The sequence below is a fragment of the Podarcis erhardii genome (genome assembly GCF_964252035.2).
Source record: "Podarcis erhardii genome assembly, chromosome: 3".
Lineage (NCBI taxonomy): Eukaryota > Metazoa > Chordata > Lepidosauria > Squamata > Lacertidae > Podarcis > Podarcis erhardii.
The window spans coordinates 78,079,927-78,284,296 of NC_138507.1; the positions used below are offsets into that span (position 1 = coordinate 78,079,927).

Below are 204,370 nucleotides of genomic sequence, written 5' to 3' on the forward strand. Positions count from 1 at the left end.
TAGAGTTCTGCCCTCTAATTGCTGGTTTTGTTGACTTGTTAATTAACATAGTAGCAAGTGACAGTTAATATTTTGAATGCTATTTTTGAGGCAGCTTTTATAGTCACTGTGATCTATATAGATGACTTGGAGCTGAAAATTACATGCATTTTTGCCAGTTTGGTGTTTTGAAACGTAGGGCGGATTTGTGGCTGCCAATATATGCTATGTTTGAAAATGTTTTTTTAGTCCTACAATACTCCTTTTCCTTTCCACAGTAGGCACAAACTAGCCAAAGTAACCATTTTAAAACTTTTACTGAGGTCAGGAACAGTAGACTATCCAACTAAAAGGTCACACTGCAGTGACCAAGCTTTAAAGTGACATTTTAGTTGGCCCTAATAAAGATATTATCTGGTGTAACCTTTCCATTTCTTTTTCTAGTGGACCAACAAAGCAACCTGCATTTTTTGGTGTCATTTCAGTAAGAAAGTAAAGCATGTGCTTAACTTTCTCCCATTAGAACAAATGGGGCTTAACTTTTATTTGAGTTTACTCTATTGTTTTTTAGAAAACCACATTCATTTTAAATATGAGTTCTCACAAAGCTATAATGGAGTTTAGGAGTTCTTTGGAATTTTGCTTTTTCATTTAATTATCTTAATTACCTCCCTTACTAGTATTAACTATTAACAATACAAAATGCTATATAGAAAAGAAACAAAATCACATAGCTTTAATAGTGGCTCGATCAATTTTATTTTTAATAGTCAATCATGAAAGGGACATTTTGAGAGCAAAGTAAAATGTTCCCATTTACATTTTATATTTGGCAGCAACATTATTAGGGTGGAAATCACCAGAGGGCACTGTTTCTTTTTCTGAACAGCTGTAAGAGGAACCTATGGGCAGGCAGAGGTGGGGGAATTGCTTTATTATTAGTTTTGTGGTATATTTATACTATGCAGGACTGTTTGACTATCAAGTACAGTACACTGAATCTATCTGGAAACTGGGGTATCTTCTGAAATATGCCATTTGTGGCCAGTGTATAAGCCACATTTAATAACTAGTATGAACAATGGGGAAAAAAGAAATGTGATGCATCACATCAACATGATTCTGTATGTCATTTCAGTCATAACTGGTACCTGAGAAAATGCTCATGTAAGTATTTAGTGCATCTGGAATTAAAGGTAAGGTTCATTAATTTTTCAGAGAACGTCAGACTGTACTTCTTCACAGAGCACATTCTCAGAAATTCAGTGCCACAATCTGTAGTGGTTGCCATCCACATTTCCATTTTAAAAGGCAGATTAAACAAATTTATGGAGGCTAAGGCTATGACTTGCTATTAGTTAGGTAATTATATCCTAAATCCAGGTTCAGAGGCTGTGTGTTAGCCTTGATCTGATCCAGCAGGGCTCTTATGTTCTTCTTGCTGTCAATTGCTTTGTCTTCTGCATACTGACTGGGGTTTCCTTCATCTTTAATTATTTTGCTCATTTTTATTAAACAGTTTTACCATGTCTCTTCAGCTACTCAAGGTTCTTTCCTGTCCCTCCAAATATACCTGTTTAGCAGATGGGTCACCTCGGGAGTCAAATGTATACCTCAGATTTCTGTTCTGGATAGTCAATAGAAACTTACAGGTGGGTGTATTACATTATTGTCTAAGAATTGTCATATTCAAACATAAACTCATTATCAACAATTAGCTGTAGTGAAAGCCACAAGACACAGAATGCCAACATTAAAAACGGGGGCTGCCAGAAATACAAGATTTCTTGAGCAACTGACAGCTTCACAGAAGTTGGGTTTTTGTGGGCAGAGATAGATTTTATTTTTTGAGGGGTAATTATTCCCAATGGCATCATTCCCTATGTGTATTCAGAAATGGTTGAGTCCTGAGAGGCCTCTAGCATGTGATTTTTCTAAATCAAGTTTTCACAGCTCAGTAGGCACAAGTCATCATTCTAAATGAACTGAATGTAGAGCCAACTTATTTCTGGTTAAACCCTGAAGGATTTGATCATGAAAGTCTGTGTTTTATGGATATGTACTTCAAACATCAAGTGGATATTATAAGGATCAACGAGCAGCTTGGTGGTTCTAAGGGAACATCAAGTAGGATTTGTGATAGGAATCTGTAGTTTATTTATTCCTTTTACTTGTCATCCATCAAGCCCTGAGGCCAAGGGCAAACAATGTTATTGGACAATGATACAAAGGTCTCATTGTACAATAAGGGTTTTTTCTACATTGATCTTTCAAACAAATTCATTTAGGCTGCAATCCTGTCCATAGTTTCATGGGAAGAAGTCCCATTGAACTTCTGGGTATACATGCTTAGAGTTGCACCATCAGTCAAACAGGATTGACCATTCATTGAAGAAGGAGTCTGTGACTTGGATCCTAAGAAGTGTGAACAGAAAGAAGTTTTCAGAAGGAAAGCTCTCCCAACCATGCATCCTATGCAGACGATGCCTAGCCAGAGGATTGGGAACATTCAAACAGTAAAAGTCTCTACAGTGAAGGTTAAAGACAAGCAAAAACAATTTGCTTAATTAGAGGAGGATCAGAGTGATGCAGTTCTACATCAGTTATTCCAGTGGGGAATGTTTAAACATGCGCTTAAACTCTCCCATTAAAATCAATAGGATTTTTTATTTTTAACACTGACTGGATCATTTTGGTTCATTTTTAGCCCACCTTTTCTAAAATAAAACAAATACATGTAATAAAAATCAAATATACAAACACCATGTCTTAGAACAAAATTGTGTTGTTTCAAGTGGGTGTATTTTTTTATTAAAGTAAATTAAACTAATCATTTGCTATATTAACTCTGGCAGCTAGAATACCAGTCAAAATAGTTATTCCAGAAAAAATTCAGAAAAGCCCAGGTTTTGACAGATCTCTACTACAGAACAGTAGTTCTACAGATATGGGGCAACCACCAAGAGCATTCCATTGGTACAGGATGATACAAGCAATAAGATGCTGACAGTTGATCTTAGTGTTTGTGGTAGTACCAAGACATGAGCAGCTTTTTAATGCCAAAGGCAAGATACTAAATTGTATCCAAAAGGCAACAGGGAACTAGAAGAGGCAGCCCAACATCTGCCTAGACCAATGAATTGGGAAGCTGTGGCCCTCTAGATGTTATTGGGCTACAACTCCCAAGAGGCTGCAAACCTACGGGCAGATACTGATGATCATTTTAGCACATAACCCAAGAGTTGCTTGGTCATCTATGCAGGCCGCAAATGTATTGAATATTGTTGCTCTTCTCAGTTTGGTGGGCCAATCTACGTGTCTGGTGAAGGCGATAATTTCAGAAGCTGTGGAATGGAATTGAAGTAAACCTTGGTCAAGAAGACTCTGGCTCATCGTTTAAGCATGCCTGAACGTCTGCTTTAAAGGCAGAAATGTCTGTGTCTGCCTGGACCCTGCTGGATCATGAGAAATGGAAAGCTTGGCAATGCTTTAGACAAGCTGAGATCACAAAGAAGATATAAGGTGTGCTACTCCCCACAGCCAGCAGCACTAGGCTGGCAAGGCTTTAGTCAAGCTGAGATCATGCCCCAGGATGAAGACGACTTGTTGGCAGTTTTGAATGGCCTTCATGAGGTTCCTTGTACCCCAGTAAGGTACAAGAATATGTTAGTCCAACCAAACAATTAAATAAAAACAAAACACTTGTTCTACAGGAGTTTGCTCCTGGTGTCATTTACTAATACAGAACTGAATTTTAGTAAGAAAAGAAGGAATCAGAAGACAGGAAAATGAAGAGGTGCAGAGGGATCAAAAAGAGATTACCTCAGTGCTAGAGCTCACATTGCTTGATTTTATTTTTGCTTTCTAATACATTTTTGCTTGTTGAGGTCTTTGGAGCCCAGCTTGCCTTTTTGCCTTCTCTCGGAGAGAAGGGGTTTCTTGTTTTGAGCATGTCCTTCCTCCAGCTTTAGAAGCTACTTTAGCAATTTCTTCTGAGCTAGTCTTTTGGGGTCTAGACGTCTGGTGCATGCATGGTTTTGACTATATACAGTTTTTATATCATTTTGTTCCTTCCAAAAATCCTTTTAATTTTGGTTTATTCTATTTATTCCCTTGTGAAGCTCAGACTTTACTATTCCAATTTAAAAAAAATTCCCCTATTTTTACATGAACTTATTTCCCATTAGTACCATTCTGAATCCTATACACTGGATTCATGTTCTGCAGCTTCTCCTCAGAGCCTACAGAAGGCAGTTTCATAGATTCCTGCTTGGATTGTTAGCTATCAAGCACTTGTTAGCTGTAAGGCAATTTTGGATTAGATTGCTATATTGCCAAAAAATAAATAAATACTAAGCTTTTAACTAGTTTGGATTGCTGGAAGTTTTAGGAGGATGCAAGTTAGGGCTTAGAAATATATGTGTTTTATCAGTAGATGTTAGGTTAATGGTTTTGTATATGGTCTGTATGGGATATCTTTGGGTGAAGAAAAGGCTAAGGAGTAAACCCTACACAAATCTGGAGTCCCTAATATGGTTGGATGGAGCCTTGCAGGCCCCCTTTTAGCAACTCCTGCAGCCAAGCTAGTGCCAAATGTATTGCTCCATTTTCCTTTGGACCACATCAGCAAGGCCGAGAGGGAGGTCTTATCCCAGGCTTCCTCAACCTTGGCCCTCCAGATGTTTTTGGCCTACAACTCCCATGATCCCTAGCTAGCAGGACCAGTGGTCAGGGACGATGGGGATTGTAGTCTCAAAACATCTGGAGGGCCAAGGCTGAGGAAGCCTGTCTTATCCCAAAGACCTTCCATAAACACTGCCAAGGCTTGCAACCCAGGGAAGACACTTTGGTGATGCTAACACAGCAGTTTGACATGACCCCCAGAGGCTCACTCCATTGTCTCTTGGGACAGATGGATGCCAACAACATATTGTCATCATTTCAGCATGAGCTAAATCTAAAAACTCCCCTGAAACGATGTGGGAGTTCTCTTTTGGCTTTATCTTCTGAGCCTTCAACACTGAACTTCAGTACTGGAATCATAGCATCATTCTACTTAACAACTGTGGGATTAGGAGAGGCAATGTGGTGTAGTGGTTAGAATGTCAGACTAGGATTTGGAAGACCAGGGTTCAAATCCCTGCTTGTCCATGAAGCTCATTGTGTACCCTTGAGCCTGTCACTGCCTCTCAGCCTAACCTACCTCATAGGGTTGTTGCAGGGGTGAAATGAGGCAGCACCATGTACAGTAACTTAAGCTCCTTGGAGGAAAAAGGTGGGATGTAAATGCAATGTAAATAAACAGTGAATGGGAGAGTTGTGATGTAGAACACTTCCCTGAATCCCTGGGACAGGAGTCAGAGGGACAAACTCTGTCATTAGCAGTTGGTCTGATGCCTCCTCAGCTTTTGCTTAAACATCAGGGGCCGCATCCTGGCTGGCCAGTAAACTACTATCCTTTGTTTGCAATTCTTCAAACTTTCCTGTTGTCAAAGGAGGGCCTGAAAAATCATAATCTAGTAAAGTATCATCAAGGTTATCCTCCCCAAGACGGGAAAATTTTTCTTTATGAAAACCTCTTCATCTTATGAAAGACAGTCAGAATCTTCCATTTCCATCTAAGTGTAAGGCAAATTCTGAGGGAGAAGAATAAAGAATAGGTAGGGGGACTGGAAGGGAAATTCAAAGCATAACATTCAAGTTCAGTCCTCAACTATTCGGTGTCAAACTCCTGATAGGAACTTGGGTTTTACAATCACACTTCATTACAATGAGTGGGGTAGCAAGAAAGAAAGTCAGGACTTGCATTGCAAGGATCCTGGGTAACATAAAAAGGAAAGTGACAGTGCCTACAAAACACTCACTCTCGTACACTTTGGTTTCCTTCCAATTACTGCCCCCAGGTCACTGGAGTAGAATTAAAGAACCCATTTTCTAATATAACTGACTTGAAAATAAAATCTGACCACTCATGTGCTTGTAGGATGGGATTTCTGCCAAAAATAAATGCAAGTTGGTCAGTCTTTGTGTACCCTAATGGGGTGCTTATGGAACCCTTTGATGCCCCCCCCCCCAGCTTCAAATAATAAAAAAACACGTGATGCCATCTTTACGGAAATCGGTACTACCTTTCTATGTACTGATATCACATCTGGGGTTGTTCCTCATTAGCGGAGTAGTTTATGGAAGTAAAGTTTACTACTAAGGCATCAACATGTTTCCTCAAGCGGAGATTTAAAGTTAATTGATGACTCCTCCCGCTGCCTCTCTCAGCGGATGCCAAGGCGTCTCAGTTCTTAAGGTACAACACACTTTCCCCAAAGTTATTATTATAATCCGCATCCCCATCTAGCCAGGAGGTGCTTTTTAAAAGGAAAAAAAAAAGGCAGACGAAGGTGAATCCGGAGAGAGGACTGTGCAGCTTGGGGGTGGGGAGAGCACCTCTCCCCCCGCCCCGCACATGGCTCTTCCCCTGCTAAGTTTGGGCTTTTACCTGCAGCTTCCGCTCCCTTCGGAGACTCCTCGCGTACAGCAGGGAGAGCGAGCAAGCCAGCGAGGGCTTCGATCAACACCAGACCAGGAAGTGGGGAAGGAAGCACCGCGGGAGAGCCTGGATCGAGGGGGTTGCCCGGTCGCAAGGGCCCACGTTCCCCTGGAGCTTCTCCCTCCCCTTCCCCAATGGCTTCTCCCGGGGACCCTCCTCTGCCCGAAGGTAAAGGGCGCCTGCTTTGGGATCTGCCTGCTGCGTCTGGTGGGAAAGGCGAGGGGCTGGGCGTCTTTTGTGGCCGGGAGCCTGCGGGCTCTGCCGCCGAGAAGTGGGGCTGGGCTGGGCAGGGGAAGGGAGGCGGGATCCTGGAGTGGCCGCTGGGGCGGGCCGGAGGGCGGACTCGCTGGGTGGACACTGATCCTCCTCCCCTCGCCCCGCTGCGAAGCCACTCCGCTTGCAGCTCAGAGGCGAGAGGCGGAGGCAGCCATAGCTCGAGCCCTTCTGCGCCTCTGGCCTCACCTTGGTCTTATTCATGCCGCAGATCGCCGGCAGGCGCGATGCTGGGTCTTGGTAGCCCCGACTCCCGCAAACCCATTGCAGAAAATCACTGCACGCACAGTGCTGCGTGGAGAGAAAGAGAGCGTGTGTCCGAGGCTTTCCTTCCGCCTGTACTTTTCGTGCACCGGGAGCGATTCTTAAAAAGCCCTTTCTGTAGCACCTCACCCTCAAAGGACTTGATGAATCATTCACTCATGCACGAACGAAATTAAGCCCTGCAGCATCCCTCTGAAGTGCACAAAATTGTTGCTAAAAGTTGCCTTATCCTGTAACTTTTGAGAATTGCTCCCTATATCCTTCAGCAAGAACAAATTTCTACCTGTCCTGAGCGTAATTTAGTTTATAAACGCTTTTCAAGTTAAGTGAGAAAGAGAATGCAGTTGTACAGGTCACACACTTGAGGCACAAGTGACCAGCACACACACACACACACACACACACACACACACTTTTTTTTTAACGGGGAACTTTATTTTAAGAATACAGTGGTACCTCAGGTTACATACGCTTCAGGTTACAGACTCCGCTAACCTGGAAATAGTGCTTCAGGTTAAGAACTTTGCTTCAGGATAAGAACAGAAATTGTGCTCCGGCGGCGCAGTGGGAGGCCCCATTAGCTAAAGTGGTGCTTCAGGTTAAGAACAGTTTCAGGTTAAGTACGGACCTCCGGATGAATTAAGTACTTAACCTGAGGTACCACTGTATGCTGTTGGACAACATAAGGCCTAAAAGATGTGTGTCCAGCATTTGCCAAAATCTCTTCAGAAGGTGCCAGAGGCATGCTCTGCGGTGGGAAATCTACAATTTAAGGGCTACTGCAGATACCTGCCCCACAAAAACAAACAAACAAACAACAAAAAACATTAAGGGCAGTGAAGCTACCAAGAGGGCTCTGATCCAAACACTCAAAAGGGTTTGTACGGAAGAGCAGTCTGTCAGATATCTAGGGCCTAACTTGTTTAGGGCACCTTTCATTAATTCTGTAAACAGACTGGCAACCAACGCAGCTATTTTAGAACAGGGCTTATATGAGTTTGAATAGAAACCACAGCCAATAATAATCTGACTAGCTGAAGTTTTGGAGTCTCCTCAAGGGCAGCCCCACATAGATTGCATTGCAGTAATCCAGTCTAGAAGTTAACAGAGCATGGAGTACTGTGGCCTAGTCATCTGTGTCCAGAAGAGGCCAGAAGCTGGGGAACCAAGCAGAGCTGGAAATAGGGCCTGAGTACTCCAAGCTACTAAAGCCACACGCAAGCTACAAAAACCTGCTTCTTCCAGGAGTGCAACCCCACCATTCAGAACAGCCCACCTCCTGGATGTTTCTTCCCCTGTTTGAGAACCTCATCTGAAAGTATCTAAAGATAGTTCTTGCTCCGCTGCTTGTTTTGATACTGCTGAGCTGGAGCCATATTTAAGCTTGGTAGTGCACCAGGAAATTAGAGGTGAACTGAGGACTGGAAAAGTATCCAGTACTTCTAGCTTTGAGTGATACTTATCTATTCTTGCTTATCCTTTTCAGGCTGGCTTTCAGAACTTTATAATTAGTTTGATAGGATGATGAGCATGGAATTTCTTTGATCCAAGCTCTCAGTTGCTTCAACTTCAAAACGGTTATACAGTACAAAGGGTTGTTACTAATGAACAGAAACTAAATCGCAACATACAGCAGAAATCCACTTCTACAGATTCTGGTGTTCCAAATAGTCTATTCAGGAATAAGACATCTCAAACCTCAGGGGACTTCATATGAAGTTCATATGCACAGGATTGGGCTGTTTGCCAAAGCAATACCTGACTCTTCCTTACTTCCCTTGGCACTTACCGGTAGGTCTGGTCTTGGATCCAATTTAAATAGCAAACAAGGCACAAAGTACAGTCCTCACAGGAAAGTACAGTACATATAATCTTTTGTCATCATAACAATCCTTTGAGGCAGGTTGAGAGAAAGTGACAGGTCCAAGAAATTTGATGGCCAGGAACTGGGAGGGGGGAGACTTTCTTTCCAGCCACCCCTCCATACTCTTTTTTTTTTGCCCCTCCGTTTGAGCTGCAGCTTTTCTGATAGTGGCAAGTGAGATTGGTGCTCCTCATGCATGCAGGTATTTTGCAGTATTCACATATTGTGATTAAAATTGCAGCCCATATTCCCCCTCCCCATTTAATCCAGATTTACACTTTCTGGGGGGAATATGATGTTTTGTTGTTGTTTTTTAAACTGTTGCCAATGACCTATTTGTTTGGAAATTCAGCCTGTGGTCTGGAACTACCCTAGATAGAATGTGGTCTGTTGTTCCCTTCCGGCTGCGCCCTGGCCCTATTCATGGTATAGCAGTGGCTTGTTCACACTCTTGGTTTAACTAGAATATAAGATTGCTTAGCTGATAAATAAAAATGACAACACAAAAAATACATAGATGATTCAAAACGATATAAGAAATATCATAAACTAAGTTTGGCAGTTCAGATGTCACAGGAAACTGTGGTTTTAAAAAAATAGAAGAGAACGGGATGTGCAAAGAGGAAGTGTGCAGGCACATGTCATCTTTCTCATCTGACAAACATGGTAAACATGGTTTATCAGAATAGGTTTATTCTATCTAAAATGCACTTGTGTTACTCTTGGCAAAAACTGCTTGTGGCAGATGATAATTTTTCATTAAAGTTATAGGAAAATGTAAGTGCATATGATTTTATGATTATTTATTCTGCTAGAATAACAATTTTAAAACCAGAATGTGAAACATTTCTTTGTGTTACAAACTAACACTTGCCTATATCTACAATGGAGGCAATTAAAGTAGACTGGAGATGTTGAGAAACACAAATTAAAACTTTCCTTTATTTGTTTCCAGCAGATCAGGCAATGAAAGAGCCAGTAGAAGATACAGACCCTAGCACTTTATCCTCAGAAGAAGTATGTAATTTCCTGAATGTATTGTAATGAAATGTAACCGTTAATTCAATTATTGTACATGTTGGTTACCATTTTATAGTTTTTAATGCTGACACAACAGGTTCATAAATCTCTGGTATTGTAGGACATTTGGTGAAATGTTTCTGTGCCAACTATGCAATGGATGAATTCAGAATAGAACCAGACATTCTAAAATATAGGGAGCTGCCACCAAAACCAACCACCACACATAAGCCCAGTTCACATATTATGACTTACTGGGACCATGGGAACGTTGTTGGATCTGGAAGTTTGAAGTTGCTGCTCATACCCACTTTCAGCACAGTGAAGCATGGCAGCTAAGCCAAGGTGTGTAATCTGGACCTGATACTGTGCTTAAGGTCTCTCCTCTTAAACCTTGAACCATAACTGAGGTCTGATCTACGGTTACCGGTCATGATTAAGGAGGACAGACTTGAACCTTATTCCTGGGTTTGGGGAACCTACACATTCACATGGTTCTCAGAAGCCATGGTTTGGCTTACTGTGACATGTGAACCAGGCCACTGAGATCCTCCCTTCTCCCACCACAATGCATAATTCAGCTAAGTCTATTACCTGCCTATGTATGATACCTTCTCATATTATGTGAAATGGGACAGGGAGGGAAACACTTAGAATAGTTAAGCCAAGGTATGGGGCAAATTGCATTACAAGTATCAAAAGAGAGAGGGATGCTGTTTTCAGTGGCAGCTCCATGACATCTGTGATTCTGCAATTTCTATATCTGTTATTGAAGCTTTCAGACCACCACCATGGGGAAAAGAGTGGTAGGTCAATGATAGAGCATCTGCCTTGCATTCAGAAGGTCCAAGCCAAGCCCCCTTTTGTCTAAAACCCTGGAGAGCCACTGCCAGTCTGTGTAGACAATACTGAGCTGGATGGACCAATTGTCTGACTTGGTGTAAGACAGCTTCCTAGCTTCTGAAGCCCACTAAAGGGTTTAACAAAACTCTGTTTGTTTCTTCTGTGTTCCTTCCTGTCTGGGACTACAGAAACAGGAGGATTGTGGAGTTACCTAGCAAGCTGCCATACATGGCAGTTCACACTCTGTTCATTTTGGTAGGCCTGATATAAAGGTAAAGGGTAAAGGGACCCCTGACCATTAGGTCTAGTTGTGACCGACTCTGGGCTTGCAGCGCTCATCTCGCTTTATTGGCCGAGGAAACCGGCGTACAGCTTCCAGGTCATGTGGCCAGCAGGACTAAGCCGCTTCTGGTGAACCAGAGCAGCGCACAGAAACGCCGTTTGCCTTCCCGCCAGAGCGGTACCTATTTATCTACTAGCACTTTGACGTGCTTTCGAACTGCTCAGTTGGCAGGAGCTGGGACAGAGCAACGGGAACTCACCCTGTCATGGGGATTCAAACCGCCAACCTTCTGATCGGCAAGTCCTAGGCTCTGTGGTTTAACCCACAGCGCCACCCACATCCCTAGGGCCTGATATAGAGGAATGGAAAAAGACAGTTTTACAAGGCGACAACAATTAAGTTTGTCAAAATATATTTGATGGTATATTTTGTCTCCCCATCTTTTGAACAGACAAACAAGTACCCTGTTCAAGATACAGCACTACCAAAAGGTAAGTGCAGAAAATTGTAGTAGCTATATATTTGTAATTATCTAAAACTTTCCTAAACTATGCAAAATAAGTGTGGTTGTCACTTGATGTGGAAAATATACATTGAAATGTTTCTATAGCCAATGCAGAAGTTTGTTTTTAAAACACTTAATTACTGTCTGAATACCAAGTGACCACACATGGAACATCACATGGGGTTATTCAGGTTATCCCTTCTCATTGCAGTCCTGCCCAAGATGCTACTTGGGAGTGGGACTCAGGGCAATCTATGGGGATATTGCTGGAAGTGAAATTGGCAGTCCCTCAATCTGTGTGCGAAAGTGCCTTCACACAGAGGAATGGACTGTAGCTCAGCAGTGGAGCATCTGCTTTGAATGCAGAAGGTCCCAGCTTCCATCCCCAATAGAGCTGGGAATGTTTGAGAGGAGCTTAGACAACACATCACTTTTGGACGAAAGCAGCAGAAGGAGCAGGCATGTTGCCTTGGGGGACCATGGACCAGGGAATGACCTCTCTTCTTGTTTGCTGCACTTGGGAGAAAGATGGCTTCCTTTCTTGCAGCACCTAAAATATCTCTCTCTATCCCATAGCCTTGCTATTTCTGCCCCATCCCCATTGCTACCCTTGCTTTCCTTCCACCTCCCACTCTATGCTCGCTATTTATTGCTCTCCCAGCCCTTCAGCTCTTTCTCCCCCTCTCCTAGCCTCCCTTCTTTCCCTTCCACCCTCTAATCCAGGGGTCAGCAACCTTTTTCAGCCGTGGGCTTGTCCACCGTCCCTCAGACCATGTGATGGGCCGGACTATATTTTTTTGGGGGGGGGGAATGTACGAATTCCTATGCCCCAAAATAACCCAGAAATTTTAAATAAAAGCACACATTCTGCTCATGTAAAAACACTAGGCAGGCCCCACAAATAACCCAGAGATGCATTTTAAATAAAAGGACACATTCTACTCATGTGAAAACACACTGATTCCTGGACTGTCCACAGGCCAGATTGAGAAGGTGATTGGGCCACATCCGGCCCCCGGGCGTTAGGTTGCCTACCCCTGCTCTAATCCCTCTGTTTCCCCCCCCCCAGCTTCTCACCATGCTCTCCCCCACTGCCAATGCACCACCTAAACTCTTGCGTGTTTGTGCATAAAGTGTGTCTCTGTGTAAAGTGTGTTATTCCTATTATGATCTCCGGCTGCACCTTTCCGCCAGTCACTCTGCTGCTAGATGCCCAGCCCTGACTTTTCTCCTGTTCTTCACTCCAGCGACCCCAGCCTTCTTCTGTGCCACCAGAAGTTGTGAACATCTTTTTTAAGAAATAAAATGCATGCATGGCTTGCTCCTGTTTGCCTTTTGCAACACACATACATCAATTTTTGCCCTCTCCCCATCACCAGCAGAAGGGAGCAGCATTATATTTTAAGGGCAATAGACAGTTTAGGCTTAAGCATGTCTTAAGTATTCAGAGGTGAATCCCACTGAGCAGTAGAGAGTCTGGAACTGTGGTGGGAACAGCACCATTAACAGCTTACAATACAGGCAAGTCCCAACCAGGCCTCCCACCACTCCAGACAGCCTGGGGCGTCAAGAGACCTCATTCAAGAATGTTTAATTTGATATCCAATAAAAGTTATCATTAATTAGAGGGTTGTTTGGAAATTTTGTTTTATGTGATTTTGTTTTAGAAAATCCATGTAAACTGTCTTGGAAGGGTTATGCCCTGAAAGGTGGGTTTGACACATTCTAAATGCATGCCAAAAGAGCTTCATTACTTCCTATTAAATGTGATTAGAATTGCAACATTGGTGTCACTTTTGCTGTAACATTAAACTATGTGTAACATTAGGTACATGAATTCAATGAAAACGCTTGTTTTCACAATCCTGCATGGGGAGCAGGATTGTGGCCACAGCAGGACATGCAGTGGTGCAGACCAAAAAATGTCTCCACCATGCTCCTGTTTAAATTGAGAAGAAAGCTTCTGTTGGTAGTTAAACTGCCCACCTGCAGAGGCACAATCCTGCTCCCTGGCAGCTGTGATTTACATAGTTTAAAGTGCCTGTTAGCTGGCCCATTGGATTAATTGCTGCAGAATGAGTGCTATGTCTCAGCAACACCATAGAACATTTTATTATTCTGTCGCAGTTGTGGCCTGTGCCTTCTGTTTCTCCTCCGTCTCTCATTGCGTCAAGCCCAGCATTTTAAAATTGAGTAGACAAGACTGGAGTTGTGCATTAATAGTACAAAGTCCAGTTCCCTGCCAAATCCTGTGTAAAGTTGGACAAGATTGACAGAGCATTTTCTTGCAAATCAAATGGGACTGGGTATTTAAATGCAACTTTAAATGCAATAAGAGTAAGACAGATGTTTTGGGAGAGGTGTTTAGCATAACGAATGGTGGTGAGTCTTCACTCATAATGCACATGCACAGAGTGGGATGTTGTTGTTGTTGTTGTTAATCCATGGCTTCCATGTTCTGGCAAGCCAGTGAACCGGATATTGTGCCCCCTGGTATAAATTGCCTCTTTTGCAATATGTAGAGCTCTTGGCAAGCCATTGCTGGTTTTGCTAGTATGCGTGGAACTGCACGGCTGGCTTCTTGCCCTGATATATAAATTGTCGTCATAATCTAGCTGAATTTTAGTAAGCAAAGATGGTGAGAGCTGAATGTGACTAACACTTCAGAATTTGCCTTTTTAGACGATGAATACCAAACAGAAAAAGTGACGCTAGAAATAGCATCTGTTAACATTAGGAGCCTGACATCTGATTCGGGTCTCATACAACAGGTAAGCTGTTAAACTAGCATGTTTCACTGATACATAAAGCTTAATTAACATTTATTGTGTCCCAACAGCTTACTACTAGTTCAACAGAAGTCTTGTTTTAGTCTGGTGTTCAAAAGATAAAAAGGGGAAAGAGATGACACAAAGCCATGGAAAAGCCCTCAACCCCCAGACAATCCCAGGTCAACACCCATCTCATATTTGAAGCATGGGCACCTTGGGTCTCCAGTTAAGATCTTAACAGGTGATCAGGATCATATGGCGGCAAGCAGTTCTCAAAGAAACTCCCACACTGTTTGAGGCTCTGTAGCAGGGGTAGGGAACTCCTGGCCTGTGGACCAAACATGGTCCTCCAGGCCTGCCCATTTGGCCCACAAGGCCGTTTTCAGGAAGCCATGCCCATCTGCCCCACCCCTGACAGACTCTGTCCCAGCTTCTGCCAGCCTAGCAGTCCGAAAACATACCAGTGCTAGTAGATAAATAAGTACCACTGTGATGGGAAGGTAAGCAGCATTTCTGTATGCTCTGGCTTCTGTCACAGTGTCCCGTTGCACCAGAAGTCATGCTGGCAACATGGCCCGGAAAGCTGTCTGTGGACAAATGCCAGCTTCCTTGGCCTGAAAAGTAAGATGAGCCCACACCCCATAGTCGCCTTTGACTGGACTTAACCGTCCAGGCGTCCTTTATCTTTGCCTTACCTATATGATGTCAAGTATGGGCTGGTTAATAGTGGGTCTTCAAAGGAACAATAAGCGTAAAGTTTCCAGTTGTTCCTTTGATCAGACGAGGTGTGCTCCCACCAATTATTTAGCTAATGGGCAGAGGGGAGCATGCCTTCAATCCCCTCATTTGAAGAAGAAATGCATGAGGGAAAGGGGGTCTGAAAGCTCCTTTGTAAACATCTTCATGAGAAGATGTTTGCAAGTGGCTGTTTGAAAACCCCAGTTTGCTTTGAAGTCCTGGCCATCAAGGCTTCAAAGAAAAGCATCACTAGATGTCACTATGAAACCTACATGCTGAGGTCTAGCTACTGGTCCAATTAGGTCCTGGGTCACACCCTATTCTTAGCTCTGTTATGGCAGTGTGGGTGAGGCACTCATTAATGCATAACCTTACCCACTTCTCATGGAAGTAAACCAGAGGCCATTTTTTGGTGTTAGGTTTGGGACTGGTGTGAAGTGGTCTCTCCGTGGGATGTGGTCGTGGTTTGGAGGATTTGGTGCAGGTGTGCTCCTCCTCTGTGCCCCACCCCCATGACTACATCCCATTTTGGCTGTTTTGCTCCTGTACTTTCACCAGTAGAATGTTCTATTAGCATATTCGGTGTGGTTTCACTGGTGTACTTTTTGTGCTAATGGTGTGTCTCAGGTTCTTCAATGCAGTAGTGCTTCCACCAAATCCTATAGCCCCTCAGCTGGCTGAACTTGAGTACAGGATTGTACCCTTAGGGAACAAAAGGTCTTCATCAAAACAACACATAATATTAAACTGGCTTCTGACTTCAGTTGAAGTGTGTATGTGTGTATGTGTGTGTGTGTTTTAAAGCAGTGAAACTGATTTCCCTTTACAAATGTTTCAGTGTATTTGCAGAAGCTACATTTTGCCTTTAGGGTGTACTGGTTTTTCTCATCTTCCAACTCATGGAAGGCAAATTTGTAGTTCTGTCTGGTCTTGCAATTTATTAATAGGCAATAAAAATGATCTTGTTAAATGGCAATGTTTTAATAGCTGGTTACTTCTCTTACAGTATAAACATATACTGACTAACATGCACCAAAATGGACACAACTGTATTTGAAGTTGTTTTAGAAGTAATTGCATGTGAATTAATCTTTTATTGAATTGGTGGAGTTTGTGGCATGCCTTGACAGGAACAGCTGAGCTCCTACCTACCACTCTGGCATTGAACTGCAGCCTGCTTGTCTGGCTCACAAGACACAAAGCTAAACTACCACAAAGGACAGGGGGCTGTATATGTATGGCAGACACACACTGTAGTGGGAGGATCTCATATTGTTGTCTTGTTGCACATTTTTCTAAAAAGGGGGGGCCACCTTGGGTTTAGCGAGAATTCTTAGATATTATACAAAATTGGGTGTTTTAATATAAATCCACACAAAGTGATATTTTATCCTGTTTTTTTGCAGTTTGCTCTGAAATGCCAATCTGGCACACAGTATACTAATTTTATCCAGCTTTAGCTTCATTCTTCCTATACAGTGTTTTTGTTGATATGATTCAAAGACTCTGGTAGGTCAATTCCATTTGAACACGAAGAGGTTAATTTGGGGTGCCATAGTTTTCAGCAGGGTTGAACAGAATGAGCCAATGATGCACTTGACTTTGGAAAACAGAGGATTACATCCCACTATGCTCATCTTGGATTTATTCATCTGCTACAGGATTGATATCCAGTTGCCTTCCTTGGTCACAGTGGGAGATACTTGATATTTAGTGCCTAGCTCTTTCCAAAGGCATCTGACTGATGTTGGAAAACATACTGCTGGACTAGATGGATCCTTGTTCTGATCCAGCAGGGTGGTCCTTATGTCCTTAGTAAAGAACCGATGGCTGTAGGGCATGCCTCCAGGCCTCTGGGATTATCAGACAATCCTCAGGACACAATCCTCTTTAATGTTCCAGACAGCATTCTAGACTACAACTGGAACCAGCAGCAAACTGTTGCGGGGTTACTGTTCCCAGTCAGCCATGCCCTGCCTCCAGGATATTCTATTCCATTCTCCTACCTACAATGGTCAGTTAGCATTCTGTGACTACCAGGCATGCTGAGTTCCCATTGGGCTGTTTTGGGGTGGTGGGGCAGGGTCCCCTACTTAGGATTCTTCCTAAATACTTTTAGTGCTTCTGCAAACATCAGGAGTTTCCCCAAGTCTGCTGATACCTCCCTTTTGTGCATGGGTGCTGCCATTTTGGGTACAATGAGCAGTAGCACTCATGCCTGAACATTGGAAATAGAAGGACTTACATTGCAGTGCTGACTCTCCACTGAGTTCTGGCTCTTTTAACACATGGCATTGTCTTTTCTCTCTGTCCATCCCATTAAATCTATTGCCAGTATTTCTCCCTACAAAGTTACAGTGCTGTTCATGTTTCCCTCAGTTCCTGCTATCTCTGTTCTGGAGAAAGTCCACCAGAGTCTCAGCAACCAGAAGCAACACACACTATCCTATCCTGTCTTGCTTTTTTCGTTTTAAATAGCTCTTAATAGCTCAGCTGGTAAAGCATGGGACTCTTAATCATGGGTTTGAGTTCCATTTGGGGGGAAATATTCCTGCATTGCAGGTGCTTAGACTAGATGACCCTCGTGGTCCCTTCCAGCTCTACAGTTCTATGCCAAAACTTTAGGAGAGCTGGGAAAAACCAAAGTAATGGCAGTACAGTCATACTTTGAATCCCAAACGCCTTGCGAGTTGAACGTTTTAGCTCCCGAACGCCACAAACCCGGAAGTGAGTGTTCTGGTTTGCAAACATTCTTTGGAACCCAGATGATCAACATGGCTTCTATGGCTTCCAATTGGCTGAATGAGCTTCCTGCAGCCAATCGACAGCCACGGCTTGGTTTCCGAACATTTTGGAAGTTGAACGGACTTCTGGAATGTATTCCGTTTGACTTCCGAGTTACGACTGTAGTAAATTTCCCCCCTGCCCTGCCCCAGCCCTGGGATACAGATATCAGCTGAGCAACATTTCTAAGAATTTCAGTGAGAAATCCTTAGTTGACTGGTGTCTAGGGTTTATGCAAATCTGACAATATAAATAAAAGTTATTTAGTCCTGGAAAAGAGAAATCCAGTGAGGGAGAAGCCCATTGATTATGACTACAACTCTCTCATTAGCATGTAACATTTCACCAGAGAGAATGGTGCAGGGAACACTGACTTTCAACTGAGATAAAGATGTGTTGGATTCTGCCTGCCCCTTCTGCGGATTCTGATTATCCCCAGAAGACAGATTAGGCATTGTGTGCATAGTTGCCATGGCCGTAGCACATACATTATCTATGTAGCTTATTTGGAATGGATTTACTGATGCAGTTAAGCGTAGGTGGGCAAGGTGTCTGGTTACAGTGTCTTATATAACTACATAGTTTACCTGTATTTGCATGCACAACTTACGATCTGATCCAGAGTGTTTTGTGATACTCTTGGGTGAATGAAGCTATACAAAAGGCAACTGTATTTTCCTGAAGATATCTCAAGGGAAAGCCCCTCATTGCTCTAATCTTTAAAACTTAAAATAAACAGGGAAAGGGTGTGCTTCATCTGGGTTTATAGCCTTTTCGTAATAGTAAAAGCAATTGCTGCTGATCTGTTGCCATCACCAGGGTCCTTCTTGCCCTACCTTTACAGCTAAGAAATGTTTGTCCAAATCATTTAAAGCCTTGCATAAAATGAAACAAATTCCTTCCAGTAGCACCTTAAAGACCAACTAAGTCAGTTCTTGGTATGAGCTTTCGTGTGCATGCACACTTCTTCAGATAACACTTCAGATAACACTTCACACTTCTGAAGAAGTGTGCATGCACACGAAAGCTCATACCAAGAACTGACTTAGTTGGTCTTTAAGGTGCTACTGGAAGGAATTTGTTTTGTTTTGACTATGGCAGACCAACACGGCTACCTATCTGTAACTTGCATAAAATGGTTAATCTCACCCGCTCATCTTTCCCCCGCCCTAAAGCAATAGCTACTTACGTATTTCTCTAGATTCAGGCCTCATAGGTTGATAAATTAAAGTTCTTTCCCTGGAACAAGACTTTAAATCAACATTACTTTTTTTGCAGCCAGAAGAAGATGATGACAGCCAAAGTAGTACTGGTGAATCACCTACAGGTAATGCAGTGCCCCTAGCCAAATGAACTTAGTGCCTGCATTGAATTTAGAACTGCCAGCAAACAAAGGGAATTATCTTTATTACATTGATTGTAAAAAGCAACAACCCCCAAACCAAACAATTTTATCTTACACAACTGTGCTCTATTATAGCATAGTTTCTTAGATCAGACTTTAACAAAATGTTTAGTGGTTTCTCAAGGTGTCTTTTAAAAGTGATCCTGTAAGGTGGAGACATGCAGAAAATTAAAATTAATATTGAACTTGTTTGTCCAGATAACTTGCATGAGGCCCCTGCTCCTGTGTTTGTTTGTTTTTACTGGGGAAGTTGGAAGGTTAACCCATTCTGATACAACTTTTATTAGCAGCATGTCCAGGCCACTTCATCAGGTATCGTGGTAGCATGGTAGCATAATCAGCTCTGTTGGATTTAGGTAGTCAGAGCTCAGCAGTAGAGCACATGGGTTGCACACATGATGCCTTTGCCATCTCCAGTTAATAAGATCTCACAGAAGTAGTCTGAGATTTTGGGAAGCCACTATCATTGAGAATGGACAATGCCAATCTCGATGGGTTAATGATCTCAATAGATGGCCGCTTTCTGTGTCCATTTGCTTGCTATGTTCTCTGTGTAGTGCATAAGAAAACCATAGATATGCTCATTTATTTCAGAAACAGTTTGTGTAGGGTTCCCGTATGTCTGGGAAACCCCGGACATGTCCTCTTTTGGGGGGCCAACATGCCCATCCGGGCAGATTTTTACATTTTAAAGGAAATGTCTGGGTTTTGAGGGCTTGGGTGGCTCGGGCTGCTCTGCACACCGCAGCCACTGCTAGCCTGAGCTGGGGAAAGGGGTGAGCGGGGCGCCCTTTTTTGCTCTTCAAGATATGGCAACCCTAGTTTGTGAAGCATATTATTTTTCAGAATGGCAAGTATTGGCCCAATTCAGATGGGTTTGATAAGCCTTGGCTTTATATATAGAATGCAGCTCTATATCTTGAAGGGAACTCTTAAATCTCAGTTTCCTGGCTCTGGTGTCATGAAACTTTGACTTAAGAAACCAATAAAGTTTTGTTGAATCCACACAGTGGAGGGGAGAGGGGAAGGAGGGAGCACATAGGTAAATGGCTCATTCCCAGTTTGATAAACTACAATTCATTGATCAGTACAGCTGAATGAGGCCATTGAGTTTTATGTGCCACAAAGCTAAGGAATAACTCCAATATAATTGTACTTCTAGCTCTGAAGAAGTCATGTACAGAAAATGGCACCTGCTCCTTATGTTTGTCTCGCCAGCCAACCATCAGTGACCTGCTCAATGATGAGGACTTGCTGTATATGATGAGGATAAAGTTGGATCCCGCCCACCCTACCGTGAAAAACTGGAGAAACTTTGCAAGCAAATGGGGAATGACCTACGATGAATTGTGTTTCCTGGAGCAGAAACAACAGAGCCCCACCTTGGAGTTTTTGCTACGGAATAGTGACAGAACTGTGGAGCAGCTGATTGATCTCTGTAAATTATATCAAAGAGTTGATATTGAGAAAATGCTGCTGAAGTGGGTGGAAAAAGAATGGCCAAAGAGACGGCATGGAACCTACCAGAACAACTACTAAATGAAAGAAAATGTCCAGTCCACATTACTTCTATGGTGGAAAATTGAGAGAGTAACATAACTCTGTTCAGTTTGCTAAGTGTGCATGTGTAGCTTTCCTTTGTTAGTGAAAGGAACCACATTCATTTTTGCAACATAAAATGTTTACTGTATCTGTGTACCTAGCCTTTGCATCAACACAGGTGATCTTTAAATATGCACCAGTTCAATGCAGCAAAAGAAGAATGACAACCACAATACACTATTTGGGCTGACTGCACAGTTACTTCCTTCAAACAAACTGAACTATAATTAATTCCCATTTTCACGGAGAGAATAATGAAAGTGAAGAAGGAAAAGGGTCTGGACTCCTCTTTAAAGGGCCCATACCGGTACTGCTGGGGCCTGTTCCACCCCACTATAGTTGCCTCACCCATAGAGAGAAGAAAGCAGACCACTGGAATATCTTCATTTATTTAACCTAGCCCGCTAATTCCTGTGGGGATATATTTTTGTACTTCTAAAGATATATGTGAACTGTACAGAAATAAGGCATGTGCTTCTGAAGAAAGCAGTCTAGGGGCACCCAAGGTTGGCTTCCTTGGGCCCTGACAACCTCCAGAGCCCCCTCATCCTGCCGCTACCCATCTAGCAGCCCTGAGTGAGCTGGCAGTGAAAGGAGCAAGGAAGAAATGGACCAGCACTCTCTAATCGCCGCACCCTCTCCTTAGGGTGTGGATTAGGCCCAAAGGACAGGACAAATGGATGGGCAATGTCAACAGTAATAAGAAGGACATGGGACTACTTGAACTGGAGTACCTGAAGGCATCTAGCTGAAGGTCTCCCAAAACCTGGAGCTGACAGTGGGAGTATGTAGTCCTCTTTGCCTTATGTTTGTGTCAATACAGATTCAGTTTTACTGCTACAGTTAAAGGTCCTGGACCATGAGTGGGTGACACAGAAAATTGTGGCAGCTTCCCTTTGCTGTTGCTTCTGAAAGCTATGATCAGCAATTGCATTCCCTTGACTTAAGGTTGGTTTCTCTTCCCCGCCCCCCATCTGTATTCTTGAGTATTAGATGTCATCCAGATCTTTCAAGTTCTAACCTGCATAACGAAAATAAACTCTGAACATTTTATGTTTGGAACAGCTTTGTATTTGGAATCGTGTGCTGTTTAGATACTCTGCTTTAATAAATTAATTTTGGGCAAGTATTATAAACAACATAGTCATTATATAAATTTGTGTTTAAATAAAGCAACACCTTTAGGGTGTGCAATCCTGTATTGCAAGTAAAATAAATTGCATACAGTATTTAGTTCACAGAGAATTGTCAAGAGCCAGTAGCTCTAGCTTGTTTCAGATTATTCACGTTCACTGTAGTGTCTCTGTAGTTTTAGATCTTTTAGCTTCTTTGAATTAAAGTGGTTAAATCTCAAATGTGGCAATATATTGAAATATTTTTGGAGTGATTCCATTAATTGGAATTGCTGATTCCCTGTGGTTAGTAGATTTGTTCCAACATGTTTTCAGAGACAGTTTGAGAACTAGTATTAGAGGCTGTTACAAAGGATTTATCTCTACAATATTATCATAACAATTATGAGAGATCTATTAGTAAACTATTGAAAGAAATAGTTTTAGAAATTAACTTTCAGATTAATTACAGTCACTTGAATATGCATTGGTTTATATCTCACATAGCATGACACAATGGTGGGCAGAGGGCCAATTCAGAGGTAAAAGTCAGACACTTTGAATACATTACAAATGTGAAGGGTATGCTGTAGAAAAAGTGAATCATTTGATACATATATGAATAGAAAAAGGGATCATTTGTTACACATGTGAATCGGAACAGAGATAATGAGAAACCATAGGATCAAGATCTGTATTTAAAGAATGAAGGGCTAAACCATTTTATTTTAATATAAAATAAAATAAAATGTTGAGCTATAGCCCTAAGCATGCATGCTTAGCAGCAATTCATTTAAATTGAATGGGACTTACTTCCGAGTAGGTATGCTTATGACTGAAGCCTTTTTCAGACATGCTAAGCTCTTGAAAATTATTCTGAATAGCTTTTGGAGTTGCTGCCTTCAAGAACAGATGAGACAAGTTAGCTTTGAATGTTGAGTGAAACCTCAGCCACAGTGTGTTTACTCCTTTTACTCACATAATAATATGCTGAATTTTTAAGAATTGCTAAGTATTTTTTTTACTGTAATGGATCTGTGTTTACATAGTCTCTACTGTATATATAACCAGTCTCTGTTACATGTTTGTGTTATACCTTGGTTTCTAACATTAGTAGAAGAAATCAATCCTGTTTATTAGATTTTGACTGAGTGCACTGCTGGTTTTTCCCCCTAAACTACTGTTGCTGTAATTATTTAAGGCAAACATTTCCATCAAATGAATGGAAGTTGTGTAAACTCAACAGCCTTAATTTAGAATACAATGGATGAATACCTTGGCGTGGTCATGTGTCCTACTTTACACAGAGAGAGTTCTCCATTTAAAGGGCTATCCTGTACTTGAAGGACTATCTGGCTGAAGTCTGGTAAAAACAAAACAAAAAACAAACCATTGAAAGGGAGAGCAGGAGCCCAGAAGTTTCCCATCAACAACTCGCCTGGTCACATTCTTCCCCACTAATGTGAGGAACATTGTATTTCCATTTAAATTACAGTTACTATTTTCTAAAATCAGCATGTGCATTTTTTGTTCTTTTTTTTTTTTTTTGGCAGATCTGTGTTTTGACTTCTTGGGGGGGGGGAGGTGATTCATTAGAGGCCACCCTAGAAAACCAATGATGAGAGCACAATGTGTGCACAGGCCTCCCATTAGTGGCTATGAGAGGAAAGGATTTCATCAGTCTTGGAAATCTTGCCTTTCCTGTAATTGTCAACAATAAGAGTGGGGCTAAATGGAGAAGCCTGTTGGTGCTCCAAGTTTGGCCTGCAGGCCACAGGTTCCTCGTCTTTGGCTTAGAATGAGCTGTGAACTGAGCCATTTCTGTGAAATTTATCATTTCAATTCATTGCAACCATTGATCTGGGCATCTTATGAATTGACTGTGCCAGTGGCGTAGCGTGGGGGGTGCAGGGGGGGCTGGCCGCACCGGGTGCAACATCTGGGGGGGGCGCTCGCACTCGCAGCTCTCTGCCCCTACGGGTTAGGGGGCGCAAATTACTTGCCTTGCCCCGGGTGCTGACAACCCACGCTACGCCACTGGACTATGCATTTGTTTACCTCCAAGAACGCTCACAGAATGTCCTTGTTTTATCAGTACAGTGATATCCAATATATTGTAAAATGAGACTGATAGAGTGGAACATTGATCTCATTTTATAAAAAGATGATTAAAAATTAACAAACAATTTCTAGATCTCTGTTATTCACTATATTCTGTAAACAACCAAGCAGCAGACACATTCAGGTCTTGAGTAATAACTGTAGTCTGTCCCAAAAGACAAACCTCCTAAAGGGTTTCCTGGAGAAGCATTTTCAAAAACTATACAAGGAGTCTTCATGCAGTTTCTTGCATCTTCAACATTTATCAAATGTTAGATGGAATCCATGCTTCAAATTTTAATATTTTCTGAATATGTGTTCTGGATGTTTCAAATTTAGGGACACTGAATTGAGATTGTTCACGGCAAAAGGAAAGGAAAGGAAAGGAAAGGAAAGGAAAGGAAAGGAAAGGAAAGGAAAGGAAAGGAAAGGAAAATGTCAAAAGGCATTATAAGATGCCACTGAGGACCATAGTAGGAAGAAAGAGACTTCCTTGCATCACACCACTGAGTCTCCTTCCATTTGCCTACCTATGTGTATGTATGGAACATACAGCTGCTCTGAGAGGATGAAATTATAGCTATCAAATGCCAACCTATTTATGTTCCTCTTCCCCCTACTCTCCTTTTTGTCTTGGGCTTAATTTGTGCTAAGATTACATACAAAAGTTCGGCTGTGAGGCCTATTTTTATCTCCGACAAGCAATTCAAGTTCTAATTAGGTTCTTGGCACAAACCCACAAGCTCATCCCACAAGAGCATTGCTTAGTTATCTTATACATAAAGTGCAATGCAATATGGGTTTCTCTCATCCTTTCTTACATTTTTTTAGGCACTTCGTATTATAAGTTTAAGTTGTTATATGTACTGCCCTTTCATTCACTTCTGCCATGTTGCACTGATGTGATTGGGACTGTAGGGTAGGTTGATAACTTTAAATTTAATTGAGCCAGCTTCACACTAAGCTAAAAATCCAAGCAATAATGTGAGGGGACGTCTGCTTAATTGTTGAGCACAAAGGTCTGAAGCACAGACACAGCAATCCTATACCCACATTATGTGGGGACCGGAGATATGTTAGCACTATGCTGGGGGAACAGTCACTGCACTGTGCTCAGCCCAGCTGGAGAGAAGAAAATGAACCAGCTAAAACAAAACAAAAATGGTGGGAAAACGTCAGGCATGCACACTGTGTCCCTGAAAACACCTCCACAACATGCACGTCAGGGACTGTGAAAGTGATGGCACCCAAATTTCAGATAAACCAAGCACCAACCTACACAGGTGGGCTCTCGCAGGAAGTGCACAGTGCCCTTCTCCTCACTGAAATCCCCCTTGTGATCTCTAAGTGTACAAGATACAGGGCCAGCACACCCTGTTACCTGAAATATGGTCTCCCTGTTGGGTTAATCTTCTACCGTTAGTGTGTTGTGATTGAGCACTGAGTTACACCGTATTCTGTGGTCTGCCATGCATGTAGGCAGGTTGGCTGTTTGCACAGGGGTGACTATTTTAATTTCCTTCCTCTCCCACTGAAGTCCCAGTTTAGTGTGAAGAACAAGCTAACCCAATAAAACGTATAATGTCTTCCATCGTTTAGTAGAAAGCAACAAAAATACAACATTTTTAAGTGGCTTCTATTTCACCCTATCATGTGCTCCTCCAAATTTTAATTTCCTTTTTGCTTTTAACTTTTTGTGATTTTATTGCTTAGTTTTATATTTTTACATTGTTAACCACAGTGATATATTTTTATGATACAGCGGTATTTAAATATTATTCTAAACAAATAAACAAACAAACAGTACTGTATCTATGAAATCAGAATGGCTGGTGGGAAATTAAAGAGGTGAAGAGTCCATACTGGCAGAAGGAGCTTACCTAGTGTTCTGATTTAGTGGTAAATGAGTTACTTTGATATATACCATATGTTTTTATGCTTTAAAATGTAAAACAAAATAACTATGCCTGTTTTAGGTATTGGCTTATGTGTTCTAAGAAAATTTGATTCTGTCTCAAGGGATGTGTTTTCTAATAGAGTTGCCATGCTAAGAATGTTTACTTGGTGGCAAAACCCACTGAACTCAATTAGATATACAGTGGTACCTCGGGTTAAGTACTTAATTCGTTCCGGAGGTCCGTTCTTAACCTGAAATTGTTCTTAACCTGAAGCACCACTTTAGCTAATGGGGCCTCCTGCTGCTGCTGCGCCGCCGGAGCACGATTTCTGTTCTCATCCTGAAGCAAAGTTCTTAACCCGAGGTACTATTTCTGGGTTAGCGAAGTCTGTAACCTGAAGTGTATGTAACCTGAAGCATCACTGTAAACAATCATCGGCTTGGGGGAGAAGCCTCAAAATGAAGAAGACTCACCCCATCTACTGATGAACTGTAGTATTACAATAATTTAATCTTTGGTGTTTGAAAATATAATGAGATAGGAAAATGTGGGGTGACAATTGTTTGGTTGGTACTCTTGCACTCATACATACAATTCTAGATTAAAGTCAAGGCCTTGTGTGTTTTCTGATTCCAGGTTTCAAGAGTGACATTTAGACTGCGTACTCCTATTTACTCTGCATCTAATGCACTTCCACTGCTGGTTTGGGAGTGGTGTACACATGATAGACACATGATGATGTGGTGTACGCAATCCATATCTGTCAAATCAGAGGGAAGCTGGTTCGAGGGAAGCAGCGTATTTATCAAGATACAGGACTGAGATGGACTGTGGCGAATATCATGTGTACATGTCTTGAATAATCAATGGTGGGAGCACACTGTAGCCAGAGTAAGAGGTAATATGTACACAGACTGTGATTAGATGTGTTCCCCGCCCCCAACAAACTTTGATCCAATTTTTTTGATCCACAGAACAGCCTCAATGCATTGTAAAACTTGTCTTTAAACACAGTAATGGTCTAAAACACAGCTAGGCCATTCTTCTCAATTCAGGTCAAAGCTGACCTGGGGGGGGGGGAGGTGCATGAAAACACAGTATTCTATAACACATGCCTAAGGATGTGACCTCTCCCCAGCCCCACCCATTATATATTGTTGAATGTAGTTAATATATATTCTCTGAGTGGGTCCCAATAAAGGGTAGAACTAGATTTGTGGCTAATGATGTATGTTTATTGCTTCCTCAACCAGCAATAGGGGTTCACTGGTTGCAGAGGAAACAGTAGTAATCCATAGTAGGGGAAGCAGAATTCCCTGTTCTGAAAAGTCTAATTTGTGTTCCATTTTTGTTTTTTAAACATCATGTTTCTAGCACATGGTCTGGCCATTAGTAGCTGGACTGAAAGGAGGACCCAGCCATTCATCATAGCCTCCATCACAGTGGTGCTCGCAAGTGGCTATGTAGTTTCTATATGGATCTGAGGGGATTTTGTGCGTGCTTGTGGACGGTGTGTATAGGGCTGGGGAGTATAAATAGAAGGGGGAAATGTGTGTGTAGATGGATGGGGTATGTGTCTGTGGTAGAATGAAGGGAGGGGCAGCTTATAGACTATTCTAGCCCCCCCCCCCACATGTGCTACCTGAGGCAGTCACTGTATATAATAGTAAAAACCAACCCTGCCACCCTGAAGGACTGAGTGCAAAGCTTCCACACCAGAAACTGCAGGTTCCAGTTATAACCTCTGAATACCAAACCCGTCCAACATTTCAGGCAACTCTCACACCAAAGATCATGGCCTGAGGATGTGATCTCTACCCTGCCTCCACCCATTGCATATTGAATGTTCTTCAGTAGCCAGACTGGCCTTATTGCCTTAAAAACAAAGTAAGTTTCTCTCTCTCTCTCTCTCTCTCTCTCTCTCTCTCTCTGTGTGTGTGTGTGTGTGTGTGTGTATTACAGTGGTACCTTGGGTTAAGAACTTAATTCGTTCCGGAGGTCCGTTCTTAACCTGAAACTGTTCTTAACCTGAGGTACCACTTTAGCTAATGGGGCCTCCCACTGCCACCACGCAATTTCTGTTTTCATCCTGAAGCACTATTTCTGGGTTAGCGGAGTCTGTAACCTGAAGCGTATGTAACCTGAGGCACCACTGTATTATGTATTTTATTGATTAACTACATTTGTAGTTAAAATATATTCTCTGGGTAGGTCCCCAAAAATAAAATTCTAAAATCCAGCATTCCTCTTCTCCCAGGACTTTGGTTATTTAAACAATATATAGTACTACCTTTTAAACTGTACGGGGGGGGTGTTATTGTTTTCGTTTGCTATTATGGTGAATCTCCCTGTGATCTTTTGATGAAGCATTGTGGGCGGGGGTGGGGGGTTTGCAGACTGAGGTGAGGGCCAGTGCCCCTTTTGCCCTAGTGGACCAGCCTGTGCTGTTTGGGAGGACGGACTGGGGCGGGGAGGCTAGGGGTGGCAGTGGTGGTGGAAAAAGTCTTAACCGGACGCCCAAAAGACCATCACGCACTTTAATCTCAGTGGAGCCGATCGTAATAACTGTAACTCAAACACATTCAGCGACGTTTACTAACTGGGTAGGTAGCTGCGGGGATGCGGGGGTACGAAGTGCACCTGTTTGCATTGCCTGCGAAAAAGCAAAACGCAAAATTTTCTCCAAAAAGCAAAACAGTGGTTTGCCAGAGAGAGGAAGGGAAGGGACCAAAAAAAGTGAAGACTTATTCTAGGTCAATAGACAGAACTGGAGATTGGAAATGCTCCTCTTTGTAGAAATGGAGAGAGATCGTAGTACTGTTGGAAACAACCCACGAGTGACTTTTCCTGCAGAATCCCATTAAAACGGAACAGGAGCTTGAATGGGATGAAAATATAGTCATATAAGAAGTTATAATATTTTTTCTCCAAGAACTGAATTTTAGTAGATGCAGTTTAGGGCGTCTTCCACCCTCCCCCTTCTCTCGTCGCACTGTCATTAATACGACACAGACAGGCATGAAAACAAAGTCAATAATACACAAATATTAGCCTGATGTAGTCAACTGAAGGAAATCAACCGTGCTGGAGGTGCAGCCACACTTTCCTAACAGTCCCTATAACTAGTCATCGTAGAAGATTATAAAACAGCTGGAGGGCCAAGTTTGGCCATGCCTGAATATAAGGGATGACACGATTGGCTAAAGCGGGTGAGAGTCGGGAGTCTTGGGGATTTAGTTAAAGACCCTCTCTAATCATTCGACCACTCCGGGTGAGATGATGGTCCTTTAAGGGGAGGAGGAGCTAAGTGGCTGACGTCATTATGCTGTATGTGATCCAGGAAATAGAAGAATCCCGAGGAACCATTTTAAACAGTGCGAGGAGTTTCAATGGCGTGAACAACATCAAGAGCCGAGCGCTTCCGATGGATACGGGTTTATAAAGGTAAGAGGAAGATGCACATAATCCCAAGTAAAGTGAGGAAACTGAGAGTATTCACTCCAAACCTTAAGAATTGCGCGTAGTGTTGTGGAAACGAGATATTATTATATTTTTTGGTGGCAGAGTTTTGTGTGTTTCTATAAACATGAGTGCGTGCTTTAAAAGAGTACCTCAAATCCAGCAAAAGTTAAATCCGTGTCTCTAGGAAGTGCTGCAATTTATTTACTTTGTACTTCTAAGGAGTTCATTTACACATTACTTTTGCAGTTACTCTCCAATATATTTCTCAAGCTGAAACCCTGTTGTTTTATCTGAAGATCTTAAATATGAAGATCTTAAATAGATCTTAAATATACATTTGTTGATAAAAGCTCCATTGAAATATGTTGAACTTTCTTCGGAGGAGATTCAGGATAGAGTTGATAGGGTGCAATTCAAAAGCCACTCATAAATGCTGTGGTAGCATTTCTGCCATTGGATGGTTGTAAGAAGGTAAAGGTACCCCTGCCCGTACGGGCCAGTCTTGCCAGACTCTAGGGTTGTGCGCTCATCTCACTCTATAGGCCGGGAGCCAGCGCTGTCCGGAGACACTTCTGGGTCACGTGGCCAGCATGACACGGAACGCCGTTTACCTTCCCGCTGGTAAGCAGTCCCTATTTATCTACTTGCACCCGGGGGTGCTTTCGAACTGCTAGGTTGGCAGGTGCTGGGACCGAAAGACGGGAGCACACCCCGCCGCAGGGATTCGAACCGCTGACCATGCGATCGGCAAGTCCTAGGCGCTGAGGTTTTACCCACAGCGCCACCCGCGTCCCTATTGGATGGTTGACTTTACACTATTTTAGTATCCTCATTACAGCTATTGATTTCAGTGGAGCCTAATTCTGAATAAATGTTTTTCTGTGTAACTGTGCTGATTTGATCTGTTCAAGCTAAAGAACTTTTGCTGGTAACAAGATACAGTATTAGACTGCTTATCCATGACTTGAGCTATTATGTTTTCCCATCCTGGTAATCCTCTTCCAGAAAAGATGCAGAAGTACAATAAAGATATATTTGTGTTTTGGCTACCTCTGCATTTCAAAGTGTTTGCTTAAAACTGATGGTGTGAATAAGATAAATAAGGATTTGCAAATGTGCATCATACAGGCATACTTGTCAGGAAGCTATTATTGGATGCAGTTTGTTGTACTATATACTATGTAGCCAAAGACACCCACAACTGGAGGCTCCAATTAGCAAATGATGATTAGCGCACCTCACTTGCCTCGCTAAAGGTTGGAATGGCTCTGCCCTGAACTCCCCTTCTCAATATTCACAAGTTGGACTTTGACCTTTCATCTGCTTTCCCTGAGAATGATGTGCATGCCTTGTGATATGTTACTTCATACCATTACTTCCTAAAACAGCTCTGCAGTTTCCACTGGAATGATATATACTGCTTCTCTGTTTCCTAGCCAAACATTCTCTATGTAATGTGTGAAATGGTCATTAGGGAGAGTACAGACTTCAGTGACGGTCCCTATATAGACATCAGAAAGACCCAAATTATGAAAAGTACACTGGTACCTCGGGTTAAGTACTTAATTCATTCCGGAGGTCCGTACTTAACCTGAAACTGTTCTTAACCTGAAGCACCACTTTAGCTAATGGGGCCTCCTGCTGCTGCTACGCCGCCGGAGCATGATTTCTGTTCTCATCCTGAAGCAAAGTTCTTAACCCGAGGTACTATTTCTGGGTTAGCGGAGTCTGTAACCTGAAGTGTATGTAACCTGAAGCATATGTAACCTGAGGTACCACTGCACTATATTGTACTCAAGGAACATATATAAAAGGGTAATATGGTGCACATAGGACGTTGTGCAATATACGTACACAATGGAATGTTGATCATTCCTCTAGCCAGTTGACCATGGTAGGCATTCGGAAGCTTCTTGATTTAAATAGGCATGGGATTTCTCCTGAACACATCTGAATCCTTGTGCTGGAGCAATACCCCTGGTTACTGGGCATTTCAGGCCTCTGAAGGACGGCCTACTACCCTATAACTTGTGCACATACTGAAATTGACAGCTGAGACCTTATCTTCGTACCCCCCATGTTCAAGAGAGTACAGGGCCTTTTCTGTTATGGTGCTCCAATTGTGGAATGCTATCTCCAAAAATATTCTTTTTGCACCCATTTAACTTGTGCTCTATGGTTTTAGTTTCAGGAGCTGTTTATTGCCATTCAAGACCCACACAGTGGGTCCTACAGAGCCTGAAGACTTCCTTCGATTAGAGGACAGAAAAATGATGTCCCTGGACAATTTTCAAAAGACAGTCCAGAACCCGGTAACTATCTCCTGTTCATCTTCTTTCCTTTTGACACCTGTAGATTTTGTCATTTCACCTTAAAGAAAGCTTGTTTTACAGTAAAAGTGAAGTGAAATTTTAGAGAACTAGGCCAAAGACAAAGTGGATGAAGAGAAAGAAGGGCTGGCAGAAGTATAGTGTCCCATGTGATTGTGGGCTGAGAGGAGAAGCTAATGGCCAGGGTGAAGGCTGATAGCAGCAAGTTTAATTAGAAGGAAGCCCCATGGGTTCAAAGTTACTTCCTAGTATTTAGGCTTGCAGCTAGAGGAGTGTGGACAAGTAGTTCTCAGAGCTCTGTGTGTACATCTATCTTTTTGGAGAAGAAAGGCACATAGGTGAGGATTAGAAATCTAGTCCAAATTAATTTGATGGCTGCTCTTTGTCCTGGGACTTATCTAGGTCCCAATCCCATGTTGTATATCAGGGGTGTCCAGCAGGTCAATTGTGATCTACTGGTAGATCCCCGGGAGGTCTTGGTAGATCGCTGGGTCCCTTTCCTTAGTGTTGGTAAAATAGAATCCGGTACCGCCCTCCATTGTTGCATGATCTGCAGAACGGAAGACAGAGTTTACTCAGCAAGTAAACTATTTCTCCCTTGAGCTTAGGCTTGAATTCACAAAAATTTGTGCTTTCCTCCTACCTAAAAAAAGCTCAACAACATGTAGCTGAAAAAGGGGGTAGATCACTGCCAGTTTTTAATTCTGTGAGTAGATCACAGTCTCTTGGGAGTTGGCCACCCCTGCTGTATATGGATAATGCACCCACCAGTTCCTAGAAATGATTTCTTGTTTTACACCGGTCAGTTCAAACAAATAAGTATGCCAGCTGCCTTAGACTGTGTCCCAGCAAAGAGTTTCTCTGAATTGGCGAAACTAGTAGATCTTGCAAATTATGACCCCCCCGCCCCAAATAAAAATTGTTCAAAATTTGCTTTTGTTGAATCCTAGTTCGTGAAATACAGGAAAGGTTAATAATGTAAATAAACTATGTATAAATTTCATTTTTATTCTTCTCAGGCCTGAAGCATAATAATTCCATTTCCCTCTCCTTTTTATAGAGTATTCCATATGCTGGGACTATAATTGGGGGTCTTTTGCCTGGAGAGCTTGTGGTCATACGTGGGTCCGTCCCAGAAGGTGCAGAAAGGTAAGAGTTCAAATAAGATCTTTATAAATAGTCCTCTGGTAGGTGATGGTAGAAGGCAAGCACACAAAGAAATGACAGCAGAACACGTTCCCTCACATATTGAAATGGTTGCATCAAATACGTATGAAATTAAAGCTTTTGAGAAGTGTTACAAATTGCTGGAAGCACTTGCTGCTTCTGCATCATAGGTTTTCTGGTGGAAGCGATAGTGTTGTGAAATTACTCCCCAGAAATAATTTCAGATAATGCATGGCTTGGGAAAGTAATTGGCTTCTGCTCCTAAGATCTGAACACTAAATGAAGGTCATGATAAAGTGAATATGCAAGAAGTCTGGCTTATGCAATGACTTGAAATGTATGCGTATATTAAATAATGTTTTTAAATGTTCACTAGATTTTTTGGGGGGTGGGGGGAGTATTTCTGGTACAGTCATACCTCGGGTTGAATACGCTTCGAGTTGAGCGCGTTTGAGTTGCGCTCCTCGGCAACCCGGAAGTAACGGAGCACATTACTTCCGGGTTTCGCCGCTTGCGCATGCGCAGACACTCAAAATGATGTCACGCGCAGAAGCGGCTAAAAGCGATGCACACGTGCGCATTCGCGCCGTTGCTAGTTACGTTTAATTCTAGATGCGAACGGGGCTCTGGAACGGATCCCGTTCGTATCTAGAGGTACCACTGTAATTGCTAGTGACCTGTGCCATAGCCATGAACATACCCACTTAAAAATAATAATAATAATAATGGCTTTCATTACATTTATGACATGGACATATATAGACTACAAAGAGCCTTTCTGTATTTCATACACCATCTTTAGTATCAGAAGTTGAAAAGTGCAACTGATGCTTGTGTGCTTATCTTGCTGAGAGTAGTTTGGTATCTTCAGCTGTGAGTCCAGTGACCAAGCTACGGCTAAGCCCTCTGCCAATGTGACTGTTGCCATGAGCGTGAGCCAAACTAAGAGTTAGGTGCTCCTATTATCTAGCTCAATTTTCTGGATTCATATAGCAGACATAGAATATAGAGCAAGCATCCTATTCTCACAGGTAGCAATTATGCACTTGACCTCTCCTGCCTTAGATAGTTGTTGCATGTTGCTTATGGGAAGGTTGAATTGACCGATGTGTTTCAATTTACTGCCAGGTTCCAGATAGACTTCCAGTGTGGCAATAGCACAAAACCTCGGGCTGATGTAGCTTTTCATTTCAACCCCCGCTTCAAGAAATCTGGTTGCATCGTTTGCAATACCCTACAGAATGAAAGATGGGGCTGGGAAGAGATAACTCACGCCATGCCTTTTGGAAAAGGAAAGCCATTTGAGATTGTTTTTATGGTTCTGCATGATAAATTCCAGGTGAGTTATTAGAAGCTGATTACTTACTTACTTACTTAGCCAATCTGTCATGCCCAAAAGCACAGAGGGTGCAATCCAGCCAAAATCAGGCATTGACGTCACACTGGTTTCAACAGGATTTAAGAGCTTAACTCTCCCACTGAAATTAGTAGAACTTAAGAAGTGCTTAATTTTTCCTGAATTGCTTCATTTCAAATAACTTGAGTGTTTGTGGATCAGTGCTCTTTATAGCCACTGCAGGGTTTAATTTTTGTTTTTGTTTTGCTTCTAGATGAAGTTGTGTTGATCTGAATAAAACATACTGTCATAGTAAATTATAGAGTTGTAAAACATGATAGAAAAAGAGAATGGTATCACTGTTTCTTGACAAGGGGTAAGCCATGCAGACAAGTTGCATCGTACAGAATAGGTCAGGATGGCACTCTTACCTGTTGGTCTAAGAAGCATGCAACTAGGAGGAAGAGGTTTTCCATTTCCTGCAAGGATCCACTCTTTCCCGTCTTACATGTAGAAAACTACTGGTTTAATAGTAGTCCATAGGTTCCAGTAAACCAGAGAGACAAGAAGTGGGAGGCAGCAATGGTTAATGAACCAACACTTGCTAGTAAGATTGTATTCAAGCATCAAAAAACTACATTTGGAGTTGAATGCAACTAACGACAAATATTTCTGCTCACAATGTGTCTCCTATTCTCACAATTTGCCATTAGCTGTCTTCTTACCAGCACACCTGTCACTTTTTTTATTTTAAAGGCAGTGTTGAAGAAATTGTTCACCCATTTTTCATGAACGCATAATTCCTTCTCTTAAAAACTGCATGATCAGGGTTTTTTGTTAACATTAACAAATGCTGCAGTGGCGCCCATACATCTGCCTGATAAATTGGATGCGGTATACTGCCAAAAGGGAGGGAGAAAATGTGAAGATGATAAAGTGTCTGAGTTTCGTGAAGTAACCAGGGTTTTAGCTTTTGCTGGCAGCTGTAATTCATAAGCTGTTTGGGTGAATGGGTGCAGTGGTGATATTCTCAAGCTCGGGTGGGGATTACAAAGAAAGAGAAAAGTGCCAATAGCAAAGGAAGCAGCCAAAAAGAGAAATGGACAATTTTCGTTAGCTGAAAATAACAGCAGACCTTTGCAGAGCTGCAGTAAGATAGATGTCATTCCATGACAAAATCAGGACACGAAGCTCAAAACCTGGGGGATACAGTTCTGATTTATTGCACTTCCACCTTGTGCAATTAGTACATGGAAAGATACTAGTTGTGTGCGGACACAATTTTAGAAGACAGATTGTCCTTCCAGCTTTTGGGTTTGTGTTGTCCTTGGGACTCACTGCTGACAACTCAATAACTTACATGCCAGGCTTCCAGAGCATGCAGACCAACCATTTTGAGGCAGTTGAATAAGAGAATATTGTGAAAAAATGCATCTAGGCGCCTTATTTGTTTTCAGAAATGTGAAAATGAGAAACTGCCAACATCTTTGTTGGAAGCCAGTTGCATGCCAAAAGAACTTAAACTAAGATGCATTTGTTCGGATGATAGCTTATTTTCATCACAACTGTGTGAAATAGCTGTGTGTTTTTGTTTCTATTTTTTCCTAGGTATCTGTAAATGGAAAGCACTTGTTGATCTACAAGCATAGGCTTAACCTTGAAAAAATAGATACAATTGGAATATATGGAAATGTGCAAGTCAATATGATAGGATTTGTGTTAAATGCGGTAAGTTATTAAATAACTCAGCAACTTATTTAGGGATTGCATAGATAGATAGATAGATAGATAGATAGATAGATAGATAGATAGATAGTAAGTATTAAGCTTATCTTACCCTTCCTCCAAGGTGATACATATTATTTATTTCCCACCCCCATTTTTCCTCGTCACAACTCTGTTAAGTAGGTTGGGTTGAAAGCTAGTGATTGGCCTAATGTCATTTGGTGAGCTTCATGGCCAAGTGTGCATCTGAACATGAGTCCCCCCAAATTCACTCCAATACTCTAACCACTGCATCAAAATGGCTCCACATTGCCTGTCTATATTACAGACATTTTTCTGCTGCTTGCAATTTCATGCTGCGGTGGAACACGTAAAGAGCAGCTATGGATAGGTCAGAATAGATCTGCTGGTGTGCTTCACTCTCAGCTAGGAAGGGGAGAAAATATTGCCTGCAGCAGCAGTGTGTGATTTTTGACAGAGGAATTGCCCAGTGACTTGGGCAGTGAGAAATATTGTACCCTGAGCACAGTATTTATATAACTACTAACATGAACAGTTTGGGGCCTAATGTGTCTGCATGATGCCATCATATTGCCTATGGAGAGTCCAGAAATAATGAAAAGCCTGTGTTGCTTTGGAAAAAGTGATTCCACATTCTCTCCACACAAATTGGTATATCACTGAAGTGGCAGATATCCTTGCAATGCATTAGTCAGTCTACCTCATTTGACTTCGTGCCTCTGTGGTGACCTTCTATAGAAGAAGTTGTGCGATCTGCCACTGCTGGATCATCACTACCTTGCTAATGTGTTTGAGGACCATCTTAATAAAGCAGGGGTGAGAAATCTGTGACCCTCTAGATCAGGCATAGGCAAACTCGACCCTCCAGATGTTTTGGAACTACAACTCCCATCATCCCTGGCTAACAGGACCAGTGGTCAGGGATGATGGGAGTTGTAGTCCCAAAACATCTGGAGGGCCGCGTTTGCCTATGCCTGATCTAGATGTTGCTGAACTCCAGCTCCCGTCAGCCCCAGCCAGCATGGTCGGTGGTCAGGGATGTAGGATGTTTAATCCAACAACTTCTAGAGGGTCGCAAATTCCCACCCTGGTTTTAAAGCAAGAAAAACCATCCCTCCTTCAACAGCTTGCTGATGAAACATTCACAGTTAGAAAGATATTCAGAGATGGCAGTTCATTATGTGAGTTCTCTGTGACCTATGAGTGTTGATCTCTCAACCTGTCTTTTCTCTGCAGTCTTTGCAAGGCTCTCAGCCATCCTTGCTAGGGGCAACAAAGACAAACGCAGGAAATGTAGGTATTCTTCTTATCTGGCTGGGTTCACAGCTTTGTTCTTCTTAGGTTATAGCAAAGTCTTTCTCTTTCCAGCAGGAAGAAGTCCCTGATGCGTCACAGTTTGTAAGTATCAGTTGGCATGTAAACCACATTTGGAACACAATGCAAGAGTTATTAGGGAGTAGGCACAGATGAGCTTTTTCACATGACCCCTTGATGCAGAATTGTGTAGCATTATTCTTGTTTAAGAACGTGGGTGGCGCTGTGGGTAAAACCTCAGCGCCTAGGACTTGTCAATCGCATGGTCGGCGGTTCGAGTCCCCGCGGCGGGGTGCACTCCTGTTGCTCGGTCCCAGCGCCTGCCAACCTAGCAGTTCGAAAGCACCTCCGGGTGCAAGTAGATAAATGGGGACAGCTTACCAGCAGGAAGGTAAACGGCGTTCCATATGCTGCGCTGGCTCGCCAGATGCAGCTTGTCACGCTGGCCACGTGACCCGGAAGTGTCTGCGGACAGCGCTGGCTCCCGGCCTATAGAGTGAGATGAGCGCACAACCCTAGAGTCTGGCAAGACTGGCCCGTATGGGCAGGGGTACCTTTACCTTTACCTTATTCTTGTTTAAGTGGCCATTCATTTTGAAATAATTTTTGTAAGGTAAAGTCTTGTCTCTCCATCCCTTCACTATTTGCTAGGGTATTAATGAGAGAGTGTACACTTGATAAATTTATCCTTATTCTTCAAGCCATGTTATGCAACTGTATTTTTCCATGGCTACCCCAGTTGATTTCCTGCAGTAAACATGCAATATGTGTGTCTTTCTCACCATCATAGGACATGTGATGGGAAGCACTGTTTGGCTGCAGTTTCCCACTCTGCATTCCTCTTCCCATGTTTACTGCGGGAGCTACAGTTGCACCTGATGGAATTGTGATTGCCACTTAAAGTTTGAATAAATCTTGTAGGAGAGTACCTCATTAAAAACACCAGTGAACGTAAGGTTTGATGTAAACCACTTGGAGGGTTTTGTAGACTAAGCAGTATATAATCTTTAAAGAAAATCAATAAGGAAATGAGAGGAAAAGCTGAGGAATTAGTAAAAGGAGAAATTTATTCTCAAAATAAAGAGGAGCAGTCCAAATGGTTTCTGAACCTGTTTTATGTTTGCTTGTCATCCAAAAATGGAATGAACAGTGCGGCAGGTGTAAAAACTAACTGATCACAGGATTCATGTTTCCAGAGAATCATTTCAGTCCATTCATTTTGGAATAATAATTCTAAGCGTGGTTACATTTTCAGGTAGTTCCTTACATTGCACGACTTCATTCTCCTCTTGAGCCTGGGCGAACAATTGTCGTAAAAGGAGAAATTAATGAAAAAGCAAATGGGTTAGTAAAATCAGAGTGGCATTTGTCATTTTTCTTAGGCTGTTTTAACATGCTGTTGTTTTTGGTCTCTTTCTCTCTGTGTATTTAGAATACACTAATAGCATAATCCAAAGTACAGTGGTGCCTCGCAAGACGAAATTAATTTGTTCCACGAGTCTCTTTGTCTTGCGGTTTTTTCGTCTTGCGAAGCACTCCTATTAGCGGCTTAGCGGCTATTAGCGGCTTAGAAAAAGGGGGTGGGTGGGAAAAAACTCGCAAGAACTTGCAAGACGTTTTCGTCTTGCGAAGCAAGCCCATAGGGAAATTCGTCTTGCGAAGCACCTCAAAAGACGGAAAACTCTTTTTGTCTTGCGAGGCATTCATCTTGCGGGGCACCACTGTATCATGACTAAGTTCTTCTCGGAAGTATTAAGAATCAGAAACCTACATGCTCTGGATAAAACATAGCAACCGCCTTGGAACCCTTTCACTGTATTTTTGATTTATTTTGCTTTTGAAAATGTTTTTGTTGGTGTGTGTAAATAAAAGAAGTCATTAAAAAAATTGCAAGTTCTTTGTTGTCACTGATTGTTGTAAATCATAATAGCAGTACTTTCTGACTTCTTTCAGTAATTCCCACCACTGTCCAGTATGATAGCGATGCTGCAGTAGCTTAACATTACTATTTTGTTCACAGCTTTGCCATTAACCTTAAAGCCAGTGACTCAGATGACATTGCTCTGCATCTGAATCCCCGAATAAGAGATAAAGCTTTTGTGAGAAATTCCTACCTGGACAGCAGCTGGGGAGAAGAAGAAAAGCAGATCCCTCATTTTCCTTTTGCTCCAGGAATGTACTTTGAGGTAACTAATTAAACAAATACAGACCAGCAGTGATCTGCCGCAATATGTGCAATGCAGACGTTTGCTGGGGATGAAAAAATGGTGTTCGACTGGGTAGAGGAGAATATGGTGTAACATTAGTTCTCCCACAGAGACTAAACTCTGGCCCTCTGAAATGTTTTTGGATTTAAAGTCCCATCATCAGTGACCATCCTGTTGGTGGGAGCTGGAATCCCAACAGTTCTAGACAGTTATGAGTACTTTCTACCATATTTCTTTCTCTGGAGCATGTACCATGGACATGCAGAATTTGGTAGCTGATTATCATAGATGGCAGGGACATGTTTGAAGTCGCAGGACAATTCAAGTAGAAATACACTATGCCCAGTGACTCAGGCAAGAATGGTGATGTTTTGGAATCTATACCTCCTTTGCCCAGATCATGGAATATTTTTGTAAGGACTGAACTGTGATAGGATGACTAGACTCTCACCACAGATTTCTGCCAGCCTCGGTCTGTGCATCAACTTAATACAGCACAAACAGCTGTTTATGTCACAGCAGTTGAAGCAGTGTGGCAGATAGGACCTTTGTCGCATATTCCCTTCCCCTTGCCTGCAAGGCTGCTAGGTACCTCACAGGTGGAGCACAAGGAGAGGTTGTAGCTTCAGCACACAGCATCCTATAGTCTTAAAAGTTTCTATTTCTAAGCATGTTCCGAAACTATTTGAATATTACGGTTGCGAACTATCCTACCTTGTAAATGATTCCTCAAACATGGCCATCCTTAGTTGTTGGGTAGGTTGTAGCCTTCGCCTTGCAGATGCTCCTATCTTACGCACCCCATAACTTTGAATGTTTTTAATTTAACTAAGGATGTCAAATGTCTTTAACTTTCAGTTGATAATACTCTGCAAGGCCCATCAGTACAACATTGCCATCAACGGTGTGCATGCCATAGAGTACAAACACCGGTTCAAACAACTTGGAAAGATCAGCATCCTGGAAATCCATGGGGACCTTCGACTGCTGGATGTGAGGAGCTGGTAACCGTGATGCAGTACTTGTGTGTTACTTTCAAAGTGATTTTAGAAAGGTCTCCTTGAATCCCTCCCTCTAATCTTGAGGGCACTGAGCAGCATTAAACTTGATCCATCTACCGCAGCAAAAAATACATATATACTGGATGCAGGTTGCTTACAAAAACCTTTCTGTGTTTGTCCATGGAAATCAACTGACATAATATCTAAAAACTAACCATAGCTTGCAGAATAAACCTACTGTTGATTCACAGTGCAATGTTAAGTTATAAATAGTTACCAGCTGCTGTTACTAAAATTGTGTATGCTAAATTCAACTAGTGAATTTGAAGACTATATTGTTAAGCTAACTCTGCTGCTGGTAATGGAAGGTACAGCAGATTCAAAAGAACTCTTATGTTCTTACCTTTCTCATGCTTTTAGAAGATTTCTAGAAATTATAACCAGTATATACTCTCAACTGGTTGCACTGTACTGGAAAATACATATTCTCATGAAGGGCACCATTAGTAGTCTCAATGGTTGGAGGTGTCTTTCTTCACAAAAACATGACTAAAATGGAGAAGTTCCTATTTTGTTGTACCAGATAAGTGTTTGGGGTTTAGGGCTAGGGGTTAGAGACAAAGGGTCCATTTCTCTCTCTCAGCTGAATAGCTCTGAAGGGCGCAGAATTAAAAATTTACTTCTGTGAAGCTATGTAGAGAAAATTAGATACAATGACTTCCAAAATTCTTTGTCTTTTTAAAAAATGAACTATAATGACCTGCTGCAGTGGCAGGGAAACACTGGCCCTCCCAGCTGTTGTTGGACTTCATCTCAAGGCAGCATGGCCAATAGGAATGAGGAGGTATAGTCAAGCAAGTGGAGGCCCATGCATGCCCCTTCCCTGGTCTACTTGAAACCTTTTATTTAACAATGCCACCGGCAGAGATTAGGTCACTGAGAAATAAGCCCAAGTAGTGAGTGAAGTTTCCTCTTCAGCTCCACCAAGTTGGCAGAAGATTTTATTTAAACAGCTAGGCCGGGACAGTGTTAGTTTCCTCATAGGAGCTGAGGCAAGTGCTAGATTTACTGCAGAATTTAGATGAAGTTGCCTGTCAGCAGTAGGATGTGATACAGAAGAGTTTTTGCTTCAGGCACAAAGTTGGGTGATGTGTTTTCCCCTCACACTTTCCTAATGCGAAGAACGCATCCAGTTTACGCAAGCCAGAGAAAGGATAAATGCCAAGTGTCCAACCGTTTATAAATGAGTGTTTTTTAATATCACAATTCAGAGTGGAAAAAAATGTATACAATTAAAATTCTTGTTTAACATTAAAAAAATGTTCACCGTTTATGTTTAAATATTATTGAGAATGATGAAAAGAAAAAGACCATGGATAGTCTTAGAAGTAATTCTGCAGTGGTTCTCCAAGAATAACCTCAAGCTGCTGAATTGTCTTCTGGCACTGGTGTTCCACTTCTTCACATTCATCTGGAGAGGAGGGGGACAGACAAACAACAACATAGTAACTATGAAGTCACTGGCAAAAAGGAACTCAATAGTTTCATCCTCTATGAAACATTAAAACAGGAGTGAGCAGCTATCTCTGGCCCTCCCAAGTGCTGTTGGACTGCCACTCCTATCATTCCTGACCATTGGCCATGTTGATTGGGGCAGATGGGAATTGGGAGCCATTAACTTCCCTCCCCAATGAAAGAGGCTCTGGAAGCCTGTTAAGGGTGTGTTTAATTTATGCAACTGCAGCTGGCCAGTTGCCAAGCGCATGAAGTTTTCATCGTGTAAGTTAAATGCGCACAAGTTGACGAACGCTAAGCCAGGGATTGCGGTTCATTTCTTCCTAGTACTAGTGGGAGAAGGAAAACAGGCCATCAAGTCACGGCACAAACCACTGTGGAACCTCAATGTGCAAACAGACTCGAGCATTTTCTATTAGGGCATATGGACTATCCTGAACCCAACTGAGGAAGGGGGTGAAAAGTGCAGCAATGGCTTCATTTAAAGTAGACTCCCAAGCAGAAATTCTCACACTGACAATAATATACGCTACGTTACCTTCCATAAGCTCTGCCAAGAAAGGAATAGACTCGGGAAGTAGCACCATGTAGTTTTCTCTTATTTTTTGTGCAAGTTCTAGCAAAGTTAACAAGGCAGCAAATCGAACCTAAAGGAAAAAGAGAGCCGCCAGTAGTATCACAGTGGGGCATGTTACTGCATTCAAACACCAAACTTCTCCAGAGGAAATGCTAAGCATAACAAGTTTCTGTGCACAAATTCAGAATCACAGCTTTGCTGAAGTTATCATCCACCAGTCTGCTCCCTTACTTTAGTCACATGTTTTAGTAAATGTGTCCCACTGGCAGTTCAAGTTAAACCTACAAAGTTGTATCTAATGGTTGTGCAAGCAGCAGCAGAAAGCAGTTTGCAATAGCAATACTTCCCTCTACATGCACTTGAATTAAGTCTTCCACATGAAAAGCCTCTATAGACTGTAAACTGTTGCAGTGGCTCTGCAGTGCAGGCAGGGAACTGTCCGAAATCAGATTACATAACAATTGCATACCACTGACAGTCATCTGCCTTCTTAGTCACATCGGGGTGACTTAAATGGGATATTATTTTATGACCCAACTCCGCCACATACCTTGGGTGATGCATGCCTCATCTTCAGCAAAATCTGATAGTTCAGTGGCTTCCACAAAGAGTCATCTGCCATTGCAACTGCAAACTGAGCTATGCATGGGATCAAGTGAGTTGTCACTCTCTCCTGGAACCTCTCTTCTCCCCCAAGCATATTTTCCAGCTATTTAGAGAAAACAAATCACATGTACATAAAAGTGAAATAATTTATTTCCTTTTTTGTTTCAGACAGTTACAATATTATGATAGCTAGCTTCCCTAGATTCCTTGCCAGTCACCTACAGTTTCTAGAATCCTTTGACACCTCTTCCTTGAACTCTCTGTCAACTAATGCACCACCCCTGGCTGCATCTAACGGGAAGAAAAAATGGGACTAAGCAAGAACACTGTCATGGATTGGTTGAACGCAGAGGAATGGTGGGAGGAACCAGCTGGGGAACCCCCAAGAGAAGAGGGCTCAGAGCCAGGGAGAGTGGTGGTTGGACAACAATGAATGGACAGAGGGAGAAGACTGGGAAGAGGAGGTGTCAGAAACTGAAGGGGTAACGGCTTAGTGAGCTGGGAGAGTTTGTGGCAGAAGTCCTGAATAGGAGGCAGAAGCTGAAGAAGGAGAGTGGGATGGGGGAGGCTAAGAGGCAGAGATGAGTCCAGTTGGTGAAGAGGCACAGACCGCTGCTGTAATCAGAACCAGAAGAGGCATGAAAAGGGTGCAGAAAAGTTTGGCTGCACACAGGCACAGTCTCTGATTGCTTAGACAAAGCTCTGGTGAGGAGGTGGGGACTTTCAGTCTCGGCAACTTATGTTCATGGAGGAAGACTACCAGGAATGGGTTGCTCTGCTCATTAGGCATGACACTCAACCAAGTCTGTGGAGGTTGTGTTTTGATAATAAAGAGTTAACTCCATCTCTGAACTGTGTAATTAGGTAAAGGGACCCCTGACCATTAGGTCCAGTCGTGGCCAACTCTGGGGTTGCAGCGCTCATCTCGCTTTATTGGCCGAGGGAGCTGGCGTACAGCTTCCGGGTCATGTGGCCAGCAGGACTAAGCCGCTTCTGGCGAACCAGAGCAGCGCACGGAAATGCCGTTTACCTTTCCGCTGGAGTGGTACCTACTTATCTACTTGCACTTTGACATGCGTTCGAACTGCTAGGTTGGCAGGAGCAGGGACCGAACAATGGGAGCTCACCCCGTCACGGGGATTCGAACCGTCAACCTTCTGATCGGCAAGTCCTAGGCTCTGTGGTTTAACCCACAGCGCCACCCGCGTCCCTGTGTGATTACTGACCGGCGAATTCCTGTGATGGATGCTATGGGCATGGCTTAAATTTGGTATAGTGCTTTGACAACAATGGAAAATTATGAAGCAGCCAAGGTCCCCCCCCCCATGTCCATACATCTGTTAGTTGAACAATAATGAAATGTATGATGTATAAAAGGGAAGACATTTAAAGGTACCTGTCAGGGGCTCAGGAGCAGAGGCACAGGGAAGATGGGAAATGGAGAGCGAGGGCGAGGAATCAGAGGGCAGTGTAGGAGGAGACAGTGGTCCGAGGGATTCCATAAGCCTCTCCAGCGAATCGGAAGATTCACAGAAGGGAGCGCCAGTGGCCAGGGGTAGGGGGGTCCCAAGGGGAACGCCCCAGGAGCAAGGGGGGAGCAGGGACTCCCAGAGTAGTAGTTGGAGATCAGGACCAGCTTCCCCACCAGAGCAGAGTGGGGGGGAAGGGTCCCAGGCATCGGGACCAGTACTTCCCCCACCAGGGAGAGAAGACGAGGCAGAGCTGACCACGCCTTCCTCGGAGAGTCGTACAACGGAGGGGAGGTCAGATCCGGCCAGTGTCACGGAAGAGGGAAGCAGTGATAGAAGCAGTGTAACGGTTAGGAGAAAGGTCACTGGGTTGGCGCGAGAAGCAAGTTCAAATGTACAGGAGCGCGGGACAGCAGAGAGTGAGGATTGGGAACCGGGTCCTAAAGCACGCCGGAGGCAAGGGGAGGAGCTAAGCGACTCAGCGTCGGAAGAGTCCAGGAAGGGCAATGCCCCAGAGGGCAGGAGGACCCAGAGGAGGAGAGAGCAGCGCAGAAGGTGGAGCAGGGCTAGGATCTTAAACTGGTGCGGAAGGGGAAGTGATTCAGATAGGACTTCGCCGATCTAGAGTCTAGACGTAGGGTTGCACGCTCTGGCTTTAAAATGGAAACTATACTTCAATAAAGACTTTTGTACATAATATCAGCCTGGCGTTGGTCCTCTGTGAGCTGGGACCTAGAGGCAGCCCTGACAGTACCCAACAAAAATGTCTGCAGTGCCCAACAGTTAAGCGAAAATATGTTTATCAATACCTGATTGACCAAAGGCATCATCAATGTTTCTGCTCTCTCTTTGCTCACAAAATGATGGGAATCAAAGAGGAAGATTTTGTGGAGACAATCAAGGATGAACTGTAGCAATAAACAGCTCTTTTCAGTGTTGTTCTCAGAGTCAAAGAAAGCTTCCTCTGCATCTGCAAAAAATAACAAGAAACCGAAATGAGGCACCATTGGCATTGCTTAACTACCAAAGTAACGCTTGCAGTGGCTACAATTTACACAAGCCTCATTAGGAGAACATCACATGACATTAGCTGTATGGGCAGGCCAAGGTTAAAACTGCTAATTTATTCACTATATAGATATAAGCAACATCCAGCCTCTGATGACTGGTTATGGCAAAACTATTGTGACCCGCAGTGCGTGATACAGTGTGCCAGTGTTGTAGCTAGTATTTAGAAAAAGCACACTTCTCAGGTTGCCATGGGACAGGAGACATCTACTTAGAGGGACTTTACCCTCTGATTCAACCATGGCAGGTAGATACGATTTTAATGTGCTTTCCCTCTTCTTTCTGCCTTTGCTCAAAGCAGATGTGGTCTTCTCTTGAGCATAAACATTACTTTCGAAAATGCACGTGTTTCTAGTGCTTAAGGCTAGCTTTAGAGAGCAAGACAAAATAAAAAAATTCCTTCCAGTAGCACCTTAAAGACCAACTGAGTTAGTTCTAGGTATGAGCTTTCGTGTGCATGCACACTTCTTCAGATACACTGAAACAGAAGTCACCGGACCTTTCTATATAGTGAGAAGGTGGGGAGGGGTATTACTCAGAAGGGTGGTGGGAATGGGTGATTGGCAGATAGCTGCGATGAGCCTGTTGACGACTCTTAACGACTGCAATAGGTCTAACAGGAAAAAGCAAGGGGTGAGAAGGTGAAAAATGGCTTTGTCATGTATGACAAAGCCATTTTTCACCTTCTCACCCCTTGCTTTTTCCTGTTAGACCTATTGCAGTCGTTAAGAGTCGTCAACAGGCTCATCGCAGCTATCTGCCAATCACCCATTCCCACCACCCTTCTGAGTAATACCCCTCCCCACCTTCTCACTATATAGAAAGGTCCGGTGACTTCTGTTTCAGTGTATCTGAAGAAGTGTGCATGCACACGAAAGCTCATACCTAGAACTAACTCAGTTGGTCTTTAAGGTGCTACTGGAAGGAATTTTTTTATTTTGTTTTGACCATGGCAGACCAACACGGCTACCTATCTGTATTTAGAGAGCAAGGTCTCCTAAAGACTCAGTAGGTTGGGGAATGGCCAGAAAATGAATATTATTTCAATTCTCCATAGCTTCCTATCCGTCCCTACAGATCCTAGTCCTAAGTACAGTGGTACCTCGCAAGACGAATGCCTCGTAAGACAAAAAACTCGCAAGACGAAAGAGTTTTTTGTTTTTTGAGTTGCTTCGCAAGACGAATTTCCCTATGGGCTTGCTTTGCAAGACGAAAATGTCTTGCAAGTTTGTTTCCTTTTTCTTAAAACCGTTAATCCTATGGGAATCCGTGCTTCGCAAGACGAAAAATTCGCAAGACGAAAAAACTCGCAGAACGAATTAATTTCGTCTTGCGAGGCACCATTGTAATATCTTTCTAGACTATTTGGCAATATCTCGTGAGTTTCATTCCAGTGATATATATGAAAATTACGACAAGGTGATTAAAATAATAGACGTGGCATTGCCAAATACAAGGCCAATCATCTAACATTTGCATAGCTTTTGTAATTCCTGTGATGTATTCTGCTTCAATAATTTTGACTTTCCAGGCTGAGAAATCCTGGTTTTTGACTTGCAAAAAACTACTGAGTGTGAGTGCAGCAAAAAGAAAAAAAGAAAAAAGAGAGAGAAATACAAAAACTAATTAAAATGAGCGGTATTTTATTTACTGCATTCCAGAGTGTCTTCTTCCTACCTGTTTGGGAAGTATTGATCTGGTTCAGTGTGTCAGCAAATGGCTTCACTAAATGGCCAGCAAAGAGAGTGAAGAGTCCTTTTAGCTGCTCAGCAATGCAATCTGCCAGTCGGCAGAAAGTCAGCTGCCTCTCCCGAGAGGCACCCTCCGTTTTGGCCCAGTCAAAGAGCTGAAACAGAGAGAGGAATTTTAGTCTCTGTATAATAATAAAAATAATAATAGCCTGGGCGGCTTATAAATGGCTAAGACAGAAATAGGACAGAACACCCACCTTGAAGAAGAATGGTCTAAAAGACATTTCAGAAAGCTTCATAACCATGCTGATTAAGCACTTAATAATATGAGCCTCCGTCTTCCCAATGTTCTCCAGGTCATCCTAGATGAAAACCGACAGTACCAATCAACACTACAATACTCAATTAATAGTCTATTGGTGAGATACAACGTAGTGAGTGTGGGCTACCAATCATGCAACAGGGCTTATCTTTTCTCTGCTCCCCACCCCCTCCGCACCTCCCCAAAATTACCAAATCTTTACCAGAGAGTTGTGACCATCTCTAAAAATGGAGAATCAGTGGATGCAATCCTGCACACAGTTTGGCTTCTTAAATTAGTTAGTTACTCAGACTGGGTGCAAAACTGTGGCCAGAGCAATAAAAAAAATAAGCTGAATACATCATGTACCGTATTTTTCGCTCTATAACACGCACCTGACCATAACACGCACATCGTTTTTAGAGGAGGAAAACAAGGGAAAAAAACATTCTGAATGAAACAGTGGATGTATCATTTTTGTGCTTCATGCTGTGGCCACAGACATGTGATCTGATGGTGAATTTGGGGTGACCCAATGCAAAAATCCTGAGAATCCCTGTGGATCCATGTTTTGTAACCACATTTTTGCACCATTGCAGCCCCAGGCAACAGTGGGTGCGTGATTTTTGGGGGGCAGGCTGTAGCCATGGACATGCTATGTGCTCTGATGGTGAATTTGGGCTGACCCAATGCAAAGATCCTGAGGATCCATGTAGATCCATGCTTTTTAACCACATTTTAAGTGGGGAGGAAAGGAAAAACACAGAACGGACAAGGAGCACGAGAGGGGTGTGCAGAGAAGCAGCTGGCTAAGAATGCAGGATAGGGGTATAACGGGAGGGAGGAAAGGAAGGCAAAAGTTTTCCCTCACCTACCCACCCAAGCCAGCCAGCGCGCGCGCTCTCTCTAACTCTCTCCCTCCTGCATGTTTTCAGCAGCACGGAGCACAGAGACGACACTCTGCTTTCCCCTCAGCTTGCCTGGAGGGGAGGGGCTTTCCCTGCTCTTTGTTCCGTTTGAGCAAACACAGCAAGGAAACAGAGGTGAGTGGGCAGTAAGACCCTGAGGCAGAATGCAGGAAAGCAACCGCTTCCTCTTTTCAGGTTTCCCTTCTCCGAGACGCGCGATTTGATTTTTGCCTGTTTTTTTTTTGCCTCCCCTCGCGCCATTTGGCTCCAGGGACCACACATTCGCTCAATAACACGCACAGACATTTCCCCTTCCATTTTAGGAGAAAAAATCTGCGTGTTATAGAAGGAAAAATACGGTAATGGGCAATTATTATACTTCTGTATGTTCCCCAAAGACTTTCCATACTCCACCTGAGAATGCTCAGCTCTGAAGTCCAAGGCCTTCAAGAAAAACGCTGTTAGCTCAGACTGATGGGCAGCAAGCGAGTCTTTTTCTAGAATTACGATATGCTCCTTCAGAATATCCATAAGTGCACCTAGATTGTTCTAGAAAACAAAACCAAGTATACGATAGACATATATTTAAATCGGGACAAAACCTATTTCCTAAGATAATAGAAATAAACAAACATGGAAAAGGCATTTTCTTTCCGGAACATGGTTTCATCAGTATAGGAGCATTCAGTACGAAAATGTTGGAACCAGAGGCTTCTTAGGTGACTAGCAATTATGAAATGTTTGCCCTTATTTAAGATAATGGTGGTCCACCTGCTTTCATAGTCCTTTAAGTTGGCATTTAAAAACAACAACCAGGAACCACTTGCCAAATATGAGAGTGTGTTAGAGCACAAGTGAAATATACAAATTACAGCTAGAGCCTCTGGAAAGTAAAACCAGATCTTTGCAGATAGAATCCCCCCCCCCCTTAAACGTAAAGTCACTTGGTTTCAAAACTGCACTATAAAACAGTTTTTTGGTTTAATATAAAATATGTCTACGTTTGTAAGTTTTGTGTTGTGAACTGCCCAGAGATCTACGGATGAAGGGGCGTACAAATTTAATAAATCATCATCATCATCATCATCATCTGCTTAAGTGAAGAAGCAGAACACATCTAACCTTAGAAACAATTGCAATTTCATCATAACATTTCGTAACTGCTGGCAAAAGGACTCTCGGTGGAAGTGTCGTTGCCAGGGTGTTTTTCAGAGATGTCACACGTAGATTAACAGGAGATGAAGGGCCCATTTCAACGGCAATTCTTTCCAAACGGACCACCTAAAAGGCAGCAAATGTGCAGATCTAATTAGCTGCCAGAGAAGCAGCACAGATGATGTTGCTTGAACAGTTCGTAATTCCTCATAAACTGAAGAAAGACATAAGACCCACCTGCAGCAAAATATCCTGGAGATATGGACTGAGAAAGCATGGCAAGGTTTCTACAACCTTCAATAGAGCCGTCACTGAGCTAAGCAAGTAAATTTCACTGGCAACCAACTCCTTTTTGTGTTTTAGTATTTTCACCAATGCTGGCATTAGCCTGTAAGTAACATACAGAGAAGATTAATTCACTCATTTCCAAACAGGTTGCTCGCCTGAATTTTTTTTTACAATCTTTCTACAGTTTTCAACTCAAATATATTTCTCCACAGGCTGTTTTAAAAGCAGTTATTCAACTTTGGGTTCCCAGATGGTGACAGACTTATAAGTTGCCATGTAGTTACTAAATTTTCTCCCCAAGTCAAATTGTGCTTCAGTCATCCCTATCTGTCATTATTCTCAGCTTTTAAGCTCAAGTATCTGCAATATGAGCATAAAATTCCATGGCGTGCCTTGCAGGGCTCCTTCAAATATTAATGAAACAATGGACATAATATGCTTTGAATATTCTAAAGTCCTATATAAACACTAGATGCATTATTTACTGTACAAGTTCAAAGTGCTACCTTGGTAGGTGAGGTATGGCCTGTGCTTTAAGCACACAGGTGACCTCAGCTGCGCAGAGCAAAGCACTCCCTGCAACGTTTCTTTCTTTCCTTTCCGAAGAAATCACGTCGATGGCGGTTTTCAGCACAGGCACAAATGGCTCGTGCCTTTCTGGGCCGAAACACTTGCACAGCAGCTTCAGGCTGAACAACGCCGTCTGCCTGTTGATGGCCTGCTCTGGCTCCCCGCTGGCCTCACTCGTATCATGCCGCACAACTGCGAGGAGATGGGGAACCAATTCTAACAGCAACTCAACCTGAGAAACAGAATTAGGCAGGCAAATCAATATTGACTAGGATTTCAGTGCCAAGTAAGGCATCATTGCTCCAAAGGCACAAATAAAGGGTGGACTGGCAATGTAAACATCCCATTTTTCAAAGCCGAACACAAAGTCACGCTATGCATAAACGTATTTTCTTTCCCTTACAAGGCCTGTGAAATGCTTTTCTAAGAATCCTTGACCCTCTTCCCCTTTGTGCCATTTTTAAAAGCACATGGGGTAGGGAAGGGATTTGGTTATTTGAGACAGCAAATTCTCACGGTAAGTGGGAAAAGAATCAGTGAGAAGAATGGGGGTTACTTGTGATTGCTGCCACTGTGTGCGTTGTTGCAGCTTATTGTTCAAGAGGTCCATGGCTTTACGTCTCACAGAAGGCAGCGGGTTGGCCATCAGGCCTTGGATGATGGGGATGAAGGTTTCTGTTGGCATCAAGGCATTGACCTGGAAAGAAAGTAGCAGTGAAATGTACCATGCCATAAAAAGGGAAGTTCCCACAGGTGTCAGGACTGCTTTCATTATGGAAAAAAACTAGGAAAAACAGGGTTCCTCCTTACTTTTTAAGTGTTGCAGCACCAACCCCCTGAGATCAACAGACAGATGAATCAGATAGGCACGCAGTGTGATGATGTTTGCTTGGTTTGCATGACAGCTCACATCAGCATCACTGTCAACCAAAGAAACTTACCTTATCCAGTACATCATAGGACTTATTGAGCAGAGCCCTCCAGAATTTTGCTGTTTGTGTGTCGGCATTTTTTTCCACTGATTGTGCCACAGCATTGATGTAGCAAAGAACTTCTTCCAACAATCTGGATAAACAACAACAGTGACCACCATGAGCAAATGCAATCTCTTCATTTGGAGGAAGGAAATTCAGCTGGGGCTTTTGCTGTTTCAGCTCCCCTTATAGGAGAAAGGCAACAGAACTGAATTATGGTGGTTAATTGTATATACAATGAAAACCAAAGGACAATCTCAGCATTTTTTTTTAAGCTTCCAGTCCTTCGTGGCCAAAGAGAAAAAGTTGAACACCATGCTAACAGTTTTTTAAAACATACTCATTACACAACATTAAAAATAAAATTTCCATATTTATTCTTCTCCTAACTGTGGCACAAGATTCATTCCATGTTCCATTACCCAACAAACTATAGTTTCAGGTCATTTAGTAGATGCATTATCACAGTCAAAAACTCACTTAAGAGTTGCCTACTTTTATACATCTGTGGTTATATTTGCACCCAAAGGGAAAACAAAATGTACCTTTGCTCAAAGACCTTTAACTCCTCAGTGTCTTCACATTCAACCACCTAGGTGATAAAGAAGGGAGGAAAATTATCAACATGCTAGTGGAAATAAAACAGATCTGCTGCACAAGCCATTATAATGAGGTTCACTTTGAGCTATTTCACAATATAAAATCAGAGGGGAAGACCACTGGGCCAGAATCAATGAATAAGTCCTGCTAGCAGAAACCTGTGCAAGGATGTCTCCTCTCTGCACGCTCCCCAAATTGGTCAGGGTGTGTGTCGGCAGAACCTTCAGACAGCTTGTGGGGGGGGGAGAAGGGGGATTGTTCCATCTAGCACGCTGAAATGCAATGGAACAACTGCCATAGTGCTACATTGAATTCTTCCCCAGTGTATGTGCCTTGCTTGGGTTCCTGACCTCCCTTCCCAAGACACCCAGCCAGAAACCCCATTATTATAGTTTTCTGTTTATGTAAGCAGTCCTTAGGTGAAGGTAAAGGGACCCCTGACCATTAGGTCCAGTCGTGGCCGACTCTGGGGTTGCGGCGCTCATCTCGCTCTATGGGCCGAGGGAGCCGGTGTACAGCTTCCGGGTCATGTGGCCAGCATGACTAAGCCGCTTTTGGCAAACCAGAGCAGCGCAAGGAAACGCCGTTTACCTTCCCACCGGAGCGGTACCTATTTATCTACTTGCACTTTGATGTGCTTTCGAACTGCTAGGTTGGCAGTCCTTGTTTACAGCCAAGTAAGGCATAACTACTGAATTTATTTTGTGCATAATGTCCAAGATACACTTCCAGTTCCTACCAGCAAACACTGAATTTGAAGCTGCAGTCAAGAGGGGGAAAACATTTCTGTGAGTTTCACAGAAAATGATCTTGATTACATGCAAATCCACAACTGGAAAAGGAACCACAGAAAGCCCTTCGAAAGATCTGCGTGCCTTACCATTTTCACAAAACTGTGCGAAGCCAGGAGCTGTGACATGAAGGAGATGGACAGGAATTTGAAGTGCCTCAGCTGTTTGCCAGAGTGAGACTCCACATCAAAGAGCTCTGTTTCCTGCCTCTGTGGTTTTTTCTTGGGGAGCCTCGATTTCTTTTGCCCAGGGTCCTCTGTAAAAGTATCAGGCAAATAGCATTGATTTTCCAAAGCAAGAAAATGAGTTTTAACATCCCTATAAATTCTAGATTAAAAGATCTCACTAGGAGGCAGGGCATAGAGTCTTACATTTTTTTTTGGGGGGGGGAGATGCACAACTTGAAAAGCTGTTTTGTAATATGAATTAATTCTGAAAATTGAGGTACGCATGTTTTATTTGCTTAACTCTTATCTGGGTGCACACTGGGACGGTGAGGGCTCTTTGTAAAGTACAGGATGGCAGCGGCAGTGTGAGCAGACAGGGCTTTGGATGTGGTGGACAACAGAGTCAATCTCACCACTCCATAGGATTGCGCTGTGCATTTATGATTATGAACAGTATCAGTAGGTATACTTGCACCTGGTTTCAATCTAATGGTTCTGCCCAACTGGATTGTATTTAGGCAAGAGGCATGGAAGGCTCCCCCCCCCTGCAATTACCTTCTTTGTTCTCTGGCAGCTTTGTTAAATAGCCCAGGACTTTCATCAAGCTCTGTAACTGTTGGATTACGCTAAATTCACAGCATACGGAAATCCAGAATTCCGTATCAGTCTCCAAAACAGCGTCCTGTATAAGTAAGAAGATTTTGGGTATGAGACGATTAGTAAGGGAGAAACTTGCATTATTTCAAGAAGGAATTAGCCACACACACCACATTTTCACTAAAAAACCCGCACAGTATATACGACACAAAAACATAACCCTTCTACAATAATCATGTCAGCAAAAGCATCAATAGCATATCAACAAAACTTGCTGATACAGTGGTGCCCCGCAAGACGAACGCCTCGCAAGACCGAAAACCCGCTAGACGAAAGGGTTTTCCGTTTTTGGAGGCGCTTCGCTAAACGAATTTCTCTATGGGGTTGCTTCGCAAGACAAAAAAATCTTGCGAGTTCCCGCATTTCCCCCCCGCTTTTTTCCGCCCTTTCCCTAGGCGCTAAGCCGCTTATCAGCTGTTCCGCTGATAAGCCGCTTCTCAGCTGATCGCTAAAAGCCGCTAGACCGCTAATAGCGCTAATCCGCTAAGCTGTCAATGGGCTTGCTTCGCAAGACGAAAAAACCGCTAGACGAAGAGAATCGCGGAACGGATTAATTTCGTCTTGCGAGGCACCACTGTAATTTTTCCCCTAGGTTCTGAAGGCCTTTTCTGAAGAGCAGAATTACACAATGCCTAAAAGAAATCAGGGCTGACCTGCTGCCAGATTTTTACTGGCAAGGAGTTCCACAGGGAAGAGACTGTCACACTAAAGGCTCGGCACAAGGGGCCACCAGTACCGCCCCTTCAGATGATCAAGCTTTTAAACAAAGAATGCGCAACAGAAGACACCTCTTACCTTCTCCCCATTGGCTACTGCAGCCACAGATTTTGTCACATGCTGTTCGAACAACAACACGAGAAGAATCCAGAGAAACCGCTCCCCTCCCAAAGTGCTTATCAGCTGTTCTAGGATTGGGAGGCGCCGATGCTCAGGCACGTGAGGCAAAGCATCCACAAACACGCGGATTATTTTAACCACCACCCCTTCCACATTCCCTGGAGTTTCTGAAGAACCGCCATCCTCCTCGGCCTACAAAGGAAACATTTAAAGAATTAACATGTTGTACGTACAAACTGCAACCTGAACAGCATTTTGCTGTAGGCCATAGAAAAACCAGGCCTCCCCAAACACAAAGGAAAACCCCAAGTTGCAATTGCAGCAGGAATACTTCAATATATGATCATGTTCAAAAAGACTTGGAGTAGGGGTTATTCATTTTAAAAAGGCATCAGTGCGCTTGTGTGTGCTAATGGTGAGTCCTGGAGGCAAGAAGCCAGTAGGAGAAGGGAAGTCCAAGACTCGAGAGAACAGTATAACTTGTTGAATACTCATGTGCACTTGATTGTACGGGCGCAGCCAACTTGGTCTTGCCCTCCAGATCAGTTGGACTACAATTCCCATCATCCCTGACCACTCACAACACCCAGAGGGCACCACATTGACTCCCCCTAATGTTTATCTTGCACTGGGAAAATACAGAACCTTCAGAGAGGACTTGCAGGGCATAAGGCTCAGTACAATTTCAAGCCAGAAGATGGTTTTCTAGTAAGAGTTATTTTTTGAGTTCCACTTTTGCAAGATATTTGGATTAGGTTAGACTAGGTAGCCACTTAAAGACAAAGAGTGAACCACTGGAAAGAAAGTTCTAATATGAACACTGCAATGTATTGTTTTCCTGAAGTTAATTGCCCTGTGATACTTAACCACCACTATCCTTTTTATCAAGAATAAGCTACCCTCTGGCTGCACAGTTCCTCCATTTTTGTACCATGTACAATAACTGTACCATGTAAAATTTTATTCTGGATTGACTACCATAGAAAACTTAAACACTAAAAGTACATTCAGCACCATTTGTTTTTACTGTTTCTATTGAAAATGGGTTGGGGGGGTTCTTTATCAAGTATGGAAAACTGCACTAAATAATTTTTAATGGAAAGTTCACCATCAAGGTATTTCTTAAGGTATTTCAGTGACCCATTCCCAGATTTGAATTCGCTCACCTGTATCAGAGCAGGAATAACCATCTTCACTGTCTTATTAATCACTTGGAAACTGTAAGCATCATCCAGTCGCATGACATTTGCCCCCATGAAGGTGAAAATGGGCATGATGTTGTGTAACACTTTACTCTGGAGAAGAGAAATCAGTCACTCACACAACACATTAGAATTTGTCCCCCCCCCCCCAAGTATTCAATCCTACAATGCACTTTTGTGGGAATCTTAGGTGAGAGAGACACGCAGTGGAAGTTGCTCCCGGTACCAGTCACCACATGAAAGGAGAGAAAGGTTCAGATAGTTTACTGTTGCAGAAGATAAGGCTAAGTAAACCAGTTATGGATGTAGCCATATACAGTTTGTGGGCTTTCACAGATGCAGATACAAGTACAAGGTATCAGTTGCTCCAGACAAACCCCAGCAACTCAAGACATAACAAGAAACAGACTCCAACTCACAACAACAAACACTACTGAGTTGACATACATTAATCACAGATATAGTCAGGGCACTAGGCTATTTACTATAGCAACTAGACCAACTGACCTTGCACCTGCAATTAGCTCATCCATGGGGTGATTTATACTCATGAAGGAAATTAACCCCTTCTCATGATAAGTTACTCCTTCCTTTCTACTGAAAAATTAAGTGAGCAGTTCCAAATGGCTTTATGAGAACTGGCCATCTTTTCCTACATTTGCACAACCCATCACAGCAAGACAGTGAACCTATCTTGGCAGCAAAAGTCTCTGCATTTCTTTTCTAAAAAAACACCAAAGGTGCTTCTGGGTAAACACAGAAATATGTGGGCCCTCCCATCTACCAATACAAGGCTTGCTGAGTTTCTTGCTGCTGTGAGAGGACAGCATTTCTTATGAAGCAGAAGAAAGCAAAAGTAGCTCTTCAACACTGCATTGTTAGGAGGCAAGTGCCATTCAGAACAGAGAAGTGATAAGTCTGTATCCAGAAACAAAAACAATGGTTCTGGGAGAATTCAGGGATTGATGGAGTACGGGGTAGAGGAGAGTGAGGTTTGGGGAGGTCAGAGTGGTCCAAAGAAGGCTGTGACAATGACATCAGATTTGAAGGAGGCAACTTGAAAAGCAAAAATGGGAAGCTGTTTCAAGCGTAGGAATGGCTCAGGAAAGAGATCAGATTTAGAATCAATGCACAAAGGAACACCAGAAGACCATCTTAAAAAAAAAAAAAAGGAGTGAAGGGTTGAGAGTCTTGCTTCTTCTTAGAAACCAATTTCAGTTCCATTCCCTGATAACAGCCATGAGAAGGAGGAGGAAAAAGGCAGAGCCTGTACTCACAGGAAACATCCCTGCAGCTGCACCCAGCAAGAGCAAAGCATGGTGATGGGTCTGAGGCATCTCTGAAACCCGGATGCACTGGACTACCAGCTCGACATTGAACTTCTCTTCATCAAGGATACCTCGAAAAGCAAAGCAAAGACTGAAAGCACAGCCAGGCTTAATTCAATATTAGAAACAAGCCTTGTTATATTCACATGCCAATACATGCTGTTTTCATACTAACCACCTTTTTATTTTGATTTTTTTTAAAGGCATAAGTGTATATAAAGCCTGGGGCAAGCTTTCATACATGGGATCCAAAACTAAACATCTTTTTTTCTTTACCTGCTTTTATCCTGGTACCATCTGGGGACAGTTTCTGGCAAATGTTCAACAGGCCACCAAGTACTAGCTGCTTTGTGTATTCCAGATTTTCATGTTCTGCAGAAGGTTCCAGGCATCTGGTAATTCAGAAAGACAGTTAAAAAGCAATGCTGGAGAAAAACAGTCTTCATAGGGTAGCGATCAGAAGGTGGCTATTTGGCAACCGCTGAGTCACCAGGTACATATATACTGGTTTGGGACACATCCATGACAGAGGGCGGGGTAGAGAATCTCCATCAGGTCCCTTTATGTTTCTGACCAGTCTCCACAGGGGGGTGGCATGTGGGGATGCTCTGGTGCTATGAGGCCCTCACATGTAAGGGCTGGATGGTCCCCCATTATGGTTCTGCCACCCTCTAAAGTAAAACATCATTACCTAGCCAGCAGGCTGAAGAGAGTAGGTATCAGTGCTTGTGGGTGTTTGAGCTTCTTCTTGTGTTGCAGCAATTCTAGGATAAGCGTGACTCTGTGCCAGTTCATACTGCTTTCTTCTTGTCCACATTCCTGGTCCTGAACTTTTCTGAAGGATGGAGAAAAAGAAGAGATTTAATTCCATTTATAGAAGCTTATCCCATCAATTCTAAAAGAAACTGTTTCTCTGAATAAAAACCCATATAAAATACAATAATGGTCTATGAAGAACTAGCACACCAAAGTGAAACTTCTTTGTAATCGAGACGGGACTGGATGCCTGCATGATACAAAAGTGTTCACAGCATCTAAAAATTGTTAATCGGTCCTATTAGGTTGGGGACACTAGAGTGAAGGTTCTGCCCAGATTCCCATCATTTATCACCTTACTAAATGAATCTTAAGTGAGCAATGTCAATAATCTCAAAAAGTAGATGGGTCACAAATGGAAAGAAAGGCAACTGGACAATATTGCCGGTTAAATGTTACTTGATTCTCAAACAGAATGCGTTCTGGAAGTCCATTTGACTTCCAAAACGTTTGGAAACCAAAGCGTGGCTTCCGATTCGCTGCATAAATATCCCTGGATATATGTGCGATTTTTCAGTTTTAGGACTGTCCGACTTGCATGGAGTTAGCATCAGCTGCTTTGATGGGGCTATTTGGATAGGAGAGGCAAGACACAGAGCAGCCTCAGAATCAATGCAAGGACCACCTCAATGAGTAGAATTTCCATCAATCTTGGCCCAATGTCCTCAATCCTGCTGAGATTTGGGAGCCACCTACTGCCTGTTTCCAGAAACAAGAGAAGACATTTTTGTTCCGATGGGCTTTCCTTGCTAGATAAATGGATCCTTGCCATTAGTGTCTATTTTGTTTTAGTTTAGCTGTTTTTTGCTGCTTTTACTGCACATTGCCTTGAGATAACTGTGTAGAAGGTGATTAATAAATTATTCTTAATATTAATCATGTTAATTCATGAATGCACACAGATTTGCAAATGGCTTTTTCGTGTTCTGTTGCCTTGTACCTCTGCTGCTGCATCTTCTGCCTTCTTGTCTGGTGAACAGTAGCCACAGTCTTAGTTTTCGGTAAAGGTTCCAATTCCACACTAACTTGCTCAGCATCAACTGAAATCTAAACATTATACAAGGAAGAAATATGTGGGTGATTTTATAGAGACATGGTATCCCTTCATCACATACCCAACAGAACACAAAGTACAGTGGCATCCACTGGACTCACACTTACAGCTTTAGAATAATGTTCTCCTGTAAGACTTTGCATTTTGGGGAAGCGAGGCAGGGAGGAAGGCACTTGTTATAGAGGTGGGGAATATATTTTTATGTTCTTTTTGAAAATTAGTTAAAAGCATGTTTTTTTAAAAAAAGGAAAAAAGATTTGCTCTTTGAGCACAACTCAAAGCCAACCAAAGAACTCCTTTGTTAAATACATTTATATTTATTTGCTTTGAAAGGAGAAACTGTTATGAAAAACTTCCCTGCAATATTATTTTTTGCTTTACAATGACACGTATGCACACACTCAAACATGCAAGACTGTTTCTGGACTATTGTTCTAATAACTGTTCCATGCTTTTAATCTCATAATTTAGCACTCATGCATTAGTTAGTTTTCATGGAGCACCAAGTTGAGAGCAACGCAATATGCGATTTATACAATGTAAACACAATCATCCTATCATGACTGTATATAGACTAATTCCAAATAGCAAGAGGATACTCTCATCATCCCAAGAGATTAAGACCACCTTACCCCTTTAAAAACACTGCTTATTGTCTGTGCACAAAGTGGATTCTTGCAATTTAGCAGTAAATCAAACAAAACTCCCAATATCTTTTGTTGAACCTTCCCATCTGGCAATGCGGCAAAGAATGGTTTTGTTATCTAGAAATGACAAAAAGAGAATAATTTGTGTAAAAACATTCCTTTGTATTCATTTTGCTCACATCCTGAAAGAAAAGGATCGGTGCTATTCCCGCTTTACAGATGTGGGTACCTTTTGTTGGTAAATGGGGGCGGGTGAAGAGGAACTTTCCCGTTTTCAAAGGTTCAATATACTGAATTCCACCGGGAAGAACTACAGGGACTCTCAATCGCCCCCTTTCTCACCTGCCCAAGAGCTCTAATCTGGAAAGTCAATCCTTTGTAGACTTCCTGTGAGACGTGCAGAGCTTTGATGAACAAGTCCAGACAGCGCTGATTTGTGCAAAGGAGGGCAGCCGAATGCTCATTGTACTTCCCAAGGATGAGATGCAGAAGAAGAGCTTCATCTTTTAACATCCCCTCCGATCCCTTAAGAGCTTTCTCCAACAACCGATCCAGAACAGGCAGCAGGTAAGAAAGCACCACCTGAAAGCAGAAAAGGTGTTCAAGATCAACTCTTTCTTTAACAAGCATTCAGAAATATATATTTTACATTCAAAGGGCATAGAGTCATGCAACAGAAGTACCCGAAAGGGAAATATTCAAAACATTTATGGGTCACCAATCCTTTTGGGTCCATGGAAACATCTTCAAAATGAAGAAACTGCCATGGACACATTTTCACCCACCCCACTTAACTTATTATATTGGCTATAAAAGAATGTTTCTTTCAAGGCTTATTTCAGCAGGTGGAGGGGACCCTATGGGCATAAGAGGAGTCTCTGAGTTCACATATGGGTCCAGGGGTGCCATGCTGGTGACCCCAGATGTAGACTCCTAAGAGAAAAGTTCAGAAGAGGGTCAAGGTTGGTTGATCCCAAAGGAGTTACACATGTGTTATTCCCTTGCTACATATGCTTCAGTTTGGCATATTTGGCAAACTGATGGAAAAATTAGAAGCACACGCACAGAGCCAAATTTCCATACTTTTTGGATTTTAATTTGCAATGTAAAGGGCACCTCCAAAGGAACATCACAGTTTACCACACAGTGATTTGAGGTAGTAATACAGCAGTTGCAGGAAAAGACAGAACAAATCTTAGTCCCCCCCCCCCATATTTCTACATCTTAGTTTAGAATGCAAAATTTGCATTTACAGTCAAATCCTGGTTGTTGAATGCAATCCGTTCCGGAAGTCTGTTCAGCTCCCAAAACGTTCGACAACTGAGATGCAGCTTCCAATTGGTTGCAAGAGCTTCCTGCACTCAAGCGGAAGCCGTGTTGGACATTCGGTTCCCGAAAAACATTCGAAAACTGGAGCATTTACTTCTGGGTTTTCGGCGAAAATGGAGCCATTTGGGAACCAAGGTTTGACTGTAGCTGAAATGTGCACATCTAAATTGGCTTTGTGGAACAAAATAATCTAAGGCATGCTTTAGTTTAGGAACAGCAAGGTCCCACTCCACGACAAAATGCTTCCAGATGGGCAAGCACATTTTCGAAAGCTTGACATAATGCGGTCCACACACCTGGCCGTTGACTTCATGAAGAATTTTCATCAGGTTCCTTGCGACGTATGAAGGACATTTGGTAGTTTGCACACACTTAAGTAATGCTTCCAGTGCTCCAGACAACTTCTGCTGCTGCGTCTTTTGCTTGTGTTGAGTTTGTTGTACTTCAAACAAATTATGAAGACACTAAATTATAAAACAAAAGGGGAGGAAGGCATTCAGGAACTATTCAGCACAATAACTGTATAATCATTATCATCCAACACAGTTCTGAGTAGTCTGGACACCACCCCCTTGCCCCAAATTGGAATGTTTGAGATCGGGAAACACTTTTCCCAAGACCCCTTCACCATCAGATGCTACTGAGCAGATGGAATGCTGATAGAGAAGTATATTGTTGTAGCTGACAATGCTGCCACAGAGTAAGACTGCAAATGGGCTCACACCAGCGTTCAGTGAGCCATTACGTGTTTTCTGCCATCTGCACCCTAGATGCCTACTTCGCCATTTCATCATCCTCTGTTCCTCAGGATACCAGTGAGCTGATCTGGGTCAGCAACTAGATGGAGCTCATTGGGGGCTCAGAGACCAGTGCCTCTGTAGGAATGCTGGATAAAAGCATTAAACTCCCCAATGAGAAAGTCAGACACTACCCACATTACTTGGACAATCAAATCTTAGCTTAATAAGCTGAGACATGTACCATCTTTATGAACCCTCAGTGCAATCCCTTTACTCCCACTTTACTCCTCCCTTCATGTGAGGAAGTGAGGAAGCTCCTGTTAACCATTGTTTCCACTTCTTAAGCACAAAGTGGAAGCCAACTTTAAACCATCACTTCTTAGTCTAGCTGTTTGAAAGCCAATAACTATACTTTCCTATTTTGGATGCAACTGTCACCTATGGCTAGCTGCAGCTTCCTGGCTTGACTCTCATAGCAGAAGCAAGAGGCCCAAAGGTGGATGCAAAAAACCTCACACGTCTCATCTTATTTGATCATTCAAATGTGGCTACTGTCATCTATAACCTTCTCTAACCAACTCAGGAAAAAGGATGGCTTTAGAGAGGAAGTTGGGTGGTGCCTCCTAGTCAAACCCTTGTCCGAGGTTTTCTTGAAAAACTTGTCTCCTGAAGATGGCAATATCATCCAGTGCCAGAATCACTGGGAGACAAACAAGTATGGTGAATGTCTGATTCAAAACAGGTAACACAGTATTTTGCCACCGAGACTTACCTGGTTTATGTAATTTTGGTCAGATATTATCTCCTCAGCTTTCTGCACTAAATTATGAATGATTTGATGAAATACAGATTCTTTTACTCCACTTAAAGAATGAAGGCAGTTTACAGCAGCTCTTCGTACTTCTCTCACAGGACTTCCCAAATTGATCAGCAAAGCTATGACCACTGGAAAGGGAGAAAAGGAAACAGTTTAAAAAAATGATGGTTAACAATTGTTAAAACAACAACAACAACAACTTGCTAACAAACTTTCCATGAGAAATCTCATTTATCTAGCCAATTGCTGCATTTCAGAAACATTCTACCCCCATCTTTCTGTGAGCAACCTGATGAACAGTTGTAAATAAATAGGCAAGTAACACAAGGGTGTTGCCTTTGTTCAGGATTTTAGAGTCAGCACATTTACTGAATTAAGTGCACAGGCTAGGTTTGCATGAAGGTCCTTGCAGATAATTGTCCTCCACAGACTAATTTACATCTCCTTGTCAATGCCCACCTTCTAGGTTCCCTCTGTTTCTATGTGCCATGTTTGTCCCCCTAAATCACCCACCTAACAGGGGAGGAAGTCTTGCAAAATATGACAAAAAGACCAGTGCGCAGTACCTGGGGAATCTGCTGATGTCAGTTGTCTTTTCCTCTGCACAGACTGCGATGCAAGCATGGCTTGCCCGATGTACAAAGCCCGAGTCTGTTGCACGGCATCCATCACAATGTTCAGTTGATTTGATAGGTTGTAACTGTACGTCCATAAGACTGAGAGGAATCTGAATTCACGATCTGGATTTTTCAAATGTACCTTCAAATTAAAAAAGGAAAGTCCTGAATGTGCACAGGTGTGTGTGTGCACACACAGAAACCCATCAGTCGTTTGTTGCTTTCTTCTGGTTTTGACCAGGCAAACACCTACATTTCATTTTACTGGAACTAACTTACAGTAAAACTTCGACCAAATGAGCATTTTAAATAAATGTATTAAAAGTGCATGAATTAGATTAAAACCAGGAAAAAGTTCTAAGATATATGGATTTAAATCAGCTGGGAGGGTGTGGGTGGTGGAGGAAGGGACAAGGTACCTGAAACAGAAGTTTCATCATTGCACGAAAATGATCAGCATAGATTCCCTCACTAGCTCCACAGACCAGAATGTCAAAGAGCTCCAACAGCAGGTGTAAGTAGTTTTTGCTCGCTTCACTTAAAGTTTCAGGGTTCCACCACAACTCTGTATGAATGCACAGAAAAAGGGAACAAAGACTGATCAGAACAGAACAAGGCTTTCTGCAGGCCACAAATCTAGCACTGGTCACCATTCCACAATCCACATTCTTTAGAAAACGATGTGCAGTGATGCAATGAGCATAGCAATTACAACAGGACTTTTTTAAAAGTATCATTTTACAACCGAAAAGTCACCTTTCAAACAGGAATCTGGAGGCAGCAGGCCTTGAATAAAGCTTCTGAGCCAAACGATGAGCAAGACAGAATCTTCTACATCCACAGCTTCTCCAGCATTTAACTTTTGTATATATGTTGTTAATGCCTCTAAGAGCAGGTCATTGTGAGATGTGAAATCACAGAGAAATGCCTGAAAATGAAAACACCGCTCTTTATATGTAGCGGTTCTCCCTCTGCCTTCATTATTTTTTTTAAAGAGCAATGAATACCACAAACACCTGTCTTTAAATTCAGAAGCCCCAAATGAATGTTGCTATTCAAAATAAACCTTGAGTTAATTATCCTAAAACCTTAAGAATGCATGTTTCCAATTCCACTGTGTGCTTCTCTCCCTGAACATGCAAACATCTGACTTTCAGGGAAGGACCTCGGTATGCTCCTCTAGCCTACAATTTCCCCTTCCCCTTTTTGATAGGCATAGGTCTTCCTTCTCACTGCCCAAGGAGCACCTTGCCAAAACCTGGTTGTTTTAGATTAGTTTCAAGCATCGTAACCGTACACCAGTGCAAGTTTAGAGCTGTACTGGAAAGAAAGCAAAAACCACTTCTGACTGAAAGCTGAAGTGATACAGGTAAGTCTTAATGAAGCTGCCTACTACTATGCAACAGATTTTAGTAGTATCTGCCACAGAACAAACATCCCTTCTGTTTCCTGCCTAATTCTCAGTTTCTTTCAGTCAAGCTTACAAACTCAGGAGTCCTCACCTCCGCATGGTAAGTGTCTTCAAATTTTTGTACTTTTCTCCTCAAAAGATAGAAGACCTTCAAAGCCAGTGGCAAACGACACTCTTCTGCTTGCGATCTACTGCAGCAGGACTGGACAAGAACAGAGCTGATAATGTGAGCGGTTATCTTCTGTACCCCTGAATGAGACTCCTCAGCAATACTGATGAGACCTTCCACCTTGAAAGGGAATGAAAACACAGGTAAATTTTCATATATATATATATATATATATATATATACACACACACACACACACACACACACACACACACACACACACACACTTTGTAACATTACAGTGGTACCTCTGGTTACGTACTTAATTTGTTCCAGAGGTCCGTTCTTAACCTGAAACTGTTCTTAACCTGAAGCACCACTTTAGCTAATGGGGCCTCCCGCTGCTGCCGCGCCACTGGAGCACGATTTCTGTTGTCATCCTGAAGCAAAGTTCTTAACCCGAGGTACTATTTCTGAGTTAGCGGAGTCTGTAACCTGAAGCGTATGTAACCCGAGGTACCACTGTAGTTCTTTAGAAAGAAGGTTGGCCAATATCTGCGTTTTGGCTTCTCTGTGTATTTCCCCTATCCACATGCCATATACAGAACCTGGTTTTAACATATAAAATGAGCTACAGATGGGAAGGTGTTTTAAGAGCATAAAGAATAGCCTGCTGGATCAGGCCAGTGTCCCAGCATCCTGTTCTCACAGATGCCTGTGGCAAGCAGGACCTAAACACTCTCCTCTCTTGAGGTTCTCAGCTACTGGTGCTCAGAAATGTTACTGTCTCTGACTACGGACGCAGAGCACAGCCATGATGGCTAGTATCCTTTCCCCTCCATGAATTTGTCTAATTCTCTTTTGAAGTCCTCCAAGTTGGTGGCCATCACTCATATCATTCGTAACCAGTCTCCAGAACATTCTCTCTTCGGTAATTCATGAGGCAAACAGTGATAAGTCTTTAAAGCCCTCTTAAAAAGGTATCTGTTTACACAAGTTTCCCTGGAATGTAACTCTTAATTTTTAACATGTCTTTGTACACTGCTCAATTTTATTTGTGGGATACAACTGGCATTTTGCTTTTTTAAGGAAATGTTACTGAACTTTGTTGGATTTTTGTTGCGTTCATTTTTATAGAAACTGCTTAGAGCTTTTAAAATAGGAGGTGGTATAATTTTTTAAAATAAATAAATGGCCCGAGGGACCATGGGGTGTTGCTGCTGTTCAGAGCAGACCATATCACGGACAATAATTTTGCTCAAGGGAGCTTCGCATATGCTTGTTCTGCATATTTTCTTCAATGTGAGGCTCTGCAAAGTAAGCATTCTGTGTCCATCATTCAATCTGGGTTTCAATAACTACAGTTTGCATCTTCCCAATCTATGAGTTGCTTTATTGTGATAATGCCTGTGATCAAGCATCTTTTATATCTACTGGTCATACAACTTAAATAACAGCTTTTTATTTAAAAGAATATTGTCAATTACAAACATACCATTTGTAAAATGAAGGAAGAATCCTCTGAATTTAGGTTCTCTGACAAGAGGCTGATCAGTTTTGCATTAGATGCACCTATCACATCTTCTGACTTAGAAACTTTAACCACTTTTTTGAAAGCTATTTCACCAAAAAGCAAAAAATAGCATTAATATATCAGACACAACATCAAAAGCAGTATGGTTAAAGACAATGGCAGACTGCCTAAATTCTGCAAAACCTTTGCCTTCAGCATAGTCTTCTTCACTTCATGTTCAAAAATGCAATGCCATTGATGTTTTTCTAAAGTCATATCAACTGTACATTTATCCCTGCCTTTTTTTTTTACTGTAAGAAATGATTCCACGTTGCCAAAGCCTTTCTTCTTTGTATCGTGCACACTTTAAAAATAAAATTTTATATTCCCTGAATGAAGAAAATGCTATTATAAATTTTGTTTGACTATAACCTAAGTTTTTACTGATAAAATGTTTCTGAACAATAAAAAAATAACAAAAACAAAAACATCTTGCTTCTTTTTGAGCCACATTTTTCGGGCATTTTTAAAAGAAAAATGTAAGTTTGTTATCTTGTGAATAATGCTACCAAAAAACCTGTCACTTATTTTAGGAACCCATCTTCTTATTTTTAACAGCTTACCTTCTGGCCAGCCTTTCAGCAAAGGATGTAGGGAGCAAAGACCAGAATCTGCTACACAACGTGCCACTTTCCATTCAGCAGAGTTAGAATCACTGCTGGTTATGACTATAAATGGCAGCGCCTTTAGGACTAATTGGTTTAAGAGCTCTTTATTCTCTTTAAGAATCTCTTCTTTGATTAAAAGGTGTATTGCAGCCTCCAGGATCTTGTACCTAGCACACACATGGAAGGAAGAACAATGGGTACTTTTAGATTACATCTCCAAAATCAAGTTTTGCAACACAGTTCCCCTTCCTAAAATATTTTAATACAAGCATGTTATTTAATATGATGGAAGCTGATGACTGCATTGCTGAAGAGCATCTACTAGCAGAGCTTATTAACACAGGTTTTGTATTGTTTGGGGAAACGTTATGCTCTAAAACACTAATCCCAGTTTCTGGCATTATATGCTTGAAGATATGGAAGATGCTATATATTTAACTCTTCGTTTATTGCTAGGAAACCTGCTACTGCCTCTTTTTGAGTAACTGAATCCTTGGCTTCAATCCAGTGGAAGAAAGGGGGAGGTGATATTTGTCAATTCCCCAGTGCCACCTGCCACACTATTCTGGAGTTTCCCTCTGAAGAAGGTGCTGCAGAGGAAAGGGGGAAATCAGCAAATGCCAGCAGAAGTCTCTGTCAGATGGGAACCACTTAATTCATATTCCTTCAACACACAATGATTCCGGAATAAAGTAAGTAACAATATGCCACTAAATCCGCAAAGTGTATTGTATAACCTGATCTCCAGACAAGAAATTAAACAAAACTTGTAAAATAACTAAAATTCTGAGAAGGTATGAAGAGACCCTTCGCAAAGGCTGCCTTTAAAAAATCCAAAAGGGAACTGTAGAAATGAACACTTACCATTTTTCATCCTTTGAGAGTTCAGCTCTTTCAAAAAGACACAACAGACTGAAGCCAATTTGTTCATCAAAAGTCTTTGAATTAAGCAACCAGGTCTAGAAAAAAGGAACCAGTATTAAAAAAACCACATATGCATGGACAAAAACTAGAAGCAAAATTTGGTCTAAAGCAAAATTTCAGATTTACTAAAAAAAATATTTTCAAGAAGTCCATTTTATATTCACGGGAAACTGCTTTTGAAGAGAAAAACCTAGGGATTTTCTAGATTGCTCTGGGAATATTGTTATTAAACTCCTCTCTTTCAAGGGAGAGAAAAGGAAATCTCTTGAATTTTCATGTTAATTTAGTGGCAAGACAGATCATTGGTCTCCACTAAAACTAAGTGAACAAAGCCATAACATGTTAAGAGGATATCTACACCCACAATCTGGAATAATTATCTAAACACTTTAACTCCTGAGCGTAAGAACTGTCTATGTTCGCTCTCAAATGCATTGTGATAGGACTGCAACCTAAGAATAAGCGATGAAACCGAGAACTATCAAACATACTTTAGTATGATATTTATCTTACTGCATGGCCGATACCTAAAAAAAGAATGCTTTTCCAGAAACGCATGCCATCGTAAGTCAGGCAATCACAAATGATAATAAATACCAAGAATTTCTGGGCCCTTGAAGAGATGAAGGCCTACCTCCAATGTACCAAGAGATGACATAATCACATCTAGATTATCATCCTTAAGTCGTGCTAAAATTGCCTCTTCTATAAAGGAGTCGTCAAAGCCTTCCTGAAAAGAGAGGAAGGGCGAGAAATCATCATACAATTCAATTACATTCAAAAGACGTGTACTAATACTTTTAGTAAAACGCCAATTCCATTTCAGAAGCAGACACAATATTATTTAGATAATTACACATTACTTATGACAGTAAGCTGCAAGACAGATGGTCTATAGATTCACAGTTGTAGAATTCATATGGCAACAGACTGTGTCTAATGACATAATCACAAACTATAATTAGCCAAAGGCTTTTCTGTATTCCCATGATCAGCCTCACAGTGTTGACTGTACATCATGCTCAACACACAATAATCAGAAAGAGTAAGGCATAGTAGAAACTCTGCCCCTCTCCAAAATACCAGGCCCAGGAGGAGTGGGGAGAGAACAGTTGACTGCTGATGTTCAGAGGCTAAAATAGGAAGTAGCTTGCATGTTGTAAAACAGTAACAAAAGAACGAAGAGGTTTGATTAGGGAAGAGCTATAACTCAGTAGTAGAGCATCTACTTTGCATACAGAAGGTCTCAGGTTCATTCCCTGAAATCTTCAGGTATGTCTACAGAAGATGCTGCCTGAAACCTGGGAGGGCTGTTTCTGATCAGCATAGACAATACTGAGCTGGATGGACCAATAGTCTGACACAGCATAAAGCAGTTCTTATGTTCTAATCACCCATCCCAGTAGTTGTTGACAATGATGCGTTGGACCCAGGCTTGCACTCAGAAAAGGAAGGTAGGATGGGAGAATGAATGTCAATGACCCCTCCTTCCTAATGCAGCGCCATGAAGATTTGCTTCAGGGGTTGGGGGATCCTATGGAGCAGTAGGACAGGTGGCCCAGGAGAAAGGGGAGATCAGTGAAAATGGCCTCCCACAGAACTGGAGGTTTTTAAGCAGAAGTTGGCTGGTCAAGGATGATTTAGCTGAGATTCCTGCATTGCAGGGGGTTGGATGAGATGACCCTTCAGGTTATCTACAATTCTATGATTTATTAATTTCCTCAAGCTCCCCTTGCATCACAGCCCCTTCTGTGAAGGAATAGAGCCCTTTTGTTTGTGAAATGGACACTCTGGATCCAATTAAGCCAGTTTCACCTTTTTATTGACATGAAGAAAACAGAGATTTGACTTTCCCCTAATGTTAACAGATGAAATGAAGTCAATGAGGTATAAATACTGGGAATTTACCTTTGGTTACTGTAAAGGTACATTTTTCTGTTGCCACCGGCACACTGCTTGCTAAATCAGTTCAGATCTTAATTTTTAAAGTGCAACAAAAGGGGAAAAAAAACAAAAACCCAAAAGGCAAACAAACCTTTGATGCTTGAATGATTTCTTTCAATTGCTGAACAGCCAGTACTCTGACCGCTGGCTGCGGATGATTCAGGCTAAGCAACAGAGACGTATCGGAATCTTCTAGAAACTAGGGATACAAATGAAGATTACTTGAGCTGCAATCCTGTACCCACTTAACAACAAGTAAGGCCCACTGAACTCAATGGGATCTATTTCTATGTAGACATACAAAGGATTGAGTGGTTACTGTGTTAGCAATGTACCGTATTTTTCGCTCTATAACACGCACCTGACCATAACACGCACGTAGTTTTTAGAGGAGGAAAACAAGAAAAAAATATTCGAAATGAAACAGTGGATGTATGATTTTTGTGGTTCATGCTGTGGCCACAGACATGTGATCTGACGGTGAGTTTGGGGTAGCCCAATGCAAAAATCCTGAGGATCCATGTGGATCCATGCTTTGTAACCACGTTTTTGCGCCATTGCGGCCCCATGAAACAGTGGGTGCGTGTGTTTTTTGGTGCAAGCTGTAGCCATGGATATGCTATGTGATCTGATGGTGAATTTGGGGTGACCTAGTGCAAAAATCCTGAGGATCCATGTGGATCCGTGCTTTGTAACCACGTTTTAAGTGGGGAGGGAAGGAAAAGAACTCAAGGGACAAGGAGCACATGTGGGGGGTGTGGAGAAGGATGCTGCTGATAATGCAGGAGAGGCTCCTCTCTGGCTTTGCTCCTTTAGAACAAGCAGGCTCTGCGTCTCTCCCTCCTCCCCGGCAAGGAAACCGTGATAGTAACCACTCTGAGACAAATCAAGAAAAATTGCGATCAACACTCTCCCCCAACAAGCGCAGTGAGGTCAAAACACACACACACACAGAGAGAGAACTGGCCCTAAAGTCGCAGGGCGCTGGAAGTTGCAGGGGCGCTGGGGGAGTGAACGGGAAGCAAGAGAAGGAGAAGGAGCCCTCACACACACAGAGACACACAGAGTGTCAATTCTAAAGTCGGAGGGAGAGCGCAGGGGCGCAGGGAGAGCGAAGGGGAAGCAGGAGGAGGAGAAGGAGCCCTCTCTCACACACACACAGACACACAGAGTGTCAATTCTAAAGTTGGAGGGAGAGCGCAGGGGCGCAGGGAGAGCGAAGGGGAAGCAGGAGGAGAAGGAGCCCTCTCTCTCACACACACAGACACACAGAGTGTCAATTCTAAAGTCGGAGGGAGAGTGCAGGGGCGCAGGGAGAACGAAGAGGAAGCAGGAGGAGGAGGAGGAGCCCTCTCTCTCACACACACAGACACACAGAGTGTCAATTCTAAAGTCGGAGGGAGAGCCAGGGAGAGTGAACGGGAAGCAGCAGGAGGAGAACGATAGCTCAAGCACACACACATACAGCCCCTATAGTGGCTAATCCAAAATCGGACAGCAAAAAACTGCAGGCAGGGACAGAGAGCAGGGGGTTGTTTTAAAGCAGCCAACCCCACTCTGCTTCTCTCCCTCCTCCCGGCTAGGCTGGCTGAAAAGCTTTGCTGCACCTTAGCAGCTCAGTGGGGAGGAGAGAGGAACATAGAGGACGGGGTTGTTTTAAACAACCCCGCTCTGCTTCTCTCCCTCCTCCCCAGCTCGGCTCGCTGACAGGAGCCGCTTACACCCGCTTTGCTGTTTCAAAGCGAGCCACCGACTGCTCACAACTGCAGCAGATTCCCCCGCCATCTGTAGGCATTCGCTCCATAACACGCACAGACATTTCCCCTTACTTTCTAGGAGGAAAAATCTGCGTGTTATGGAGCGAAATTTACGGTATATATTATTCATAAGAATTCTGAAAATGCCTTGATTTCATCAATACTGATAAGATGCCATAACAATGCAATCATCTTTCATTTTACAAGGATTTTTTTAAACCATACTCACTGACTATAATGCTGGTACGGAAACACATTTAAAAATAAGCCATCTTGAGGATCTTTGACTTACCTGGTATTTACCACCACTCACGGAAAGAGAAATAAACTGGTGGAAGAGATCCTGCTCCTTCTGATTTCTAACATCTTTCAGATATTCCTCCAGTACCAAATCTAGTGTTGCAGAATATCTGCCACAGGCAGAAGAAGAAGAAGAAGAAAATGTTTTCCAGAGAGCATTTTAGGGCAGTCTATTCTCCTGAGTTTCAGGGAAGGTAAAAATTATTTTCAAGCTATTATAAACACACCGGGCGGTATTCAACAAACTTGATCCCTCAGCATAAGGACTTCTGGCTGCCAACAGAACTTCCTCTCCCTCTCCTCTGCTCCAGGGGTTCCCCCAGTCACCCAAAGCAAATTGGGGAATGCTGTGGGATGTGTCTAGGGGGGAAGTCCTTGTGTTAATGGAACAAGTGCATTTGATACCATCGATTATCCTGTATTAAACACTTAATATAGGGCAATACGTTATATACATCTAAAACACCGAAGAGATGCTTACTGTAAATCAGAAACTACAGTGGTGCCTCGCAAGACGAAAAGAATCCGTTCCGCGATTCTCTTCGTCTAGCGGTTTTTTCGTCTTGTGAAGCAAGCCCATTGACGGCTTAGCTGATTAGCGCTATTAGCGGCTTATCAGCTTAGCGGATAAGCAGATAAACGGCTTAGAAAAAGGGGGGGGGGAGTCGGAAAAACTCGCAAGACATTTCGTCTTGCAAAGCAAGCCCATAGGGAAATTCGTTTTGCGAAGCGCCTCCAAAATGGAAAACCCTTTCGTCTAGCGGGTTTTTCGTCTTGCGAGGCATTCGTCTTGCGGGGCACCACTGTAATCTGCTATCAAGCTATTAAGTCCCTAATACTATCAGAGCATTAGAGCGTACTCAGTGGCTGCACCTAGGCTTTTAAATTCTCTCCCAAAAGAGCATTGTTTTGCATCCACCTTGAAGCCTTATGCACAGGGTAGCTAAAACCTTCCTCTTGAGGAGAGATTTGGGGCAATGAACCTCCCCCTAACATTTGGAAGAGTGCACAAGGGCATAAAATGTAAAGTACCTACACATTTAGGTTACAAACTCAAGGCTCATGTATACTTTCCATGCCCCTTGACAGCAGCAACCAGTCTGGTGCCCCCTCCAGATGATGGACCAATCATTCCTGACTGTTGGCCACACTGGCTAGGGATGATAGGAGTTGTAAAGTCCAAGAAAGTCTGGAGGGGAGCACATTGACCTTCACTGCCCTATGACCCCAGAATACTGACAACAGACATATTGATTTTAGCAGGTTACACATCTTTCTCCACTTACTTTTTTTCAAAAAGCCTGATTAGAGGAAGCAGCTGCTTATTCATCTCAGCCATTTGGCCAGGATCAGAGTCACTCTCTACACCATACGAGATATACCCTTCCAGAAATTTACTGAAGCGGTAAGAAAATGAATAAATTATCACCTTACAGAAATATAACAAGCCATTTACATTTTGACAGTTCTCAATTCATTTCAAAAGCTAGTAATTAGATTTTATTTCCCTTGTGAGCTTCTTCGTTTTAATAGCAAGCCTACATGCAAAGGACTTTTCTCTCTCAGTGCCAAACCTGAATGCATTATACAGTTATTTTTATTCACATAAATGCAATGGAACTTAAAATATGAATGTTTTCATTTTCCAAGTTATGGATCTCTGCTTGTGTCTAGAATAGGCAATCGATATATTCTAGAAAGTCACATTTCAAGATGAAAATGAGTCAAAATCTACCTGATGCTCTCCAGATCACCAAGGACAAGAAATAAACTCACTCAACAGGAGAGGCTAGCTTACCAGGCCAATAAACGATCCAAATCTTTTTCTAAAGGTATACTTGTAACTATAGCTTCTAGATGTTTTATGGAGGTTTCATAACCAACCAAGTCAGATTTCTCTTCCATTTCTGAAAAAGGTAGATAGGATAAATACATTGTAACTTTTTTTTTTTAGAAAGAAATACATTTACATTGAAAAGTTCCCTATGTTTAAACTGTACTGGAGCACAAATAAAATTCTGAATTACAGCAGAATGTAGTATTTTCTGTCCTATGTTGCTTCCATGCCCCGTAAGAAATATCTTGTTTCGCAGTGATGGCCAAACTTGGCCCTCCAGCTTTTTTGGGACTACAACTCCCATCATCCCTAGCTAACAGGACCAGTGGTCAGGGATGATGGGAATTGTAGTCCCAAAACAGCTGGAGGGCCAAGTTTGGCCATCACTGTGAGGCTGGCTGACCCCAAAATAATTATGCTTCTAAGGGGAAATCAAACACCTGAGCTCCTATATCTCATTTACAAAAGCAACCACCAGGAATTCATTGACATACCTGTTTTTCCATAAATAACCGATTGAACTAGGTGTGGCAAGAGGTAATGCAAAATTGGACTGACATCGTGAGCTGCTGAAATTTCATGAAGGATGGCAATCACATTGGGAACATTACACAGATAGGTAAACGGCCTGCACAAAAAAAGAAAATACCAAAAGCAACCATAAACATGTGTGCGCTCTTAACAGTTTGAAGAGGTTTCATCTGTCAGTCACTTGTTATTAAGGTGACTAAGCTGTGGACTCAGGGCAGCTGGTTCTCTTCGAAGAGCCAGGAAATTAGCTGCTCTTGTTCTTCTGCACGCAGTAGGAAGCATTCACACTGGCCAAGCAGTTAAACTGGATTGCTCCGATCAGCTTGTAGTTGCCGCTTCTTTGCAAAATCCTGGGAGATACGCAACAGCATGCAAGCAGCCTGGCCACTTGCTGGTAGGCAGTCCCACTTTACTGTCCTGCTCTTGCCAATTCTTACAACTTTGCTTAGCAGCTGGGCAACTATTCTAGCCACTCCTGTTAACTACTTGATCAGTGCTCCTTGTATGTTGGGGCCTCCTGGAAACAGAGAGCTCAACTTACTTTTTCCCAAGCCCTTCCTCCTTCTGACTCTGTAGCAGGATGATGAGGCAGCCTAAGCCCTCTTTGATAAGAGAGGGAGTTTTGGTCAAAGTCTTGCTGATTTGCAACGCCAGGGAATGAACCAGAGATACTTCCATTGTCATCTTCACAGCCAACTGGCTTATAATCATGTAGGTTGCTGCTCTGTAATCCACCAATGTTGACTTCAAACCCTAGGGTGAGAAAAGCAATCCAAAATATTTTTGACAATTTGACAGAGAAACAGGGCAGGTCTTTGGGAGGAGTATTTAACAGAGTATTTTGGAAGACTCACATCTACAAAAACTTTAAATAATATCCACTTCGCAAACAAGGCAGCTCCTGCTTCTGAAAAGCAATCCCAGAACTGGGGTATTGCCAATAAATACAGTAAAATTTCTCACTACCAGTGGCTACAACACTGAACTTGATTTAACACTGAAGTCCCATTGGTGACCTGGCAACACCAGGGATGAGGATTATAAACAGGCTTGTGCTCTCAGGTGATAACAACACACCCACCCCAATATATAATACTGTACAATTCAAATACAGGTGGAAAAAGTAATAGCTGAGAGAACGTGAGAGACTGACAATCATTAAGTATCATTTTCATATAATGCTGGTGCATCTGGAAACCATGACAACCTCAACAGGCTTTCCCTTCAAAGCCAACATTCAACATGCGGCTAGTTAAAAAAAGGAAGTCTCTGTTTATCTACTGCAAAATACATGCCCACAAACCAAAACTGCAAATTGAAAGAGCAAAATTGATCACTTCTGGAAAACTGTACCTTTTGGATATAAGGAAGCAGCCTGGAAACTAGAGAGTCTGTTATACGTGCTGCAGCCACAAGAGCAGACACAATTGTAGAGGCATAAAAAGTAAACAGGACTCTCAATTGTGATAAGTTCCCTGGATATAGTGAAAAGGCCTAGAGAGAGAAGTGAAAAGTGTATTTAGGATAATGATAAAACAAAGGCAAAAACAACACTTGTATGGCATCATTTGCTTTCCATACTGTATTGAGAAAGGTTGGGCTAGCTCACGTACTTGCCAGAGATCCTGTACAAGTCACACATGTTTTAGCCGACATTACGGCATTGCCGGGGGTGGACTAGATGACCCCTGGGATTCCTTCCAAATAGGGAGAAGCTCACCACCCTCAAGCACATGTACCAGATCCCCAGTTGGTAAGAATGCAAATGGACGCCAGGAAATTCCAATTGCCTAACAAGATAATAGTTATTTCCCACTGAGGAATGCCAAACTCCTGCTTAAAAGAATGCATTTGCCAGGGAAATATCCTTCATTAGAAGAAAAATAAATAAATCATGAAGGATCAGCTAAATGGATCCAATAATTTTATAGTGTGATATTTGGTAAACACAGCCATTGTTCAGGTCTGCCCAGCATAAATGGGCTGAAACACAATAACTGCTATTTAGAATTTCTAAACAATTTTCCTTTCCTTTCAGTGTTTCACTGAAGTGGTATTTAAACAAGTGTGGAGAACATCAAATTGACACTGCCCTGGAACAGCACACCAACCTTTAAAGATTTTGTCACTAGACTGCATATGAAATCCATGAAACCCAGGTCTTTGTAGCAGTGTGTGATCAAAGTTCCCCTTGCAAGAGGGACTCCTGGTTTCTGCAATTGAGGCAAAAAAGAAAGGATCAGAAGAGAAAGAGAAAAAATTGTTAATTAAAATTCAGTCAGTAAATGCAGAAAACAATAAGTAGTTCCCATTATCATAAATTCAAGGCACTCTACATCATAGAGAATAATCCTCCATCTAGTTACATGAATCTATGTACCACTGATGCCCATGGTATTTGCGAACATGCCGCTAGCTATATGTGTGCAGCCATGTGGTTAAACCTATAATAGTAATTTTATTATTTATATGCCACTCATTTGACTGGATTGCCCCAGCCACTCTGGGCGGCTACGCATCAGGGAACTCCCAGCAGTGTTGCTGGACCAATCACTTTCATTCTAAACTACCACAAAAGTTTGTTGTGATAATACCAATTGGGAGGGTGGGGTGTAGTGATTATGTAAGCTGTTCTGAGCTCCTTGGAGGAAAGATGGGGAAATGTACTATAAATTAATATGTTTACTCCATGCAATTCAATAGGAATTATTTTCAAGTAATTTTGTACAAGACTGCAGCCTACACTTGCCAGTAGACATACATGAAATTGTGTTGCTAGTTACAAGTAAATCAGTGGAAGACTGAACAGGCATAATAAAAATCCTGGTTTATTCTGTTTAATGTATTGAAAGGTATAGTTAACAATATGGAAAAAGCAAAACTTAAAAAGCAGCGAAAGTATACAGCAGAAATAGGGAATCTGTGGCGCTAGGGGTGTTGTTGGACTACAACTCCCATAATCCCAGACCAACAAACACGCTGGCTGGGACATCAGATGTCACATTTCGTCCATTGCCCATGCTGACTAGGCTTGATTGGATTTTGAGTCCAATAATATCTGCAGGCCACAGCTTCCCAGTCCCTGGCATACAGAGAAAAATGAACATAGTCGAAAGGGAACTGTAAGTACGGGGCCAAAAAAGCAAGCCATTCAATTTAGTAAGTCGACTCTAACCAGGCCCACAGCCAACATGCAAAGAAGGCAGATACACAAAGTATGAGCTCTCAATGAAGTTCCAAGTGTCAAAACCACTGATGAGGTTATGCTGCAGACGACCAGGGATAATACAGTAGAACCTCTACTTACAACCGCCTCCACTCACAGACGTTCCAAGTTGCAACCATGGCAAACCCGGAGGTAATTGGCAGGTTTGCGCTGGAGTGGCGCTCGCCATTCAAACCTGTGCAGAAGTGGGCATTGCCACCTGTGCACAATGGCGCCTCTCCCAGAGACCCGTTTCGCCATAAGGATGGGCCTCCGGAATGGATTGTGGTCATGAGTAGAGGTTCCACTGTAACAGTATTAGAAATATAATCACATATATTTATCTTTTGCTACTTCACCTGAATTGGATACAGCCAATGCCACCTTTGAGTTGGGTCACTAATTTTCAGAAGCTGGATAACTCTCACAAACAACTTTGTCTCATGATAGGGCAATACACAGCCGATCAAACTGTCCTGGTTGTACAGATGGATATGAAACCTAACAAACAGACATAACACAACCACATGATTAGACATAGGAGTTTCTGTGTCAAATACATTTACTTTACAATAGCTCCTACCGGTCACAGTATTGCCCGTCTACTATGGGGCAGTGCTTAAGACTGATTTGCAAATTGCAGACCACAAGATCCAGCCTCACACAATATAAAGTGAAAGTTGATTACACATCTCGACTAATGCCATAACCTCTGTTCCCTGAATTGCCCTGGAATATTGCCCTCTTGGGACAATGCTTGTTGTAACTGTCTCGAAGATGTGGGCAGTTTACTATAAACAAGGCTTAGAGGTGCATGAATGGATTACCTGTGAATCAGCCACTCTAGGCACTTCTGCGCTGGTTTGAGCATGAAGTAAGGAGACAAGTGAATCAGGAATAATGAAATATTTTCATCCAGCTGCTGGTTTACTGCCTTTGTTTGGACACTGCGTTCCAAACCTTTGGACTTTTGACTGAAAAGTGTCGGCTGAAAAATCTCAAAGGAAGGATCAATCCCCATCAGCTCATCTAGCCCTGTGCACCCTAGGAAAGATATTGGAATACTTTCAGTACATCACACAGTTTTACGAGCCTGTCCAGTCAGTGACAAATCATTCTATGCAGAGGATCCCTGGTGATGAAGCCACATGGGGCAAATAATGCTTGATCCAGCAAATGCACACATACAGCTGCTAATTCACATTGGCCAGAATCATAAACCAGGTGTTACTTTCTCCACGCAGATGCACTGTAGAGCCATGGAGCAATTTACTGATATCTGCACAGGCTCAAGGTACAAACAACACAATTGTATTTATTATATTTACATTCTTCTTTATAAGCGAACTTGGTTTCTACTACATGACATTGTTCTTTTAATCACCCCAGAACCAACTAAAATGCAATCTCTCACAAGATTTATGCAACACTAGTTTCTTGTAGGTTTCTCCTTAAACAGTGCAAAAATGGGTAACGATACTGGCTGCAAGTAGCAAGGACCTTAAGGCTGCTGCTTATATTGGGGGGGGGGGAGCTGGGGATGGGCTTTCACTATTGTGTCAGATATAAAGGTAAAGGGACCCCTGACCATTAGATCCAGTCGTGGCCGACTCTGGGGTTGCAGCGCTCATCTCGCTTTACTTGCTGAGGGAGCCGGCGTACAGCTTCTGGGTCATGTGGCCTGCATGACTAAGCCACTTCTGGTGAACCAGGGCAGTGCATGGAAATGCCGTTTACCCTCCCGCCGGAGTGGTACCTATTTAACTACTTGCACTTTGACGTCCTTTCAAACTGCTAGATTGGCAGGAGTGTCAGATATAACAGAAGTGTAATACAGAATGCCCCTAATTTGTTATTAAACATACAACCTGAATTAAACAGCTATCGAAATAATGTTAATTTTCTTCTCACAATTGCAAGGTTTTATTTTTCTCAGCCAACATACTTTTGAGCAAGAAAGAGCTAGGAGAATTCACCCTTTCTACAAAACAGTTTATGAACTGTTTATGAATTATCAGCCAAGGTTAAAGGTAAATAAATTCCTGCTTATAATCCTGAGTTGAATATGAAATTCACCAAAACAATCTTACTTCATTTGCAGCAGCAGAAAACAGATGACCCTTTATGGTAAATTGACAATAAACCTTGTTCAGAGTCCACAAATGCATTCACCAGTGGTGAGCATATTCTGCACTGAGCAGACATATGGTCTTTCACTGAGTCCAAACTGAAAGGTGCATTTCTGATTTCATGCTCTATTTTGGAGAAATGATGCCTGACCCGTGTTTCTGATAACTCCAAAACTTAAGCCAGCATGAGAGACAATATCTTCTTCCTCCGTAAGTGAAGACAGTTAGCAGTAACCACAAATTTTGGCTGGTTGCATAGGCCAGCCAAATATATTGACCCCTCAGGCATCATACAAGACTGTGTTCTTAAGCCCCTCACTTACCTATTGCAAAAAATGTATCCCTGTCAATATTGGCAGCTTCCTTACAGTCAAACAGTAGTGATGCTATTTCACTTCGAGACAAGAGACTGGGGTCATTCTGAGGGAGCGCAAGGCGCTTCAGCTGGTGAGCGAGGGATGTCATTTTTTAACCCTGTGGGGAGGGAAATCAAAGGTTTTAACAGATCTAGGAACTATTAGATAAACCAGAATCTATCAAAAGAATCTCTAGTTTTGTACCAATTTGCCTATTAGCAAAATCATAAGTAGGTTGCACCAATTTTGACTGATGCTAAAAGCCACCATGAAATCTACATTAATAGCTAGCTACAGAAGGGCATAGGAGCCTGCAAAACAACAACAGTGAAGTTAAGAACACCTGTCATGAATTGAAGTTGTCAAAACATTCAAACCTTGACTCAGTCATTAACTCACTGGGTGATTTCAGGAAGACACTAACTCTCCATTTCAGTCACCTCACCCTGTTTCCATATTTGTAATAAAGGCACTTCCAACTTACCTTGCAGCATTATTGCAAATATTACTGAGATAATGATCAAGGTCAGCTAAACCAGGTACATGGAAATTGTGGCCCTTCTGATGTTTCTTGGACTACAGTGCCCATCATTCCTGATCATCAGCCATGCTGGCTACAGCTGATGGAATGAGGCCTCCCAACAAGAGATTCTCTATCCTTATTTCCATGCACATTGCCACTAAGTATGAACTCATATACTGTATACATGTTCATGTTCATCGGTTAACGCACATGAGATTGTAATCACGGGGGAAATGCCATAGAGGAACATAATTACTGTACAATACTTTAAAATGGGGACTAGCTTTCTCCCTGAGCAAGGAAACATCACTTGATGGGTAGTCACACATGAATTGTGTTTGTGAACCTCGCCATCCCGCACTTACATGGAATCAAGCCCTATTGAACACCACCTTCCTGAACCTTAATTCAGCTCTTAATTCAGGTTAAACAAGCATAGGACCAGGCTATACTTTCCACCACATTCTGCGGTGTTCACACCTTTCTAGACCTACAACCGTCAGCTACACTCTGTACAGGACCTATAAGGTAAAGGACCCCTGGACGGTTAAGTCCAGTCAAAGGCAACTCTGGAGTTGCAGCGCTCACCTCGCTTTCAGGCTGAGGGAGCCAGCGTTTGTCCATAGACAGCTTTCTGAGTTATGCGGCCAGCATGACTAAACCGCTTCTTGTGCAACAGAACACCGTGACAGAAACCAGAGCGCACAGAAACACCATTTATCTTCCCGCCGCAGCAGTACCTACTTATCTACTTGCACTGGCGTGCTTTTGAACTGCTAGCTTGGCAGCAGCTGGGACAGAGCAACAGGAGCTCACCCCATCGCAGAGATTTGAACCACTGATCTTCTGATCAGCAAGCCCAAGAGGCTTCAGTGGTTTAGACCATAGCGCCACCCATGTCCCTTACATGACCTATAACCATTAAAAGGGCATGCTCACTGTCTATATGTATTGCATCCTTCTCCCCAACCCCTTCTTCCTATGCTATGAAGCCAGAGTTGGGGCTTGACAAAGAACCTTCTTGAAAGCTCTCGAGAAAGATGGACTGCAAAGAAAAAACTGGCCGTGAAAAATGGCAGATACTAAGAGCACAGCAAAATGCAAATGAATGACAAATATTCCATAGTCAATAATGAAAGTGGGCCTGCAGTTAATATAATGAATCAAGACTCAGTGGTAACTCTTCAGCGACTGATCCAATGTTGCAGAGCTGCACGAGCAGCTGAGCCTCGAAAGGCAATGGGAGACCCGGGGAGAAAGGAGCTCAAACTCTTCACGGTATCTGAAGCCGCTGCCTGTTCCGACAGAGCTTCGTGCTGAGAGAAGGCGAGATCTCGAGCGGAAAGGACTAACCTGGGACGCTGCCGGTTCCCACGGTGCTTCTTTTTCTTTTCCCTCCACGTGGGAAGGTCCACCAGGTGTTTCACCTATGACCCGGAAGCGAGAGCGGGGGACGCGTGCTTCCGCTTCCGTCGTTAGAAGGTAATAGCAAGGGTAACGGAGCCGGCGTCTTTCCCTTCCTCCCACCCGGTCTTTGCTCTCTGCTGCCCCCGCGAGGCGTCCGGCCGCCATGTGGCCGACTAACGCTGCTGAGAAAGGAAGAATTAAACAAGGGGATGCGCAATGAATTCAGCTTTGTTTGGGGACTCCGCTTGCTTATTTATTTATTCTCCATAGTTAACGTGAAGTCTGAAAGACAACATTGGTATAGCATTTTCATTTGGCAGAGGAACTCTGTGTGTGTGTGTGTGTGTGAAAAACATCTCATTTGCTTCAGTCGATAAAACCTATCAGAGTTGCTGGGCTCAGCCCACCTCCGTGCTTCGCCTACTGTCATTTTTATTCTTTTTGCTGCCAAAAAAAGGGTGGTGTTTTTTTGAGGAAGGGAGAAAAAACTACTTGAGGGGCCGGATTAGGCCCCGGAACAAGGGAGCAGCCATCTCTGAACTAGGGAATAAGCTCCACTGAACTGTAGGACATAGTTTAGTAAAGACCCATAGGATTGCAGGACTGCCAGATTAAACTCAAAGAAACGGGAAGATTTGGTTTTCTGCACGCAGAGAGAGAGAGAGAGGTCCCCATTAACAGCTACTTGCTCCCCTCCCTCTCATGAGCACACAAGCAGGTCACTGCATTAGGCAATTATAGAAAATGGCAGTCCTATGCACACTTGCATCCACATCCAATCTCTCGCACTCAGCATGTGCTCCCTGACCAAGTGGAATAAGGGGGGATGGATATGGGAACCAGATGCCTCCCATTCCCCATGTGAACTCATGCATGCTTGAACTGGGGGAGAGAAGGAAAGAGGGCTCTTTACACCTTATGGAGATTCTTCCATCACATTCACTCAACCCACCTAGGGAAGGATTGGATTCTATGTTTGCACAGTACTGCAAGGAAGGAGGCATTATTAAAATACAAATTAAACTTCTGTGCCATCTTTCACAGGAAGAATGAGAAGCATTGAATCCCCAGGCACAGATGTTGGCTTGTATTGCTGCGATGATTTAGAGGGTAATTCACACTGTGCCTCCCACTTGTTTTAACCTTGGGATTACCCCATTAATCATTTTGCATGCTGTGACGCCAACAACACAGAACATCAACACTTCCTAACAACACATCTATATTATTGTGCATCTTTTTCTGAATAGAACAAGGCTGCCGCCTGATCATTTTAAATGCAATTTACTGTGAAAATGCATGGCTTGTAAATTTAAGAGACAGAGGTGACACATTTTCTGTGTTCAGTGAAGAAGTTCTAGATGAAGGGAATGGCAGGCGCTGGATAATAGGAAAAAGTGATAAATGAGAGAGCAGAGATTCCTAGGTGAGGATTTCACCAGAATGTAGGTGTAATGGAAGGCAGGATACTGCAATGCACACAAGACAAGGAGACGAGCCCACATCATTCTGCCCACATTAAGTGGTTGTATCATGTGTCCATGAGTGACATTCCAGCATTCTCCGCAACATTGCTAATGATAATGGAAACATAAGAAACTCCCCTGTGCCAATTTTCCCCCCTTTAGTTCATTATGGCCCACTCTGACTGGCAGCAGCTACCATTTCAGGCAGATAACTTTTCTCATTACCAGATGCTTGCTTCTTTTAACTAGAGATAGCACGGATTAAACCTGTATGCAAAGCATGTACTCTGCCACTGAGCTGTGGTTCCTCTCCAAATCCTAGGATACGGGATCCTAGGATCAGAGACCACTTCACTGGTGCTCCTAAAAATACTGCTGTGTGTGGTCTGTTCATCACTAGAGAGGCAGACAGAGAGGGGCAACCGTTTTTTAAGACAGACTAAATGGGATATGCAAAAAGGTTTAACCAGTGCTTTTTTTCCTAAAAAAAAATGTTTAGGGGTCCTCTCATTTTCCTACTCACATTGAAATACTGCCCCTCAATGAGGCCAAACTTAGATTCACTTTAGGGGTATGTGTACCCCTGCGTACCCCCAGAAAAAAGCACTGGGTTTAACAAAATATATTCCATGCTATACTACCAGTTAATGCTGAAAGTGTTTTTAACTCTGCTAAATTCTCCCGCTGGTGGATCTAGGCGCCTGTGGGTCAGATCTGTTTTCTACCTCCACAGATTTCCCCTTCTAGCTGCATCCCAGTGATACAGTGAATATTACTTCAGAGGAGCTCCCAGTCCTCAAGGGTCCCTCCTTCGAGCACATGTGGGGCTGCATTGGAAAGTGAGCCCCAAAAACGCCTCAGGGTAGAATTCAGCATAGTGCAAATTTCCATTTTCTCCTTGCACAGTGAAAAATCCTGCCCCTCTCCTCCTGACCTGTGTCCCCTAAATCTGCTCTAGGGATCCCCCTATCCTCTGAAGCAGATCTGGGGATGACTCAAGGAGGGGAGAAAGTCCCATTGGGTAAGTAGAAGTCTTCCCACTTGGCACCATTATTTAGCTGAATACAGTCCTCAGTGAACAACCTTTGGGATACTATCCTGCAGAAATTATTTGAATGTACTGCATTTAAATGAGGGATTGCCAACAAATTGATTCCAGTTTTGGCCACATGGTCAAAGGGTGATGTAATTTACTGGCATCAACTTCTCAGACTGACTAGACCCTGATTGGACTCACTAAATCAGGGGTTGGGAACCTATAGTTCTTGGGCCAAACTTGGCGCAGCACACCTCATTTGGCCCCGAACCACACACACCTGACGACTTCTTTATTGTAAGCTGTGGGGCAGGTAGAGTTGTGACTGCAGAATGCAGGATGGAACTAATAGAATCACAGAATTATATAGTGGGAAGGGACCCCGAGGGACATCTAAGTCCAGCTAAAGTACAGATCGTTCAGTTCTGCTTGGATGGTTCTGCCGACCTCTCAAAGCAGGTCTGTCAGGACGGGGGAAAGATAAAGGCTCCTCACTCTTGCTTTAGATCAAGATGAGGCCTAACCAGCTTGTTTTCCTAGGGGCAGGGGGACATTTATTTATTTGCTTATTTTTATTTCATGAAAATTATATCCATCACTTTACAAAAAGATAAAACTGTAAAATAAGGCAATAATTACAATACGTTAAAACACACAGGGAGTTAAAATACTGAAACAGATTGTGATTCGTGTCAGCATCATGGTTGGCTTCAAGATTCATGGCTGCTGTCTTGAGCCAACCCCTCTTATGGACAAGGATACCAGGGCTGAGGGTGAGAACCCTTTTGTGGCCAGCTTGTGCTTCTGATAAAGATGCCAGGTAAGGGCACAGCATCCTTTGGAACAGGTAGTTTGAAGTCTAGGTGGGGTTGGGCAGCCTTGGGCAGGATGGGTTCAGTAGGGATGTCAATGGGATGGAGTCAGCAACCATCCAATCTGCTAAATTTGTACTGTAGAGATTGAGTTTAAAGCAGCGTTGAAGAGTGTGGCACATATTTCAAAATAGTGAAAGCACTGCGGGCGGGGGGGGGGGGGGGAGAGATTTTACTAACTACTGTATATACATTAGACTTCAGACTGGCACTAGAAATCCAGGTTTTTTGCCCTTTGCTTATTATTCTGGAAATTTCACGAGCTAATGTGAAACAGAAATGCAGCTGAGTACACATGACTGTCTGAAAGCTTGTAATAGGTTATTCTAAACCCTGTCCTGGCCTCCCTTTCTCTCCCTCTCTGCTCCACACTCCCTCCCCTTGCATTCCCTTTGTAGAACCATTTTTAAAATCCTGGATGTGTCGCACCATTTTTTCCAACCTTATGCCAGCACTATTTGTAGTTTTCCACCTGTCACCGTGTGTATTACATTGTAAGCCTGGATGGTGTTTCTTCAGTTCTAGTGCCTTAACGGACAGGGAGAAAGACTGATTCACAGATCATTTTGGGGTAACCTTTTTTAAATTTAATAAGACTGCCAGAATAAGGCAGCAATGCTAAATGTGCTTGCATGTAAATTAGCTCCATTGAAATAAAAATGATTATTTCAAAGAGTATGTTTACAATTTAGGGTGTTGGTCACCTGTGAATAATTCCCCCATGTGGGGTTTTTTTGTTGTTGTTGTACAAATCACATGTTTATTTCCAAGCTTTTCTATGTAGAAATTAACATTTCAAAATACATTACTAATTATGGACCAATCTAATTTCATTGTAGAGGCTTGTTGTTTTTTGAACTTCCCATATTTTCCAACTAAGCGTTTTCCTGATACTTAGCATCTGTATTGCTGTGAATTTGGGGGGTGGGCAGTAGACTGTATGCCTGGATCCGACAAGGATTTGATTGCTGGAATAGCCAGGCAAGTTTCTTTGTAACAGCCTATGTATGAGTCATTAAGGTAACTAAGGAAGTGGTTCTGTGCTAGAAAACAAATGGGTGGCACCCCTCTCTCAACTGTCTGTTAGAAAGACAAAGGCCAGAGTTGAGGTGTGTGAGCTAGAAGGTAGAAGCAAGAAAGCAGGCTGAGAAGCCAAGGAATAAGAGCCATGTTCTGCTTGAATCCAAGGGGAACTGCCTTCCTAAATCCATCGCTGTTGAGTGGAGAAACCCCAGAGGTTCGGAGACTTTATCTCTAAAGCATCCTCTCTCCTCTTGCAACTCTCTCTCCTGATGTTCCTTAGAAAAAGGACAATAGGGCATGGCAGGCCTATCGTCCTTTTTCCTAAGATTGAAAATACACACGTCTATTTTATCCACTTTTTAAGGCGGGGGGAGGAGATTGTTCAGCCTGTTGAAATTCGGCTTGCGAGCATCTAAGGAGGGACTTGGGAAAAGAGGGGAGGGGGATGGATGTGGGAGGCAGTGCAGAGACACGTGACAAGGCAAGGGGATAAGAGGCAGAATCGGAATCAGCCTTCGGCACGAGCCAGGCTTCCTTTCGGAGAATCACAGTAGCAGTCCAGGGGCAGAAAGAAAGACAGGAAGAAAGTGAAGGCAAGCTCTTAACCTGCAACCTGAAAACTTCCCTCTCTCACACACCAGCAAGACTTTCCTGCAGAAGAAAGAAAATAAAAGAAGACAGAATTGCCTGCCTGCCTGCCTGATCAATTTATTTTTGAGAACTTCTTATTAAGAGCCAAGAAACCTCTGCAGGTGTGAAAAGCCATCTGATTCTTAAAACAACATGACAACCCAAATAGACACTAGCATACATTATAACTATGAGTATGAAGAGGACGAGTATATGAACCAAGAGGAAGAATGGGACAGGGACCTGCTCCTGGACCCTGCATGGGAGAAACAGCAAAGAAAGGTCAGGAAAGATTCTTTACTTATTCACTGGATTTACAGTATATCCCATCTTTCTTCCAAGGAACTAAGGGTGGTGTACATGACTCTTCCCCTTCCCAATTATATACTCACAACAACCTTGTGAGGTAGGTTAAACTGAGAAATGTAAACTGGTCCCCAGAGACACCCAACGGGTGAAGTTTCATCTTCACTTGCTCAAGGAGCCTGTACACTTTTGTGCATGTTCTGTTCAATGTGTGATGAGGGATAGCTCAGTTGGTAGAGCATGAGACTCTTAATCTCAGGGTTGTGGGTCCGAGCCCCATGTTGGGCAAAAGATTCTTGAATTGCAGGGGGTTGGACTAGATGACCCTTGTGGTCCGTTCCAACTCTACACTTTGATTATATGATTCTGTTCCATGGTGTTGTTTTAAATGGCAGCTGTGAGGAAGGGGTGCTCAGGTTTGGCACTGTGGATGGTGCCTGGAGAACAATTTGCTGTGGGAGGGAAGCTACAATCGTTGGCGATAACAGCAAAATCACAAACTTGAGAATGCCTACTGTAGCATTGTTTAAATGAAATGAAATAAAGGGAGGAATTCAATGTCCCGCTAAGGTGATAGTTCCACCAGGGCAAGCATTTTGGCTTGCCTGATGGAATGATTCCCCTCCCCCCCCCCACGCCCAGAGTGTGTGCTGTTTGGGGAGGGGTTTGTGGTCCCTCCCTGTCCCCAAGCCAGTTTCAGGGGGCACACAGGAGGAGAAAAGGAGGAAAGTTCCATTGTACAACCAGAATTCTTTGTGCAGGCTTCCACTGATGAAACTCATGAGTTGGATCCCAACCAAATAGAACAAAAGAGACTTATTAAACACAGTTAAATATTTAATGTAAAAAGTAGTAGAGTGGTACCTCGGGTTAAGAACTTAATTCATTCTGGAGGTCCGTTCTTAACCTGAAACTGTTCTTAACCTGAGGTACCACTTTAGCTAATGGGGCCTCCCACTTCCACTGCGCTGCCACTGCACAATTTATGTTCTCATCCTGAAGCAAAGTTCTTAACCCAAGGTACTATTTCTGGGTTAGCGGAGTCTGTAACCTGAAGCGTCTGTAACCCGAGGTACAACTCTACAGGCATTCCCAATCTGGCACCCTTCAAATGCTTTGGGCTACAGCTCCCATTAGCACCTGATGGGAGTTGTAGTCCAAAACATTTGGACAGCACCAGGTTGAGGAAGGCTGATGTAGTGGGGTTTTTGTTTGTTTGTTTTTAATTTAATTTATATCTTATCTTTCATACAAGGAAATCAAAGCAGAATACATGGTTCTCCACCAGCCCCTTTTTATCCTCATAACAACCCCGTGAGGTAGGTTAGGCTGTGAGATAGTGACTGGCCCACAGTCACCCAGTGGCTGAGTTGAAATTTGAACCTGGGTCTTTCAGTCCTAGCCTTGTAATCTATTCTACAGCACACTTGACTATAATTTCCCTAGGAAGTTCTCTTGCAAAAACCCCATGGAATTAAATGAAAACATCACAAGAGCAAAGAAGTAGCTCTTGTTTAGCTACCTTTTCATTTTTACAGGATTTCTATGGAAGAATTTACTCGTGGATAATTCCCCCTTCCCCCAATTTTGTTTGAAAATGCTTTCAGCTAAAAAAAAAATACTTCAGTATTTTTGAACTCATCCATTGCCTTCCATGGTGTTGACCATTTCCTAACATGAATTTGAGCCAGATCTACACCCCTGCTTCCTTCATCAAAACAACAATATAGATAACAAATTGATTCAAAGGTAATACAAAATGCAGTGAAACACTAGCAAAAGGCAACCAGCATCAAAGAAAGGAAAATAAAAAATTAATAATTAAAAAGAACCAGGCAGATGCAGGAGCTATACACATTAAAATTCCTGAGTAAATAAAAGTGTCTTAACCTGATGCTAAAGGATGGCTAAGCCAGCACTAGGCATATCTCTTTAGGGAGGGCATTCCAAAGCCGGGGTCCTACCTGCCCCATTGATCTTTCAAGAGGCAATCTTTGAATTTACATGCTTCCAGTCAAAGACTAATCTGTATAAGGCTAGCAAGCTGATAGGATATAAAATATTTTCAAAGCAGTGTGACAAATTTGTTGTGAAATCTATTGGTTCCCTCTTATAGGAATGAGAAATTATTATAATCTGGACTAATCAAGGGTTGGTTCTGATTATACAGTTGATTTGCACCAATAAAACTTCTCAAACAAATGGTCTTCTCACCTGAAACTGAAGGTTGTGTGGCCCCATAAAAGAAAATAAATGACAAAGTTTTTTTTAAACTTTTGCTTCAGACTTTGAATACAAACATTGATTAGCCCACAATAAAGTTTGTCATGCCTAAATAAATTTCCCATTTGTTTCAGTAGTGTAAAGCATGACTGATTTTCTTTCGATTGCAGCCTTATCTATCTGGATTCCCAGCAGAATAATTTACACTTATTTATTATTTTGATTTTCTGAAAATGAAGCATGGATTTTTTAAAACACCCACACAACCTACTTATGTGATCCAAAAGAATTTCAGTAGCATGAAAAGATGCTATTGGCCCAAGGGAACATGTCATTTGCTTTTATAATCCTAATGTTTTGTGAAAACATTGTGGGTTTAACACCAATAATTAGACAATATTTCAGGATGCAGTTGAAGAAGCCACCCATTAATTTCAATGGAACATACTCTAGGTTTGCCATATGTCTGGAATATCCTAGACATACATGGAATACTGTATCTGAAAGCAGTGTCCTGGGAGAAATCGGTTAAATGTCTGGGAAAATTCGGCCATAAAGCAACTGATGTCAGCAGCGTCATTTTTGCGCCGATTTTCCTTTAAAAAAAAAAAAAAAAAAAAGCTTAAAAATGCCCAATTTCTTTGTGATTTTGCAAAAAACAACAACCCTCAACAACTTTTCTGTCCTGATTTTTTAAATATGGCAACCCTGTCTTGGCAAGTCCCACAGATGTGAATGGAGGCTGTGCAGCAGTAGTGCTAGCGGATTGCAACCATTATTACTTTCCATTGTCCTGAACCTTTGAAACAAATGTTAAATGGATGCACATGTCTATAAATAGTATCTGATAGAAGGCATTCTTTTTTCCATGGCTTGGAGATCAGTACGAACAACATCCTCTCTCAGTAGGATTGATGGATTTGAAAAGTTCTGAGGGTGTCAGACTCTTCTCCATAGTGCTATAATAAGCTCCACAAAGTACATTCCTGATGTCCGTATATACGACGAGAAGACTGTAGCTGCCTGGTTGTTGAGCTTTGTTCAAACGAGTAATATAATATTGAACGGTGATCTTCAAGCAAGCCTGGCAGTTGGCTAGCATACATGTTCTATGAGACAATCTTGGAACAGGACAAAAATAAATGCCATTGTTTCTATTGTGGGCTGCACTCTCCAGACTTGCCATTTCAGGATATGCATGGTATGAGATCTGTCAACAGTTGCTGGTTACACATGATGACGTCCTTAGGATTACAGTGGACGTGACGCCTAATTATAACTCCATCTCATAGGGTCTCATGGTCTGAAATAATTCAGACCCAGTGCTGGGGAATTCTCGGTTTCAAAGTTTTCTATTAATGTGGTGTGCACATGTAGGGCACTGCATAGAGTGTCAGGGGAATAGGTGGGAAACAGAAAGAAACTAAAGTTAAGAAAGATGGCAGATTTAATAAAACTGTCCCTGTATATGAAAGTCATTGTTTAATGTATAAAACAAGTTAATGAAAATCAGATCAATTAAAGTTAGATTCAGCCACTCTTTAATACAGTGATTTATTTTAATTCATTAATAGGGTTGATTCACACCACCACCTTATCATGTGTCAGAATATGTTTACTGGGAACTGCAAGTGCAAATCAACACAGCTCCAAATGTGCATTCAGCTGCATTGTGTCTATATGTGAGTGGATTGAACTTTTGTTTACACAACAGGCCTACTCCGCCTCCTCCCTGCAGCTTCCAACCACCTGCAGAATCTGGTCCAGAGTAGATTTGGTGAGCAGAAGAGGCTGTCAGGGGAAGGAGAGGAAGGGGAAGTTCTAGTGTGCAAGCAGAAGTCTGCCCAAAGGGTGTATTTGCAACTGAGCGGTAGTTTTTATCCTCTTTTTAAAGCAGTTCTCTTTTCAAGCAGGCACACTTGCCCTGGTACATCCACCAGTAAGGGTTTAGGCCGGGTCCCCTTGGTTGCAAGATCACTATCCCTTCTGCAAAGCTTCTGTCAGCAGCAGCTGCCTGAATCTGATCCTTTTCCAGGGAATTCCAGTTGTGCTTGCAGTGCTATGGCTTCTGAGCATTGGGAATGTATAGAATAGTCTATTAATAGTTTACAAACACACTGAGAATTTACGTGTTTGGACCACTTTTTTGCCTAAATGGAGCCACAGACTGCTTTCTAGCGCAGGGGTCCCATACTTTTTTAGGCCTTCAAACACATTCGGAAATCTAAAAAAGTGGTGTGGGCATCTCAAAATACAGTGGTACCTTGGGTTACAAACGGTTCGGGTTACAAATGCTTCAGGTTACAGACTCCGCTAACCCGGAAGTAGTACCTCGAGTTAAGAATATATCCTATGATAATGCATTTTGGTTGCCCGATTGGAGAGATGTGTATGCCTTTGGACAGCTCTGACATTTGTATGACTGCATCGTATCTTACTCTAGAACGTAAGAGCTGTACCTTTTGTTCTGGCATGCATGCGGCCCCTAAAAGGTTTCTCACAAGGGAATGTGGCCCTTAGACTGAAAAAAGAAAAGAAAAGAAACTTAAAACTGTTGTGGTATATCCTGATATCCTAGAAAGGCTTTGGCTTTTCCTGTATCTTCTGTTGGTAGCACACTTTTAAAGATGTGCTCAGGTGTGTTTAGCTTGAATGGCGGGGGGGGGGGGGGAGGATCTTTGTGAGACTAAGTGCAAAAATTGAGATTTCCTTGTATTTGCTTGCAGCATGGTTGCTACATGGACTTCCAAGTTCCACCTGGTGTTTCACTTCCATCTGATACCCTGCTCTGCTTCTATGTGTTGAGCAGTGAGGGAGGGGCATTTGTTCTGTCTAATTAATGCAATACCTTTTCAAATCCTAAAGGATTAAAAATGTACAGGGCACAGTGCTAGATGTTGGCCACAGCTTGATCGCTAAGACCTGAGCATATTTTGAATAGTTGTGCAATGACTATTAATAGAATAGATTAGTCAGAGACAGCAGCTCATGCTCCCAGTCCCAGCACATGGAAACAGAATAAAGGGATAGCTCAGTTGGTAGAGCATGAAGGTCTTAATCTCAAGGTTGTGGGTTTGAGCCCCACGTTGGACAAAAGATTCCTGCATCGCAGGGGGTTGAACTAAATAACTCTTCTGGTCCCTTCCAACTCTACAACTATATGATTCTATGAAAGGCTCAAGAAAGAGGACTACATAGCACAAAAGGCAATGGAATTTCCTCAGTTCTGCACATTTGGCTTGTTGGGCCTTTTAGGTATTTCATTTCCCATGTTTCCAGAATTTGTTTAAAAGCCTTATGAAAACTCCTCAGCATTTTAGTGTGTCCCTCCCCTAATTACACATCCCTGCCAGACAATTTCTCCAAACGTAATACATTTGTGTATGTCATTTTTGCTAATACATGCACAATATTTGGGGTCTGTCCTGCTTTTAATAGCAGCACTGATTCTTATGGCACTAGGTGACTGAAATTGTCACTTAATAGCCTACTCTTTTCAAACTCCTATCACAGAATCGGCTTGCACTGCATTGCCCCTCCCACTCTCCCTCCTGGTAAGCAATAGTGACCCACTAGCATAGCGGCTCTGCCCCACCAGGCAAACTACTTCTGTTCCACCATGTCGTGGTTTTTGAGGTCTCTCAGTGGAAGGAGACCCTCAGTGGAAGGAGGCCTGTTATAAGCAAATCTCCACATCATCGGGCATCTGTTGGCCCACTTTAAAGCCACTTCACATACCACAAGTTTAGGCTGCAATTCTATACATGCTTTTTTTGCGGTAAGCCCCAATGAAACCTATGGGACTAAATTCCAACTAGACATTTATAGGATTGTTGTGCCACTATTGTGTACACCACATGTAATCTATAGGATGTACCGTAACAGGTGAGGCAAATAATGTGTGTTGATTTCATATGTGTGCTATGAGGGCAATACAAGGTATCCAGTGGAGACACACAGCATAATGTGTGGCGTGATGCTTATTATGTACATAAGAATGGTAAAATACCATAAATGGCCTTGCTATTGATAGATATTGAGGGGGACGCGGGTGGCGCTGTGGGCAAAACCTCAGCGCCTAGGACTTGCCGATCGTATGGTCAGCGGTTCGAATCCCCGCGGCGGGGTGAGCTCCCGTCGTTCGGTCCCAGCTCCTGCCTACCTAGCAGTTCGAAAGCACTCTTAAGTGCAAGTAGATAAATAGGTACCGCTTTATAGCGGGAAGGTAAACGGCGTCTCCGTGTGCTGCGCTGGTGCAGGCTCACCAGAGCAGCTTCATCACGCTGGCCACGTGACCCGGAAGTGTCTCCAGACAGCGCTGGCCCCCAGCCTCTTAAGCGAGATGGGCGCGCAACCCTAGAGTCGGACACGACTGGCCCGTACGGGCAGGGGTACCTTTACCTTTATTGATAAATACACAAGACATATCTTTCATGCATTTGTCAACAGCAAAGCTAAACATTTAGGAATGTTTGCATCTTCACTTAAGCTGTAGCATTGCTTTGAAACTAAGTTTCCTAAAAAAAATTATCGAAGGCTCTAACATTTCCTGTTAATAGCTATTTACCATCTTTTCCTAACACTCTTAATCTGTGATTGCAGACATTTACAGCATGGTGCAATTCCCACCTACGGAAAGCAGGCACGCAGATCGAGAACATTGAAGAGGATTTCAGGAATGGCCTTAAACTGATGTTGCTCTTGGAAGTCATTTCAGGTTAGTTTTAGAAGGCAGCAAATGATATGTATCTTGTCAAAATGTATTTCGCCATCGCTTTAGAGGCAGGTGAATCTATTCCTTTTAGTTTCTCATGTTTTCCAGTATTAAATTCAGTTCTTCACATTTCCACATCAGTTTATGGCATGTGCATGTGTGTTTTTAAAAGTTGTCATGAAAATGCCTAAGACACACATTTTAGCAAAGTGTCAGGGACTGGGCAGATGAGGAACATTGGTGGAGACTTCCACCCCAAGAGACTTCCAGGCAGGAGGAAGATGATGATAGTATGGACCCAGGTTCTTGGTGGTGGCGAACAGGACACACTCTAGAAGAAGAAGCAAAGAGCTGGGAAAAATGGAGGGTGAAGAGCAGGAGAAAGCTAGCAGATGCTTTAGACCTGAACAGAGACAGGATTCAGAAATGAGAGAAACAGCACAGCAGCCAGTGGGCACTATGTCACTTGAAAGCCTGGTAGAACCTCCTCCTTTTCTAAGGATCAGGCGATTCCTTTGCATCTTAGAGCAGAAGGCTGAACAGAGACAGAAAGATTCCATTGCCTGCCACTGTAGGCAGTAAGGAGGGGTTTGGAAGCTAGGAAGTACCGCAAGGGGGTGGGTGGAGTGGACACTCTGAGCAACATCTTGAGAATGAGGGGAGCATAATTCATGCTCTCGCTGTGTATTCTGTTGATTTAAATTAAATAACTGGAAGAAGCTCTCTACGTCTCTGATTTCACTAGGCAGCTAGCCTGTGAACTGTGACACAAAGCAACTTTCCCTAATGTCACACATTTTTATGTTATTTTCACCAATATATGTGTGTTGTGCATGCTATACCTTAGTATTTGCATTTTTGTACATGTTACTTGGCTGGAGAAGAATACATTTTTTAAAGGGTCTGTCTGATACTATACTGATACTATGAACTGAAAGAGTAATTTAAACTAAAGATGCTCTTGAGTATTAGTTTTGTTCCTTTTTTTAACTTTGTTTTGTTTATTTGCATATGTCTATTGTGTGTGTAGAGAGATAGACAGGCAAAGAGTTGGCCCACTTTTTATTGAACCATTTCATGTAATGACAAAAATTACAAGTCAAAAAATGGCTTTAAAAGCTGCATACCTGGATTTTTTTAAAGGGGCAGGATAAATTAATGGAGAGTAAGGCTATCAAATGTTTCTACTCCTTTTGGGTATATCTTACCTATAGGACAGAGGCAATATACCTGTGAATATCAGTTGCCAGTGAGCCTTGGCTTGTGGGCTTCAAATAGCCATCTGGTTGGCTACCATGGGAAAAGAATGCTGAACTTGATGGGGCTTGGGCATGATCCAGCATAGCTCTGTTCTTATGCCTTGGAATGGTGTAGCCAGGATGGGCTTGATGCCCTTCTGGATCCTTAGAGCACAATGATAGGATGAGCTGTGAATTAGGACTTCAGTGCTTTATTATTAATAGTAAAACGCTCCCAAGTGCTAACAAAAAATAAGCTGAAAAGGGAGTACACAGTTTATTTGACATATTTTGGACAGATAAAACAATTTTGCATGGGGATTTTTGCTCCTACACAAAAAAATCTCCAAAGTGAGTCGCTTTTATACTTGCCTTTAGGGAGGGGAGAATGGGCTCTGGAGATAAGACAGACCTGTAATGCGGGTTGGTGTATGGTTTTAGATAGTTTACAGCGACAGCATGCTCCCTTCACCAGTCTAGTCGCTAGCCTGTGCCTGGAGCCACATGTCAATGTCAATAAATATATCTGATTTGCTTCCCTGCAGGAGAAAGACTTCCAAAGCCAGACAGAGGAAAGATGCGTTTCCATAAAATTGCAAATGTCAACAAAGCCCTGGATTTTATAGCTAGCAAAGGTGTCAAACTTGTCTCGATTGGTGCAGAAGGTATGTAGAAGATAGCAACAACAAGGCTTGGCTTTCAGCCATGATGTATTACAGTTCTGAGAGCTGGTTTGATTCAGTATATGGCAAAGGGCATTTTGGAACATTCATTTCTGTCTTCTCTCAAACTGTCACCACTCCATGTCAGACTGACTATTTTACACCTTATCAGCCAAGGTTGTGAATTTAATACGTTTCACCTAAAAGAAAACTCACAGCATAGCCTCTACACTAGTTATAATTTCCTCTCTGTGATCAATTGCATAAAACTAGATGTTGGAAAGAAAAAGGTAGGAAAACACAGAGTTTGGGCGATCATGTAACAACAAGGATTTTACCTGTGAGGCATTTTGTGAACTGGGCCATCAGCTCACGGTTCAGTTGTGCGCTTATTAATGTTTCATACATAGGCAAAGAGCTCTGGTTTAAACAACAGGCAGCTGCACAGAACACTCTGTGAATAAATTTGGGATTGGTTGTAGTATTTTTAAACAAGCCTGGAATCATGTTTAATTCAGGTCTTGGAGTTTGGTCATTTAGGGAACATGAATCAGTTCAACAATTTTAATAAAAATTGGGAAACAAACCTAAAGGGGAGATTGTCTGCTGTGGATGGGAAAGAGCAATGAAGGTGGAAATAAAGTTTTATATGGAACCGCCATATAAACTCCACTAGGAAATCAGGACCAATACTGTGTGTGCACGCGCATGTGTGCATTTGTGTGTTCCAAATTTGTTTCTTTTATCAACAACATCTTTGGATGTTCAGTTCATATTCATGTTCATTTCATTCAATACAGTTATGATTAGTTTCTATACCTTAGGTATAACTATTTGCAGAATTCTGTGAAAGTTGTGAGACAACAGCATTAATAAAAATGAATTATGGGCATTTCAAGGAGTGAACAAGACTATGGAACCAACAGAAGCAATTCTCTGCTTCTGTGTCCTTTAATAACATGTTAGGTGAGACTGGTTTAAGACATCTTCAGAAGGAACAACTTGGAAGCAATCGCTGAGAAATAAACACGTACTGTATGAATAAAATCACAAAACTTAAATCATAGCAGGCATGTACTCTTTGATCACAGCATATTGCTTAAAATTTCAATTCTGTTTCACACCAGAAATTGTAGATGGCAATGTGAAAATGACCCTGGGCATGATCTGGACAATCATCCTTCGTTTTGCAATTCAAGATATTTCAGTAGAAGGTAAGACTATGCTCCACGGTATTGCCCTATGGCAAGGGGAAGCTCTCATCAGAAAGAGACAGAGGATTTTTTTTTTTTAAATGTGAACTTAAATGGCAACTGTTTATTGATGGGGAGGGTAAGGAACTAACTACTCTGAAGCCTCAGATCTGTGTTCTCTTTATATTCAGTATCACCACCCATTCAAAAACATTAAGAAGACTTGTGTGATACAACCCTCCTGGAACAGTTTCACTTCAGAATGAAGACAGGGGATTTCATGATGAAATACCTCCTCAATACATACATTTTCTCCATAAAGAAAGTTAGAACATCAAGGTTTAAAGCTAGAGCATCTACACTAAAACCCTTCTTCCTGGTATGCTACCATTTAATGGAACATTCTAGTCTTTACATGATGGAGGATTCAGTCATGCAGTCTCCACCTACACTCTGAAGTAGTACAGTCCAAGGAGAGATGTATCATGTGATTCTTCAGAAGATATATAGAACATCATATGGTGATTTGGTGTGACTGATTCTATTAATACCTTGATGTTCTGCATTAACTTGTCATGCTAATATCCTACTACCCTGGGGAGATGCATTTCCTTGTAGGGAAACTTTTTGGGGCCATGTTCCAGTGAAAGGGGGGGGGTCAAAGATAACGTTTATTTTATTTATTTATTTTTCAAAAAATTACACCATTCAGCCGTATGAAGCACTTCTAAGTGGTTTAGAAAAAACAACATTTAAAATATTGATAAAAACGTATTTAAAAATTCCAAATATGGTTATAATCAACAGTAGATTAAAAATAAATAAAACACATATAACTTTTGTATGTTTGGCAGAACAATGAATGTGGCTCATACCTTTCTACAGCTGACTACATTCCAGCTGTACAAAAAGTAGAGGTTTCTATACCTACATACATTTTTATGTTGTAAACTGCCCTGAGATCGATGAATGAAGGGCAGTATAAAAATAAATGAGATATAGATAGATAGATAGATAGATAGATAGATAGATAGATGATAGATAGATAGATAGATAGATAGATAGATAGATAGATAGATAGATATAGATAGATATAGATAGATAGATAGATAGATAGATAGATAGATAGATAAAATCTCCATTCAGACAAACTAGAAGCGTTAACAGTTCTAAGGCACCTCTGAAACACAAGAATTTGCTATGTAGCTCAGCCAGTCAGATAGTTTGACAATGCCTGGAATGGGCTTTCTGTTTTCTAATGGATGACCAGCCATCTTGTAAGCATAATGAGTCATAGGAAGCATCAGGTGCACATGAAATGGAATGTTCAGAAGGGACACTGATAAAATCCTAAGAAACCTTTTGCATTTGGTTGAAATTTACATTCACTGAAACAGAAAAGCACTTGCTGATGGGCTGTCGAGCCTTGCCAGTATGTGTTTTGATCAAATTAAACAATTTAAAACTGTCAGTTGTTTGGAAAAAATAGGATATTTTGTACTATGTAAGCATTAGGTGTTGAAATCAGAAAGATATTTCTTAAACGATTTCTGTTGCAGACTCTATTATATTTTAAAGATTTATTTTTGCCTCTTAGCAACAAGTGTTATATATGTATATGTGTATATATATATATATATATATATATATGAACAACTTATAAAATATTTAAATGAAGAACTCGGGCAGCTGTAGATTCATTACCAACTATGCACTGTTTGCTTGAGCAAACAGATGTCCTTCATTATGCAGTACAATATGTAACAAATTAACTGTTTCCTCCACCTCATTTGTTGATTTAGAGAATAATTATTCTTGACAAATTTATTTTACCTTGATTGTACTGTAGCAATTAAACCATACAGTGGGAAAGAAATCTATCAAGCATTTCTGATTTATCCTCTCTGAATATGAATTATGCTTTTGCAGGTTTCCAAGAGAGAACATTGATCAGTCAATATTAGAAGGCACAAACCTAGAGGCTTGACGGTTTGGTGCTTAAAGTCACAGTTCCACTAAAATCTCATTCCCAAAGCAGCATAGAAGGGGGATGTCTGTGCATCCAGTATGTATTCAGCCTTAGAAACCTGTGTTGAGCTAATGAAGACAAATATACCGTAAATATTAGAAGAATAAATCATGGATACTTACATGATGAGGGAAGTCTCCCTGAATTTACGTGATCAGAATCTCTCAGTCATCCCCCCCAAGCATTACTTGTTCATAGAATTACACCACTATGTTTTGTAACAGAGATTCAGTTATATCAAACACAAAACAGTCAGGTGTTATTCTGTGTTCAAACAACTCATGCACGGGTGATCTAAGAGTGCAAGTCCATATCTGTGAATGTTCTGGCTCCACCCCACCCTGACCTTCCTGCATGGAATGGCAAGGTCAGAAGCAGACTTCTAAGCACAAGATTCCCAGTCTTGGAGAGGCTTCTAAACAGTTTCAACAAAACACACTTAAAAACCACCATAAAGTGATCTTGACCCGAAGCTGCATTACCTCCCTCATACATCTCCTTTCCAGAGACATCTGCCAAAGAAGGACTACTGCTGTGGTGCCAGAGGAAAACAGCACCGTACAGAAATGTGAACATTCAGAACTTCCATCTGAGGTAACAGCCATTTTGTGCCATCCATTTCAACGATGGAATGGAGAACATCCCTTGGTCCTTGCAGTTTGACGAAAGGGCTGGTTCTTAACTTGCAGGGGTGGCATGATTGTTATTTCTCTTCATGCTTCCCACGTTACTCTGGCCATTAAGACAGCAAGATCATTGTTGGGAGGGGCCAACTATGTGTTCACTCACATGCCAGCACTCCATATTGTAATATAGGGCGGAGCCAAAGGGAACTGGCAGCCGCACTTCTCTTACAATGTAAGAATCAACCCCAAGGCTCTCTGCATATTTCTTTCTTATCATGGCCCCAGTCTGTATGAAATAAATATACAGTATGTGGATTCTTGTAAATTAATTAGCATTGCCAGCATGAACTTAATGGCAACGCTTCCATAAACACTGGAACTAAGATTCACTTCAGAGGCTCATTACAGTTGCAGAGGTACCATGGCATAAACAGGATAAAATGGGGGCATTTATGGAACGATTAATGAACATTTTCCCCCCTCCAGTGCTTGCTGTGTAACAGTACAATCCTATGTATGTTTACCCAGAAGCAAGTCCCAGTGTGTTCAGTGGGGTTTTCTCCCTGGTAAATGTCCATAGGATAGGCAACTTAGATTTTTTTGTTGTACTTTAATACAGTAGGTTATTTAATTAGGTTGAGTATGCAAGCTTTCAAACTTCACGGAACTCTTGAAGAGATAGAATGGAAATGCAGCAGAATTCTGGATATAGAGAGAGCAAATTAAGATTCAAGGGACTGAAAAATCTGCGTTGTTAGTAATAGACCATTAACAGAGCAGAAAACATATGCATTATGGATAACAAACTATTTACAAAGTGGATTTCAGGTGACTGAAAATATTTTCATTCTATCAAATATCCAGCATTTTTAGTTACGGTAGGTTTTTACAGACAGTTGTAATGAATAGATTTCAGTGTTGATTTTAAACACTGTATTGTGTTTCAAAAGCAATGAATGCTTGTATACACCATTCACTCCAATTGTTCAAGTTACCGGTACATACCAAGAAGAAGTGTCAGTATTCTGTTCTCTTATTGCTGGTTTAATCTTTTAGCATTGGTATAGTTTTCTGAGCCACCTTAAGAGTACCATATACATCTAAAAACAGACAAATTACAGGGTAAAAGCAACAGTCCATTCAGCCAAGTGTCTTACTACTACCAATTAGAGCTTCTTGCCAAAGTTAAACACACATCCATTCATCATTCGTAATGCATGCAATTTATCTAGGTTCCTTCCTACACAGAAGTGGCCACTGTTTAGGAAACTGGTCTTCTATAATATAAGGTTGTACTAAGTCATATTTAGAGTAGACCCATTAAAATCAATGGAGTGTATCTAAGTTCTACTCTACCCATTGAAATGAATGGACCTAAGTTAGTCATATCTATTAATTACAATGGGTCTGCGCTGAGTATAACTTAGTCTGATACATCCCAAAGTCCCAAAGTAGATGTGAAATGTCATTCAAAATATTTGGGCATTTTCACTATGTGCGAAAAGCAGAATAAACCCCATTTGATTACCAGATTCACAAATTCATGCTTTGATCTTCTCAATGTGCTTTTGAGCACTAAATGAGGTCTTGCAAAACAAAACACAGCAAGCGCTGGAATTGTAGCAAATTTGACGATGACATAATTACTGGGTACATTGTGTAGCTTCTGCATGTTTTCAGACCCTGAGCTGCTAGGATCAGTTGTCATTATTTCATTAACATCTTTTCATTTTATTTTTGGTTGCTTGTTGTGAAGCTGGAAAGACGGCCTTGCCCTCTGTGCGCTTATCCATAGACATCGACCTGATCTTATTGACTACTCCAAGCTATCTAAGGTCATCCATCTGGGGAAAGAGCATGGTGATTTGCAGTGATTTGGCTCACTTCCTGCATGCTAAGCATGTCTCCTTAATGGTAAACTGGGGTATGTTTAGTAATATGAAGTGGCTTTCCTTCCTGGCTCCTGCCCAACAAATATAGATAAGGCAGTACATGATCCTAAGTCAGGCTGTGTATACATCACCATTTACTCCAGCCCCAGAGTGCTCCCACTGCTGGTGTTGGAAGACGAATACACATTATGTCAGCCACAATCCATATGCATCCTGTAGATTTTAAAGAAATACTGCTGTTTTATCGTTTTCCCTCAAACTAACTTCCATCCATTTTGCAAATGCAAGTTGTAGTTAAGATGAGGTGTGTACAGTTCAGACAAGCATTGTGCATGCACAGACGACAACTTCTTTGAATAGTTTTTTGTGGGGAAGGGTTGCAGGCACGGGGAATAAAATCAGGTAATGTGCTTCAGGTGAAGACATCTCCTTTTCCCTCAGTTGTATACAGCAAGCGTGACTTGAAATGCAGGGAACCTTGCTGCGTTTCAAGCTGCTTACGTATATATAGTCTCATCACACCAGTGATTCCCAAATGTGCGCCATGATGTGAGCTGAAGTATGCCACAAAAATATACCACCATTTGGAGGCATCTGCCAATTTATACCGCTCTTTTCACAGGAAAGCCCACCCTCTTAAAGTCCCACTGATTTCAGTGGGGCTTTTATCACAGCTGAAAATTTGCTGGACTGTGTACGTGAAACATGTTTAAAGCTGCCTGAGAGCCCTTTGTAAGGAGCTGCAGTAATCAACAGGGCCGGCCCAGCCATTAGGCAGGGTGAGGCCACTGCCCTCTGCTGGCTTTGGAAAATTGGCGAGATCTTACCCAAAATCAGTACTGATGCCAGAGGTGGTAGTGCAGGCGTGGCAGTGAAAGGTATGGCAGTGTTGGTGGTGGTGGCATCAGCGGCAGGGTGGGGCAGCACTTCCCATTTTGCCTCCAGCAGTGAAATAGGACATACCACCTCTGATGATCAATAACAACACACATATATATATATATATATATATATATATATATATATATATATATATATATTTGCTTTCGTAGATTTTCACGGGTACAGGAATGCAGGTTTTGGTGTCCTCGGGTGTCTTCCCGTGTAAAAGTTGGGGTGTCTAGGCGACGTTTCGACGAGGTCTCACTCGTCATCTTCAGGCTGGTGCTTTCGGCTTCTTGTTACTGGAACAGAGCAGGATCTCAGTGTTGGTGTTGGCGTTCTGTGTGCCAACGATGGAAGCCATCGAGATAGAGAAACACCCTCACAACATGAACAAGCGTGACGACACATCCCGCTTGCCAGACATCTGGAAATTAGCCCTCCCCACAAAAACTGACACCAGATCCAGAGGCACACAGAACGCCAACACCAATCAACCACACCAGACCCAAACCCAGACCCTCTCCACAGATGAATTACAGACACCATCCAGTAGCCAATCCATGGTGGCACCTCCGGATGCTGCACCCCCCTGCAATCCCTACACAGATCTGGCTGACACAAGCCACAAAACCACAGCTCGCCCCTATACACGAAGCCAAGCCAGAGCACAACTAAGTACAGTACAGCCATCTTCTCAGGAAAACTCTTCACAAAGTTCAAGAGGTCAAGACACAAAGACTTTAACAACTAATCCACACCTAATGACCCACCTAAGTGGTACTCAGGATATCACTCAAGAAATCACTCAAGATATCTCTCAAGTAATTAAGGAACAAAAGAAGAAAAGGCACACTAGCCTGGGAACTTCCTCTCTGCCCAGAACATTGGAGGCTATACACCACACCCCCTCTACAGTATTTATAGGAACTCAAACACTGAGATCCTGCTCTGTTCCAGTAACAAGAAGCCGAAAGCACCAGCCTGAAGATGACGAGTGAGACCTCGTCGAAACGTCGCCTAGACACCCCAACTTTTACACGGGAAGACACCCGAGGACACCAAAACCTGCATATATATATATATATATATATTTAATCAATCTATATACCTCCCTTTATCCGAAGATCTCAGAGTGGTTAACATATTAACCATGCGTTGAACACTACAGATGCTTTCTTTCTGTTTTCCTCTTTTGTTTTTTCAATCTCTTGACAAACGTTTTGTTGTGGCCTTTTTGAGTGTGTTGTGTGGTTTTACTTCCTGCATGCCTTTCCTGGCTTTTGTGTTGCACCAGGAATAATAGCCTTGCCATTAAAATTCTTCAACACCGGTTGGCATGGCTGGTTTTCCTTACGACACTTTAACTGTGTATCTCTGCAGGAGATCTGCAGCTTTGAATATTCTATCAAAAGCAGTGACTGTGATAGATATGTCGGAAACACAGGCCTGATTCACACATTACACTGAACCATAGTTTGAAACTGTGGATGAATTTGAACAAGCTTGTGCTTGTGCACGCTGCTCAGAAGTTCCTTTGCTCCTTCTGCACCATGAATGAAACAAGCTAGAGTCTGTGTTGTTGTGCCACCTGAACCAAGGCTTGTGGTTTGTTTTTGCCAAACAAAGGAGTAACCAAAGTTTGTTCTTGGCTTACCTTATTTGTTTTAAACTATGGTCTAATGTGATGTGTGAATGGGTCATTGTGACTTTAACAAGCAAAGCTCTGAGTAACAATCCAATTCAAAACCCAGTTAAACTGAATATTGTGCAATTCTATACATGTTTATTCAGAAGTAAATCACATTGACTTCAATGGTATGAATGAATGAATATGAATATATATGTATATGTACACACACACACACACACACACACACACACTACCTTTTCATCAAAAGGGACCCTCAAAATGGTTTTGAACTGGTTTGGTTTGAAATCCACCAAACAGTAAACCATACGATCATTAAAGCAAAATGTGTGCATAGGATTGCAGCCATAGGATTTAAGTTGATTTAATCCCACTGAATTCAGTGGCACTAAATCAAATTTGAATCATCTAGGAATTGGACTATAATCAATGTGGTCAGTTTATTTTATATTCTGTACCTCCTGTGGCGATTTCTGTTGCTGTTCCATGAGGTCTGATTTAAATATGGTATGGTCATCACATGATGATTTTCCTGTGCCGTAGTAATAAGTTGAATATTTATGGTGAATATGCCTCCATGTGATGGCTTCTGGCATTTGTCTGACCATAAATCTGCTCACGTGGTAAGTAAATCTCATGGTGTCTTTATTATGTCAAATGATAACTGCATAATCATCATCAGTAATTTGAAATAGTTCCCTAGTAGTGCTAGAGTTTCAATCCTATGATGCACTTATTTTGGATTAAGTTCCATTGAACTATGTGTCACTTTCCTCTGAGTAAACCAAAAGTGGCAGGCTGTTGATATTTATGTAGGATTTGCTTTGAAATACAGTTGGAAGTTTGTGGCAACTTTAAAAAACTTATTTGCTACCTTTCAGTAAAACCCCCCCAAACAATCTCAAATATTCTGTCCTTTGGTTCTGATTGTATAATGCTTCATAGATTTATTCATGATTAATTATAATTTGTGGTCTTCTTTCATGCAGGATGACCCACTGCGGAATATAAATCTTGCCATGGAAGTTGCCGAAAAGCATTTGGATATCCCAAAGATGTTGGACGCAGAAGGTGGGAGCTACCATCCTTTTAAGAAGCAGTGGACTGAGTAACCTTTCAACATCTTTTGTTCCATAAATGAATTCAAAAAGATAGTTTTTCACATAGTTGTCTATGAAACAGTACTTCAGTTGTCGGGTCCTATATATACTGGCATATGCAAAATATATTTTGATTTAACTAATATCCGCATCACAGGCTATGAGTGGTTTGCCTCAGCACATAGTTTGGGAAGTCCTGAACCAGGCATTTGCGTGGCCAGGTGGAGTCCCCCCAACCCCAGTTGACTCCTAAGTGGAATAATGACTCAAGACAATGTGCTATGGGATTAAAATTGGCCACAACTTTATTAAGTTTCAGATGTAGGGAAACCTTGGCTCAGGCTTTGGGTGTTTATCCTTCCCAGTCCCCAGCCGGGGATCTGGGGGACATTAGGGTTGTCCAGAATGTGTGGGGATTGGGCTGGCTCTGGAGAACATATGCTCAAGCAAAGAGCCCGCCACCCGTTTCACTGCCATCACAGAGGAGAGCAATGGCAACCGCTCGGCATATGGCCAATGCCTCCCCTCAAGACCCCTTTAACGGGGAACCCTGGGATCAGCGCCGCAAGGGGGTCGTGGGTCACCGCTTCACGCCCCCCCCCCCATTTAGGGAAGATAGACTAAAGGATTCCACCCAAGGCCTGAAACCGCCAAAGTTGTGATGGTTTGCTACGGGAAAGGCAAAACCTGCCAATGCAGGAAAATTCCTTTCCGGCCCTTCAACAGCGACCATGACGTAGCAGCGCCCGTGTACCTGTGAAGAAGAGGTTAACCTGCAAAAGAAAGCTTAACTGAGGGAGGCCCGGGTGGGAGAAGCTCTGGAGCCAACTGACACTTCGCTGGTAAGATTCACCTTCTGTTGTGTGGGCAGGGCGGTCCCGGTCCCTCCCCTCCCCTCCCCAGGCAGGATTGGGTTATTGGCTGAGGTTGGTGGAGACCTTCAGGTATCCAGGCTGGGGAGGGCGAAGCCAGCCCGTACTACTGGGAGCTGCACTGGGATCTGGGGGGCTGCGCGTGACCACACAAAAGGTGACCCCCATTTGATGTGGGGAGCCGTCATTCTGAACTTTGTCCTTCAGTCTCCTCCGCTGTTGGCAACACAACAGCCTGACATGACTGACTACTGTATTGGATCCTGCTCTGAAGTCTCCTATTAGGCAGCTGGATCTGGGAGCCACCATTTTCATTTCCCACAATGCTCCCCCACTATAGGGAATTGTTCTGGGAAATCATGAGAAATTTAAATAGCAGCTCCAAGTTGCTTGATTTAAATAGCAGCTTCAAGCTGCCAGATCCAATTCAATAGTTTTTATGATTTATGCTTCCTCTTATTACTGTGTGTTTGCTGGTGCTCAGAAGGTAAAATTCTGAGCTTAATTTTTGCTCTTTGCATTACATGATATTTTGTAGCTTTCCTCCCAGTCTGATCTTATATGACTATTTTGGGAACATTTTAGAGGATTGAATTTGCTTCTGGAGAACATGCACCAATAGTTTTCAATGCGTCCTTAAAAATGCGACAGCATGTTCTGTTTAGTTTCATAGTATATAGTATAGATCTCCTATATATAACAAAACCTACATTTTAATTGCTATTTGTAGTTGTGTCAATACTGATAAACCTCCATGATGTGGTAATAAAACATAATAGCATTGACATTTGGATATGTATTCCAGGAAGATAATTTTATAATAAAAGAAAAAGAACAGTCCAAGTGCTACTAAGAGAGCACTTCAAATCTCATTTTTAAAAATTACACAACACTGTGAAGATATTAAGCACAGCCTTTTTCAGGGAAGACCTTTGTCAGATGGAAAGTTACACATATACATTTCGAGATGTGCTTCATTTGAACCTCATGCATGATGGTTCACTCATGCAAACATTACTCATTTAAGCCATCTTACTGTATAGGTAAATATAACTTGCCTTGAATCAGGGATTGCTCCAATGAGCAGTGATTATGTTTCCTTGCAAACATTATTCATAAAAGCAGTGGAATTGTTCCAAGTCCCCTCTGTGCCCCAGGATCTCAGTTTGAGTTTCAATATTTTGCCTTTCCAGCCGGCATGTATTAACATAGCAGATGATTAATTTCAGCTTGTTGAAGCCTGGCAGACCAGCACCTGCCTTGCGTACAGAAAGCAAAGCAGGATGGCAGCAGTTTTCCACTCCTTGTGTTTGTTTTGTTTCTCCTTCCCTTGCAGATATTGTGAACACCCCCAAGCCTGATGAGAGAGCTATCATGACTTATGTTTCCTGCTTCTACCATGCTTTTGCTGGAGCAGAGCAGGTATTCATCATCTGTCCCCTTCGGACTGCAGTTCTGAATGTTGCTCTGTGTGTTTCAGGTTTCCATTGGGTTTATCATTTGCCTTGCAGTTTCTTTGTTCTTTAATTAACATGGACAAATATATGCTAAGTGAGCGTGCTCGGTCTGTGTGTTTTAATCAGAATCTGCTTTTGACCCTGTTGGCATTACAGGCACTGCAGTAATCTTTAGTTCCTATTGCGTAAATAAATATAACTGCACTGAGCATTCAATCCATTTTAGAAAGGCTTCATTTCCTCAACACAACACTTTATAATGAGAAGCAACATTATCTGACCTAAAATGATAGTTTTCAGGGAAGTGAACAAAATATTATTCCACCTGCTCTAATAGGGTCTTATGAAAGGGTCAGGCTCCATACAGATGTTTTGTATGGCAGTATTTTTCAAACTGTGGTCAAGCCTGCTCCATAAGAGCAGATGGGGCTCTGCCTCATCATCCTCCATTTCCTCTCTGACATCTCCCACCTGCCTGCCTTCTTTTTTACAATCAGTCCAGAGAATGACACTGGCTGTCAGCTTCTTCCTTCTCAGCCTTACCTGTGTATAGTGCTTTTTTTCTTTTAAAAAATGTTTAGGGGTACTGTCATTTTCCTACTCATGTTGAAATACTGCCCCTCAAAGAGGCCAAACTTAGATTCACAAAATGTTTAGGGGTCTGCGTACCCCCAGGAAAAAAGCACTGCCTGTGTACAACTCAGCAGGATGGAGACAAAAACTAGAATTCGTTGGCTCTGCCTATCATTGGCTCTAGCTGTATCTACTGCTGGCTCCCCTCTGTTCCACCCCACCAGGCCCAATGGACAACAGCCACTACTATGTTCCAGGAAACCTTGGGGTCCCTTTCGAAGCTTACCAGGGCTTCTTAAATGATAAAAGCTGTGATGGCAAACAAGCTTCCCTGAAAGACTGCAAAATGTCCCCTTGCTGCAAAATGTCTCACAAATGTGTAGCAATAAGGGAGTGTTTGGTATGCTACAGGGTGTTCTTGGAAGCCTAGCAGGCTTGTGTCCAGCACCTTGTGTGAAACAACTGCAGGGGTGTATTTTACCTGTGTCAAAGACCCAGTTTGGCACCACCCCTACACACATTTGCGTACCACCACACACACAGGCTGGGAGCCTCAGTGGCCTCCCTCTGGCGGCTTCACCTGGGGCAAAAAAAACCCTGGCTAGCTATGGCAGTGACTGACATCCAGAATCCTCTGAAATGTGCAGCGGTTCCCTGGCATATGTACAGGAGTTAATTGGCAGGCAATTTAGACAGGAAATGAATTCCCTGAACATAAACATTTTGAAAAACTGATTAAGAGACCACTTGGGTTTAAAGGATACTGCACTATTGAAATCAGTATGGACTGGGGTTGCCAAATAGACGCTATCCCAGTCTTAATATTCTTAAAAGCAAGTTGACACCTAGAAAGTAATTAGGTGAAGTTCTCACACCACTTTATACCAGGAAAAATCTCATATTTTGCCTGCAAACGTCTATTAAATGGCAGAGAAACAGGTTGATCCCCCATCTTTAAATGGTAGGGACAAATGAAGGAATAAACTCAAATGTAGCTACTTAAGTTACAGATAGGTAGCCGTGTTGGTCTGCCATAGTCAAAACAAAACAAATTCCTTCCAGTAGCACCTTAAAGACCAACTAAGTCAGTTCTTGTGTGCATGCACACGAAAGCTCATACCAAGAACTGACTTAGTTGGTCTTTAAGGTGCTACTGGAAGGAATTTGTTTTGTTGTAGCTACTTAAATTATTGTTCTGTATGGTATTGAATGATGTGTCTATTTGTGAAAAGATGGAAGGTAACAACACTATAGCAATGAAATCTCTTTTGAAGGGTTGAATTGAAATGGTGGGCATTTAGGAAGAACTTTGCTCTGCATGAAATAAACCTCTATTTCAGTAATGGCATGGGGAACTGTGAAACAGAACAGTTGACCCTCACTGGTGAAGATAAGATGGTAAGAAATGTTAGCCTCAATGTATTTTGGCTTCGCGATGGCATCCCATTGTCCCATCTAATTGGTTATGTGGTATCAACATGAAGTCTGACCACTTGAAGGGCATCCTGATTCAGCTTCTGATATCATCAGGCAGCCAAATCAGATTGACATTTGATGACATCATATCATCAGGCTGCCTAAGTGATTCCTGACTAGGGTTTCCTCAGAAAGAAGCTGTTTTTTAAAAAAACAAAACAAGCTAGAACACTAAAGTTGCAGATTGGAACTGGGAGAGAGCAGCTTAAAACTGCACAAAAAAGTTTAAAAGTGGGCCATCATTCACACACACCCCGCCACTATGTCCCTTCTATTCTGAAATTTTCCTAGGTAAAAATTTGGCACTGTGCTATTGTTTTGGTTTTTTAAAAAAATATATTAGTCATTATTTTTTTGCGTCCCCCTCCCTTACATTTCACCATTCTTCTGACAGTGCCCAGATGGTAGCATCATTAGAGTTACCTTGAGTTAGCATCATCTTGTCGGACTATCACATCATGCTGAGCCAACATATCATCTATATCGACTTTGACACAGATGAAAACCAAAATAGCCCTTACAGAAAATGAGTAATTCATCAAATATATTGCAGTGTCGTTGTGGGTAATGACTCCACAAGTTCCCCACAAGCCTTTTGCTAATGTTTAAGATAAATTAGTTAAAAAGCAAGTTAACATAAAGGGGTGTGTGTGTGGAGAGTCCTAAGGCACCTTTAAGATTAATAAATTCACAGTGCAAGCCTATGTAAGAAGTGAGTCCCAATGAGTTAAATGATCTTATTCCAAGGAAAGTGCATATAAGCTGAAGGTTACAATAGTAAGCACAGCTACTAGAGGGTAAATTATCACTGGCATCTGGTTGCCCACTGGATGCTGATCCAGCAGAGCTTGCCTCATTGAAACCAGTATGACAATTCTGGCTGAAGCCCTTTCAGTGGGCATGCCCACTCTTTACTTTTCAGAAGCCGATATATGGTCATTCTTTAGTTTGTGTCAGTCTAAGAATGCAATGATATATCCACACTGTTTATGTTCTGTATTTTTCAGGCGGAAACAGCAGCTAATCGGATTTGTAAGGTACTTGCTGTGAACCAAGAAAATGAAAAGTTGATGGAAGAATATGAAAGGCTAGCAAGTGAGGTAAAGGAAACCAACACAATAGTGAAATAATTATATAATGATAATAAAGCATGGATGGCTTGAATAAGCAATTTAATAAGAACATTTACCCAAAGCTGTTATCTACTGCTGAGGATCTTTTTATTCAAACATAGTCATTAAATGAGGAGAGGAAAGCTCCATTTCATTTAACATGATCTGTATTTTAATTGAAAATATATTTGCTGCCTTTTTATCCAGTGTTGTAAAGTGCATGTTCTTGATGTTAAATGCAGTGGAGATTTCCTATGCTTGCAGCTTAATTTGGACTAGAAATTCTTCCTTGATTGCCGCTTCCATATACACTTGCTACCGCATCGTGAATGAGCTTTAGGATTTCAGTCACTCACACTGATGATCCCTAAATTATAATAATTTGCAGATGCAGACTACGAGGCTAGGTTTGGCTTTGGTTTCTAGGCCAAACAGAGAGGGAGTTCTTGCAGTCATAGGAAAGTGGTATAGGCAAGACAGCCTTTATTTCTTGCCTGAGGTAGTGATGGGATCCCAAGCAATCCCACTCACATATGGAAAACCACCAAGCACAACTTCAGAGTTCTCGGGGAAGTGATAGCTCTTGGGCATCACTTCTGAGAGGCCACAGCTAGATCTGTGGAGGGGCTGAGAGGCAGGCCAAAATGAAGCAGTATTTAGCCTTCTCCTGCATGTCCTGTTCACTGGCCGGCCAGCATCACACTGTTCGAGGATCAAGAACACTAGGAGATAATGGCCTGGTTTGTCTGCAGCTGTTCTGCCCCTCACTGCTAGATGAAGAACTCGAATTCTCAGTTTGGTTTCTGCTAGTTTTTAATACCCATAATTCAGAGCAGTACAAAGGCAAGCTGCAGCTTACACGGTACATCAGATTCATAGGAGGTATAGATTCGTAGCTAAGTATAAGCTCATTACCTGCTTCAGAGAAGGCTTCACACTGGCAGGAGATGGTGCTGGGTGGTTCCACAGCAGGAGGTGTCCCTAGGGGTGTCCTGTGTCACAGGAGCAGAATTCTGCTCTGCCAACCTGCTTGGTCTTTCCTTTGGATCCAGCTCTCCAGTCCCTAGACTACTGGTCTCCTCTCTGGGATCCCAGTTCCACTCAGCCACATTTTGCTAGGAACTGCCTGAGTTCCTCCCATTCCTCCTCATGAGCCAGCTGGTCCCTCTGAGACACCTCAATAGGATTCATGACAGCATGATAAAACATAGTTTAAAGCAGGCTTCCTCAACCTCAGCCCTCCAGATATTTCTGGCCTACGATTCCCATGATCCCTAGCTAGAAGGACCAGTGGTCAGGGATGATGGGAATTGTAGTCTCAAAACATCTGGAGGGCCGAGGTTGAGGAAGCCTGGTTTAAAGTAATCTATGGATAAACACACACAAGTGCTTTGCTCTTCTCTTGCTCCCAACTGTTCCATACATGGAGGAAACAAGCCAGAAATCAGATAGAGTCTGAAATAGGTGGAAGCCAAGATTGGCTTAACTGCAGCTAAAGGTAGCCCCAGCCCTGCTAACAATATTTCCTTCTGTTTCACGCATCAAGAAATCACCCTTCTTTGTCTGTTAGGTTCCAACAGCACTAATTTCAGAAGCTATGGGAGTACAGTATGTTTCTCTATAGCATGCGAAGAAGAAAAAAGCCACTTTTAATTATCTTTTTTATTGTTTGTTTGTAATTTTATGTACGTGCAAAACAGCTTTTAGAATGGATTCGTCGCACAACTCCTTGGCTGGAAAACAGGACCCCAGAGAATACTATGGCGGCTATGCAGAAGAAGTTAGAGGACTTCAGAGATTATCGCCGTAAACACAAGCCTCCCAAAGTCCAAGAAAAATGTCAGCTGGAGATCAATTTCAATACATTGCAGACAAAACTGAGGATCAGCAATAGGCCAGCTTTCATGCCATCAGAAGGGAAGATGGTTTCAGTAAGTAAAGGGGCCTGTGAATCTTCCTTGTTGGTTCTAGAATGGTTCATTAAGCCTGGAAACAGCATATGCATGGTGCTTTACAGAGTTAAGATAGCAAAAAAGATAGGTGATTGACCCAAGCATCTTGCAATCCAAATTTTTACACCGGGAATTATAGTAGAGTCAAGGGAGATGCTGATTATATGCACAGAAGACCCAGAAATCTTGAGAAGCACAACTTTAAACAATTAAAGGTGTTCTGTTTGCATTCCTCTCCTAGGACATTGCTAGCGCTTGGCAAAGACTTGAGCAGGCAGAGAAGGGCTACGAGGAATGGTTGCTGAATGAAATTCGAAGGCTTGAGCGACTTGAACATTTGGCTGCCAAATTTAGGCAAAAGGCTTCTTCGCATGAAACCTGGGCTTATGGTAAGCTTGAAGCCTGTTGTTAGCTACAATATCCACCCAATTTCACATCCTCTTGTTACGATGGCTGTATGGAATTTCTGGTTTTGAAAGCTTTATGCTTCTGAATACCATTTCCTAGAGAAGGGAGGGGGATGGCTGCCTTCAGGCTCTGGTTGGTGGGTTTTGTAGAAGCAGCTGCTTGGCCACTATGGGGAAAAGGATGCTGGACTAGATGAATTGCTGGTCTAAAGTAGGCTGCCTGCTGAGAGCCAGTGCGGTGTAGTGGTTAAGAGCGGTAGTCTCATAATCTGGTGAACTGGGTTCGCGTCTCCGCTCCTCCACATGCAGCTGCTGGCTGTCCTTGGGCCAGTCACACTTCTCTGAAGTCTCTCAGCCCCACTCACCTCACAGAGTGTTTGTTGTGGGGGAGGAAGAGAAAGGAGAATGCTAGCCGCTTTGAGACTCCTTAGGGTAATGATAAAGCGGGATATCAAATCCAAACTCCTCCTCCTCCTCCTCCTCCTCCTCCTCCTCCTCCTCCTCTTCTTCTTCTCATTTGTTTGTTTCTTCATTGCATTTACCGTATATACCACCTTTTTCTCCAAGGAGCTCAAGGTGGCCTACGTGGTTTTCTCCCTTCTCTCTCAATAAAGCCACACAACAACCCAGTGAGGTAGGTTATGCTGAGAGGTAGTAACTGGCCCAAGGACACCCAGTGAGTTTTATGGCCAAGTGGAGATTAGAACCCTGGTCTTGCAGGTCCTAGTCCAACACTCTAACCACTACACCACCCTGCCCTCTCTTTATGTTCTTATATAGCCCTGCTGAGAAGGAATAAGTTTTACAACGTTTTAAAACTTTTTTGGTAGGAGGGGTCAAAAACATGGCTAAATGGGCCAGAGAGATTTATATGGCCTCCATAGGCATTGAAAGAAACCTTTCAATTAAATATAATTTGTAAGCGCAACAAGAAGAAATCCCAGTTTTTAAAAAATGTTATTATGCTATTATTCTCATTTTTATCCTGTGTGGAATACCTGCAACCTGGGGAGTTAAGAAACACCCAGAAGTGGACAGATCTCCTCCTGGTTTTGCCTGATTTTCTCCTCACTCAACAGGTTCCTGGTGTCCTATCACACATTGTTCAGCTAACCCTTTGGAGAGGCCTTTCCGTACGATGTGTGGGAGAGGACAGGAAAATTTCATACTGTGAATGTTCTTATCCTTGAATTGTGTGCCTTAAAATTCAGGCATTTTAACCTGTTCCCACCTTTCCCTAGACAGGCAGTGACATTATCCAAAGCCCCCAGTTTTTCCATATACTGCATGTTCAAAGCAGTCCTAGAGAGCAAGAGCTATTTTACAATACTGCAGAAAGTACCCACTTTTGCAAGTTGATACAGTGGTACCTTGGGTTACATACGCTTCAGGTTACAGACACCGCTAACCCAGAAATAGTACCTTGGGTTAGGAACTTTGCTTCAGGATGAGAACAGAAATCGTGCTCTGGCGGCAGCAGGAGGCCCCATTAGCTAAAGCGGTGCTTCAGGTTAAGAACAGTTTCAGGTTAAAAACGGACCTCCGGAACGAATTAAGTATGTAACCAGAGATACCACTGTACTACCAAACTAAGGATGGAAGATGTTAAAAGGTGCTAGTGAGGCAACATTTCCATGTTTGTCTGGCCTGTGAAAACTTTGACCTGTCAAGGGGGTGGGGGGGGTGTGCAGCCTGCTAGGCATATATTTGGTTTGATACTCCTCCTGATTTTTGTAGAAGGCAGAGAAACAGAAGGTTTATCAAGCACCTATTCAAACATGACTGATGAGATGTGTTCAGTTGGATCATTCACAAGACATATAGGGATGGAGAAATCTATCAGTTTGGGTTTCTCTTAAGTTCCTGTTTCCTGTTTCCTGCTTGGCAGGGGGTTGGACTCGATGGCCCTTGTGGTCTCTTCCAACTCTATGATTCTATGATTCTATGATTCTCATTTCTCCTTCTCTTAGGTTTTCCACATTTCTGCATCAGCCTGTGATTTATTTATTTTTTAACGAAAAGGCCCTCATGAAGATTTATGTACAATTTCCCCTAAATTACACATTTTTACAAACTGACCTTCCCTATATAATGTATTTTTAATGCTATTTTCACCAATATATGCATTTTTATGCAAGCTTCCCCCTAATGTATACATTCTTTACACTTTATTTGGTTGGAAAACTGCATTGCAAAGTTCAAAGAAGAGCAGATTTCAAAGGTCTGCTTCTCTGTGTACTTGAGCCATTAGCAATCAGCTTTCCTAATGAGAAACATAAATGGTTTTGGATTTTCTTTCCTCCTGCCAGGCAAAGAGCAAATTCTGCAGCAAAAGGATTATGAAGCTGCGACTCTGACAGAGATCCGTGCTTTGTTGAGGAAACATGAGGCTTTTGAGAGTGACTTGGCTGCTCACCAGGACAGAGTGGAACAGATCGCTGCCATAGCCCAAGAGCTGAAGTATGTTCCATTTAGAGGCACGCAGCTGCTGACATTTACCCGATAAACTCTTTCCAATAAATTCGATAGTGTCATAGGTACAATGTAAGAATTCCACAGATAGCTTTGTAAGTGTTATTATCTTGGCCTCCTCGTTGAAAACCTTTCTTATTTCTTCCCAAACTAAAAATAAAAGAGCCTTTGCAGGGCAAAGGCTAATAACAAACCTTCTTTTCTGTCCTCTTCCTTATCAGTAACTCTGACATGTGAGATGTCATTTCTGATTTTACATGTTTTGCTTGAAGGATGCCAAAGGGAGAAAGAGCCATACAGAAGTTTGAAAGAGGTTTGTTGCTTTATGTGCGTGTAGCAATGTTAAATATAGATATACAAATTTAAAAAGAATGTCTTGTTTGCAAAGAGATCCCTTGCTTTCAAATAGGTTTGTCGACATAATCAATGCCCTTTTTAATACCATGGCCCTGGCACTCCCAAATTTCTCTCTCCTATAACATAGTCAAGCTTGCACAAATATAAAATGCCACTTGTGATGTGATATAGGGAGTTGTAGATTAATAAGGTCACCAGAAAAGCACAGAGAAGTATTCAACTTAATTTTATTCAGAGTAAACCTTTTTAAAATAATGACCATGACTATAGGAGGTCCATTAATTTAAAGTGGTCTATTGTGAGCAGATCTAAGTTGAATACCACCTACAGTGTCAATCTGCAAACCTATGTACATGAATAATAGAGCTCTCTGATTAGGACATGTAATTTTTTTGGTCTTGTTGATCATTAATACAGGTTGTGCATATTAATTTTTATTTTTGTGTTTTTTGCTCTTTTTCATCGCTTGTTACACTTGTGTCATGCCCCATTGATTTCAACAAGAAACATTTTTAACACATTCTGATTTCAAAGTACAGTGGGACTTAAAAAGGTTGAAGTCACTTTATTCAACTATTTCTCCAAGGAAACTGAAGATGGTTGACTTGCAGGTGGTAATAAACACAAAGTAAAGCGACCACAATCCCTAAAACATCCCAATGTATATTTAAATTTATAAATTAACGGTATCCAATCTGCTTTAACCAGTTCCAGCAGCACAATAAGTAATATAGAACCGATGCAGAAAAAATGGCATAGTTAGCCAAAGGCCTTTCATCAACTGCCTGAAGCAGTCTAGTGATAGGGCTGGTGAACTTCATGGCACAAGGCCCGATCCACAGCTGACATCAGCTTCACGTCCCGAGGTCAGAGGATTTGGGGCAGGGCCCAAGATTATAAGATGGTGTGGGGAGAAAAATATAGGAAAAGACAGATCCTAACATAGCCAGGTCCTAAACATAGCCAGGTCCTAAACCAGTAAGGGCTTTAAAGCTTAAGACCAACACCTTGAATTGAGCCTGGAAACTAATTGGCAGCCAGTGCAAATCAAGTAGAACCATCACGATGAATTCAAAACATCAAGCTCCTAGCTCTGGCATTTTGCACTAATTGAAGATTCTGAGTGCTTTTCAATGGAAATGGACCCATTACAGTTGTTTTGAATTGTGCCATAGTTCCTTTTACCATTCAATCGTTTATTCATTTCATCTGCATATAGACAAATAGACAAATAGTACTTGGGAAGAATAGCACAATTCATCAGAGTTAATCATTGCTGCTGATTTCAGTGGGTCTTAATTTCAAGTAAGTGAATAGGATATTGCAACCTGAATTACCGTATTTTTCGCCCTATAGGACGCACTTTTTCCCCTCCAAAAATGAAGGGGAAATGTGTGTGCATCCTATGGGGCGAATGCAGGCTTTCGCTGAAGCCTGGAGAGCGAGAGGCATCGGTGCGCACCGACCCCTCTCGCTCTCCAGGTTTCAGGAAGCTATCCGCAAGCCTCCCGCGTGAGGCTTGGGGCGGCAGCCTGCATCCCGAAGCACAGGGTGCCCTCCGGAGGACGCCCCGTGCTTAGGGAAGGTGTCCGCAAGCCTCCCACGCCCGGAGGGAGGTCCTGCCGGGCGCGCGAGGCTTGGGGCGGCAGCCTGCATCCCAAAGCACGGGGTGCCCTCCGGAGGACGCCCCGTGCTTTGGGAAGGTGTCCGCAAGCCTCTCATGCCCGGCGGGAGGTCCTGCCGGGCGCGCGAGGCTTGGGGCGGCAGCCTGCATCCCGAAGCACGGGGTGCCCTCTGGAGGACGCCCCATGCTTCGGGAAGGTGTCCACAAGCCTCCCACGCCGGGCTCGCGAGGCTTGCAGGCAGCAGCCTGTTCTGGGGGCTGGGGTCGGGGGAAGCTTGGCCTTCCCCTGCGCCAGCCCCGCTCCTGGGGGGGAAATAATTTTTTTTCTTTATTTCCCTCCAAAAAAACTAGGTGCGTCTTATGGGGCGGTGCGTCATATGGGGCGAAAAATACGGTAGCTCTTCTTTCCCCATGTGATGGTAAGTTGAACAGTGCTAAATATCAGTGGCAAATCAGTCATTGCTTCAAGAATTTAGTTCACTTAAACTAGCCTTTTTATCATTTCTCAAAACAGTTTTCACAGAATAGCAGATTAGAGATATAAAAAATAAGTCTTCCTCTCTGGAAATGGTTCTTAGAAAGATGGGTTGTCTAAGAAACTTGGGACATGATGTTGATTATAGCTTTTCAATTAGCTCTGCTGGTTACTGAATCAGGCCTTCAGAGAGATAATTATTCCCTTTCTGCTTTCTGGGTCGGCATGGCTCCATATTTTCTGGTCTTCATCTCTTGGCAGTGCAGGGTTGCTATTTTTGGAGAACAATTGGAGTGTGTGACCTTGAGCTACACTGGTTACAGTTCAGTGTCAGCTCGACCATTTTCTCTTAGCAGCTGAGAGCTGCTAAGAGCATAAAGGTTAAAGTTCTTAAAGGCTTGTTGACCGATGGGTGTCTAGCTACATCCTGCATGCATGTGTATGTGAGCAAGACTGCTTCAACTCACAACCGCTATTGACTGCCAGAGTGTATAGTCCCAGAAATAGTAGACAGTGTGTGAGTGACAGGACTTCAGATGCAAAGCCATTCAAAATCGTGAAGGGATGAAGTAGTGGATTCCCCATTTATAACCTAAACCAACTGAATACTAATACATTGAATAGTAATAACCAATTGACTCATAGTCCTAAGCACTGCTTATTTGTTGTAAGGGTTTGCATATGCTCCCTTTGGAATTTATCTCATATAGTACTTGCTAACACATTTATCATATTCTGAATACTGCTAGGACATCTCTTTCCACTCACATAGAAATAAAATTATACTGGTCCAATGTTCTCATATAGAGAAGGTAAGTGTTTGCTTTGACCTCTACCAGTAGTTCCAGTTACAGATAGGTAGCCGTGTTGGTCTGCCATGGTCAAAACAAAATAAAAAAATTCCTTCCAGTAGCACCTTAAAGACCAACTGAGTTAGTTCTAGGTATGAGCTTTCGTGTGCATGCTATTCTAGATGGGCACAGTGTCACAATATTCTAGATGGGAGATGATGGTGGAACTGGTGCTGCTCATGCTCACAAGTTTTTTGCAACGTCCGCTGGACATTAAATGTGTATCTGAAGAAGTGTGCATGCACACGAAAGCTCATACCTAGAACTAACTCAGTTGGTCTTTAAGGTGCTACTGGAAGGAATTTTTTAATTTTGTTTCTACCAGTAGTGTCTTCCATTAGTGTGTGTAACACAGATGAAATAGTGGCTTCTTTCATTTGATTAACGCTACTGGGAATCAGTGACCTATTTTATCAAGCTCTGTCCCTTTAAGAGGCCAATCATGGCAAGGCACAGTGGGTTGTATCCAATGCTATCTGTGTGTGAGCAGAATAGACTTCTGCTCATGCAATTGACTTTACAACCCGCCCCCCCTTCTGCAGCCCTCTGTGCACCCTCAAAATGTGGCTGAGGAACCTCCCAGAGAAGGTTTTTGGGGTTGTGACAGAGGTAGGAGAGGAAGGTGAAGTTCCATTGCCCAAGCAGAAGTCCAGCCAGTTCTTGTTTTTATTGTTTATTCATATGAAACTCTTTGCCCTGACTTAAAGCTCACTGTAATATAGTGTAAGAATTCCCCCTTTCAGGGGTAGGAAATCAAACACCCCTTTGCTTGTCTGGAGTTTAAAGGGTGTTCTCCTGTTAGATTAAATTTCAAATTGGTATGGATGTACTCACACCATAACAATGTCTGTGTTAGATAATGGCATGCAGAGAGCATGCTGGTAGCAGCCAAAAGCTAAATGCAGCATATGATGAACCAGTCATAAAAGTCAACTAGCTTGAGGACAAAGTGCATGTATTGGCTCTCACTAGAATTGCTCAGCTAATCTGGCAGAAAACTGGTCTAGATAAAGTCTTGTCTCAAACTTCAGAAATCAGGGGTAGGATCCAAGGAACCATGAAATTCGTTCCATGAGCTCCAGGGGCTTTAGACTCTTCCCCCACTTTCTCAAACGACAGACCTCTAAGGCAAACAGGTTTCAAAAGCACTATTCTAGACGGGAGATGATGGTGGAACTGGTGCTGCTCATGCTCACAAGTTTTTTGCAACGTCCGCTGGACATTAATGTCATCATCACAGTGTCAGCCCATGCCAGGTTCCCCCCCCCCCCGCCATTTGATCCAGTTTTCCCTGCTGTGAAAAACCAGAAAAGTAAATGTAACATGTTATACATCTGCAGCCACTGCTTCTGTGGAAGCTTGCTGCAGGTGGTATGTCATGGCACCATGGGTTTCTTTGGAGGAAAGTGCAGGGTATCAATCTAATCATTAGTACAGTGGTTCCTTGGTTTGCAACTGTTTTGGATTACAACCATTTTGGATTACATCCATGTCCAACCCTGAAGTGTGTGTCCCTTTTTTGGATTACAACCATCTTTTTTTAGGAGGCCCCATTGACAAAAGCGCACCTTGGGTTACAACCTGTTTTGGTTTACAACCAGACCTCCGGAACGGATTATGGTTGTAAACCAAGGTATCACTGTAGTAGTAGTAAGAATAAGAAGAAGAATGTGTGGTCATGTCTTGGTGTGTGGTCACCACCACCACATTCCCTACTTTTGTTGGTTCTTAATGACGGCGGTCCTTTTCTTTTAGTGAACTGGACTACCATGATGCTGCAAGTGTCAATGATCGGTGCCAGAAGATATGTGATCAGTGGGACAGGCTGGGAACACTCACTCAGAAGAGGAGAGAAGCATTGGAGGTAAACCTGACATCAAGGAGTAGCTCGGATTTCTCAGGTTGGCTGAGGGTTTTTAACAGATTGTGGTAGACTACTGAGTGATGCGGAATGAACATTTTCTATGGTGATGCATTACCCTTAACTTCGTCTTCTTCTTTGGTTATGTATGTGGGGGGGGGGGGAGGAAGGCTGACTTGCTTATAAAAGACTTGTCCCCGCATTACTGTCAAAAGAAATCACGCAAGTGGATGTTAGAGTTGAGGGGATGCTTCTAGCACCACCCTTTGGAAAGCTGGTGCATGGCATGGTGCGAATTTCTTTTTACAATTCACAATAAACAATAATTACAATAAACTGAGTTAGTTTAACTAATCTGTATCCTTTCCCCCACCATTTCTGCATCACAAAGCTGCTAATGATCATTTTCAGAGTACAATGAAAACATAGAATCAACACACCTAAAAAATCAACTGCATATTAGTACAGGAATGTACATATTAGTACAGGAATTAGTACATATTAGTACTCAGTTGATCGAGCCCGAGAACATTAACATCAGGATTGTAGGTTCGAGCCCCATGTTGGGCAAAAGATCCCCATATTGCAGGGGGTTGGAGTAGATGACCCGCATGGTACCTTCCAACACTAAAATTCAGTGATTCAATATATCGAGTCAGACAATTGGTGCATCTTGCTCTGTATTCGCTGCGATGACTCACAGTGGTTCTCTGGGTTTTCAGAAGAGGGCCATTTCCAGTCCGGCCAGGAGATGCTGGGGATTGAACCTGGATCCGTTTGCATGCAAAGCAGAACATGTATTCTGCCGCTGAACTATGGCTCTTCCCAATCCTATATGCCCCTTGTGCTGGGGGAGTGGGGGAATGGTTGCCACAGCCATGCCTACTCAGCATAGGAATAGAGAAGAAGAGAAGAAGAAGAGTTTGGATTTGATATCCCGCCTTTCACTCCCTTTAAGGAGTCTCAAAGCGGCTAACATTCTCCTTTCCCTTCCTCCCCCACAACAAACACTCTGTGAGGTGAGTGGGGCTGAGAGACTTCACAGAAGTGTGACTGGCCCAAGGTCACCCAGCAGCTGCATACAACACACAAACGAAAAGAAAACCTTAAAAAGAAAGAGCATCTCTGGAAACATAGCCAAGGTCACCAGTGAGGAGAAGGGCAAGTGGCAATGCTGATACATGGAAGGAGTCAGTGAACTCAGAATGATGTGAACATGCTTCCAGTGCAAACCTCTGAATCACAGCACACACAGCAGCCAAATCCAGTAGCACTGGTGGTGACACAGTCAGCAATGACCTCCCAAGTGCCTGTCCCCAGGAATCCCTTTTGCCTTCCTTTACCTGTGTACACTCGGAACTTCCTTTAACTTTAGTTACAGATAGGTAGCCGTGTTGGTCTGCCATAGTCAAAACAAAAAATTCCTTCCAGTAGCACCTTAAAGACCAACTAAGTTAGTTCTAGGTATGAGCTTTCGTGTGCATGCACACTTCTTCAGATACACTGAAACAGAAGTCACCAGACACTTCTATATAGTGAGAAGGTGGGTAGGGGTATTACTCAGAAGGATGGTGGGAATGGGTGATTGGCAGATAGCTGTGATGAGCCTGTTGACGACTCTTAACGACTGCAATAGGTCTTACAGGAAAAAGCAAGGGGTGAGAAGGTGAAAAATGGCTTTGTCATGTATAATGAGATAAGAATCCAATGTCTTTGTTCAGACCAGGTCTCTCCATGGTTTTAAGTTTGGTAATAAGTTGCAATTCAGCAGCTTCTCTTTCCAGTCTATTTCTGAAATTCCTTTGTAATAGAACAGCTACTTTGAGATCTTGTATAGAATGTCCTGGGAGACTGAAGTGTTCTCCTACTGGTTTCTCTGTCTTGTGATTCCTGATGTCAGATTCCTTTAACTTTGGTAGTGTTTTTAAAAGGTTGCAGAGCCTATCCAAACTGTAAGCCAAAGTCAGTGTACACTTCTCATTTTGTCCGTTTCTGTATGTTTACTTCACAGAGGACAGAGAAATTGTTGGAAACAATTGACCAGCTTCACCTGGAGTTTGCTAAGAGAGCTGCTCCGTTCAACAACTGGATGGAAGGTGCAATGGAAGACTTGCAAGACATGTTTATTGTTCATAGCATAGAGGAGATCCAGGTAATAATATTATTCTTATTTTTCATTGTGAGCCTAGAGAAGTGAAGATGTTCCCTTTTGAAGCCGCTGGGAGAGATCATCAGGGGGTTTGGACTGGGTGTCCATCAATATGCAGATGATACCCAGCTCTACCTCTCTTTCAAATCAGAACCAGTGAAGGCGGTGAAGGTCCTGTGTGAGTGCCTGGAGGCGGTTGGAGGATGGATGGCGGCTAATGGATTGAGGCTGAATCCTGACAAGACGGGGACAGGGGGCGGGCTGGTGTGGAGGACTCCCTGGTCCTGAATAGGGTAACTGTGCCCCTGAAGGACCAGGTGCGCAGCCTGGGAGTCATTTTGGACTCACAGCTGTCCATGGAGGCGCAGGTCAATTCTGTATCCAGGGCAGCTGTCTACCAACTCCACCTGGTACGCAGGCTGGGAGCCTACCTGCCCGCGGACTGTCTCGCCAGAGTGGTGCATGCTCTAGTTATCTCCCGCTTGGACTACTGCAATGTGCTCTACGTGGGGCTACCTTTGAAGGTGACTCGGAAACTACAACTAATCCAGAATGCGGCAGCCAGACTGGTGACTGGGGGCGGCCGCCGAGACCACATAACACCGGTCTTGAAAGACCTACATTGGCTCCCAGTACGTTTCCGAGCACAATTCAAAGTGCTGGTGTTGACCTTTAAAGCCCTAAACGGCCTCGGCCCAGTATACCTGAAGGAGCGTCTCCACCCCCATCATTCTGCCCGGACGCTGAGGTCCAGTGCCGAGGGCCTTCTGGCGGTTCCCTCATTGCGAGAAGCAAAGCTACAGGGAACCAGGCAGAGGGCCTTCTCGGTAGTGGCGCCTGCCCTGTGGAATGCCCTCCCATCGGATGTCAAAGCGATAAATAACTACCTGACATTCAGAAGACATCTTAAGGCAGCCCTGTTCAGGGAAGTTTTTAATCTGTGATATTTTAGTGTATTTTTGGTTTCTATGGAAGCCGCCCAGAGTGGCTGGGGAAACCCAGCCAGATGGGCGGGGTACAAATAATAAATCATCACTATTATTATTATTATTATTATTATTATTATTATTATTATTATTATTTTCACTGTGAAGAAAGCGCCTATACTATTGCAGCCCTATTAAAAGACGCTTCAAATATTGCTTGTCCTTATCTGTGTGTTAGAAGAAGAAGAAAATCCCGAGTCATGAATTTTATAAATGTGCAAAGACTAGGCACATTCATCCTGACATGTGTATCCTCAGGATCTTATGGTGGTGATGGGGGTGCAGATGGGCAAGAGATACTATTTTGGAATGATAGACTGCCAGACTTGGATCAGGGAGATTTGAATTCAGTCCTGCTCATTTCATCCTGCTCTGCCCAGGGGGAGGTCATTGTAACTGAGGGACCATTTCCAAATTTGTAAATGCAGCGCTTCTGCCATCAGGCAAGCCTCAATATAAGGTTTAGTACAGGACGTCCTCTTTTCTTCTGTGCATGGAGCCAGCACAGACTGTGAGATCAGCACAGACTTAATCATCAGCTAAGTGTGCTATTTGGCTGGCCTTTCAGCATTTGGGAGAGAACTCCGTCTAACACCAGCTCCAGATTTTTGGGCCTCAGCTGGCCTCCCTCTCTGAATTAAACTGCATCCACTGTACATTTTTTGACTCCCTCCCTGTGGCCTAATCCACACAAATGCTCAGAGGGACAGTGTGGGACACTGTTCCATCTCCTCATTCTTGCCACCGCTTGCATGCTCACAAGCAGCATGCAAGGAGGAAGGGGCTCTTGGGGTTCAGTGGGCCCTCTCCTGGGGTGTGGGGTGTGGCAGCTTCCTGACAAGGCCACCCCCATTACCAGTAATGGATATATGATTTTTTTTTTTTTTTTTTTTTACTAATTGCTAGGGCTGTCTTTTTGAGAGTTCTGGGTAAGTTAGTTAACTTTCCCTTGAAAATATTTTCTGCAGAACTTCTTAGTTTGAGATGAACAACTTAGAACAATCAATCATGGCCACAAGTACTGTAACTCCCTTACATTCATGCCCATACAGTAGTTTTCATGCACCAGTGTACTGATGTGCTAATTAAATGTTATGTATGTGTTTCCCAGACATAGCCGGAATATGGGGAAATTCAGATGTATCGCAATGTCTTTGGTGGTTTTCTTTAAAAATAGCTCAACAACATGCTAATTTGCCAAATTTGGGCAAAACTAAGAAAAGCTCAACTTTTCTGTATGGATTTTCAGTTTGAAATATGACAACCCTATTCAACACACAAGTGCCCCCAGTTTCAGGGATTCTTAACACTTTCTCTGCCTGCTGTTTTGTTGTTGTTTGTTTGTTCTTACTTCAAGTAGTTTCCCAATAATTATTTTTGCCTTGGAAGGTTCAGAACATGTGTTTTAAACAACTCTACCCAGAATCTCCTCCAAGCTGCTTTTCCTCTTACAAGGGGGAAATCAGGACTCTGTTACATGCATTTCTGTGCAATATGTAGTTAACCCCTCAGTGTTCAGCTCTGGGCCTCCTCTTGTCTGTCTTACCAATAATGATGAAGTGGTGGCTTTACATTGAGTCTGTGGAATTTATCAGCTATGCAACCTTGTTTATATTTGCATACATACTGAGATGGGAGAGGGAATATGACACAGGGCCATATAGCTGGCAATGCAACTGTATCTATCCTTTCATTTACTCCTCTGTTTCTGATTTCAGAGTTTGATCACTGCCCACGAACAGTTTAAGGCCACTTTGCCTGAGGCAGATGGTGAAAGGCAAGCTATTGTATCAATCCATAATGAAGTGGAAAAAGTGATTAACAGTTACAGCCTCAGGATAAGTCCTAACAACCCTTACTCCACTGTCACTCTGGATGAGATCCGTACCAAATGGGATAAGGTACTGTAAGCAGAAAAAACAATTTAGTTTATAGTTAATGGAAGTGTAGTGAAAATGTTCCATACAGGTGGGGTAATATCCCACCCTGAAAATAGAATGTTGTACTTTTAGTGTTGGTCTGAAGCAAGTAAAAAGGATTGGAGTGGGTGTTATAGCTATGTATGAAGCTGTTTGCTCTTTTAAATAATTATGGGTGTCTATTGTTGGGATGGCTTTGCAGGTATGGAGGGACAGCAGTGAGACACACAGCCAGATTACGATTAGTGTTTCTGATATTGGTTTTAAAAACATTTCAAGAAAAGGGCTTGAAATGGCAGGGAAGTATCGGAGCAAAGACTGCTCTTGCTGCTTTTCAAAACTTAAAAAACCCCTAATACTGAGAGAATAACACACTAAGGAAATTAAAAAAGGGGGGGGGATTAAAAGTAAGAATTCACAAAACAGCAGTGATAGTGAGAGAGGTTGTACTGCTGTCACCAAAAATATCGTAGTTACAAGCCAATATTTGTTTGCACCTGCATTTCACATGGTAATTGCAATATGCTCACAGTAGAAATTTTTTCCTTGAAGTAAAATATTACATTTGGGCTACTGAAGCAAAATGTGAAAGCCAGACTTCTGGACTTGGATAACAGATGGTAGAAGCATTTATTTAATAAAAAACAAACGACTGTGCTAAATGATCCTCAACAATAGGCTGCTGCCACCACAACTACTATGGCTGCAGTTGGTGCAAAGCATTCAGTGGGAGGAGTGAAAGTGATAAGACAAGGTGAAGCTGTCAGTTTAGGCAGCAGATTCCAGAAATCCCATTTCTCTGTATGACATTAAAAAAAGAAAGAGTGGAAAGGGCCGTTCTTTCTTAAAACTACTTTCTTCATGTGTGAAAATATCTAAGGCAGTGGTTCCCAATGTGGGGCACCTCCCCCCACGGGGGGGGGGGCAATTTGATAATGAGTTGTTAACAGTTAATGGCCTTTTAGGCTTCCTCCCCGTGAATAGGAGTTCACTTTTCGAATACAAAGAATTATATGTCATGGGGGGGGGGGCATCAGGATTTTAGAGATGCTTGAGTGGGGCATGGCCAAAAACAGGTTGGGAACCACTGATCAAAGGGTAGCACCAAGAGGATTTCAGGGTTGACATTGATATGGTTTTAGCAAGGTCAGTGATTTCAATACGATCGGCTACATGCATTTGTAGCCTCCTGCCCCCAGTCCTCTTATGTTTCAGCATCTGACTTCGTACGTACCAACTCAACTTTGCATATTGGCAGGTAAAACAGCTTGTCCCAGTAAGGGATCAATCACTGCAAGAGGAGCTGGCCCGCCAGCATGCAAATGAACGCCTGCGTCGCCAGTTTGCTGCTCAGGCCAATGTCATTGGACCCTGGATCCAAACCAAGATGGAGGTAATTCTGACTAAGATGTGCAGCTTTTACTGTTTCCTTAGAGGTGTATGCAGAATGTCAAAGGTTCCATCACTCCACAGGTGCTAAACTAACGAACAGTTACTTTTTCTCGCTATCAGTTATAATCTTACTATCTTTTTTTAAGTGCCAGAAAATACACAACAGGAAAATGGGATACTCCTTGTCAGGGGTGGGTGAGTCCGGCAGTGTAAGTCAGAAGGGCGAAGCAAGAAAACTGGGAATTTGACAATGGCATTATGGGGAGAATCTTGTTGTATTGGAGGTCCAGGGAAGGAGAGACTAGTGTGGTTGATGCAGAGCAATTTTGCTACTGAGGAGTGCCTCCATAAGGAAAGGTACATAGCCCAACTGAATGGTGGGGGTACAGTTCCAAACATAGTTGTGGCTTCCCCCAAAGAATTCTGGGAACTGTAGTTTGTTCAGGGTCCTGAGAGTTTGTTAGGCAACCCCTTGTAGCGCTACAGTTACAATCACCCTTCTCAGAATCTTTGAAGGAAACCATGCCTGTTTAAATGGTTTAAGAGTCCTTTAAATGCATGGTGTGGATGTGACCATGGAGACAGGTTTGAAAGAAGGAGACCAAGAGGGATGTGACATGCAGAATAGAGACAAAGTACATAAGAGAAGATGTGGGGCGGAAACAGAAGCAGAAAGGTCTGTATATGTTTTGCACGCCGCTTGAGGTCATAACAGTGTTACGACTCATCCTCACAGTAAAAAAAAAGTGAAGACTTTCATACCATCAAAGAAGGTTGTGCAAGCGGAGAAATGTTTTGGAATTGCTTTCTAAGTAAGAGCATGCACAATTTGGGGTGTTTCCAGATGAAGGGTTTTGCAAGTGTTCTGTGTTCCAGATCTGTGGGTGATCTCCATGCTGATTGCTACTAGGGAGGGTGAGCAGGACCATGACCACAGTGTCAAATCCTTCCTGCAGGCACACCGTTCCACTCTTTGAGTTGGACAGTATGGTTTTCAGCTAATAGGAACTATGCAGTAACCCATCTTCTGTAACAACCACAAGCGTCGCCATCAAGGGTGGGGCACCTGTGGCTCTCCAGATGTTGTTGGACTCCAACTCCCATCAGCCCACCTAGCATGGCCTATGGCCCAATGACATCGGGAGGACCAACATTTCCCCACACGTCTGATTATTATATACAGATACCTATCAATGCCAATGCACAAATATGAGTGTTCCTACCTCCCTTTGTGATTTTTGTAAATTAAGTTTACTGCTGCTTTAAAATGTATTTACCATGAAGAAATATATTTTGCAAACTAACATTTTTTCCTCTCTCTCTCTCACTCTCCCCTTTTGGCAGGAAATTGCCCGGAGCTCTGTTGACATAGCAGGGCCATTAGAGGACCAGATGAACCAATTAAAGCAGTTTGAGCACAATATCATAAATTACAAACTTAATATTGACAAACTAGAAGGAGACCATCAACTGATTCAAGAAGCCCTGGTGTTCGATAATAAGCACACCAATTATACAATGGAGGTAGCTGCTGAGTCCTTTCTATGCCATTTAGTTACATAGCACATTCTTTAGTTATGTATCATATCTGCAGCATCGCTGCTGTTTGCATGATTTTCACGGTGATAGTCACAAATTTATGGTGCATTCTTGTGTGAATTCAAATGAGAAATCAAGGGTGTTTTCATGCAGTTCTAGAACAGGAAAATGTGCATTGCAATAGAACAATACTTAGTGTTTATATAATGTTTTAGACTGTTCAATGAGCTTCACAGATAGTGGCTTGGTTCACACAGCATACCAAGCCCAGAGTGGGCTCCCAGAGAAGAACTCTCAGCCTCTTTACTATTCCCCAGTCCTTTTTCTCAAACTCATGTCCCTATTAAAAACAGGCACCTGCCGCTCTTTTGGTAATTGAGGCAGATCTACATTTAAATGCTCAACTCTGTCACCATCCTTCACACCTGAGACTGAAGTGTGCCTAGCCTAAGCCCATCTTGTCAGTTCATGGCAAATGCCTGTCTCATAGCTTTAACATGTAGCTTTTTTGCTGCCTCAGTTCTAAAGCTGGTTCAGCTATGGAATGCTTTCTGCTATAGAAAGCCGCTTACATTTTAAAAATTCTGCTATAAGACATCTGTCCTATTGCAAGCCGCTTAAGAAGATTAAGTTGCTGTGTACCTTGGCAGCTTCTGATCTTAAATGTAGATAGTTGCACAGGAAAAAGCAGTGGAATGCATTTACTCCTTCACTCTTTAAATGGGTGGCATTTTAAAAAATGAACCATGAACTTGCTCTTGCATTTCACAATAGAAAGACAGCCCAACAAATCATTTGTTTATTTGATTTATATCTCACCCAATATCCCTCAGGGCTCACATCGGGAAACAACAACAATAAAACAGGATTTATGAAATGGGATCATAAAAGATTGTGTCTTGTAGAAAAATAACAACTAAAATAACCCTCTATTTATCTCCACTAAATGCTTGCAAAATAGAATGGGCTTAGCTGCCTTCAGAAGATGCTACTGTTTTGTCAGACTCCCAGAGGAAGGCAGTAGCAGAGCTGAGAAATAGGCAGCCATTAAGAATACTTCTCTTTCTCCCCTTAGCAGTCATTTGGGTCATTTGGAGGACACCCAGTTCTCTTAAATTGTTCCCTAAAAGCCACAGGAAACCAGTGCAGATGCTAGAGTACTGCTATACTTGCTTCCAGAGAGTCTTCTTCATCATGTAGATGAGCACCAAGCTGGGTACCATCTCCCATCTTCTAGAAAACCTCAGGCACACTGCAAGACTGAATATCAAAAGTTGCGATGGGAGGAATGGCATTTGCTACATCCAAACCTGAGGCATAGCTTCCTTACCAAATGAAGTTGTGAAAAGTAGTCCCTAGCATTGCCCATGATCTGGAAAAATGCAGGGATGGTGCCCCATTCCTTCTAGACTAGGGCTTGAGGGCTACATTGTCCCTTGGCCAGTCCTCCACATGTTTGTGGGGTGTGTGGCCAAAGCAAAAGTGGGTGTGGCCAAAACAAATGATTGTGGTAACCCATACTCTCTTGTGCGCACATACACATCACATGAACACCCACAGCACACCCTCACACACCCTCAGTGCACACACCACAAACACACATACACTTAACACACACACAAGCCTGTTTTCACTTCTGACTCCCACCCTCCTCTTTGTCCCCACCCTCCTGTCCTCAACCTCCATCTTACATCTGAAAATAAGACATAGGAAGAGCATACCTAGCTTGTATTTAACTGATAATGAAGTCAGGGATAGGCTTGTTGTAGCTGAGGATTTGCTTACCTGAGGCACACCTTGTACCTCCCTATACTATAAAATGCTGAATCTTGCTTTATATACCCCCATGATTAGCCTTGGTCACTGTGCTGCTGTCATGGTGCCCTGGCCCTGCTGTTGACTCCACCTCTGATCATATAACCTAGGGATTGTGTCACTTCTGCTAGACCACAATAGCAGGCGGGTCTATTCACAGTCAAAATATTCCTAGCAGTGGATCTCTCCAGCTGTCACCCATCATAGCCTTTCCGAATCTGCCAGGTTAGTCCTCATCCTGAAATGTTGTTTACGGCAATATTTCTACAATGTTTATTAGCCAGTAACTGGTGTTCATAAATAAGCTTGTCAAAACATTGTCTGAAATTCAGTTGCTAATTGAACAATGCAGATAAATAGAAAACCAGAATACAAATTGGTTTAAGTGAGTAGGTTTCCTCTGACCTATCATTCTTTTATGTATTTGGTAGCAGTTCTACTTATCAATAGTTTCAATCAATCTGCCAGTCGGTTTTCTCTTGGGCCGTCTTTAAAGCATCCTGGTTTCTCTGCCACAGCATATTCGTGTTGGATGGGAGCTGTTACTGACCACCATTGCCCGGACGATCAATGAAGTTGAGAATCAGATTCTTACAAGAGATGCCAAAGGAATCACCCAGCAACAAATGAATGAATTCAGAGCATCGTTTAATCACTTTGACAGGGTACAGTAGCCTGTTTCCTTTCTTTTTTTACCCTGAAACTGGTGTGCCAGAAAGCATGTGTGTGCTTCTCTGCTACTGTCTTAATGTTTGTTTATTAAGCCTTCCTTTAGTCCTCCCCTAAGCCCCTACCTGCCATTCACATCTTCTTTTCTACCCAAGAAGTGCCCACTCAGGGCAACCCCAAATCTATTTGGAATGTCTTACTTCTGGCCACATGACCCAGAAGCTGTACGCAGGCTCCCTTGGCCAATAAAGCGAGATGAGCGCCGCAACCCCAGAGTCGGTCACGACTGGACCTAATGATAAGGGGTCCCTTTACCTTTGCTCCTGGCCAACCAGAGCTTCTCATCCAGAGATGCATAAACATTCCAGAGACGTCTCCACACAGCCTTGATATAGTTCCCATCTCTCCTGTTTCCTGGCAGTACTCCTCTCCTTGTACTCGTCACTGTCTTCTTTCTCCATTTCTGTGAAAAAGCTTAATTCAAATCCCCTGTGTGCATCAAAAGAATGTGTGAGTGGGACTGCTCTGTCCATGCCAGTCATGCTCCCTCCAGGTGTATTTTTGGTGGTCCTGGGTTCTATATGCAGACCAACATATGTATGTACATAGTGTTCTTCCACATGATCTTGGCCAGAACATGGCTGGAGAATGTGGTGGCTGCAGGGGCAGTCTATGCAGCATAACCCCACAAAACCTTCAAACATACTTCCAAAACATGAGGGGTGTGCATGACGTGGTTTAGTCAGGATTACTGAAGAAATCCACTTTATATCTCAGTATTTTGGGATGTGGATGAATACCCTGTGTATGTGATCCTATACTCCCTTATGTGGATGAATACCCTGTGTATGTGATCCTATACTCCCTTATCAAGTGAAGGCTGAAATGTTGAAGCATAAATTGGTAAGATGTATACAAATTGAGTCAGGGAGGCAGAGGAAAAGTTCAGGGAACAAGGATGTTGGGATTTGTATTTGAAAAAGAGCCCCAGTCCTCTGCAGGCTTTGAAACTGGAAGTAACTTTCACTCCCAGTTTCCAACTAATCAAAATACTAGTGACCTCAATAATATAGACTGTTTAGATTTAAGCTGCAGAAGTTAGCAGGTATTTCAAGATATTAGTCATCTATCTGACATAATCTAAGCATCCATTCCCATCCTTGAACTGCTCGGTCTGGGTCTGTAATCCAGTTGAATTAAAGGTCGTCCTCTGTATTGATTTCCTGTACTTCCTGTTCCAGTGTTCCATACCAGCTTCCTGAACTGCTAAATCCCTTCCAACAACTCACCAACAACCACCCCTAGAACTCATCCATAATTTCAGACAGCACCCTATTACCTTTTCTACGACTTCATTTGTGTTTTCCACCAACCACATGTTTAGGTGCTGCACAAAGCATAATGTGAAATATGCCAAGGGATTAATTGATGGTTGAAGTAGTTGACACCTGTCTCTAAGGCCAATCAAGCAGAAATTGCACAGATTAATAGCTTAGATCAGAGGTTTTCAACCTTTTTGAGTCCATGGCTCACTTGACCGACCACCATTCTTTCTGTGACATGCCTGTGGGGCTCAGGAACCCAGTTATGTCACCCCTTGCCTGCATAGCTAGCAGCCTCTCACCTTTTCTTGAACATCCTTTCCTGTGGAATGTTCCATCAGCTACTCTTCTTGGGAGTCCTCCAGACAGCCACTGCCACTGCCCCTGTTCTCTGAACTCTGAACTCCCACCAACTGCCCCCAAAAGAGGTGCCTCCTCACATTGCCCCACAAGGGCCTGGGAAGAGGAGAGTGGCCTCCAACGGAGAGTGGCCAAAGGTCAGTGTGAGGCTGGCGTCTTACCTTAGGAGGCAGCAGTGTCAGCAAGGAGCACTGCCGGGCATGCATGGTGGAAAGGCTCCCCTTCAGCCCCAGGCAGGCCTTGCACACAGCAAGCCCAAGGACGGCCAGTACAGCATCTGCCTGCCTGCCCACTTTTCTATCCATTCCCAACAGGAAGGGCTGGCGGACTGGCTGGCTGGGCTCCCTTGCCTGCTTGCTTGCTTACTCTGAGGCCATTTCAGCTCTTGGCAACCAGCACCCCCTGGCCAGCCCCAGAGGCACCATTCGCCTGGGGAGCTTGTAGCCAGGGCCGCTGCAACAAACAGCCACACAAGCCTTTGGGAGGCAGAGACATGAGAGGGCATCAGAAGAGGGAGGGAAGGAAAGAGGAACAGAGGCCAGTGTTGCTTGCACACCCCTGGCCATCCTTCAAGGCACCTCAGGGTGCCGTGACAAACTGGTTGAAAACCACTGGGTTAGATTATTAAGTGGTGTTTGGCTAGCTGGTTCACATCTCTTGGACATAGTTCTATAACATTCTTATGCATGTGCTTATTCATGCCTGGCAAAAAAAAAAGCAGCTCCTAGAATGTATTACTCTTCCTGTTTAGAAACAGCTGCAAAAGAAAATTGCTTTCGAGCTAATTAATTCTGTTGTTTCTAAAAGTGCTTTTGATTGGATGATGTACTTAAGCAGAAAAATAAAAGGAAATGCTGTGTTTAATTCAGTGAAAAACAATCAGTAAAGATCCATAAAATTAAGATCCTGCCTGATAAATATGGTTTAAATGCTGGCGCATATTGGATCCAATTATTAATGTCTTTGATCTGATTTTCTAGGGATTATTCCATTTAAATTAGGTGGTAATAGCTGGAAGGGATGCATGTGTGTTTGTCAGAGAGAACAGACCTTTTCACACCATTGTTTAATCAGACAATAAATGTGCTTTTGTTAGCTAGTAATTTGTCCAAATACCTTTTCTTATGGCAATGATTTTGGCATTGGTATATAATTTAATGATTGTTAAATAAGTTCTATCTAATTTGGATAGAAATCTAATTCTTCCCCACATACAACAGCCATTACAATTGAAATTACCTTGTGGAAAGTTGTTTGTGTTTTTTGAGCCCCTTTGGAATAAATTGCTTGTGACACAAAGCAATGAGCATCAGAACTCCCCATTCCCTAGATGCCATTGGACCCTACTATTGGAGAGTAGAGTTGTTTTGAGTTCATTTTAGTTACATGCTTATATTTGATAGGGATAAGCAACTGGTGGTCAGATACCTCAGTCCTTCCCTGATGGAACTTCCGTAGCATAACTACCAATTCAAGGAACCCCTCTTCCCCTATTGTCTTCTATCTATATGGTATCCAGGTTTTCCCTTTTGGATGGGAGAGGCAAGTGATTTCCGTTGGTAAAGCAGAAAGCGTTAACCGCTCTCACTGCACTCTGGGTCAGTAAAGGAAGGCCTGTAGTTCAGTGGCAGGGGATCATTTTGCATGCAGAACGTCCAAGGTTCAATCCCTGGCATCTTCAGATAGGGCTGGGAATGTCGCATCTGAAACACTGTTGAAAGTCAGTGTTGATAGTACTGAGATAGATAGATCAATGGTCTGATTTAATAACCCAAATTAATTTTTTGTGTACCTTCTTCTCTTCTGTGGTTCCCCTGCATGACATGACAATCTGGCAGTTTGGGTATCAGGGCAGTTAAAGCAAATATGAGAGATTTGTGTCTTTCCAGATGTTGTTGAACTCAGCCCCAGCTAGCTTGGCCAGCAGTCAGGGATGTTAGAAGCTGTAGTCCAACAAGATCTGGAGGTTATAGGTACCTTGTTTAGGGAAGCTTTTAATGTTTGATGAACTATTGTATTTTAATATTTTGTTGGAAGCTGCCCATAGTGGCTGGGGTATAAACAAACAAACAAACAAACAAACAAATATTATTATTACCCCATCCATGGCATAAAGCTTGCTTCTGCAGTTTAGGAAAGATGGAAAGAATACAGGAAAACAAACTAAATACTAAAATAAACTATGGCAATCAGTTCAAGTAACCTCCACATCAATGTCTCATTTAAAAGTTAGATCTCGGCAGTTAATAGTCTTACTTTAATTAATATAATTGCCTTCCAGTGGAGCTTAAAAAAACCACCACAGGGTAAAACATGCAACCTTTTAATTCCACTTATCCTGATCCTGATAAATAAAATTTATTATTATTATTATTATTATCCCAGGCAAAGGAATCCAATAATTGGATGCAAAGCAAACCATCACTCCAACAAATAAAACTATAAAATAATTCCAAGTCCCACAAATAAGTACTTTCTGCTCAAAAAATCAGTTTTGGGGGAACATGCCAATAATGCCTATATTACAAATCAGTCTTTAAAAGCACTGTAATTCTTGACAGATGTTACAACACTAATGGTAAAAACAATTAAATGTCTGCCACTCCAGTGTTAAACTTTCCTTTCTCCTTGCCACTTTGTCGTCTTTGATTCTGTTTGCTGCATCTCATTGGCCCTTTTCTGACATTATTTCTAGTGATGTTTACTTTCATGTAGTCTACTTCTTCCTCTCTTCAACTGATGGTAGGACTGGTCCGTCAAAGAAACACCCTGTGTATCATGCAATTGATGGTGGGGTTATTTTAACTTCATGGGAATCCTGATGAACTGCTTGCTTGTGATTTGTGAAACCTTTCTTGCTATGTTCTATGTACTTCTTCCCATCAACAGAAGAAGAATGGCCTTATGGACCATGATGACTTCAGAGCCTGCTTAATTTCCATGGGCTATGATTTGGTATGAATTTTAAGATACAATTTTGTTAAAGTGTTCCACGTGCTACAGATACAGTATTTTACACTACAGGTGCCCTAGCAGAATTATGGATGCTATCATAGAACACCCACAGCCAAACTCACGTTACTCAAATCCTACAGCGGTGAAGAAAACTTGTTTCTTCACCCCTATAGCCATGTACAAATGTATCTGTATCCCTTTGTGGACATAGACATTAACTTAAACATTATTTATCCACAGATAAATTTTATGTTCACAAAGACATACAAATACACCAGAATATATTCTATTTCTTTTCTGGATAAAGTAAACCTTTTACTTAAATTTTGTTAATAAAACCAAGCAGCTCCATAAACTGATTGTTTAAAATTTCATGGGACCTGATTCAGCTGAACATTTGTGTGAGCAGGAGCCAGCACAATGAGTTGCAATGAGACTTCCCGGTCTCCTCCTCTGCATGCCCCCACCTGCTTTGGGTGGTCAGGAGAACCCCCAGAAGAGGGGAGATTGTTCCATATGGCAAGCAGAAACGCTTGTGCTGACCAAACTATCATAATAGCACAACTTTTAATTCTACTTCTGGTTTATTCTGCTTAGCTTTTGTATTTGTGCTATGCTTCAAGACCACAATTGAATAAAACACCAGATTTCAGTGGGCTTAAGCCTGCTTAGCTCCCTTTGTGATCCATGGCTATGAAATAACCCCTTCCTATCTGAGAATACTTAAAGGAAATTTTTGCGTAAATAAAAATAATGACAATTTGTACACATGAAGTGAATTTTGTATTTTAAAAAGCAAAACTGTGAGGTTGTATATATTTGCTTATATAATTCTTTCTGATTTTTCCCTCCACCATGACTGATTTTGAATCCTATCCAAGGGTGAAGCTGAGTTTGCCCGAATCATGTCCTTAGTTGATCCCAACGGTCAGGGAACAGTCTCCTTCCAATCTTTTATTGACTTCATGACCAGAGAGACTGCAGACACTGACACTGCTGAACAAGTTATTGCTTCTTTCAAGATCCTGGCTTCAGATAAGGTCAGTGTTTTTGTCTGCAGATGGTGGGATTTTCCATTTCCCTCAGCTCATGCAGGGTACCCAAATGCTAGAAAAGCTGAACAAAATGTTCTATAACCTAGGTTAAAAACAGCAGGTTAAATAATAGTCACATGGCTTAAATAAAGGATAGCAGCAGGATGGTTTTGGCAAATCAGAGTGACAAGTCCGCTCGTGGCAATTCTAGAGAAACTTGACCTAAATTTTACAAATTCCACAGGCCCCAAATTCTGCAGCTGAAATTAAAAAGTACACGCAAGTTCAAATTTTCCAATGAGGAAAGCACAATTTTGTCCTGGTAGGTTGCTGCACAATCCTAGCTTGCAGTGAAAAATGCCAAGGATCAGAGGAGCTACACATGGGTGTCATGTGGCTTGTGTGAATCAATTGTATCAGAGGCCTGTAAAATATGTAGAAATGCCCTGGCATAACTGGCAGGAAAAGCTATGAGAATGCAGTATGATATATTTATGGCATACCCATATTGGGCTTCTGACCAGCCCTATAGAATTGCCACTGTAGGGTATAAACAATAAATATTTCATATATATTTTTTCTGATGTTGAGAAGTTACAGGAAAACCTCTGAAGAAATTCCTTTTTATAAATCTTTGCAGCCTTATATTCTTGCTGAGGAGCTGCTTCGAGAACTGCCGCCTGAGCAAGCTCAGTACTGCATCAAAAGAATGCCAGCCTACAAAGGTCCAGGTGGTGTTCCTGGAGCTCTGGATTATACCTCATTTTCATCAGCATTGTATGGCGAAAGTGACCTGTAACGAGCAGCAGTCACCTTAGGCATGTTAAGTGAATATATATGTATTACCCTCCAGTTTGCTCATTGAAAAGTGTGGCAAGCTGACTTCAAAATAAGTTTAGCAGGTACATTCAGTGAGTAACCAGTATATCAAATAAAGTGTGCAGCATTGATAGTTTTTTACATCGTTCATATGTAGTTTGTCAGCCAGTTTGCATTTGCCTAACGCCCTACTTGGTTGTAATTTAAAGTAAAAAAACAAAGCCTGTAGGAAGTATTTCTCTCAGTGTCAAGTTAGAAAGCCTCAGGAAAAAGATAAAATATCGAAACCTTTTGAAAGTTTAACCCATTAAAACATTAAAATTCATGAAATGTTTTCCTTAAGAATTATCCACGTTTTATGCGAGTCTTTCACAGTCTCCCTCCAGGTGCCTGTTTTTTTACTTTCATGCTGAAGTAGTGCTCTCATCTGTGGAGACCAGATTTGGCACGCTTCTGCAGGTAGAGTGGCATATACGAGAGAAACAGGGAAATGAATCAAACCAAGAACATACTACCTAATATCATACTGAACTCTAATTAATTAATTTATTTTAATGTGTAAGTCTGTTTTTAATTTTGGTTTGGCTTTCTGTTGGCATAAAAGTCACAGAGCCTCAGGAGTTCTATGTCAATAGATGGATGATAAGTTATAGCCTTAACCTTAAAAGCAACAGATTATATTCAGCTAAGTCATATTCAGAGCACAGCCATTAAAATCAGCAGACAAGTTACGGAAGTCCATTTATTTCAATGGCTCTGCTCTTGAGTATGACTAATATTGGTTATCACCTAATACCTGGCTTTTACCTGGGCAGCTGAAAGGGCACAAAAATAACAGGATAATATAAAGAAGATCAACATGTTTGTGTTAAACTGTTTCGCTTTATGCTGTGTTCATTGTTCTGCTGCATTTGTTCTTGATTAATGCTGAATGTCAGTTTTTAGTCAGGTTTTTTTTTTTTTTTTACCTTAGTACAGCAATTGTATGGCAGGTTATTATAGAAGCCTATATAGAGCAATAAACTTTTTTACTTGAAGCAGTCGTGGGGGGGATGCAATGCAAGCACTTAGAAGTATCAGCAAATGGCAAAGAACACCATACAGCCCTGTATTCTTAAAATGTGCCTGTTAAATAAAGCCTGCTTTTCAAACCTTAAAATGGATTTAGTTATGGAGATTCATTCAGTATACCTTCAAAACAATGCACAACTAGATATACTTGGTGTCTTTCCCCAAATTTTCTCCCAATTTAGTTAATTTCCTTTGGAGAACTCTACTTAGCAAGCCACTTTACCACCTTTAATTTCTTTTACATAGAAAATGTTAACTGTGCTTATAAGTAATAATTTGACTATAAGGAGTGGTGGCAAACTCCTTCTCATCAAAGGTGTTGACTCAGGAGAGTTGGGTAAACCCTACACATTGTTTTTATCATGAAGCAGCACATGGTCTCCAGTGTTTTGGGAAGTTGGGGTACATTTGGAAAAACTCATTGACATTTTAAAAATGTTTAAAAGGGCAGGGTGGTGGGTGCCAAGAGAGGTATCTGAGGATCCCAAGTCTAGCATCTGTTACACACATGATATGATGCACCTGTTTGCGTTTGAAACACAATCTAAGTGTACAGGTGTCTGCAGTTATCAGCAGGAAATTCTTCACACTCAGCTTAGAATAAAATGCCTCCAGTTCATCCTCGATACTCCATCTCTAAAGAATGCCGTGGGGTAGGGGTTTTTTACTTGTAGCTACTGGGAAGACAGTATATCTGTTAAAATATATCAAGTTCAACCACGCTATGCCTATTATTATTCTGTTCAGGCTACATCTTTGGAATCATGTTGAGTATGCAGTCAATGGCAAATACTATATGCTTCTTAACCACACTATATTGATGACTTATTCACATTTGACAAATGTTCCCATTTACCTGTGAGGTAAAAGTGGTACTGTATAAACTGGCACTGCTTGAAAGATCACCACACTGAGGTACCAGTTTACACACACAGAGTCTCCATCAGAGAATGGCATAGTAGCAGGACCATCACCACGCCATTACATGGTGGCAATTACTTTGTGAGAGCCAGCCCTTAGTCAATCAAAATTATCACCATAGAGTGGATGGATTTGAGCTCCCCTTTAAGACCTGCAAGCACAGGTAGGTCATTACAACAGCCCTCGAAAAGGTTTTGGGCCCTGTCCACACGACCTGCATTTAGTGTCACCAGCCTCCATTGCAAAGGAATATGTGGAGTTCTACAGAACGAACTATTTGCATATAACAGCCCAGCCTTGACATAAAGATCATTTTGGCTCCCATTTTGCAGGTGTATAACTGGTAACTTTTAAGCTCATAAGAATTGAATTGTCCAACTGCATATAAGCATGAATGCTTGGGCATGCTAACATAAAGACAGTTCAACCTTTTATAATTAACATAATAATGAGTTAGTGTTGTGGGTTTTCTGGAATAGGGCTGCCTTCCCAAAGCTGGCTAAGGGAGGCGCTGGGTTTTGAGAAGGTGTTGTGAGGCTTTGGTAGGGTCCTAGGACCCTCCAACCTGCTCCACAAAGTTGGGAAAGTGCTAACCAGGCTTTGGAAAGGAGGTGGAAAGACTCTAGGACCCTGTCAGAGCCCTCCTTCCTCCTTCCCAAAGGCCAGCGCCTTGCTTACTCAGCTTTCAGAAGGCACTGCAAGGGCTGGAGGGGTGTCAAATGTTGCTGAGGGCCGCCAAAAGAGGCACTGAGGGTCGTGTGTGGCCCTTGGGCTGCACATTGGACCACCCTGCTCTAGACAGTTATCTAATTTAGCAAGTTTATTTTACTTGTATTTAGTTAATGAAGCTAAAAATGTTGAAACTAGTCTAATACTGTATTTGCAATTGGCATCCAGTTGTCATTCCTGATGAACTTAAGGAATAGTTTCCATGGAAAAATAAAGCACTGGAAAATTGTCCATTCCACATCACTCTAGCGAGCTACTCAGAGCTAAGGGTTGCTCCAGAAACCATGATAGTTTTGTCTTGTTTTAAAAACTGTCCCCTGAAGAAGGTATTGCCAAACTGATCTTCTGTTTTCCATTTATTAGTTATGATTATTTATATCCCATCTTTCAGGATACAATTTCTTCCAAGGTAGATTATAATTATGTTGCATATTTTAAAAACACAATAAGCAATTTTAACATACTAAAAACCCTTTCCCCAGAGCAATTGATGGTAGATCACTCAGGGTGGGGAGATAAAAGTCTGGCCAGAGAGCAAGCCCTGAGGTGATCTTTGCCTACCTGCCTCCCTCTCCTGGAATTATTCCCACAGGATGATCCATCCAGCATCCTCACCCAACAGTAACAAGCCTGCCAACACCAACAGAAAATGGCCTTTGACATGTGATTTCTGATCCATGAAGGGGATTTCTAATCCCCAAAGAAGACTGCAGGGCAAATGACAGCTGGTGTTCTACACTAAAAACACAAGCAGAAATTTAATGCTGCACTCTCTCCTGCAATGGGATGCTCATCGCCTTGCTGTGTCTAGCATATTTTTTACTGTAAAACTACATACGATGCGGGCGAACACACATATTTCCTTTGACATAACTTTCAACTTGCCTGGGGAGGACGTCTGCAAAGGCGAATGAGAAGACAGGCGAAGAATGCTCAACCAGTCTGCCACACGCTGATTCTTTCTCTCCTCTAGGCCTTTTTCTCTTTCACCTAGACTTATGTTCAGCTTCTGAGACAGCTGAGAATAAAAGGCAAGGGGAAGGAGATGCGGTGGTAAATTAAGGGGCAAAGAAAAGATCAAGGAGCCCAGCCCACTTTTTTAATATTTCTGGCCTTGTTTTTAATGTTTTGGAGATTGTAAGTTTACTATATTTAAAAATCACATTCAGAGAAATAAATAAGATTTGAGTGCTTTCATTGATACAATTTCTTTTGGAATCTAAATAAATGGAAAACCTCAAGCCTTTGTTGAAAGAGAATATTCATCTACTCCAAGATCTCCTGTTGTTTGTCCTTCTCTTATTTAGATATGTTGCCACCCCAATCTCTGAACAGTGCGAAATTCCAGGGGTTCCAGGCACTTACTCTGGGTTAATGTTTCCTTTGGGAATTAGTCACAGCAGAGGTTGTGGTGTCTTTATGATATATGGTTTATTAACATATATACAATCTGAGCCTGCAATGGAGGGGCTCACAGCATGGACATCAGGAAACAATCTTGTTTCTGCCATAATCACAGCCTTGGATTCCAGCAGGAATAAAACATTGCTCTCAAGCATTTCTCTGACTCTCTCCAGCTTGCGGCTCTACTTCCAGGTCATACCACTACCACTCAACTTTTGCCTTTGTCTTTTTCTAACTACCAGCCAGTAGACAGTCATCTTACACAGATCCACATTCCTTTGTTTCCCTTAATGCCTCATCACCCAGGCTATCACCTCAACACAGAAGCTAGCTTGGCTTATATTTTAACACTTGCTGGATCCCTCTCCCCGAAACTCATAACAGATATAAATGGTTTTGTAGGTGAATAATCTTTGGTTACCAAATACCAATACTATTTAGGGAGAGTTCCTTGTCATTTAACCTTAGCAAAGTGTTTTAATATATTGTTATTTTTTGTATCATCAAAGGCCCAAACTTGCAAATACGTGTGTGTTGTGTGTATATCATTAGAATATGAAATCATTATAACAGATATAAATGTAATTATATATATATATATATATATATAGTCCAGTAGCACCTTAGAGACCAACTAAGTTTATTCTTGGTATAAGCTTTCGTGTACATGTACACTTCTTCAGATACCTCTCCCTGTATCTCCCCTTTGTATCTGAAGAAGTGTGCATGCACACGAAAGCTTATACCAAGAACAAACTTAATTGGTCTCTGAGGTGCTACTAGACTGCGTCAGACCAACACAGCTACCTACCTGTAATAATTTTAGTTTAACTTGCTCCCAATAAGTGAAATCTCCCACCCATTGATTAAGAAGTATTTCAAATAGCTTCAAATATATGCACCCTTATCAGTGACAAAGATCAGGTCATGAAACCTGTGAAGCTTTACTTAAGCTGTAAGCCACTGCCAAGTAGCTGATTACTCATAACATGAGATTCAAATACAAAACGAGTTTCTGTGGAACAGTTACCCCTTATTCTCAAAAACTGCCCATATGGTAGGTTGTGCCTCAGTGATCTGGGGTGAGGTCTGGGGGTGTGCCAAGAAAGATCTTGCTCTTCAGAGTAAATAACAACTTGATACTTTCATAATTAACAGATAAGTTAATCAGAACCATGATAAAAGTTCACAGTCAATGCAAGAAGCCAAGTTTTGACATGGGAGAGCTAATGACTCTATCAATTTGCTACTCATCCAATGACAGCCTTCCAGCCAACTTACTTAATTTATTAAGAGATTGTGGTGACTTAAATATAAAATATGAACAAGAGGCCTGCTTGAGTTGTCATGCATCTTACAGTAGATATGCACAGGACATGAAACTGAATTAGGTCCGCTTTGCACATTAGTTTAAACCAGGGATGTGAGATATCTTGCCCTAGGGACTTTCCACACCACTTACCAGCCCTGCTTTGTATTCCCCTTGAGTGTTTCTGGCAGGCTGGAATGTGTCGTTGAACTGAGATAATGCTTCTTGCTTACATAAACTTTTATGCACAGAGGTGTAAGGGGGAAATGTGCAGGCAGTATTCTACCCAGCTGCTCAGTACAAAGCAAACTGGCTCCCATCTTCCAGCAGTGGTGGACCGTGGCATCTCAAAGTTCAGTGGTGCCCTGTGTGATGGCAAAATCTGTCCACCTGCCTTCCATTGGACTTCATAGTTGTGGCACTTGTTGCAGCGCCCCAGAAGCTCTGTACCTGGTGCGACCCAACAGTTGTGCTCCCCTAGATCCACCTTTGCTTCCAGCAGTCTGATCTGCCAGTCAGTCAGTCAATCAATCAATCCAGTATTAGGACCCTGGCAAGGACAGTTCTACAAACTAATTCCTGGAATAAAAAGAATCCAGCATTCAGAGAACTAGAGCAAAAGAAAAAAAAATGCTAAGTAGATGGGATGGAAAACGACCACAGCAATTCTCAGCCCAGCAAGAGTTGTATACCTAAGTATAGGCTCTACATTTTAAAATGCACTCATCAGTAGTGTAAAAACACAGCCCTATCCTATGACATATTAAATTTGGGGGGCATGAGCTTTCGTAAGCAAGATGCTACACTTCATTTTATTTATTTTGCGCCTCACCTTTCCTCCAAGAAGCTCAAGGTGGTCCTCCTCATTTAAACCCCACAACAACCCAGTGGGGTAGCTTAGGCTGAGAGGCAGCAATTGGCTCAGGGTCACCCAGGGAGCTTCACGGCCAGCTAGTATTTGAACGCTGCTAGCCCAGGTCCTGGTCCCAACGCTCTAACCACTACATGGCACACTCTTTTGGAGCAGGTTGTGTGTGGAGCGAGTGCTGGAAGCCGAACTAGGACACGGCGCCAGGGGCGCTGACTTATAAAAAATATTGGGGGGGCCCATACCGGGGTCCTGCCCCGGGAAGTTTTCTAAATTTTAGATGAAAATTAGTGAGTTTTAAAGTTTTTTAAAAGTATTTTAGAGTCATATGATCAACATTAGAACCCCGAAAACTCGACTCTCTATAACTCCACACTCCGGGAAACTCGACAAGCCTGAAACACTTTTTGGCTTTGAAAAAAGAAACAAAACATAAACACGCACGGTATTTTCGTAAAAAGCTAATTTAATTTACAGTAACAATTATGCTTATAGACTATTACAGAGCAGTGAATATATAGCTCTGAAAAGACTGAAATGATATTTAAATAAATCCTAAACTATCATTAAAAGAATAAAACATAAAATATTGCTGTCGCACAGTAATAGCACTTTGATTAATAAGTGAAATAGCTAATTTAAGCTTACTTTGAATGAGGCTGAGGGTTCATTAAATAAAAAAAAATCTCAAAGTTAATGCTTTAATACAGTTAATAAAGTTAATACAGTATGCCTAATACTGTATGTAAACACTGTAATACTGTATGTAAATAACGGGCTTTAATTGGGTCTTAAACCCTAAAAATATTTAAGTATTTGAAAATAACTAATACAGTACTATAGTAATATAGAAATACAGTACTAAACTAGTACTAATATTTCGAAACTGAAAATTTAACATTCTGTATGTATTTAATTCTCTATTTTATAAAGAGTTTTAATATCTGACAGTGAGTTTGGAGTAGCCCAATGCAAAAATCCTGAGGATCCATGTGGATCCATGCTTTGTAACCACATTTTTGCACCACTGTGACCCTAGGCAACAGTGGGTGCGTGATTTTTTTGGTGCAAGATGTAGCCATGGACATGCTATGTGATCTGATGGTGAATTTGGGGTGACCCAATGCAAAAATCCTGAGGATCCATGTGGATCCGTGCTTTGTAACCACGTTTTTGCACCATTGTGGCCCCAGGCCACAGTGGGTGCGTGATTTTTTTGGTGCAGGCTGTAGCCATGGACATGCTATGTTATCTGATGGTGAATCTGGGGTGACCCAGTGCAAAGATCCTGTGGATCCATGCTTTGTAACCACGTTTTTGCACCATTGCAGCCCCAGGCAACAGTGGGTGCGTGATTTTTTTGGTGCAGGCTGTAGCCATGGACATGCTATGTGATCTGATGGTGAATTTGGGGTGACCCAATGCAAAAATCCTGAGGATCCATGTGGATCCGTGCTTTGTCACCACGTTTTAAATGGGGAGGGAAGGAAAAACACAGAAGGGACAAGAAGCACAAGAGGGGTGTGCGGAGAAGCAGCTAGCTAAGAATGCAGGGGAGGAGTTTAACGGGGTGGGGGGGAGGAAAGGAAGGCAAAAGTCACCCCCCCACGCCAGCCCTCTCTCTATCACCTGCATGTTTTTCGGCTGCCTGCGAGTCCCTAGAGCACGGAGAGGAGGAGGTGGTGGGCTGGAGCCTGCACGCAGTGTGACTAGGAAAGAATTAGAAGGAAGGACTCGATCCTTTCCTTAAGACTCTGCTTGCCAGGAGGGCAGGGGATTCCCTGCTCTTTGTTGAGTTTGAGCAAACGCAGCAACAGAAGCGGGTGGGCAGTAAGACCCTGAGGCAGAATGCAGGAAAGCAGCAGCTTCCGCCTTCCCTCCGCCCGCCCGCCCGATCTTATTTTTGCCTGATTTTTGCCCCTGCGCTCCGGCTCCAGGGACCACACATTCGCTCAATTACACGCACAGACATTTCCCCTTACTTTTTAGGAGAAAAAATCTGCGTGTTATAGAGCGAAATTTACGGTAATAATTTTCTTAAATTATTGGGGGGGCAGAGCCCCCCCAAACGAATTTTTGAGGGGGCTCGGGCCCCCTCAGGCCCCATGGAGTCGGTGCCTATGCATGGCGCCCTTTCGACATTTCTGCATCCTTTGCAAAAGAGGTCTAGCGTTGCCTTCCTCCCTAATTCAAATAGAGGCCATGGTGCCTCTTTTGGGAACCTGTCCTTGAACCAGACCCTAAGCTACTGAAGGTAATGGGGCCCTTTATATGTCCAGCTGTCCTCTGTCAACAAATTGTCGCTGTTTTTGTGTTGAATATATGCTATATGGAACAGACTTCTGAACGTATTAAGTTTGAGAACCACGGTACCACTGTATATAGAAATGAGCAAACCAGGGATATTTTAGGGAGCAGGCTAGCAGGCGGGGCCCATTACTTACACCATAGGAGCCCACACAACACAAAACACTGTTGCTGTATGTAGGTTTTATTTTATTTGGTTTTTTACTCTTATATTTTCGAAATGTACATCCAGTGGTTTTTTCCTTTACATTTTTTTGGGGGGGCCCACGAGAGTGGGGCCCTAAGCTATAGCTTGTTTAGCTTATATGTAAATCCGGCACTGATTCATTTATTAAATCTGTGTACTGCACGTGGTTTCGGGGAAGGGAGAGAAGAATAAAAACCAATAGCTGTTGGGGGAAAGAGGGCGCCTTTAATAGACAGAGAAACCGAACACATAGACGCCCTCCACCCGCTCAGCTCCGCCTCTCCTCACAGCTGAGGCGGCGAAAACAGGCGCTCACGAGGAAGGGAAGCCCGGTACAATACCCGGATGACGCGCAGGCGCCTTCTCCGCCCTGCCCTGCCTACGGCCTCCCCAGCCAGCGAATTGGGACTCTTCTCCCATTTGCGGTATCGGAAGGCGAGCGCGGAGCGGGATGTCGCCCGCCATCCACGAGCCGCCTCATCAGTCCGGCGGCCAGCAGTCGGACGGTGCGTGTTTGTTTGCCGGGAGCCGCCAGGTCACGCGGTGCGCAGCTTGGGTCCTGGCCTCGCGTTCTTCCCGCTGGGTCTGGGGGGTTGGAGCGCGCGCGCGCGCGTGTCCCGCTGCAGCTGGTGCAGCAAAGTTTGATTTGGCACTTAAGGGAAGAGAGTAAAGCAGGCTTTAACGGTGTGTCGGGAGAGGGGATATTTTTTGCAGAGAACGTGGGGGGAAAGTAACGGGTGATTCTTCATGCGGTTTCTGGGTGCAGGACAAGAAGTTGAGGGGGGGGTTAACTCTTTCCAGCTAACTTTGCCTCATAGCAGACCTGTTGAAATTAAGGAGCGCGACAAAGTTCGGTCCCTTCATTTCAGTAGGTCTGCTCTGAGAGTAAAGTTAGTTGCCTTCCACTCCTAATTCTTTCCCCTAGTTAGACTTATTAGTGTGTGTTTTTTATAACTTTCTTCTCTTTAGTAGCTGTCGTGGTGGACAGAACATGATGCAATAAAGCATGTGGATTGAAAAACCTTTGGCTGTGTTGAACTGGACAATGGATAGTAGGCAATAAATGGATCTTCTGTATTCATTAGTACCCTGTGAGACCTTATTAAGAGGCTCAGTAACTTGCCTTCTGAATATGTCTGTGTGTTTGGCAGCAGGAAAAAATACATCAACACAAGTTATTGGGAACCATGTGTGCTGTGGTCCCGACTTGCTTTTGTTTTCTTTAAATGAAACGTGGTTCTTATTTGCTGGTGTCTTGGATTGACATGTGTTGGGTTTCGAAAGAGAACTTTATCTTGCAGTATTTTAAAGGACCTTTGGGAGGCATGGAAGAAATATAAAAAAGTAGGACCAGCAGACTTAACATCTTTTAGGACATAGTTATGTAAATGTTTTGGTCCATACCACTAAATCTATATAATCCTTAAAGAGTAAAACAAAGCAGGCTTGCAAGTGTTCATAGAACTTGCCCCTTAGGTGTAATCATAGAGATACACATTTGGGAATTAAAATGAATCCCAGGGTTTCTTAATAGTCCACAATGTTACTGAAGGTTGTCCAAAAATCTGTAGTGTGCATGTTTATTTAGAAGTAACCCTCAATACGTTCAAGAAAGTGAGTAGGGTTTTTGCATTTAATGTTTTATTCCTTGTATAGGTAAAAGTTCATTCTCTTTAAAATTTGCCTCTTGAAGGGGCCCAAATGACTCAAAACCCTGTATGTTATAAGACTCAACAAGGTTAGTTTAGTGAAAATCACATTTCCCCCCCGTGTTTTGCATTGTTTTGAATGTGTGCAATGCTGGTGATAGGTTCTGTGCCATATTTTACCTCTGTCTTATGGTGATGCTTTCTTAATGGGAGCTGAAGAAATCCCTGTATAGTTGTGCTGTCCTTCTCTTAAATTAACATGGGACACAATGTGCCAAGCATATTTTCTAGGTGCAGGGTAAAACTGTGTATTCCAGTTTGGATACAGTGTGGTTTTCTAAGCTTCTGTTTTATCTCATTGTTTTATCTCACTGAAATTACCTGTGGGACTTGGTGGGACTTTAGAGTGAACATTGTTGGGATAGGGCTATCAGTGATTGTTCTTGTGTGGTGACCTAACCTCTTAATGCCATTTGCTCAATAGGAAGCTGATTTATTTTTTAGAAGGACTGGTGTAGCTCAAAAATCATGTGGGTAGGCATGGCCTGTGTACTGTGTGTTGTTGTTGTTGTTTAGTTGTTTAGTCGTGTCCGTAACAGCTCACAATTGTTGGTAATCTCTCCTGAATGTCTTGACAGTGTGACAGAGCATGTGCAAAAATGCCTACCTACTACTGTAATTAGAAATTTACGCTCTTTCTTTCCACTCCATGGGTGATAAAGAGGATTATACTCAAAGTAGACCCATTGAAAGAAATTGAAAATGACTTCAAAAAGTCCACTCTGAGTATGACTGACATTGAATATATCACAGCATGGTAGAGCTGCACTGTTAGTCCTCAAGCAAACAAGCCCTAAAATCTACAGGCTTGCAAGAACATAGGGAGAAGCATATCATATTTGCTGATTGCTTTGAACAGGGTGGATTTGATTTAAATCAAATTGATTTAAATCACTAGTCAGGAAGACTTGATTTAATCTGTTATTTACAGAAAGACTCATTCTTGCAGGTATAACCTTAATATTTACAACCAGATAATTTTACAAAAATAAGGTTTCATTTTTGGAATAATTAATTTTTAGAGTAGTTTTTACAGTTATATCAAAAATTACTGATTTGGTTATACTATTAGAAATACATAGACAGATAATTATGAAATTGTTGTGAAGTTTAATAAGTTAACTGTTTATATTTGGATAATTTTTCTGCTGTACTTTATTGGAAGGAGGAAAACAATCATTCCCTTAATAACAATTTAAACAATTTATTTAACCAAAACAACATTATATCATATGTATCCATGTTTGTTAACTGATGTGGTTAAACAATTGTTTTTTTTAAAAAAATCTTAGACTCAGTTTTAGCACACATGAAAAACTTAAATCCTGATTTTAAAAATCCAATTTAAATTTTAAAATGATACATTTTTTTAATCATTTATTTTTATCCACCCTGGCTTTGAATACGCATTTCTCACTTGACCCTGTTCCTAACACAGCCACAAAGAAAAGCCTGAAAGATGAAATTGAAATGGTTTTGCGGGAGCGCATTATGGTTTTGGATGGAGGCATGGGGACCATGATCCAGCAACATAACTTAACAGAAGAGCAATTTCAAGGTGAAGAATTTAAGGATCATATGAAACCACTAAAGGGAAACAATGATCTGTTAAGCATAACTCAGCCTGACATAATCTACAAAATTCACAAGGTCAGTATGGTTTGTTTTATGAGGATTTCACTGGGAGAATACTGATTATTTGCAAAGGCATATGCAGATAACTTAGATGACAATAATTATCATGGTTCCTTTTGCTGAAAAACTTGTGTGAATTATAATGTATGTAGAAGTAATTGCTGAGTATGTTGCATACTTTCTCTTTCTTTAGTAAAAACTTGAGAATTGTATAACCAATAAGACCCCACTGCATTGGACTGAAAAACTTTTATCAGTTTGAATGGACTCTGATTTCACTGAATATTCTTTACAGAATTGTTTTGTTGCTTTTTATTTACTGAATAAAACTCTATCCTGCCCTTCCTCCTGAAGGAGCCCTGGGTGGCAAAGAACAAGTGGGAAAACAATTTAAAACATGTACAGTACAAAGGTAGACTAGGAATGCGTGTTGGAAGAGTAAGGTCTTCACACTAGGCACCAAAACAACAACAGAGATGGCACCTGTGTAATATTCTAGGGGAGAGCATTCCAAAGTGTAGGTGCCACAGCATTAAAAGCCTGATTCCTATATTGTGTGCAACAGACCTGCTATAAAGATGGCATCTGCAGGAGGACGCCCTCACCTGCAGAACATAGTACTTTAATTGATTGGATATATAAGGAGTGAGATGATTTTTCAGATATCATGGTATCAAGCTGTATTTATATACCAAAACCAGCACCTTGAACTAAGTCCAGTAGCTAATTGGCAGCTGGTACAATTTTTTCAGCAGTGGGGCAGCATATTTGCAATACCCTGCCCTGGCAAGCAGTTGAGCTAGTGCATTTTGGAGCAACTGGAGTTTCTCAAGAGCAGCCCCATGTAGAATGCATTGCAGTAGTTAAGCCTGGAAGTTTCCAGTGGAAAGAATGATAGGGTAGTGCAACTTCTGCAGGTGGTAACCATCTTAGCAGTACCCTTCTGTCTGTCTGTCTGTCTGTCTGTCTCTCTTTTTTTTTAATGAGATGTGGTTTGGCATATAACTCTTTTATCATGCATCTATGCCTTGAATCACTTTCAGTATTGACTGGTCTCTTGGTATCATTCTATCATTGTATCTATTTTATTTTTAATTGATTTTTTAAAATTCTCTTAATCTTTTTACCTTCAAAAGAAATTTCTTAAAGTATTTGATACTTTAATAAAATAAAACCAAGAATTTTATTGCAGACTGTTTGCGGACTTCCCACAGTTGCCTGGTTGGATCCTGGACTTCATGTGCCATTGGCCTGATCCAGCAGGATCTTCTTATGTCATAATAATAATAATAATAATAATAATTTTATACTCAGCCCATCTGACTGGGTTCCCCCAGCCACTCTGGACAGCTCCCAACGGTATATTAAAAACACGATAAAACATCAAACATTAAAAACTTCCCTAAACAGGGCTGCCTTCAGATGCCTTTTAAAAGTAAGATAGTTGTTTATTTCTTTGACATCTGCTGGGAGGACGTTCCACAGGGTGGGCGCCACTACCGAGAAGACCCACTGCCTGGTTCCCTGTAATGTTTTTAGATTATTAAAATGAAACATATACTGTCTTCCATTTTAGCACAGTTTTTATTCCCCCTGCTCTATAATTAGCAATAAAATACTTCCAACTCTTAAAAAAACTACTTACGTAATGGTTCAATAGCAGTAAATACAAAAAATATTTGAGTGTACATTTTAAAAGGTGATAGAGTAAGTGCTTTGGAAATGGTGTGCTTGAGTGAATTGAATTTCCCCCACCTACACACTTATGTCAGCCCATTTGTGTGGGTGGAATATTGAGAGGTTTACATGCAGACAAAGTGCAGTACCTCCTTCTCCACTCAATTTCAATTTCACATGCAGTTTGCCATGGAAGAGCCTTGATTGGATACTGCTAGGAGCCTCTAGTTTAGAAGCATCGCTAGGTAGAGGGGGGAAGCTAAGCAGACATGAGAAGAGAAAAGAGGATTTGGCTCATTATAAGAAAAAACAGGCGATGGAAAGATCTGCAACACAGTGGCAGGTTGAAAGGCAGGGAAAATGCATGTTGTGGGGGGTGAATTTGGGAAAGCTGAAAAAGGTTGAAAACTAGGGATTTGAGCTGCTTAATAGCTGAGAACATAGGGAAACAATGTATGGAACCTCTGAGAATAGAGTTAATTTCTTTTCCCTGTTAAGTTTACTACTTCTACTACTACTACTACTACTACTAATGTTATTATTTATACACTACCCACCTGATGGGTTTCCCCTGCCACTTTGGGCAGCTCACAGCAGAATAGTAAAAACATGATAAATCATAAAATATTAAAAACTTCCCTAAACCGGGCGGCCTTCAGATGTTTTCTAAAGGTCAGATAGTTGTTTATTTCATTGACATCTGAAGGGGGGGTGTTCCACAGGGAGGGTGCCACTACCAAGAAGGCCCTCTGCCTGGTTCCCTGTAACCTCACTTCTCGCAGTGAGGGAACCTCCAGAAGACCTTTGGAGGAGGACCTCAGTGATGGAGGCTGAGCAATGGGGGTGGAGACACTCCTTCAGGTATACTGAGCCAAGGCTGTTTAGGGCTTTTAAGCTCAGCACCAACACTTTGAATTGTGCTCGGAAATGTATACTGAGAGCCAATGAAGATCCTCTAGGACCCAAGTTATATGATCCCAACAGCCACTCCTGACCACCAGTCTAGCTGCTGCTTCTGGATTAGTTGTACTTTCCAGGTCACCTTCAAAGGTAGCCCCATGTAGAGCACATTGCAGTAGTCCAAGCAAGAGATAACCAGAGCATGTACCACTCTGGCAAGACAGTGCACAGGCAGGTAGGGTCTCAGCCTGTGTACCAGATGGAGCTGGTAGAAGATGTGCTAGACACAGAATTGACCTGTGCCTTCATGGACAGCTGTGAGTCCAAAATGACTCCCAGGCTGCACACCTAGTCCTCCTGGGGCACAGTTATCCCATTCTAGACCAGAGAGACCCCCACACCTGCCCCGGCCCCTGTCCCCCCAAAACAGTACTTGTCAGGATTCAGCCTCAGTCTGTTAACCGCCATCTATCCTCCAGCTGCACTCTATTCACTTGGGATAAGGACATGGGGGAATATGTGTTGGATAAATGTGTTATATGTTACAGTGCAACTTGGTGTTTGTGTTAAAAATAAATAAATAAAGGGGGGGGGGAGAAGAAAACTTAAGTTCTGCAACATCAAATTCCCATCAAATGTGTGAGGGGGGTTTCCTCCTCCCCATCCCTTCTGACACCATCACTTACTGAAAAAATTGAAAAATATCTCCATGCCCTACCTCTCATTTGCTGCTTCTACTATTGTTGACAAATGCTGAAACTTGAAGCTATGACAGAGAAGCTTCCTGTCATGTGTGTGTTGGTGCAGGTGATGATGGCACCCTGCCAAAGTTAGGCTTCCCAGGTAACTGCTTGTGTTGCCTTGGTGTAGTGCTGCCCCTGCACAGTAGTGTTCTCTGCACCCTCTCACTGCATGTGAAATGTGTGCTGAAGCCTCTGTGAGTGGTCTCACCTGGACAATCCAGCCATCTCAGGGGTGGGAAAGGACAAGCAGCACATTCAAGGCCCACTTGCAAATCTATATATGTTACTGGGTCCCAGTTGACAGGCAAGGTTTCATCTGCAGTAGGGTAAGCATCTCTTTAAATATTGAAGTGCATGTGATGCATTTGCAAAAAAGAAATGAAAAAAAGTTATTATCAGAGAAGGGAGGTCAATCTGTCTCCCAACCCTCTTTGTGTCATTTCCTGTCATAAATAATCATGCAAGTTCAACCTTAGTTTTTGAAAAGTATGTCTGCATCTAGAGAAACCTTGTCACTTATCAATAAGTTTCCTTGAAAATCTAAGCTGGGAATTTCTCTTCTAGCATTTTGATTAAAATATAATTGGCTTTAATTACCCTTGTCCTCATTTATTTTTATTTTTCACTGAGAAAAATCTCAAGGGTTTAAACCGTACCACATCATTATATTGATATTCTAAACAGTCACATCAGTACTTCCAAGTCTAGAAAGAAGTATGCACATTTCTTTAAGGAACTGAAGTGTCTTCATTTTGGGGAACAGCGTGAGTACCCAAGAGGAATTACTGCTATTGCCACTTTCAGTTATAATTTAATTACATAATATATGGTAGATTTTCATCTCCTGCTGTTCAAATAATGAAAAGGCACTAGCTGACTTTGCAGATGGTAGGACTTTTTAAGCTTTCCCTCTAATCTCTTAAGATTAATTGCAGAATTAAAAGTGATGAGAGAAAGCCCTGTTTTACACCTGGTTACTTACTGAGAGTGGTAGGCAAACCTGTTCCCCTCACAGAACTACAGTTCCTAGAGTTCTGTGTGGAAAAGGGATTGTTTGTTAAACCACTCTAGGAATTTTAGCTCTGTGAAGAGAATAGGGGTCTCCAAACAACCCTCAGCACCCTTAACAAACTATAGTTCCCAGGATTCTTTGGAGGATGTCAGGACTGTTTAAAGCGGTATGGCACTACTTTAAATACAGAGAGCAGATGGGCTTCTACTGTGAAGGACTGTGGAAGAGCTTAAATTCCTTGTTTGACATTTGTAAAGAGGCTTAACTTGCATTTGAAAAACAACTTGTTCTCCCCCCCCCCACTCCCAAAGAAACCCCCCAATCATTCTCTTTTTCTTGCAGGAATACTTGATGTCTGGTGCTGATATCATTGAGACAAACACTTTCAGCAGCACCAGAATAGCACAAGCTGACTATGGCCTTGAACATCTGGTAAGAATTTTGAATTTCTTGTTAATCAAGGTTGGGTTTTCTAGCTTGTTCACATTTACTCTTCTCCTTCACGTGGCTGTCTCGCCACCCCCTGTTGAAATTTAGATGGGGCACATGCCTGCCCCTTTTGATTATTTTATTCTGCACTGTGCCATGTACAATCATGGCACTATATATAAATAACAACATTTTTTTGAGATGTTATAGGTAACGTAGTTTTGATTTGCTTCTTTCTGACGAAAGATTATCCCAGGCCCAGCCTAGCAAATAAAGATTGAATGAGTAGGAGAGAGAACGTGCAAGGATTATCAGCCACAGTACTCCATTGTATGTTTGCAGCTCAAGGTCAGCAGCTGCAGTCCCTTGTTTCTACGGAGAGAAGAAGAGTTTGCATGCAGTAGTGTTAAGGGGGCATGCCTGATCCCCTGGAAGCAGTTATACTAGGCAGCCAAGCCAGTGCCTAATTACAAGGCTGGGTGATCTCTTGTAATGCATTCTTGCGTTAGCATACATTCTGGATCAAAATCAAACATGCCCATGCACTGTGTGGCTACTCATCAAAGGATCCTAAAGGATCAGTGAAACAAGAGTGCCTCGCTTCGGTTCTTTTTATTCTGTTAAAGGGGATAAAGGAGTTCCCCCATCATTGGTGCAATGTGGCATGAGGGGCTTATTTAGACTTATCAATGTGGGTTTGAGGGACATTAATTTCTCAAAAGAGTACTTTTTGAATAATTGTTCTCTAATGGAGAACGCTTGCTTTATAGCAAGACCGTGACACTTTTAGTATCCTGTGGCTTGGTTTCAACCGGGCTCTAAATACACATTTTAAAATAAATTAATAAATGTGGACAGTCATGACTGATTTATGCTGTCTTGTGACATTTGAAATCCTTTCCTGGGTTCTTGAGGTAAGTAAATTTGTGACGCTGATCACATTCAGACATAAAGCTAAACTATGGCATAGCTTTATACAAATGGACAAGGACATCTGAGCTCCCCACTGCCCTCCAATATTAGTAGGAGATTGAAAACAAAAGTGAGAATTTCCAGCTAACTGTGTTTACCTATGATGTCTGTGTTGTTGTTTTTTAAATAAACAACCTTAAACCTTAACTATGGTTTAGGGAAACTATCCAACTCAAAACTGGTTGCTGATTCTGGTTTGTTTCCCTAAACATAAGATTAACTGCAGTTCTATGTTCAGATGCAACAATAAACCATGGTTAATTGGAAGCTTTTACTTCAGTTTTCAATCTCCCCCATGTGGCAATATCAGAAGAAAGGAAAATGAGAGCCCACAGCTTAAGGCTTCTGCATGTAACACTAAACAATCATTTGTTGGAAGCCTACTACAAAAAAATACTGAGGCAACTTACAGTACAAAAAGTACTTTACACTTTACTCGGCACTAAAATAACCACAGGCTTAATTCTAAAAGCAACAGATGGAAACATTCACCTCTTCCCAACCACATGCACATGATTGTGATCATCAAAAAGTGAGCAAGCTAAAGCTCCCACAGAAATGTTAATCATTAGATGTATGGCAGAAGAGGAAAGTCTTTGGTACCAAAAATGTGTTGATGTAGGCAACTAGGCAAATGTCCTTGGGGAGAGTATTCCCCAAATGTGGAGGGTGCACCACCGGAAAAAACCTCTCCCTCGTTGCTACCCTTAAAAAGGTAAAGGTAAAGGTACCCCTGCCCATCAGGGCCAGTCGTGACCGACTCTAGGGTTGCGCGCTCATCTCGCTCAAGAGGCCGGGAGCCGGCACTGTCCGAAGACACTTCCGGGTCATGTGGCCAGCGTGACTAAGCTGCTTCTGGCGAGCCAGCACCAGCACCGCACACGGAAACGCCATTTACCTTCCCGCCAGAGTGGTACCTATTTATCTACTTGCACTTTGATGTGCTTTCGAACTGCTAGCTAGGCAGGAGCTGGGACCGAATGACGGGAGCTCACCCCACCGCGGGGATTCGAACCGCCGACCTTTCGATCGGCAGGTCCTAGGCTCTGTGGTTTAACCCACAGCACCACCCGCATCCCAAGCTTGTGTCAAAAAGCTTGTGTCAAAAAGGGCAATCAGAAGAGGGCCTCTGATGATCTTGGAGGGGTCTATGTTGACCCACAGGCTGAAGTTCGCTGTTGCTGTCTTAGAAAGACAAGACTCACAAGATCAGAATGAACACTGGAAGAAAGATCTGCTAGTGCACAAAAAAGGAAGATGAGCATACTTTCTTACTAATGACCAAGGGGGGGATTCTTGACTCCAGGCTGGATGTGTGTTGAACATGACTGGAGGGTCACATACTAACTGGGCACTCTCAGTAACCCATTGGTACAGCATTGCCTTGGTTGAATTTGGTGGGGAGGGGTGAGATTAGGCTTTTGTGTCTTCTAGAGTTCTTCCTCTTTCACATTTCAGTAGAGGGTGTTGACGAGAGCTGCAAAAAAATTCTTGTCATAGTGTTAGCCCTTGCCAGCTAACATTTCTAGCAAGGTGGAGACTTTTGAGCCAAGTTGATAGTTTAGGCCAGCTCTTTGGAAACATGCGGTGGTGGGTGTTGTTGTTTTTTTATACCATGACTTGTGAATTGGCTATAAAATGCATTGCAAATGAACACTCTAAAATGTAGTTCAAAATAGAGTTAGTTAAACTGCGAATATAATGTCTTTTTCTGAATGCTTGTTTGTTTTGATGTCTCCTCCACTTTCTCTTACCCCTGTGCTGCCCAGGCTTATCGGTTAAACAAAATATCAGCACAGGTAGCCCGAAAAGCAGCCGATGATGCCACTGCTGAGACAGGTAAATAACATTCCAATATTTCTAACCTACTGGCTTTCAGTTAGTTCACACATTAGCCTAGGATCACTGTTTCACATTAGGCTGGAGGATGTAATTGCTGGAGGTGTCCTTCAGTGAAACATAATAATGCATAATAAAATAGGCGCTATTCATTAGGGGCTCTTGTGGGTTCCAAATTCTGCTTAGATTCCAGATGTTAGTGTCAGTCAGTGCTATTCCCAAAACATTGCAGCTTGCATACTTGGTTTCTTATTTATACAAAATTACCTGAAGGTCAAGTAAACTGGCTTTAGTTTCTTGCAGATTCCAGCAATAGGCAACTCAAGTGCTGACTGGAAAACATGGTTTTCTTAAATTCCAGCAAAAACCCACTATCTGGTTTCAAGGAGGAGATGTAGACTCTTTATAGCTTTAAAGAGAAGGTGTTGTTTTCTCAAAATCAAGACTAGAAGAGACCAGTAATAGTTAAAGAGAGATCTCTTCAGTCTAGCTCACCTATGAGACTATTTAAAAAAAAATATCTCCAGAATCTACTGCACATTTTGATCTTGGAGTATCTAACTAGTCTTTCTAATTAGAATCTCGGTTCTTCTTGTAGAAGCTTTCAGCCAAATGCTGATTGCTAAGTTTGTCAGTATGTGAAATTTGGGCTTTCTGCCCTTGTGTGCCTTGAGGTTTGTTGTGACAATAGAAGCCACAAAAATAATTAAAATCAACAATAGGCTAAAAACAGATTGAAACACATGTCCACATTCTACATATCTCGATAGGCTTATCTAAATAATAATGCTTTTAAGCAGGTGCTGAAAAGCGTAGAGTGAAGGGGCTTGCCTTGTATCATCTGCCTAGCTACTTGTCCTTCCTGCCAATACCCCGCAAGTCCCTTTGTCCCTATGTATAGTTTTGTCCAGCCCTATATTCATTTTGGCTCCTCCTCCCCCCCCAACTCTGCCTGTTCACCACCTGTTGTTTCCTCAGTTCTGTGCATTTCAGATAACTTTCTGCTGTGTCCCACTTCCTTTAGCTACCCTGTCTCTTGACAGCCTGTCTATCTCCTTTTTCCTTCCCTCCACCCATAACAAATAGCATCACAAAGTTTAGTCAGAACCACTTCTCTCATTAGCCTAATTCAAGCTATATTCCCCACTAACCTTTCCTTTAGGCTCTTTCGTTTCTCTGAGACTTCTTCCCAGTTGTCATCCATATGCTGGATGCTGTTTTAATTCCTGCCAAAATGATAACTTTCCTTCCCCACATTGGAGCTGGACTGCAAACAGTTGTATTCCTTGAGCAGCTGAACTATGCCAAAATACAACACCTGCTCACCCAAACTGTATTATCACTACAATGTTAAATAGTTTTTGTATTATTATTTTTAAAATGTATTTTCTATATTGGTACTTTGGAACTCTCCCCCACTGGATCCTTTGAAGTTCCTTGCTGCAGGATTGTGCCACTCACCATCGGCATGGCAGGCAGGTTTTCCCCCTCTCATAATTGTTCCCAAGTGCAGTGCCGTACTTTTATCAATTGGACTGGATAGCACGTGATGAAACACTGGTGTATCTCTTTGCCACATCATCCAAAGCCTGTTTCTCAAATATTATGTCTCTTCTTTGTAAAGGAAGGAAAAGATATGTTGCTGGTGCAATGGGTCCCACAAACAAGACCCTTTCTGTCTCCCCTTCAGTGGAAAAGCCAGATTACAGAAATGTCAGTAAGTATTTAGATTGTTATTCCAAAGACTGAGGGCAAATATTCTTTATTTTGCTTTTTCTGTTTCTATCAGTTTAACGCCAACACCACTTTTATAATATAGGCTGATCTATTAACATGTTTTTGCTGAGTCCAGAGACGTCCAATTTTGGTGCCAGTTCATGTTTTTGTTGTGGTTCATAAATCTATTTCTAATTCCATGTTAGTGGTGTCCACAATATCTTTGAGGAAGCTAATTAGAATTATTTGAGAGCCGAATAACTAATCTCATTCTGCTGTACATTGCACCAAATGATAAGGAATTGCAGTGCAAAGTTACCTTCTTGCATGTCCACCAGTTGCGGAGGATATGAGAACCACATTTGCAGTCGGAATAGGTGTTTCATTGTCACTTCTAGCATAAAAGGGAATCTGTTATTATTGTGTTGCAGCTTTTGATGAGCTCGTGGAAGCGTACACCGAACAAGCCAAAGGACTTCTTGATGGTGGAGCAGATATCATGTTAGTTGAAACCATATTTGATACAGCCAATGCCAAGGTGAGAATTCAAAGCATACTCTTGAAAGTGCCATTTTTTTAAAAAACAAACAAACCCCACCCCACCCCATGTGAACTATAATTTAATTGATCACAAAGTTAGATGACACAAGTCAAAAGCAGATAAAACTCATTTTATTTAAAATGATAATATTGATTCTCTTTGTACAAGTGCATTAAACAAGGAAGGATGGGGGGGATGGGGGGGCGCTGTTCTGTTCTGCTGGAGTCCTTAATACCTTGTAGTATTCTGGATGGGACGGTTAAAATTTCCTGGAAGGGGATGCCATGTATGAGATGAAGTTAAGAAGCTCCTCTTCCTTGCACTGGACGGGGAAGCTTCAGGAAAGAGGAAAGGAGAAAAACGAGCCCTTTCCCCCACTTTATGGAGACCTTTCTCTTGATAATTAAACAACAGTGCTCCAAATCCGAGCCCTTTAGCAATACATAGCACAGAGGGGCAGTGTTTTGGGTGGGTGTAGAATGAGAGAAGTGTCCTTTCCTTCCCCTTGGTGAAGCCTGAACAGGACTACATGGCTCCTCCAGGCTTGCTGAAGCCCTGAGTGTTCCTGTTAGAGGCTGGAGATAAGAAGAATGCTGCTGGATCAGTCTAAAGGCCTCTGTGTTCCAGCATTTGGTTCTCTCAGTGGCCAACCTGATGCTTTTAGGGAACTCACAACAAGGACAGCAGCGTGGTATCATTTTCTTCATTGGGATCCCCAGCAACCAGCATACTTCCTCTGATTCTAGAGGCAGTACACACACACACACACACACACACACACACGGCTGTTTTATGTATGTGCTTTGTGCAGGAATGGACATATATGTTCGTGTGTTTGTATGAATATATATGTGTGTGGATGTGGATGAGAAAGAGTGGGGTGTTCCCACCCACCTTTTGAACGGGCCTCACCCACCACTGGCATGAACTGACTGGAAGGTTAGAGGCAGTGTGGACCTCAGGCTGAAAAAGGTTCCGCACACCTGCCATAGATTCATGCAGTCTAGCCTGGATTTCTTGCCACTGTGAAATTGCTGTTGGGCAACTTTTCCTGCAGTCACAGAGCCACATGAGAGACTATATTGTGGCTCCTTTGTTGTTGGTCTTGTTTTTATTTAGGGGGGTCACTGGTCTCCTTTAAAGAAAAAGCTGTTGATGCTGGTCTAATCCTTCCCTCCCTACAACAAAACCTCAAGATGTGCAAAATGTTTGAAAACTCCAAAGTGGAAAGAAGGCAGATCACCCACCCTTAATTTTTGTGACGTTTTCATTGCACAGGCAGCTCTCTTTGCACTCCAGAAGTTGTTTGAGGAAGAGTATGACCCCAGACCATTGTTTGTAAGTATAAGAACTGAAAGAGTAACCACAGCTCATGAGTTAATGCTCAACCAACTAAGAAATGAACACTTTGTTTTACAAACTATACGGTCTTGTATGTTACCTTGCACTTCGAGGTTCCTTTCATTAAAGTTCCCGACATGTATTTTAGAGCATCAGCATCCTCTTATGAAAATTATAAATAAATATGCGTTGGCATTTAGAAATCGTTTAATATTTAAAATGTTTCTTCAGCGGTATACAAAATAAGCAACAACAATGTAATTAAAATAAAAATGCAACATGGAGCCATTAAAACAGTATTATAAAAACAAAAATAGGAATTCAGGGACTGTGAACATATAAAAGCAGGGTCCCATTTTGCCTGCTAGAGAAAGCTGAGGCCAAAAAGGAGGTCATTGACACATGTCTGAAGCAACTAATGGTTGCTTCTTCATATATTGCAGAGAGAAGGGCCTTCCACAGTACAGCAGCAATAGTGGAAAAGCTGTAGTTTCAGAAGCTATACTACCTTTCCCCATTTGGCTGTTCTTTGAGTTTAAAATATGTTAGTTAAAATATACTGCCAGGAGCCCCTCTGGTTCTGCTGTGTAAATATATATGTAAATGTGAAAACTTCTAGTGTGCAATTCTGCACTCTGTGTTCATGGAGTGACTCTCACTGGACTCTGTCTTTCCGTGCCATCTGCTGTCACGTTTGCTCTTCCGAGTGTGTTGAGATTCTCCTGGGCATACTTCAGTAGCAGCTGAAGGCCTCCTGTGTCTTTAACCAACAGCATTTTTTTTGCCAGCTTTTACATATGGCCCCCATGCACAACTGTCTACTCCTGCTGGGAGAAGCCTGCGTGCCTGGGACAAGAGGTGAGATACTAGCTGTAAAATGTGCTCTTGAATGGACCCTGCAGATTGCAGCATGCTGAGAAGGGCACACCTGGGAGCAGCTGGCAGGGGAGAAGAAGTTTGTCATAGAGCCCTGTGGGAAGCCTTCTGCCTACTGTGACAGCAAGGTGGGAAACAACCACTGTGCTTCTCTTGTCACATGAACACCTTATCACTTTGGACAGCTATCCCTTGAGATCCAAGCTGAGATAGACCATTGGGTTAGCTTCCACTTATTATGTGGTTCAGCTACCACTGCTTATGTGGTTCAAATAATATATATCTAACATACTGGTTCACCCTAATGTCTCTCAGTATCTCAGATGCCAAAAGTTCTCCTGTACTGCGGTTTTTATTCATTAGAAGCACGCATGAGAGCTTCCATTAGATCAGGGTGTTAGGAAATGCATCAACCTGGTTCAGTAAAAGATACCTTATATTTTGTCTGTCACACTTACAGCATCTTAAGGCTGCAACATGGAGGAGTTATAATTGATTGAACTACAGGTTTATTGACTGCATTCATATGTCATGATCCTAGTTTGCCCGCTTACTATGTTTTAACAGCATGCAGGGGCACAGTGCACAATAATTCTGGCTTGGATGGTTGAAACAAACTAGGAAGTCACAATCTGAACCCAGAATCGTGGTTTGTTTCTGCCTAATAAGCCAGGATCACTAGCATGCCATAAACTATTGCTTATTGTTGGCTTACGAATCTTGGCTTGTTGGAGAAAAACCATTTTCAGTTCAGTAGTCATGGGAAACCCAGCTTAATTGTGTCTTCCTAGTTTATTCCCCCTACTTGTGCCAGGAGAGGAGCAAAGTAGGAATGATCAGGCAGAGTGTGCACCAGCATGCTGCTTGTACCCAATAAACCATAATAAGCCAGCAATCCTGGGTTATTGTGACGTGCAGATGCGGCCATCGTGTAATTAAAAAGACTAGTATTTTGCAGTTATGTTGCTGCTAGCATCAGTTGTGTAATGCATTATTGTTTCCATGGAAATCTTTTGTGGTTTTGGAGTTTGTTCCATAATGAGAACATTGGAACCATCGGATTCTAGTAATAGGCAACGTTGGAAGCATAGTATTAAATAAGGGAAGGGTTGAGGACCTGTGGTGTTCAAAAGAATGTGAAAATGAATGCCTCAAATGCCAAATTATAGGGTTATGGGGGAGGGGGAGGAGGTTTTTTTCTTCCTTTCTTTGGCTTGTTATGGAATAGGTGAGTATTCCTCTTAAAGGAGGGGTGGGAAGCTGATCGTCTGAGCAGAATCTCAAAAATCTGGTTAATTTTTTAGCGTATTTGTGTTCTCTGTACAATTTCTTAACATCCCAAGTGCAAATTCAGATAAAAGTTTCTTCCTCCCTCTCTTCCTTTGTCTTCAAATGGAGAAGGGAACTATTCATTTACAGATCAATCTTTGTGACAGCTAAAACATTGTTTACAGAGATTGTTGCACAGAACCTTCATCATTCTGATTGCCTCTTGTTAATTTTTAATCAGGCATTGTTCATTTCAGATCTGCTACAAGGTTTTTTTTGTGTCTCTCTCTCTCTGCTTCCCTTGTGGTGTTTAGGTATCGGGAACCATTGTCGATAAAAGCGGCCGCACTCTCTCTGGCCAGACTGGGGAAGCTTTCGTCATCAGTATATCTCACTGTGACCCACTTTGGTGAGAGAAGTAAATTTACTTACAATAAAGCTATGCAGTATTGATAGGCTCTGTGCCAGTTTTTCTAAAATCGATTCAGATGAATGGGGGTTGCGGTAGGATTGTGCAGACAATGTTTGGACCCCAGTCTAAGGTATCCATTTGTTCTGCTTTTCAAAGCGCTGATTTTCAAAGTGTATAGACTTTCCCTCTCCTCTGCCAAATCTCTCCACCTACTGAGTTTTTTTAGCCTGTCATTGCATTGTGATGTGGAGGACGGCATGCAGGGAAGGTCATCCCTACTCTTCTTTCTCCCCATATAAATCATGCTGCATCCAGCCTGCCAAATAGCTGTTTGCCGGGCTAGGTGGAAGTGTGAGATGGTTGTGGAGGACGAACGTGTAGGCAGGTCACTCCCATGTGTCGTTCTCCATTTGTAAATCGTGTGAGTATGTGACCCTCTCTGACCACATCTGCTGTCATGGGGCTTCCAACTGCCCACCTACTGCCCCGTGTATGTCTCTTGGGGGCAAAATGTTTGTTCATTCCTTCCGCCAGTGCTCAAATGCACTGATTTGTTGTTGTTTCTTAAGTGCAACCTTTTAGAACTTCCAGTGTGAATTACAGAAAAGGACTAGGTACATGATGCACAGTGAGAATATAAGCATTCTTGAGTCATTTTGGGGCCTGCCTTCCTCCTTACCTTACTCTTGCCACCCTGGAGCTTCAGGGAGATCACCAGATGAGGCTTGTAGAGACAGACAGAGACAGATGGTGGTGAAATGACGCAGAGAGAAATTCAGTAGCTTAAGGTGTAAAAGGAGCCTGAGCCAAAGAGAAAGAAGGCGGAAGCTTATAAATCAACCATGACTTAGCAGCATAGAGTGAAATTGTATTTATCTGTGGTTTGATAAGGATGACAGCATTAGCTCTCCTTATCTGTGCTCCAGCATTTGTTGAGTAATGGGTCTATAAGTTAAATTCAGGGGTTGGTTTTTTTGTTTTAAATGGCCTCCCTTTCTTGTTCATTTTTCTCTTTTTTTTGGACAGCCTTTCTAATCAATGTTATAAATGTGTGTGTGTGCGCGTGCACTTTACATAAAACCACTTTTTAAACTATTTGATTAGCTTAAAATATGTCAGCTGTTTGCTTGTGGGTCAAGCCAAAGAGGTCAGAAATGTTGTTAGTGATCTTGCTAAGCTGATAACCACATACATCCTCTTATCTTAGACAGTGTGGGCTGAAGAAGCTTCCACCTATTGCAGAGAAGCTACTGCAGAGCTTCCAGAAGAAGCAGCTCTGCAGTAGGCCGGGGGTTCCTTAACAGTGTAGGTACTAGCCAGGTCCAGGATCAAATGTGCCTAGCTTCAGAGAAAGAACATCAGGGTGGTCTCTGGTGCTCAGAGACATCATAATGCCTTACTGGGAAAGAGGAATGAGTATGCTAACACTGCAGTGAGCTATTCATTTGGCACACACACACCTCAGGATTCTTATTTACTGTTGGTTCCTTCCACAGTGGCCCCAGGAAGGATTTTGCTGCTGTTGTTGGCTTTCAGAACAGAAAAGATGCTTGTTAGTGAAAGAGTTTACATATTGCCTATCTGAACTCCAGAATTTGAACTCCAGAATCTTGGGTAGCAAGTATTCAATAATTTCTCTGTTTGTGGTCTCCAGTAACCCTTCCGCTTTAAGCTGAAAACTCTTCTATTCCATTAAGCTTATGCAGGGAATTAAGAATACACCTTTCCATAATAGTTAGCTGATTCCTGATTTTAACTTTTTTTATATATGGACTTCCTTGTACTGTCCTATGTATAATAGTAAACAGCTCTGATTTTCTTAATGAATAGCAGTTTATAAACATTTCAGTAAACAACCAACCAAACGTATTGCCACTCATGGGCTAGATGCACAATTTGTCAGACTTACGAGCTGCTTGTTTTCATCATTAATCTTTTCAGAGTTTCCTGGCAAGAGGAATTGATTGTTAAACCACTCTGAAACTGTAGCTCTGTGAGGGGAATAGCGGTCTAATAAGAACTCTCAGCAACTATAATAAACTACAATTATCAGGATTATTTAGGGGAAGCAAGGACTGTTTAAAGTGATACAATACTACTTTAAACATATAGTTCATATGGGGGCCTAAGAATTTTTCTAGTTCCGCTGTTGGTACTTAATTGTTGGGTTCCTTAGTTTGATAGGATGAAACAAATGACCACAGGAAAAATATTTTTATTCAACTGTATTTGAGATCTGAGGAGAGAACCTATGCTTAGAATTTGAGCTTAAGACCTGACTTTGTTCATATTTTTGATGCAGATGTTTACACGTAATAACCTGGTGAGAGGCTGCTGAGGCTCTTTCTGTGTAAAAAATAAAATAAATCAGCCTCAAAAGAATCAAAGGTGAATAATTCAATTACACAATCTTAACACTATCCCTAGGCATATTAGGCAGATGTACACTCAAGTTCTTCCCTGGTTTAAAAAATATTATCAAAAGCAGGAAAATAACCAGGTAGGCGATTTGATAGCAGGCTTTTGTGACTTCGACCTCATATATGTGGTGGTCTCCAGTGGTCTCCTCCAGCTACTGAGCAGACAGACCTGCTTAGCTTCAGCAAGGTGGGTGTATCATGTGCCCTCAGATCACAACCTGGGACTTTGTGGGTGTCTGAATGGTTATCTTTTTTTAACAGCAGTTTGTTTGTAACAAGCTAACAAACTAGTATTTTCAGTGGGGGGGGGGGTTTGTGTCTCAATCAAAACAAATAATATATCTACATACATACCTATAATCTATATTGGTCTTTCTAGCATCGGACTAAACTGTGCCTTGGGGGCAGTGGAAATGAGGCCCTTCATTGAAACTATTGGGAAGTGTACAACAGCCTACATTATTTGCTATCCCAATGCAGGTATGGACAGATTTGTGGGAATTTTCTGTTTTTGCTTATCATTAAGTAATAAATCTTGTAAATCAACATGATGTGCATTTCTAGCACAGCTGCAACAGCTTACTTCATAATTATGTTATCTGCAGTCAACTTAATTGTTATGCAAATGAAACTGCATCAGAAAACCCTGCCAAATTCAAGACAGTTATTATGGTTTGAACATGTGGAAGCACCCTTGAAGGGTTGAGTTGATAGGAATGAACATTTTGAGCCCGGTCTTGTAATGCTTCCTTGGTATTGTGATGTCTTCCACTGAAGTCTGTATGCTTGAAATTTGAAGCACTAATTTTGATGTATAATTTGTTACATACTATTATTTTCTGTGGTAAGCAAACATTTTCTGTGGAAAAAGATGTGAATGAATCTTTGGATGACACTTAAATTGGTGCCTACCATTTAAACACTGAAACAACTGCTTCTCTATTCTGCTAATGCATTTGCTGTGTTTTTGTAAAAAAGGACATTTGTTTTTAGAAAGAAAGGGAGGGAAAACCTGGAAATAATAAATAACATTCAAAAGCTAATATTTTAAAGCTAAGGCAGGTTGTTGCCTGGGAAAATCTAATTAAGAAAAGACTAATGAGTTTATCATTTATTAGCAATGTAGCACATACTCATTAATCCCATTGAAAACTACAGCTGCAGTGATGTTTTTTTCTTTCTAAGCAGATCAAAGCTTTAGAAGTTAAGACCTTTTACCAAACCTCTCAGAAGAAAAACTTCCTAAGATTTATGTATATGGATGTGCCAGATGCATATGGATGTGTGTTATCGAGCAAATTATAAATTTGTATTATCCAGCAGAAATAATAAATGGAAACAAAACTCCCCTATAGTTACCTATAGATCACGTGAAAAGTTACGTATAGCTCACATGAGGTTCAAGCACTTTCTTATATTTCTTCAGGTCTTCCTAACACCTTTGGTGGTTATGATGAAACACCTGAAGTGACTGCCAAGCACCTAAAGGTAGGGGATAATATTTATTGTGTGTGTATTTATTCCAACTGTAGAGGGGGGAAATATTTGCATGTAAATCAAACCCTGTATTTGTCTACTCAGAAGTAAGTCATATAGTGTTCGATGGGGCTTACTCATAGGTAAATAAATTTTATAAGAATGGGGCTCCTGGTTCAGGATCCCAAGTTTGTCCCTGTTGATCTCAGATTATGGAAGACACATTGGTAGACATGTGGACTCACAAGAAGGACAGATGGAAATGGTTTATAGGAGGTTTATATACATGACCCAGACAGCTGCTTTATACTAGCATTGTGGGGCTTTGCTTTGATTGTGCTGAAGGATATGGACTGTATAAAAGACAAGGAGGTACCTATGCAAAGAGTGACTTGGTTCAGGATAGCGCTTAAGGCTGAGAGTGGCGTTGCCAGCATAGTAATTCATCTCCATTCCTGAAGTGCTACATTGGTGACTAGGAAGGAAGTAGAGCTCTTAAGCAAGCAGAACTTGAGGCAGGCTTCCCAGAAATCATATAGATCTATATTTCAAACACACACTTCGGGGGGGGGGGTGTGAATGTAACTGTTTGAAGATGAGAAAATTCTTTCCAAATGTGGTTGTGTGGGCAGCTCCAGCTATATTCTTGTTAGCTAGCAGGAATCATTTGAAGGTCCTACTGCACTAATTGGGCTCATACCAGTAGTATGTGACATTCTACTTTTATATTGCTGTTAATTCATCCCCACCAGCTCCTCTAGTTCAATTATATCTAAATACTGTTTTCCCTTATCTGCAGGATTTTGCCTTAGATGGTCTGGTGAACATAGTTGGCGGCTGCTGTGGAACCACTCCAGCGCATATCTGGTAACTTGATATATTAACATCAGCTTCAGCCATCTATGCAGACAACCGAAGAAGCTGTTTGGAGGGTGGGGTAGTGGGTTGCTGCACAGTTTAGGGCTCCTAGACACATTCCAGGTTTTCTGGAAAATGAAGGAGAGCTGATTCTGTTTTCCTCACATAGCAACCACCACAATGGTGTGTTTATTATGTGCAAATCAGCCTTGGGATATCCCTGGCTGAGCACTTCGTCAATAGTGGTCACTGCATACCTTGTGGTTGCCCTGATAAAAAGGTGGCTTGGAGAGACTAGTCACAGCTAGCAGGCATGTCCTTGGAAGGCTATTCGCCAAGTGTGTTGGTGACAGCAACTACTATGTATCTCAGCAAGTTCCTTCATGGGGCCTCTTGCAGAGCAATCTTCTGATGGACTGGCCCATGTCTTTTGTTTCTGATCAATGTTGTACAAAGTGTCTACCCTGATCTGGGCTAATCTAGAATTTGTGTAGAGGTTCATGAGGTACTCAAGTTTCTTCATGCAGTCCACCTGATGGGTGGACTGGGGAAATCCATCAACGTATGAGGGATCTAGGGGTAGGGAATGTGTGGCCCTCTAGATGTTGTTAGACTACAACTCTCAACAGTGCTGACCATTGGTTATGCTGGCTGGGGCTGATAGGAGTTGGAGCCCAACAACATCTGGAGGGTCACACATTCGTGATTCATATTCTAAGAGGAGGAACAGCCTCCAGATATATTCCAGAACCAGGAGTTTTAGATTGCAGATGTGTGGTGACAACCATTTTTGGGAAATTTACATTCATTGTCCTTCAGGCTAAGCAATCTTTTTCTTTCCCCTTCGGGATTTAAAGGACTTGTGCGCCAGTTGCAGAGAATGTTGATTGAATGATGCATGAAACCACTGCTAATTAAGTTAATTAAATTAAATATTTGTTCAGCTATAGCTACTTTGGTAAAATGTTTTTCAGCAATCTCCTTATAAAGTTAATTGGAAAACCTCTCTATTTCTTCCCTGATGGCAAGAGTTTAGCCATCTTTCTCTTGTAATAAAAAGTGATGGAGCTGAATTTTAAGGCTTCATGAGGGAATGGGAGGTAGTACTTGAGGCAGTACTTGAGGTCATAAGTGACCACAAGCATTTTGTATTACTGTATATGCCTGGATGCTCAAAGGATGTCAATAAAATTAAAATATGGTGGAAAACTGAAGAGAATGGGTATTGGTGCAGGGCACATAGCTTTTCACTGTTAATAACTTCTGCCTGATTAAGAGCCAGCTTACATAATCATTTTATCTGGAACAGTTAACTTCTGCATGTCAGGTATTGCAAGCAATGCCTTCTTGTCACGAAAATTAATTATACAGGCAATTTTGGGCACTCTTCAGTATTTCTTGGGTGGTGTTCAAAGGTTAGTATGTTAATTACTGTTTTTACTAAGAGTTGCATTATCTATCTATCTATCTATCATCTATCTATCTAGTACACTCCTGTGAGCTCCTTAGAGGAGAAGTGAGAGGGGACTGTAATAAGCAAATATGTACTGGTCTCTTAACATGTTCCAGTTGAACATAATCCATACTGATATAGCCCTGAGCTGCTGTTTTGTGTTTTGCTGTTTTGTAATGCAGGGCGATAGCTGAAGCAGTAAAGACATGCAAGCCTCGCATTCCTGCCGCCTCTTTTTCAGAAGGCTACATGCTGCTCTCAGGTGAGAAAGACTGATGTATCCAGCTGCCCTGATTTGCATTCTGTTAAAGTATATTTTAGAATGCCTCTCTTTGCTGATTTACCTTGCGATATCTATATTTTACTGGGAATGCATATGTCATTTATGTCGTTATAGACTAGCTATTAAATTGAGAGGGTTTACAAAACCAAGAGAGAGAGATGGATGGATGTAGTTAGATAATGTCTGACCACTGTAATCAATGCATTGGTAAACTTAAGGCTGGATGATTTCAGTTCACTCTATGTGGGGCTGCTTTTGGACCTGCTCCGGAAGCTGCCGCGTGTGCAGAATGCAGCAGCCAAACTGCTGATGGGGGCACATGGCTGACAACATGCAACACCATTGTTAGAACATCAACACTGGCTGTCCATTTACTACCAAGCCGGGTTAGCATAGGGATCACTTGAGCCCTTGTATGCCATCTTGACCGCTGAGATCACATGTAGGAGCGTCATTTTCTGACCCCTCAGTTGGAGAGGTTTCTATGCTGCCAAGCTTATGCAGACAATTATGAAAACATTGTCTGTAATAGTTAGCAGATGACCTGTGATTTTAACTTTTTATGTGGTCTTTATGTTGTATACCGCTATTTCATTAAAAAAAAATCAAAATACATTACAAGTATTTTTTTATCAATAAATAGTAAACTTTGGTACACTAGTCATACCGCGTTCTATAGTTGCAATGGGAATTAGTGCTTTTCCCCATCCATGTAGAGGACAGACTCATTTCATTAGTCGCATAAATATAAAGAAGAGTACAGGCAACCCTCCGTTCATGTGGGGGTTACATTATGGGTCATCATGCATGTTTCAGCCTGCCCTGTTCCACCCTCTTCTGGTGCTCAACACAGCATGCATGTGCGTGGTTCCACGTGCATCAAACGCTCGGAAAATGGGAGTTGCCTGTATATTCTTGTAAATCTAAAGCATAGCTCATTATCCTTTGCATATGAGCTACATCTGCTATACAGGGGCTTTATGTGAATTGAGAGTACGTAGGTTGTATGTTCTGCTTTTTAACCTGTGTTGATTGTTGTCATTGTTTTTTTTCCTTTCAAGGCTTGGAACCCTTCAGGATTGGGCAGTACACCAACTTTGTGAACATTGGTGAACGCTGCAATGTTGCAGGATCACGAAGGTTTGCCAAACTCATCATGGCCGGCAAATATGAAGTAAGCATTCAACTTAGTTTGTCTCTGACTTACCGTATTTTAAGAGTTTGCATATTCAGTCTGTAGTAGATAAGTAATCAGCAGGGAACTTTTTCATGCAGTTGGTGGAAGTGTACTAATTTGGTTCAGCATGAAAAAAGTGTCAAGGCACTTCTCTTGTAAAGGTAAAAGGCCTAGCATGGAAGCATTTTTGTTAATAGGCATCACAGTACTCAAGCGTTTGAATTTCTGGAAGTGTGAGCTTCAGCTGTGCTTGGACAGCTGAAAGAGAGAAATGGAGTCATGGATTCCTGACTTCCACACAGGTTCTACACTGTTGCTTCTGCCTGCAGGGTTTCTGAATTGATACATTACTAGGGCAGTGTGGGAATAAGCTGCAGGAAAGAAGCTTCCAAACTCCTATGGTTATGTGCAAATGGGGCTCTGTTTCGGCCCAATAAACTATTTTAGTCCAATATGCTGTGTGAAGCCAAACCCAAAGAGAAGAGGAATCTGCGTAAGACAAGAGAGGATGGGAGACACATTTATATTAATGTTTTATTTTAAGGGAGTGGGGAGCTGTTTGATGTAATTCAGAATTGGAGATGATCACCAACAAAGAGGAATATAAAAAGGACTCACTAATGCACTTAGGCATTTACTATATTTTTTACAAATATTTTTTTGTGATCCCTTTTTAGGATGCCCTGAGTGTAGCCAAGGCCCAGGTTGAGATGGGAGCTCAAATTTTGGATCTCAATATGGACGACGGGATGCTAGATGGGCCATGTGCTATGGCCAGATTCTGCAACTTCATTGCTTCAGAACCTGACATTGCCAAGGTTGTATGCACAACTTCTGATGTCAGATTAAAACAGATGTTCTTGCAGATAGAGCTGTGAATTGGGGGAGGGGCGTATACAGCATTAGGAATAATCTTTTAATTCTACAGACAGTATTTAGTGACTGCATTTCTACCGACTTGCCACTTTCCTGAAAGTTCATCCTATGGCACTGCTGTAATGCTAGAGGTCCCACCAAGATTTACAAGGGTTCTCAACCACCCAAACCACCTGATCCTAGCAAGGTGACTATGGTGTGTTCAGAGCCTGTGCAATTGACTCTGCTCATGTGGTGATGCAGAGTACTTAAATGCTGCAGTTATGCTGTGGGATGAGCCCATGCAGAAAAACAGCTCCTGTGTTGCAGGAAAACATTTTGAAGTGCTGGGTTATTAATGGCGGGGAGGATTCTTGCTTTTCTTCTTTTGAAGGACTGCAACAGTTTGAAATGCAGATGGCTCACCATAAATAGTACAGTCATACCTAGGAAGTTGAACACAATCCCTTCCGGAAATCTGTTCGACCTCCAAAATGTTCAGAAACCAATGTGCGGCTTCTGACTGGCTGCAAGAACCTCCTGCAGCCAGTCGGAAGCCCCGTCAGACGTTCGGGTTCCAAAGAACGTTTGCAAACTGGAACACTCACTTCTGAGTTTGTGGTGTTCAGGAGCCAAAACGTTCGACTTGCAAGGCATTCGGGATCCAAGGTACTACGTAAATGAAAAGCAAAGTGTTATGTTCAAACCTGAAACTGTAGCTAGTCTGATCTATGGTTTAGGGGAAACAAACTGGGATGATAAACCACACTGTTGGAAGTTGCATGTAAGTTCCTTTGTGTTTCTTTTAACTGTGGATTGTTAACATTCTTTTTTATATGCATAACTACATAACAGGTTAGAAAACATCAACACTGTTGTGACATTTTCCTGTTGATGTTTTAGTTGTTGACAAAGAAAAAAGTAGCTACTTAGCTATGCTAACTTATAAATTTGCACTCCCCCCCCCCGCTTCCCCGGTATCAGGTGCCGCTCTGTATCGATTCTTCAAATTTCGCAGTGATAGAGGCTGGGTTGAAGTGTTGCCAAGGAAAATGCATAGTGAATAGCATCAGTCTGAAGGAAGGCGAAGAAGACTTCCTGGCAAAAGCGAGAAAAATAAAGAGATATGGTGCAGCTGTGGTGGTTATGGCTTTTGATGAAGTGGGTCAGGTCAGTACCACTTGAACATACCTTACTGGCTTTGAGGAAGGTCCCATAATATTTTTGTTATATCCACAACCTGGAGTAGTAAAGGAGCTGGGGGGGGGGAGGGCAGCATACACATCACACATTTACTGCACACTGAAAGAGCACGTCTTTCCCCCCAAAAAAATATTTGAACTGTCATTTACTCCTCACAGAGCTGCAATTCTTAAACTGCAGTTCCCAGGAAAGTGGGGGAAGTGATGAGCTTTAAATATATGGTATGTATGCTATCTGGGAACCAAACCAGCAGGAAATGAGGAACTAACAGAATATGATACACCCCTGAGTAACAGAATTGATACAGGGGTGTTGAAATTATCATCCACTCAGATAATAAGCTCATTGGTGCCTTGATGTAACTCACAGAAAATAAGGGATTCACTGGTCAGACCTTGCAGACAGGAAACTTACCTTTCCTTCTCACTCCTCCCCCCCCCTTCCCCCTTTTCAGGCCACTGAATCTGATGAAAAAATTGCAATCTGCACCAGAGCCTACAACCTCCTAGTGAACAAAGTGGGCTTTAATCCAAACGATATCATTTTTGATCCCAACATTCTTACCATAGGTACTGGAATGGAGGAACACAATCTGTATGCAATTAACTTTATCAATGCGACTAAAACCATAAAAGTGAGTCTGGGGAGTTCTTTAATGGAGAGTGGGGTGGGGTTTGATTATTATTATTATTATTTAAAGTATTGTGGTGGAGGGAGAAGGGGATCACACCAGAAAATAAGCAATAGCCTGTGTGGAATGATGCAGCTCTCTTTGTACTGTACTAGCTCCTCAGCCCTGCTTCGGATAGCAAAGATATTATAAATTATATATCAGTCTAAAAATATCCCAGACAATTATCTGTAGTGTAAATATACTTATAGTAATTAAATGGGGCAATTTTAGCAAAATGTTGGCAGATTAGCCAAAAGGTCTTTGACAAGCTACGTGAAAGCTGCCTCATTTAATTAGCACAGGCTCCATTATTGCAGTTTATTCTGTCTCTAGTTTGATTGTACTCTGAACAGGATCTCCTTCAAATACTTTATTATAAATGCGTGTGTGCGTATGTTACCTGTAAATAAAGGGCAAAAATATAGTAATTACCTATTACCATCTTTAGTGGTGTGGATTTATAACACACCTTGTTTCTAAAGCCGGGGGGGGGGGGGTAAAAGCTAGGATAAGAATTCCTTTATTTATCTCTGCACCACCCCTGTGAGGTAGGCCAATATTATGATTTGATAGATCATGATATAGGACAAAGGAGTATGATCTCCCAAAAAGGCAACCACTGTTACTATTATTTATTTGATTTATCTCACCCTTCCTTCTGAAGGAGCTCAGTTTGGCCAGCTTGTGCTTCACAAGCAACAATGGCTGGGTAGAAATTCTTTGCAATATAAAAGCACACAGTAACTTAACATGTGAGGAGTCAATGTTCATATAAATAGCTCTGTTTGCATGTGCTAGTAAGCTAATTGCAGCTCCTCTGCAGGCACATGTGCAGTGATTTCCATCTCTGTATGATAGCATGTTGGGATCTCTGTCCCTCTGTCTCTGCAGCCTGTGAATTAATCATCTTAGGAATTTTGTAGTGAAGGAGCCTTGAGATGGGACTCTTAACTCATATTTCCACTGTCTAGTTACAGTCTTCTATCTACTGGATTAATATTTCTCATAGTCATGCAGATACATTTGGCTCTAATATGGTCATTTAAAGTCAGAGGTGAAATTCCTTAGTTTAATGAATGTAAGGTTAACTTAAGGGAAATAAATGAGCAAGTTATCTACGGTAATCTGTAGACTGACCAGCTCCTGTTTTCAATGATTTTCACACCTTACCCATGAGGAATAGCAAATAGAATGTTAAAAGAATCCAAGTGGGACAATGCACAGCCTTGAATGTGGGATAGGCAATATTTTGAGAGAAACCTGGCCTGGAGTGATAGCTGTTTTTCACCTGCTGTTTCTATGGTGCCCAGACACTGCTGTGTGCCTGGCTAGCTTACTGTCCTTTAGACCACAAAGATGTGCTTCATGAATTCACTGATGGCCCTTAGGCCTCTGATATGAAAATAGGTTTTTATCACGAGCTTGCTGCTTATCCTATTGTTGTCAGGAAACTCTGCCTGGAGCCAAAATAAGTGGAGGCCTTTCCAATCTGTCTTTTTCCTTTCGGGGAATGGAAGCTATTCGAGAAGCGATGCATGGAGTTTTTCTGTACCATGCCATTAAGGTAATGTGAGCATTTTGACAAAACAGCTTCTGATCAGAATGCATATTTTGTAGTGTTCATTATCTTCCCTTTCCTATTCCTGTATCGTCAGTATGGATTGGACATGGGGATTGTGAATGCGGGAAACTTGCCTGTGTATGATGATATCCACAAGGAGCTGTTGCAGTTGTGTGAAGATTTGATTTGGAATAAGGATCCAGAGGCCACAGAGAAACTTCTGCGTTACGCCCAGGTAATTTTTATATTTTGCCTGCTTTCTTTTTTAAAATGCAAGCTGTGGCATTCAAACATTCAACCTTGGGGATTTAAAAAAAATGCTTTATGTATTTGTCTTCCTTGGTGAGTGGTGCAATTTTTCTGCCAAGATGTCAAATCACATTGGGAGGTGGGGGTGGGGGGAATATTCTGAGTGCACATGATAATGTTATATGTCAAAGATAAGCAGGTCTGAGCCTGGAGGGAAAGTTGTCTGGCAGCCCTGTGGAAATTTTTCCAAAGGAAGAGCCGAGATATAAGCATAGCAAGAAATACCTAGAGAAAACCATATTTGATAGTTATGCAGTCTCTGTGTTCTGCGTGCACTGTTGTTATATTAAAGCATACTGTTTTAATATGCAAGTGTATACATGCTTAAGAATCTCAATGTCTAGCCCATAGTGACAATACCATTTCAGAAGGCTGTGTGTGTGTGTGTGTGTGTGTGTGTGTGTATGTTCGCGCGCGCAAGTATGATTTGAATATTATCCTAAGTAATACTATGCCTTTTTCTTCCAACTTTCTAAACTAGTATCTGTTTCCTTGATAGTATAGCTTACCCACACAGGCAGGGAGGTTTTGAGCATTCAGTCATGCAATTTCCCCACATCATTCTCAAGTGGTATAGACTCAGGAAGACTATACCATAGGATTCTTCTGAACGTGTGTTTTGATGTAAATATTTTGTAGCTTGTTAAATGAGCATTTTCCCCCCAAGGCAAGAATAATTATGCTTAGAAGCTCTCAAAGGAGGGAATAAAATTACTGTTCCTTTGGTAAACCCTAGCCTATTTAATGAGAAAACAGCTCAGACTTCTTCCAAGCTAATTTTTCTCCTGTTAGAGATGTGCCTGGAGTTTTGGACACTGTAAAGACCCTAATTTCTGCCGGCTATAAGGGAAACAGTTTCAGTTCCCCTCAGTCCAGCCTAAGAGGGCTGATAGAGATTTCTAATATATATGTTAATGGGCTCTGGACTGGCAGTGACTGGCCCAGGAATGAGGCTTTGGGAGTTGTGGTGAATAGCTCAATAGATATGTTGACCCAGTGTGTGGCAGCTGTGAAAACGGCAATGGCCATGTTAGGGATAAATAGGAAAGTTATTGAAAATAAAACGGCTGATACCATAATGCCATTACAGTATACAAATCTATGTTGGGACCTCACTTGGCATACTGTGTACGTTCTCAAAATGGATATTACAGAACTTGAAAGGCTCACAACAGGCAACCGGGATGATTAAAGGGGTTGGAGCAACTCCCGCATGAGGAGTATCATCGCGGGCCCATCTGGCCACAACAGTTTGTACCCCTCTCTTGTACCCTGCCTCCCCCCTTCGCCCCGTTTGAAGTACTTGCTGCCACCAAACAGCCTCCCAAAGTTCCCTGGGTTCTCTCTGAAGGTGCCTTAGGCAATGTGAGGTTGAAGGGGATATAGAATGAGGTGCTTTCTTAAACTGATGAAGTACAGATTTTGATTCATTAGTGATCCGTTACGTGACAGAACATAAACTATAGCCAACAGGAACTGTACCAAAGCCAAATTAATTTGTTAGGTTATTGAAATAAAACTGTTAGGTTGGCCAGGGATAAAGTTAATTTAAATTAAGTTCCCAGAAATAAAAATCCAAAATTTCAATCCTTGAGGCATCTCTTTTTCTATTGATGAGCCACTTATGGTTCACTGCCTTGCCTCTTCAGAAGGAAATACCTTTAAATGGTTAGTGTAAAGCAATCTTTAGCCTTGCCTGTTTACATGGGTTCAAAAACATCTACATTAAAATATCCTGAGCACAAGTTAGCTATTGGAAGGCAGGGATCCAGGTTTCCCAGTGTCTGGCTGGTGTGGGTGGGTGGGGGGAATCATCTGTTCAGGTGTCAGGTATAGGAGAGCCACATAAGGCAGCTGAATAATTCGCCTGCTGATCCCAACCCCCCCCACACATTCAGTACAAGGTCTGAAAGGGTCTGTATGCTAGGAGTGGGAAGCCTTTTACCTCCCTGAGGGTCACATTTCCTTGAGAGGAAATAATCAGAAACAACATGCTCAAAGTGGGCGGTGCTCAAACACAAAGTGGGCACAGCCAGAACATGCAACCCTTTCTCACATAAACAAATATCACATTTCCTCTCCCTCTCTCACACTCACGCGCATCACATTTTCAGACATGCACACCTCGTTCTCTCTCTCACACACTCACTCACTCACTCACTCACTCATTTAAGCGAATTGACCATGCAAGAGGGTTCCTACATAGCCAGATTTGCAGCATTTTCTCTTTGGTGTTGGGAAAGGGAAGTCTTTTTTCAGCACGCACAGAGAAAAGGCTTTATTCAGGATCAAAATAGGCACAGCATGACAGCAGAGGCCTAGCAAGCTGGATGGAGAGGGCTGGTAGGCCAGATCTGGCCCATAGGCTGGAGGTTCCTCCTTGCTGCTGTACGCACCTTGGTTCTGAGCATGTGATCAGGAATACTCGTATTCCGAGCCTTCTCAGTCATGCAGATGGAGACTTGCATATATAGTTTGTATGCACTTCAGCCCTTATCCTGAATGCATGCAGGGGCAGAGCCAATGAACGGAATAGAGTGAACTATTATGAGTCTTAGGGACGTGGAGTGTGTATGAACTAAACAGTGTTTAGCTTGTTTTTTTAGTTGCTATTTAGCTAATCTTAATATTTTATGGATTGTAAATGCTGCATTGTTTAGTTAATAACATAATATGACTTTTGCTGTAATTGTGATGTTTAGCTTATTGTTTTAGTTGCTGCTTTGTTAATAGTGTTTTATAGATTGTAATTGTTTTACTGATGATTTGTTAATTATTTTATATGTTTTCAGCTGTACTTATAATGTTCTATTAGGCTCTAGAATGTTGTTGTTGTTTTCTGTTTGTAAGCCGCTTTGAGATTCATTTGAATGAGAACACAGTCAATCATTTTATTTGTATGCCGCCTTTCCATAGCTCAAGCTATGCTCAAGGTGGCTTACAGCATGAAAAGAATTAGGTAACTGCAAACAGTAACAAAAGTAGTCAGCCCAAGAATCTTGTTTGGCAGCCTCAGCTTTTGTTAGTTGGAGTCAGTCACCCTCCTGGGCTAGTTGTAAAAAGATCTGCAAGGGTGGGAGCAGGTCTTCTAGGACTCACAGCTAAGATGGCCTGCTAATCACCAGGGATGATATGAGTTGTAATTTAACAATGTATGAAAGACTGTGCATTCACCACCTACTTAAGTCCTCACCCAATCAGCCTTCCATCTACAGAAGGTATCTGGATTGCTGTGGGGGGGGGAAGACTTTTAGTCTGTATCTTTTCCTTGGGCCAGAAGTCTCCACTTGAGAGGGAGTTCAAGCTGTATGATTCAAAATGGCAAATGCTTTCAAGTTTTTCTTTTTCTTTTTTTAAAGAAGTCATATTATTATTATTATTATTATTATTATTATTATTACAACAAAAATCTAATTTCCCAACTTTATTTTTAATTACCTTAAATATCAATCCAGACTCATGCTCAAGGAGGAAAGAAAGTGGTACAGACAGATGAATGGAGAAATGGCTCTGTGGAGGAAAGACTGGAGTATGCCCTTGTCAAGGTGATTTTTTATGTGTTTTTCCATATCAAAGCCAGTGTCTATTCTCTTCAAACAGACTCTACTTAAATTATAATTTTGTATACTTCCTTATTATCAAGCACTTTGAACCTCTAAAGAGTAGAATTCCTTGATTGAAGAATGATTTGAGGAGAAGGTTGTTGGAAGGTGTCAGCGTAATATTCTTAGCCTGTCCAACTTAAATCCTCCCGGGATTTCTTTGTGATGGAAGGAGGAATACAGATAGAATTCAGGTGGAAACGTGTTTGGCAGGACTTATCTTAATGACTGGAAATGAGTGAGTATTAGCCACTTCTTACAGACATAGGGTTGTACCAAGTTATACTATGATAGACTCATTGAAATTAAAGGACCTGAATTAGTCATGTCCCTTAATTTCAGCGGGTCCATTCTGTGCAGAACTAATGCTAGATGCAACCCATGTACTTCACAACATTACAAAATTGCACAAGCCAGCTTTCCAAGACACACAACCTTGTAATTCACAGGTAATGAAATCTGGAAAATCTGCTCACCTGAGATAACCTTGCAACAACTCCTTACAATCATGGTGATTGTAAATGTATTGATTACTGACTCCTACCATGGATAGTTTTGCAGATTACGTTATTCTAAGGCTGTATCAGCCGCAAGTCAACTCTTGCTATATAACATATAAAATGAAAAGCTGATATTAAAACATAAATCCATATATGAGAAAAATCACCAAAGGTGTAACAGATCTGTCTTTCTTTTTTAAAGAAGTCATTTATTATTATAATAACAAAAATCGAATTTCCCAACTTTATTTTTAATTATCTTAAATATCAATCCAGACTTATGCTCAAGGAGGAGAGAAAGCGGTACAGATTTTAAACTGTGGTTGAAAGCAACCGACTAAGCTCATTTTGACTTAACTGGTTTTTTCCCCACTTGGCCTTACTGAGTGTACCTCTGGCTACAAGTGTGAAGAGGGATGTGGTTATCAACAGAAGAACTGAAGAACCATCTGTCACTCTTTAAAACTTCCTTCAGAAGCCTTGCTTGAAGTGCCCCCTCCCTTTTGAAATGAGGCAATTAAGAACAGGGCCACCTTGCTCCTGGAATACCTATGAGTGGCCTTCTCATTTTCTGTTTTATCAGACTCACTCCTGAAAAAGTTTTCTGCTGCTTTCAACTTCATTTGATGTTGCTTGTATAATGTTTGGTTTCTGTTGCTGATTTGTTTTACTCGTTGATGACTTTCTTTGACTTTATATTTGTTCGCTGCCATGTGATGCTCTGTAACACTCCTTCATAGAGATGGGCTGTGTTTGTGTCTGCTTGTGAAGACCCAGTCCTTCCCCCTGCAGACTTCCAGCAAAAGCAGCTGTAGATAAAGAGGAGGGAGACTTTCTTCTCTCTGCTTTTCCTCTGTCCTTTCCTCGTTTTTCGGAGACTCTGCAGCTCCCCACTCTGGTTAGTGTAATATGATTATGCTTATTTTAGCAGTGCATGAGCACACTAATACTATGTCTCTCTCCCCCCGCCCCCAGGGTATGGAGAAATATGTGATTGAAGACACAGAAGAAGCTAGATTAAACAAAGAAAAGTATCCCAGACCTCTGAATATAATTGAGGGGCCTCTGATGAACGGCATGAAAACAGTGGGTGATCTTTTTGGAGCTGGCAAGATGTTTCTACCACAGGTAAAGAAGAATGATGAGAATTTTCTATTAACCATTAATATCTATGAAAATGAATGATTTATAGATAATTTAATTACCAGACCAATAGCCTGTTCTACCTACGGTGTGCCCCAGACAGTGGAATTGTACCAGTAGAACACAAAAGTTTTTTTATACCAGATCAAACTACATCATCATCATTAGTATTAGTATTGTGTTGCATTGTATTGTATTCAGTGCTTTTTTCCTTAAAAAAATGTTTAGGGATAGTCTCATTTTCCTACTAATATAGAAATACTGCCCCTCAACCAGGCCAAACTTAGATTCACAAAATGTTTAGGGGTAAGCGTATCCCTGCGTCCCCCCAGAAAAAGCACTGTTTGTATTGTATTGTGTTGAGTTGAATTATTTATATCCCACCCATCTGGTTGGGTTCCCCCAGACACTCTGGGTGGCTCCCAGAGTGGAGCAGTAAAACAAAACAGCATTGTCTATATTTCTGGCAGTGACTCTCCTGTCACCTGCTAACTGAGCCCATTTTAACTAGTGATGCCAGAGAATGAACCTGGAATCTCCTGCATGCGAAGAGTGTGCTATATACCACTGATCAATGGTCTCTCCAGCATTCGACAGTTCAAGAAGCTAGGCATACCCTAAACAGTGAAATGGATGCTGTTTTCATCTTCCCTAATAGCTAAGGGCAGTCCTATATTCAGCCTTCCAGGATAAGTGACAATTCTTTATAAACTAGTAGCTTTCTGGATATGCTGTTATCGACTACTATATGTTGGCAGGCCAGCCTGCAACATAATTCTTTTAATTTGTCTATTCCTTTTCTTGGTATTCACTCTTAGTATAGTGGTAATGTGTTCACAGAGTTGTTTATTTATTTTTTGTTAATTTATTTCTAGTTTTATCTACAAGTTCCTCAAAAGCACTTGTGCCTCACAGTAGGGCCAGTTTAGCTGATGTGGGCTCTCCTTACATTTGCAGACAGTTGTCCAATGGCACTCCATTAATCCAGATATTGATTCACATTTCTTGGCCAACACAGTGATTGAGCAAGCCCATAGAGATGGATCATAGTGAATGGGCTAAGCAGCATGGAGGCATGTTAATATGATCAGTGCAGGAGTTTCTAGGCAGCAGAGAATAGGGAAGATACTAAAGTGTGTTTTTAATTGGAGGTTATTGATAGTCTGGTTTAATTTGCATGATGGATCGAGGTTGTTGTTGTTATTTTAAAAATGAACTCTTAGCTAAACACATAGCTGTAATTGGTTCTTCCCTTGAATCTGGGCATCTAGGTTATCAAATCTGCTCGTGTTATGAAGAAGGCTGTTGGTCATCTGATTCCCTTCATGGAAAAGGAAAGAGAGGAAATGCGTGCATTGTCAGGTTCCACAGAAGAAGAGGCAAGTTTACACACTACATTGTTTGGTTCTCTTTAATGAATTTTTTCCATGGTTGTGTTAGAACCTTGCAGGTTATAGCAAAGTTTATTGTGAGGCATGTATTCATATAATGCTGGTTGCAGCAATCACTGTAAAACAGACAAGTTGATTTGCTTTTGGAAACAGGTGGTTGGCTGTAACGTATAAAATTTGCCTTTTGACACTTTCCCCAATAAAAACAGATGCCCAGTAAGTAACGGTAGCCAATGCTGCACAGAGATCCATCATGATAAACTCTGCACCTAATTGTCCTGGACATTGGATGCACTTTCACCAAATACCTTGGGGCGTGTGCAGACAGATATAAAAGCATGGCTTTTTGTCTCAGTGGGGTGAGCCCAGCTTCCCTCCATCTTTCCTCTTCAAATGCTACACACACCTCCCATAACAAAACCTGATCTCCTTGTCCGTTTTGCCTGTTCTCCTATGGTTCTGGTTGGTGTCTGCCTTTTTATGGTGTATGTTGTTCTGAAGAGCTATTTGTATGATTGCACATTCAAACAATTTATAAGAGGCTGATTTATTAAACACACACAGCACAATTGTTTGTTTTTAAGCTGAAAAATTACTGTGGGGAGGGTGCTTTTTGGCAGCACAGGGGCCGAGCCATTTGCACAGCTTCATCTGCCTTGGACTGTCACCATTTCCCCCCCTTGAGGTTGATTCCCAAGAGGAGACTGATCACATGACAGCAACATGGTGAAATGCTCTCCAGAATGGAACGCCTCCTGTTTTTACATACAGATCTGTGCCTCCTTGGGAAGCATATGTCAAACTGGTGTTTAGTTGCTCCCATATTGGAAATAATCATAGGGCTCGAAAGAACCTGAGGATTGTTGCTATAGCAGGATTTTTCATTCCTAACAAGCGTGAAAATTAAATGACAGCAATTGTTCTTGTAGTTCCAATTGTTGCGAAGGTTGTATTGGATTTAGGAACAAACTGAGACACTTATGCTGTCTTTGACATTTGGGTAAGAAACCAGAATGAGCTAACACACACAAAAAAAAGGCTATGGGAAACATTTAAAACAATCAATAGCTAGCTTAGGAGTTCAACTGTGGTGTGTGTCTTTATCTTATAGGCATATTGGTATTTAAATGGGGAAATGTATGTATGTTTACAGAATTTGGCCAATCCTGTATTATTGCTTGGTTGGTGCTACAGAAAATTCTGGATGCTATTGCTAGCAAACAATAACACAGAGAGATTCTGTTAGCCCCTAAATGGTGTGCATTAACAATGAGAAAACACTGCTGTCCTGCATTAAAATAATATACATGTCTGCTGGCATGGCTTCTCTCTGGAGTGCAGTTACCCCCAGAGCAGTAACCGTAGTGCCAGAACATCAGCAAATACAGAGCACTGGTTATTATGTTTTAGAATGAATGGCTGTGCCTGCAGGCTTGTGCCAGGATCGAAAAGGAAAGCTATTTGGTTCTCTGCCCAGTATTAGAATGCTCCAATTCATTTAATGCTTGAAATGATCTTGTTTTTACGTAGAAGACATCTTTAAATCAAACGCATGTCCTGGTCCACATTGCAGCACTGTCTGCGGTTGGGTGATTTTTCCTCTTCTCCTTCAGTACTTCATTCCTGTTTGTTTGTAGGATTTCCATCACCAATTAGATCTGCAATCATTGCTGGACCGGTCCACTATACTTACTTGTTTTCTTTCAGCTTGATTAAATGAATGTGCCTTTCTGCCCCAGCTGTGCAGGCTTTTGAGTGTTCATGAATACAATGCAGAATAATGCTGGATGGCGCAGTCACTTGGCATACTCTCGAATGTTCAATTCTCCCCAAACCTCTACATTTTAGGAAGACAGAGGAGATTAATCATTGTAATAAATACAATGTTTCTCAGGCATCAAAGATTGTTGCTATTGTGTTGTTGTTGTTGTTGCTGCTGTTGTTTGTTTATTAAAGATTATAGGTGATGTAAAAGATTTTGAAGACCCAGATTGCACATCATGGCTCCAGATCTGTTTGTTTTGAGCCCAGGTGTGTTTCAGCCATGTATAAAACTTGGGCTAGAGGCACAGATTTGGAAAGCAAAATGGATGCACAACAAAAAGGGTTCAGGCACATCCTGGACTATGGGGCAAATAAGCCACATTGTCAGAACTTCCCAATTCCTACCCCTCTCTGTCACCCCCCCCCCACATTGGATTTTGAATATGAGTCCTGTTGAAAGAAAAGTGCTGAGGGGGAAGTAATGTAATGCGGGAGGGGAGGTTCACCTTTCCTCATCCATGCACCCCTGTCTCTTTTAAAACTGGACTCCCCACTCTTTGCCATCTGCATGATTGGGGCAGATGCAGGTTTAAACAGCTGGATGTGCCATCAATTGGTGCAGTTCGAAAAGGGTTTTGCACGAATTGAGTTAGCACAGCCTTGGGGCGGGGGGGGGGGGGGAATAGGTCTCTTCCAAAGGCCTAATTCAGAAGTAGTCGATGCTGATGTCCTCCAGATGTAGGGACTACTCGCAGAAACTCTAGCCAGCAAGGCCAATGGTTGGGGGCCATGGGAGTTGTAGCCAACAACATCTGGAGGGCACATCCTTGGCTATCCCTTAAATATTACAGAAGAGAAAGAAGGAACCCTGTAGACAACCCCACAGGAATGCTATAAAGTATTAGCAGCTACTTCTCCTCAATGAACACATTTTCTTTCAGTGCCCAGTGAGGGAGCTCTCCAAATGGGTTGTTTGTTGAAGCCATGCTCATTCTTTCTGTTATGCCTTCCATTCTGTGATTAGTTAAATTATGTGTGCAGTAATAATAGTACAGTAATAGCTGTATCAGACGAAAGGCCTACTTAGTCCAGCATTCTGTTGATGGAGTGGCCATCTAGAATAGATGCCTATGAGAAGCTCATAAGGAAGATGTATATTTGTATACAAAAAACAACTATGCTATGTGATTCATAAATATTTGTTTCTGCCTTTAAAAAAGCTGGTATTAACAGCTGCTTCAATAAACCAGCCATTTATACCATGCAAGTTGCTCAGATGGGAAATATTCATAAATCCTGCAGATTTTGTTTTAACTCTTGCAGGACCCCTACCATGGCACAATTGTTTTAGCTACTGTGAAAGGTGACGTGCATGACATTGGCAAGAACATTGTGGGAGTTGTTCTGGGATGCAATAATTTCAGGTAATTAGATTAGACCTCGTGCCCTTGTGGGTCCCGTTCCACCACCCCCTTGCTTTGTGTTGTCACTGGGAATATTAGAATCACCTTCTGCAAGTGGGGTGTACAACATTTTGACTAAGCTGCTAGTTCTCTGAGTCAGCTGTGCTTGACAGATGAGCAATTTGTCCTAAACAGAACCAGGAATTGCAGAGGGAATTGGTTCCCCTAGTACCACAGTATTTCCCCAGTCATATCTGTTGTTTCCAAGGGAAGAAGTTGCAGGCCATGGGATCAGGTTCAGATGCAGGCCAGATATACTTGAGCAAATGTGGTAGCAGCTCAGAATGGGGAGGGGGGTTGACGGAATGGTTGGGCAATAAAGTGCTGGGAAAAGGCTGATGTCTGGCTGATCAGCTGTCTGGAAAGATTAAAAGCCAAATGCTGTTCCCTTTGGCCTTCCTAACAGGATAAGTGATCTTCATAATACCTTATAGCAGAAATGGATTAATTAAGCACATGGCACATGATGACTAGCAAAGTACCATTTTCCCTCCCCCTCCAGAGTTATTGATTTGGGAGTCATGACGCCATGTGACAAGATACTCAGAGCTGCTCTTGAGAACAAAGCAGGTATGAGAGTTTCATCACCATTTGTCAATCTTAAAAAAACAAAACAAAAAACCCACACATTGAAATTATGATCTTGAATTTGCATCTTGAAAGGTTAATTTTCAGTAATCTTGGGGAAATGCTAAGCAGATAGATCAGTACAATCTCTGGTTTGTTTGAACTTCAATTACTAAGATGCCTTTAGGAGGTTGGAAAAAACAGGCGTGTTGTGACTTTGAGTAACAAATAATGGGTTGATCTGAATCTATTGGAGTTTGTATGTGTTTTTTCTGGTCTTAATACCTTTTAATTCAGAGGTGTACTGAATCATTTTACCTCCTAAAATGTTACACACTACAGTTGTGTTTTATGTATTTAAAAGATTTGTATACCACTGTACAGAAATCAACATTATAAGAGAGTTACATCATGTTACATCAAATTCCTGGAGGAATAGAAGTATATTTGCTTGGCAGCAAAAGCATAACAATGCTGGTGCCAGGCAGATATTCTGGATGTTGTATATTTCATTGATACCCCTTTCACAGATTAATAGAGTGCTGAGAGCAGGATTGAAAACATGTGTCTCTCCGTAAGTTGTGGACTACAATTCCCACAATCCCTGGCTGTTGGCCATGCTGGCTGGGGTCAGCGCTGGCCCAGTCATGAGGTGGAATGGAGCAATTTTCTCAACTGTTTGGGGAAGCAAAATGGTGTGCCCCAACACTCCCTCTGATGTCATAATGTGGCAATGCAAAAAAACAAACCAAGGCAATGGGGAACAGGATGAGGAAGAGGAAGAGGAAGAGGTGGAGTGTGCCACTGTGGAGGATGGGGCAGTGGGGGGCAATGTCACAGTCCTTTCTTCCAGCCCTGCATAAGCCTGTTGGGAGTTGGGCTCTTACAACATCTGGAGGGACAGTGGTTTTCCCACCACTGTCCTAGAACTATGTCTAGGGCAATGAAATGTTAGTGGAAACATCTAGACAAGGCCATGAGCTCACTGCACAGTTGGCTGGTTGCTTCTTGTTGCTGTTGTCTGAAATGGCTATTGAACCTTGTGGATGAAAGTAGTTCTAACCATTTTTTAGATATCATTGGTTTGTCTGGCCTCATCACACCCTCTTTGGATGAGATGATATTTGTTGCTAAGGAGATGGAGAGATTAGAAATCAAGATTCCTTTGCTGATTGGAGGAGCAACTACTTCCAAGTAAGTTGGGTCCTTTTTGGTATGTCCAACAGAGAAGCAAATGTAAATATGCAATAAGTTGTTCTCCAGAATGTTAGGCATCTAATAGAGGCAGTATTATTCTTAATTTAACCTTTTAAATGTAACTTTTGGATAATTAACATTATTTAAACCAATATTTATTAATTAAAATGCATTCAAGTACTTGCTCTAGCGTGTTTAAAGTGAAGTAAAGAAAAATGTGGCGTTTTTTTTAATAAAAAAGGTAATGTTGAAGCTGATGTTTCAAGAGGATTAAGTAGAGGACATGAGATATACAGTGAATTTTTCTTTTTTCAGAAGTACAGATTTGCTGTAGCAAAATTAAGACTTCAAAAACAGTTAAAAGAAATAAACACCCTATGCATTTAGAAATAATTAAATATAAACATGAAGAATAGAAGAAGATCATTTATTAATGACTGCAGTTGGGTGGACCTCTACCCATGGGGTACTCTACTGGAGGAAAATGAGAGGCTATTTTTTAAAATCTGCTCTGAAGGATCTGGCAGGTGATGCTGTAGGCAGAAGGGGAATTCAGGCAATAAGTGTTTCCTTTCCCTTCCTCTAGTGGGAGGCTCCACTGGATCTTTGTCCCTTCTCTCAATAGAAGTTTGTGAAGTCTAGATCCTACCCAATATGTTGTAGAATGAGAAAAACTGGGCTTGATGGAAACAGCAAATATACCTGTGTGACAAAGTTTCCAAATAGTTTCCTCCAGTTGCGTTCCAGTCCATATAGCAATTTATGAATGTGAAGTTGGGACAACTTATTCTATCCTGAATACCATGCTAGAAATACTTGCTGCCATCCACTCTTGCTGCTGCTGCAGCCACGGAAATTAATTCATGGTTCAAAAATAAATTAAAGTTGGCATTCTCAGGATTTTGCGTGTCAGGATTCTAAATCCTGGCATGAAGGGCTCATTCGACTGTCAAAAAGGAGCTTTATCCAAGCCTAGGGGAATGCATTTAGAAGACTGGGGAAAAAGGTTGCTCTGAAGGGGATATGCTGTCAGAAGAGAGACTTAGATGAACGTGACAGCTGAAGATGTTGGCAGAGAACAGTTAGGCACAAATTTTCCCTCCCACTCCATTGTCGTGCACAGTACAACATTATGTGCTGGAGGGGAAGGTAGAGCTTAGCAACCTCCACCCCCTAAGTAAAATCTGGAGTGTCTGTAGGCACAGCTAAAGAATGATGCCAAAAAAAGAGGAAATGCAGCAGTGTAAAATTGCTTTCATTTGCAGCAGACACTTCTCCCTAAGAAAATAATTCCGAAAGAACCAGTGGTTTTTAAAAATATGTATATATTCACAAATGAAACTCTGACACTCTTTTAAGAATTGAAGGCCTTCCAAAGGGATAGGGACGCCTTAAGACAACCTCTGCTCCCCAATCTTGACATGTTGTGATTGCCGTGTACCCTGTTAGGAATTAGCAAAACAGTACAGGTCCTTGAAGATCTTGTAAAAAGTGTGGAGTGTGCCCCTTTACGCATGCAGATGGACTATCATTAAAAGGAGAACGGGAGAGTTTTGCGTGATTTATGTTATAGCATTCCCATTGGGGCACAAAAATGCTTGAACATTAGCTTGATGCTGAGTCTATATGTGTTCATATTGTTGCTTTCCTATATGTCTTTTCTGTCGTTTCAGGACACATACAGCTGTAAAAATTGCTCCACGATACAGTGCTCCTGTTGTCCACGTCCTAGATGCCTCCAAGAGTGTGGTGGTTGTAAGTTGTGATTTCTAGTCCCATCTTTAGTACAAGCGGTGAACATTTTCTGCATGTCCAACTGATGTGTGACAGCAGATGTGCGGGTCATTTTGGACCCGGAAGGGTAGGGTGATGCAGGCTTATGTGCGCCCCGCATGACACATGGAAGGGGGGGCAGGAACGGAACCCCCACACAAAATGGTTGCTGCCTGTAATGTATTTTACAAAGGTAAGATTAATTCTAGTGGACCAGATTTAGCTCATTCAGCACAGCATTATATTTCCATCAGTGACCAAATCATTATGCTTCGGGATTTTTTCCCCCAACAGGGCAATTGAATACAGGCCCCTGCCTTCTCCTTCATGAGGCAGACAGTGGTTTGAAGCTTTGTTTGAGCTTGTAACAGTTGGTACTTGCAGTATCCATGAAACTGAACTCTTATTATACATTTGGTCATAACTATTTTAAGAATGTCTCAATTTACACGAGAAAATGTAAGATATTACCAAACAAATCCTGCGTTTGTAAAGACTTCTGCATATCATACCGTGTTTTTCTGTTTGGGGTGCTGTTTTTGAATGCTTAAGGCAGTCAAGGGTTTAATTAAATCTGACTATAACAGCTTGCTTAATGAATAATAGAAATCTCAGAAGTGGCTTGCCTGTGATTTGGAAATATATTTGATATGCTTTGCTAGACTTATGTTTCAGCTACTGCATTTTCAGACTCTTCCCTCTTACAGATGAGACACAAGTCCTCTAAACCGTGTCACTAGGATTTAAAATGGCTTCTGCTGCCTCTGTATAGAGTTAAATGGTTTTCCAGTTCTGTGGAGGGAAATATTGACACTCCTTACTGCTCTGTAAATGGAATCTACAGCCTTTGGTCCTTTTTAAGTGGCAGTAAGAAGGCACCTGGGCCTATTTAAAGGTTTTTTTAATGGGACAAGAATAAGTGACGTTTTTGCCTTCATATAAACTTGAGTTTATAGTAGAAAAAGCTTAAAGATAAACCTCCCCCCTCATCCCACTCCCTCCCTTTCAGTCTTGCTGTCGGAACTCATTCACATGTTTATTTTTTAAGTCTCTGTGTGAGCTCCAGCACCTTCACATGCAAGCTTTGTGTGTTAAATAGCCCTCTTGAGAAAAGATAAAGAGGAACCATACCCAGAAGCACTTCAAAGCAATCATATTTTCCCTGGCAGTTTAACTTCATTTTTATTTTTTCGGCTGGGGGTGGGCGTTATTAGCCATATTCTTATGGACTTGATAACTTCATGAGGGAATTTAAGTGCCTGACAGAGAAGGATGGAGAGGTATTGAGTTGCATTACATCACCCTCAAGTCTAATCAGCATGCTGTGTTCATTTCAGTGCTCTCAGCTTTTAGATGAGAATCTAAAGGATGACTTCTTTGAAGAAATACAAGAGGAATATGAAGACATTAGACAGGACCACTATGATTCTCTCAAGGTAAAGAGCACTAACAGACCTTCTTAATGTCAAGTGTACTAGTCATTAGTCATTACTAGCTTTTCTTTCATGCCATTTATTTTTAAAAAACCAGATAAATCAACTGATATAGTTGCTTGCTCCGAACTGAAGACCTGTCTTTTTTTCCCTACGCAGGAAAGGAGATATTTATCACTAGAGCAGGCGAGGAATAAGGGCTTTTATTATGATTGGCTAACTGAATCAAAACCAGGTTAGTTTGCCTTTTAAGAAACCATTTTCTGCCTTATAAGATTACAGAAGATTTATTCTCTTCAGGAGGACTAACTGATTTGAAAACAATCTTGACTTCAGTTAATCTGAGTATTTCTTCGGATTTTAGCTTTTTGTCACAAAATGTTAAAAATAATTATTTTAAGTTATGGGTGGAAGCCAAATGCCTATGCCACATCCCTGGGATCGTCTGGAGGGTTCTCACCCTTTCCTTACTCTCCCCTTACCCTCCCTCCCTAAGGAGTCACTTGGTGATTTGGATAAGATGGAGAACCCTTTTCCCTTTTCAGCCCATAGGCTATATATTCCCTTCTGGACCATTTTCTGGGGGCCACATGCCAGATGTCTGTAAATTTTACCTTTTGTACAATATGCTAGTTTCTACACACGTCCGTATAACCTTGTGTATCATCCAGCCAGGCAAGCAAGAGGTATGGTGGGAGTTCAAGGATACATTCCAGCCAGGCAAGAAACACTAGGAGGATGCAGAGTAGGGCCTAGAGAGAGTCCCTGGGATCAGATAGAGAGGCCTGGAGTACCATAAGCAGCTTCCAGGCCCAAGATTCCCCACCCCTGGGCTAGAAGTTCTATCTATATCTCCTACTGAATTTCAAGACTAGTACGGTTCCTGCATGTTTTGAAGAGTGGATGACTTCCTCAGCTTGGAGATCTAATTGAGCTACTAAGTGCCAGCTTCCCTAAAGGTTTACCATACACTTTTATCAGTAATAGCTGAAAAGGGTAAGTAAAAATTATTAAAATCTGTTTGCATCAGAACATAGTTTTGCTTATGTTAGGCCTATTCATACAGAGAGAGAGCTTGGTAAGGACCATAGCTCAGTGCTTGAGCATCTGCTTTTCATATAAGAAGGTCCCAGGTTCAGTTCCCGGCATCTCCCAAGTCAGACTAGGAAACATTCCTTGCCTGAACCTAGGGGAGCTGCTGCCAGTCAGTGTAGGTAGTAGACAAGCTAGATGGCCCAATGGTCTGACTCAGTGTAAGGCAGCTTCTTATGCCCCTAATTAGTTAATGAAACAGAAAGGACAACATGGTTCTAGCTCCTTATAGATACAATTGGCAGGTAGGTTCTAGATATCACTACAGAATATCTGTAGCAAAGGCAGACGTTTTGAGTCTCTCTTTGTCCGGTTTTCTTCACAGAACATAACTGTATTGAGGGAGCACTTTTGCTAACTCCAGGCTGGAGACCCTTATTTTCTTAAGAAAAGACTTAAGAGAAGAGAAGTATAGTTATTGAAAACTTAGCTGTGTGATACTGACATGATGGTATGACCTGATTTATCAATAGTACTAGTTTTGGACATACTGTAGAGCCAAGTGTGCATTTTTCCTCCTCAACGCAGATTCAGGGTCCAGGGTGAATGGTAGCTGTGAGCAGCCTTGCATCAAAGCAAGATTGCCCTTTCAAATATGGACATGTAGAGAGGATTGTATGAGATTTACATTATTTAGCACATTGGGAACGTTCCACGACAGTCTGCAGTTGAGCACTGCAGAATACAGCATGTAAGGGGGGCTACCCAAGTGACCAATGGCTTTATGCTGGCATGATTTTTCACATAACAATGGCTTATTTCATCTGTTGGAGCAAGTTATTTTCTACAAAATCTCAAGCCATCATAAACAGGTTATTCCATAAAATTAATTGTTTTGCCACCCTTGCTGCAGAGCAGCACAGCTTGCGCTTGAAATTTTAGCTGGTAATATTTAAACAGATCAATTGGTATGAGGGAGTCAAACTTGAATCCAGTGGTTCTCCTATAACTTGGACTCATTGGATATTCCACACACTCTTATTTCGCCATCCTTCCAAAGAGGCAGACATTTTCTGTAAGCCTGCCTGTCTAGTTCAAGATTGTATTTTAGTTGCCATAGTATTGAGGCTTTAAATACCTGCAGTGGTATGCACTGTGCATCAGATGTGGATGCAGCCCACATAGTATGTTCCAAATTACAAAATCTGCACATTGTGCTTTTTACAGTTAAACCGCTGTTCCTCGGCACTAGAGTCTTTGAAGATTATGATGTGCAGAAGCTGGTGGAATACATTGACTGGAAGCCATTTTTCGATGTCTGGCAGCTCAGAGGCAAATATCCCAACCGGGGATTTCCTAAAATCTTCAACGATAAAACAGTGGGTGAGTAACACAGTAGCATTCTGTGGTGGAGAATCTAAAAGGTAGATAAGAGTACAGTGGTACCTCTGGTTAAGAACTTAATTCGTTCCAGAGGTCTGTTCTTAACCTGAAACTGTTCTTAACCTGAAGCACCACTTTAGCTAATGGGGCCTCCCGCTGCTGCCGCCGCACGATTTCTGTTCTCATCCTGAGGTAAAGTTCTTAACCTGAGGTACTATTTCTGGGTTAGCGGAGTCTGTAACTTGAAGCGTTTGTAACCCAAAGCGTTTGTAACCCGAGGTACCACTGTATCTTCAAATTGTGTGAATATGCACAAAGTAGAACCAATAGTACACATGAGCCATGTTAATTAGAGAGAGATTGGTCAGTCATTTTGAAGCTCACTAATGTGCTGGTGCAGTAGGAAAATTGTGACAGCTAATGAAACATCAGCTGTAAACGGACAGGAGCAGGCGAAAGCAAAGAATCCACCATCCTACCCATACCCCATTCATCTTAGGGTAGAAACATGACAAATCTTCTGGGAGCCACACTGCCGTGGTGGCAAGACAAAAATGGAGGGCAATGGATGTGACCTTCTATATCCCAACACACGTTGTTCCTTCCGAACAAGCAAAAAGGCTTATTATCCCATCTGGAGGACATGTTCCAGACAGCCTAAAGCACATATAGAGCAGTGAAGGGTGTGGCGTTCAGGTGGAGGCATTGCTCAAAAAGAGTCTTAAGGGCTGGATCAAGGCTTGCAGGCCTCATTTGCTCCCCAGGCCAAAGGTTCCCCACCCTTGGTTTAAAGCAAATAGATTTTATGAAAGGTTTGTGAATAAACAACTCAGCTAGTTGCTTGTGGTGATTATGAATCACTTTCAGAAGACCAGGCATTATTTGACTTAATAAGAAAAAGGCCGCATTTTATTAACGTAGGCATGTGTTGATAGACTAGTGTGCAATAAAATGTTGCAGCCTAGTAGCTTTTATGGAAGACTTGGTTACAATGCTGTTCTGTTTACATTTACTGTGTTTGCAGCAAATTTTTTTTGCTCTGAAACATTTGATGCTAGCCCAGGTTCATACTGTATTTAGTTTTGTCCATGTGTTGTCATTAATAGACTATAACAGTGAAAATAAAGGAAGTGAACTTTATGATATAGCTGCAAAACAATGAAAAATGATCACCCAACCGGTTTTTAAGTTAATTTTTTCATATGTGCTTAAGGATTCTTTTTCCTTTATTAGGGGAAGAGGCAAAAAAAGTTTATAATGATGCGCAGAATTTGCTGAAAACTTTGATTATGCAAAACAGATTTAAAGCTAAAGGTCTGGTTGGATTCTGGCCAGCTCGGAGTGTTCAAGATGACATTTATTTATATGCCACAGAAGAGGAAGTGCAGTCTTCAGAACCAATAGCTAAATTCTGTGGGTTAAGGCAACAGGTAGGATGTAAAACTCTTCTACTTAACATCAAAAGTATGTTGACTTGTGTGCCCGAAGTAGTTTTGGAGTTTGTATAATTCATGTTCATTCAGGTAAACCAGAGGTTGACGTATTTGGACCCAGTGGTAGAAATCTGGGTGATCTGCCAGGATATCTGTAACAGTTTTTGACATGCAGTTTTCTAACAGTAGCCACAACTAAAAAGCTCCATGCTAAATTAAGTTACTGGAAAGGAGCACTTGACAGGGGAAATCTGGAGTGGATTTTCGTGTGAAAGGACTTGAGAGTTTGGTTCCTAGTTTTTTGTACTGATCATACATTCTTGGACTGAATATGTGCTCAGAGGCACCCTTTTCTTTAATACTTAGTGCATGTACACCTTCCTGAGCCACTATTTTGCACCTGTATCTGGTTGGTGGACCTTGGGGGTTCTCTGTGTGTGTGTGTGTGTGTGTGTGTGTGTGTGTGTGTGTGTTTGCTTTGCTTTGGCTTGTAAGTTAAAGATCTGTTTATAATTCTTTTCAATAAATATTTAAACACCATTAAATTAACTTTTGAATTGGATATAGGATGATGAGTTTGTTATAGTCCATATGGCTGTAAGTGGTATATCATAATCTTTTGATATGTGTTCTATTTTTATATATTTAATTTTGGAAGAAGAATTGTGAGTTTCTGTTTATCTTGTGCAGCCTTTTGGCATTATGCACCATCTTAATATAACCTCATAAAAGTTTTCATATATGTTCGAACATATTGGGGGGAGAAATACAACTAGACCTTCATTTATTATTGCAGGCTGAGAAAGACTCTTCTTCTACTGATCCCTATTACTGCTTGTCTGATTTCATATCACCTCTGGAGTCGGGTATACCTGACTATTTGGGTCTTTTCGCTGTGGCATGCTTTGGAGTAGATGAGCTATGCACAGAATATGAGAAGCAGTCTGACGATTACAATATCATAATGGTGAAAGCGCTGGGAGATCGCTTAGCAGAGGTAATTATACTTCTGTTAAGTTTCATGTAACAGTTTTCTAGGAGATCCAGGTGAATTAATTGACAAGAGGGATTAAAGAGCTGACGGGAGGCGTGTCGTAGTCCAGCCCCAAGCTGTGCTTTCTTTAGAGTAGATTGAATGGGGAGCTCCCAAGCATTCTGGTCTTCTGTCTGGTGAACAAGTAGAAAGAAGGATGCAGGTAAACAAATCTTCCAATTTCAAATCAGACATCAAATTCACACTGGGATTTCCCCAACAAGGTATGTTGCTGTGAACACGAGAGAACGTGGAAGGGTCTCTTCTTCATTATTATGACTACTAGTTGTTGGTAGACCAATTAAGCTGGTAGCTTTTGTTGCTCTGAGGAAACATTGCTATACCATAGTCATCCATAATTTTGTGAACTTTCAACATAAACACTCTTAGTTCTCCCTGTTTCTGAAACCTTTCGCCTTACAACTTTTGCACACATTGCCTTCCCTCCTAGTAATTTTGTAGTCCATATTGTCAGTTAAGAGAATTCCCACTGGATTGTTACAATGACAATTTTTATTATTATTTGAGCTGGCTGTGTTGTGAGATTTTTTTTAAAAAAATGCCTGGATTTCAGTTTTTGTTTTAAGTTTTTCCTATTTTTTAAAATTTTGATTTGAAGATTGTATTTTTAATTCAGGTTTTTCTAATTGAAAACAATGAAGCGAACATGATAAGCAACTAAAACTGGTTTCATGGACAGAAAACAACCAAATAAGTACACTTTCTTGAAGATTTTTATTTTTTTGTGAGGGAATCGTCAGACTTGCCACTTACATGCATCTGAGAGGGCCAAAAAAAGAGCATATTGTTCCAGAGTCCCTATGGAGTCATATTTCTTATAAAAATAGTAATAAATAAAAGTATACCAATTTTCCTGTTTCAGCAGGCTTTTGGAAAATCTAATTTGCTGAGGTAGTTTTTCTGTTATCATACTCTCCCAAATATATGAATATCAGGAGGCCAAAGGAGCAGGGTTTGTGTCTTTCCACAGCTTAGCTGTTCTGAATTTTTTAAGGATATGTTAAAAGTGCAGAAATAATGGCCCTGCTTATTTTTATATGAACATTTCGGTATAACTAAGGAGATGTAGGAAAGAACCTGGTTTCTTCAAGGCTCTTGTCTGTAATGAATTGAAGTCATGAGTAAAGTATACTGAAACACATTTAAGCGATAGATAAAAATAACTGTGGGTTAAGTACTTGCTTCTGCTTTGTTCCAAGGCATTTGCCGAGGAGCTGCATGAAAGGGTCCGGAAAGAATTTTGGGCTTACTCTGAGGGTGAACAGCTGGAATTTTCAGACCTGCGTAGGATCAGATATGAGGGGATTCGTCCTGCCCCTGGGTATCCCTGTCAACCTGACCACTTGGAAAAACTCACCATGTGGAGACTTGCAAACATTGCGGAGGCAACAGGTACTTTAGCTGACGTCTGATTTTAAACTTACTTTTTTGTTTTTAAATAACCTTTTACATTTTCTCTTTTTTGGCCTTCCAACACCTCCCTAAGTCTCCTCCTCCCCAGGGTCCTTCCCAAGTGGTCTGATAACTCTGTCACCTTGCCTGTCTTTACTCCATCCTCTTCTGCTTCTGGGAGACCAGGGGGAAGGTGTGATAAGAATTAACTTCTACAGTACCACCTTGTTCGTACTCAGTTGAGGGAACATTAAATAAAACACGGAACCAAGGAAGTAAACTCAAGCCCAGCATCCAGGAGGGACCCAGCGTTTATTAAAACTGTTGCAATAGGACAACCTTGCCAACCCACTGCTCTGCTGCTAGTTAGAAGGACTCTCACCTGGATTACAAACAGCTGGTGTAGAAGCAAATTCTTACCACAGAAGAGACCTGGTTGCAGTAGGACAGGGACCTCCTGGCGGCTTCAGCAGCCTGCCTCATCTCTGCCTCTTGACCCCTTCCTCTCCAGCCTCTGCTTCTGCCTCTGATCCTGGACTGCTCTCTGCCACAGACTCTCCCTCCTCACTAAACCCTGTTACCTCTTCAGCTTCCGACACCACCTCCTCCCACTCTACTCCCTCTTCTCCCTCTGAACACTCATTGTCATCCCACCACCAATCCCCTGGCTCTGAGCCTTCTTCCCTTTGGGGGGGTTCCCCAACCGGTGCCTCCCACCACTCCTCTGCATCCAGCCAGTCCATGACAATAGCTCATTCACAGAATATACTTTTTTGTAATCAGTACGGTATAACCAAATAATGTTGTATAAGAATGCTGTGAGGCAGCCTCCTCCATCCTGCTGCCTCACAGCTGTTTTGTAGTACAACTCCATCAACCCCCAGCTAACAGGCCACTGATCCGTGGCCCTTAAATTGGGTTATTAGCATAAGTACCTATTTCCAAAGCAGTACCTCTTTAAGTGCTTGAAATGATTCACGTTAATTATCTTGTTAACCCTCAGGTGAGGCACACTAGTGTCGTAACATCCATATTATACATTGGGTAGCATGGGCTAGCGCTGTAGCTTGCCATGCTGTGAGTTCCTCGCTGAGGTGGGATTTGAATCAAAGCACATCACACATTCTCCAGCCACAACACTCTCTTCTAAGTAATAAACCACAAATGTTTTCCGTTGATGCTTGCAGGTATTCAGCTGACAGAATCCTTAGCCATGCTGCCTGCTTCAGCAGTGTCAGGTCTCTACTTTTCCAACCCTGAATCCAAGTACTTTGCTGTTGGGAAAATATTGAAAGATCAGGTAAGGCCTGAGCACCTGTAGCAGTTGTTTGACATCCTTTCTTGCCTTCCCAGTACTATATATTTCAATCTGATAAGGGCCATTTCTTTTAAATGTGGTGGATGCTGTAAAACCCTTTTTGAAAATAGTTCTTAGATCTGTAAACAAGATCTTTCTGACATGAACTCCCTTAGACCTTTTGTGTCTTTAAAGATTTCTATCCCAAAAGAAGTATCACAAACACTTTTTTAAAAAAGGCCCACACTCTCCAGTTCCTTAGCAGAAAAGGCTTTCAGAGTAACTTACATAAGATGAATTAAAAATACCCAAGATTGTTAAGCCGATGGGCAGGGACTGTTTAAAAGACATGGCAATCTAAAAGGCTTACTATGGTCTAAAAAGCGGGTTGGGAAGGGAAGAAGAAACTTTCAAAATTACATAGCAATACTTATAAATACCATCTGGAATAGAAACAGTTCAGGGCATGGTGGAGCCAAGTGGATTTGGTCTCTTGGCAAAGCTGATGAGTTGCCCTGTATTCCATTTCAGCCTCTGCAGACACATATTACACAGGACTGTAGTCACACCAACTAGCCCTGGATCTGTTGTTTCACTGGAATGAACCAACAAACACATTTAAAAGGCCATAGATTGTTTAATGAGCCAACGGCCTGGTTACAGAGACATTTTTTTTCCTGGCACCTAAAGATATGTAATGAAGGTGCCAGGGAAACCTTCCTGGGGAAATCATTCCACAGATGGAAAGCCGCTGCAGAAAAGGCCGTTCTTGTGCTGCCGCCTTCCATGGAGAGACCTCTCATGGAGGAGGCACACAAAGAAGGGCCTCAGATGATGATCGCAGAGTCCAAGTCAGTTTATTTGGGGAGAAGCAGGTACATTGGGATCATTTTTTTAATGTCCAATTTGGATCTGCAATTTTTGACATTCTAATTTGAACATTTTGTGTTTGATGCAATAGTTTGGAAGTCTTTGTAGTTTGTCTAGTTTTTTGTCTTATTTTGTGTGTTTTTATACTTTATATGTAGAAATGCATTTTTTAAAAAATAAAAAAGGATGCAAGTGTAGAGAGCAGAGGTGGTGAGACTTAATTTCTCAGATACTTTGATTGCACAGAGAAGTTGAAGCCTCAGCTGTTAAAATGCTAAATTATCCCTCTCTTGGTTCATTCTGCAGGTTGAAGATTATGCCTTAAGGAAAAAGATGTCTGTGGCAGACGTGGAAAAATGGCTGGGGCCCATTCTTGGATATGATCCAGAATAACTGTATGTGCATTGAGGGTGGGGGGGTGCGTTAGGGCTTTTGTCTTGAAAGATACAAATGAGAAGAAACAGCAAAGCTTAGGACTCACGCACAAGAAACAGGTACTATATGGAGGCAACCACCTCATCCCCGCCCCCAACAAGCCACAGTGTCTGCCACAGCAAAAGCTAAAAAATCTTGGCAATGGAGTCAATCTTTTTGGTCACCATAGAAAGTCAATTAAAATGCCCAACATGTGGTGACCATTTAATGTACAGATACAGGTTCACATGTATCATGTTTCTAATTAAAAGGTCCTCCCACTTGATTTTTGGGGCCTGATATAAAAGAGATAAATATATACATGAAATGCTCCTGACTTGCTAAGATGTTGGGGCTTTTAATCAGAAAAGTTTAGTATTTAAATGTGCTGTTAGAGGAGCACTAATGAAACACTACACAGAGCCCATAACCCATAATTGTCTCCCTGTGCGAATATTTTTACTGGGTTGAGCGCAGCCATTATTATTTATTTGCAGCCATAAAAAATTATGTTAAGACAAATATTTGCACTGATATGTCCCACTGCCCAGGAATATGAATACAATCACAGGACACTGCTCTTTGATTGGACTGTGTGTATATATAATGGCAAATAGAGTCAGAAATCTGACAGAGATTATAAGTGCCTTGATTCTGATTTCCACAGTAATTTCTCTTTTCAGCCTTTGTCTTTCTAAATAAGCTTACCCAATTGTTCACTGTAGCTCAACTATTTGGTAGACTCAGGAAAATCATGTAATTCTTTGAATTTTTAAATTTCTACTTATATTCACAGGTAGTTAAGCTTTCTCTTCTGTTACTACTGGGGAAAGTCTCTTTGCCTGTCTTTTTTGTTATATACCAACATTTGCCACCGTATTATGCTCTAAGTCTTTAGGTCTTTACTTCTTAAAGTGTGGTACCACACTAGCTTACCCGCTGCCATAATAAGGTCGGTCGCTTGAAATCTCCACTGAAATTCCCCACCTAATTGCATTTTTGAAGACCTGTGCAATTCTTTGAATTTTCCCAGTTTGAGAGATTAGACTTCGACAATAGAATTTCATGCATTTTATCTTGTAGCATGAGAATAGCACTCTTATTCAAAGAAGCATAAATATCACTTATAAACAGGTTTTGATAGGTTCTGCTCAGGGCCTCAATAAAGTGAAAGTAAACAGTTTACATTTCTTAAGCTACAAAGAAGCGTCTAATTTTGTTATACTTGACAAGATCCTGTCCCAGGACCAATAGATTAGAGCTGACTCCAGAAAACAAGGTAAAAAACAGGACTAAGTTTGACATTCTTGAAAGGTCAGGTGTATCCTTTCAAGAACAGTTGAAATGTGATGGACAATTCTTAACAGGTTCTTCTTGATGAGTGGACATATGGATATGTCCCCAATGGTTCAGACTGCCAGTCAGTGTGTGATGTGCCGAGCTGAAATAAGTGTATTCAGTACTGCTTGAGGAAAAGTTGTTTGAGTACCCTGGTTCCATTATCCAAGTATCATGGAAGCTGCTGCAGCATGGCTTCTTTCCATACTCCTTGAATAACTTAGATAGCCCCAGGGCTTTCAGCCTTCCGGGTGCTACTGCATTAAAACTTCTGTTGTCTCTGACCATTGGTCATACTGTTTGGGATAGACGGGAGTTGCAATCCAACAACATCTGGAGGACTAGGATGTTCCTCACCGCTGCACTAGAGCATTGCCCCTGTTTCCATGCTGGAATGGAAAGCTGTGTTACTGTGATCCCCCCCCCCCCCCATGATCTTGGACTTCTGATTTTACCCTTTACGAAATCCTTGCCTATAACACGACTGAGAGTCAGATAAGGCTATCAGGAGAGCAATTTCCACAGAGGAAACAGAACTATATCTCGGGGTGGATTTCTTTTGACTACAGAAGGACAAGTTCACAAAAGGATCAATGTTATACTAGCTGCATAGATAAGACAGTGACCTGGTTTGCACGCCAGTGTCACATTAAGCCAAAACATGGCTTAGCGCAAATACACAGGCTTCCAAAGAAGAGACTTTGGCCATTTTTCTTGTCCTCAGTAGTCCTACAACTGCACTGAGCTACACCATCGTTTACCTCAGTGTGTCAGGGGATCATAGTTTTGCTCTCCTGGACCAATCACTAGCCATGAACTATTAAGACAAACCTGGATTTGGACAACATGCCAAACCATGACTTAGCTCAATGGAGCAGCAGAATCTAATGCTTGTGTGTTCACACTAAGCCATAGTCTGGCTCTTTGACATGTGAACCAGGCCTGTGAATGGAAAATCTGCTGCTTGCTTCCTGAAAGTTTGTTTTTCAGTTACCTAGTCCAGCAAAGCTGCCTTTAGGCGTTGATGCATCTGCAATGCAACTTGCTTAGCAGCTGATGTCGATAAAAACAAGAACTTTGATTATTAAACTGCCAAACAATAGAACAGATTCAGAGCATTGTGAAGCGCAGCAGGAAATATGAAAATGGATGTTTAAATAGTCAAAGCTTGTGTGCGTGCTTTATGTAACAGTACATTATTCTGACTTTCATAATGTTTTGTATTATAAATGCATATTGAGACTGAGTTTCAAAAGTTTGCCATTAAATTTTGATTCAGTCAAAGATAGCCTTGTCCATTTTTGTTTCTCTTTTATTAAATGAATGTAAGTAGAGCCACAATCTTCAGGGATAAGACTGAAAGAAAAAGCAACAAGAGTTATTTATGATGGATGGAGGTGGGGGGCTGGAATTCCAGCCTTAACTTCCAAAAGAAACTGTATCATCGCCAGCCATTGCTTCTAATCAACCCATGGAGCCTCTGGCTGTGAGCTCCCTTTGGTCTTAGGCCTGCCAGAGTTTCCCACTCTGACTCAGGGGCATCTTCCAAGAGGGTGAGTACTGTAATCTTTGGGTGAATAGTGGTATGATTTTTTTATTGTTGTTGTTGTTGTTAATACCGAAGTGTTACTCCAAACTTCCATCCAAATGCCTTTAGCGACAGGGTTCAGCATCAGCAAGGGGCTATCCTTATCCTTGCTCCTTTGTCTTTTTAGGTCCCCTTCTAGATCTCAAGAATCTTCAAGAGCTCAAAAACCCTTCTGTTAAATCTGTATCCATCTATAAAACCAGCTATGCCAGTTTGGAGTCTTGTGTTCTCAATAAGGAGGCCAGTGACTTACATGGGGTCTGCGATGATCCATGTTTTCTTCTTATGCATATACAGTGGTACCTCGGGTTAAGTACTTATTTCGTTCCGCAGGTCCGTTCTTAACCTGAAACTGTTCTTAACCTGAAGCACCACTGTAGCTAATGGGGCCTCCCGCTGCTGCCATGCCACCGGAGCATGATTTCTGTTCTCATCCTGAAGCAAAGTTCTTAACTTGAGGTACTATTTCTGGGTTAGCAGAGTCTGTAACCTGAAGCGTCTGTAAGCCAAGGTACCACTGTAGACAATGTTGTACTGTAACCCAGCCAAATGATCTGACTTTGAACTATCGTGGGACATTTTCCTTTCCTGTTTCCTTCTGCTAGAGAAAAGGCTGCATCCCTTGTCCTTTCAATAGGTATTTCCATCACCGACCAATGCAGTGCTCCAACTTCGCCCACCCCTTTCACCATAAAGTATTGGTTGTGCAAGGTAAAGGTGAAGGACCCTTGGACAGTTAAGTCCAGTCAAAGGCGACTATGGTGTTGTGGCGCTCATCTCGCTTTCAGGCCAAGGGAGCTGGTGTTTGTCCACAGACAGCTTTCTGGGTCATGTGGCCAGCATGACTAAGCCGCTTCTGGCGCAACGGAACACCGAAACCAGAGCAGTGCACGGAAACACCATTTACCTTCCCGCTGCAGCGGTACCTATTTATCTACTTGCACTGGCGTGCTTTTGAACTGCTAGGTTGGCAGGAGCTGGGACTGAGCAATGGGAGCTCACCCCATCACGGGAATTCGAACCGCCAACCTTCCGATCTGCAAGCCCAAGAGGCTCAGTGGTTTAGGCCACAGCGCCACCCGCGTCCCTATTGGTTGTGCACACAAGAGCTGGCATTTGGCAGTCTTCCATTTCCTGTTTTCCTAAGGACAGTTGCATTTACCAAGTCATGCATATGTGGGACTACACAGAGGCCTCAAGGAAAAATAGCAGGTTGCTTACATGTAACTGATGTTCTTTGAGAGATCACCTATGAAGTCTCACAACCTGAAGTTGGTTCTGTAGACAGATATTTTGAGATCTTTTATCCAGAGTCGTTGCACATGAAGATTGCACAGTAACTTCAGTTACCTGAATTCTTTCGAGGAATTAGCAAGGACCACCGATGTGGGTTTGAAGAGAAAAATGCTTATTTTTCTCTTCAAACCCACTAAACTAAGAACTAAAATTTGACTGTGTAATTGCTTTGTGGTTTGAGTAAGCAAGTGCTTGGAACAGCTTGGGTGAGGATCCATAAAGATTTTAGAAAGTGGTTTCTTTGGGACAAACCATAAAGGACTTACAAGGTGGTTTAAAGTAAGTTCACCTGAGAGAAGAAAATGTAATTATATTGAGGCAGAGGCTAGAAGGAAGTTTACTTCAAACTAAAATTTGTAGACGTAGAGCGGTACAATTTCCCCACCACAGTACGACTGAGCATTTTCAGGGTGCAAAGGTAAGGATCG

The 204,370-nt window shown here is 42.0% G+C and overlaps 5 protein-coding genes and 1 long non-coding RNA gene across 13 annotated transcripts; 4 read left to right on the forward strand and 2 right to left on the reverse strand.

Annotated features, from left to right (window-relative positions):
* Window positions 1-1,091: 1,091 nt before the first annotated feature.
* EDARADD (EDAR associated via death domain) lies at window positions 1,092-21,937 on the forward strand. 2 transcript variants are annotated; one of them, XM_081856393.1, is made up of 7 exons: window positions 1,092-1,631; window positions 6,479-6,691; window positions 9,880-9,941; window positions 11,522-11,561; window positions 14,258-14,346; window positions 19,147-19,195; window positions 20,436-21,937. In XM_081856393.1, the coding sequence occupies exons 2-7, from the start codon at window positions 6,658-6,660 to the stop codon at window positions 20,810-20,812; spliced, it is 651 nt and encodes a 216-aa protein (XP_081712519.1). In that variant the 5' UTR covers window positions 1,092-1,631; window positions 6,479-6,657; the 3' UTR covers window positions 20,813-21,937. The 2 variants fall into 2 exon arrangements, with proteins under 2 accessions (XP_081712519.1, XP_081712520.1); XM_081856394.1 differs by having other exon boundaries at window positions 9,883-9,941.
* On the reverse strand, window positions 3,810-6,602 carry LOC309338889. Its single transcript, XR_014155089.1, has 2 exons — window positions 6,473-6,602; window positions 3,810-5,615 (listed from the first exon to the last, which is right to left on the reverse strand). It is a non-coding gene; the product is annotated as an uncharacterized lncRNA (long non-coding RNA).
* A 7,371-nt stretch (window positions 21,938-29,308) lies between the features above and the next one.
* On the forward strand, window positions 29,309-41,879 carry LGALS8 (galectin 8). 5 transcript variants are annotated; one of them, XM_081856386.1, is made up of 10 exons: window positions 29,309-29,429; window positions 31,633-31,759; window positions 32,838-32,926; window positions 34,073-34,283; window positions 35,889-36,008; window positions 37,263-37,319; window positions 37,395-37,424; window positions 38,596-38,684; window positions 39,361-39,526; window positions 40,406-41,879. In XM_081856386.1, the coding sequence occupies exons 2-10, from the start codon at window positions 31,718-31,720 to the stop codon at window positions 40,553-40,555; spliced, it is 954 nt and encodes a 317-aa protein (XP_081712512.1). In that variant the 5' UTR covers window positions 29,309-29,429; window positions 31,633-31,717; the 3' UTR covers window positions 40,556-41,879. The 5 variants fall into 5 exon arrangements, with proteins under 5 accessions (XP_081712512.1, XP_081712514.1, XP_081712515.1 ...); XM_081856388.1 differs by having other exon boundaries at window positions 37,398-37,424; XM_081856387.1 differs by having other exon boundaries at window positions 29,310-29,429; window positions 31,639-31,759.
* Window positions 41,785-81,973, reverse strand: HEATR1 (HEAT repeat containing 1). The gene is made up of 45 exons (XM_081856403.1): window positions 81,833-81,973; window positions 79,924-80,074; window positions 78,299-78,515; window positions 77,831-77,972; window positions 76,378-76,479; window positions 75,620-75,760; window positions 74,808-75,019; window positions 74,230-74,363; window positions 73,697-73,805; window positions 73,185-73,295; window positions 71,891-72,008; window positions 69,933-70,040; window positions 68,532-68,627; window positions 67,838-67,932; window positions 66,929-67,140; window positions 66,288-66,409; window positions 64,775-64,972; window positions 64,029-64,200; window positions 63,692-63,837; window positions 63,222-63,414; window positions 62,611-62,783; window positions 61,395-61,562; window positions 60,112-60,351; window positions 59,755-59,886; window positions 59,009-59,115; window positions 57,944-58,087; window positions 57,529-57,644; window positions 57,202-57,323; window positions 55,889-56,017; window positions 54,681-54,914; window positions 53,784-53,910; window positions 53,151-53,317; window positions 52,216-52,262; window positions 51,638-51,761; window positions 51,253-51,393; window positions 50,633-50,928; window positions 50,076-50,226; window positions 49,806-49,964; window positions 49,098-49,232; window positions 47,732-47,836; window positions 47,461-47,629; window positions 45,525-45,685; window positions 43,191-43,349; window positions 42,602-42,710; window positions 41,785-42,019 (listed from the first exon to the last, which is right to left on the reverse strand). Exons 2-45 carry the CDS (start codon window positions 80,063-80,065, stop codon window positions 41,931-41,933), a joined length of 6,474 nt encoding a protein of 2,157 aa, XP_081712529.1. The 5' UTR covers window positions 80,066-80,074; window positions 81,833-81,973; the 3' UTR covers window positions 41,785-41,930.
* A 4,813-nt stretch (window positions 81,974-86,786) lies between these two features.
* On the forward strand, window positions 86,787-139,036 carry ACTN2 (actinin alpha 2). The gene is made up of 21 exons (XM_081856355.1): window positions 86,787-87,195; window positions 94,045-94,159; window positions 95,940-96,059; window positions 97,184-97,270; window positions 99,785-99,872; window positions 101,661-101,739; window positions 105,319-105,400; window positions 107,638-107,723; window positions 110,815-110,907; window positions 112,620-112,850; window positions 113,113-113,260; window positions 115,588-115,738; window positions 120,813-120,921; window positions 122,930-123,070; window positions 125,772-125,954; window positions 127,231-127,365; window positions 128,709-128,888; window positions 131,237-131,383; window positions 135,959-136,024; window positions 136,906-137,064; window positions 137,699-139,036. The coding sequence occupies exons 1-21, from the start codon at window positions 87,067-87,069 to the stop codon at window positions 137,855-137,857; spliced, it is 2,688 nt and encodes an 895-aa protein (XP_081712481.1). The 5' UTR covers window positions 86,787-87,066; the 3' UTR covers window positions 137,858-139,036.
* Window positions 139,037-146,784: 7,748 nt separating this feature from the next.
* MTR (5-methyltetrahydrofolate-homocysteine methyltransferase) lies at window positions 146,785-201,871 on the forward strand. 3 transcript variants are annotated; one of them, XM_081856351.1, is made up of 33 exons: window positions 146,791-147,179; window positions 149,821-150,032; window positions 154,692-154,781; window positions 157,520-157,589; window positions 159,214-159,306; window positions 159,737-159,843; window positions 161,125-161,184; window positions 163,647-163,741; window positions 166,544-166,644; window positions 167,591-167,652; window positions 168,440-168,507; window positions 170,134-170,213; window positions 171,296-171,408; window positions 172,089-172,229; window positions 173,251-173,436; window positions 173,924-174,103; window positions 175,590-175,706; window positions 175,798-175,938; window positions 179,468-179,557; window positions 181,090-181,242; window positions 182,529-182,636; window positions 185,736-185,836; window positions 186,378-186,445; window positions 187,516-187,636; window positions 189,313-189,394; window positions 190,750-190,848; window positions 191,005-191,080; window positions 193,105-193,260; window positions 194,494-194,690; window positions 195,490-195,690; window positions 196,947-197,139; window positions 198,327-198,439; window positions 199,613-201,871. In XM_081856351.1, exons 1-33 carry the CDS (start codon window positions 147,125-147,127, stop codon window positions 199,697-199,699), a joined length of 3,816 nt encoding a protein of 1,271 aa, XP_081712477.1. In that variant the 5' UTR covers window positions 146,791-147,124; the 3' UTR covers window positions 199,700-201,871. The 3 variants fall into 3 exon arrangements, with proteins under 3 accessions (XP_081712479.1, XP_081712477.1, XP_081712478.1); XM_081856352.1 differs by lacking the exons at window positions 146,791-147,179; window positions 149,821-150,032; window positions 154,692-154,781; ... (3 more) ...; window positions 161,125-161,184; window positions 163,647-163,741 and adding an exon at window positions 164,056-164,165; XM_081856353.1 differs by lacking the exons at window positions 187,516-187,636; window positions 189,313-189,394; window positions 190,750-190,848; ... (5 more) ...; window positions 198,327-198,439; window positions 199,613-201,871 and having other exon boundaries at window positions 146,785-147,179; window positions 186,282-186,418.
* Window positions 201,872-204,370: the final 2,499 nt, after the last annotated feature.

Coding starts and splice junctions, on each gene's coding strand:
- EDARADD (XM_081856393.1), top strand. CDS start 6,658: ATGGCTTCTCCCGGGGACCCTCCTCTGCCCGAAG. Junction 14,347..19,146: donor ATTCGGGTCTCATACAACAG/GTAAGCTGTTAA, acceptor CTTTTTTTGCAG/CCAGAAGAAGATGATGACAG. Junction 19,196..20,435: donor TACTGGTGAATCACCTACAG/GTAATGCAGTGC, acceptor TTGTACTTCTAG/CTCTGAAGAAGTCATGTACA.
- LGALS8 (XM_081856386.1), top strand. CDS start 31,718: ATGATGTCCCTGGACAATTTTCAAAAGACAGTCCAGAACCCG. Junction 32,927..34,072: donor GTCCCAGAAGGTGCAGAAAG/GTAAGAGTTCAA, acceptor ATTTACTGCCAG/GTTCCAGATAGACTTCCAGT. Junction 36,009..37,262: donor TAGGATTTGTGTTAAATGCG/GTAAGTTATTAA, acceptor TTTTCTCTGCAG/TCTTTGCAAGGCTCTCAGCC.
- HEATR1 (XM_081856403.1), bottom strand. CDS start 80,065: ATGACATCCCTCGCTCACCAGCTGAAGCGCCTTGCGCTCCCTCAGAAT. Junction 75,761..76,377: donor TAGTGACAAAATCTTTAAAG/GTTGGTGTGCTG, acceptor TTCTCTCTCTAG/GCCTTTTCACTATATCCAGG. Junction 58,088..59,008: donor CAGAAGATGCAGCAGCAGAG/GTACAAGGCAAC, acceptor TCCATCCTTCAG/AAAAGTTCAGGACCAGGAAT.
- ACTN2 (XM_081856355.1), top strand. CDS start 87,067: ATGACAACCCAAATAGACACTAGCATACATTATAACTATGAGTATGAA. Junction 87,196..94,044: donor GGGAGAAACAGCAAAGAAAG/GTCAGGAAAGAT, acceptor CTGTGATTGCAG/ACATTTACAGCATGGTGCAA. Junction 101,740..105,318: donor ACTACTCCAAGCTATCTAAG/GTCATCCATCTG, acceptor TCTTTCATGCAG/GATGACCCACTGCGGAATAT.
- MTR (XM_081856351.1), top strand. CDS start 147,125: ATGTCGCCCGCCATCCACGAGCCGCCTCATCAGTCCGGCGGCCAGCAG. Junction 182,637..185,735: donor CAGGTTCCACAGAAGAAGAG/GCAAGTTTACAC, acceptor TAACTCTTGCAG/GACCCCTACCATGGCACAAT. Junction 194,691..195,489: donor TCTGTGGGTTAAGGCAACAG/GTAGGATGTAAA, acceptor TTATTATTGCAG/GCTGAGAAAGACTCTTCTTC.